This window comes from Cervus elaphus, chromosome 18 (assembly GCF_910594005.1).
Source record: "Cervus elaphus chromosome 18, mCerEla1.1, whole genome shotgun sequence".
In the NCBI taxonomy this organism is placed as follows: Eukaryota; Metazoa; Chordata; class Mammalia; order Artiodactyla; family Cervidae; genus Cervus; species Cervus elaphus.
The window spans coordinates 98,877,868-99,127,241 of NC_057832.1; the positions used below are offsets into that span (position 1 = coordinate 98,877,868).

Consider the following 249,374-nt stretch of genomic DNA (forward strand, 5'->3'; position numbering starts at 1 on the left):
AGAGACACAGAAATACAGAACAGACTTTTGAACTCTGTGGGAGAATGTGAGGGTGGGATGTTTCAAAAGAACAGCATGTATACTATCTATGGTGAAACAGATCACCAGCCCAGGTGGGATGCATGAGACAAGTGCTCGGGCCTGGTGCACTGGGAAGACCCAGAGGAGTCGGGTGAAGAGGGAGGTGGGAGGGGGGATCGGGATGGGGAATAAGTGTAAATCTATGGCTGATTCATATCAATGTATGACAAAACCCACTGAAATGTTGTGAAGTAATTAGCCTCCAACTAATAAAAAAATAAAAAAAAATAAAAAAATAAAAAAAAAAATATTAAAAAGTATAAACATCCTGTGAAAGTGAAAGTGTCAGTCACTCAGTTGTGTTGGATTCCTCAACCCCATGGACCATAGCTCGCCAGGCTCCTTTGTCCATGGAATTCTTCAATCAAGAATATTGAAGTGAGCTGCCATTTCCTTCTCCAGGGGATCTTCCCAACCCAGGGATTGAATCTGCATCTCCTGCACTGCAGGCAGATTCTTTAAGATCTGAGCCACCAGGGAAGCCCTTGAATGTTGGACACATGGAGGCTATTCTGCTCTTTAGTTCAGTTCAGTTCAGTCACTCAGTCATGTCCAACTCTTTGCGACCCCATGGACTGCACCATGCCAGGCTTCCCTGTCCATCACCAACTCCCAGAGCCTATTCAAACTCATGTCCATCGCGTTGGTGATGCCATCCAACAATCTCATCCTCTGTTGTCCCCTTCTTCTCCTGCCTTCAATCTTTCCCAGCATCAGGGTCACTTGCAATGAGTCAGCTCTTTGCATCAGGTGGCCAAAGTATTGGAGTTTCAGCTTCAGCATCAGTCCTTCCAATGAATGTTCAGGACTGATTTCCTTTAGGATGGACTGGTTGGATCTCCTTGCAGTCCAAGGGACTCTCAAGAGTCTTATCCAACACCATAGTTCAAAAGCACTAATTCTTTGGTGCTCAGCTTTCTTTATAGTCCAACTCTCACATTCATACATGACTACTGGAAAAACCATAGCTTTGACTAGACGGACCTTTGTTGACTAGATGGACTTTTGTGTACCATCGAAATTTTCCATAACAAAAAGTTAAACAAACAGATTTCTAAAAAAAAAAAAAGAGAGATTTCTAATTGAATTCTGGTTTATAGGCTTTTCTAGGCACTGCAACTTCTAAGGTTATTTTGTTGAAATAATTTGAAATTATTCTATCATGAAACTGTTCCCATACCTTACCTCATGACCCAATATACCTTGAAATTTTTTCTAATGTCATCTGTTTCTCTAACTCACCCAGTTATTGTCCAGAATGAAAAGCATGAAAGTGTTTTCACAACTAACAGTCCTCTGCATATGTAAGGGATGATTACAATTCATTTTTTCCAAAGATGTATTGTTGTGCTGTTTAGTGGAATAAGTAGGTTAAATTTTTGCCCTCAAAGAATTTATAATCTAAGATTTTACTTGATTTAAAATTACTTTTCTCAACAAAGCAGTGCAGGAAGGGATGAAGGCCATGTGTATAACTGAGGTTGAATTTGGTGCTGGAAAACTCAAGTCTCACTTGATCAAGTGTGGCAATGGGAGTTGAATCAGGGTATTAGATCCCTGGGAGTGGTGAGGGGCAGGGACCCCATAGGGTTTTTTTTTATTTTTTTATTTTTTATTTTTATTTTTTTGGCTGCACTGAGTGGCATCTTAGTTTCCTGACCAGAGATCAACCCTGTGCCCCTGCAATGAAAGTGCAGAGTCTTAACCACTGGACTGCTGGTGGGAGGGGGTGGGGTGGCCCAGGGACCCTGTCTTGTTCATTGCCTTGTTCATTGTCTCATTCATTGCTGTGTCCCCAGCACCCAATACCACTTCAGGCACACAACATAAGGACAAAAATAACAAAACATAACTAACGTCAGTTGAGTCAAACACTGTAGAAAATGCTTTGCCTACATAATTACATTTAATCTGCAAAGCAATCCTATGGTGGCAGGTATTATTCCCATTGAGAAAACTGAGCCTCAGAAAGATTAAGGAGCTTGTCCACAGTCATCCAGTCCCTCAGTCATGAAGCTGAGCTGCAATTCAAGTCCAGTTGTCTTGGAGGCCACTGTTCTTAACCCTGAGACATCCACATGAGAAATCCGCTCCTGTTGTGTATCTTCATGGAGGGACAGTGAGGATAACAGACCGATGGAGCTTGGTGATGCTCACCCCCAAGATGCACCCCCAGTAGCTCTGATGCTACTGTCCTAAGCTACAGGCTGTCATGTCTTTAGTCCCTAAGTGGACTTTTGTATAGAGGAAAGAAAGCACTCCTCCTCGCTGTGATTTTAAAAATGGAAGTCAATTAATACACATTTATATGTCAATTTCACATGAGTTTTACCAATATTGAGTACATACGTATTTTATATTTTAAGTTAATTTGAAAAATTTTTATTACTAATATATTTTCTTATATTACTAATATATTACTATATTAGTATATTACTAATATATTAGTATATTGCTAATATAGTATATTACCAATGTATTACTATATTAGTTATTACTATATTACTAATATATTACTAATATTATATTGCTAATATATCAATATATTACTAATATATTTTTATTACTAATTAGCTCTATATTACTACAGAGCTAAAAATTTTTATTACTGATATAAATGAGCTATTTATATTACTGATATAGTGAGCTATATATATATATAACTATACATATAAGTGAGCTATATATATAGGTTTAACTGATAAACCTTAAAGAAAATCAGAATCTTACCAACTAAAAGTATAGATATACTATCAAACTTCTAGATTTGTAATTTGACTAATTGGGAGTAGGAAGGAGGAAGAGTGGTAAAGGCAAGTAGTTGTCTCCCAAATGCTTCACCTGATGCTAATTTCTAGTGACATTTAATAAACAGTTCTGAATAAATGGTTGTAAAAAGGAGAAAAATAATAATAAACAAAATTAAAAGTGAGCAGATAGGGAAATAGTTCATAAATACAATAAGAGAAGGCTCAATAGATCAAGGAGGGCTCAGTATATCCTTAATATGTCAATAATTTGGAAAACTGGTACCAAAAATATGAAATATTTAATAGAAAAATGACAATACTGAATGAATGGATAGTTGGCTTGGAGCTACTGGAACAATGCCTCTCGTGGAACTTAGCACCTTTAATTTTATGAGAGACTGCTGGGGACCATATAAGGACAAGTGACCCTCAGGAAGGTGAGGAGAGGGAATTGATCAGAAAATGCATAACATTTAGCGGAGGGGCTGAGACCTCTTTCAGACAAGCGAGAGGGCAGGAGAGGAAGTGCTCTGTGGCCTGACAGGGTGATCGGATGTCCCAAGTTGGTGAAGGAAGCCAGAAAAATCAGAAGTATTTGGAAGCAGGAATGTGGCTTTCTACTGGAAAGGGATTGGAGGGTGAGCTTACCCTCTGGGGAGGAAATTCAACTCTAGCAGGTGGACAGCAGTCCTGGGGAGAGTGCTTGAGGGGAGAAGGGCCAGGCTTGTCCTGCTCTGACAGGTCATGGGACACCAGCTTTGGGAGCAATTGAAACTTGGGCTCTGATGATAGCAGTAACATGTCTGGCACATGAAAATGCCTTTTCCTGGTGAGAAACCAGGTGAGGTTATATGACTCTGGGGCTTAGCAGCTACAGGATTGGTTACTGAGCTTGCTTCCAGGCCCCAGATCCTGGAATGACTTTCACTTTATGCCCTTGCCATCAGAGATCGCATAACTGAGAACTCATCCTCAGGAGATAAGGATGATTTTCACAGTACATCGCTTTTGTGGGAAGGGGCTGTTCAGGTGTGCTTACCCCTGGAGCTTGGGGGGACTTCCCTCCTTTCCTGGCTTGGAAGAAGTAAGGGAGCTTCAGGCTGTGTCCACTATTATTAGGTGATCCACTAATCTAGCTAAAGAACCTCAACTTCCAGCAGTGATGAGCCCAGCACACAGTTTCAGGTACACAAAACACCAACAGTCACATGCCCCTTGATTAAGTGACCAGCACAAGGAGGCTGTGAAAGCTACACGCCCAGGCACTCCGGGTACTGGAAGTCACCCCAACAGTAATATCCACAGGCTTGGAGCCCCTGACAGTGCAAAGGTTCCTAATGTGCACACGCTTGCCCTGATGTATACACACCCATTTGGTGTGAACACTCAGATCACCCTGGACTCTACATCCTGCCACACACCAAGCTTATTCTTTTGCGTAGCCCCCATGTTGAGCAAGTCCCAAAGCTGCTTGGTTCCTTTACTGTGAAAGGAAATTGTCCACATCCCTCTCCTCTTCTTTCTCCTTGACTTTTCTGTTTAGCAGAGAGAGAAGAGGCAGGGGACAGCTATGAATTCATTCCAGAAGCCTGGGAAAGGGAGGCTCCAGGACCTCTTGAAAACACATTACATTGTAGAATGTAATCAGCTGGAAGGAACATTACAGAGCTCAGTCCATTTGTTTTATTGGTGAAGACCCTTAAGCTGGAAGAAGAAAGAGATTGCTCTGGCTGAGCGGGGCTGAGCCTGAGTTTGGTGATGTGGGTGGGATGGGCAGAGAGAGTACAGGTTCAGTTTAGCTAAAGGGTTCGGTGAGCTCAGGAGACTTACTGACCTTTAGTGCTTCCACATGATAGGAGATTGATCAACAGATAACTCCTGAGTATCTGGTTTATACAAGGCATAGACAAAGGAGATGATATATCCTCTTTAAGTCTTAAAATAACTCTTTCCCTCAAAGTGGTTACAATCTAACAGCAGAAATAAATGAATAAGTAAAATATCTGTGATGATTTTTAGGAACAGTATACGAAATTCTTTAGACAGAACATGCTTACGCTTATCAACTAAGAAGCATAAACACTGGATGCTATGACATCAGTAAGCAATACTTGAATATGCAAAAAAAAAAAACAACAAAAAAAACAAAGCCAGGTGTGGGGGTCTGGTGAGGTTTCCAGAGACAGAGAGAGAGGAGCTGGGAGCCTGAGATAGTGAGTAGTTTTAGTTACTTTTCAGGATCCGTCAGGCCAGGGGGTCAGTGAGGGGCAGGCTCAGGAGGGACTGGGCCATAACGCTGAGGGGAAGAGAGGGGCGGATTCTGGCTGGACACTGTTTCCCCAGCTTAGCTGGGATAAGAGGCAGCAGGGCAGCTCTCTCCCTCTTCAATAACCGACTTGGAGCAGAGCCGAGGAGTTAGTCGGCTGGCAGCCGAAATGGCTGGGCATCTGTGTCTGGGGGAAAGGTGCCAGCCAGCCAGGAAAGGGGAGAATATGCCCACATGTGTACATATATGTCAATATGGGGCATGTGTGTATAGGTCACCCAGCAGAGGGGGAAGTGGTATTGTAACTATGAAAGAAAACAGCACAGAAACCAGGAGAACCCCACTGCCTCCCAAGCTCTCTGTGCCAACTGCCACCTCCGTGGTAAGACGGCAGGATACCTGGCGCCTCCTGTAGCTCCCGCAGCCACTTGTCAGATGGCAGAAAGCTCACTCCACACCTGGCTTGGTCACAGCTGGCCTGGGCTTCCCTGCTTTCAAGGAGCCCACTCTGCTTACGAGCCAAGAGGACAGGAGGGGAAAAGACTTATCTAGGTCTTCACATTTAATCATTTTAGGATTCTATGAAGGAGGGAGAGAGCTAAGTCAATACTCAGATTTATCCCAGATTCTTAGATGGGCATAATTTGGTAGAGAGCACAGAAAGAGCAAACTTTCTTAAATACATGTTTTGAGTGTTTCCTCTTTGATTCTTATTACCTGCAGAAGAGAGGACTAGGCCATCCACAAGCTTTTATTGAGATGAGGAACCCAGGTTCTTCACCCTAAAATTTTCCTAAACTTTTTCATTAACACTTTTTCAAAACATTCATTGAATTATTATTATTATTACAATATATGATGATACTAGAAAATTGTAAATTGTAGGGGATTATAAAATGAATCCATAATCTATCTTCCACCACAGATCTTCCACAGACTCTCAACATGCCTTCCACACAATGCCCCCATCACATTAAAATGCACCCATAGCCCACATCAACAGTTATCCAGTTGAGATGAAATTGTCTAGCTGAGATAATATTATATTTTGGAGACTTTTGATTAAATGTTTAGTCATCTTAATTTTGCCTTTAAAAATTTTTGAAGCCAATATATTGTGTTTTCCATATCTGATTTTTTTTTTTAAATAGAGCTCTTAGATGTATTGGGAAGATAGCTCCCCGCCACTTGCCTAAACTTATCTGAAGATTTATTTTCAAAGTTATAAACTCAAGAAGGACACTGTTTTCAAGAAGCATAAAGTTTGCTCTTCAATGGCCAGCCTAACAGTAAAACGCTTGCATGCTAAGGTCACTTAAGTTGTGCCCGACTCTTTGTGACCCCATGGACTGTAGCCTGTCAGGTTCTTCTGTCCATGGAAGTCTCCAGGCAAGAAGACTGGAGTGAATAGCCATTCTCTTCTCCAGGGGATCTTCCTAATCCAAAGATCAAACCCTGGTCTCCTGCATTGCAGGCAGATTCTTTACCATCTGAGCCACCAGGGAAGAAGGGAATGGCTATCCACTCCAGTATTCTTGCCTGGAGAATTCTATGGGCAGAGGAGCCTGGTGGGCTATAGTCCATGGGGTGGCAGGGTCGGACACAACTGAGTGACTAACACTTTTAAAATGCTTGCGCCAGAAATAAGTTGTCAATACACTTCTGTACGATGTTATAATCTCCTGGAGATCCACAGAACACTTCCTGAGGAGATGCTTACCCATAACAGACTCCATAGCAAGTTTTAGTGAGTTTCAGGTCACATTAAGGGGATAACATCTTCACAGAAAGAGGTTTAAACTATTCTTCTCTCACAGGCTGAAAGTGTGAGAGCTTCCATTAAAGAGTGTGAGCACATTTCATTCCTTTTCGTTCAGTGTAAGTCCTGTCCAAGGACGCGTACCTCCCAGGCTGCCTTTGTTGTTTCCACAGAGCTGAAACCCAGAGCTGGTCACAGGTCAAGCACAGCCAGCAAACCACCCATCTGAAATACTGTTGAGTTTTTATATAGTCTACAGGTCCCAGGAACTGTGCCTGTTGTGACTAATGGATAAAAGGTTCTGCCTAGTGAAAAATAATGTTACTGTTAGTATTTAAGAGTATATCCTACCAGGACCTCAATATATATAAATTTTTTATAGTCAACTTATATTGCCCATATAGTTTTGTGTATTTTTTTTTTCCTGGCAGTGCAGCATGTCTGACCAGGGATCAAACCCGTGCCTCTTACGGTGGAAACTTGGAGTCTTAACCACTGGACCACCAGGGAGGTCTCTGGCCCATATAGTTTTAAATACTGTTTTTACTCTGTGTGATTCATCCAGCATTTCCCAAGTGGAGACTGGAGACAGAGGACTATTGTGCCTTTAAGACTCTCTCTCTCATACACACACACACACACACACACACACTGTCTAGGCTGTAGCCTCTAAGTGCAGGTTCTGGAACCACAAACATCTGAGGTAGCAAGGCATAGCGATGGTTCATGTCTATCAGACCTGCATTTCACAGAAGGGGAAACTGAGGCCTGGAGAAGTGACTTGCCCCAGATCAGTGGGTAGTTAGTGCCAGAAGCAGACTCAGGGTAAGATCCCAGGCCCAGATAGGGCTGAAGAAGTTCTGCCTTGCCATGGCCTTCCCACCCCCGACAGCTGCCAGGGCTCTTTACCCGATTTCCCCATCCAAACTCACTTGGCTGTTTTCCCCTTATTGTGTCGTTGTCACAATGTTGCACAAGCAATTAATTTATAAATTAATAAAGCTCATAGCCATATCACCCAGAAATGATCGTTGTTAAAATGCTGCTGCACAATAAATACAAATATATAGAACCAATAGTTGAGCAGCTGTTCTTTTAAAAAAAATATGAAACAGCTCAGGCACAAAAATTATTATCCATTCATTCAATAAGGTCATTCATTTGTTGAGCACCTACTATATGCTGGGTGCTGTTCTAGGTTTGGGATAGAGTAATTGACAAAGTAGTCCAAGGTCTTGTCCTCAAGGAGTTACCTTCCAGTGAAGGAAGATAGATGATTCATTTTATAAATATAAATATAAAATAGGTTTGATGGTGTTGATTACTATGAAAAGGAAATGAAGCAGAGTAAGGGAGATGGAAAGGGTGAGGGGGATGTCGTTTTGTGTAGGGAAATTGGGAAGGCCTCCCTGAGAAATGACATTCATTCATTCATCCATCCATACACTCAATGGTTACTCATTATTGAGGAAACAGTAGAAAATGAGACATTTCAGGCTGGGCCACGTCACTGCAGACACCTGCTCTGTTCTATCCAAGGGCTTGAAGACTGAATTATTCAGGAAGAGGAGGTTGAGGAAGAGTCACGTTACTAACATTTTGATAAAGACTTCAAAGGTCTAAAATTAACCAGTATCTACCTTCCTCCCTCAAAAGAAGACATGTTCAATTTTCTCTGCTCACTGTTCCCATCTTAAATCTTTACCATTTTTTTTTAAAGTTCACCTTGTTTTCTTTACTTTGCCAAGGTAATCGTTATTATTAAAAATGGTTTAAAGTAGTCAATTTATTTAGATCTATTCATATGGTTTCTAAATGTTTACTCACTTTTTCTTGCATCTTACTATTTCCTTCTAAGTTCAGTTTTCGTCCTAGGTTCATGCTTCCTTAATAAGGGTCTATAAGGAATTGCCTGGTGATCAAATGGTTAGGACTCCACACTTTCACTGCCAAGGGCTCTGGTGGTGAAGCCAAAATAAATACATAAGTTAAAAAAATTTTTGAAGGCTCTATAATGGTTAGTTCTGGTTTTGTTTGTCATCTGAAGATGAAGATGTCTTTTTTAAATCAAAAAATTTATATTTAAATTATAACTTTAAAAAATATTTAAAAGTTACTTTCTACTTACATTTATTACAAAATATTGGCTGTATTCCCCAAGTTGTACACGACATACTTGAGCTTGTCTTACACCCAATAGTTTGTGATCCCACTTCCCACCCCTTATATTGCTCCCCTCACTGGTAACTACTAGTTTGTTCTCTATATCTGAGTCTATGGAGGTATCTTTGTTCTTCTTTTTAAAGAATAAAATCTACTATCCAGATGTAATTCACATACCCAAATTCACCATTTAAAGTGTGTAATTCCGTGGTTTACAGAGTTGTGCAACAACACCACTGCCTAATTTTAAAACAATTTCATCATCCCCGAAAAGTTGTCACTCCTCTTTCCCATCTCTCTCCAGTCCCCGGCAACCACTAACCTACTTTCTGTCTCTGCGGATTTGTCTACTCTGGACATTGCTTGCAAATGGAATCACACAATATGCGTTCTTTTGTGTCTGACTTCTTCACATAGCATAACATTTTCAAGGTTCATCCATCTTGTAGCCTGTATTAGTGCTTCATTTTACGACTAAATAATATGCCATTGTACCACATTTTGTTTACCTGTTCATCAGCTGATGTACATTTGAGTTGTTCCAATTGTTTACCTACTACAAATAATGCTGCTGTGTACAAGTTTTTGTGTGAACCCATGTCTTCAATTCTGCTGGGTAGTGGAATTAATAGGTCACATGATAGCTTTATGTTTAACTTTTTGGGGAACTCTCAAACTTTTCAACCGCAACTGCACAATTTTACATTCCCAAGAGCAATGTATAAGCATTCCACTTTCTTCACATCCTCATCAACATTTTTAATTTTATTTTCCTTAATACATTTAAATGTGTGTGTGTGTGTGTGTGTTTCATTGAATATTCATTGGAAGGACTGATGTTGAAGCTGAAGCTCCAATACTTTAGCCATCTGATGCAAAGAATTGACTCACTGGAAAAGACCCTGATGCTGGGAAAGATTGAAGGCAGGAAAAGTGGATGACAGAGGATGAGATGGTTGGAAGGCATCACTGACTCGATGGACATGAGTTTGAGCAAGCTCCAGGAGTTGGTGACGAACAGGGAAGCCTGCCAGCTGCACTCAATATGTCAGCAAATTTGGAAAACTCAGTAATGGCTGCAATTTTCAATTCCAATCCCAAAGAATGGCAATGGCAAAGAGTGTTCAAACTACTGTACAATTGCTCTCATTTCACATTCTAGTAAAGTAATGCTCAAAATCCTTCAAGCTAGGCCTTAGCAGTATGTGAACCATGAGCATCCAGATGTACAAGCTGGGTTTAGAAAAGGTAGAAGAACCAGAGATCAAATTGCCAACATTCAGTGGATCATAGAGAAAGCTAGGAAATTCCAGAAAAAAAATCTACTTTTGCTTCATTGACTACACTAGAGCCTTTGACTGTGTGGATCACAACAAACTGGAAAATTCTTTTTTTTTTTTGGAAAATTCTTAAAGATGTTGGAATACCGTCTTACCTGCCTCCTGAGAAGCCTGTATGCAGGTCAAGAAGCAACAGTCAGAACCAGACATGGAACAACTGACTGGTTCCAAATTGGGAAAGGAGTACATCAAGGCTGTATATTGTTATCCTGCTTATTTAACTTCTACGCAGAGTACATCAGTTTGGAAAACTCAGCAGTGGCCACAGGACTGGAAAAGATCAGCTTTCATTCCAATCCCAAAGAAAGGCAATGACAAAGAATGCTCAGACTACCACACAATTGCACTTATCTCACATGCTAGTAAAGTAATGCTCAAAATTCTCCAAGCCAGGCTTTAGCAATACCTGAACCGTGAACTTCCAGATGTTCAAGCTGGTTTTAGAAAAGGCAGAGGAACCAGAAATCAAATTGCCACCATCCACTGGATCATCAAAAAAGCAAACGAGTTCCAGAAAAACATCTATTTCTGCTTTATTGACTATGCCAAAGCCTTTGATTGTGTGGATCACAATAAACTGTGGAAAATTCTGAAAGAGAGGGGAATATCAGACCACCTGACCTGCCTCTTGAGAAACCTGTATGCAGGTCAGGAAGCAACAGTTAGAACTGGACATAGAACAACAGACTGGTTCCAAATAGGAAAAGGAGTACATCAAGGCTGTATATTGTCACCCTGCCTATTTAATTATATGCAGAGTACATCATGAGAAACGCTGGGCTGGAAGAAGCACAAGCTGGAATCAAGATTGCCGGGAGAAATATCAATAACCTCAGATATGCAGATAACACCACCCTTATGGCAGAAAGTGAAGAGGGACTAAAGAGCCTCTTGATGAAAGTGAAAGAGGAGAGTGAAAAAGCTGGCTTAAAGCTCAACATTCAGAAAACTAAGATCATGGCATCTGGTCCCATCACTTCATGGGAAATAGATGGGGAAACAGTGGAAACAGTGTCAGACTTTATTTTTTGGGGGTCCGAAATCACTGCAGATGGTGACTGCAGCCATGAAATTAAAAGACGCTTACTCCTTGGAAGGAAAGTTATGACCAACCTAGATAGCATATTAAAAAGCAGAGACATTACTTTGCCCACAGAGGTCCATCTAGTCAAGGCTATGGTTTTTCCAGTGGTCATGTATGGATGTGAGAGTTGGATGGTGAAGAAAGCTGAGCGCTGAAGAACTGATGCTTTTGAACTGTGGTGTTGAAGAAGACTCTTGAGAGTCCCCTGGACTGCAAGGAGATCCAACCAGTCCATCCTAAAGGAGATCAGTCCTGCGTGTTCATTGGAAGGACTGATGTTGAAGCTGAAACTCCAACACTTTGGCCACCTCATGCGAAGAGTTGACTCATTGGAAAAGACCCTGATGCTTGGAGGGATTGGGGGCAGGAGGAGAAGGGGACAACAGAGGATGAGATGGCTGGATGACATCACCGACTCGATGGACATGGGTTTGGGTAGACTCCAGGAGTTGGTGATGGACAGGGAGGCCTGGTGTCCTGCAATTCATGGGGTCGTAAAGAGTCAGACATGACTGAGTGACTGAACTGAGCTAAACTGAACTGAGTACATCATGTGAAATGCCAGGCTGGATGAATCACAAACTGGAATCAAGATTGCTGGGAAATATTAACATCCTCAGATTGCAGATGAAACCACTATAATGGCTGGAAATGAAGAATAAAAGAGCCTCTTGATGAAGGTGAAAGAAGAGAGTGAAAAAGCTGGCTTAAAACTCAATATTCAAAAAACTAAGATAATGACATCTGGTCCTATCACTTCGTGGCATATAGAAGGAGAAAAAGTGGAAACAGTGACAGATTTTAGTTTCTTGGGCTCCAAAATCACTGCAGATGGTAACTGCAGCCATGAAATTAAAAGACGCTTGCTGGAGAAGGAAATGGCAACCCCCTCCAGTATTCTTGCCTAGAAAATCCCATGGACAGAGGAACCCGGTGGGCTACAGTCCATGGGGTCACAAAGAATCTGACACAACTTAGTGACTGAGCAAGGACACATATAACTGAATCACTCTTCTGTATACCAGAACCTAACACAACATTGTAAAGCAGCTACACTGTAATAAATATAACAAGCAAATTTAAAAAAAATAAATAAAGATGCTTGCTCCTTGGAAGGAAAGCTATGACAAACCTAGAGAGCATAGTAGAAAGCAGAGACATCACTTTGCTGATAAAGGTTGATATAGTCAAATCTATGGTTTTTCTAGTAGTCATGCTTGGATATGAGAGTTGGACCATGAAGAAAACTAAGTGTCAAAGAACTGATGCCTCTGAATTGTAGTACTGGAGAAGACTCTTAATAGTTCCTTGGACTGCAAGATCAAACCAGTCAATCTTAAAAGAAATCAACCCTGAATATTCATTGGAAGGACTGATGCTGAAGCTGAAGCTCTAATACTTTGGCCACCTGATGTGAACAGCCAACTCATTGGAAAAGACCCTGATACTGGGAGATTGAAGGCAGGAGGAGAAGGGGGCAACAGAGGATGAGATGGTTGGACCACACCACTGGCTCAACGGACATGAGTTTGAGCAAGCTCTGGGAGATGGCGAAGGACAGGGAAGCCTGGTGTGCTCCGGTCCATGGGGTCACAAAGAGTTGGACATGATTTAGTTACTGAACAAAAACAACAACAGAAGCTAATTAGATTAATAAATACCACACATTTTGCCCTAATCTATACCAAGTACTTTACACCCATTATTTAATCTTCATAACAACCTTACTCGGTACAAACTATTACTATTTCCATTTCACAAATGAAGAGACTGAAGCAAGCAAAGCCCAAGGAGAATAGCTAGCAAATCGCAGAGCAGTATTCAAATTCAAGTCGGACTGATTTTTAACCACAACCCTACCCATGCCTTGGGTTGCTACTTAAGTCTTATTTACCCAACCAGGTGACAAGAACTTGTCTTTCTCGTTTTAGTAAAAAGAGCTAAGATTTATTAATCATCTACTACATGACACATACTTTATATTAGTTCAAATCCTCATAACTCTGTTTTATATATTATTTCCCTCATGTTACAGATTAGGAGATTAGGGCTCAAAAGGATTAACTAACTTGGCCTGCAGATACAACCGACAAGAATCTTGATATAGATAGGCCCAATACCTACCCAGAGATGAGGAGATGATGTAGAAGAATATTTGTAATTGATAAATGAGAAAGCACAGGACTATACTCACCCAAACTCTGGTTTTCTGCATCTAGCATGATGTTTGCACAGTGGCAGTAAATATGGGAGAGGGAACTGTCAGAGAGCTGCCTATCTCTTCCTTCGAGCTCTATGAGAATAAACTTTTAGACTTGACAATAAGCAGAACCCAAAGGGTTATTGTGGAATTCCTGTGTTGCCTCACTGAACATAGGCAACTGTGACCAAAGTCTCTCACTGGGAATTTTGTGGTAGAGGATACAAATAATTTTAACACATACAGCATGTTTTCCATGTACCAGGCAGCATTCTCAGTGCTTCATGTGATTTAACTCATTTAATTTCCAGGTAAGGACTGTTAACCTCCCATATCACAGCTGAGAAACTGAAGTGTCTAAAGGTTAAAGGATTTGCCCGAGTCCCCTAACTAGCAAGGGTGGGGGACACTCCGTAGCGTGGTTTCAGAGCTGGAAAGAGAGAAAGAGAAGTCGCTCAATCGTGTCCAACTCTTTGCGACCCGATGGACTGTAGCCTATCGGACTCCTCTGTCCACGGGATTTTCCTTGCAAGAATACTGGAGTGGGTTGCTATTTCCTTCTCCAGGGAGTCTTCCCGACCCAGGGATAGAACCCGAGTCTCTGCATTGCAGGCAGACGCTTTACCGTCTGAGCTACCAGGGAACTCAGCTGGTAATAAATCCGCCTGAAATGCAGGAGACTCGGGTTCGATTCCTGGGTCAGGAAGAACTGCTGGAGAAGGGATAGACTACCCACTCCAGTATATTTGGGCTTCCCTTGTGGCTTAGCTGGTAAAGAATCTGCCCCCAATGCGGGAGACTGGGATTCGATTCCTGGGTTGGGAAGATCCCCTGGAGAAAGAAAAGGCTACCCACTCCAGTATTCTGGCCTGGAGAATTCCATGAACTCTATAGTTCATGGGGTCGCAAAAAAGTTGGACATGACCGGAAAAGGTATATATACCAAAACATTTGAGGGCTTCCCTCATAGCTCAGAGCTGGAGCCCCTCCTGAATAACAGTGCAAGAGAACAGTCACTTGAGTCCAGCGAAAATAGAGACGAAACTCTAGTTAATGAAGCACCAAAAACTCCTGCGATCTGAGTAGAAAAGTTAATTTCACAGTGCCTGCCTGCCTGCCAGCACGTCTCCCAACTCCAACGTTCCCCTTTCCCGACGGCCTTTCCCGCCTCTCCTCCTCTGACAGCAGATGGAGCCGGGTTAGTAGGTGAAAGGTCGCAGCCGGGGTTCCGCAACTCCCGGTTGGTCCAGCCTCTTTTCCGCGGAACCGAGGGAGCGCCTGGATTGCCGCTCGTCCAGTCCAGGCAAGCGGAGCCGGCAGTCCTAAAGCTCCGGGGACCTGCTAGAGTCACCAACTCGGAGCTTTGCCCCCCTCCCCTCCCCACGAGGAAGGCAGAGAAACCACCCACGGCCTTCCTTCCACGGCGTGGACATTCCCTCCCCAGGGGCCTCCCCACTCCCAGCGTGTCCCCAGCAATTTATTTCCCGAGATCCGCCATTGGGTGCCCTCACGACACCCAGTGACTTGGCGGGGTGGGGGTGGGGGGACAGGGATGAGGTTTGGGAGCACCTTGGGAGGGTGTTGCTTAATGAGGCTTCTCAGCCCCCAATCTGGGCGTAAGTCTAGACTGTGGGAGCTTCCCTCGTAACTCAGTCGGTAAAGAATCTGCCTGCAATGCAAAAGATCCAGGTTCGATTCCTGGATCGGGAAGATCGCGGGGAGAAGGAAATGGCAACCCACTCCAGTATTCTTGCCTGGAGAATTCCATGGACAGGGGAGCCTGGCAGGCTACAGTCCATGGGGTCGCAAGAGTCGGACACGACTTAGGGACTAAACCACCACCTAGACTGTGACCCCCTAGGACTTTCGTTCATCCTCAGACTCGTTCCGTGGCCACATTGTACACGAGGAATCTGACATCCATTGCCTGTCAAGGGACTCGGTCACATGCACAGACACCAAAGCCAGGTGTGTATTCCACATTTTGGTACTGCGACAAACTCTCATGGAAGGCAGGGTTTATAATGTAAAAAGATGCCATTCCAGAGATACCAATGGCAAAGGAAACTTAAGGACTCGGAATAGGGACCGGGTGGGGGGATGGGGGGCGTTTGGAATCCTGTTACCTCTAAGAAGTGAAACGGTGTCAACTTTTCAGTTTCTGAATGAAGGAAACAGGCAGTAGCGTGGGCGGCGGTGGAGCGAGGGCCTGAGGCCCTCTGACAATCTGTGCTTTGTTGAAATCTGCGGCGAAGAATGCATCCCCAGCCGCCCGCCGGACCTCACCCCACGCAGTGAGCGAGCCCTTGGATTGCACCATTATAGGTGTGTGTTTTCCATCGACGTGGTATGCGGGAATAATGACTTTCTAACTCCATCAAACGCTTCCTGCAGCTAGAAAAGGCACTTGAAGTTAATATACACGCCTGCTGCCATGGCCACCTCAGTGACTCAGAGTCGCAGGCGTGTGTCTCTAGAAACGGCCCTGACCGAAGCTGCAGAGAACTGCCCGGAACCCCAGCCCGCCCTCGCCTCGGGGCGGGGCCGCGGACTGGCGTCAGGGCTCCAGTGCGCGCGCGCGGGCTCCAGGCAGCACCGCGGCTATAAATGGGCGGCGTGGCCCTGGCTCAGAGTTTCGCTGCAAACTGCGCTTTTATCTGCTGAGAGACGTCTGGATTGACATCTCGTGGGCTGACTTTCCTTCCGACTCCCCGCGACCCATTATTACAGCACGCGGGCCGCTCCTGGCCCTTCCTCCTGGAGGTGAGCGGCTTTGTAGGCTTCCCGGCTCCCCGCCCCCAACCCCTGGGCTGCGTGCCCCGCGGGCCTCCTGGCGTTCCCCAGCCCGGGACTGTGCTGTGGGGAGCGTCCCTTCTCGTCCCCACCTGGGGCCCCACTGAGCCACCCCGCCCAGCTTTCTCCAGGGGTGGCCCTAACTAGGATCCGTGTGCCCACCCCATGCCGTGCCATCCGAAGCACACCTAGCATCTCCTTCCTGTTGCTTGTAGGAACTGCCCGTTTTCTTGCCTGTCCCCGCTCCCCCGCTAAACTGGAAGGCGCATGAGGTCCGGCTTCCTGTCTGCAGTGGCTTTAGTGCCATCCAGGGTGCCTAACGCGTTTGGGTGTTAAGGGCGTACTTGTTAAATAAGTGAACTTGATACATTTTACTGTTAGGATTATTTAGACTTTTAAAAAGTTTATGATTAATTCACACCTGACAGATATGTGAAGGAGATTTCCAGGCAGGTTGCTTTTGCTTTCTCAAGGACATGTTCTTATATTCCCACAATCGACCCCCCAAACTTCCCCCCCCAAAAAGAACTGGGTTTTTACATCAGGAAGGTTTGTGATCCCTGGACTGTGGAACAGGGATTCTCTATACCTGAAAGCAGAAGTAAAAGTTTTTTGGGTTTTTTTTTTTTCTGACTTAAAAGATTTACTTGTTTTATTAGATACTTAGACAAAAGCTGATGAACTGGATTTAATACGTGGTCTCTTAATCAGATGTTCTACTGTTGTTGTTTTCATTTATTTTTATTAGTTGGAGGCTAATTACTTTACAATATTGTAAAGTTTTAAGGAATGCTCTTGAATTAGTCCAAGAAGCTGAGTCGTTCCATAGCCAGGTGGGAGCCACGGCGTTTACAGGGTAAATTTACTTGGAGATCCTGCCCTGGCCCCTGCCTCCCTGACTGGCTGGCCGCCTGCTTAGCTCCAGGGTCAAGGTCAGAGACACGCATATCCCAGAAGGCTGGAGATAAACCTCGCCTCTCTCTTCTCAGGATCCGGAGGCCTTTCCGAAGCAGAAGGCAGCTCTGCTGTTCCACAAAGGAGTGGAATCCTTGAAGCTATGAAGCACATGTTGAACCTCTATCTCTTAGGTGGGGTGCTGACCCTGCTCTCCATCTTCATTAGACTGATGGAGTCCCTGGAGGGCTTACTGGAGAGCCCATCTCCTGGGAGCTCCTGGGCCACCAGAGATCAGCTTGCCAACACAGAGCCAAGAGCCTTCCAGACTATCCATCCAGAGGGGTGTGATAAGACCTCCCTCCACCGGTTATAACCTTGGAACAGTCTCCAAAATACCGCCAGCTCTACCAGTTCCTGGGCAGGCAAGCTCCACATCAGTGTTATCAGAGAACTAACTGTTAACTAGGCCCTCGAAGGACCTCATTTGAATACTCCTTGTTCTGGAAAAAGCCTGTTTAATCACAGATCTTAGTGGGTGGCCTGTGGCTGTGGAATGGAGTGATCTCACTCTCCTCCCCAGGCTGCCGTATGCTTGGCTGTCCTGAGCAGCCTGACTTTGTCTTCTCTTAGATGAGGACTTGTGCTGCAACTTCAGCTGTTGGGACATGGTCTTAGTTTCAATCCTACTTTCTAAGCATCTGCCAAGAATTCTTTTGGACTTGGGTGTCTTATGGTCAGTTTACTTGGTATTCAGCTTTTTTCCCATGAGAGCTCCTCTATGTGCAGATGACAGTTAAGAGTTGTGTGGGTTGGCTGTAGAAAGGGGGAAGGTGGAGTCTTCTGTGTCCCGTTCTCATTTTTACATTTTTTAAAGTTCTTCTTCCAACTTAGCGAGTATGTGTGTGTGTATTGGTCTGAAGTGGGCAGGGGAATGACAGGGCCTGCTTGGGACAAGGGCATTTTGGCCACCATGTGGCTTAAATAAGTTTTTCTAATGAAATAAAGTTGAATGTATATTTCCACTCTGTGTCTTGTTGACTCCTGCCCTTGAAATTAGTAATAGGGAAGGGTTTTAATGCGCACATCTGAGGTTTCACATCTTAAAGCATGGGAGCAGAAAAGTATGTAAAACACTTTGTTTAAAACATAAGGTAAATAAACCTTTGAATGTGGAGGCAGGCGCACTTTGGGGCTGCCCTGTATCAACCAGTTATCCCAGCCTAGGCCAAGGCTATTAGAGTTTCCTCTTGACACTATCCATCTCTAAAGAAAAAAAAAAATGATCCTTTCTGACAACCCTTCAGCTTCAGTCCCTGGAGAAGACTTGAGCCCAGTAGGCGTTTTTTTCTCTGTGTTCTTATCTACTCAATTCTGATTGTTCTCCAGGTCAGCTAGTAAATGTCTGTGCCTCACTGATTGTTTCTGGTCTCCCAGACCTAACAGCTTGGACTTTCCAGAAAAATGGAGATTCCGCCCCCCCCCCCCCCCCCCCCCTTGAATTCCCTCCTTCATCCCCACTCAATATTGAACCATATTCATTCCTCTGAGTATGGTAATTAACACACTCATCTTGGTGCACACATCCTTTTGTATATGGTAAGTTTGATTTACTTTTGCTAAAGGGTAAGAATGGTGCATGGTGTCCTCTGCTAAACCAGTTTTACTTTCTGAGTGTTCTTTATTTTATTTTTGGCTGTGCTGGGTCTTTGCAGCTGTGCGGGCTCCTTGAGGAGAGTGGGGGCTGCTCTCTAGTTGAAGTACGTGGACTTCTTATACTGTAGTGGCTTTTCTTTTTGGGGAGCACAGGCTTTAGGGCACATAGGCTTCAGTAGTTGTGGCTCCTGAGCTCTAGATCACAGGCTCAATAGTTCTGTGGGCTTAATTGCTCCTCAGCATGTGGGATCTTCCTGGATCAGATATCAAACCCATGTCTCCAGCATTGGTAGGCGGATTCTTTTTCACTGAGCCACCATGGAAGCCCTCTTCCTGAGTGTTCTTAAATTCAAGTGCCACTACCCCAGACTTCCCTGGTGGCTCAGATGGTAAAGAATCTGAGTTCAATCCCTGGGTTGGGATGATCCCCTGGAGAAGGGAATGGCAACCCACACCAGTATTCTTGCCTAGAGAATAACATGGACAGAGGAGCCTGGCTACAGTCCATGGGGTCACAAAGAGTCAAACACTGAGTGGCTAACACATAGCCCAGAAACCAGTGGTTTGGGCATCACTTTTATTTATTGTGCTGTGATAATTCTTAGTGCTGTTGGCAAGTATTTCCAGCTGCTCACCTTCTAGGCACATGATAAAAGATTGTACTCTTTGGTCTTTTGTGATTGGCTGGGCTTATGTGACTTGTCTTGGTAGCAGAGTACTCTCAGAAATATAGTTGGCTTTTTATCTCTGATTTCAGGCAGTTTCATGCCATAGCTGCCCTTTTCTAGACATTTTTCTTAGATTTGGTGTCTTTTCTCATTTTCATGCCTCTTCAACTATTTTGGGGCATTTTGATCTTTTGGTTGGAGACCTGCACCTGAAGTCTCTTTCCCAAGCAGTTTAGCTTAATGGAAATGGTTTACTGAGTGCCACAAATTAAATAAGGTCTTGGCTCTAAAACAATTCAAACTACTAGGAGGTTTCAACAGAGATGTGATGAGTAGGGTCAACAGCTGTCCCTGTGCCTGGCAGAGAGGTTTCCTTGGTTGCCGGGTTTTCAGTGTTAAGAACTGGGATGGTTCTGGTCAAACCAGGACTGTTGGTTACCGTACCAACAAAGCTGAGTTTGAAGTCTCTTTTGAGTGATTTTTGTCACTCCCGGCATCTCCATTTTATCTCTTAATCTTAGGGATGCCCTGGAGGAGGAAATGGCCACTCACAATACCCAAGGTATTCTTGCCTGGGAAATCCCATGGACAGGAGCCCGGTAGGGCTGCAGCCCACAGTGTTGCAGTCAGACACGACTGAGCAACTGAGCACGCACTTAGGGATGAGAAGCAGTTGCTTCTGTGAACCCTTGTGCCATCCATAGTGTCTCTCGATCTCTTTACCTTCTTGCAAGCTGGCCAGTTCTCTTCTGAACTCATCCTGGGGTGCTTTGTCAGTGGCAGCCAACTGTATCCAATTTCTGCTGTTAAAATGCTATTCTCTTGACTCTCCTAGCTTATTAGGTAGATTATTAAAGTATAACATCTAAGTTACTGCAGGCCACAATTTTACCAAATGCTTTGCTGCTGTATAACATGGATTGCTGACCTTCCAGCCTCCAGTAAGATTTCTTTGCTGCCCTCCACATTAGTTATTCACACATATTAAGTGTTTCTTTTTAAATAATCTGTAACACCCACCTCTAGATTCTGATTTCCTTATCAGTCAGGACAAATTAGATTGTACTGCAGCAACCACCCTGAAAACTTTGCAGCTTAAAACAGAACAATGGCTTAAGGATGTCTTCCCAAGAAGCAGAATTAAGAGCTAATCAAGAACCATTCCCTTTGCTCCAGGTAAGGGACTGTCATCACATCTACACAGTGGAACATCACAGTCACTAGGCTGTTGTGTCTTCCATTTGTCCCCACTCCCCTGACTGCATTTATCCTGTCCCTGTTCCACCAGAGTACATTAGATGTGTGGCACATGGCTTGTTTTAGTTTATCGTTCTCTAGCTCAAGCCATATCTGAAACTGTCAATAGCAATTATTGTGCATCATGCAGATTCTTGAATTTGAACTTGAACTTGATGTTATGACTGAAGGGAATTCTTGGGTTGTTTCCTTTGTGGGGGAACATACAGTGAATGTGTTCTACCTACAGGAGAAATTCTGAGCTGAAGGATTATTGATTAGGAGGGTTATCGGTAGTCATTTGTTCAGTCACTAAGTCATGTCCGATTCTTTGTGACCCCATGGACTGCAACACGCCAGGCTTCCCTGTCCTTCACTAACTCCTGGAGTTTGCTCAGACTTATGTCCGTTGAGTTGACGATGCCATCCAACCATCTCATCCTCTGTTGCACCCTTCTCCTCCTAGCCTCAGTCTTTCCCAGCATCAGGGTCTTTCCAGTGAATTGGCTCTTCAAATCAGGTGGCCAAAGAAGTGGAGCTTCAGCTTCAGCATCAGTCCTTCCAATGAATATTCAGGGTTGATTTCCTTTAGGATTGACTGGCTTGATGTCCTTGCTGTCCCAGGGACTCTCAAGAGTCTTCTCCAGCACCGCAATTTGAAAGCATCAATTTTGGGGCACTAAGCCTTCTTTATAGTCCAGCTCACACATACATACATGACTGCTGGAAAGATCATCATTCAATTCAGTTCAGTTGCTCAGTCGTGTCCTACTCTTTGCGACCTGATGAATCGCAGCATCGACATTCCTCAAATATTTCTGCCCTTGCCTTCCAAGCACATGATAGAATTGCACTTTCTGACATCCTTCCATTGAATGGGGCCATATAATTAGTTCTGGCCAATAACTTGTGAGTAGAAATGATTTGTGTCAATTTTAGGTTGGCGCATTTAAGCACAGGTTCAGAAACCTCCAGAGCCCTCTTTGCTTCTGCCACAGTCTCCAGCAAGGCTCTGGATGGATTTGTTCCATTAGCATAGGTCCTGGAGTACCAGTCATGGAGCAGAGCCTTCAGCTGATCCCCAATGAATATGTAATGTAAACAAGAAAAAAACTTAGTCTTTTTTTTTTTTTTGTATTTTATTTATTTACTTGGCTGTGCCAGGTTGTGGTATGTAGGATCTTTAGTTGTAGCATGTGGACTCTTAGTTGCTGCATGTAGGATCTAGTTACCCCACTAGGGATTGGTCCGAGAGTGCAGAGTCTAAACCACTGGACCAAAAAAAAATAAAAAAATAAACCACTGGACCACCAGGGAAGTGCCCCTTTGTTGTCTTACGCTACTGCGATGTGGACTTTTTGCTAACTTGGCCTATCCTGATAACATTGCTTATAGTACCTAATCAACTAAAATCTCATCACTACCTATCTCAGATAACATATGCAAGATGGAGGGGATGCATGTAAACAATATTTCATGGCTTTTTTATAGAATAATATGTAAAGGACAGTGGCTGCATAAAGTTATTTATGGACAGGAGACAGATGTCAAGGATCTGAGTTTTATTTTATTTTTAATTTCTTTATATTGGTTGTGCCACGTGGCTTGTGGGATCTTAGTTTCCCAACCAGAGATTGAATCCAGGCCCTTGGCAGGGAAAGCTCAGAATCCTAACCACTAGACCACAGGGATGTCCCAGAGGATCTGAATTTTTAAAAAAATGAATAGGCTATCTAGTTAGGAAAGAGTTTCCCAATAGAGCAAAGAGTGTGAGTGAGGATGTGGAGCTGAAACTAAGCACAGCATATTTAGAGAACTGCAACTATTTAAAAATATGTTGTTAGCTTGAAGCTGTGACTCTAGTGCCATCTAGTGGAATGGAATGAAGAGAATGAACTGCTTTAAATGTATGCTTTCTGGGTTTGAAGGGCTGCACTCCTAAAGCTTAGGAGTATCAGAATATTAAGGACTAGAAGATACAATCTAGTTTAGCACTGTCCAATAAAGGTATAATGCAAGCCGTGTATATGATTTAAAATTGTCTAGTGGTCACATGAAAAAAGAAAAAGGAAACCAGAAAAGGTATTTTAAACAAATTTTAGCTAACCTAATACATTAAGAATATTTCAATATGTAATCAACATGAAAAGTTATTAATGAGATGTTTTACATTTTTATTTTTGTTCTAAGCGTGTATTTGTATTGGTGAGTATTTAACACTTACAACACACCTGCATTTGGATTAGCCACATTTCAAGCGCTTAGTAATCACGTGTGGCTGGTGGCCAGTGTATTGGGTGGTGTCTTGTCATTTTACCACAGAGGAAAACACAAGGAAACTAAGTAACTTAGACAGTGTCACTGAATTAATTGGTGGTCTTTTCCAGTATGCGGCTCTTTTGTCTACATCATGGTTTTTTGGGGTTTTTTTCCCCCTTTTTCAAGGACTCTTCAAAATGCAGTAAAGAAAAATAAGTCAATGAGTTTTATCACCCTCGAGGTAATTCTTATGTGGGCACATGTGAGATTTTTTTTCCTAAGCAAACTTATTGTAACAAAATTTAAAATTATAAAATGGCTATAGCTTACAATGCTTATTTTATATGCTGCTTTGCACACAGAGTATTAATGCCAACAAACTTGATTTGCTTTATAGGCAAACTTATACTGACTTGATGACTCAGCATTCATCACTTGAGGGACTTCCCTTGGTGGTCCAGTGGTTAAGAATCTGCCTTCCACTTCAGGGGACCCGGGTTCAATCCCTGGTTAGGGAATGGAGGTCCCAAATGCCACTGGGCAACCAAGCCCATGTGGTTACAACTATTGATTCTGTGCACTTGAGCCTATGTTCTGCAATAAGAGAAGCCCACATGCCCCAACAAAGAGCCCACATGTGGCAATGAAGACCCAGTGCAGCCAAAATAAAAAAATAAGTAAATAAAACATATTAAAATAGTTTTAAAAAATACATCACCACTGAGCATTAACTGTCTTTTTTACTGTTTTCTTTCTTCTCTTGGATTATCTGAAAATTCTTCAGTGTTGTATTTTGCCTCCCCTATTTATTTATTAGCTATACCTCTTTCGTTTAATTTTTTTAATGGCTTCTCTCTTCTAGGGTTTACAATAGACATCTTCAACTTACTACAGTCAACCTTCAAATAGTATTATACCACTCATGTACAATGTCAGAGCCGTGCAACAGTACATTTTTATCTCCACACTCTTATTCAATGTGCCATTCTTGTCATGTATTTTACTTCTGCATGTGTTCTAAATTTGATATTACATATTACATTGTTGTAATTTTTAAAACAACGTAAAGAACTCTTAAAATTATATACTATATTTTAATATGTATATTTTTTAAATTTGCTTATATATTTACAATTTCTAGGCTTCTCTGTTCATGCTGAAGTGGGTAGCTATTTCCTTCTCCAGGGGATCTTCCCAACCCAGGGATTAAACCCGGGTCTCCTGAGTTGGAGGTAGATTCTTCCAACGTCTGAGCCACCAGGGAAGCCCTATAGTATATATTTTATGTATATTTTTAAAGTTTACTTACATATTTACAGTTTCTAGTGTTCTTATTCTTTGTGTAGATGTAGGTTTACAGTTTCTATTACATTTGGAAAGTTTCCCATCCTTATTTCTTCAAATATGTTTTTGTTTTAACCTCAACAAGTAAAGAGTTATGTCTAAGACAGTCCTGACCACGTCCACAGCCCTGATCAGAGCTAGTAATGGTTCTTCCAACATGTAGCATACCTTGGCAAACATAGTTGCTTCTCAGCAAATATTTGTAGGGCCATACATAGAATAATTCTTTAACACTTTTTATTTTAAAATTTATTTAAAAAGGAAATACATGCTCAAGGTAAATAATTCAAGCATATATATATATATATATATATATATAGTATATACTGTGTATATATATACTATATATACAGTATAAGAATATTTATTATACATTATGCATTATATTACATTATAATTATATAATACATTAGATATATTAAATAATATAATATACTATATATAGTATATACTGTATATATAATATACTATATATATTCAAGCATATATATATACTGTGAAAAATAAGTCCCTTTCTTTTCACCACAGTTGCCAGTGCCCTACCCCTCCCTAACACAACCACATTTTTATCCTCCCAGAAGTTTCTGGGCATGTTCAAACATGTTCATATGGGTATATATTCTTTTAAATTCCTTTTACCCAAGTGGTGGTATATCATATATACTGTTCTGCATCTTGTTTTAACTTAATGTCTTGGTAATCATTCCTTATCAATATATATAAAGCTACCTTATTCTTTCATTGGCTGCAAACCATTACCTCATTATAGATTATGGTTAGGGTTAAAGTTAGGGTTTGTATCATAATTTAACTGCTGCCCTGTTGATGGACATTTAAGTTGTCTCCAGTCTTTTTTTATTGCAAACAGTGTTGCAGGGAACATTCTTTCACTTATTTAACACTAGAACTTACTATACAAGTAAGTGAGATACTCTAGCATAAGTGGTCATGCTGATGTTCTAGATGTCATTTAAATTTTTGGTTTATGCTACAAACATTGTAAGAGAAGTTTCCTGTTTGTTTTTTGTTTTTTCTTTTTCCAAGGAAAGGGGAAACAATGTTACAGAGAGCACTGAGATTAGAAAACAAAAGTAATAGTCTTGAAGTGTTTGAATGTTTAAATCCCTGGTCTTACAGACTTTGCATTAATAAAAGAGAAAAATTTTCTCTTCTAATGAGTGAGTCTTAAGAAGAAATAAGCTAATCCTGCTTCTGATGTCACAGCTTTGGGGAAACAATGAGAAGCAGGTTCCCCTCCTGATAGGAGAGGCACCAGAAGATTCAAGCGCAGTCATGGGTGGACTGCAGCAGTGTCTATCTTGAGAGTTTAAAAGATGAAGAGAACTCACCCCTTGGCCTGTTCTTGAATAAGCACCAAGTGAGGGAGCCTGTAGCTGTACCGCCCATATCTGAGAGAGGTAACTAATGCCTCACCCCTTCTCAACTTCATGCAACCTGAAGATGTCTTTAAGTGAAAGTTTCGTGTCCTGGAACCAGGGACAGAATTGCAGTGGGAGAGGAGTGGTCAGTACCCCCACAGTGGTGTGCTGGTAAATGTCTAACCACCAGCTTTCCAAGGGGGCAGCGGGAAGGGGAAATACATATAAGTATACATGTTTCTTTCTTTAAAGAAATCTTACCTTATAACATTTTACTTAATAAAAATTTACTTTAAAGCACACAATTTACAACAATATTTACAATATTCTACTGTAACTTTCAGATGCCAGTTGATTCTCATAGAAAGCGTTCATGGATTTTTGTCAGATTTTTGTGTTCCTAGCCAACCAGTGTAACTGACAAGCCAGTGGAGTTCTGACATGAATGCTGGCTGATTTTTCCACTTAACATTTATGAATAAGGGGAATGTGAAATAACAAAGTTGCCTTTTGGAACTCTGTTAAGGATAATGACCAGCACCTTCTTTGCTAATTTAGATAATACCTTTCAAATACCTTTCAACTGGAAGATCATTTCCTCAGATTTTTCTTTGTGTCCACAATGTAACAGCTATAGACACTCTTTTAGTCGACATCGTTGACATTTTCTTTATCCCTTTAGACAATCACAACAGCAATAAATTAAGGCCAGATTTTAGCATTGGCTGATTTCCATCATGTAAACACCTCCCAGCATGGCTGGTTTCAAGACAGCAACCACTGTGAACTTTCTGTACACCCTGAGAAGAGAGAAGTAATGGTAGCACATTATATATCGTTTCTACCAATAGAAACCAATAACCCCAAGGGAATAAAGAGGCATAAAATAGAGTAAAATGATTAAGAAGTGAGGAGTTTGGGCATCTATTACCTTGCTTTTTATATAACTTATTTAATTATCAGTTTATCTTATTAAATTTTAAATAATGGCTGTGTTTTCCAATATAGTATACTAACGCATATATATGGAATTTAAAAAGACGGTAACAATAACCCTATATGCAGGACAGAAAAAGAGACACAGATGTACAGAACAGACTTTTGGACTCTGGGAGAAGGAGAGGGTGGGATGATCTGAGAGAACAGCATTGAAACATGTATATTATCAAGTGTGAAACAGATCGCCAGCCCAGGTTGGATGCATGAGACAAGTGCTCAGGGCTGGTGCACTGGGAAGACCCAGAGAGATGGGATGGGGAACACATGTAAATCCATGGCTGATTCATGTCAATGTATGGCAAAAACCACTACAATATTGTAAAGTAATTAGCCTCCAACTAATAAAAATAAATGGAAAAAATAAATAAATAATGGCTATGTTTAACTGGCTCATTCAAATTCCTAAAAAGATAACAGTTGGTTTTCATGATCTTTTCTCTGATGCTCCAGCATACACTGTATCATACTTCCTCGCTGACTCACAGCTTCCAAATGAATAAGCCTCTTTGCTTTGTCAGTAACCTGATGTTTAAAAATAATTTTTTTTCATCTCATGAGATGGGGAGGAAAGATTGGGCTGAATTGTGGCCCCCATCCTGACCTCCCCTGGCCTGGTGAAGGCCTGGCATTGGGTGAACAGGTCACACAAACAGAGAAAGTTTTTGTGAGAGGCTTCAGAGAAACTCCCTTGCTGCTCTGGCAGCTCACAATCAGGCCACAACCTTGGGAGAATCGTTTTCCTTGTGTGTGTGTGAGGAGGCTGAGTGAAGAATGGAGGAAGCTCCATTACTGCTGGTTTGTCGTGAGTAGGAAAGGGGAGAGACACACCCTGCTGACTGCCAGTCCTTCCTCGCCTCTTGTCTGCCTTCCTTTCCTGTTGTTACCCATCACATTCCTTGATGTCATTCCTGCCATTGTGAGCCCGCAGCGTCCCCCACCCCCCAGCCTGGGGGACAGCCCTAGATCAGGAGGGGCGGCGCTGTGGAGGTGGGGGCAGAAAAGGTCACAACATCACCTTGGAGTTGGGCTGGGTCTGCGTGGAGCCCCAGAGATGTTCCCCAGCCCATTCTTCCCAAGAACCAATGAGTAAAATTCGGGGCCTCCCACCTGAGGTCAGGGAACCAGGCCCTGGAGTGGAACTTGGGGTGGAAGATGGCCTCCTTTGTCAACTGATTCATTCTCCAGAATTCAACTTGTTCTCTGACTCAGTGGTGTTTGAAAGCATCTTTATCCAGGTACTCTTGTGTGCTCAGGGCCCCCTCCTCACCACCCCCCACCCCGCCGCCCCTGCACCCCAAAGCCTATTCACAAGGTTTGGCCCCCAAATGCCCCAGCCTTTGAAAGCTGTGGGGAGGAGGAAGAAGCAGGGAAGCAGGTAGAGCCAGAGAAAACAGGAGTGCCTAGATCCCAAGTTCACCTCGGTTTGTGCCTACAGCGTCACAGGAGATGCTTTGGGGAAATAGAGTTATACCTGCAGAAGGAGGTAGCAGGACCCATTTTCCAGGGGTGAGTGAGGGGTCCACAGGCACCTTCTGGGGCCACCAGTGCATACCGAATGGTTAAAGGGGGTGAAGGCGGCTGTCAGAATTTCTGCTCTGAGACCCAACCTCCTTCTTTCTAGGTTGTCCTACAAACACCCTTGCATGAGAGCAAGGTCCTGGATAAATTAGCCTTGCCCAGATTCTACTGGTCCCCAGAAGAGTAGTAATATGGACCCACTCAAGTGAGTGAGTGTGGCCTGAGAAGCATGGAGCTGCCAAGAGCACGGGATGGTCATTTCAATCCGTGTAACATTTTACCAAGGTGCCCCCCCACCTCCCTCCAGTGGTCTGGCTGGTGACCCCATTGTGCTCCGTGGCAGGTATAGCATCGCCAGTTTGTTAACAAGCTGTGTGAGGGGCAGGAGATGCAAAGAGAGATGAGATAGCGCCCCTGGCCAAGAGGCTTGTGACTTTGGAGGTTCAAAGGACATAATGTGAAATGGTAATTGTTAAGAAAGCTCTGTGTCAGAGGGTTTGGACCTTCTGAGCCCTGCAGCATGAGCAGAGCAAACCCTCAACATGGGTGGTTGTGGAAGCTTTCCCTGTATTCTGGGAAAGTTTGTGGGAAAGCATCTCTTTGAGGTGTTGCTAAGACTTTGGTAAGCGGAAGAGTTGGCCGGGAAAACCTTTCAGGCAGAGGGAAAGGTTTTCAAGCTCCTGGGTGAAGCCAGGAGGCTGGAATGCACAGGGAGGGTCTACAGTCAGGAATCTATCTGGTGGAGTTGAAAAGTGATGAGGAACCCTGGGAGTGAGGGTGGAAATAATTGGAGGTAGGTGTTGAACTTAATTTGGAGACCGTTTCACAGAGTAGTGAGCCTCTCTCTGATGAGGTGCCCCAGGTCTCAGCGAGCTGGTTCATAGCTCCAGGTCTTCCCCATCCCTGAGCCGCCCCAGGAGACTGACTGTGCCAAGGAGGGGAAAAGCCTGCCCGCTGAAGCTAGCTCGTCAGAGCTAAAAGCTGCCTTGAAATGATCCAGCCCACAGAGTTATGCTGCTCTCTCCTTCCCCCCTCCTCAGCATCACCAGCACTACCGTCACGGCCAAGAAACATCACCCGCAAACATTTACGTATTTCTCTGTGTGTGGCCCTCTGTGTTTTGTAGAACAGACAAATTTCGTTCCACAACATAGGCTTCAAGAAATGTTACTCTTATTTCTTCTCAAAATCAAAATTCACTTTTCTCAGAGTACCCTCTACTAGGCTTGTGGAAACCTACATTTCAGGCATTGCTGGGGCTCTCCCCATTTGCCCAGATCCATCACAGGCTGTGAATGGCCCTGATGGTCTTACAGAGTCTGGAACATTGGGAGAAGGCCCTCTGGTCTTGGGAACATAGGGGTCACCCCTTAGATCCTGATCCCTGTGGTTCCTTGGATGCTACAGTGCTGGTGCTCGTCTGCCTGTCCTGGACAGTGAGGTGTGGCAGTGTCTCAGCTGAGACTGTGCCCAAGTGCCAGGCTGCCTTCTTCCTGTCCTGCCACTGCCCTGAGCACCACAAGAGAACAGGTCCTTATTCCTCTCAGGACCCAGCAGCAAGCCAGACTGTCCATCATCTTGAGGGAAGCTCCCCAAACATCTCTCAAGTTGGGCTGCCTGGGTCTTCCCCATTCAACAGCTTTTTCCTCCTTCTCCTCCCCTTCTGGAACTTTCTTTGCATAATCCCCCTCCCAGATCATTAGAAACCTGGGCTGCCTCCTTCTGCCCAAGGATGGAGGAATAAAATGGCGATCAGTTTTGTCTTACCAGCACATCCTTTTAAAGTTAGTCATGCCAAGCACACGAAGGCAGGTGACCAAGTTCCTGTTGCCAATGACCTAACGTCTCTCTGGGGAGAACCCACAGGAAGGACGGACGGCAGGTCATGGCCCAGCCCGGTGTGCGAGAACACAGGTGCTCCAAGCCTGTTGCCAAGTTCAAGTGCCATTTTCTAGCACCTGTAATCTTCCACCCCTGTCTTCCATTTCTGTCTGACTCCATGTGCCTGGGGCTAACTTCTAGGTCACTAAGCCCGGAAACTGGATGGATGACTGTGAAGGGCCAACCACTGTGATCCTTGGGGTGACCTCGTCCGTACCCTCCTTGCCACTCCCCAACATCCTCCTGATGGCCAACGTCACCTGGCCCCAGGGTCAGTTTTCCACCTGGAACATGCCGGAGAGTGCCCCAGTCATCACCCTCAGCAGGTAAACGAAGATGTGAGGGAGGTGCTGGGAGGGGCTGGGTGAACAACTGAGTTGTTTTGCCACTGGTTTCTAGACAAGAAGAAAGGACAGTGTTCTTTAGCTTATAAACTGTGTAGACTTCCTTCATTCATTTAACAAATATTTATTTAGTGTCTGTATGTACCAAGCACTGTACTTGGTGCTGGGGTAGAGCACCAGCCCCTGTCTCTTCCTAGTTTTTGAGAATCGTGGCTTCCTTTTGCTTACTTTTTGTTTTGTCAATATAGACTTGGAGGTTTTCAAAAAGAAAGGTGAGCGATATGAAAGTCAAATAGGATTATGAGGTATTGAAATTGAAAAAAAAATAGTGGATGTAAAATACCAGACCTCCATCCTTCTCCTTACTCTTTCAGCACAGTTACTCAGGATCTAGGGAGAAGGAGACCTGGAGATGGAGTCAGAAAATCTTAGTTCCAGTTCCTACTTAAGAAGATCTAAACTTGGGCAAATCACTTAGCTTCTCTGAGCCACAGTTTCAAATTCTGTAACAGGGAATTAATACTACATATCTTTCCTTCATCAAGGGGTTGTTGTGAGTGTTAAATGAGATTTTATACATCAACCATCAGCCATTGTTATTGGTTTAACCAAGGCTCTAGAAATCAGAGAAGAATAGGTTTTAGTGATCATTTCCACCCTCAGACCACAAGCTTTCACTCTCCAGCATCCCCCAAGCAGAGGCAGGAGTCTAATGGGGTTAACCCAGCAAGGTTCATTAAAACCACTGGGGCCTCTGTCATGGGAATTTCCTGACTGTGCCCAGGATTCTGCCCCTGAAGTATGTGGAACTGCAAATCTATGACCGACTCCAACGCATCCTAAGGGTTAGGACGGTGACTGAAAAGATCTACTACCTGAGGCTCCACGAAAAACACCCAGAGACCGTGTTTCAGTTCTGGATCCGTTTGGTGAAAATTCTGCAGAGAGGTCTGTCCATCACCACCAAAGATCCAAGAATCCGAATCTCTCACTGCCTGGTGCCCAAGTTGCCAACAGAAACAGTAAGTTTCACCCAGATCCTGCCAAGATCCATAGGGTCAGCTGGGAATTGGAGACATACTGTCTCTGGAAAATGGATGGATGTTAGAGTCTAGCACTGTGTGGGGATCAGCAGCCTTCTTTTTCAAGTCAGTGATGTGCACACACCACACTGAGGTCTACAGACATTAAAAAGTAACTTTGTTTTCCTAATAAGTGATAAAATACTGAACTCACTTAAAATTGTTTTCTGGGTTTTTTTTTTTTTTTTTTTTCAGTGTTATAAAGGAATAATGTTCACTGAAGGAAAATAAAAAAATTACAGAAAAATCACCCCCACTCCTCTCTAGCCCTAAGCAATCATTTGTAACATTTTGGCATATATTCTCCTAGTCTTTCATCTTAATTTTTAATTTATATCTTTGAGGCCATTACATATATAAACATATTTCTCAATGTTGCTTTTTATCCAGTTTAGATTATATCATATATCATAATCATTTCCCATTTCTTTCAAAAGTACACATCATTTTGATAATTTCATGCTATTCAGTTGTATGAATGAGTGAAAATTTACTTCACCATTCCTCTAATATCAGACATTCAGAGTAATTCCTAACTTTTCATTATTGTAACTGATGCTAAAACAAGCATTTATGTATTGTCCACATTTCTAATAGTTTTCCCAGAATAGATTTAGAAGCAGAATTCAAAGGGTGTGACATTTTTAAGGCTCTCAATACATATGGTCAGATTATTTCCGGGAAGTTCATACCAAATTATACTCTCTCTAATAATATGAGTGACTGTGTCACTGTATCCTTATCACAATTGAGAAGCATAAATTTTCCTTGTCTAATATGACAAGTTAAAAAAAAAGTGGCAGCTGTTTGATTTTCAATGAATTTGAACGCCGACTTTTTTTTTTTTTTTTTGCACTATCTTTTGCATTCTTTGACAATTTTTCTGTTGGCAACTTTGCATTTTTCTAAGTTGATTTATAAAACAGAGCTTTTTATATGTCAGGAACTTTAAGCCTTTAATCATGAGTTTTTGCAAATATTTGCTCTAAGGATTTGGTTTTCCCTTTTAGTTTATTTAAGGATTTTTTTTTTCTTCTTTTGACATACAGAAGGCTTTCCCAGTACCTGCTTAGGGTAGAAGCCTAAGAAGGAAAAGTATGATAGATTAGATAGCCTTAAACCTCCAGATTTCAAGATCTAAACACTTGCTTCATCGCATTTAAGTGGTATGCTTTAGGTACTTGGTCATTGACTTTGAAGTCAGCCCTTACAGCTCTGCTGCTCTCGGTCATAAGGATCAGAACTTGTGCTCTAGGCAGAGTAGCCAAAGCACTCCATCAGGGAGAGGAGGAGACCCTGCTAGGGGCCCTGTTTTTGGTCTGATGATTCCAGGGCTTAACGTTTAAGGAACAGTTCCCAGGACTAGGCTGGAAGATACAAGTAAATTTCTTCAAGGTTCTGGCCTAAGAAGGCCAAGAGCTATTGGAGATCAGACCCGTTCATCTGACTGTCAATTTCTCCATCCAGTCTGAAAGCAGCCTGCCATCATCCTCTCAGCCCAGTGAAAGCTCCATGCTGTTGGCCGCCGAGCAGAAGAGTGACTATTTCTTGAACCTCTTAGGAACTTCCCAGAACACAGTACACAGGTGGGTCCTCCATGCAGGCTGCCTTGGCATCCCTTTCCCACAGCCTAGAGTCATGGTGGGGTGGAGGATCAGTGACACCCTCCATCTACCCATCTCAGTTCCTTCTTTTCAATTTAGACTTTTACATGTGATGTTTCCCCTTCATTTTATTATAAGCCTGTTCTTGGAAATAGGATCTGTGGCTGCTTGATCTAAATATTCCCTAGGCAAACCCCAGTGTTTTCATATGGAAGATGTTCAGTAAAAGGAGTGAGGATGAATAGGTTAATTTGAAGAAGGGTGATAAAAGCACACTCATGGAGTTAGATGTTGACAGTCCCAGCTTGCAAGGGTCCCTTGGGTAAGACAATCCTGAGGCCTCTTTGCCTCACTTATCTATTCTGTAAAATAGACAGAATAGACATTAACCCATAGAGGAGACTACTGCTGGCTCCAAAGCTTTACTATCTACTAAGTCACTGTGTGAGATTCTTTCTGTAACAAGTGATAGGAAAACCAACACAAGATCATGCAGTTAATACATTGAACAAGTACAACTTCAAGGGTATCATCAAAATGCAAAAATCTGTTCTTCCTTTTATAATTTTCTCAGTGGGAGAAGTCTTCCTCTTGCTCCTGAGTAAAAGCTGGTCTCTGGGCAGGCCCCTTAAGCATATATGGGCTCCCTCTTAGAATATAAAAGGACTTTTGGTCCCTTTAAACTGCAAAAGCTGTCTCAATTCGGATATTAAAACGTACAGTGCCTGAAAATTATCAAAATTCTGAAGTGGCCACATCACCCCCCTTCAGTCAGCATGGCCTTATATTACTATGGCCCTTCTTTGTGGGGACTGGGTTGTCCCTCCTCTCCTTCAGTTTCCTGATTTGATTTTATTTTTGAAGATTTTTTTAAAATATAATTTTTGTTTATTTATTTTTGATTGTGCTGAGTCTTTGTTGTCACACAATGGCTTTCTCTAGTTGCAGTGAGTGGGGGCTGCTCTCTAGTTGTGGTGCTCAGGCTTCTCATTGTGGTGGCTTCTCTTGTTGCGAAGCATGGCCTCTAGGTGCATGGACTTCAGTAGCTGCAGCTCATGGGCTTAGTTGCTCCATGGCATGTGGAATCTTCCCAGATCAGGAATCAAACCCATATACTTTTATCCACTGTACCACCAGAGAAGTCCCTGTGATTTTTTTTTTTAAATGTGGACTATTTTTAAGGTCTTTATTGAATTTGTTACAATATTGCATTGGTTGTTTATGCTCTGGCTTTTTGGCCATGAGGCATCTTATTTCCCTGACCAGGGGCCAAACCTGCATCCCATACATTAGAAGGTAGAGTCTTAATCACTGGACCACAAGGGAAGCCCCTTGTTTCTTGATTTTGAAACTGACTTTTTCTCTTAGGAGCTTTCTTGGGTTATTTGAAGTCCACTACTTACCACCCCTGTATAGTCATAAGGGATTTGATTTAGGTCATACCTGAATGGTCTAGTGGTTTTCCCTACTTTCTTCAGTTTAAGTCTGAATTTGGCAATAAGGAGTTCATGATCTGAGCCACAGTCAGCTCCTGGTCTTGTTTTTGCTGACTGTATGGAGCTTCTCCATCTTTGACTGCAAAGAATATAATCAATCTGATTTCGGTGTTGACCATCTGGTGATGTCCATGTGTAGTCTTCTCTTGTGTTGTTGGAAGAGGGTGTTTGCTATGACCAGTGCGCTCTCTTGGCAAAACCCTATTAGCCTTTGCCCTGCTTCATTCCGTACTCCAAGGCCAAATTTGCCTGTTACTCCAGGTGTTTCTTTACTTCCTACTTTTGCATTCCAGTCCCCTATAATGAAAAGGACATCTTTTGGGGGTGTTAGTGTGTGGATCACAATAAACTGTGGAAAATTCTTCAAGAGATGGGAATACCAGACCACCTGACCTGCCTCTTGAGAAACCTGTATGCAGGTCAGGAAGCAACAGTTAAACTGGACATGGAACAACAGACTGGTTCCAAATAGGAAAAGGAGTACGTCAAGGCTGTATATTGTCACCCTGCTTATTTAACTTATATGCAGAGTACATCATGAGAAATGCTGGGCTGGAAGAAGCACAAGCTGGAATCAAGATTGCCGGGAGAAATATCAATAACCTCAGATATGCAGATAACACCACCCTTATGGCAGAGAGTGAAGAGGAACTGAAGAGACTTAATGAAAGTGAAAGAGGAGAGTGAAAAAGTAGGCTTAAAGCTTAACATTCAGAAAACTAAGATCATGGCACCTGGTCCCATCATCTCATGGGAAATAGATGGGGAAACAGTGGAAACAGTGTCAGACTTTATTTTTTTGGGCTCCAAAATCACTGCAGATGGTGACTGCAGCCATGAAATTAAAAGACGCTTACTCCTTGGAAGGAAAGTTATGAACCTAGATAGCATATTAAAAAGCAGAGACATTACTTTGCCAACAAAGGTCCGTCTGGTCAAGGCTATGGTTTTTCCAGTGGTCATGTATGGATGTGAGAGTTGGACTGTGAAGAAAACTGAGTGCCAAAAAATTGATGCTTTTGAACTGTGGTGTTGGAGAAGAATCTTGAGAGTCCCTTGGACTGCAAAGAGATCCAACCAGTCCATCCTACAGGAGATCAGCCCTGGGTGTTCACTGGAAGGACTGATGCTGAAGCTGAAACTTCAATACTTTGGCCACCTCATTCGAAGAGTTGACTCGTTAGAAAAGACCCTGATGCTGGGAGGGATTGGGGGCAGGAGGAGAAGGGGATGACAGAGGATGAGATGGCTGGATGGCATCACTGACTCAATGGGCATGAGTTTGAGTAAACTCTGGGAGTTGGTGATGGATAGGGAGGCCTGGTGTGTGCAATTCATGGGGTCGCAAAGAGTCGGATACGACTGAGCGACTGAACTGAACTGACTTACCACCCCTCGGGCTTCCCCAGTGGCTCAGAGGTAAACAATCCACCTGTGATGCAGGAGACAGACACAGGTTCCATCCCTGGGTTGGGAAGATCCCCTGGAGGAGGGCGTGGCAACCCACTCCAGTATTCTTGCCTGGAGAATCCCCATAGACAGAGGAGCCTGGCGGTCTACAGTCCATAGGATCACAAAGAGTCAGACAGGATTGAAGCAACTTAGCACGCACCATGCACTTAACACCCCTCACCCAAGGCAAGCCCACCCCACTGCCCCCCCACCCCCTGGATCTGCAGGCATCCATGCCCACCAGGAACTAGCTGTCAGTGTCCCCTCCCCTTTATGGGAGTCAGGAAGGGTTTACAGTGGCTCCAGGCTGGCTCTCTCAGTTCACATCTGGTCCTCAGGAAATGACCGGCTACTGGAGGGAGGATTGTGCCTCCTGGACACAGATGCACACAGATCCTCATCACTCCATCATCAAAGAAACCCACTCTCCTATTTCTCCCACCCTCCGTGTTCCCTGGGCAGGAGTTGTGCCCCCAACTACTGAGTTTCCCAGACCCTGGTGACCACTGCTCAAGGTCTCTGGGTGGTCCCAGAAAGCCTCTCTCCTTCAGCTGGGGCGGGATGAAGCAGCAGCTCTATACAAAGGACTCACCCACCACACATCCTCTCTCTCGGGGCTTCCGTAGCCAGCCTCTGGGGCGGGGTCCCAATGATGGTCACGTGAGGTCAGTTCTCCCAGGCCATTTGTTGTTGTTCAGTCACTCAGTTGTGTCCCACTCTTTGCGACCCCGTGGACTGCAGCATGCCAGGCCTCCCTGTCCTTTGCCACCTCCCAGGTCATGGTTCACCTTTATATGTACTTGGCAGCCTTTTTTTTTTTTTTTCTGACTTCAAGATAGCTTTCTTGAATTATAATATTAAAATTTCCTCTTAAGGTACGCTCACTATATGTGGGTTGGATCATTTTTGCTATCTAATTGCCTGCCACTTTCTCATTTCTGAAACTCAAGGAGAGGACTTTTGCTCTTCTCTTTCTTGTAAGGCATTAGCTGCTTTGTTCATTTTTGTGTTCCTTCATTCTGGAAGTAATTTTTGTTTCTTTAGAAATGTCTAATTCTTTTCTCAATTTTGTCACCGCATTTATAAATCTTTAAATTCTGACAGACTTGGTTCTTTCATATGCTGTCATTGTCTTAACTGAGCTCATTTTGAAATGCTAGGTTGCAGTTTTCGTTTGTTTTGCAGGCACATCTTTTTAGCGTGCATTCGTTGTCTGTAAGGAGTTAAGATGCTTCATAGCCTCTTTCTTTCTGAGATAATTTTGTATGATCTTGAATTATGATCCTTTTCTGATGCTTGTTTTTATGCAAAATGGTTTTCCTAAACCTTTGGGAGTGAGGGGCTGGTCAAGGTAGCTGTCTGGTTTGGGCTCAGAGTTCCCTCTTGTGTTGTTTTTGTAAAGTGTTTATGGACTTAAGCTTTTTAGGATTCCCAGGCTGTGTTCCTCTCTCTTATCTTTAGCTGATTTTTCTCTTTCCTTTGCTTTTATTGTTCCTATCCTACTCGATTTGGATTCCATTTCCAGAGGCCATGTCCTGCAAGGGAAAGTATTCTGGTGGTTTTGAGAGTTCTTAAGGCACATATTGCACCAGCCTGTTCAGACTGTGCCACAGGCCCCTTGCACTTACTTCCCCAGTTTCCTTCTTCTCAAATTGGCTGGCTGCACTTTCTCCTGAGAAGCTGTGGGCAATGTAGAAGCCCTCCTGTTTACAGGCACATCAGATGCCCTGTTGCTTCTCTCTGCTGTCTCTCACATAGATACTGACTCTCTGGGCCTCGGGGCTATCTGTAGCTGTAATTTTTTATCTGAGCTTTTCTCAAACAGGCCTATATCTGTGGGATTCATGTTGGCCTAAATTGGAGGGGCAGGTTTGACCCCACAGAACCATTGTTAGGTTTGCTTCTGTTGGATGCTTCAGAGAGATTAATGGCTCAGGAGAAAATTTTTACATTAGTTTCTCAGCTTGGAAGTTATTCGACCCTGTATCATGTCAGATCTCAAACCAGTATTGGGACAGTCCCAAGGATAAGGATTTTCAACAGACTTTTGTTTTGACCCAGAATCCAAGTTGGTATAGTTGACCCAGAATCCATGTTGGCTTTGACACTGGATGGGTTTCTTTCTGGTATTCCCCTGCCCCTTTAAATTAATTAATTGATTTTTGACTGCACAGGGTCTTCACTGTTACACATGTGAGCTTTATCCAGTTACAGAGAGCAGGGACTACTCTCTAATTACAGTGCACGGGCTTCTCATTGTGGTGGCTTATTTTTCCACAGAGCATGGGCTTAGTAGCATGTGCAATCTTCCCAGACTAGGGATTGAACCTGTGTCCCCTGCATCAGCAGGTGTATTCTTAACCATTGGATCACCAGGGAAGTCCCTGTTATCCCCTTTTGTCAAGAAGGTAGCTTTGAAAGTCCTGGACTTATGCAAATATCTTGACCAGAGTCAGATTCATGATCTCCGAAGAAGAGAATTTAGCTACGGAACCAGAGCCAGGGCTTCAGGCACTCAGAGTTTCATGTGGCAGAAGTTTTATTACAGTGCAAAGGGGACAGAGAAAGCTTCTGACATAGACATCAGAAGGGGGATGGAGAGTGACCCACTCACTAGTCTTATCAAGGCTTTATATATTTTTTCAGTTGGTTAGTAACCAACAGGGAAGAGCCCTTGGAGAAGGGCATGGCAACCCACTCCAGTTTTCTCTCCTGGAGAATCCCCATGGACAGAGGAACCTGGGGGGCTAAAGTCTATGGGGTCACAGTCAGACATGACTGAGTGACTAACAATTTCACTTTTCACTTTGGGCTTCCCTGGTGGCTCGGATGGTAAAGTGTCTGCCTGCAATGTGGGAAATCCCGGTTCGATCCCTGGGTCAGGAAGATCCCCTGGAGAAGGAAATGGCAACCCACTCCAGTACTCTTGCCTGGAAAATTCCAAGGACCGAGGAGCCTGGCGGGCTACAGTCCATGGGGTTGCAAAGAATCAGACTGAGCGACTTCACTTTCTTTCACTAAGAGTAGAAGGTCTTACTAGACCCACTCCCACAACATACATTTTCAAGATAACAGGATTAGAACTAACAATAGGAAAAGTTTTACCAGACCCACTCCCACAACACAAGATAACAAGATTAGACAGAAGGTTCCTGTTAAGAAGGAGAAACATGTCCTCAAGCAAGATACACTGTTGTTACATAATCATTAGTACAGAGCTTAAGGGAAAACATACCCTTGAGGAAGATGTGTTGTTTTGTGTAATCATTAGCTCTGGGCTTAGAGAAAGTTAGTCTTACAAGAAATAGATTGTTGCCATTACAACTCACAGTTTAAGAAAAAATGTCTTATGTGACTAAGACAAAAAAAAAAAGTTTGTTCCTGTCTCCTCCTTGAGGGCCTCAGACTCCTTATCAACCTATCTAAGAATTAACTCTCTCAAGTTAATGTCCCACCGAGCTGGGTCCCACTACCTGGGCCACATGGCCATAAAAACCCAAGACCTGGACTTCCTCTGATGATCCAGTGGTTAAGAATCCACCTCCAATGCAGGGGACATGAGTTCAATCCCTGGTCCAGGAGGATTCCACATGCCACAGAGCAACCAAATCCACACACACTAGAGCCTGTGCTCTGCAACAAGAGAAGCCACTGCAATGAGAAACCCAGGCCTGCAGCAACAAAGACTCAGCATAGCCAAAATAAACAAATAAATAAACCCAGGGTCTGGGTCACCAATTCAGGCCAGTCCCTCAGGCAGCCCAGCTTTAACTCATACTTCACTGATCTTAAATTTTTGGTCCCAGGGATTTTTACTTTACTTTTCATAAATGTAATGATACATTTAAAATTATGTTAATTATATTTTATCTAGCAGTTCTAGGTGTTTTGTGGCAAAGACATTTTTAGATTATTAGTCCATATTACCTGTCTCTGGCTAAATAACCCTAAAATTATTTTCATTGGGGAAAAAAAACAACTCACCGCACTTCTCTCTGAATACTAAATGTGTGTTATTTTTAACTTTCTTTCTGGTGCCTTTTCACTTCAACCCAGACTCTGGGTCGAAGGTATCCATGCTGGAAAAAAACATAATTAAACAACAGTTTTAAAATTTGATTCTTACCAGTGCTTTCTTTTTCTTCTGTTCCTTTCAATGACCCTGATATTCCTGGGCTACTCCAGAAACACCAGCAGTGCCACTGAAATAGACAATTTCAACTTCATCAACAACACATCCTCGCCAGCGTCATCCCCGGTCATTTCGAATATACCCATGAGAGCCACCTTGAGCCACAGTCTCTGGGAACAAGAGAATGTTGATGAGTACTACATGCAGGCTCCTGTGGCCAGTTCCCTAGGAGAGAACTTTTGGGGACCCTAACACCTAGCCCAAACAGGTTTCATTCAGTGCACTTGTTACAAACTTCTATAGTGCAGTTTTCCTATTGTGGCCCAAATGACCCTGGGAGAAGTAGGATGGTGTTTATAACAAGATGCTTCTGTACGTCCATCAATAAACCTCCGGTTGAGTCCCTAATTGTTGTAGGTTGTGCTATGGAAGGGAGGGCGGGGGGCGGGGCCCTAGGCTGGAGAAGGGCTAATTAGGAGCAATAGCTCACTCCTTGGGGAAACAAGTGGAAAAAAAATGTTCTGTTTGCTCAATTGAAACCCCAGAGCAGCCACACAAAGCCAAAAAAGCCAGTCTCAAGGAAAGGGCCTGTGGAGAAATCCAACATCCTCCTACAAGGGAGAGGTCAGGGGAACAGAGACAGGGCTGTTACAAGCCCGAAGTGAAAGAAATCCTGAGACTGATTGGTGACTGACTGGGAGATATTTCTGTGGTGCCCCACTTACCCCAAGCAAGAATGTTTGTCTTCCTGCCCCCATACCCTATGTTAAGTATAAAGCTATAAATGTTATCAAAAGGTATGTGTGGGGGTCTGGCTCCTTGCTGCTCAAAAGCCAATGAGCAGGCCAGGTTGGTGGAAAGGAAATTTTGCTTTGAAGGAGGGAACAGAACAAGCTCTATCTTGAAAGCAGGACTCCATCTTGGGCCAGACTGTAGACTTTGAGCTATATGTCCAGTATCTATGGAAACGACATACTAACTGAAAAACCAGGCCCCGGGGAGGAAGAGCCAGGGCTCTCCATTGCCTAAAAGAATACCCTAATTATCTGTGTAACCAAATAGAATTATACATTCTACTATGCTTATTGGGGTATGACCACAAGCCTATTGATAATTGTCCGCTGTTAACTACCTAGGCTTAAGGCTTATGAATCATGGGTCAACTTTGATTGTATCTTTCTTTTTCCTTTGTTCAGGGGATTTGGGGGAAATGGGTTTGGACACGTAGGCCTAGAGTATATAAGGTTTTCACAAAAACTGGTTGGGGTACTTGGCTAAGAGGAGACTCTGCCTTGGGCCCGCTGGTGTAATAAACTGCACTCCACTATCTGCATTGTCCTTCTGAGTGAGTTTGTTTCCCAGAATGCGTGGCTACAACAGCTTCATTTCAGAGGCCTGCCACTCTGGGGGAGGGTGGTGGACATCTGTCCAAAGGCAGATTCTCCGCCCCTGACAAGCAGGGGTAAGAGCATTTATAGACAGAGTCTGGGGCAGGGGGCCTACATGCAGAAGCAGCATAGTCATTTCTAACAGATATCTTCAAATTGGTCACTAGTGGTCTGAACAGCATCATCTTGGTTGTTTTAGGTACAGTTAATCTTTAGTTCCAGTTAATCTTTAGTTCCAGGGTGCACTTGTTCCCAATTCTTTGTGGTCAGTTCTCAGAATTGTGGCAGCTCATGTCCTGGGTACAGTCTGGTCATCATGTAGTTAACTTTTCCACCCGGGATGTTAGTCTCTATAAGAGAGCTCACAGGATATGTCTCAGAATATTATCTATAGCCCTTGAGAAAGAACTAAATGTCCTTGACCGTGCTTAATGACTAAAGTATTATTATTTAGTATCCTTAGACTGTCTTCCTTTGTTTCAGCATTTCTCACTTCTCTGATTAAACTTATTCTTTGACTAAAGTTTTCCACAGGCAAAAGGCAGGCAGAGAACATGATGGGGCGGGGGGGGGACGAGGGGCAAGGACCATATGGTCCTGTTCCATTTCATGAAGGCTCATCTTAGCCATGCAGATTTTGGTTGCTAATGAAGACTGGGCTTCTTTCTGGTAAGGAAGCTGGTGATCACTCATCACTGGAAGTCCTAATTGATTTGACTCTTCCAACCCAGCACCTAATGAAAGTCACCTGGAAGACACACCGTGTAGGTCAGGGATGGGGCAGGAGCCTTGGCCAACATCTGGGCAAATGGGGAATATTGACTTGGGAGATGCCACCACAACATTCAGTAAGCGTTTATCAAGCTCCTGCTAGGTGCCAGACACTGCACTAGATGCTGGGTATATTATTGAGAACAAGTCAGAAGGACATGATACTTGACTTAGGGAGCATATGGAAGAGCTACTGAGCCCTGTTTTGGAGACACAAGAAAGCCATTTAGGTGGACACGATGTTTGAATCATCCAGTCTGCAAGTCAAAGCTTGGAAGACCTGCTTCCATATAGTTCACCTTGTGCATAATAGAGGGAGAGAGGCAGAAAGAGCATGACTGCCTTCCCCCTTTCCCCCTGCCTCCATGCATGCTCAGTTATGCCGAGTGATAAATCCCAGCGAGAGGGACTTCCTAGGTAGCCCTAGTGGTAAAGAACCTGCCTGCCAATGCAGGAGACCTGAGACATGGGTTCCATCCCTGGGAGGGGAAGATCCCCTGGAGGAGGGCATGGCAACCCACTGCAGTATTCTTGCCTGGAGAATCCCCAAAGACAGGGGAGCCTGGAGGACTACAGTCCACAGGGTCTCAAAGAGTCGTCATGACTGAAGTGACTTAGCATGGCACAGGACAAATCCAGGCCAGACTAGACCAGAAAAGACATCTGAGCCAAGAGGTTGCCCAGTGTTTGTTGGGTTCTCTCTGCCTCCAATAAAAACAACAAATGTTCCTTTCATGTGTTAACAATCAAATCAGCTGAGCATTGTTGGTGTTGACGAGGGATATCTGGAAGCAGAACTTAGAAGAGACTCATGTGAAGGGTGACCACACTTCCCAATTTATGCCTGTTGTTCTAGTATCATTATAAATGTGAACCCATTCCACTCTCAAAAGCATCCCTATAGGAATGGTGAATCACTCTACTAATAATGTGTGTTCACAAATGTTTAGGAGATCTCCATCCTCACTTCTATTGCCTTGGTTTAAGCCTCCATCAACTCTCACCTAGATTACTGTGATAACTCCAATTGGGCTCCCAGATTCTGTCATCACTGTAGCAATAACAGCTAATTTCATTAGAAACTAACTATAGGCCAAACACTATGCTAAGACTTTACAAAGATCACTTAAACGACCCAACTCATTGGAACAGAGATATTCTAAGGATCACAGTTTGATAGATAATGAACCCGAGTGATACGGGCTCAAGAACTTGTTCAAGGCCATAAAGGGACCAATAACGGAGCCAAGACCTGAACCCAGTCTAACTCTGAAGACCACACTCTTTATTTATTTATTTTTATTTTATTTTTTGGCCATGCCCTGGCTTATACGATCTTAATTCCCCAACCAATGATCAGACTCCCACCCTCTAGCAGTGGAAGCATGGAGTCCTAACCACGGGACTGCCAGGGAATTCCCTGAAGACCATACTCTTGATGACTCTGATTTCTTCCCAATCCATTTCCCTTTCATATGTCTAAAAAGCTGTCTTTCTGAACCACAGATCGGACTATAACTTCACCCTTGATAAAACCAAACTCTTTGATATGAAATGACCAGGCCTATCTCTCCAGCCTCTCCACTGAGCACTGCTCCCCTTGAATCAGCTGCTTCCACCATGCCAGATTTATTGTGGTTTCCATCAGGCACCACATGTTTAGATGCTGCAAGGATATTGCACATCCTTCACTGGATTCAAATATCTTTTCTTGTGTTTTCTACCTGTTGTTTTCACATTGCTCTCAAGATACTTGTCCTCATTGATGGAGTTCCTCGGGGCTACCATTGTGCCCTGTGTGTTCCTGTCTTATAGCATTTCTCACAGTACGGTAGTTGCTTGCATATCTGTTTCCTTGGAGGGACTAGGACCCCTTTAAGAAGGAGATCCATTTTATATAAAAGTCCTTTGATTCCAGAGAAGCTGACTCTAATTTAAACCTAAAGGAACTTATTGGGAGAATATGAATTGGCTCATGGGATTGAAGAGCCAGCTGAAGAGCCAGTCTTGGAATGCGCTGACGCCAGCAGAGCTCTGGGGGTTCAGGTAAGGATATCCAGTTGAACGTCTCATCAAATGCTGCAGCAGGCTGTGTGGTTTCCCCAAAGGCAATTGAGGACTGTTATGAAAGAACAGTTAGGGGAATGGATGTCTACTGATGGATGATAACAAATGCCCACCACAGTCTGACTCTTTGCTCTGAATTTGGACAGGAGCTCCGCCATCAGCCTCAAGCAAGTCTGTATATCCTTACTGAGGAAGCCCAGATTTCGAGCCCTAACTGTCCTATGACCTTGAGCCATTTCTGTAGCTAGCCACATAGGCAATTAAATAGGTGAAGTGACCAGTGCGTGAGTGTGATGACTTGCTCTTGGAGGGGGTGCTGGTTTGGTTACAGCTGCTGTTTGCTGAGCCCTCAGCCCTGGGTTGCTCAGCAGCAGTGCCGTTCACTGTGGACATGGGGCTCACCGGGCCCATGCTGTTCTCCTGTGGGCAACGGGGGCTGGGCAGCTTGTGTTACCATGCTGAGGCTCCTCTGTTGCTGTGCTGTTGGTAACAAACTGTCTTGCTTTCATCCATTGACTCCACATATCTACTTTGGGTGCCTTTGGGATTGTCATAAATCAGTCTGCTTTCTTCCTTAGTCATTTTCTTTGGAGTCATTGCTGTGTTTCTCTCTGCTATCTTCTGTGAGACCTGGGTTCATCTCCAACACTGTCCAAACCCCCACGTTCACTCTGATTTTTTTCACTATTGTCCAACCCAATATCATTTTTTCACTATTGAAAATAATCTTCAGCTAACATAATGCCTGTGTTTGGGGATGGTGAGGATCTTTCTTTTTAGAGAAAACACAAAACTTCCTCAATGACTGTGTCCATTTCCAGATCTGGGTTCACGAGGCAAGGTCCATTCTTCCCCTGGATTGTTGCTATCCTACCTTTATATTCCAAAACTTCCATACCAAGTGGTAAACTGAAATGCCACAGATACATCCTACATATGGTAATGAGAGAAGGAATAACTTAAATAATATATTTCATCACAAAGAAAGAAATATAGGTTGAAATTCTCACTTCTGCACCTTGATGACCAGGCAGTAGCTAGTATTTATTTATTATACAGTGGAAGTGACAAATAGATTCAAGGGATTAGATCTGATAGAGTGCCTGAAGATCTATAGACAGGGGTTCATAACATTGTACAGAGGTGGTGACCAAAACCATCCCAAAGAAAAAGAAATACAAGAAGGCAAAATGGTTGTCTGAGGTGGCCTTACAAATAGCTGAGAAAAGAAGAGAAATGAAACGCAAAGGAGAAAGGGAAAGGTATACCCAACTGAATGCAGAGTTCCAAAGAATATCAAGGAGAGATAAGAAAGCCTTCTTAAGTGAACAATGCAAACAAATAGAGGAAAACAGTGGAATGGGAAAGACTAGAGATCTCTTCAAGAAAATTAGAGATACCAAGAGAACATTTCATGCAAGGATGGGTCCAATAAAGGACAGAAATGGCAAGGACCTACCTAACAGAAGCAGAATAGATTAGAAAGAGGTGGCAAGAATACCCAGAAGGACTGTACAAAAAAGGTCTTAATGACCCAGATGACCATAAGGGTGTGATCACTCACCTAGAGCCAGACATCCTGGAGTATGAAGTCAAGTGGGCCTGAGGAAGCATCACTACAAATAAAGCTAGTGGAGGTGATGGAATTCCAGCTGATCTATTTCACATCCTAAAAGATGATGCTGTTAAAGTGCTACATTCACATGCCAGCAAATTTGGAAAACTCAGCAGTGGCCACAGGACTGGAAAAGGTCAGTTTTCATTCTAATCCCAAAGAAAAGTAATGCCAAAGAATGTTCAAACTATCGCACAATTGTGCTCATTTCACACATGAGCACATTTTTTGAGTAAGGTAATGCTCAAAATCCTTCAAGCTAGGCTTCAACAGTACGTGAACCAAGCAATTCCAGATGTACAAGCTGGGCTTAAAAAAGGCAGAGGAACCAGAGATCAAATTGCAAATATCCATTTGATCATAGAGAAAGCAAGAGGATTCCAGAAAAACATCTATTTCTGCCTCATCAGCTACACTAAAGCCTTTGATTATGTGGATCACAACAAATTGTGGAAAATTTTTAAAGAGATGAGAATACCAGACCACCTTACCTACCTCCTCAGAAACCTGTATGCTGGTCAAGAAGCAACAGTTAGAATCAGACATGTAACTATGGACTGGTTCCAAATTGGGAAAGGAGTTCATCAAGATTGTATATTGTCACCCTGTTTATTTAACTTATACACAGAGTACATCATGAGAAACGCTGGGCTGGATGAAGCACAATCTGGAATCAAGATTGCCGGGAGAAATATCATTAACCTCAGATATGCAGATGACACCACCCTTATGGCAGAAAGCAAAGAAGAACTAAAGAGCCTCTTGATGAAAGTGAAAGAGGAGAGTGAAAAAGCTGTCTTAAAACTCAACATCCCAAAAACTAAGATCATGGCATTGGGTCCCATCACTTCATGGCAAATAGATGGGGAAAAAATGGAAACAGTGGCAGAATTTATTTTCTTGGGCTCCAAAGTCACTGCAGCCATGAAATTAAAAGACACTTGTTCCTTGGGAGAAAAGCTATGACAAACCTAGACAGTGTTTTAAAAAGCAGACACATCTCTTTGCTGACAAAGGTCTGTCTAGTCAAAACTATGGTTTTTCCAGTAGTCATGTACAGATGTGAGAGTTGGACCATAAAGAAGACTGAGTGCTGAAGAACTGATGCTTTCAAGCTGTGGTACAGGAGGACTCTTGAGAGTCCCTTGGACAGCAAGGAGATCAAACCAGTCAATCCTAAAGGAAATGAAAGGACTGTTGCTGAAGCTGAAGCTCTAATACTTTGGCCAGCTGATGCAAATAGCTGACTCGTTGGAAAAGACCCTGCTGCTGAGAAGTATTGAGGGCAGGGGGAGAAGGGGGCGACAGAGAATGAGATGGTTAAATGGCATCACTGACTCAATGGACATGAGTTTGAGCAAACTCTGGGAGATAGTGAAGGATGGGGAAGCCTGGAGTGCTGCAGTCCATGGGGTTGCAAAGAGTTGGACACAACTAAACGACTGGACAACAAGATAGCATTTATTTCTTTACTACACATTCCATTTACCTTTTGCTTTGAAAAGCACCTTAGCTATATGGGGTTCTTCTCTTGGTAGGAAGACCATGAAACTAAACTCTTGAAAAACCTTAAAACTTAATTCTTTAGGTTTAGATTTCCCTGGTGGTCCAGTGGTTAAGGCTCTGCATTTCCACTGCAGGGGGCATGTGTTTGATCTTTGGTTAGGGAAATAAGATCCTGCATGCCCCACAGTGCAGCCAAAATAACAACAACAAAAAAACCAAATCCCTAAGCCCTCACTGGTCTGGCTGTGGAGGGACACGTGCTCTTCTGTAAACTAAGCAGGTGCTGTAAAGAAGCAGCTCAAGGATCTTTTGGGTTCTATGCCTACTCCTCCCTGCCCCCATGTTGTTTTTACACTTTTGCCTTTGATAATGAGTCAGTGCTTCTCAAATGCCTCTAGAACCCCCTTTTATACATAATCACCATGCTCCCCTAATGGCAAGAGGAGCCCAAAATAGCAGCATCAGTCTCAATCAGTAGAGTGATTTTTGTGCCTCTGGGGAATCATTTCCATCCTTAAGTGTTAAAAGCTCCAAACTTTGGAGATGTAACTTATGAAATTTTTTCATACAACCCTTCCTTCGAAGACTTCTGGAGGATGCGCTGCATTAAAATTCCTCAGAAGGAGGAAAACATGGATCCAGGAAAAGGATGGATTTAGTGTAGGATAGAAGTGAAGGAAATCCAGGATGTTGATGGAGGGAGATGCCAGAACGACAGCAGAGCAGTCAATTCTTATTGGAGCAAGAAAGGACTCTGCTATATATATCTCTGTCCTCCATCCATGGGGTTCTTCAGGCAAGAATACAAGAGTGGGGTGCCATTTCCTCCTCCAGGGGATCTTCCCAACCCAGGGATCAAACCTGGGTCTCTTGTGTCTCTTGCATTTGGAAGCAGATTCTTTACCACTAGCACCACCTGGGAAGGGGTACATTAGGAATAGTATATAAAACCAAGTAGGGACGTCCGTGGTGGTCCAGTTTGTAAGACTCTGAGCTATCAATGCAGGGCGCCTGGGGTTCAATCCCTGGTCAGAGAATTAGATCTCACCTGACGCAACTAAAAGTTTGAATGCGGCAACAAAGATCCTGTGAGCCAAATAAAGTCCCAGTGCAGCCAAATAAATAATTATTTTTTTAAACCAAGCAAACAAGACAATGTTACAATTATTAACTTGAAGAGGGAAAAATTGTACCAAAAAGAAATACAATTCAAGTATATGCTTTGTCTGTGATTATTCACAATACTATGACAGTGGATGAGATGGTTGGATGGCATCACCAACTCAATGCACATGAGTTCGAGCAAACTCCAGGAGATAGTGAAGGACAGGGAAGCCTGGCGTGCTGCAGTCCATGGGGTCACAAAGAGTCGGACACAACTTAGTGACTGAACAACAACTAAACAACATGCCATGTAGGATCTTAGTTTCCTGACCAGGGATCAAACCCACACCCCCTGCATTGGAAGCCCAGAGTCAACCACTGAACCACCAGGGAAGTCCTCAGTTTTTATTTTTTAGGTGTCCACAACCAACTCTCTGAAGTTCAGGCATAAAATGAACATTTGACGGGATATCCAGTAGCTGACACATTCTCAAGAAAGATAAGAGAGAAATGGCTTGAAGGCTTACCCAGCCAGGACAAGGAATGATGGCCCACCCATGGCAGGACTGCCCCAACAAAGACTCCATGCCCTACTACAACACAACACTACAGCTCCCCCCAGTGATACTGGGCCAAGAGTCTGCCATCACTGTCTTCTAAAAGCAGACACTTCTACAGCCACCTGGTCCGGAAAGCAAGACTGTGCGGTGCTGGCTTCCTTATGTTCTCACTCCAAAATAAGTGAGTCTGCTTGGCAGAACCCAGGTGACAGGATGTACCTGAGCTGAAACAGAGGCTAGGAAAGTAAGGTCTGGCTTCCTCCCCAGGGAAGTGAAACTCATGATGTGTAAATCCCCAAATAGAAGTATGGCAGCCAGGAGTCTTGAAAAGTGTTGCCAAAGCACCCTTAATTAAGTAAGTACAGACCCAGATCTCAAAAGGTCAAATCATTCTCAGCTCTCAGCTCTCTGATTACCAAACCTGACTATGTTTCCGGTCCTTAAGTGCTTCCCAGAATCCTCTTTTCTCCACTGAAGTCTCCACAGGAGCCCATTTACAGACTTACAAAGAGCCTATTAAACATTCTAATACTTTCTCAAAACCTTGGAGATGGGGACTTCCCTGGTGGTCCAGTGGTTAAAAATCTGCCTTGCAATGCAGGGGACATGGGTTCGATCTCTGATCAAGGAACTAAGATCCCACCTACTGCAGAGCAACTAAGCCCATGCAACACAACTAGAAAGTCTGTGCCTCGCAACGAAAGATACCACGTGATGCAACGAAGACCTGAGGAAGCCAGAGAAATAAATAACATTTGCAAAAACCTTGGAGATGTATAAGTATTCAGGGTCTTCTCAAAGGACAGAGTTGGGCCAGGATAGAGGAGGTACATGATAGATGAGTCAGCATTCTTGTCTCGCAAAGCCTTGAATTCCTTTTTATATATCCTATCAAGGAATTTCTGGCCTCTCATCGTTCTTTAATGCAAACCAGGTTGAATCCAAGCTCATTTAAACCAACACAGCAAACTATTAGAAACATACAGAGCTGGGAGAAATAGCAATCATTACATAATCCCTGGTGCTGCTGCTGCTGCTAAGTTGCCTCAGTTGTGTCCGACTCTGCGCGACCCCATAGACAGCAGCCCACCAGGCTTCTCTGTCCACAGGATTCTCAAGGCAAGAACACTGGAGCGGGTTGCCATTTCCTTCTCCATAATCCCTGGTAAGAGGACCCATGTCAATAAACCAGCCCTAACTAAAATTATGCTGTCCCTCCTTGATGGAGTGCCTTAAATTTATTATGATAGATACGTCCAGACTTTGCACATACAAATCATCAAATTCCTACCATATGTTTTCATACTTTCTTTTCCCTACACTGATTCTTACACTTACCTACCCACATCCACTGGACATTGTGGAACTGGATTCTGCTTACCAGTCTCCTAATTCTGAGGGGAAATTTTAGCATCCTCCTGCAAGAAGGGAAAGCCTTCTTCTCATAAGATCTTCTAAGTCTCTAGAATTAATCCTTAATTTTCACTCTGTTTCATCATGCCTCTCTTTTACATAACAGACTGGACTGAAGCTATGACTTTGGCAGTCTTCAAAATTCAACAACCCAAGGAACCTGGATTCTGAGTCCTTTTTCTTTGAACTTTCTGGTCTCCTTCTTTGAGTTATTCAGTGTCATCAGAAGCACCCATTGTACCCCAGTGTCCAGGAGTTCTTCATACCCTTTGTGTTGTCTGAAGGCAGCAGCCACCTCATTCCAAGGATACCCTCATGTCCAACAAATGGTCCTTGTTATCAACAACTTATAATTAGCTGCAGGCCATTGACAGTTAAGTTCCCAACCTGGAATATTGCTGGAATCTTGCTGAATTCTATTCCGTCTTGTTAGGATAAAATAAACTCCCTGGGGACCTACAACCTGCAATCCACTCTCTAGCACCAATTTCTGTCTCAGAGTTCTTCAGTTGAAAGCAATAGGAATTTCTCTATCTTTAGAAGGAGCTTGGGTTTTGTGTCCCTCGCTTCTTTGGTAGCTCAGCTGGTAAAGAATTCGTCTGCAATGCAGGAGACCCTGGTTCAATTCCTGGGTTGGGAAGATCCCCTAGAGAAGGGATAGGCTATCCACTCCAGTATTCTTGGGCTTCCCTGGAGAATAAAGAATCCATCCACAATGCGGGCAGACCTGGGTTTGATCCCTGGGGTTGGGAACATCCCCTGGAGGAGGACGTGGCAACTTACTCCAGGATTCTTACCTGGAGAATTCCATGGACAGAGGTTCCTGATGGCCTACAGTCCATGGGGTCGCAAAGAGTTGGACACCACTGAGCAATTAGGCATAGCACAGCACAGAATCAGAGACAATTAGAGAAACAGGTTTAGAAAATGCAGACCCCCCCTCTCCCGAAAAAAAGAAAAAAAAATGCAGACTCAGAGCAGCACCAAGGATGCAGGATGTGGATTTACTCCACACTCTGTTGGGAACACTGTTACCAGCTTGAACAAGGCTCCACCGTGTTTTCTGTCCTTATGGTTTTCCATTTAACATTCAAAGTCCCAGGAACCTCTCTTGGGCCTTGTTGCCTGCCTGGGCCAGTTATCTTCCCTTTTCCATCCAAACCCGCTGTCCCTTTTTCACCCTCTTTGTGGCCAGAACCATACGGTTTCTGCCTGTTCTACAAGACCATAGACTGTATCAATGGTCTCATTGCCTCTGGTCTCCAGATGGGTTTGGCCAGTAGGAAGTCCAGGTAGGAGATCAGAGGGGGAGGGGAGAATGGAATCAAGATGATTATTTCCTCTCTTGCAGTAACATGAGGCTGGCTGTGTGTCCCTCAGTAGAAGGAAATTGCTCTTCTTGTGGGAGCCTCTTCCACTCAATTCTCTCTTTCCTAGTTGCAGTAACCATGCCCTCCCCTCACCCCTAGGGCCATTATGAACTTTAGCTAACTGGATGCTCCCTCCTGAATTTTGTATCTTGATCAGGGATGTCCCTCATCCCCCCTCTAAATGAAGGTATGGTAGTGGGGACAGCATCCTGACCAGGCAGTGCTGGCTGCGTGACAGGGCTGGGCATCCATCCAGCTTCTTGTCCTCTTTTGATTCCTGCCAAGAATCCCAAATTCCTCGACTGGTTCCCGTAACTTTCAGCTGTAGTCAAGACCTTCCAATAGTCTTCCAATGAACTCTGTTTGGCTTAGGTGAGCCTGTCACTTCCTGTGCCTCCAATCATGATGTCTAATTGATGTGCTGCTATCCCCAGAAAAGTGGATGCTGTGTAAACACGGCAAACACAGGTGTCTTATTCATCTGTGTTTCCTCCAGTGCCTGCTTCCTACTAGATATCCAGTGAAAAGCTGTTAAGTGAATCCATTTCTGCCATGGCCAGCCCTGGCTACCCCATATTGTTCCTCCCCTGAAATGAGGGAAGAAACTATAGTCTTTGCTGAATGAGCTTAGTGAAACTGACTTCCCAGAGACTATTTCTTAGAGGAAAATAACACAACATAAAGGATTGGTAAAGCTTTTAAGGGCCAATAAGCACATCCTTTAAAAGGGAAAAGGAATAAAACTTTGTTATCCAGAGTCATGTAGAGCCCACCAGGACATGACATTTGCAAAACCTATCCCCCAAACAATGTAAGAATGCCTGTTAAAGTTTCTGAAATGGAATTCAGGGACAAGAGAAAATGTCCTCAAGGAATAATACCAAGAGAGACCCACTTAAAATGTGTGATGGAAATGAGAAGAAAGCTTCACAAATGCCCTGTAAATCTCAAGAAAAATACTCAACAGCAGGTCCATTAAGACTCTAGTGGTGATGATACAGCAGGTGGGAGAAGCAGAGAACCTGGGGACAGAGAATATGTAGAAATGAGCCATTCTGACCTGCATCCTGGGGCCACCAGGGCATCCACTAATGAAATCCCAGAACCACAGATCATTGATTTAGAAAAACAAAACAATACATGTCTCATCTTCAGCAAGAACCCTGTCACTTCAGTTTAGCCAGAATCCTCCTACAGTTCAGTTCAGTTCAGTTCAGTTGCTCAGTTGTGTCTGACTCTTTGCAACCCCATGGACTGCAGCATGCCAGGCCTCCCTGTCCATCACCAACTCCCGGAATTTACCCAAACTCATGTCCATTGAGTCGGTGATGCCATCCAACCATCTCATCCTCTGTCATCCCCTTCTCCTCCTGCCTTCAATCTTTCCCAGCATCAGGGTCTTTTCTAATGAGTCAGTTCTTCACATCAGGTGGCCAAAGTACTGGATCTTCAGCTTCAACATCAGTCCTTCCAATGAATATTCAGCACTGATTCCTCTTAAGATTGACTGGTTGGATCTCCTTGCAGTCCAAGGGACTCTCAAGAGTCTTCTCCAATACCATAGTTCAAAAGCATCAATTCTTTGGCACTCAGCTTTCTTTATAGTCCAACTCTCACATCCATACATGACTACTGAAAAAACCATAACCTTGACTAGACGGACCTTTGTTGACAAAGTAATGTCTCTGCTTTTTAATATGCTTTAAATAGGTTGGTCATAACTTTCCTTCCAAGGAGTAAGCGTCTTTTAATTTCATGGCTGCAGTCACCATCTGGAGTGATTTTGGAGCCCCCAAAAATAAAGTCAGCCACTGAATGTTTCCACTGTTTCCCCGTCTATTTGCCATGAAGTGATGGGACCAGATGCCATGATCTTAGTTTTCTGAATGTTGAACTTTAAGCCAACTTTTTTACTCTCCTCTTTCACTTTCATCAAGAGGCTCTTTAGTTCTTCTTCACTTTCCTCCTTACCCTTGATGTTTCCTCTTAGTAAATTTCCATCCACTGCTCCCCACCCTGTTCCTTGGCTATAAAATGCCACCCATAAGGCTTCCCAGGTGGCTCAGTAGTAAAGAATCTGCCTGCCAATGCAGGAGACACAGGTTCAATCCTTGCGTCAGGAAGATCTCCTGAAGGAGGAAGTGGCAACCCACTCCAGTATTCTTGCCTGGAGAATCCCATGGACAGAGGAGCCTAGCGGGCTACAACTAATGGGGTCACAAAGAGTTGGACACAACTGAGCAACTGAGCACACACATCATGCTGTAGTTAGAGCTGACGCAATTTCTCTCCTCAGTTGCAAAATTCCATTGTGGTGGTCCCTATACCTGTTGTTTTAACCCTCACCCCTCCTGCCCCAAATAGTCTTCCTTATCTTACTTAAAAAAAAAAAAAAAAAAAAAAGCCCACAAGGGATCAATCTTGAGAAATCCAAGACTATGGTTTCAAAAGAGAAAAATAACTACTGAGAATGGTAACACTTCCTAAAACGAACATTTTAAATGAGAATTTAGAATTATTAAGGCTAAGGGCACTTATTGGAGCTATATCTTGAATGGAAACAACCAGAAACGCAACAATCTAGAAATATACCAAGAGGGTTCAGTTCAGGTTTTTGAATCTGTTTCTGACTCCTGTTTTGACTTAGAACAAATCAATTAATTTCCCCATTGGAGAGATACATTTTTCAGGATGCTCCCAAACAAAACACTGTTTTTGAATGTTAATAGTTGCAACAGTAACTGGAAACACACCATGTGTCCTCAACAAACAAGTAATCATAGTTTATTCCAAGTTGGTCTTGTTGTGGTTGTTTAGTTGTGTCCAACTCATTTGCAGTTCCATAGACTGTAGCCCACCAGGCTCCTCTGTCCATGGGATTTCCCAGGCAAGAATACTGGAGTGGGTTGCCATTTCCTTTTCCAGGGGATCTTTCTGACCTAGGGATCAAACCCATGTCTTCTGCATTGGCAGGCGGATTCTTTAGTATTGAGCTATCAGGGAAGCCCTCTTATAGCCCCCTAAACTCTCCAGTCAAGCATGCTGCCTTGCACAACAAAGGAAAGGAATTTCTGTCACATTCCTCCCTCCCATCAAGGGCCACATCTGGATGCAAGAAGAACGTGGCCCCTAGTGGTATGAGATCTTCACATACCCATCCTCAGGATGTTCCGTTTGTAAATGCTTTGGATTTTTCAAAAAATGTCTCCACTTCTACAGTCTAATGTAATTTTCCCAGTTGTGTGAGATGACAGCTGTTATTTTGAACTATACCTTACAGGTGAGAAAAGTGAAGCCCAGAAGAGCTTGGCATGAGCTTTGGGCAGCTCGTGAGTCTCAAACTCCAGAGGGCAGTGGGGTCAATGGCCTCTGGGCCTCTTCTCATGAGTGTCAGTCCCTGTTGCGCCTGTTTCTGTTAGTCATCTTCACTGAGACCTTCAGTTGCAGGCTTAGCTCAGCCTAGTTGCTAAACCAGGGGCCCAACCCGAGCCCAAGCCCTGGATTCTTGCCTAGGTAAGCAGGCTGTCACCAGGTGGCACCACACCGCAGCCGGGACCCCAGGGGATCAGATCTGCATCTCCCGGCCCCTTGGCTGGGTAGCCTAGCCCCAGGCATTTTATTAACTTCAGACTAATGCCCCACCACCCAATTGACTCTTTGGGACCTCACTTGTCTGTCTATAGTGGAGTTCTACTGCTTTTCAGTACCCAGTTCAATACATCTTCAATGGTATTTTTTTTGTTGTTACAGCTGCATTCTAAGTCTCGATTAGATTTCATTATTTTCTGAGTAAAAGTTTCTGGTTAGATTTCACTGTGACTTTTGCAAGTTGTATGTGAGAATTTACATATTGGAATATATATTTTTATTATATTTTTTTCCTTTTATATGACAGGCTAACACATTGATTTTTTTTCTTTTTCTTTTTTTTAAGCTTTTTATTTTGAGTTGGAATATAGCCAATTAACAATGTTGTGATAGTTTCAGGTGAAAAGCAAAGAAACTCAGCCATATATATGTATATCCATTCTCCCCCAAACTCCTCTCCCTTCAGGCTGCCACATAAAATTGCAGCACATCGACTTCTTAAAACTACATATGTATATATTTCTATAAGGATATAATCCCTGAATTTTATTTCAGAACAGCAAGAGAGGTATTATAAAATATTTACCATGAAAAGGGAACTTGAGTCTGACACAGCTGAGGCCATCATATTGGAATATTGACCTTCCAGATATTTTCTGGTTGACTTGATGATACTTGAACAAATAACAACTTTTAGCTTACTTTGCTATCTCCACTTTCTCCTGCTCTCTCCTCACCCTGGGGCTGCTCCCAGAGGCTCCTTTGCTCTGCTGGTCCCACACCTTCTCTTTACCCATCAGAAAGCAAGCTCCTGACAGCGTCCCTTGCTCCCTGGTACAATCCCAGGGGGCCATTACTCCCTCCTAGGCTCCCTCCTACCCCTTCCCAGTCCCCCAGCTCCATCTTGCTGGTTCTGCCCTCACTTCAACACACTTTACATCTCCAGTCTCTTCTGGACTGTCTGTCCAGGTGAGATCCTGGACTATGCTCTCTCTCCTGATGGCCTTTTAAATATTCTTTTCTCTAGCTGGAGATGCACCCTGTTCTCATGGAACAATCTTTGTCAGTTCAGCCTGGAGATCTGAAAAATGGTGAGCCTAGCTGAGCTTTTCTGCCTCTGCAGAGACAGTGCTGTGATCCATAAGGGCTTCTACTCTTGAAGATTTTCCTTATTGCTGTGTCCCCTAAGCTTATTGCTCATCTCTCTGGTTGTCTCTCTCCTGTTGGGGGTGGCAGATAATCTGTGAGAACACACAATTACATTCACTTGCTTTCTTTATTATCAGGCCATACCCAGATTTTATGTTTTCCCTATCCTTTGACTACCATTTAACCTCTTTCCTGGTTAGATTGTCAATAGTTAAAATTTTGCTATTAAAAAATATTATGTATTTACTGTGGGTGTCAGAGGGAGTAATTCTGTGACATGGCTTCTTTGCACAGGTTGCTGATAATCCATCAATATCCTTCATCTTTAAATAATAAGTAATAGAACTTTCCAGTTCTACATGGACTCACATCCACTCAGCTAAGAAAATCTACATTTCTCAGCTTCCCTTGTAGCTGGGTGTGGTCATGTGACTGAATTCCAACCAATGGGATGTGAGCAAAAGTGATTATGTCATTTCCAGGTCTTGCCCTTAAAAGGAATGAGTGTACACTCCCCTTTTCTCTTCCCCTTCTCAATGGCCAGGATGCAAACATGATGGCAGGAGCTGAAGCAGTCACCTTGGAATTCAGAGATGGAAGTCACCTGTTGAGAATGGCAGAGATACTCTACCGGCTGTAGGCTACATCCCTTTGGACTACTATGTAAGAGAGAATCAAAATTCTACTTAGTTTAAGTCACTGTGTTTTGGGGTCTTCTGACTACCTGTTTTATGCTCTAAGCTTCATGTTACTACCATTACCCAGGAGCCTGTCCTTCTTACTTATACTTATTTGTGTTTTCTTAGTTCAAGTTTTATGATTTCTGTCTTCTTTTTAAAAATTTAAACTGTTAGCTAGTAGTTCATCTAATTTTTTTTTTCAAAGAATCAGCTTATGGTTTCCCTTATTCTAGTGTGCTTAGAAGTTTTAAGATTATTTTTGCTACCTTTACACTTGAATTAATTTCTAGCCATTTATGGAATTGTTGAGTCACATCCTTTCTTCCTCAACATTCTTTCTACATTGTTCCATTGTCCTATGCCATCTAAAACTGCTGAAAAGAAGTCCAAGGTCAGTCTCATTTTATTCTTCTTGGTAGACGGTCTGCTGCTTCTGCTGGGATGTTTATAGTAGGAAGCTTTTGTTATCCCTAAGATTTAGGAACTTCACAAGAGCTATTCTGATTTCAATGGTTTCTTTACTCAATTTGGTGGACTATAGGAAATTCTGTTCATTTGCCAAGCTGAGTCTTTTTGTTTCAGAAATGGCTTTTCTTTTATGCTTGTGACTACCTTTTCAATTTCATTTGCTCCCTCTTCATCAGGACTCTAGCTGTATGTTGGATCAATATAAACATCTCACAGTTATCACTTTCTTTCTAATCATTTCATCTCTTTGTACTTCTTTTTTGTGTCTGTGTGATATTCTTACACCTGTTATCCATGGCACTGACTCACTTTTCTGTTACAGCAACTCTACTTCTTGTGGTTTCTAATGTGACTTTCAGATATTTAGTGCGTTTTTCTTCTATTTCTTTCCTTACCTTTCCAAGTCTTCTTTTCATCTAATTTTGGTATCTCTGAAATTTTGTTCCATAGGGTCTCATATTGTATTCAGTTAGAGTGATACTTTTCAAAGAATTTATTCTATTTTCTGATATTTTTCTTCTGATGTGTATTCTTTATATGTATTTTTCTACTGACATTCTTTGGGAGAGGAGAATAGTATCTCACGTAGATCCCATGGTAGCTCTTTACTGAGAAATAGTGACTAAAAAAAAAAATTTTTTTTTAATTAAAAAAAAAAAAAGAAATAGTGACTAGTACTTTAATCCATCTGCCCTTGAGATATAACTTCTATTTCATAGGAAATATGAATATACTTCTCTAGCTTGCTAGAGAAGCAAGCTAACACAAGGGAAAACCGGAGAAATACAGAAGGGGGACATTCTGTAGGACAACTGACTCAATTGCTTCCACCAGTAGGTGTTCTAAAAAAGGGACTGGATGAGATTAAGCTTAATAGGTATTATGGTCCTTGACTGGATACTGATATGGATAAACCAGCTAAGAATAACTGGAAAAAAATTTAAAATGGTCTGGAAATTAAATGAGATGAGATAAAATAACTAAAACACAAAGGTAGAAAGTGTTACCTAAACAAAACAGATGTAAAAATGTTATAAAACCATTTTTACAGTATGATCTCATTTTAGTACACACATAGGTAGCTGTTACAGTGAGTGATATTCTCTGGGTGGTAGGAATATGCTATTTGTTTTTAAGCTTGTCTGTATTTTCTAATATTCTACAAGTACATATACTTTTTATGTAATACAGTTTTTTTTTTAAATAGTGACACATATTTAAAATTGGAGAAGGGAATGGCTACTCACTCCAATATTCTTACCTGGAGAATTCCATGGATAGAGGAGCCTGACAGGCTATAGTCCGTGAGGTCACAAAGAGTCTAACACAACTAAGCAACTAACGCTTTACTTTTATATTTAAAATATTTACCATGAAAATAATAAAGCTTAAGCTTCAAGATCCCTTCTCATGCGCCCTTCCAAGGTCTAGGAGGACATCCCTCTAGCAATTTTGTACTATACTTCTGTGGGATTTTAAAATTTCATTTTTGATTTCTCTAGCATTTTTAAATTGTGATAAAAGACACATAAGGAAAAGTTCACTCTTTTAACCATTTTTAGGTTTACAGTTCAGTGGTAGTACATACATTCACATTGTTGTACAAATATCATCACCACTCATCTCCAAGGCTTGGTCATCTTTCCAAACTCAAACTCTGTACCCATTAAACAATAACTCTTGACTCACCCCTCTCTCCAGTCTTTTTATTTTTAAGAGTCTCCAAAACTGTATAAGCTTTAAACTCCACAAAACCTGGGCCTAGCCTCAACTGACAACCAGATATCCTAGTCATTCTTGAGAAAGCTTTTGAAATGATACCTAACCCTTACAAGGTGACTTTAACCTCAAACCAAAGGACAATCAACATACTCAAGGAAACTCTCACCAAAGTGCTCATCAGTAAATGTGCAAAAGTCAATAATTGTCACAACATCAACAACAGTGTATACACATAAAAATAAAACCAGTGAATGTTACTAGAATATATATTAAACAACTTTTTCCAAAAGTTACTTGTTTGTCATTCTTAAGGTCCAATTTTATTGTAAAGTTAAGCCTATTTTCTCCATTACTTAGAATTATTGGTAAATAGTATCATAACTTCCTGTAAAATTAGTCCAGAGGAGTATATAGGCATTTTATATAGTTCTATCAGCTAGTTTTAAGCCTGACTTAAAATCAAAGAAACCTTTATTTCTTTCATACTTAGAAGAACTTCAAGGTAAGAATCCAGGACTAGTATAATTTTATGATCCTCAAGGAACTGGAGCCCTTTTATCTTGCTATGCTACCATCCTTAGCATGCCAATTCATGGCCCAGTAGGGTTGCTCAAGCTCCAGCCATCAAGTCTATATTCTAGTCTGAAGGGAAAAATAAGGAGTGAAAAAGAGCATGCCCCCTTTCCATGATGATTCCTCACAGAAATTTCATCCAACTCTTGAACTTGCATCATTTTTGCCCTATAGCCTTGCTAGCTGAGAGAGAGGCCAGGAAACACAATCTTTATTCCACAAACCTGTGCCAACTAAAAACCAGACACTCTATTACTAGAGACCCAATGGTCAAATATATCCAAACCATACATCTGCAGCATGGAAGCTTTAGCTGTGAAAAGCATCAGTGTATTAATTATCATCACTTTTTACTGTGTGTTGTTTCCAGGGAAATGGAAACCACAGGATGTGGTCTCTGACTCCATCCTTAGAGAATGTTACCATAGAAGACATTTCCCCAGATGGTAAACAAAGGAAAACAAGGAACGTGAGGGTAGAAGTTGTGCCCACGGGAGAGCTATCTATAGAGCCAGAGCATAATAGAAACAACCAGAGAGGGGGGTGATGGAATCAGCAAAGGAAAGCCTCGTGACCTTTCAGCCTTCTCCCTGACTTGATAATGAAATACAGAAATAAACCTCCCTGCTAGTACTTTGCATATTTTGGTTGTCATATTGCTTTTCTAAATTGATTGCATTTGACCTTGATGGGGGAATTCACCTTGGTGCTTAACAGAGTCTGGAATTTTGTTCAAACTAGAATAGGATTTCTCCCTGAAATAGTGGTAGTGGTCAGTAGGAGTGGTGGTCAGTCTGCTGGGTTCTTTGCCTCTCATCTAGCTGCCCCAAGATCTGGGCTCTTTTTTCCTCTGGCTCAGGGATGAGGCAGACTCACTCTCTGAGAAGAAGCAGGCCGTGCTGATCTAGCAGAGCAGCTCATTGAGATTCTGTTCCTCTCAGCTGGCACCTCCACCCAGCCAGCCTCTGGGTAAGAAACCACTTATTCCTACTGCTCTTCAGTTTGACTTACTTAGGGAAATTAGCCCTGCAGAAGTAGCCAGCCAGTGGTAGCAAAGTATAGAGCAGGCACCTACAGTCCTGCAGCTTCTCCCAGAACCAGCAGAGGCTACTGCAGATAGACCAGGGCACATGGGGCCCACACGGTACAGAGCTCAGGAAAGCTGTTTTAAATCAACCACCACCCTTAAAATTCTTTGGGTAGGTCATATTTGGAGTAAGGGAGGCTTGAAAGGCAGGGAGGGGACTTTCCTCTTAACAGCGGAAGGAGCTTCCTAACAGCCTTCCTTCTCTGCTTTGTGCCTGGGTCAGCAAGTTCTAGGGGAGCTGTGTCCTCAGGCCCCGAGGGGGCTGGGGCCTGTCAGGGCACTCAGCAAGCTGTGAAAGCACTCTGGAGGAAAAGGGAGGCTCCTCTACATTTCCCTTTCCCACAGGCCTGCCCTGGTTTTTCATGATGTCATCCATTCATCATTGTGAGCTGATTGGCGGCCCCAGGCCTTGGCTGGCTGCCCAAGGCCAGGAGGGAAGAAAGAGGACCCAGGACAAACGCGCAGCAGGCCCCTGAGTATGTGCGGAAATGTCATCAGTTCCACATAGAAAGACTTGGAACAAATTGAAGAAGACAGCAAAAGTCACAAGATCCTATCCAACCTTCCCTTCCCTGAATGCCTGGGAAGAATTCAGGGGCCTCTTTCCTGTGGATGGGGAACCAAATCCTGGAGTGGGCCTGGGTGTGGAGGAGGGACTGCTCTGCCAGATGGTTCATTCTCCAGAATTCAACCTGTTTCCTGAATCAGTGGTGTTTGAAAGCAACTTTGTCCAGGTACTCTTGGGCCGCTCCGAATGGCACTCCTTGATTCCTCTAAATCTCTTCCCACAATGTGACGGAGAGTCTGTCCCCGGAACTGGAGTGGAGTGACAACTGAGGCAAAGAGAGGAATCGAAGGCAAGGCTACCCACACCTGACCCTGACGTTGCAGAGCCCCAGATAGGCTTTCTCCTGCAGTCACTCTGGGGAGAGAGGTCAAGGGTTCTCTGCTCTGAATGGAGGGTTTGATCTCTGAATCCCTTAGTTTACTTTAGCCTCCAGCCTGTCAGTTCAAAGCAGATGAACAAAGAGGCAGTCAAATGAGATGCTATTTAGGGGTTTGGAACAGAAATGCTGATGGATAAAAGAATAGAAGTCGGGCACCCAGAGTGATCTAGGCTCAGTCTGGTTACTTTTTTCTCGTCAGAAGATGTCATGGTGCAGGTGACCTGCACACCAGTTTTCTCTGTTGTAAAGGAGGTGGGACTGACCTGGCTGTTCCATGAAACATGGGAAGCAAAGGCCCCAGTACAGAAGCACTTGGTGCATTTTGTTTCCTTGCCTGGGCTCTCCTTAGGCCAGATGGGACCCACAGTAAGCAGCACTTGGGGGTTACAGGGGCCTGACAGTGAAAAAAAAAAGATGCAGGAGATAATAGGGCCCCTCAAGAAACTGCCAAAGGACAGGTTTTTAAAATAAAAGCCAGGAAATAGTCTGGGGAGGATTCATGGAAGTGTGACACATGTCATGGAACTCTTGTGGGCAATTGCTAATATTGGGTTGGTCAAAAAGTTCATTCAGTTTTTCCACATCAGCCTAAAAAACCCAAATGAACTTTTTGGTCAACCCACAATAGGCAAAGTAAATACTGTTACAGTTGTTTAACCAACATAGGTTTAACTGTGGTTCCAAACAAGTGATGACTTTGCCCCCACCAGTGGTGGAGCCAAGTCTGAAGCCATTGGCCATGTCTGAATGAAGCATTTTGGACTGTCACAATTTGGCGGTGGGGTTGGGGTGGTCACTGCTATCCGCATCTATTGGGCAGAGGCCATGGATGCTGCTAAACACCTTACAGCACACAGGTGAGCCCGCTCCCCCCAAACAAAGAATCATCCAGCCCCAAAGGTGAACAGTGCCGAATTTGAGAAGCTCTCATGTGAAACATGCTGCTCCTCCTGCCAAACGCTCAGACTGTGCCTGGGGGACTGCTTTGCAGGTCAGAAAGGGCAGGAACTGGAGAGACATCTACAAAGCCGCCAACACCATGGCCCTGGGGGTGACCTCCTCTGTGCCCTGCCTGCCTCTTCCCAACATCCTCCTCATGGCCAGTGTCAAATGGCATCACGGGCAGAACCAGACATGGAACAAACCATCCACAGCCCCCAAGATCAACCTGAAGAGGTGAGCATCCTGAAGTGGGGCAAAGGGGGAGGCGCGTAACATGGACAGGAAGGAGGGCCAGTCTACATCCCCACTTCCCTTCTTGTTGCATTCACTGCACTGAATTCCTAGGAAGTCTCTCTATTTTGGGGCAAGGGACAAGGAAGCCAAGGGGTCTAGGAGATGAAGCATTGGTTGGGAGATGCAGGTTCTAAACCTTATGCAACTGACTAGACTCAAAACAATTTTTGAGTCCCAAGTTACTTGATGCATTTCAGTATTCCTACTGGCAAAGTGAATTGAATGAAGTCTTACTTGGATCTGTAATATTATGCTTGTCCAGGATGCAATGGCCCTTTTATTTATTTATTTTTTCAGATTTCCAACTTTTTATTTTGTATGGGGGTATAGCTGATTAACAATGTTGTGGTAGTTTCAGGTGAAGAGCAAAGTGACTCAGCCATACATATACTTGTATCCATTCTCCCCCTATATCCTCCTCCCATCGAGGCTGGCACATAACACTGAGTATAGTTCTATGTGCTATACACTTGCTGGTTATCCATTTTGAATACAGCAGTGTGCAATGGCCCTTTTAGATGCTTGAGCCTCTTCAGGTAATTTGCAGGGTATCTCAAGAATCTCTAGATATTCCCAGAAGCCCAAGTTAAACTTTCATTGCTCCATGTTGCTTCAATAATAAACCTCTCCGTTAAGTTCCAAGCAGCCCCTACAGCAAGTGCATCTCAGTTCAGCTGACTAATCCCAGATCCAAAGCAAGCTCCCTGAACTTTAGTTCTTTTGGGAAGAGTAATTGAGGCCTTAAGGTCAATGAATGGGACAAGCTGGACAGTGGGGCCCAGCTCCCGTTGTTCTATCAAGAAGAAAATTAAAAATCCCTATGATCCCAGCTATCTTACTCCCAGGCTGCCCCTCTCAAGCAGGATTCAGGGAACACCAGCATGAAAATCGTGGCAGGATAGGTGGAGGTTAACATGCAGATTCCAGGGCCCCACCCCAGACCTACTGAATCTGAATCTTTGGGGGTATCTTCAGGTGTCTGCATTTTAACCAAGCTCCCCAGGTGAATCTGATCTCCCTAAAGTTTGAGAACCACTGTGCTAATCATTCACTCTCCTGCTGCTGCTGCTGCTGCTGCTAAGTCGCTTCAGTCGTGTCTGACTCTGTGCGACCCCATAGACGGCAGCCCACCAGGCTCCGCCATCCCTGGGATTCTCCAGGCAAGAACACTGGAGTGGGTTGCCATTTCCTTCTCCTATGCATGAAAGTGAAAAGTGAAAGTGAAGTCATTCAGTCATGTCCGACTCTTAGTGACCCCATGGACTGCAGCCTACCAGGCTCCTCTGTCCACGGGATTTTCCAGGCAAGAGTACTGGAGTGGGCTGCCATTGCCTTCTCTGATTCACTCTCCTACCCACCCACAAAGCCTTGGTCCTAAAGGAGACAGTCTTCATTTTAATGAAGACAGGGTTGGACCATGTGTGTTGTCAATGTGGGGTTGTCAATGTGTGTCTTCCCTTGAGCCTTCAGGATTCTCCCATTGAAGTTTGTGGAGCTTCAGGTCTCTGACCGCCTTCAACGTGTTTTGCGGTTGAGGACAGTCACAGAGAAGATATACTATCTAAAACTCCACCCTGACCATCCTGAGACTGTCTTCCACTTCTGGATCCGGCTCATTCAAATTCTGCAGAAGGGCCTGTCCATCACCACCAAAGACCCCAGGATTCTTGTCACTCACTGCCTGGTACCCAAGAGTAGCTGCAGTCCCTCAGGAGACTCACAGGTAAGTGGACACTATGGCCTCCTCCAGCCAAGGCCAGAGCTGAGCTGTAGAGCTTTGGTAAGCTGATATGGGCGCACCCTGGGAAGACGATCCCTGCCTTAGGCCTTTTCTAATCACTTTATTGATTAAAATTCACCCAAGTGTACAGTTCAGCAATTTCAGTAAATGTATAGAGTTCTGCAACCATCACCATAATATCTATCACCCTAAAAAATTCCCTCATGCCCATTTGCAGTCATTGTGTTCCTACTTTCTGCCCTAGGCAACCACTGATCTGTCTTCAAACTCTACTCATATTTCTGAAACATTTCATATACATGGAATCCTATAATATATAGTGTCTGGCTTCTTTCACTTAGCATAAGGTTTTTCAAGTTCATATCATAGCATGAGGCCAACTCTATGTTAGAGTCACAGATTATCATTAATTTCTTCCTTTTATTGCTGAATAGTATTCCACTGCATGGATATACCACATTTTGTCTAGTCACCAGTTGGTGGACATTTGGATCATTTTTGTGCATGCATGCTCAGTCCTGTCCAACTTTTTGAGACTCCATGGACTGCATCCCACCAGGCTCCTCTGTCCATGGAATTTTCCAGGCGAGAATACTGGAGTGGGTTGCTCTTTTCTCCTCTAGGGGATCTTCCTGACCCAGGGATTGAATCTGCATCTCCTGTATCAGCAGGAGGATTCTTTACTGCTGCACCTGGGAAACCTTTGGATTATTTCCAGTTTGGGCCTATTATTAATAATGCTGCTGTGAACATTTGTGTACAAGTTTTTGTATAGATGTATGTTAGGGTTGGAGAAGGCAATGGCACCCCACTCCAGTATTCTTGCCTGGAAAATCCCATGGATGGAGGAGCCTGGTAGGCTACAGTCCATGGGGTCGCTAAGAGTCAGACATGACTGAGTGACTTCGCTTTCACTTTTCACTTTCATGCACTGGAGAAGGAAATGGCAACCCACTCCAGTGTTCTTGCCTGGAGAATCCCAGGGACGGGGGAGCTTGGTGGGCTGCTGTCCATGGGGCTGCACAGAGTCAGACACGACTGAAGTGACTTAGTAGCAGCAGCATGTTAGGGTATGTTTTCATTTGTTGTGGGTGGATTCCAATAATTTGGAATTGCTGAGTCATATGTTAAGTTTATGTTTAAACAGGCAAACCTTTTTCCAAAATGACTGTACCATTTACATTCCCACCAGGAATGTGAGAGGATTTCACTTTCTCCACATCTTCACCAACAATGGTATTATCTTAATTAAAGCCATTCTAGGGGATATGTTGTGTTTTTAATTAGGATTTCCTGTCAAGGAACTTTTCATAGACTTGTTAACCATTTACATATCTTCTTGGTGAAATTTCTATTCAAATCTTTTGCTTATTTTAAAATTTTTTTTTTCTCATTGAGTTGTAAGAGCTCTTTGCATATTCTGGATACAAGTCCTTTATCAGAATATGACTTGTAAATATTCTTTCCCAGTCTGTGAGTTGTCTTTTCATTTTCTTAATGATGTTTTCTAAGGAGCAAAACTGCTTCATTTTGATGAAGAACAGTTTATCAATTTCTTCTTTAATAGATCTGACTTTTGGTGGTGTATCTAAAAATTTTGTTCAACCCAAAGTCACAAAGGTATTATCCTATATTTTCCTCAAGAAGTTGTATAGACTTCATTTAAAAAAAATTTTTTTTTTTTTTTGGCTACATCACGTGGCATGTGGGATCTTAGTTCCCCAGCCAAGGATTGAATCTGAGCCCCTGCCGTTTGAAACATGGAGTCTTAACCACTGGACCACCAGGGAAGTCCCTAGACTTAGCTCTTACATGTAGGTCTTTGATCCCTTTTGAGTTAATATTTTTGTATGATGTGAGGTAAGGGTACATTTTTAAGTAATTTTTTTTTTTGGCATGTGGATGTTATAACTGTTCTAGTACCATTTGTTAAAAGACTATCCTTCCCACATTGAATTGTCTTGGCATTGGACCATAAACATAAGGATTTATTTCTGGCTTCTCAGTTCTGTTCCATTGACCTGTTTGCCTATTCTTGTGCCAATACCACAATGTCTTGATAAATGAAGCTTTATAGTAAATTTTTTGAAACTTCTGAATTTTAATTTTTGAAATTGGGTGCTGTAAACCTTCCAATTTTGCTCTTTTTCAAATTGTTTTGGAATAGCCAATTCCAGATCCTTTGCATTTCCATGTAAATTTTAGTATCAACTTGCCAATTTCTGTAAAACAAACAAACAAACAAACAAACCTGCTGGAATTTTGATAAGGACATGTCGAATTTATACATCAATTTGGGGAAAACTGCCATCTTGACAATATTGAGTCTTTCAGTACATATGCAAAGTCTTTCCATTTATATCAATCTAATTTAATTTCCCTTAACAATGTTTGCAGCTTTCAGTTTATAAGTTCTGCACTTCTTTTGTTCAATATATTCCTAAGTAATTGATTGTTGATATTACTGTGAATGGAACTGTGTTGTCTTAATTTTGTATCACTTATTGAAAGTATATAGAAATACAGTCAATTTTTGTGTATTGTTTATTAGCTGTAGTAGTTTTCATGGATTCCTTAGGATTTTCTACATATATGCATACATTCTTGTTATCTGCAAATAAATATAGCTTAATTTCATTTCTCATTTGGATCCATTTATTTGTTTATTGCTCATTGAATTAGTTAGAACCTTCAGTACAATGTTTAAAAGTAACAAAAGCAGACAACCTTGCCTCATTCCAGGTATTAGGGTGAAAATATCCAGTCTTTCATTAAGTATGATACTAACTCTGGGATTTTTGTAGATGCCCTTTATAAGATAGAGGAAATTCCTTTCTATTCCTTGTTTATTAAGAGTTTTTATCATGAATGGTATTAGATTTTGCCAAATGCTTTTTCTCTGTCTACTAAGATGATCATATTGTTCTTTATTCTATTAATATAGTATACTGTTGTTTAGTTGCTAAGTTGTGTCCAACTCTTTGCAACCCCATGGACTGTAGCCTGCCAGACTCCTTTGTCCACATCCATAGGATTTCCCAGGCAAGAATACTGGAATGGGTTGCCATTTTCTTCTCCAAGGAATCTTCCCCACCCAGGGATGGAACCCAGGTCTTCTGCACTGGCAGGCGGATTCTTTACCACTGAGCCAACAGGGAAGCCCATATATTATATTACTTTAATTGATTTTTAGATGTTAAACCAGCCTTGTGTTCCTGCAATAAATTCTGTTACCTTACGATGTATATGATCCTTTCTATATAGTTTGATTTGGTTTGCTAGCATTTTGTTAAAAGAGTTTTGCACCTACATTCATTAGAGATATTGGTCTGTAGTGTTCTTGTGAGAGGCTGGCTTTGGTATCAGAGTAACACTTGCCTTATTGAGTAATTTAAAAAGTGTTCCCTCCTCCTCTGTTTCTGAGTTTTTGAAGAATTGATGTTACTACTTCTTTAAATATTTGATAGAAATCAGGGAAGCCACCTGGGCCTTTTTGCCTCAGGCCTTAGAGTCTAACTCTGAAGCCTGAAGTGAGCTACAACATAAGCTCCACAATGGCTGAGATTTTTATCTGTTTTTTTCACTGAAATTCCCCAGTGCCTGGCAAATAGTTGATATTCAGTAAATATTAATATTAAATGAACATGAGCAGCATGCACAACTAGGGGCATCCCAGGTGGTGCAGTGGTAAAGAATCTGCCTGCCAATGTGGGAGCTGCAAGAGATATGGGTTTGATCCCTGGGTCAGGAAGATTCCCTGGAGGAGGAAATGGCAACTCGCTCCAGTATTCTTGCCGGGAAAATTCTATGGACGGAGGAGCCTGGTGGGCTACAGTTCATGGGGTCTCAAAGAGTCTAACATGACTGAGCATGTACACACACACACACACACACACACACCCGCACAACTAGAACATCTGAGGGGTATCACAGGCAACAAGCAAAAAAGGCAATTTTACTGTAGCATAAAAAGCATCTCAGCACAGGATATTTCTTAGAGAAATGAATTTTAAAAACATTAAATTTCTACAATAGACATTTAACCCCCTCTATGTAAATATAAAACCAAGTATGGTAAGTTTTATTAAAGTTTATGTTAACAGACTGTTCAATAACATAGTAAGGTATGTTAAGAATAGCTTAGGTACACTAAATTATGTTTAAAGTTTTCAATAACAATATTATTCTTAAAAAAAACCAATATTATTCTTAGGACATCAAAGGAAATTTATAACAACAGAGATCAAAACAAACAGATGCAGCCTCAGAATTGCCTCTCTCAGCTGCTGGCATGGCTGTCTGATGGAACACTTTAGGTTCTAACACTTCAGGGTCTAGACCATGATATTAGGAAAATGCAGAGATGCTAAGACCTTAACAACCTGGCCTTGTTTTTCTTTCCTCCATCTAGTTAGTACAGAAGAAACCCCAAGCTTCCCAGCCCAGCGAGAGCCTCATGCAGCTGATGGCCAAAGGGGAGAGTGAGGCCCTCTGTCAGATCTTTGCGGACTTGCATCAGCACAACCTGTTCAGGTACAGGACTCAAATCCAGCCAGCTTGATGTCCCCAGGTGGTCTGTCCCAGAGACCCAGAAACCAAGTAATCTGGTTAAGGGGCACAAGGAAGTATATGAAATACTGCCCTTCCATATCCAATCCAGTCTGTATTCTTGACTCGGGGAAACCTTTTCCTGGTCTCTTTGCCTGATTGTCCTTCTCCACAAGCACTGTGGGCTTGACTTCAGAGGAGGATATTCATAAAAAATGAAAAGTAACTTCTTCAATATTAAGAATAAATTAGTAACACAGTGGAAAAGTAAAACCTAATTTCTAATCTAGTTCCTAGATTTCCTACTGAGAAATAATCAAGACATTGTTTAAAACATCCTCTATCACTGAGTTCCTTTACCTACATACTTGGCCTCTGCTTGGACTTTATGGAGCTTCTGTGGTCACTTTTTAAGTGTTTTCTGGAAAGCTCCCTCATGTAGGCCTGTCTTCTCCATGTCTGAGGAAATGTCATTGTAGGTACAGATGACTTAGGGTTGACTCTTAGGACTGGCTGGTATTAGAGAGACAAAAGTAGGGAGCACTTAGACATCAGGGTACCATGGGCAGAGAGCGAAGATCAAGTGGGAACCGGGGTCCTAGTGAACTTGACATGTGGTGTCAAAGAAAAGGGAGAACAGAAATAAATTAGTAAATGTCACCAGAAGAGAAAAACACCAGAGAAGGAGATTTTGTCATAACAGGGACCAGCAACTCAGAGACAGAATTTAAAAAAAAAAAAAAGTTTTTCTGTGTGAATGAGTGCCAGTAATAAGCTGAAAATCAGGAGAGCTCAGAGGATGCAAAGTCTCATAGTGGGTAAGTACTCACATAGCTTTGGACCCAAGTCACCGCTCTGACTATGAGCCCTTGGGCACACTGCTTAACTCTTCTGGGCCTCAGTTTTCAGATCTGTAAAGCAGAAATTATGATAATGCCAACCTCATCCAGATAGTGTCAGTATAAAATGAACCATATGCATCAAGTGCTTGGCTGGTCCTCAGCAAATTTAGAGGCAGATAAGTTAACTCTCAATAAATATTAACTTGTATTCTAACTTGGGCTGAAAGTAGAAAAGTGATAACACAAGAAAAAGACTTATTAGTTGCCCACTGTTGAAGAATTTTTTATACTGGGGTTGGCACTCGGTATATCACACAGAGATCTGTAATGAAGAAGTTCCAGGGTGTAAGATATCACATTCTGAACAGGAGAGCTCTGGACTTAATACAGCATTTTTTTTTTTTTTTTGACCAAGCCACTCAGCTTTTGAGCTCTTAGCTCACTGACCAAGGGTGGAACTCCCGACTCCAGGCAGTGGAAGTGCAGAGTTCTAACCATTGAACCATCAGGGAATTCCCAGAACAAGATATTCTGAAGCAATTTTTAGATTGTCTCAAAATGTTAACTCACAGATTTTATTACTCTTAGGACAGCCTCTGTTTATACCTCATTAGCCACACCTATATTTAGTCAAAGCTATGGTTTTTCCAGTAGTCATGTATGGATGTGAGAGTTGGACCAGAAAGAAAGCTAAGCACCAAAGAATTGATATTTTCAAATTGTGGTACTGGAGAAGACTCTTGAGAGTCCTTTGGACTGCAAGATCAAACCAGTCAATTCTAAAGGAAATCAACCCTCAATATTCATTAGAAGAACTGCTGCTGAAGCTGAAGCTCCAATACTTTGGTCACCTGATGTGATGAATCGACTCATTGGAAAAGACCCTGATGCTGGGAAAGATTGAAGGCAGGAGGAGAAGGGGTGGCAGGGGATGAGATGGTTAGATAGCATGACCGACTCAATGAACATGAATCTGAACAAAGTCCAGGAGATAGTGGAAAGCAGAGGAGCCTGGTGTGCTGCAGTCTACGGAGTTGCAAAGAGTGGGACACGACTTAGAGACTGAATAACGATAGCCACATCCGGTTGCAAAGGAGGCTGGGAAATGAAGCCTCCACTCGGCATAGCCATGGGCCCAACACAAAATTAGACGCTCTGCCTCAGCAGAAGGGAAGAAGGGATGCTGGGGGCCTACTGGTAATCTCTGGCACAGAGAGATTTTAACATCTCTGAAAGGTCAGAGAAGTTGAAGACCTGAAGGAAAAACTCACAGAAGTCAGATAAAGGATGGGGAAAGCTGTGCAGGCTAAGGGAACAAATGGGTATAAGACTGAGGCTTCGCCCTGAGTAAGAAGCTTACTGAGTCAGTGTAGAGAAAGGGACGGAATATCAGTGGGGAACTGGGGATGTTGGTAGGAGGACATACGTAGAAGTGGGCAGGGCCCAAGCCAGGCAGGGCCTGGGAAGCCATGCGAATGGATTTAAGCTTTAACTGTAATGGGAACCTTAGCAGCATTTTAAACAGGGAAGTGATGTGATCCCATTTACATTTTTAAAAGGTCAAGCTGGCTGCTGCTGTGACAGAGATTTGAAGAGAGGGAGGCTAGGTGTGGAGGGACCAGCCCGGGAGCCATGGCAACCGAGTCCAGGCTGTCATATGCAAGACGGATCAGAGGGATGCGAGAAACAGGGAACATTTAATTTTTGCTTCCCTATCTCAAACAATTACTTTGTACAGACGTTTAGTTTCTTCTCTTTCATTTCCCAGCATGAAGCCCTGGAGTGATGATTTTTGTCCTCATTTAGGCAGGTTCTGGTCTGGCTGCAGTTTTAGCACATCAACAACAATATGCAACTTACAGCAAATAAAATAAATGGCTGAGATGCCAAACAGATGGAGTCACGCCCACTCCACCTTAGCAAAATCAGCATCAAGGGTTCTGCTCCCCAAACCCCTACCCCATCCTACCTCCCCCTTCTTTAGTTTTCCTTCTGGTGCTTTAATATGGGTCACATCCACCCAATATAGCCACAGCTGTCCTTTTTCATATTTATATCTGCCTCTAAAGCTTTTGTTGCATCAGGAAAAATATAACGAGAAACAAGATTTAAAACAAGAGTCTCATGCTCTATTCTTTTCCTTCTGACCTTCATTTCCTTGATCCTGAAATGACTGGAGTTCCAGGAGCAGCAAAAAGACGGAGAACAAAAAGGACAGCTCAGGTAAGGGAGGGCACAGGGTACCTGCATCTTGGAGAATTTTTCTGCTCTGCAGACATAGGAATAAAATTCCCTCCAGTCCCCCACCCCAACTTCCCTGAGCTGTCAGGATCACCATTATCCTCCTGTACCTTGGTTCTAGTTCTTCTGGCATCTGTGGTCACCATTGTCTATTTGGCACCACATCACCCCAGTTTCTTTCTTTGAAATATTCTTTACATTCTTGAGTTCATTTCCAAGCCCAAAGAACCTACTCTAATCCACTTTATCATCTCTTGCCTGGGCCACTGCAGCAGTCTCCTGTTAGTTCATTCATTCATTCAAAAACACATATTGAGCACTTGGTAAGTGTCAAACACTGTTGAAGGCTTTGGAGTCACAGTGAAGAAAAACACAGTACCCCATTCAGGCATTTATAGTTTTTGGAGTCAAATGGGTAAGTTCCCAAATCACATAACCTCTCCTTCCAGGCAACATTCAAAGCTCAAGACTGGGGTGCTCCTGTCTTGAGGGCACAAAGGCAGAGCTCCCTCACTCCTTCCGGGAAGCTGTCCCGGAAGACCTGGGGTCTGTGCTGAGTCACAGAGGATGAGTACAAGTGGGCTGGCCGAGGCAGATGAGGCAGGGATCCTAGAAAGAGACACAGAGTCTGTGTGAGACAGCATGACACATTCTGGAAACAGCAGCCAGTTCCCTATGTATTCTCAGGTTCCAGTTTACCTCAAATCCACTCATTTTGGCATGGCTGACCCTGCATGAACTTTCCATCTTACCCATCTCACCTGATTACTCTCTCCTCCTTAATAGGGAGCTCTTTGCCTCCTTTTCTCCAGCTCAAATCTTCTGCTTTGGTCAAACCTCCGCTATCCTTCACCATGACTTATTCATCCTTCTCTGCTCCCTTCTTCCTGACGCCATTCTAAATCCTGCCTAATCATACAGATACACTCACAACTGGGGATTCCCCGGTGACTCAGCATTAGGAATCTGCAATGCAGGAGACACGGGTTCAATCCCTGGGTCAGGAAGGTCCCCTAGAGAAAGAAATGGCAACCCACTCCAGTATCCTTGCCTGGAGAATTCCATGGACAGAAGAGCCTGAAGGGCTACAGTCCACGGGGTCGCAAAGAGTCAGACACAACTTAGAGACTAAACAACGACACTCACAACACCTTCCTGTCCAGGCACATCTTGCCTTGCTCATAACCTCTCTTTTATAACATAAGTTCCCTAATTGTTTCATAGGTTTAAGTCTTATTTCTTCAACCAATACTAAACTTTTTTTGTGTGCCTCTGAATTCCTACAGTGGGAAGCACAGGTCTGAGAATGCAATAGGAGCTCAATAAATATTCATGTACCACCTCCCCAAGAAATCATTCCTCCAAATCAGCTCATAAGGCAGCCAGAATATCATGTTATATTTAGAAATTTGGAGGAGTATGTAGATCCTAGAGGAGCTGTGCCAACTTTTATCCAAACCAGGGACTCAAACTCAAACATCTGCAGGTGTTATAAAGGAGTAAAGAGTCCATGTGTCATATATATAAGAAATGGCTAATTTTTCTCCCATCCCTGTTATTCCTAAAACAACAGCTGGGCTGACACAGTTTAGCACTGAAGAGACAGTAGCGAGTGATGGGGACTGTGGCAATGAAAAAGTGAATGTTTCAAAGTTTCATTAATGGTTGCCTTGCTGCAACACAGGCCTGGCATTGCCAGATAATCTGATTTTTCAAGAAAAAACAAAAATCTAAATTTTTGTATCACATACACCCCCACCCCCCACTTCATAAAAATCTAAAGTGTGAAAGTGATAGTTGTTCAGTCGTGTCTGATTCTTTGTGAACCCATGGACTGTAGCCCTCCAGGCTCCTTGGTTCTTGGAATTCTCCAGGCAAGACTACTGCAGTGGGTTCCTACCATTCCCTTTTCCAGGGGATCTTCCCAACCCAGAGACTGAACTCGAGTCTTCCGCATCACAGGCCAATCCTTTACCATCTGAGCCACCAGGGAAGCCCAACAAAGTACCGTATAGGCCAAAACTTGGTGGGCAAACAAAAGGTACCTGCAGACCAAAGTGAGCCTGGAGGCTGCCAGTTCTCAGCCCCTGTTCTCTATGGTAAGCAGAGGTGACTGCTTGCCCACATTTTCCGCAAGTCTAGGACTGCTTTCTCATATTATGTGACTGCTAATAACAGTGGTGAGTCATTAATGTTTTTACACATACATTCAAATACACACACATGTACATACACTCAAAACATATCCCATGAGATTAGTGTTGAAGAAGGCAGAGCTAGAGAATATTTCAAACTTATTTTAGGACTTGAGAAAACAGCTAGAATTTCAGAGTCACAGGACATCTGTGTCATGGGAACTGTTGCTCCCGAGATGTCCCTAGGCTGATTGCAATTAATGATCCTGGGATGTCCTTAGGACCCTGTTCTTTCCTTGCACCTGAAGAAACCCCTCTTTTCTCTTTGGGCCAAGTAGCGTACACTTTCAGTTTGGAAGGATGCTCACACCCCAGCCTCTTAAAACTTTAATGATGAGAGGGAGAGAGAGAGGGAGCTACAGTTGGAAAAGCCAGCGTCCCCAAGTCTACCTGTGTTGCTGAACATGTCACTTCCCCATTTGTGGGTGATGTGATCTATATGGTCCTTCCCAAACTTTAATGTGCAAATGCCCCCCTAGGGATCTTGTTAACATGCAGATTCTGATTCAGAGCATCCAGGCAGACCTGAGACTGCATTTCTCACATGCTCTGGGTGATGCCAAAGCTGCTGGGCTGTGAGCCACTCTTAAGGAGGCTCTGGCTTCAGGCCATCTGGGTTCAAGGGCACTGCCTGTCCAGCTAGCCGAACCTCCTGGGGACATTCACTCGGTTAACCTCTCCAGGCCATGTTGGCTGCCTCGTCTCATGGGTGCTGCCTGTTGACACGATGTAATGGCAAAAACACAGGCTTTGTTGCCTGGCTATCTGGCTTGGGATTCTGGCCTTGCCTCCTCATGGGTAAGTGACTTCACCTTGCTGGGCCCCAAAATCCTCACACATCAAATGGGGACTATGGCAGCACTGACCTCTCGGAGGTTGTTGTGAGGGTTAAAAGAGCATTAATGCATGTAATTGTTTGGAACAGCGCCTGGCCAATAATAAGCACCTTACAAATGTTGGCTGGAACCTGTGAGTGTGCTCTGTGAATTAAAGTACAAACAACCGCATTCCTTTCTGACCTAGGAAAAAAATCCTCTCTGAATGAAGACTCCATCCCTTGCACCCGTGACCTCAGTTGGAGGGATTCGTTCACCTATGGGGAGTGGGAAAGAGAGAACCCCTCTGGACCGCAGTCCCTCTCACTCCTCAGCACTCTGGCAGCCTCCACTCGGCCCCAGCTGGCCCCACTCATAGGTATGGTGACGGCATTCATCCACTGCCTTCCTGGGACAGGCCTGGGTTCAGGTTCTAGGGTCTTGGGAATTATTCCAGGAGGCTGTGGTTTGGGAGTGGGGGACTAGCCACAGCTACCTCAACCCTCTTTGTTCTTGCCCTGTTCTTCTCTACCTCCAACTGGGCTGAGTGAAACCCTGGGTGGCACCTCCAGAGCTACCAGAGGCCCCTGGGCATTCCTGCAAGTGGCTCAAAAGAGACAGATACTGGCAGGACACGGATGTCACTAGAGCTGCCTCCTTCGTGCTGTGCGGGAAGCACGACGGGCTGCCTCTGCAGAGGGAGGAGCTCCTTTTCCTTCTCTGGACTCCACGGGAGTCCCAACCTTCTGCTGTGTAGAGTGGGGAGGAGGAAGTCCATGAGGAGTCAAAGTGAAAGTCGCTCTGTCACCTCTGACTCTTTATGACGCCACTGGGCTCCTCTGTCCATGGGATTCTCCAGGCAAGAATACTGGAGTGGGTAGCTGATCCCTTCTCCAGGGGATCTTCTTGAGCCAGGGATCGAACCCGAGTCTCCTTCATGGCAGGCAGATTCTTTACCATCTGAGGCACCAGGGAAGCCCGGGAGGGATGAGGTGTGGGGATCAAATTTCTCTGAGGCCCAGCCCTTATCTTTCCATGCACCAAGGCTCATCTGTCCATCCATGTATTCATTTAACATTCATTAAGTATTTCCTGTGTGCCTCTGTTTGACCAGAGAGAGATCCTTAAAGAAGGTACAGTGGTTTATGTTTTCTAGAGTAAAATATAATCAATAAGCCACTAACTCTTATAAGTTACCTATTATCAATAGTTGACAATTTAAAAAACTAACAGAAGTATCTAGGTACCTATAGAAGAGCTCATAAGGCAAGCTATATCTTATTCAAAGTTTTTCTCTCCTATACTCACAGGAAATTCTATTTGAGCCACCCTTTCACAGTAGAGAGAATCATACAACCCTTGCCAACACCACTCTGCAGCATTCAGCTTTCTGTGGGATACTGTCCTTATGGAGGGGAGGAGAAAAGCTGCACCTAAGGAAAAACTAGAATCATCTCACGCTGACAGCATAGCCTTTCCCTGGAGAATCGCTTGGGAGCATGGCTCCTAGACAAGAAGCATTATTCCAGCATTATTCTGGTCCGTAACTTTGTATCCTCACCACCACACATCACCACACCTCACCTCCCTTCCAGCACAAGAACATATGCTCGCAGAAGGACCAGGATCGAGAGAGAGAGAGAGAAGGAAGGAAAAAGAACCAGAACCAGAAAAGAAGTGGAAGAGAACAAAACGGGGCTGAAGAGGAAGGTGGAGGGCAGAAATCAGGGAAGAGGGGAGATGCAGAAAAGTGGTAACAGAAGGAAACAGAAAAGAGGACAAGAGAAGCACACGAGAGATGCCTCGCCAAGCTTCTATTTATCTAATTTAAAACGTCAAAATAAGGCCATATACCAAAAGAGACATGTGTTTTCCTCTCTGCTCAGACTCCTCTGGACAAGGATACGGGGACAGAAATGAATTCTAGCCAAAGGCCTCTCCTTAAATGTTCCTTTTTGCCAATTTTTCTCCTTAGTCCTTCTGTTTTGATTCAAGCCTTAGACCTTCTTCCTTAGTGATTTCCCGACTTGGACCTGCTAGCCTGGCCCTGCTGTTCCAAATGGTGGTTTGGGTCTGAGGCTACACAAGTTTCCTGCGGGAGGTTGTAAGACAAGGTGTGTGTGGTAGGGGGAGTTTCTCTTTCTGAGTTTCAGAAATAAGGCTTTCTATTGTCTCAGCCCTACAAACACTGGCTCAATTTCTTTTGCATACCATACCCCCTTGAAATAGAGTATCTTGTTAGTACTTATTAGATATTCAAAGAGAGGAGACACAGGCTCAAGCTACAGGTTAAATCAGAGGTTCCAGGCTCAAAGTATAGGTAAAATCAAGGGTTCACAAATTATAGATGAAGACAGTCACTAAGGTGGGTCTGCTAGAGAGACCATGGACTGGTCTCTATTTAAAATGCACAATATTGCACATTCAATAAAAGCCAGATAATGAGTATTTCAGAAAAGGTACCCAACCTTCCAGTTGGAAAGCTTTTCTGGACATCTTGCCTTAATTTAGGCTATCCTAGGGGAGGGTATTTTTCTTCACTGAAGTGGTTTTCAGACTGAAATGGTTGGAGGGCTAAAAAGTAAGTTCCTCAATCATCATTGCTCTTGCCAAGGATGAGTTATGTCCTAATTCTTGGTGATTTCAGTATCCACATAGATGATCCTTCCCATACCCTAGTCGCTCTCCTTGTCCTTCACCCTCCTCAGCCACTGACCCCAATTTACCCTAGAGTTTGCCATTAATAACTGCACCCCACCCCATCATTTTTATTCTTCAACTATATACCATCTCCTATCTTTCCCTGAGTCTGATAATCCTTCTTATACCATCTCCTATCTTTCCCTGAGTCTGATAATCCTTCGACCCCACCAATCCTGCAATTTCTTGCTCCTTCTGGGTTTTCATTATCCCATCCTGTCCTCACATCTTCATTCCCTCCCCCTCCAGCCTAGATTCCATGATCCATCCTGAATATCATCACTCTTTTGCAAGTACCCTCAGCGCCTTTGTACCTCTCCCACTTTATTAACTGACCAGGTCGAACTCTCCACCAACCGCACCATGACACTAAACTTTTTTTTGGTTGCACTAGGTCTTAGTTGTGGTAGCTGGGATCTTGGATCTTAGTTGAGGCATGCAGGATCTTTCAGCATTCAGACTCTTAGTTGCAGGATCTAGTTCCCTAACAAGCGGTCGAACCGAGGGCCCCTGCATTAGGATCATGGAGTCTTAGCCATTGGACCACTAGGGAGGTCCCCACGCCACTAAACTTGCCTGGAGAAAAACCACATGACATACTATCCAGTTTCACCTCAACATTATCTCAGTTCTCAAGAGGGTCCTTAATATTGCCTGGAGCTCATACTATGTTCCCCTCATCTGCTCTCTCTGCTGAATGGGCTATTCCACATCTTCTCCTTCTTTGGGTGGGAGGCTCCCCCAGTGCCTCCTGATGACCCAGCTTCCTATTTCACTGGGAACATAGTAGCAATTGAAAGAGAACTCCAAGTTCTCATGACCACCCCTACCACTCACCTAGAACCAGACCAGTAGATCTAGATTCTCTCCTTGTTAATATAAAAGAACTGCCTAGCTCTAAGGAAAGTCCAAATCTTCCCCTTTTGTACTGGGTCCCTTCCCACCTCACCTACTCAAGGCCATTGCTCCAGCAACTCTCCCTTCTCCCTTCATCATCAATTTGATTCTCTCTCTTAGAGGCTTCCCATCACTAACAAACACGCTGGCATTTTTCCTTAATATAACTGCTATTTCTTCCATTTAAAAATATGAAAAAAATAAAACAAAACAAAACCTCTCTTGGGCTCTCTGCCCACTCTGTTCCCCTTTAATAAACTCCCTAAAAGGGTTTCCAATGTCTTGCTTCCCATTTTCTCTTGAACACTTCCACTAAACACCAAACCTGATCTTCACATTGCTAATGCCAATGGTCAATGAGTCCTCACCCCTCTGTTAGCATGTAACATATGTGATTTCTCCTGGAAACACTTCCTTCACTTGGCTTCTAGAACATTATTCTCTCCTCTTTCACTGGCTTTTCTTCTCAGTTTCCTTTGCTAATTCATTCTCATCAACACCCCTCTACCACCATCATCACCACCATCTCCAAACACTAGAAATTTCCAGGACTGAGTCTTGGGTCTCTTCTAATCAAACCTCATGGTTCATACCACACATAAACCAGTTACTCCTAAATGTATCTCTCTAGTCCAGAACACTGATCACCAACTGCCTACTCAACAACTCCATTCGAATTTCTAATAGGCATCTCAACATGTCCAAAAAAAAAATCTCTCAATACTGACTTGTTCTTTTCTATCCTTGACTTCTATCCAAGACTTGCTCCCCACAAGATCTTTTCTATCCTTGACTTCTATCCAAGACTTGCTCCCCACAAGGTCTTTTCTATCCTTGTAAATGGAAGCTCCATATTTCTACTTACTCAAACCTTGGAATCATCCTTGACTCCTCTTTCTCTCCATCTCATTTCCAACCCATCAGGAAACACCTTTAAATTGCTTTCAAAATATACACACAATCTGACACTTCTCAGAATTTCTACTGTTACCACCCTGGACCAAGCCATCATCTGTATTGTTGTAAAAGTCACCTAAATGAGTGGCTTGTTTCTAATCTTACCCTTTTCAATTTCATGTGACCCCCTTTTTTTAAAGGTTGGCTTGATTTTTTTTTTTTCTTCTATTGATGGTAACCTACTTTTCCATGACTCAGATGGTAAAGAATCCGCCTGAAATACAAGAGACCCTGGTTCGATCCCTGGATCAGGGAGATCCCCTGGAGAAGGGAATGGCTACCCACTCCAGTATTCTTGCCTGGAGAACTCCATAGAGAGAGTTTTGTCCATTCACTGCTGTACCTCCAGTGCCTAGAACAGTGTCTTGCATACAGGAAATAATACATTTGCAGAGTGAATGTTCAGTAGCACCATATGAGAACAGCTAGGATGTTTGAAGAACATTATCAGCCTTCTGAGGTTGACATTATTCTATTTGCCATAAACAGTCCTTTGGTGCTTCCCCCCAGTTAGATGGACCTTGGGCATGGCTATGGTGATATTTCTTAACGTGTGTCAACCCTCATGTCCTTTTCCTCTTCTACCTGCTTTCTAACTTGAGGGCTCCCCGGAGGCTTAATCTGCTTTTCTCTCCTCAGAAACCTCATGTGTTCTCATGGCTCCACCAGCTGCTGCCTGGCCAATGACCTTAAGCATCTCCTCCAGCCTACTGGTTCATTCTTTTTAGCTGTTCTCCTATTACCTTAGATTCATCGTGTCTTTAATTCAACTCCGTTCCCCTATCATCCATGTACCTAGCTCATTCTCCCAGTTTCCTACAATTAAAACTTTAAATTTTCGAGTGCTCCTTTTTCATTTCTTTCTTCCAAGCAGTCACCAAGTCCAGGAAATTCTTATTCCCACTTTTTAAAATTCTTTTGTATACAAGTGTTCATTTGCATTTCTCTTGCTCTGCCTAGGCCAAACCCTCATTCACAGGGAACCTCAGGGTTAAAGAGTGCCCCATCTCTGGCAGAGTCCCACTACCTTATCCAGCCTCTTCTAGGACACTTCCAAGATGGTGGCATTTCCACTAGGCAGCTGTTCCTTGAGGGCAGGGGCCATGTCCTATTCTTTGTGGGTTTACCAGCACCTAGTACAGTGCCTGACTTCAAGGTGGCATTTTCAAAATAATTTTTAAAGTGGCTCCTGATGCAGCCTATTCCATAGTTAACCTGTATGGAGATGCATCTCCCTGAGAGAACACTTTCAACCTCATTCCACTTGCCACAAAGGCACAAGCTTAGAAACCTTCAGAGGAAGACCCACAATTCCCACTGCCTTCAGCTCAGGCTCCTCAGAACTCAGGCTCTCCCCTCCCCATCCCCTCTTTTAATCTCCCTTCTCCCCAACCTGACCCAAGAATTTACCTCCTACTCTGTCCCCTACATGCCCTTTTCCGGTTATTCCTTTTGCTAAATCGTGCTCAGGAATTTTTTAGTCCAGCCTGAGTCACACCTTCTTCAGAAGCCCTCTCTGGCTGTTACCAAGGGTTATGGCCACGCCTTCCCAAAGCATTGGTGAACCTCTCACCTTGATGTTTAAAGTAAACTAACTTGCTTTGTATTTAACTTTCTCATGAGCACACTACTTGTCTCAACTGGATTTTAAACTATAGAGGCTATATGTGCTAAGAACACAGTAGGTTTATATTCCATTGACATTGCAAAGGTAGTAGCCCTTAGAGAAGTGAAAGTTGCTTAGTCATGTCTGACTTTTTGAGAGACCCATGGACTGTACAGTCCATGGGATTCTCTCGGCCAGAATACTGGAGTGGGTAGCCTATCACTTCTTCAAGGGAACTTCCCAACCCAGGGATCGAACCCAGGTTTCCCGCATTACAGGCAGATTCTTTACCAGCTGAACCACAAGGGAAGCCCAAGAATACTGGAGTGCATAGACTATCACTTCTCCAGGGGATCTTCCCAACCCAGGAATCGAACTGGGCTCTCCAGCATTGCAGGTGGATTCTTTACCAACTGAGCTATCCTTATTTAATTCTAATTTCATGACTTGAAAATGAATAAGTTCATGGTTTCCTGTGTTGTTCTTCAATTGGGGACATCATATGGGTTCCACCCATTCAGTTCACTTAACATTATTAAGCATTTACTTTGATCTGGGCAGTAAGCTGAAAGCTTCAGGTACAAAGATGAATAAAGGCAGATCTCTCTGATGGAGCTTAGTCTGGAGGACAAATAGATAAACAGCGTTTTATAGCAAAATTTGTTCTTCCCCGGTGGCTCTAGTGGTAAAGAACCCACCTGCCAATGCAGGAGGTGTAAGAGAGGAGGGTTCCATCTCTGGGTCAGGAAGATACCCTGGAGGAGGAAATGGCAGCCCACTCCAGTATTCTGGCCTGGGAAATCCCATGGATAGAGGAGCTTGGCAGGCTATAGTCCATGGGGTTGCAAAGAGTCCAACATGACTGAGCATGCATGAACATACATACCAAAGATACAAAGTGTTTTAAGGTAAATAAAGGAGGAATTGCTATGCCTAGCAAGGTCAGGAAAGGCTTCCAGAGCTAACATCAAACTGGGATTTCTGTGAACTGGGGACTTGTATTGTCATTCACAAGGCAGAGGATTTGGAAAACGAGCTCACTGTCGGTTCATGATGAAAGACTGTAGAGATGTGAAGGGCTTCCCTGATGGTTCAGACAGTAAAGGATCTGCCTACAATGCCCTGGGCTCGATCCCAGGGTTGGGAAGATTCCCTGGAGGAGGGCATGGCAACCCAGTCCAGTATCTTGCTTGGAGAATCCCCATGGACAGAGGAGCCTGACAGGCTACAGTCCATGGGGTCGCAAACAGTCGGATGGGACTGAGCGACTAAGCACAGCACAGAGAGATATGAAAGGGCGGGTACTTGGAAACATCTAGATGATGGTAGTCACAGGGTACGTACCCATCTAGGCGGCAGAGCTGAAGGGAAAGAAGTGGGCCTACCCACTTGGCGACTGATTCAATTAATTCGGCCCTGGTTTCTTGTGGGCATGAAGATAACTAGGATAATTTAAGAAGCCCTGCGGAGGCCGAGTCACGCTCTGCGAACCGGTACGTAGCGGCCAGACAGCCGCGCCCACACGCCAACCTGAGCAAGGGGTTACAACCCGCCAACTGCACCCGGCCCAGGACAGGAGTTGGGCGGGAATCCTGTCCACGCAAGCCGGCGCGCTCGCGGAGACGTGGCGCTTTCCAGCCAATCCCTACTAGGCAAGCGTGGGGCCAATGGCCGCCTGGGGAAGCTGCGCGTAGGCGGCGGGCTGGCTGATGATTGGTCTGGAGGCTGCCGTCGTGGAGGACAGCGGCGGGGCGCGGAGCCGCTTCCGGTTGGGCGGGGCTTGCGCGCCAGAGCTAAGCCGGTGGCAGAGCGGCGGCAGCGGGATCCCGAGCTGTGGGTGCGACGGAGGGAGGTAGGTACCACGGTGCACAGTCTCTCCGCCGCCGCCCCTCCCTTTTCACTTTCTTTCTGTCTTCTGGGCCTCGCTCCCGGCGCGGCAGGGCTTCTTTGGCGCGGGGTCCCGGTTTCTGCCCTCTCGGGGTTCTGAGGCCTGAGACTGCTCGTGACTGCCCGGCCTTCGGCGTGCAGCCTGGGTTGGAGGCCGCCGCTCGCCTTCCCGCGCGCTCTAGGAAGGGGCCTAGGGCCCCGAGAGCTCCGGCTTCCCTCGCTGCGTCCTGTGGGGGTAGTGTTTTGTCCCTGGCTTGCCACGTCCTCTGGCCCTGAGCCCCGCCAGTCACCAGCTCCCTCATCCTAAAGGGTCACGCTTGTTTGTCTCCTGAAGGTCGGAGGGCAGTCACATAGCGTTATTGTTAGAGCTCCCTGCCACTTCCCACGCTTGGGCCTGCTTGTGTCCGCCAGCTCCGCCCCAAGGCCACATCCCGAGAGGACATCTGCATCCGCCAAGAAAGTCGTGTTCGCTGACTTGGAGGGTGTAGAAACGAGGGGGGAAGAAAGCATGCAGACCCTATGTGATTTTTCTAAAAAGTTGTATATAATTTTAAAGAAAAGACGGATATCTCTAGCATGTTTGGCTTCATGCCTCGGTCAGCGACGGAAAATAGTTTTAAAAACTCCAGTAAGGAACTGTATTTTTACATGGTTTCGTTGCTTCTAGCCCCAGATCCTAGTTCTGATTTTTAGCATGCTGAGTTCATAAGTCAACTTAATTCCCTACAGCTACCCTTATCGAGTCGAGTGATTTTCAGTTCCGAAAGCTGCTTTTGCTTCAAGGCAAAAAGCTCCCTGGATCCCCTGCTAAAACTTTAGTAGGAGTTTTGATCTGAAGTCCTAAGTGTATAAAGTCCCAGGATAATGTCCTTGAGAATTGAGTTGCAGTCACTTCCTGGCATGAACCATAAAATAAGCATGAGTTGGAAATAAGGTTTCTTGTGATTTGTTTTTGTAGCTTAGAGATAGAGAACCATAGGATTTCTGACACATAGGATTGTGACACTTGACACAAGGCAAATGCACGTTTGACATCATTTGGTAGATTTAGTTAACCAAGGACGAAACGATGGTCATCGTTGAAGAATTTATATATATCTAGTACTATTGCGGCTCCACAGATAACCTGTAAATTGTACTTGTGTGGAGAGAAGATGAGTTTGTTTATCTTAGCCTAAATCTGAGATTTACAGGGATTCAGGGGTATCCAACAGGACTGTTTTGAGAATCACTAGGAGAAATACGAGCTAACAAAGATGAATTGAGTATGCCTGAATGGCTAGTAAACTTATAATCATCACTGTTAATGTAATCACTTGCTTCCATTTATCCAGTGATGTGTCAAAAGATACTCAGAGTATTTTCTGTACATTGCATTGGTACAAGAGATCAGTACATTGATTTTAACATACGTTTTCCTCTGTGTGTGGCACATGCATGGTTGTGCCAGGGTGTTGGAAGCACAGAGGTGTAGCCAGGAATAACCATTGAAGATGTTTGCTAGGCCATAAGGTCCTAGTTCCAGTCTTTCTATGAACTCTTAAATACGGCTGTTGTTGATGTTGTAATTTACGTATTAGAGTTAAGACAGCTGAAATAGCACTTTTTTTGTTGCTGACTGATGACCAGATCCAGTAAGGGGAATTGGGGAATGGGGAGCACTGGTGGCAGGCAGGGGCTATATTGCTGCCAAGTGCAGTCCAACTAGTGCAGTAAAATGTGTTAGTGTACGAACAGCACAAGACACAGTGTTCGAGATTACGATGATGGATGTCTGACTCTTCAGCTGTATCCCACCAGCCTCCTCTGTCCTTGGAATTTTCCAGGGAAGAATTCCAGAGTGGGTTGCCATTTCTTTCTGCAGGAGATCTTCCCGACCCAGGGATCAAACCAGCAACTCCTCCGTCGGCAGGCAGATTCTTCACTACTGAGCCACAGGGAAGTCCATTAGGGATTATAGAAGAGTATTAATTTATATTTAGCTGAGGTCCCTGCCTTCCTAAAGTACATCCATAGAGGAGCTAAGGAGACAACTTAAGATAACCTATGATCATTATTGTGGAGTGGTACAAAGAAGTTCTATAAAGTTCTTTAGAGGCCTATATACAGACCACTTGCAGCTGGAGTGATCATAGTAGATAGGTCTTTTCATCTAGGATTTTAAATTGTTTATTTACATTTGGTGCTAAAGGAAGATTGAGCTAAAATAACTACCAAATTCCCAAGAATTTTGTGTGTGTTACATATGCACAGCAAAATTACAACCAGGAACCAAAACTCTTGCCCTTACATTTTACATAGCTTTCCTTTGGCAGTTAACAATTTATTGAAGTTTCATCAGCCCAAAGGAAACCTTTATTCTCCCAGGGTTTCTCAAATTTATTTCTTAAGGAAATTTTTGTTACTCTGTAGCAAGAAAAATTTTAAGTTTGCACTGCGTTGCTTTGGTTATAGAATTAATGAAACCTAAGTAATAGCCATTTCAAAGCTTTTCTCCTACAGCCAAATTTTGCACTTTTATATGCTTGGCTAGCTTATAAATGTATACCCTCAGTCACACAAATGATTTAATTAGAATGTATTAATGAACAGTTTGTTCCATTGATTGCTAGAGAAATGCTGAATATTAAATAGTTTGTCATTATTATAACTCTCTTCAAATCATGAAAGGTGCTGTTATTAACTTATTATGATCCATTGGTGGTACTGAAGTCTGGAAGTGAAGAATGTCAGGTAGATCCCCAGGTGGCTTTAATTCCTAGACCTTATAACAAGAACTTTAGTATAGTTAAATTGCTATCAGACTCTTGCCCTCAATTCCCAATTGAAGTAGACACTTAAGCATTGAGATTCCTCTTTTGCTGCACTATAGAGGAATGCTTCCCGCTCCGCCCCCCCAATATCCAACTCACAGAACTGGAATTTTACCACCACGCCCATTTCTCCTACTGTTAACACTGAGCAATGAGTCTTTGGTCAACTGGAATAACTGGGTTCACTCATTGTTAATGTTCTTGAGAAGCTGAATTTAATCCAGACCTCTGAATTTCCCTGAAACAACTTATTTTTAACTGTTCTGTGACCAGTGCATTTTTATTAAAAATGATTGGGAGGGAAGGGAGAAATGGCAAGAATTTAAAGCTCTCAGGAAAATTTTTGAATGGGTAAAACTGATTCTTAAGGCTTATCATTGTTACTGAAAGAAATTCAAGTTTATGCTATTACCTTTCTCTCCTTACAAATTTACTGGAACAATTCATGAAAATAACTTTGTAGGAGACCATTATGGCTGACATGGTGCAAAAGTATGGTAATAACTTGGTACCTTTTCTGTTCTAGCCCTTTATTTATGTCTCTAACATGGCACAATGAAATAGAAATATATTACAAGCCACATATGTGGCTTAAATTTACAGGTGAGGGACTTCCCTGGTGGTCCAGTGATTAAGATTCTGCACTTCCACTGCCAGGGGGCATGAGTTCAATCCCCGGTCAGATTCCTGAATATTTAAAACAAGGGCCTTCCCAGGTGGCACAGCAGTAAAGAATCTGCCTGCCAATGCAAGAGACAGGGGTTCCATCCCTGAGTCGGAAAGAGTCCTCTGGAGGACGAAATGGTAACCCACTACAGTATTGCTGCCTGGAAAATCCTGTGGACAGAGGAGCCTGGTGGGCTACAGTCCATAGGGTCACAAAGAGTCAGGCATGACTCAGTGACTCAACAACAACAGTTATTAATAAAGCATGTGAAATTAATTTTAATAGTTTATTTAATCCACTACATACAAAAGTACCATTCTTTTATCATAAAGTGTAACACACCACATCCTTAATTCACACTAACCACATTTTTTAAGTGTTTGGTAGCCACATGTAGCTCTCGTCCTGGACAGTGCAGGTCTAGTTTTCTGGTTTTGTTTTTCTTTTAAGAAAAAATATTAAATGTAGTCAGACATGACTTAGCAACTGAACAGTATCAACAATTAAATGTTACCCTTGGTGAGAGAGGGGCAGAATTTGAGTGAGAGAAACTTGCAAGTTATTTGAAAAATGGAAGTGGGGAGATGTATTTGTCACAACCATTGATTTACCTTTAGATCATGTGCTACAGTCCTTTCTCAAAAGAGAAAAAACAAGAAAAGTCTCAAGCAACCTAACCTACCACCTAAGATAAGTTAGAAGAAAAAACAAAAGTTAAAGTCAGCAAAGAAAGAAAGAAAGAAATAGTCGATCTGTCGTGTCTGACTCTTTGCAACCGCATGGTCTGTCCTTGGGATTCTCCAGGCAAATATACTGAAGTGGATTGCCATTCCCTTCTCCAGGGGATCGTCCCTGACCCAGGGATTGAACTTGTGTCTCCTGCATTGCAAGCAGATGCTTCTTTACCATCTGAGCTACCAGGGAGGATGGGTAAAGTCAACCAAAAGGAAGGATATAATAAAGATCAGAGGAAATAGAGATTTAAAAATAGAAGAAACCAAGAGCCTTTTTTTTTTTCTATTCTTTGAAAGGGTAGACAAAATTGATAAACCTCTGGTCAGGCCCATCTAGATCATGCAGTAAAAAGTCATACAAGCAAGCTATCATGATGGAGAAAGAGAAGGGTCTGTTAGCTTTCTATTACTTGGTTTCAGTTTGGTTGAAAAGAGAAAGAAGCTTCAGAAATAACTGCTGATGTAGTTCTTCAGGAGCCTTGTATAAGTTGTCCTATACTTTTCTCACATCTTTCGACATTATATGTCCTTTGTCTTGGGAGTTACCCTTTGTTTCTATTTGGACATTTTTATATATATGGATTTAAATAAATTTGGTAGTCTTTTTTAGTGTCTGTATTCATAAAACAAGAGTCCTTTTGTTAAAGTTTCTAACCACCAATTGGGGCTTCCCAGGTGGCACTAGTGGTAACAAACCTGCCTGCCAATGCAGGAGATGTAAGAGACACAGGTTCAATCCCTGATTTGGGAAGATCCCCTGGAGGAGGAAATGGCAACCCATTCCACTATTCTTGCCTGGAAAATTCCATGGATAGAGGAGCCTGGCGGGCTATAGTCCATGAGAGTCAAATACTACTGGCAGAGTCAAACTCGAGTAAGCACAAGCACGAACAGCCAGGAGTTGATATACATGGGCACAAAAAGTATATTTTTAAATATCTACTAAAGTACAGATTTTTCATTGCCCATTGCAGAGACATGAAGGTGAAACCATTGCTTTGGTAGGTAGTCCTTGGTGATGTTTTTAGGCACTTTGATCAATAGTAGGTAGAAACCCAGATTGCGGGGAGACAGTAGGTGGTGTGGAAACAGAGACAAGTGTTCCTGGACACCGTGTGAGTGAAGAAACAGTGGGGTCTGAGAAAGACTGATTTTGGATTACGAAGACCTGAGAAGTATTGATTGACAGAATGAAGGAACCTGTTAGGGGGCAGGGTTGAGTTTAATTGTAAAGGGAAAGGATAGAGAGATGGATACATGATAAAACGGAATCACTTGGCTTTTCCTCTGACGTTCTTCTTTTATCACTCTATCAAGATGTTAAGTCTCAATCTTAAATGTAGTTTTTCCTCTAAATCACAGTGAGTCAATCTGTTACATTTCTATATGTTACACAGTATCCCTCCCAGGCCCTGATAATGTTCCCAGGTTTAAGCATTAATTTATATTATAACAATGGGGGTTTGCAAAAGTTGTCAGGGCATTATGCAAGAATTGGTAGGCTATTATTGTGGGGATGTAATTAGTCATTTATAAAATATTCCTAGATGTGAGGTCACCTTGTTAATAGGCATAAGGAAGATACTGTTGCTATGACTGTTGATTTTTACTTGATTCTGTAAGCCTTTAACATTATAGATATCATTTGGATATGTCACAATAATAGCATAAAACTCATTTCTTATCTCTAAAGAATTTTATTTATCTAAAGAATTATTTGTAGTTTGCAGTGAAAGTTTCATTTTGTCCTGAAATAAAGACATACTTACTGTGATGTTTGAGAGAGCCACTAAATCTAATTTTGTCTCTACTGTTCCACTGGTCTGATTGATTAGCTCAATTATTGAAGTAGCTTGGAGTGTTTTTCTCCTTGGGCAGTGGTGTTATTTTACTTGAAAAATAGCGTTTGTGTCTTAAGAATAAATATGTTTTTTCCTTAAGAATAAATATGTCTCCTTTTCCAGTCGGGAGAAATGGCTTGAAAATGTATGCTACCTAATAAAATAATTTTTATCATATTGTTTAAAAAGTACACACAAAAAGGTAACGTACTCATTTAGAAAAAGGAAGATTGCACCACAGAGCACAGTATTAAAGTTCACTTCGTCCCAGCCTCACCACCCCACCCCCAATCTCTTCTTCAGCCTAGGGGGTTGTTGCTATTTATAGATAGATGTTTATCTTTCCACACCATTTTCATGCATATATGTTATATTTTATACAAATATAAGCAACCCGGAGAGGTTAGTTGATTTTTGCTTTTTATATAAATGAAATCTTGACATAGTTTTGCAACATGCTTTTGTTGTTTTCATAAACTTTTCTGGAATGTAACAGTCACTATATCTACTTTGTGGTGTTCGTGGTGGTTTAATATGTATTTACTAATTCTTTGATTTAATTCCTTTTTCATTTTTTAATCATAAAATATCATCATTGATTAAAGCATCTTTGTATATGAATTTGGGTGTTTTGATGGAATAGCATGAAAAAGAACATTGATAAGCTTTCAGAAGCATGTGCATGCACGCACGCTCAGTCACATCCCCTCTGTGTCCACAGGTTCGTTTTCTGTGTCTGCATAAAGGGAGACTGCTTATAAGATGGATGTTCCTTGTAATTCCTTGTTCCTATAATTCCTTGTCAGCCTACAATCAGATGAAGGAAAGTGGTGAAAATTTCTCAGAGTAAAACTAGAAAGTCTTATATTCTAGCATACTTTTTTATGGGTTAAATAATTATATTTAGGATTATGTCAAATTAATAATTTTCCTGGGTCTGAGCTTTTAATTTCCTGTTGAGTTATTGAGCATACTGAGGGAACTCCCTTTGTTTCTCTAAGGTCTGATCACCATGGACCTGCGGCAGTTTCTTACGTGCCTGTCCCTGTGCACAGCCGTTGCCTTGAGCAAGCCCACAGAAAAGAAGGACCGTGTACATCATGAACCTCAGCTCAGCGACAAAGTTCACAATGATGCTCAGAGTTTTGATTATGACCACGACGCCTTCTTGGGTGCTGAAGAAGCAAAAACCTTTGATCAGCTGACGCCAGAAGAGAGCAAGGAAAGACTTGGGTAAGGTGCCAGCTCTCGGGGGCTGGTTAGAATAATGACCTTTCTTTATAAATCAACTCATTCTTTTTTTTCTCTTCTATCTCAGTCACCCAGTAAAGCTGTACTGAACTACATCTGCTGAAAGCTAACCACAGAATTGCTCCCACTAAAATTTAATCTCTTTCCTCATTTCTCCATTGAATAACAGTTCTTACCTCATTCTACAAAACAAAGTCATTAAAGTGCCAGATACTATAGGGCTCAGCTTAAACCACATCATCTTGATCCCAAAGGAACATTACATGGGGATTTTATCAACACTGTTGCTTTTAATTTTTAAAAGCAATCTGTGACCTCTATGTTGTTGACCATGCCAAGTCTTTGAGTGGATAATAAACTGCGAATTAGACCCCTAGACTGACTAATTTTGGTAGTTTATGATTTCCAAGGATGTCCTTCACCCTGTTTGGTTCATTCTCAGGTATTTGCTTAATTAAAAGCAAAACCAAACCAACCTTGGCTTTCAAAAGGTTGTGTTAAGCTGTGATCTTAATGTCAGAGTATGCGTTGCTCTTGGAGTGAACAGCTGGGCCATCGTCAGTTTCTGTGGCTCTCTCCCAAGGTATCTTTTTACCTAAATAGTTGATTTGGTAGAATTCCAGTTGATTATTTCTAACTGAGGGTCTGAGAATGTCTTTTTTAGTTCTTTCAAAGCCTTGCTTTTTAAGGAAATGCAGGTTAATTGGTGAACATTTTCTCCTCAATGAATAGTGACCATCTGTGTAGCTTTCTGAACTAAATTTAACAGAGTTGTCTGAAAAGTTATACCACATAGGAATTTCCAGAAATATTTTTCCCATGGATAGTGCTATGATTAGAAGACATTATAGGGTTTGCTTTGAGTGGTACTTCAAAATAAATTTATTCTTTCAGTGAGTTATCTGCCAACTGAAGGATACAGTATTCTTAAACACTGACAGAGGTAATCAAAAGATTTTGCTGTGTAGAATGAGAAACTTGTCCAAAACGTTGAAAATAGAGAAAACAGGCGTATCAGTTAGTCTTCTGCTAGGTTGTTTTTTGCTTTGAAGGACTGTGCTCACTTTTAATCTCCTAACTGTGCTAACATTCCAAGCTGAAAATAGGGGTGCATGAGGGTGTTCTCAGTCTTCATGTCTTGCCTGTTAATAGCATGCATGTCCAGCCTAGATTTTGGTCTGCACATGTCTCTGCAGAATTACTGTCAAATGATGAAGGGCCTTTAGGTTTGGTGTCAAGCGGTGTTCTGGCCCTGTGCAGGTATTGGAATTCCTCTGCTAACAGCCTTCAGTAGAGAAAAAAATTTTTCTTTTTAGTCCTCAGTAAACATCAAAAGTTCAACACATGCACAGACTCCATATTTGATAAGAATAAGATGGTTAAAATGATGTTTTTCATGGAATGTGTGAATGAACCAAATACTGTTTGCTTCTCCCAGATTTGGAGATAATAACAAATAGCCCGTTAATAAGGTGATACACTGTTGAAAGCAAGAATTCCAAGTGAACTTTTTTTTTTCTTTTAAATTAGCTTACTATGGCATTTTTGAACGTTGTTTGGTATGTGACTCTACACCAGAGGTTGAGTATGACAATTTCCCCTTTCCATCTATCTAGGAGGCCAGTAATTATTAGGAAATAAGATCATTGTTTATACCTCTAGTTGCAAAAATTCACTACTATTTTTAAATCTTTAGTAATAATATCTAAAAAGCTATGGGAAGCACTTAAAAACAATTTTTAACATCCAGGTTTTAGTTTCTTTTCCTTATGAATAATGTTGACAAATAGAACATTTTTTCTTGTATGTATACTCTCAACCTTGCCCCACCCCTAAGCAGTTTAAATATACTTAATTTTCATTTATGTGTTCTTCAAATGTTGATTTATCCATTTTGAGGTGGTGGTCCTTGGTAAAATTTTCATTTATTTTGATACAGAAATGAAGTAGAGTGGTTTTTTGGGTCACAGGCCCAATTCCTTTGGCAGTCTAATGAAAGCTGAAGTGCAAATGTGTGAATATGTATAAGATTTTGCATGCTGAAAATTTCTGGAATATTTTGAACCCTCCTGGAATCCTTTTATTGACCCAGGTTCTTAAAAAGCCAAAGGATTTGGCTTTACGCCTTTTGAAATGGAGAGGCTTATGTCACCTCTTAGAAATGACATAATACTCACTTAAGTGCATAGTGTCTGTCCTAGAGTAAACGCTTATTTAGTGGCATCATGCATTTGTAGGGTTCTCCAGTGTCATAGAAATACCATACCATTAGCTTTATAAATTAACATGGAGTTTTTTAAAGATCAGAGTTTAGAGCTTCATGCCAAAAATAAGCCGTGCCCATTTCCAGTGTACTTTGACAACTGCCTGCAGGCTGAATAACTAGAAAGATAAGGATAGCTTTTTTATATTTAAATGGTTGCGTGGTTATTTTTATTGTTGTTTTTAAAATATGAGACAGACGATATGTGGCCCACAAAGTGAAAAATATTTATCTGACTCTTTCAGAAAAAGTTTGCTAACATCTGAATTGAACCATTTGGGATATTTCTGTTGGTATGAATAGAATAGCATTCAGCCAACTTCATTAGGAAAAGCCCATCTTAAAGAGTCATATGCCTTTTTATCTAAGTGATCCTTCTCTTTAGGCTATTAATAATGGTTTAAAATTTTCTTTTCGGAATAAGTACCTTGCCTTTTTTTTTTCTTAATAGGACAATGGAACGCTTGGTAGCCAATGCCTTTCAGACACAAACTGGATTCTATTATAGATAATGTAGAGGTTTTTGAACAGGTAGAACTTAATCTGTTGGGGCTTCCCTGGTGTTCCTGTGGTTAAGATGTGGGGCATGGGTTCTATTCCTGGTCAGGGAACTCAGACCTTGCATGCTGCACAGCACAGCCCCCCAAAAAGTAAGAAAAGCTGATTTATTAGTATTGTTAAGAGTCTACAGATTCAGGTTGCAAAAAAATTTTTGTCCCATGTACATGTAGATACAGAGGGACATTTGAGGTAACTTCTTACTATTTTAGGGGGCTTCCCTGGTAGCTCAGACCATAGTCTGCCTGCAATGCAGGAGATCCAGGTTTGATCCCTGGGTCGGGAAGATCCCCTGGAGAAGGGAATGACAATCCACTCCAGTATTCTTGCCTGGAGAATCCCATGGACGGAGGAGACTGGCAAGCTACAGTCCATGGGGTTGCAATGAGTCAGACACGACTGAGTGACTAACACTTACTTACTGCTTTACCTTTAAAAAAAATATTTTAGAGTAAAAATTATAAGATTCTCTGAAGGAAAATGCTTGTTAATTACAGGATTTAAGTAATAGACAATCATGGCTAACAATGTATCAATCAATATCAAAGTGAATTTGTGTCACTTATATTCTCTGATTCTAATCACTTTCCAATGTTGTATTCATAAGAAGAACACAGACTGGGAAACGACATTAGCTACCAAATGACAGTCTTTTTCAGTCCTACAAATAATAGAGCATAGGAGAATCCCAAGATTTCAATTCCATTAGAAGTTTTTTTTTGAACAGTAGAAAAATTATTTATTAATTCTTGACCCTTGAATTCTTTCTAAAATATTCCATGTGATGAAATAAGTATGCATAATGGACTTCTACTGTGTCAATTCCATTAGAAGTTTTGATTTAAAGTTCTTGTGGCTTGAGCCTCCCTACAAAGAGCCAAGGGGCATTTACCTGATCTTTTCCTGGCTCTCTTAAAGAATGTAGTCAGTGAATGTTGCTGTTCTTAGGACATTAAATAATTGGTGTGTAAAATTTAAAAAAAAAAAAGTTCTTATGACTTTACATAGGCAGTCTTAGCTTCTGTAAGTAAGCAATTGCATCTTTAAACAGAAGTTTTCAATCATGCACATATTTTGAAATCCTTAAATAAGTCTTTTAAAAATGTCTGTCATTAATATGACAGCACTGGAAGAAGCTTATGAAGAGCAAAGTATATTCATTCTTTAGCTTTGTAGTTTGGTTTATCATCTGCACCCTAACCCTCTCAGCTTATTAACATTCTCATAATCAAGGATGTACATTCTTACCACATTACTTCTTCAGAGCTCTCTGTTTTTGTGGTTATATGTAAAAATCCAATTCAATATAGTGTATAATAACTGCTAGCCTTTTGTTTTTTTAAATATGTATAAGCATGCTTATGTCTCTGTACCTATTTTGGGGTTTAAAAAAAAATCTTGACTTTAGGTTTAAGTGATCCTGGAACTATTTTTGATATCTTTATATTTTTAACAAAAGTGTTTTGGTTGTTTTTTGAAAAAAAAAACAAAAAACAAAAAAAACTGAACTTTTTAAAAAGTCTGGTTACAATTTTTGAATTTTTAGAAAACCAAGTCAGTGGTTGTGATTATTTACCCAGAAATCGAGATTCTCCTAAGAGCAATAAAGAACAAATATAAAAATTTGCATGTTGTTTGATACTAAGAGTGGAGAACGCAGATAGGAGAGGATATTCACTCCAAAATTCTGACCACTGGCTGAAACCTACGTCTAAAGGGATAGTCCGTAGTTTGCTTTTGGTTCCAAGTACACCAGCCATGGACTGTGCTTGTCTTATCTGGATGACTCATTTCAGACCAGCAACAGGCACTCAAGAGAAAAATTTTCAGTTGCCCATCTGGCAGTTTTGTTTTGGAGACAATTTTTATTTCCATCCTTTAGCCCTGGGCAACACCCGTGGCCAGCAGCACACATCTGGCTAAGTCCAGAGCCTTGTGTCCTTTTAACCTCTTGCTGGATTTCTCTGCATTTTCTACAGAAAAATTGTAAGTAAAATAGATGGCGACAAGGACGGGTTTGTCACTGTGGATGAGCTCAAAGACTGGATTAAATTTGCACAAAAGCGCTGGATTTACGAGGACGTAGAGCGGCAGTGGAAGGGGCATGACCTCAATGAGGACGGCCTCGTTTCCTGGGAGGAGTATAAAAATGCCACCTACGGCTACGTTTTAGGTAGGTCCCTACTCTCTGGGGGAAAAAGCCTTGTGGAGCCGGCACCTTGAAACGTAACTGTTTTGTCTTGTAGAATGATTGTAGATAAAATAGACGCGGATAAAGATGGGTTTGTGACGGAGGGGGAGCTGAAATCCTGGATTAAGCACGCCCAGAAGAAATACATATATGACAATGTTGAAAACCAATGGCAGGAGTTTGATTTGAATCAAGACGGCTTAATCTCCTGGGATGAGTACAGAAACGTGACTTATGGCACTTACCTGGGTAAGGGGCAAGGTGTCAGCCTGGTGGAGACCATGGTCTTGAGTCAAAGAAACAAATGGGTCAAGCAGTGAAGGAAAGGAAGAAATTATGCTTATCTTAGTTTGCTGTGCTGATTCTCCTTCACTTTATTTATTTTGAATTTGTATATTATGTATTTTTTAAAATTTGTTTTATTTTGATTTTCTAAGGTCTGACATCTTTTATGTCTTTTAGCATTTCAGATATATTTCCCCATTTTTTTCTTGCTGTCATCCCTCAAAGAGACCATTTTTGGAGTAAATTCTCGTTCAAAAGGCTGCATTGTTCCAACAATGCAAAGCAGGAGGCTTTGAGATGTCTCTTGACATGGTCACATTAAAGTGTTGGACCTGAAATTTAAAGCAAATTAGATTTCTTTGTAACTGGTGAGAATAGGAGGAAAATTACTGTCTTCCCTTGCTAAAGTAAAGATCAAATCTAATGGCTTTCCTTGATGAAATTTAACTATTTCAGTATGTCTGCTTACTGAAGTTTAGAAATGAGTATTTCCCATTTGTTTTCTCTGACACATGAGTTTATTAGCCTGCTTTGCAAATACTTCGAGGCAAATCAATGTGACTTTGATTGCTTTTTGTTGATTTAGTAGCTTGTATGCTTGGGCCACCTGTTAGTAATTTTCTTTTACTTATTCCACTTGCCTGCTGTTAAATGCTAGGTGGCGATCTTACCGAGTTGATGACTTAGGGTGTTTTTGTTAGTGATAGTCCTCTTTTGTACGTGGTCACAGTTTGAGATGAGATAAGAATGTATAAATGTTACTTCTTGCGTTTTTATTCTGGAAATTAAGTAAATTTCTGGGTGGAAGCAGGCGTTCTCCATCACTGACTAACAGGCAATGAATGTATGGTGGTCTGTTCCCCCCACTGGATAACCAGCTGTCCGTGTTAATTACAGGACTGCATGCATTTCTGGTGAACAGATTTTTATTTCTATATGGGGCTTGTTCTCATTCCTGAGACTAGAGTGGCCATCTCTCTCATGCTTGACACTTAGCCAAGAACCAAACATATCCTTCTCCCAATTAAGAACATGTGTATTAAAAAGTCAGTGCAGATAGAGAGATACCCATGCTTCTTGCTCTCTGGCTGAGACCCAGAGCTTCCTGATTTGTTTGGAATTAATTATAAATACAAAGCACTGGGTAGGCTATTGGTGATCTCAACAGAATGATGTGTTAATAAATCTCAGCTCAGACCTAGGCACTCACTGTCCAGAAGGAGTTTTAAACTCTTTTTATGATTATGTGCATACAAATCTGTTGAGAACTTTGTTACCTCACAGGGCCAATGATTCAATGTAATGAGTATTTCTACTCACTGAGACTCTGCATAAGCTGAAGCACTGGCTGGAGAAACAATGTCTTTATAAGGCATCTTTCCCTGGCGGCCTAGGGGTGGACAGTGCTGGGGTAAGGAGGCGCCTTCCAAAAGTGCTGAGGAGTTTTTCTCAGTTGAGTTAAGGTATAAATCAGCTTCTACTTAGGGTCTGCCTTAATGAATATCTGTTTTCCACAAAAGGAACATTAACCCCATCTCTGCCACAAGTAAAATATGAGATGCTAAGATATGCCCTGCCTACACCAAAACCGAAACTAGATCACGAACCTACCCTTCACTGTGTGCAAGCCAGCTGGCCCAGTAAACTGGTGCTTAGGATAGATAGGGCACTCTGAGCAGTGATGATAGGCATGCGAGTTTAGTCATTAAATACAGTTCTGTAGCTTTCTTCTTCATCCTTATATATGTGCATGTGATTCTAGTCACCAAGTTTTACCTAAGGAAAGAAAGGCTCAGCTAAGAATCTACTCTTAATATGTAAGTTGCCTTCTGTTATCTTATTTATGTTACATAGTTTGTATTGATTATTTGTTTAGAAGAAATGACTTAGTATCTGAGTAAGGTAGTATTTTCCTTAAATTCTCTGTCTCTAATCTATTATGGCTTTGAGTATACACACATAGGGTCCCCAAAGCCCCAGTTTAATCAGTAAACTGTATTATTGAATTTTGACCCTCATCAAAGAATGAAGCTTCAAGTTGCTCAACTCTCAAAATAGAGCAGTAGTTTATTGTTGTTGCTTTTTTTTTTTACTGTACTTAAAGTATGGAAAGATTGAACTACAATATCAAAAGTCAATAGTGTAGTGTTAGTAAGGGGCCCTGTGGGTTTGTTTGTTTGTTAATAAAAACTAGTGCTATATCCTTTTTTATTTGATCAATATGTTTTGAGAACAATCATTTCTTACCTTTAATGTGGTGTCTTTTACTTTTCAAAATACCTTCACATGTTATCTTATTTTGGTCCATATAGCAACTCAGATTGAAAAGTTGTTTTGTTTTTTTTTCCCCCTTTTTGCCATTAACTCCTTCACATTTTTGGCAACTTAAAGTTCATTTTTCTAGATTCTTATGAAGTGAAGTGAAAGTCGCTCAGTCGTGTCCGACTCTTTGTGACCCCAAGGACTACACAGTTCATGGAATTCTCCAGACCAGAATACTGGCATGGGTAGCCTTTACCTTCTCTAGGGCATCTTCCCAACCCAGGAATCGATCCCAGGTCTCCCACATTGCAGGCAGATTCTTTACCAGCTGAGCCACAATAACTATTGCTTGTGCAGTTCAACATCTTAACAGATAGGTCCAAATTCAATTTGGTTGTAATCTAATATTTATCTTCTGTAACAGATTTATTGAAGTATAATTGACATACAGTTTATTGCACTGCACATATTTAAAATGCACAGTTGATGAGTTTTGTCATATGTGTATGCATCAGTGAGCCCCTCACTGTAATTAAATACTTCCATCACCCCCAAAAGCTTCCTTGTGTCCCTTTATAGTCCTCACCTTCCTCGTGCCCTGTCCCATGGCATCCGCTGATCCCTCTTCTGTAACTTGATTTGTTTGCATTTTCTAGAATTTTATAAAAATGAAGGAAGTGGGGGTAGTGAACAGAACTTGTATCTCATGGTATGTTTCTGAATTTACCAAAGAAACTAAAATGTGACCTTTCAGAGTGGCGCTGTTCTGGTATTGAATCCAAATGGCCTGTAATGGGATAGAAGGCCTTTGATATCTGGCTTCTTAATGAGAGCCTAAATTTTAATAAATATTTAAATAATGTTTCATAAACAGCAATAGTTAATATATATTAAAAGTCAGCTCTGTGCCAAGCACTGTTTGAGGCACTTAACTTCTATTTATTTGCTTATTTAACCTCGTAACAATCCTGTGAGGCCAACTCTGTTACTGTCTCCATTCTGCAGATGAGTAAATTGAAGCACAGTTAAGTTACTTGTCCAAGGTCACATGACTAAGAAGAGGTAGAGTTAGTATTCAAATCCAGACCATGTGACTTAAGAGCCACCACTGCCCCTTGGATATAACTAGAAAACTGAATCCCTCTACTAGCCTTAATATCAATAACAATGAAGCATTTATGTAACGGATCACATAGTCCAAGAGCCAGGGTTCCACGTTGAATTTACATTCAACTCAGACCTGACTTTGTAGTCTTTGATCACCAAACCTGAATGTCTTTATACTGCTGTAGTTTTCCTGAGTAACCAAGTTAATTCTTCCATGCTAGGTTTATTATTCTTGGAAATTTATTTCCATACATTTTCATGTTTTCTGGAAGTCTTTTAAGATTTGACCTAAATTTTTGTTTCCTAGATGATCCAGACCCTGATGATGGATTTAACTATAAGCAGATGATGGTTAGAGATGAGCGGAGGTTTAAAATGGCAGACAAGGATGGAGACCTCATTGCCACAAAGGAAGAATTCACAGCTTTTCTGCACCCTGAGGAGTATGACTACATGAAGGATATAGTAGTACAGGTGGGTGAGAGCGAGGATTCTCACTGGAAACTTTCTCTTTTTGTTGCTTACACGCTTTGCTATGGTTTAACCATACTTGATTATATATAATAAACACATATATATGTATGTGTTTACTTTAATGAAGCACAGTTACTTGTCCTAAATTATTGCCTGAACTAATTTATCCAGATATCAGATCTAATTATTCTCTTCTGTCTAGGAAACAATGGAAGATATAGATAAGAATGCTGATGGTTTCATTGATCTGGAGGAGTATATTGGTGAGTCTGTTTCTAGTGTTTTTCTTAGAAGAAGCTGGGAAACTTTGAAAGATATGTTCACCAATAAAAACAATCTACCCCATGGGTCAACTCTTAGCACATCATTAACTCAGACCAGCGTGGGGAATGGTGGGTCATGATAAAGTATTGAGTAGCACTGGCCAATCAAAATGTGAATGTGAGCCCCAAATGTAATTTTAACTTTTCTATTAGCCACATCAAAAACAATGAAAAGAAACAGATGAAATTTACTTCAAAAGTGTATTTTATTTAATCTAATATTCCAAAATACTAGTTTCCACATTATCAAGGGTTATTTTTTTTCTTTTTTCACACAAGTCTTCAAAAGTTTATTTGACATTGTAGCACATCTCAGTTTGGACTAGCCGCATTTCCTTTCCTCATAGCCTGATGTGGCCAGCGGCTGCTGTAGTGGACTGCACTAAAATAGTGCATCCCAGAGGCCCTGTGGAATTGACACTGAGGAGTTGTAGGGAACCTAGACTGGTATTAGGAAACTAGGGAACAGAACAGAAGAGACACTTGGGTGAATAAGCAACCAGGAGTTGTTGATTCCTCTTAGTCTTTCCTTTTCACTGTATTCTATTCATATTTTCTGTTGAGGTTTTTTAATTTGTTTCCTTTTGTCCTTTTTTTTTTTTCCGACCATGCCATGCAGTTTGTGGGATCTTAGTTCCCCAACCAGGGATCGAACCCCACCCTTAGCAGTGAAAATGTGGAGTCCTAACCACTGGACTGCCAGGGAATTCCCAGTTGTTTGTTTTAGATGCTGTACCTTCAAGGCAGTTTCTCTCAAATACAGCTTTTTTCTTTTTTTTTTTTGCCTTGCCGCTGTTGGCGTGTGGAATCTTAGTTCCCCAGTCAGGGATTGAACCTATATCCCCAGTATGGAATCTGAACCACTGGACCACCAGGGAAGTCCCTAAAGTTATTTTTATTATCCTCAAAAATAATTTCAAGATTTTCTCATTGCTTTAAAAAAAAAGAGCTGCCTCTTACCAAGTAGTTGACCAAATTGTTTCACAGTTCATGTGATGGGAAGTAGCATAAGACAATGCCCATCATTTTAAGAGATACATTATAAAGTATACTTAGACACTGGTTGTAGACAGTTTGACTGTTACACATTTACAGACACTTTTACATCTCTCAGGTTTTCCTGAGGATTTACAACCACATCTTTCTAAAACTAGTGGTCAGGTTAATTAGCTGCCTTGTAGTGAAGTGGAACACATCCCTGTCTTATGAAAGTTGGTCTTTACCTTTCTTGACGCTAGTCATCTCCCTTTGTTTCTGCATTTTGAAAAATATTTATTTATGGCTGTGTTGAGTCCTCACTGCTGCACGCAGGCCCTCTCTAGTTGCAGTGCACGGGCTTCTCACTGTGGTGACTCTCCTCCCATTGCGGAGCACGGGCTTTAGGCAAGCGGGCTTCAGCAGTTCGGCTCTCAGGCTTAGTTCCCCTGTAGTAGCACATGGGATCTCAGGAGTCAAACCCGTGTCCCCTGCATTGGTAGATGGACTCCTAACTACTGGACCACCTGAAAATCCCAGTTTCTGCCTTTTTTTAAAACAGTTTTCTTTGCTTATATCATTCAAGACCCAATAGCTTGAAATATTCTTTCTGTAAGATAATCGGGAAAATGCCTCACTTCATAAAGTCTCTCCAACCTAAAATACCCGTATAACTTCTGTGAGGTTCCAAACTAATGAGTGAGGAAGAAAGGTCAGATCAGCTTTGCATGGGGCAGGCTTTGAGAGAAGACACACCCATCTTATGTATGGATGTCTGTTCATACAGGTGATATGTACAGCCACGACGGAAACGCTGATGAGCCAGAGTGGGTCAAGACGGAGAGAGAACAGTTTGTTGAGTTTCGAGATAAGAACCGTGATGGGAAGATGGATAAGGAAGAGACCAAAGACTGGATACTCCCCTCAGATTATGACCATGCTGAGGCAGAAGCCAGGCACCTGGTCTATGAATCAGACCAAAACAAGGTAAGTCTGACCAGGCCCAAGCAATCTAGCAGTGGTCCAAGTCTGTCTCTAGGGGATTGCTTAAAAAATTCCTATTAATGTACATAGAGCATGTAAGATTTTAATTAGTCTAAGTCTGCTATGGAGTTAAGTTGGCGACTTAAACTTACAGGGCAGCACTAGCTCTGTGATCTCTCATTTTAGAAATCCCTTTGCCCAATGTTCTTAGCATTGGAGGAATTTAGGCCTCAGCAAGAGCCTCTGGATATAGCCTGTGCCCAGCATGCTTCATCCACTATCTTTGGAACTCCAGGAAATTTTCTTTGCCTTTTTGTTGTTATTTCCTTTGTCCTTTTACCTTTTACAGGCTCACTTTGCCTACTCAAAGCTGATTATTTCCTTCTTAAATTAAGCATGCTTGTTGTAGCTTATAAATCATTTTTTCTCTATTATAATTCAGTTCAGTCACTCAGTTGTATCTGACTTTGCGACCCCGTGGACTGCAGCACGCCAGGCTTCCCTGTCCATCACCAACTCCCAGAGCTTGCTCAAATTCATGTCCATCGAGTCAGTGATGCCATCCAACCATCTCATCCTCTGTCGTCCCCTTCTCCTGCCTTCAGTCTTTCCCAGCATCAGGGTTTTTTCCGATGAGTCCATTCTTCACATCAGGTGGTCAAAGTAATGGAGCTTCAGCATCAGTCCTTGACCAGTTATCTCAGACGGCATTTGGTTCATTGAAAGAGTGTTGTTACTACCGAGCCCTGTCACCTTTTTCAGAGAATGTTGTCCTTAAAGCAGACTGAAAATCAGTCTATGGGGGATTTTAGAATTCTGATGTCCTTTTATTTAGATTAATCTTTGGTTTTTATGTAGTTTCTTATCATTGACCCTTTTTAAGGGTCAATCTGTTTTGAGTTCTTGCTCAGTCTCTTCAGTAGCCAGGTGCTGAGACATGAGGAAAAAAAACTCATATAGTCATCCCTTGGGAATCTGGCCTAGATAATTCTTGAGATCTCAAGATCTGGACCTCCATTAGGGGTTCTGTCTGGAATCTGATTGGTAGCTAGGGCATTTTGGAGTTGAAAACTGTGCTTGATAGTAACAGATTTCATTGTCCCTGTTAGACAGTGACTTGATTCACTTTGAAGTATTTTTCCTGGCTCTTATTAACTATCTCTTACCCGTATCTGGGAGGTGTCCCACATTTTGCTGAAAAGGGAGCATTTTCTTCCCAAGAAATAAACCCATACTGCTGGCATTGACCTGTTCAGCTGTATTATTTTCATCCTTTCAACTTTCTTGATAAGGAAATAGATTAATTGCTCTTTTCTTCCCTGTGTGTATATGTGTGTATTGGGGATGGGCCATGAGTACTGAGTTCAGATTTAATTAGAATTAAATTAGAATTAGAATCTTAAACCTTGCAAGTCTTAGATCCCCTATTATATGATAGCAGTGTTTCTAAATTTGAAATGGGAACTTTATTTTGCCTCAGTTCACTGTTCTTTCTGCTTTCAGGATGGCAAGCTTACCAAGGAGGAGATTGTTGACAAGTATGATTTATTTGTGGGCAGCCAGGCCACAGATTTTGGTGAGGCCTTAGTACGACATGATGAGTTTTGAGCTCCAGACAGAGGAACCCACATTTCTTCAAAAGTAATTTATTTTTACAGCTTCTGGTTTCACATGAAATTGCGCTACTGAGACTGTTATTACAAACTTTTTAAGACATGAAAAGTTGTAACAGAAATGATCCCGTCCCCATTCCTCCTCCTCTCTGAGGGACAGGAGGGAAACCGTGCTTCTGAGGAACAACTCTAATTAGTACACTTGTGTTTGTAGATTTACACTTTGTATTATGTATAACATGTGTGTTTATTTTTGTATTTGTTCTCTGGTTGGGAGTATGATATGAAGGATCAACATCCTTAACTTACACTTGTAGGCAAACATTAGCCCTTCACTCTTTCTCAACCCTTACCATGTAATTTTTTTTTATAATTTTGACTTAAGTTTAAGCCTGAGATCAATAAGAAATGTTCAGGAGAGAGAAAAGGGAAGAAATATTCCCCACAATTTCTATTTAGAGAGATAACACTTAAACTTGCCTATTGAAAAGTATATTTCATAAGTAGTAGGGGCCATATGTTCTATTCAGTTGCTTCATGTCCAGGTCCTAGCGTTAACTGGGCAAAGACAGATCCCTATGCCATAAGAAACCTTGACTCAACTTGACTTCATTCATCCTTTTTTTCCCCCTCCCCCTCCCTGTAGGACTAGCTGTTTGCTAATTTTGTCAAGCACAGCTGTGGTGGGAAAAGTTGGGGCCAGTGTCTTGAATATCAATCAAGTAGTGAGTGTGATCTCTTTACAGAGATATAAATAGAAACAGCTGGAAAACTAAAGAAAAAATCCAAGTGTTCTTAGGGCACATGATTTTTTCTGGGTGTGCATCTGTTGAAGTGCTCAAGCCTGTCTTTATTCAATCAGTAAGTGCCCCATTCAGCTCCTATTTCCCCAGGTGTTCCAAGGAACTAATCTTGCTTTCACTGCAGTCAAAATGTGCTCCTTTCCTATCATGTCATTGAAAGTGCCTTTAATGAGAGAAACGGTCACTGAATGAGGATTCTCTTAAGAAACCCTAAGATAAAGTAGATGATTTGGACCACCTTAAAGCTTAGAACCTCCTGTTGTGGTGGGGATTTTTTTCTTCCCTTTCTCTTTTGGACAGTGGTTCAATAGCAGTATTAGTTAGGGGCTTGGTTGCAGTGTTCTTACCTTGTGGGCTGATTTCTGAAAACCACATGCTGCTGAATTTACCAGGGATCCTCATACCTCAGAATGCTAACCACTTACTCCCAGGCCTGTTTCTGTGTCAGCTGAGGAGGCAGAGCTAAGGCTCAGAGATGAGAGGGCTCTTTGGTTTGAGGACCGTTGCTCACCCTTCCTGCCTTTGACCCATCCCTTCCTATGTCCCCATCTCCCTGCTGCCAAAAAACGTTTATCATGGATCAACATTGCCAGTCCTTATCAAAGAGAGGGACATTGTAGAAAGAGCTTAAAGAAATCACCTCTGTTCCCAACTCACCTATATTTTACATAACAAGAAACTGCCTTTTTTTTTGGTCCCTTTCATACACATGGACCTCTTTTGAGAGGAATTATGTATTCCAAGTTTTTAGCCCTCAGGTTACTAAGACAAATATATATATATATATAACCTTTATTATTTCATATATCTTTCTGGATAATACATTCAGGTGGTGCTGGGTGATTATTATAATCTGAACCTAGATGTATCCTTTGGTCTTCCACAGTCATGTTAAGGCGGGCTACTTGGCCTGGTAAAAAGCCAGATATCATGTAACTCCACCCTGGCCTTTGCATTGAGCTCTTGAGAGTGGATACATTCTTTGAACCCCAGTATAAGGAAATGGAAATTCTCTTCCTTCCAGATTCCCCATTTGTATTGTTAAGAAGACCAGGGATAAATACTAATGCCACCAACCCTGGCTTGGAGAGGGCACAGCACAAATTGTGTGGCAGGAGAGCCTTGCAGGTCACTAGGTACAGAGAACCCAGGCCTTATGTTAAAGTCATGCACCTAGAAAGCAAACCTCCATCTGCTAAGATAGCGACTTCTGGATGCTGGGTGCTCATCAATTATCATTTGTATTCTAATGTCTAATGACCCTCCTGGATTTTTTTCTTTTTTTTTTTTTTTGTTTAAATCAAGCCTGAGGCTGGTGAACAGTAGCTACACACCCACATTGTGTGTTCTGTGAATGCTAGCTGTCTTGAATTTGGATACTGGTTATTATTTTTTATAGAGTGTAAACCAAGTTTTATATTCTATAATGCAAACAGGTACCTATCTGTTTCTAAATAAAACTGTTTACATTCACTGAAGGGTATGTGTGTCCTTTATTTTCTTAAGAAATGGAACTCTTGCTTAGAATTATAGCGTTATAAAATGTCACAGAAAATGGAGCTCTCCTAGAAGGTTTACCCCACCCCAACCCAGAGAAGTTGCTACCTTCTCCCAAAGTGGTTACTCTTTCCTTCCTATTCCTGAAATCTTTTAGCATCGTTACACAGCTGTAACCTTTCTCTGCTTCTCTTAGGCCATATAACTGGAGAGGAGCCCAGCTGCTCATTACATAATTGTCTGATACCAAACACAGCCATTTCTGAATGTACACACATTTATCTTGATTTTTATTTCAAAAAGACTCTTCTTCCAGGGGGTGGGGAGACAGAATATAAGGTAAAACTTTTTTGAACATTTTGTATAGTTTATAAAAAGGATTGAGATGTGCCAATTCATTTTGAGAACATGACGGGAGTTGAACTATTGACTTTAGTAAATACACAGCTTAAGACAGATAAATCGGTTTAGCCAAATAGGAGGTGTGGGGACAGCAGGGAGGAAGCACCTGGAATAATTCATGCTGGTGCAGGCATTTATGGGCATGACTGTTGCTGTCAAAATGATAGCAATTACTGGCAGTGACAGCGTAACAAAGTTCTTGCAAACTCATGTTTAGGACCTACTAAAGGGTTAAAAAAAAATTTTTTTTTAATGTCTCATTTCTAAGGTGTTTTCCTAAGTTCTGATTCAAAATGTATCATCTTTGAACAGATCCCCAGGAGGGAAAAAAATTACTGAAAAGGAAAATAATTGTCTGTACACTGAAAAATTAGCCATACTCCTTTACAATTGCCTTGTACGTAGAAATCTGTTCCCCAAATGCTATAAATTGTGCCACTTGAGATTAGAAACTGATGACTGTGGAAATGGCCCTCGAGGTGATCTGGAGTAGACCCAGCTGGAACAGTTGCTTTGTAGGTAGGAAGGAAATAGTAGGAAAATGGAAAACTGACCCCTCAAGTTGCTATCACTCCCCTTCCCATTTTCTGTGTTGATAGTGGTTTGGTTTTTGACAGAGAAAGTAGAAATGTCCTCACATGTAAAGTCCTCACTGCACACAGGCCAGTATGGCTCATTAGTTGGGGCCAACTTGGCTAGAAGAGACAGTAGACACTTCGGTTTTCTGGGAGCTAGACACTTCAGACTCATCTGTCATGGGTTTTCCACACACCATCTCCATGATACAAGCTCGGAACTAGAGGGAAAGAGCAGAGATAGTCTCCTTGGCAGACGAGTGTAGAGGAGGTAATATCAGGAAGCATGGGAGAAAAAAGATCTTTGTATCCCCATGGCCTCACACAGTGCCTTATACGTGGGATCTCCTTGAGTGGTCTTGATTATGTCTTCTCAATCCTGAGAGCTGGCTATTCCGGGCTAACACTACTAACTCTTCCTGGATCTACAATAAGAATCCCTACATGTCTGGCTAACCCCGAGGCCTCACTGTTGGGAAACCTCACAAAGCACCCTGTCCCAGGAAAGTGAAAGTGAAAGTCACTCAGTTGTGTCTGACCCTTTGCAACCCCATGGACTATACAGGCCATGAAATTCTTTAGGCCAGAATTACTGGAGTGGGTAGCCTTTCCCTTCTCCAGGGGATCTTCCCAACCCAGGGATCAAACCCAGGTCTCCTGCATTGCAGGCGGATTCTTTACCAGCTGAGCCACAAGAAACCCGAGAATACTGGAGTGGGCAGCCAGGAGAGCACTGTCAGAAGTCACCCTGCAGTACCCCTGCCCAACCACCATTACTAGAAAGTGCTCCCAACTAGGAAAGGACTGCCAGTTCTGTTAATATCCAGGAGCTTCCTCATTAGTTTTTAATCCACTTCTGGAACTGAGGAAACAAAATAATTCTCAGAGTTTTGCTCTATAAGACAGGAACCCTCCTTGATTTGTCTGAGTTTGGGTTATTAGCTTCAATTCAGGATTTGGGGTAGGCAAAGCAACTAAACCCACATGCCACAGCTACTGAAGCCCAGGCCTAAAACCCGTGCTCCACAGCAAGAGACGTGCTGTGACCGCAGTGAGAAGCCCCCTGCTCACCACAACTAGAGAAAGCCTGTGGGCAGCAACAAAGACCCAGAACAGCCAAAAACAAATTTTTTAAAAGGAGAACTTTACCTGCTTATTCATGAAGCAGTAGATGATGGGATTGTAGACACAAGCACTCTTGGAGAAGAAGGCAGGGATGGTGACAAGCCGTAAGTCCACCCCATGGTTACGGTTGTTGACTATATACATGGCCAGGGCTGCATAGGGAGTGTAACAGAGACAAAAGGATCCCACCATGACCACCACCATGTGGCTCACCTCCCGCTCAGCCTTCTGGGTCGAAGCTGACTCCTGCTGCTGAGCCGCAACCTGGAAAGAGCACAGAAAACATCACGCCCTCTTCTCCCTGGCCCTGAACCCCCAAATCTCTTGATTTTCAACCAGGGGACCATCTGCTCTAATTGTCTCTCTGCCATCCCACCTTCTGACCTAGTTCCTCTGTTCCCCTTTCCTTGAGGAAGGCAAGATGGAGCCAGCTCTCTCTCCGGTCCATGACAGTGGAAGGAATCACATGCATCTCAAAACATCTGAGCTGGGATGACTCCACGTCACTCTTCATCTCCTCATCTCCCTGTCCCTACTTCCTGCACTGCTTTTTGATACCCCTCACCCTGGCTGTGGACATTTCTGGGTGTTTTGTGTTCTAGAGCACATACCCACTCTTCCCTCTCATCTAGAGCCCTGTGACCCCTTCCTCCCTGACCCTCACAAAAGCCACTCACAGCTCTGAGGGCCCCCAGCAGCTGAGAGTAGGAGAAGCAGATGAGGGAGAGAGGCACAATGTAGCAGAAGATGAAGAGGAACCAGGTATAGTACTCGCTGTAATATTTGGTGCCCACGGTGTACCAGTCGGGACCACAGGAACACTGCAGGCCCTCAGGGAGGAATCTGCAAGGGACCAAGCACTTGTTCACTGTGAGGCTCACAGCAAGAATTGGCAGAGTGGGAGCTGAGATTCCCGGGTTGTGTTCTCTACTTAGAACCCAGAGTTACCTCAGGCAGAGGGTATCTTCTGTCCTCACCAGCCAACCTTTAGCAATTCCAACCACAAAGTAAACCTTAGCACTTGTCTCCCACAGCCCTTTCCCTCCTCTATTCCTCCAGCTCTTTAAAAATTAGAGGTTAACAACCATACCCAACTCTCTTTCCACCCTGACAACCTGAGCTTCTAGCTAAGTCAGCATAACTGCCCTGCACTCTCACCGGCTCCAGCCAAAGAAGGGTGGGATGGAGACACCAACACCGATGATCCAGGTGGCCACGACCACAATCAGGGCATGCTTGGAGCTGAAGCGGAAGTTGCCGAAGGGTTTACAGATGATGATGTAGCGCTCAAAGGCCAAGAAGGCCAGTGACCAGCCTATCACCAGACCTGTGATGAAATGGGAGGATAATAGGGTAAACAGCTCCACTCATCCTGGCAGGCAGAGTGGAATACAGGCGGTGTGGAGAAAGCACAGACAGGAAGGGTTGGACTGGTGAGTGAAGCAGAGTTTGGGCCTCGCTCAGACCTCTGGGTGGCTCTCTACCTCAGCATTCAAAAGAACACCAAACTTCCACCCCCGGGACTCCTCTTTAGGGGTCCACTCTAACCCAACAGCCTGGCCCCTGGCCCCCATCCTGAAGCAGGGTCCTTCCCGTCCCTCCAGCTCCCTTCGCCGGCAGTACCTGCTGCACAGCCCAGGAAGGCCTCCAGGGCACAAACATGGCGGCCGAAGACGAAGTACCCGTAACAACTGTTGATGAAGACGATGAAGACAGAGAAGATGCAGTAGATGAAGCCCCCCAGAGACACGTTGACCAGAATATAGTTGAGCGGCTGCCGCAACTTTCTGTAGCGCAGCGTGGCCACCAGCACCGTGGCATTGAGTGGCGTCCCTGCAAAGAAGACAAAGCCCATGAAGGCTGCCTGGAGGTGGAAGGCCCAGACAGGGGCAAGGTGGTACTGAGGTCCACCCCACGGCCCCACCAAGGAGATGTTCTTGAACAGAAAAAACTCCTCCTCCTCTGACATCTTGCTCATGGGATGTCCCCCACCCCCTCTGATTCCTCTTATAGATCATCATCCCCCACCTCTCCTCCCCTACCCTGCCAAAGACCCTCTCCTTCAAAGCCACTTTGGGGCTCCCTGAAAGATCAGTACTGATCCTAAGCCTCCTAAGGACAAAGTTTGAGATTAGAGACCCCAAACCCCCACCTAAACCTTTTGTGGCTTCAAAGCCGATTGTGTGTTCTTCAGAGGATAAAAGATTGGGCTCACAGAATCCAGACATGCTATGCTGCGGGCTGGAATGAATAAGAGTGGACTCACTAGGGAGATGCTGACCCATATATAATGAAGACCCTTCCACCACTCTTTTTCCCTTTGAGTGGAACTGTTGAAGGCAAGCCTCTTCGTTTGGCTTCAGGCACTACTACATCTCTGTAGGTGTATGCACGCCATCTGCCCCATTGTGGAAGGTGCCCCCTAAGTCTCCCTCTCCAGGGGTCTTGGGCTCAGCCAGCCTAAGGCTGCAGGAAGGGGTAGGGGGTGGAGAGTGTTCTTAAACAGCCTTCATGGAACAGTCCAGGGGCAACTTGACAGTGCCCAGAGGTCTAAGGCATCCCAGGCTGCCAGTGTCTTCACGGCAAGTCTTCCCAGAGATGAAAACTTTCCTGCTCAGAACTCCCCCAGCCAGGTCCGAGTTGGTGTGCTGTGGTTCCTCTCATACCATGTTCACACCTGCCCCTGCCGTTAACTCAGCAGTGCCTAAGCTGCCAGACTTCTTCCTGTCTGCCCATCCCAGACCTGCCCAGCTCTTAGTCTGATTTGCTGAGACGCCCACCCCAGTGACCCCAGCTCCACTCTAAACTCTGCTTGGGGACTTCCCTGGTGGTCTAGTGGTTAAGACTCCGCACTTCCACTGCAAGGGGCATGGGTGTGATCCCTGGTTGGGAAACTAAGATCCTGCGTGCAACATGGAGTGGCCAAAATAAATAAAATACTTTAAGCTCTGCTTGCACTTATACTCAACACTACACTTCAGCCTTTATGAGTGTATCTTCTTCCAAACCTCAGTAGACTATAGATCTATAGATAACAATGACTATAGATATATAGATAAGTTAAAAGTGAAAGGATGGTCCAGTAACGGCAGTCATTTGGATCAGATGAATCCCATCATAGATAAAAGTTATAACCTCTGGACAAAATGTGAAAAAAAAAAACCTATTTGAAAGCACTATAAAGTACCCTCAAAACAGGCAGAAACTAAAGGGGACTCAACCCTTGAGTGAAAGGAACCACCTACCATCTACATTCAAATGGATTTTTCCTAAGGACAATCACCACCTAAAGGGCAAGGACCAGCTAGGACTCCTCAAGCAAAAAGTCCAGCCTATATTGACTTGGAGAGTCACGAGACAGAGCTTGGGACTCCAGAGCAGCCGGAAATTGAAGGTGAGTTTCTGGGAATGAAGGAAGCCATGAAAGGAGAAGCCTTCAAAGCTGCATATAAACTCCCCTCAAATCCTAAGATGACTGCTGAGCTATGCCTGAAGGAATCTCCAAGGAGCCCAGCAAAAGGCAAGAGCTGGAAGTCTGAAAGCTCAGCAGAGATGTAGGCTGCTACCTGCAGGAGAGAAAGAGTTTATGTTTGATTCCTTCCAAGTTAGACAAGTTGAACAAAGACTTCAGCTTCTCTAGTTGAAACTCCCAGAAAACCACACTTTAGGATGAAAATCTGTCCCTTGAATCCTGAACTAGAAATATTAGATGGAGACACGTCAGCCATTTCTGAAAGGCTGACATTTCTAGGCACACAGGGACACGTGTGCATGACACACACACACGCTCCACACAGACGCTCACCCACAGGTAGGATTCCTCGCAGAGGTTCCTGGTGAAAGCCAGCTAACTGTCCAGGAATTGCAAGGCCAGTTGGTTCCCACTAGATTGCCCAAGTTGGCACATTCCATGCCCTGGGTCCTTAAGACCAGGGGCAGAGGCCCCCCTGAAGGGAGTGTTTTAAGTGCCCATCCCTGGACAGGGCAAGTGGCAATGTGTCAGCCTGGGCTGAGTGGACTTAGTCACCTCAGCTGTCAGCAGGGCTCTGCTGAGGTGCCCACCTCTACAATTGGTTCTGACAGGAGCCCGTGAGGGTAGCCCCTGGGCTTGGGCTGTCAGTCCAGCCGTTAAGGGTAAGAGACACCCAGGCCTCTTACTCCCACTCCTCAGGCCAAGTGGCTACATCTTTAGTCTCTCCCACTACTGTCCTGACAACTTCCCAGACAGTGTCTTCCTCTCTATTCCACCCCACATCAGAAGATGGGGCAATGCGCCCCAGCTAAGGGCAACCCAGCCACAGTTAAAAGGAGGCAGATGCCCCTGTGGGGCTCAGGCCAACCGAGCCTTACTCAAGCATAGAGTCTCACTGGCAAGGGATAAAAAATTTCCAGTCATTGAAGCCATGGAGTAGGAGGAGGGAGATTTTAAGGAGAGGACAAGTGGTAAAGGAGAAGGGTAATGATATAAAAACGAGACGTTTTAGGTACGGTGGACCCTCCACTTCTTCAAGGGTCAACCAAAATATTTAAAAATTCCAGAAAATTCCAAAACCCAAAACTTAACATTGCCTTATGCAGGCAACTATTCACATAGCATTTACATTGTATTTATAACTACTTACAAGGTATTATAAGTATTAGGTATTGTTAGTAATCTAGAGATAATTTCAAGTATCCAAAAGAATGTGTGAGATTATATGCAAGCACTATGCTATTATATATAAGGGACTTGAACATCAGAGGATTTGGGTGTCTGCAGGGGGTCCTTACCAATGCCCTTGTATATTTAAAGGGCAACTGTATATTTAATATATAATATTGTGCCATTATCAGATTTAGAGTTACTTTATTAATTTAGGAACATGACAATACACTGAGGCTTCATAGAATATCACGTTAGGTACATTTAGACCAGGGTTTTCTCAGCCTCAGCACTACTGCCACATTGGATCAGATGATCTGGGGGGATCGGTGTTGGGTGGTTGTCTTGTTCAATGGAAGATGTTTAACAGCATCCCTGGCCTCTGGGTGATAAAAGCACCACCGTCACCCCCATGATAAAAACCAGTCATGTCTCCAGACACAAGTGGCCCCCCGAGAGGCAAAATTGCCCCCCTGCTCCTCTCCCCTCCAATTGAGAACCAGTGGTCTCACGTTGAGCTTATAAATGCCCAGAACCAAATGGAAAACAGTCAAGAGAAATTATGTTTTTCTGGTACTTCTAATTATCCAGAAAAAAAGAAAGAAAGAAAGAGGGAGGGGGGATCGGGATGGGGAACACATGTAAATCCATGGCTGATTCATGTCAATGTATGGCAAAAACCACTACAATATTGTAAAGTAATTAGCCTCCAACTAATAAAAATAAATGAAAAAGAAAGAAAGAAAGTCCTAGTGAAAGACGAGAGTTTCCAATTTGTTTCAGGGTTTTTATCCCCCTACTGTCCTTAGTAGTGTATTCATATATACTCCCACCTTTTCCAGAGATAGTTTAAGGAGGGCTTACAGAATTATATAGGATAAATGAGAAATTATTAATCAAATGTGAAAGCAAAAAAAAAAAAAAAAGAGAGAGCGAGAGAAACAACAGAAGCAAGTTCAGGAGTCAGGGGCGAGATTGAAACACAACTACTCTGGGAGCTCGCTACTGATGGACCACACACATTCATGCTTCCCCAGTGGCCCCATTTACAAAATTAAATGTCCGGAAAGCAAACACAAACCAACCATTCTTCAGATTATGAGAGGCAAAGAGGGGGGTTCACAGAGGAGACATCCGTCTAACATAATAAACAAGGTCCTTAACAACATTCCTGAGTAGCACAACTACCAGTTTCACTGGCCTGGGTCTACTGCTGACTAGTACCTTCAGTATGGGCTCCACACAAGGCATGATTCAGAACTGGACATAAACCAGAACCATTCCCCGGGGGGCCAAATACCAGCTCTGCCAGGCTGCTCTGATCCACAGGACATTTCAACTCTCTGGAGGCTTGAATCATCTCCGCTTGGTTTTTTATCATTTAATTCCTGTTTCGAGTGGGTTGTATATGCCCGGGGCTCAAAATTCAAAAAGTACAAAAGAATATACAGTGAACAATACATTTCTTTCCCACCCAGGCTCCCAATTCCCCTCTCCAGAAGCAACCAGTGTTTGCCTTTTGCTGTTTTTTTCCTGCGGAGGGGGTGACAACGAGCTTGAAATGATGTGTTGTGACAATGTTGTCTGTTAAATACTGACCGGTCACTCTCCAGAGAAGTGGTGAGATAAGGGAAAGGTTCACACACGCTCTTTTGAAAATGAGAAATCATCCAAGGTTTACTTGAACAAATGCCACCCTCATATCTGGGAGGAAAGGACAGAAACCACCCCCCATCCCCTACCCCCACCCCAAGGTAGAATCATGACTCTCCCTAGAGAATTTCATTTGCTGGCCTTGAAATGCAGAGACAAATGAGTCACTGAGGGCCTGAACTCCAACGGCCTAGAGCCAGGCCAAGAGTCACTTTGGAAAACAACGCATGGTAGATGCCAACGGATTGCCACCAGGAAAGCAATCCTCTCCCTGACCCCAACGTCTTGGAGGCATTTGGAAGTGTGGGGGTGGGGGAAGGGTGTCTTACGGCTCTTGGCAAAGAAGCTAAAACTGCTAAAACACATTTCATGTTCAGTCGTGTCTGACTGTGTGTGACACCATAGACTGTAGCCTGCCAGGCTCCTCTGTCCATGGGATTTCCCAGGCAAGAATACTAGAGTGGGTTGCCATTCCCTTCTCCAGGGGACCTTCCTGACCCAGGTATTGAACCCAGATCCCCCACATTGTGGGCAGATTCTATACCATCTGAGAGTTACCAGGGAAGCCTCAAGAATACTGGAGTGGGTAGCTATCCAAGAATACTAGAGTGGGTAGCTATTCCCTTCTCCAGGGGATCTTTCCAACCCAGGGATTGAACACAGATCTCCTGCTTTGTAGGCAGATTCTTTACCGTCTGAGCCATCAGGGGTGGCCCAGGGAAGCACCAGGGAAGTGTGGGGTGGGAAGAGAGTGTCCTAGGGCTCTGGGCAAAGAAGGGTTTACTGGTATTGACTAGGCAGGACATTGCTTGAGACCGCCCACACTGAGAAGGATCCGGCCTCAAATTCCATCAACACCCCCAGAGAGACGCCCGGGCTGGGGCCCAACCCCAGTCTCAGCCCTGAAACATTCTCTGCAAAGTCCCCCTGGAGCCCTTACTAGGAGCCACCTCACTCCCTGGCACACCCAGCGACAAAAACAATTAGGGAATGCATACTGAGGTAATGGAATGACGCGTTGAGTAGCTTTTATTTATAAGCCAGTTTGAAGCTGGGGAACAATTACCCAAAAAAGTCCCTTTGGTTTGAGAATAGATGAGCTGTTGCTTTTCTCTCTGGCCATGACTAGTTAGCTGAGTCAGTCGTCTGGTCCAGACACTCCTGGATGGAGATAATAAAACTTGATCCCCTGGGTACAAAGGAATGTTGGCCAATCCGTTCTCTAAAGTGAGAACCATTCTTCCTCCTATCCAAGAGAAGGGGTTGGTTTATTAGGAAGCCTATTTTTGCGTGGAGGGTGGAAAGGGTTTCTTTAGGCTTATGGTTTTTACCTCGATCCAAGTGAGTATCTGTTGTCCCTGGTGGGTTTTTTGTGTACACTCCTGACTTCCTTTCTTCATTTTTGCACTCTTTTATTCCAGTCATTTGCTGAGAGATATCTACAGCAGCAACTGTGCTGTGAGGGTGAAATGAGATTAATCTGATAGAGTGCTTACCGAAGACCAGGCACACAGAAGTGCTTGGGAGTTGTTTGTTTTGTCAGCAGGATTGCCGAGTGCCAGATGCCAGCCTAGATCCAGAGATCAATAAGAAAGATTTTTGTCCCCCCAGAAGCTCCCAGCCTCCTAGGGGGCAGACGCCCCTGGAAGCAAGTGTCCTGGGATGTGATGGGTGTGGTGCCGTGGCAGAGCCTCCTGAGTCTCTGACCAGGGCCCCAGTTTCTAGAGGGGTGACCTCCTCCCTCTCTCTCATTTGGGGAACCCCAACTTGAAGAACCCCACCCTTAGCTGATGGGCCAGCTGTCCCTGCAGCCTCCCTGGACGGGATGAACAGGGCAGGCCTGGGTGAGGGAGGGAGTGTGTATATTTACAGAATGTATTCTCATTTTTGGTTTTCTAGAATGTCTGGGTAGCGTGTGTACTGCGTTTAAAACAGGCTTTGGATTCAGATAAATGTGATCCTTGTAAGCTGAATTTTGCCAGGTTTCATTTTCTTACAGTGGGGTGACAGCTATCTCACAAGGCTGCCATGAAGTTAAGTAAGAGCTGTAAAGCGCAGATCACACCACTCAGCCACCGTAAGCATTAAGTGGCAGCTCTCCTAGTGCGTATTTTTTCCCCTGCCCTCAGATTACATCATCATAACTCCTTTCCTTTTCCAGCACTTAACAGTTTGCAGCGTACTTTCTTTCTTTTTTAAGTCTATTGAATTTGTTACAGTTATTGTTTCTGTTCTACGTTTTGGCTTTTTGGCTACCAGACATGCGGGATCTTAGCTCCCTGACTAGGGATCAAACCCCCACCTTCTGCACTGGAAGGGGGAGTGGTAACCTCTGGACCACCAGGGAAGTCCCTGTAGAGTGCTTTCACCTATGTTTTCTCACCTGATCCTCAAATGACCCTGTGAGACAGCGCAGGTGTTCCTTCCCCAACTGACAGATGAAGAAATTGAGTCATTTAGCAACTATCACCCAATCAAGGGTGATCTAGGACAGGCTTCTCAGTCCCCATCTAGGAGGCTGATGAGTTCGGAGGATATTTTCTGGTGGTCTGATCATGAGATAAGAAAGAAGAATGGTTCGATCCGGGTGCAGGAGATACCCGACTGGCTCCCCTCAGCCCTGGGCTTCTCACAAGGGGAGCTGGGGGAGCCTGGCCCCTTCTCTGCCTTCCCCAGCAGCACCCCATGAACACTTGGCAGCCTGCGGCAGAGCTGGATGGTCACAGGGAAGATGGAACAGTCCCCGCAGTGGGCTGGTGGGGAGTGGAGAGCGCTGAGGGGTGAGGCCTGCTGGAGTGGAGCCGGCCTGGGCTGGGAGCCAGCCTGGACGAAAAGACTCTTCCAGGAACCACAGACTGTGGCTGCTGCTGAGGTGGCAGAGAAGGCACATCTGGCAGAGGATGACCATCAGTGGCTCGTTGGTCTAGGGGTATGATTCTCGCTTAGGGTGCGAGAGGTCCCGGGTTCAAATCCCGGACGAGCCCTGTTTTTCCTGGATTTTCCTTTTTTTCCATTCCCTTTTCCCCACCACACACACAAGTATACACTGCCTGCCTTTTCTAAAGTTAGAAGCAGAGATGATCCAGTGGTGAGTGAATAAAGGACTCAGGACAAGCTGCCAGTCAATTTCCCCACTAGCCATGTCCTGTATATACCTCGTTATTCCCACTGAGGCCAAGCCAAGCAGAAGGAGATTGTCGCAGCTCTAGGTGCTGAACCTGAGAAGGTTATAGGGCCAAAATGTTGCCTTGTGTTAGGCAGAAAGCCTCAGCCTCAGAGAAAGAGCAGGGGGTCAGGACTGAGGAGTAGGTCTGAGTTGGAGGTCAAGAAAAGGCAAACCCGCCACGCAAAATCCAAGCTATGAAGTACACTGGCTTCAAAGTTCAAAAGCTAGGATCAAAGTTGCAATTTGGAATCTCAGCTTTCCTCTTGGTAAAATGGGAACAATAATATTCATTTCTCAAAGTCGGAAGGATTAAATCAGAAACTGTATGTGAAAGCCCTTTGCAAACTATAATGTACCTTACAGACAGGGATTGTTAGGAATGCTACTAAAGGTAAAGAGAATCTAGAAAGGAAATTCTGACAACATGACAGACTAAACTAACGTAGCTCTCCCTTCACCTAGTGTTCCCTAAAACACACACAGAAATATTGCCTAAAACAGAATTTAAAAATTAAAGTATGAACAATTGCAAAATTGACTTTGAAATTTCCAGATATTAGAATTTAAAAAGGAATGCAAGGGACTTCCCTGGCAATCCAGTGGTTAAGATTCTGCTTCTAATTCTGCTTCTAATCCCTGGTCAGAGAACTAAGATCCCATATACGGCACTGTGTGGCCAAAAAGTAGGAGAAAAAAAAAAAAAGGAATACAAAACAAAGAAGGGAGATGGGAAGAAGGAAAAGAGCTATCACAGGAGCCCATGGTTCATTTGACACAGATAACAGATATATTGCTTTCAATTCTAGGCAATGTCCCCTCAGCCCAGCAGAGACAAAGAGCTGGGACTGAACCCTCTGCATTAAAGTTTAGAACATCGAAGATCTACCTTATCCATGGCAGAAAGACTAAAAATGGCACACTCTAGTTGAAGGAAGCAGAGAAAAAAGGGGGAGAAATATAAGTCAACTCCGAGAAACTGAAGTTCAAGCCTGAGAAGATGCTTGTGTTGCCTCTGGGTTTATCTGCATGATGCTGAATCCTGAAGCCAAGAAATTAAATATAAATTAGTTTAGGAAAATCCCTAGGAATACCACAGGACTCCCTGGGAATACCACAAAGGAACACCACAGGAATCCCTAGGAATACCACACAGCCACAGAAAGCAGGAAAGAGCTCTTCAAGCATGTTTCATAACCCAAGGTATATCTCACTAAATAAATGGAAATCTCACTAAAAAGTGACAAGTCACCTACTGAAAGAGAATTCACAATAAAATATTAAAAGCTAGACAAGAAAGCAATCCATCATAAGGAAGAATTGGCAGACACAGCAGACAGGACAATTAACACTCTAAGAACGATGCATAATAGAAAAATATGACAAGCACTGTATAAGTTTTCTTAAAAGTGTTAAAGATGAAAGACAAGAAAATAAACAATAATGAAAATATTGCACTATGAAGGAAAGCCACTCATTGAGGGAAAAGAACAAAACTTTAGGAAATGAAAGATATACCACTGAAGACTCAATGCATTAAACAGTAGACTTGACCCAGCTGGAAAGAGAATCGATGAACTGGAGGAGGAGGCTGATGAAAGTGTTCAAAATAAGGGGGGAAAGGGGAAAGTAATGAGATAGAAAATATGAAAGAATAGTTAAAAGACATGAGGAAAAGAACACTATATATATACATATATATACATACTCAAAGACTTTTGGGCTTCTCTGATAGCTCAGTTGGTAAAGAATCTGCCTGTAATGCAGGAGACCCTGGTTTGATTCTTGGGTCAGGAAGATGCTCTGGAGAAAGGATAGGTTACCCACTCCAGTATTTTGGGGCTTCCCTGGTGGTTCAACTGGTAAAGAATCTGCCTACAACGCAGGAGACCTGGGTTTGATCCCTGAGTTGGCGAGATTCCTTGGAGAAGGGAAAGCCTACCCACTCCAGTATCCTGGCCTGGAGAATTCCACGGACTATACAGTTCATGGGGTCACAAAGAGTAGGTCATGACTGAGCAACTTTCACTTTCACTTTCAAAGACTTTCACTGAAATGCCACCAAAAGATATGCTTCATAAGGAAGAGGACTGGGAAAGGTCAGTTTTCATTCCAATTCCAAAGAAAGGCAATGCCAAAGAATGTTCAAACTACCACACAATTGCACTCATGTTACACACTAGCAAAGTAATGCTCAAATCCTCCAAGCCAGGCTTCAACAGTACCTGAACCGTGAACTTCCAGATGTTCAAGCTGGATTTAGAAAAGGCAGAGGAACCAGAGATCAAATTGCCAACATCTGCTGGATCATCGAAAAAGCAAGAAAGTTCCAGAAAAATGTCTACTTCTGTTTTATTGACTATGCCAAAGCCTTTGACTGTGTGGATCACAACAAACTGTGGAAAACTCTTAAAAAGATGGGAATACCAGACCATCTGACCTGCCTCTTCAGAAATCTGTATGCAGGACAAGAAGCAACAGTTAGAACTGGACATGGACCAACAGACTGGTTCCAAATAGGGAAAGGAGTATGTCAAGGCTGTATATTGTCACCCTGTTTATTTAACTTATATGCAGAGTACATCATGCAAAATACCGGGCTGGATGAAGCACAAGCTGGAATCAAGATTGCCAGGAGAAATATCTATAACCTCAGATATGCAGATGATACCACCCTTATAGTAGAAAGCAAAGAGGAACTAAAGAGCCTCTTGATTAAAGTGAAAGAGGAGAGTGAAAAAGTTGGCTTAAAACTCAACATTCAGAAAACTAAGATCATGGCATCTGGTCCCATCACTTCATGACAAATAGATGGGGAAACAACGGAAACATTGAGAGACTTTATTTTGGGGAGCTCCAAAATCACTGCACAAAATCACAGAGTGCACTGGTAATAGCAAACACCCTCTTCCAACAACACAAGAGAAGACTTTATACATGGACATTACCAGATGGCCAACACCGAAATCAGACTGATTATATTCTTTGCAGCCAAAGATGGAGAAGCTCTATACAGTCAACAAAAACAAGACTGGTAGCTGACTGTGGCTCAGATCATGAACTCTTTACTGCCAAATTCAGACTTAAATTGAAGAAAGTGGAGAAAACCACTAGACCATTCAGGTATGACCTAAATCAAATCCCTTATGATTATACAGTGGAAGTGAGAAGTAGATTTAAGGGACTACATCTGATAGAGTGCCTGATGAAATATGGACAGATGTTCATGACACTGTTCAGGAGACAGGGATCAAGACCATTCCCAAGAAAAAGAAATGCAAAAAAGCAAAATGGCTGTCTGAGGAGGCCTTACAAATAGCTGTGAAAAGAAGAGAAGTGAAAAGCAAAGGAGAAAAGGAAGGATATACCCATTTGAATGCAGAGTTCCAAAGAATAGCAAGAAGAGATAAGAAAGCCTTCCTCAGCAATCAATGCAAAGAAATAGAGGAAAACAATAGAATGGGAAAGACTAGAGATCTCTTCAAGAAAATTAGAGATACCAAGGGAACATTTCATGCAAAGATGGGCTCAATAAAGGACAGAAATGGTATGGACCTAACAGAAGCAGACGATATTAAGAAGAGGTGGCAAGAATACACAGAACTGTACAAAAAATATCTTCATGACCCAGATAATCACGATGGTATGATCAGTCACCTAGAGCCAGACTTCCTGGAATGTGAAGTCAAGTGGGCCTTAGGAAGCATCACTAAGAAAAAAGCTAGACAAGGCTGTATTTTGTCACCCTGCTTATTTAACTTATATACAGAGTACATCATGAGAAATGCTGGGCTGGAAGAGACACAAGCTGCAATCAAGATTGCCGGGAGAAATATCAATAACCTCAGATATGCAGATGACAGCACCTTTATGGCACATCACTTCATGGCAAATAGATGGGGAAACAGTGGAAACAGTGGCTCAATAAAGGACAGAAATGGTATGGAAAAGACTCATTGGAAAAAACCCTGATGCCAGGAAAGATTGAAGGCGGGAGGAGAAGGGGACGACAGAGGATGAGATGGTTGGATGGCATCATCAACGTGATGGACATGAATTTGAGCAAGCTCCGGGAGTTGGTGATGGACAGGGAAGCCTGGTGTGCTGCAGTCCATGGGGTCGCAAAGAGTCAGACATGACTGAGCAACTGAACTAAACTGATAAATGCAATGAACTGGTATATTTTACATATAAAGTTTATATGTATATAAAGTTTCTTGAAAGATAGAGGATGAGGGAAATGTAATATTCCAATAGATAATGATCCATAATTTTCCAAAAAGAAGGAAGACACAGTTCTCAGGTTGAAACTGAGCTTATAAACAGATTGTGGTGAAACTGCAGAATACTGAATAGAAAAATAAAAACCTTAAAAGCAACCAGAAAAAAAGAGCCTGTTCACCTAGAAGGACAATTATATTGGCAGCTGACTTCTTATTCACTGCAAAAGATTATAGGAAAGAACAGAATATCTTCAAAAGGCCAAGAGAAAACTGTCAGCCTAAAAATCCATGGCCACTAAATTGCCATTTGTGTTTTGAAATAAAAGATCTTTTAAGACAAAGACTGAGAATGTTTACCACTCAGAGACTTCTGAAATGCCACCAAAGGATATACTTCATAAGAAGGAAACTGAAATAAGAAGAAAGGCATGAAACACAAGAAAGAATGATGAGCAAAGACATTTATAAATATGTTCGTCAATCTAAACAAGCACTGAAAGCCACTGCTGGTGGGATGTAAATTGGTCCTGCTGCTTTATAGAACAATTTGGCAATACTCTGTAAAGTTTAAGGTGCATGTATCCTATGATCCACAAATTCTACTTCTAGGTATCTACCTTAGAGAAGTGCTTACATATATGCCAAAGAGGCACACACAGCACTGTTTATCACAGAATTGCTTATGATCTGGAATACTGAAAAGTCTTAAATACCCATTGGCAGAAGAATGGATAAATACATTGTGGTATATCCAAACCATGAAACAGTATTCAGCAGTTAAAATTTATGAACTGGCACTATATGAAATAGCATGAATGTTTGCATTTAAATATATTTTTAAAACACACAAACCAGTATTGTCTATTGTTTGTTGTTGTTCAGTCACTAAGTCATGTCTGACTCTTGGTGACCCCCATAAACTACAGCATGCCAGGCTTTCCTGTTCTTCACTATCTCCCAGAGTTTGCTCAAACTCATTTCCACTGAGTCAGTGACGCAATCCAATCATCTCATCCTCTGTCGCCCCCTTCTCCTCTTGCCCTCAATCTTTCCCAGCATCAGGGTCTTTCAAATGAGTTAGTTCTTCACATCAAGTCCCAAAGTATTGGAGCTTCAGCATCAGTCCTTCCAATGAACACCCAGGACTGATCTCCTTTAGAATTGACTGGTTGGATTTCCTTGTTGTCCAAGGGACTCTCAAGAGTCTTCTCCGACACAGTTCAAAAGCAACAATTCTTCGGCGCTCAGCTTTCTTTATAGTCCAACTCTCACACCCATACATGACTACTGGAAAATCCATAGCTTTGACTAGATGGACATTTGTTGGCAAAGTGTCTCTGCTTTTTAATACACTGTCTAGATTTGTCATAGATATTCTTCCAAGGAGCAAGTCTTTTAATTTTGTGGTTGCAATCACCGTCTGCAGTGATTTTGGAGACCAAGAAAATGAAATCTGACACTGTTTCCACATTTTCCCCATCTATTTGCCATGAAGTGATAGGACCAGATGCCACGATCTTTGTTTTTTTGAACGTCGAGTTTTAAGCCAGCTTTTTCACTCTCCTCTTTCACCTTCAGCAAGAAGTTCTTTAGTTCCTCTTCACTTTCTGCCATTAAAGTGATATCCCCTGCATACCTGAGGTTGTTGGTATTTCTCTTGTCAATCTTGATTCCAGCTTGTGATTCATCCAGCCCAGCATTTTACATGATGTACTCTGCATATAAGTTAAATAACCAGAGTGACAACATATTGTCCATTGTTTGTAGATACATATATTTAAGTAAATATATAATAGATGGGCTATCTGAATCAAATGTGTCAAGAAATGAACAGTTGTTAGATTTCAGTGGTGAGTGCATGGATCTTTATTATGTTACTTTCTGTATTGTACTTTATGCATCTTTAAAAGATTCACTTTTATTTTTTTAATGAAAGGATTTAGGTATTTAGAAATAAGGGTAAATGGGGATAAATGGCTGCATCAATCCTCAGAGAGGATGATCTGCTGGGATGGGATTAGGAGGGAGGCTGAGTCCTGGGTCCAGGGATTATGAGGATTAATTCAGATCATCCCCCTAAGCTGATCACCTGGTTGGCATTCCCAGGACTCCAAGCCCTTCAGAGATGCATCTCTGGACACAGTCCACTTCTCCCCATACTTCCTGCCTCCTATCTCCACTCTCACACTCAACCCAGTACTATTCTGCTCACGGATTACCCACATTTGGATCCCTAGAATAGATTGGTTCAAGTGCCCCCTGAATACTCCTCAAATCAAGGGTAAATGATGACCTGCACCCCAGGAGCCAAGAAGAGATTAATCCTAATGCTCAGGATCAGAGCTCCCTGAGGAGACCCTGGACCCTTGGATGTTACAGTTGATAACTGCCTTCCCAGTCCCTCCCTCTATTAGCCAAGAGGTCAGCAGTCAAGGTCTGCTAACTGACCCTGCTGGTCAGTCAGAACCAGAAGGAGCTGGGCTGGTGCAGAACAAAGAGTCACTCTACTTCCAGCATTAGCCTCCGTCATTCCTGGGAACCCTATGCCCTTCATCCTCCTGATGCCAACCCTATGCCCTCTACCTTCCTAATGCCAACCCCTTCCACCATACATGACAAGCACTCTGCTCCCCAAGTTTTGACAAACCTACAGTCTGCAGCAGTCCCTCTGGAAGGGGTCTTGGTGGACTTGCCCAACAGTCTTTCCCCATAGCTGGATCACATTAACCACAAGGTCTGGAGTGGAGCCCTGTCCCCCAGGGAGCACAAGAAACATCTTGATCTGTGCTCACCATCTCTTTGAACACATACTGGGCTGGGAGTATGAGAGGGAGGAAGAAAGGTGAGGAGAGAAGGCAGGGTGTGGAGGGAGGGAAAGAGAGACAGACAGAGGCTGAGAGGCAACATTATTAACAGGCAACACTGAACTCCTGGAGTGTGAGATCATATACTAAATGATAAGCAGAGTATACAGAAGTGAAGTTGGGAGATTTACCTTTACTCATTCATTCTATGTGTAAGAGAATTTGTCAGATGCTAGAGATACACAGAAGACCATGGTAACTTCCCAGTCTTCAAGAAAATGGGCAGACAGAAAATTAAAAACCTGATCTTGACAACCCTGAGTGACTGGCGCTGCCCTAGAGAGAAAGGAAGATAGGGTGGAAAACTGCAGGTGTGTATAATGGGGTGGGAGGGGGCGTCAGGAAGGGCTGCCTAGAGATGACTCCCTGCTGAGTGTTGAAGGATAAGTAGGGGATGTACAGGCGAAGAAAGGTTCTCCCCTGTAGAATACGGAGGGCTCGTGAACCTGGGAGCCTGTGGCTGTGACAAAGACACTATATGCCAAAGACCTTGGTGTGTGTCCCTGGCTTAGGAATCTCCCAGGGCTTTTCTGGATGTCCTGGGACGCCCCAGTGCTCAAGTGTACTCATATTTTCCCTAGCTAAGACCTTCAGAGATGTAAGAACAATTGCTTCTTCAAGACGTTCCTTGAATGAATGAAGAAGTTAAGTGAAATAAGCCCGCAGAAGTTTCACATCTCCCATTTTTAAGAGTGTAAATCAGCAGTGCCCACCCTGAGCAGGCTACGCGTGCAGGATGAGTGGGGGTCATGCTCGAAGCCCACCGGGCTCTTGGGAAGGCAAGCGGTGGAGAAAGGCGGCCTTCGGACACTAAGGACTGTGTAGGGCCACGGAGCCGCCCCTCCGAAGAGGGTTCCTGCTTCTGGCTTGGTAAGGGGCGCACGCACGGACAACAGAGGGATCAGGGCCCCGAGTTCACATATCCGGGCCTCAGTTTCCCCGCTCCTGCCCTCACGCAACTCTGAGGCTGGGGCGAGCGGCCGGGATCCGCGCAGACTGCGGAGCTCGGGGGGCGGGGTGGGGGGCGCCCTACGCTGTAGGGAGCCAGGGGAGTGCGAAAGCATCCGCGTGTTTGCAGGAAACAGGCCGGGAGGATCCGTCCATTCTTTGGGTTTTCCTGCCTCATCACCGAGCGAGACGGGATGCTGGCACACGGAGCCGAGGGTCCCCCCGCGGAGCCGACTCCTGGCTGCTCGCACTCTCCGCGCGGGTCTCCTCCGGTCGCCCGCTCGCTCGGCCTCGGGGCACCCGGGAGCTGCGGCGGCCGACCGGCTTCCGGGCGGCGGCGGGGGCGGTGTCAGGTGGCCCGGCCAGGCCCCGCCCCCTCGGCCGGCCCGCCCTCCCTCCCCTGCGCACCCGGCTCCGGTACCCGGCCTCGCAGCGGCAGCGGCGGCGGCGGCGGCGGCGTCTGCTCCGGGCGGCAGCGGCGGCGGCGAGAGCGGCCATGGAGGCGGGCGCCGGGGCTGGCGCGGGCGCCTCGGGCTGGAGCTGCCCGGGCCCAGGTCAGAGCGCCCCTCCCTCACCTCTCCACTGCCGCTCTTTCCTCTTCTCCATCTCTCCTCCCTCCAGACCCCCACGGCCTCTCCCCCCGCTCCGCTACTCCCCACCTTGACGTCCGAAGTCTTCCTCCTCCCTCCATCCCGCCCCCGACCCGGGCCCGGTCTCCATCTTTCCCGGCTGGGTCTTCCCCACACCGGCCGCATCCTCCTTGACAGTCCCTGCCCTGAGCCCTCTCAGTCTCGACTCTCCAGCCTCATACTGCTTCCAGCCCTAGGAGCTCTATAGATCCTGCACCCACTCGCACCCCTAAAGCTTCTGAGCGCGGGGCGCGGGTGGGGTGGACGAAGTCTAGGGAGAGATGGAGGGGAGGGGAGGGGCTCCGGTCCACACGACCCCCGCCAGCCATCGCCGTCCCCCCTCCCCACCTTCCCTTTAGGCGCACCACCTCACCGTTTCAGCCTGTTTACTGGCTCCCACCCTCTGCCATCCTTGTCCATCTTCCCCCACCCCCCCCGTCCCCTCTGGGCTAAAGAGACACACACCCTTTCTGCCTGTACAAGGGAGAGGAGCCTGGAACAGAGGTTGCAGCGGAGGATGGGCAGGGCAGGGCGGTGTCCCCAGAGGCCCAGCTTGAGGGGCAGCTTGGGGAGAGGAATCGCAGCGCCTGGCAGAGTGAGCCAAGTACTTCCACCGGGATGAAAACCCCCCAGGGCTCCGAAGGGCTAGAAGGTGTGTCCCTTCCCCTCCCTGCCTCACCCCAGCCACCCTGGCACCCCACAATCCCTCCTCTCTCCTTGCTCACAGGACCCACAGTGACCACTTTAGGCTCCTACGAGGTGTCTGAGGGTTGCGAGAGGAAGAAGGGCCAACGCTGGGGGTCGTTGGAACGGCGGGGGATGCAAGCTATGGAGGGTGAGTTTTCCCATACAGCTTTCTCTCCTTCCCCCTCACCCAATTTTCCTTCCTCCCTCTGACCCCCCAGAACTCTGAGCCGGACACACACCTTCCCCCTAGTTCAGCTCAGCAGCCCCTAGCCCTCCTCAGGGCTCAGGCTTTGAGGGAAGTTCAAGGTACATCCTTTTGGGGTTTTAATCACCAGTTAACCAGGTTGTGTGTCCCGAGGGAGCTGCCAGACAGAAAGAGGCCTCTTTGGACAGAGCTTTGAAGCTGACTTTCAGCAGGGGGTTTGTTCTCTCTGCCTCCCGACCCAGATCTCAAGCTGTCTCTTATTTTGAAAAACAGGGAAGTGAACTTGTGAACTATCTTTCTGGTGCCACCACCACTGACTTCAAATGGAAGCCTGGTGGCTTTGGTTCTCTAGGCTACCTTACTGCCTGAAAGAGGGAGCCTGGGAAGGGGGCTGCTGAAAAGGCCAACCTCCCAACACATGTGTGTTCCTACCACACCCATGCGACTTGGCAGTTGCTGCCAACACCAGGAGGATGCTAGAAGGATGCTGGTCCTGTTGCCAGGACTTCCTGTGAAGGGTCCCCAGGTCCCTGTGCACATCCAGTGTGGACAATCTTGCCCCCCTCCCCGACCCCGGGGAGACAGATGATGCAAGGAGTCCCAGATGAATCTTAGGCTGTGGTTACTGGACAAAATCAGGCCAGAGATTCAGAATTTTAAAACAAAACAGTTGCCATCCAGATAAGGTTTTGCTATTTAGAGGAACTGCATTGCAGTAAAGGAGGGGGTGCTTGCCAGCCAGAGACTGGGGACCAGCACACCCCAGTTTCTTAACTCATTAAAATGGCAGGCTTTCTTTTACACACAAGTACAACCTATGACTTCCCCCTAAAAACTGCCTTGTGGTTAGCAGGGGAGGAAGGGAGACCCCTGGACACTCAGCAAGGAAAAGAAAAGTGGACTTGGTAGAAAATTTCAAAAAGGCTATTCGATGGAATATATTTGGAACAGCCCCAGTGTTTGTCCAGTAAAACCTTTAGATCATTTCATTCAATTGTTCTCTTTCTCTGCCTACTGACAGGCAATACTTTCTTATCATGGAAAGGCTAGTTTCTCACAAGCCACCTGGATCATTTGTAAACTTTGTGCAAACCCCCAAACTGTAATTCTTGCCTTGTTTGGCTTAAAGACACACCCAGTGTCTGAATCCTTTCTTGACTACTTGTGCCCAGAGACAAGGATGGAAGAAGCAGGTATCCTTGTGCAAGCCGATCCCTGGCTGTTCAGTCCACCTGAAGGCAGTCCTTGGAGGCCCCAGAGGCAATGTTGGTCCAGAAAGGGCCTGGGAGGGGGATGGATACCTCCAAACTTCACTCTCACACCTCAGGGCTCCTCAGGCATGCAGGTGCTGCCCAGGGGCTCCTTGGGGGACAGCAGGTGGCACTATTATACCATCTCTGCCCTCTAAGGACAGTGAGGCAGAGGGCCCTCTAAGGGCTGTGGAAGAAAGTTGGCTCTTACTCGCTGGCGGGATGTTGGGGGGGTTCTCTCCTAGGGGAAGTGTTACTCCCAGCTCTCTATGAGGAGGAAGAGGAGGAGGAGGAAGAGGAGGAAGAAGAGATGGAAGAAGAGGATGATCCAGGGCAGAAAGGTGGCAACGCGGGCTCCCTGTCAGTCAGCAAGCACCGAGGCCTGAGCCTCACGGAGACGGAGCTGGAGGAGCTGAGGGCTCAGGTGCTGCGGCTGGTGGCAGAACTGGAGGAGACCCGGGAGCTGGCAGGGCAGCATGAGGATGACTCGCTGGAGCTGCAGGGTGAGTGCCTGCCATGGGGTGGGAGGTCTTGGGCCCAAAGGCACTGGGTCCCCAGCCTGACACCAGCTCCCCTGTCCCTGCAGGGCTCCTGGAGGACGAGCGGCTGGCCAGTGCCCAGCAGGCAGAGGTGTTCACTAAGCAGATCCAGCAACTCCAAGGTAAATCCTTGCACTCGGACTGGCGGTCATCCGAGTACTTGTGTCTTGAGGGTTTAGCAGAGGCACAGCAGACCAATGGAGCCGAGCTTGGTACTTTGTCCTCAGTTTCTTCTACTGTTCTTACCTTTTTCTCCTCATCTCTCCATTACCCTCTTAATTTCCTTTTTTTTTTTTTTTCCTGCACCTCTAACTGACTCTTCTGTCCCCCTCCTCCTTCCCTTTTTTTGCCCTCCCATTTCATCCCCTTTCCTTGAGACTAACTCCCTCTTCTCCCCTCAGTCTCTCCCCTTCACACCTGCATCCCCTTTTCTTTGTTCTCCTGGTCAGTGCCAGGGGTAGGTAGTCACAGTTAAATTGCAAACCATATTACTTTTCCCCCCATCCCTCCAAGAGCATCATGGGAAGAATGGTGAGCCAATGAGAAGTGACAGGAGGGGACTCAGTGCATCTTTTAAGGGAAGCAGATGAGAATGCTTCTCTTGCTACCTAGGACCGAGCTAGTGGCCCCCAAAGCCCTTTTTTTTTTCCCCTAACGCCCACGTCTCTGGGAAGCAGCAAAGCAGGCATCCTACAGTCCACTGTGCCACCAAATAAAGAGGCAGGTTTTGTTACATCTGTGGGCCTTGGGAAGGTTTTGGGGAGTTGCCCTAGAAAACAGCAGGGACTCTCCAGGGAGAACTGAGATCAAGCCAAAAGAGAAGTATAAATGGAAAAATAAGGAAGGCTGGCAAGCAGGCCTGGAGAGGAGCAAGCCAAGGTGGGAGAGGAGGAGGGAAAGAGAAGGGAAAGAAGACGCAAGCAAAGGTAGAAAATAAAACAGAAAAAGTAGACAATAAAGGCGCTGAGGTGGGTGGGGAGGTAAAAGTGTAAGTCACTCAGTTGTGTCCAATTCTTTGCAACCCCATGGACTATAGCCCACCAGGTTCCTCTGTTCATGGGATTTTCCAGGCAAGAATTCTGGAGTGGACTGCCATTCGGGGAGGGAGAAAAACTGCAGGAGCCATGTTGCTCTGGGGAAAGAGTGTGAGCATTGTTCTCAGGTCACCTAGATTCTTGAGCTCAGCTCTGGCACATAACAAGCTTTGTGATCTTGAGCAAGTCACTTTTATCTTTATGAGACTCAGTTCCTTAGCTGTAAAATAGGGCTGATTTATATGCTTTATCAACCATTTATTGAGTACCTGCATACTTGGAGGACCAGCTATAGACAACATAGATCAGATCCCTGTTCTGATGAAGAGTACATTCTGATGGGAGAGGCAGAAAACAGACAAATACCATCAGTTCAGGAAGAAAATAAATACTAGGAAAAAATATAACAACATGATATGGACGGGGGTAAGATGGAAGTGTATTTTTGATAGAGTAATTAGAAATGTCTGAGAAGGAGACATTTGAGCTAAGACCTGAATCATGAAGAAGATCTGAGGGATGTGCACACCGGGTTGGTGAACTAGCAACTGCAGAAGCTCAGAGGCAAGAATAAGCTTCATGTACTTGAGGGACAGAATGAAGGCCATCGTGGTTGGAGCAAAGTGCATGTGGAGGATTTTGCTAAGAGAGAGTTCTGGGAAGTGGGAGAGTTCAGATTACAGAGGACCTTATAAGCCAGCTGAGAGGTTTGACTTGTATTCTAAGTATAGTGGAAAACATGGGAGGGTATTAGCCAGGGCTGGAGGGATATGATCCACTTTACATTCTTAAAAGAATACTTTGGCTACTCTGTGGAAATTGAATGACAACAGAAGAGTCAAAAGAGTTGAGTCTGGTCAGCAAATAATTGCAATAGTCCAGCAAAGAAATGGTGGTTGCTTGGATTAGAGCAGTAGAAATGGAGATGATTGAGAATACAATTTGAAATTTAGAGCTCTCAGGACTTGCTGAATTGGATTGGGGGATAAGAGAGGCATGAAAGATGACTTTGCCTTGAGAAACTGAATGGATGGGAACAACTTGACAAGAAACAAATTTTAGGGCTAGGAGAACCCTTTAAGACATGTTTTCTACATGTTGAGTTTGAAATGGCTATTGACATCTAAGTAAATATATTAAAGGAAGCTGTTGGATATATGAATCTAGAACCAGGGGAGAAACCAGGACTGGAGATATACATTTGGGAGTCATTAGCATATAGATGACATTTGAATCCATGGGAGATCACTGTGAAATCACATGGAGAGATACAGGAAAAGGAGAGAAAAGGGTCTGGTCCCAGGGATGCTCTGGAAGTTAAAAGTCTCACAGGCAAGGAGAAATGAACGGAGACTGAAGTAGGAAGAACCACTGAAGCATGTGGTGACCTGGAAGCCAAGAACAAAAAGTGCTTCAAAGAGACAGTGATCAGCGCTGTCAAAAGTTGCTAAGTAAGACGGCCATTGGATTGGGCAAGACGGAGGGCTCTGAGATGTTTCAGTGAAGATAGAAGCCTGACTGTACTCAACTTGAAGAGGAAAGGGGAGGTGAAATGGAGAAGGTGAGTACGCATAATTCCAGTAGTCATGTCTTGGAGAGAAGCAGAGAAACAATGGAAAGGAAGCCAAGGGACAGCTCCTGGTGTTTCGTTTTTGGGGTATGGGTCACACTGGATCATGTTGGTATGATGAAAGAAAGGATCCGCTAGAGCATGAGACCTCACCTAAGTGAAGGGTTGGGGTAGGGGTGGGGCGGCGGGATGGGGAGGAGGGCTGCAGGTCTGGGTGGTGGTGGTTTAGTCGCTAAGTCGTATCCTACCTTTGCGACCCCACGGGCTGTAGCCCTGTAGCCGGGCGCCTCTGTCCATGGGATTCTCCAGGCAAGAATTCTGCAGTGGGTTGCCATTTCCTTCGCCAGGGGATCTTCCTGACTCAGGAATCGAACCCTGGTCTCCTACCTTTCAGGCAGATTCTTTACCCACTGAGCTATGAGGGAAGATATGGGGAAGGCGCCCAGACCCCACCCCGCGGGGGAGGAATCTTTGCGCACGCGCGTTGCCCGTTTCCGCCAAGAGGGGGCGCGCGCGGCCTCAGAGGTAGCTGGTGTTGAGAGGCCGTTCCGGCCGCCACAGCCCCTCGGGGGCTGGGACCCGCGGCGGCGGGAGGCCCCCCCAGAGAGACCGCTTGGTGGGGGGCGGGCCGGTGAGATGGAGGCCATAACCAGTGAGTGAGAACTGATTTTTCTGTGCCCCTCACCCGGCTCCAGGGCCTTCGCCGTCACCCCGATGGTCCCAGTCTCACTGTCAACCGGCGCCGGCTCTTCAGAACCCCGGTCCGGCCTTTCCAACTCCTAGGGAGGCCACCCCAGTGAGGGGCCGCCCAGCCCAGCCTTCCGATAAGGCCCTCCCTGGTGCCCGCAAGCTCCACCCCTCTGCCCCTGTGTGTTTCTAATTAAGAGCTTTTCAAGGTTTAGAGGGACCCTCCGCCATTCTTCAGTGGATCTAAGAATGTCCTTTTTTTTTTTTTTTAAAGACATAGAGGAGAACCTCAGGGATACTTGAACCTGAACATCAGGGGCAGAGTGGGGAAGTGGAGGTTTCCGACAGAAAACCCACCCGGGCCTTTATCCTAATGGCCTGTGACTTGTGTGTCTCCCCCACTAGGCTATATGCTCCAAGAGGCAGACCGTTCAGTAGTAAAAAGAGCAAGGACTATATTTCCTTCAAATAGGAAGGAAGTCAGAGAATCTAAGCAGAGATGTTTGGGCTTGGCACAGAGGTGATCAACTAATACTTGTTTAATAGTCTAAGTAGAGGAGACTGCTAGGATGCTTGTAGAGAAGGGAAGACTGGCAAAAGGTGTGCCTGGAACCGCACCTGTGAGCTTGGCAGTGTAGGGCCGGAGACCTTACCCCCTGCCTCCGGACTCCCCATTGGCTCAGCATTTATGTCTGTAGTATGTCCAAGTTTTTCTTCTCAAACCTCCGTTTTCTGTTCTAGTGGTGCTTTGTTTTTTGTTTTTTTTTTTAATACCCAAACATACAATTCTGCACCCGTGGTCCTCAGTAAAAGTTTGTGAACTAGTTGTATCCCCTGCTTCATTTATGCGTGTATACAGCAAGTATTTATTGAGTGCATTATGCTAGGGTCTCTGGCAGATCCTGGAGCTGTAATGGTGAGCAAAACAGACATGATTCCTGTCTTCATGAAGCTTACAAGTGAAGGGGAGGCCAGCGTTTTAATAACACACACACTGAAAAGTACAAGGGGCTATGAGAGCATTTAATGGACTTCGCTTAATTTTTTGAGAAGGTGGGGGGAGAGGCTAGGGAAAGTTGAAATCTGAAGGGAGTTGGGGGCAAGGGTTAGGGAGAGGGTGCCTTGCAAAGAGTTTGTGGGAAGGTCCTGACCCTCCTAACTCAATCCTAATTTCCTAATCCTGACCCCCAAATTTTGGATTCTGTATTGGTGGCAATATCTTTTACTCTTGCTCCACTTTTAGTTTCTCCTGGGTACCTCTGTTCAGAAACCCTGAGATGCTCCACAGATACTGAGAGCTCTGACATGTTTATTTTGTACATTAAAACCTATTATAAAATATAGGCTTGTTGTGAAAAGTTACAAAGCAGTGATATATATGATGTGGAAAGTAAGTCTCTCTCATATGCTAAATCATTCCTTAGTAGCAACTGTGTTTTATGGTTGAGGACTTATATCTTTCCAGACCTTTTTCTATGTCTTTGTATATTTGTGTTATATATTATACATATAAATATTTTTGCAAAAATGAGATAATACCATGTATTTTACAGCTCAGTTTTCTTTGTAGTTAGTATATTATGGAAACCCTTTCATGTTTTCTCTATAGATCTGCCACTTTCTTTTAAATGGCAGCCAATATTCTATTTCATCTTCTTCAGTTTAAACAACCCCTTATTGATGGGCATCTAGTTTATTTCCCCATGTTTGATTACCTTGCGATGAGCTTACATTTGAATTTCAGCTGTGAGCTCTAAATACACATTCTTTTGGGACCAGTACTTACACAAGCAGTTCATGGAAAATCTGAGGCTCTGTAATTTCTAAGCTCCCAGACTGAATAGATGAGAATAGTCTATAAGTGTTTTTTTAGTAAGAGACTTTTTGGGAAGACTCAGGGCATAAGTGAAATGCTGAAAATTAGGTCTGGTCTTTAACTGTCAGGTGATTTCTTAGAAGTACCTAATACTTTTTGTTTGGGGTAGCCTAATTTTTTTTGTTTGTCTTTTGGGTTGTTTTTTTTTTTTTTTTTGGCCTAATTTGTTTTTGATGCCAAGCCTCAAGATCTGCTTTCCTACTGCACCTTACTACTTAGATTCACTCTGTTCTCTTAGGTATTCCCTTTATTCCATATCAGGTGAAGCTATACTTCTCTGATGGGGTAGAGACCAGGTTGTCAGGAGTTTCCAGATAAGAAATAAGCCTGCCTTTAACTTTGTGCCCCTAGAATATGGTTGGTTATCCTCTTGATCATCTCAATATTATCTTTGGGCTTTGCAGGTGAGCTGCGGTCCCTGCGGGAGGAGATTTCCCTGTTAGAGCGTGAAAAAGAATGTGAACTTAAGGAAATAGAACAGGAGTTGCATTTAGCCCGGGCTGAGATCCAGACTCTGCGGCAAGCAGCGGAGGACTCCGCGACCGAACACGACAGTGACATAGCCTCCCTGCAGGAGGACATCTGCCGGATGCAGAATGAACTCGAGGACATGGACCGAATCCGAGGAGAATATGAGATGGAGATCACCTCCCTCCGTGCAGAAATAGACATGAAGAACTCTGACCCTTCCAATAGTTTCAGTCTCTCAGATTTCTCTGAGATGCAAGGTATGAGAAAGTGAGCCCTTCTCCTGGTCTGTGAGTCAAATCAAGCAGAGGGAGCTAGGATGCAAGAAGGTGGGCTTAGATCATGAATTGGGAGCTTGTAGAGGAAACTTCTAGATGGGATTCAAGACTATAAGAGAGAAAAGCTTGAGGTCATGTAACCGGTCTATGGTGGTATAAAAAATAGTACCATGGAGATGTCCCCTGAGAATTCTTCCTCACAGAGCCATCATATATTTGTTGATTTGCCTGTGCTAAAGCCCTTCCTACTCCCCTAGTGGCTCAGATGGTAAAGAATGTGAGTGGAGGGCATGGCAACCCACTCCAGTATTCTTGCCTGGAGAAGCCCCTTGGACAGAGAAGCCTGGTGGACTGCAGTCCACGGGGTCACAAAGAGTCGGACACGACTGAGCAACTAAGTACAGCATAGCACACAGCCCTCCCCAAGTAGAAGTTTTAGGGGGCAACAAACCAGAGCGCAAGACAGCTGGCGAGGAACAGAGGTTATTTCCAGTAATACATGAGGTACACAAAAGCTCTGAGTCTGCTCAGAGTCTCCCAGCGAGTTGCTAGGCTTCATGACATCAGAGACTTTGCCTTTATTCTGAGGCTAGATTTATGATCTGAGTATAATGGGAGGCCCTGTACTAGGCCAGGTCAAGCAGAGGCAGTCAACAAGGAATCAAAAGAACTGCAAGTTTTCCCAGCTGTAACAGGCCTCTCAGAAGTGCCTTTGGACTGATATACTCTGAGAAGGAGGCTAACACAGTGGGAAGGCTTGGGCTGTTCAGAATCTCAGCTCTGCTAATTAGCAGGATAAACTTAGCCTGGTTATTATCTCACAGTTTCCATAGCTGTGAAAATTGATTAATAAAACTTTATAGTTGGATGGGATTCTGGAACAGGAAATGGACCTTAGGGAAAACGTAGAAAAATCTGAATAAAGTATAGAGTTTAGTTAACAGTAATGTACCAGTGTTCATTCCTTACTCATGACAGATGTACCCATGGAAAGATGTTAACAAGAGGACAAGCTAGGTGAGAATACTCCCAGGGAATTCTGCACTATCTTTGCAACTTTTCTGTAAATCAAAAACTATTCTAACACTAAAAGTTTATTTAAAAAGGGAGAAAGAAAGAAAACCTTATAGGGCTATTTTGGGGATTAAATGAAATGCCTAGTATGCTGAAAGCACTCACACACAACTAACTCCAAGGCTGGAATCATCCGGTCTAATGCTTAGCACATGGTTATTTTTTATTAAAGATTAGTTTCCTTCCTTCTACGGTAATCTGGAGTATGCCAAAGACTTCTGGTTGGACTAAAGAAGGAACACTAGAAGTGAATGTCAGGGTGTTGACTCTTACAGGGGGAAAGATAGGCCTTGGGCTCTAGTTGGAGCAAGTTAGTGTTCTTTAAACATTGGTAGAATTAGTATTCTGAGAGAATTAATTCTTAATCATGAAAAAACAAAGCAGATATGTATGTTTCTATTTTCACATCATGAAAAAGTGTTGGTATCTGGAACTTAGGATCTGTGCTGGGGCATTTTAACCAGATCTCTGCTGATGCTTGCGGATGTATGATTTGTGGCTTCGATTGTGGTGGGCTTTTTTGTCGGCAGATGAAAAAGATCATTAGAAAAAATTCTTGACCACAGGCAGGCCAATGGATTGGGTGTGATGATAAAGGAAGTAAAAGGACAACAAGAAGTGCAAAGATGCCTGAGTTGTCTTGAAAGCTGAGGACTGGCAGTTCACACTGTTAGCTTTTTGTACTAAAAGTGTAAGGACAGTAACCATAAACAGTTGAATGGGAACCTTAAACACAATAAACCAAAATTCCTCACAGTTAATTAATTAAACCCTCAAAAGCTCCTAAAAATCTGAAGACACTGTCTTGGTTGGTTTTGCTTTTTTCCCCTGCCACCTCTGCGCACCCCCTCTCCCCCAGCCGTCTTGGTTGAGGTTTTGAAGATGGACACCCAGGGCCAGTCTTCTGGGAAGTTGAAAAGAAGGGCAGCACACTGAAATAGGACAAAGACCCATTGCAACATGAAACTTTTCAGGCCCGGTCTTCTAAACCTCTGCATGGGGTATCTCATCTGTCTCTAGAAAAAGAAACTCTTCAGCTTTCTGCAGCCAGATTTCTAGGCTGGAAAACTGGGGGCTCGTCATCTGTGCTTCCTCCCTTGGTTCTCACCTCTCCACCTGTCCTCTGCAGAAGAGTTGCAGCAACTGCGGGAACGCTACCACTTCCTGAACGAGGAGTACCGGGCCCTGCAGGAGAGCAACAGCAGCCTCACAGGGCAGCTTGCGGATCTGGAGAGTGAGAGGTACAGCCCACAGGCCCACAGGGTTCTTTAGGACAGGGCTGTTCCCTGAGTAGAACCGGCGAAGGCTGATGTCAGGCTCCCCAGCCTCCCTCCACTGTGGGAGAGCTGGTCCTTCCCATGGTATCTGAGGGGTTCAAATACTGCTGAGAAGCAGGTATGGGAATCCAACCAGATGTCTCAGAACTAGAGCTGGGCGAGTTCTGAAATTTCATTTTCTTCCACTCTAGGCAGTTAGGTCTAACTGACTCTGCTCTGGAGTAGAGGAGAAGCAATTCCTTTGTTGTCCTCCCAGACTTGATCCAGTCTAAGGATGCATTGCCTCCAAACTGGAGCTGGCTTGGCTCCAGTCCCAGCCTGGAGCCTGACTGGACTAGGACCCTTAGGGTCTCCCAGAGCCAGACATGCCTTTGCAGCTTGAGGTGCTGGGGGCCTTTTCTGTCATCTTCTAAGTGTGTTTGAGAGGTCAATCACAAGAGAAGGCTCCTTAACTGCCTTTTGCCTTAAATGAAGGCATTAGGACCAGGCATACTTGGCAGGTGGTGCTGGGCAGAGCTCTCTCCTGAATGTGGCTCTGGGTTTCTGAATTACAGAACACGAAGAGCAACAGAAAGGTGGCTGGAGTCCGAAACGCTACGGACCATGAAGTCAGCAGAGTCTCAGACCTCAGAAGAGGATTTCCTGGAGCCCGATCCTGGAATGCATTTGTTGCGGCAGCAGCTGCTGGGAGCCAAGGAGCAGATGCTTGACATGCAGAGCAAGGTAGGGGAAGGCCAGCCCCTTCACTGCCTCGCTCTTACCTTCTTCTGGCCTGTGGCAGCAGCATCTCCTTAGACACAAGGCCTACAAGGGGGACAGGTGCTATGGCAAGAGATCAGACTCTGCGGTCTCCCTTGCGTGTCTTTCACGGAATATTCCAGTAAAAGGACTGCCGTACTCTGCCCAGGTCCATTCCTGGAGTGCATATGGTCCCTGTAGTAATTCAGGCTTCCTGTTCCATTTCCCACACAGTGTAAGAAATTGACTTGTGAGTTGCAAGAGCTACATCACCATCGCCGGACCAGCGAGGAGGAGCAGAGGCGGCTGCAGAGGGAGCTCAAGTGTGCACAGAATGAGGTGCTTCGGTTTCAGACGTCCCATAGCGTCACCCAGGTAAACATGGATGGGGCTGGGCACCAGGGGAGGGCAGAAGGGCCTGACTGGAGTTGCCGCTTCCAGGGAGGATGAAGGCAGAGGTGGACTGCGCTCTACTGACTCTTGGCCTCCAGCCAGGGGTACAGTCAACTGGAGAACAAGTGGAGAAGTCACACAGCATTGCATTCTAGAATGGTAGTCATGATGGAGCATCTGCTGCAGAGAAGAAACTAAACCCTAATGCCCAAGGGGAGCTCCTCAAGATGTCCACTCAGCAAAAAGAACTACTCTGGTGTGGAGAGGGGTCTGCTGATTTCTGAGAGTAACCACTCTTCCCACATCCTCCCCATCACAGAACGAGGAGCTGAAGACCAGACTCTGTGCCCTGCAGCAGAAGTACGATGCTAGCCAGGATGAGCAGAGTGAGCTCTTGAAGGTGCAGCTACAACTTCAGTCTGAGCTCCGGCAGCTCAAAATCATGAAAAGCACAGTAGAAAGCCAGAGTGAGAAGGTAACAGTGACCCAAGTTGAGGGGCTGCTTAGGTGCCAAGAGGTTTGGGCAGGGTGGGGAGGAGAGTAGAACATTGAAATAGCTCTAGCTGCCACCTGTATGGCACCACAGGTCCAGGACTCCAGCTGCCCTCGAGTCCCCCATTGGACCAGAGGGCAGCCTGTAAGCACAGGGCAGGGACCAGTGGATTCTCAGACTGTCTGTGTCTGAGGGCAACTCCAGCAGAAGAGTGAGTGGGTGGAGGACTGCAGAGGCACTGCCCCAGGCCCCCTCCACCGCAGGAGCTACAGTGCCAGCTACAGAAGCTGCAACTGCAGTGCCAGAGCATCTCATGTGAGAAGGACAAGCTGCTAGACGTGCAGCAGCACCTGCGGGACACTCTGCGCTGCCACGAGGCCGAGGTGCAGCACCTCAGGGGTGTTGTGGCCACCTACCAGGAGAGCAGCGAGAAGGTAAAACAGGCTTCAGGCGAGGGAGAAGGTAGCCCGGCAGACCCTCCCGTCAGAGGCTGGGTCCACAGGAGAGAGGGATGGTAGTTCTGTGGAGGAGCGGTTGGTGAGGAGACTTTATACCTTACTATTAGAACCATAATGATATCCTGTCATTCATGAATAACATATATGTAGGTCCATATATACAACTATGACTGTGCTCAGTGGAAAGGTGACCTCAGAGGGTCACAACATGCTCGGCTTCCTGTGATTTTAAGTCCGAAAGGGCTGTAGAAAGGAGGCCCTTTCCCTTCTCTGCCTCCCCAGAGAGGAAGCCCCCAGTGTCTGTGGAGAGCCTGTTAGGGGTTGGTCCATCTCAGGGAATCCCCCCTAGACCTGGAAAGGACAGGGTAGGACGCCTTAGCCCCTGCCTGAGAGGAGAGAGTGCAGCCATGGGGCTCTGGGGATAATGGCGGGGTCTGCCTCCCCACCCCAGAGTGCAGAGGTCCACGCCCAGCTGCAGGAGACGAAGCGGCTGTACCAGTGCAGCCAGGAAACTCTGGACCGGCAGAAGCACATGTATGACCAGCTGGAGCAGGACTTCCTGCTCTGCCAGCAGGAGCTGCAGCAGCTCAGGAGCACCCAGTCCATCCTAGAGGACAAGGGGAAGTGTGCTAATAAGGTAATTGTAACTAAGACAGGTGAGGTCTCCCGAGCCTTGGAGAGAGGAGGGCGAGGGGCAAGAGATGAAGTCGTGCAGCTGAGAGGCTTGATGGACTTCCTGTCCGGTCACAGCTGAGTGTGGAAAGGCAGGGAACAGAGGCAGAATCCATGCTGTTAACATTAAAGCTTTGACTTAACCTTTCACTTTAAGCCTGAGCTACAGCTTAGTAGAATCAATACATCTGGGTCCAGTCTGAACACCTGAAGATTTTACACATGATTCCATGAGTGTAGACTTTATACTTTTTATTTGACCTGTAGTGATATCCTGTCATTTGTGGAGGAGAACATACATGTAGGCCCATATACACAACTATGACTATTAGAACTAGAAAAAGAAGGTCCAATTTTCTGAGGCAGATTGTAGGTGCTCTTGTCTGAAGGCATGGTTGGTGCCCTGAATGCTGACTGGTTATTAGAAGAACCTAGGCTTTTCCCGGATTTATTCCATGACTTCATAGTCTCAACTCAAATCTTACCCTTTTTAAATTGAGCAGAATACTACTCTTTCCTCACTTTGTTTTAGTGAAAAATCCTGGTGATCAATAAGGCCTTCCTTCCTCACTTTCCCTTTTTTCCATAGTGTGTAAAATGCAAGTCATTATTAGTTAGCCTTATTGAGTACTTTCAGCTCCTGATCACTGATAGGAAATGGAAAAATGTCAAAATATGATGCAAAATACTGCTAGAGTACTCTGTCACTCCTGCCAAAGCAGGCTATGTACCCAGGGGAAGGCCTTCCCAAGACACAGAGCTGCAGATATTTTTTGGGCTGCCCTAGTAGTCCACCTGCCTTTCTACACCCAGGCTCACTTTCCCTCTTCCCGCCACACCAACTCCATTGAGAGGTCCAGGTCCATATCCTGCTCATCACTTTCTCTACCAGGGGAGGGGACCATGGGAAGGGAGAAGGATGTTGGCACACAAAGCCAGTCTTTTCTTTAGTCCTAAAAGGGCATTGAGACTAGTCTGATATTAGAAGATTGGGTTTTTGGAGTCACAGGATACTTTAGTCTTCTCAACCCCAGCTCAGCAATAGTTCATACTTCTCTAAAGATTCTTAAAGCTGATGATGAAAACAAAATTGGGGGGAAATTAGGGTGAAAGTACATCCTTATTGGTAAGGAACATAATCAGTTATAGAAACAACTGGAGAACTAGAATTCCCAGCACAGTGGGAAAATGGTCTTCACCAGAGGAAAGAAGCAGTGGGGAGGTAAAAAGGGAGGGGCATTGCCAACACTCCCTTGAAAACCACCCTCAGAGAGGACTGGTCGGCAAAATTTCCAGCACAGCCAAACCAGTCCTGAGCCGCCTGCTGGGGTTCCCGTTCAGCATCTAGGCCTCTCGGGGGTGCAGTGGGGCGTGGGGTGATTAGTCTACGGTGACCACAGGGCGGGAGACCCTGGTGAATCACAGGACAGAACACAGGCGTGGTCCGCTGACCGCCCTGTGTGCCCTGCCCCGTCCACAGTGTGATGCGCTGCTCTTCAGACTGACAGAATTGCAGGAGAGTTACAAGGCCAGCCAGAAGGAGATGGCGCAGCTGCAGATGGAGCAGTGCGAGCTCCTGGAGGAGCAGAGGAGGATGCAGGAGGAGCAGGGCCAGCTACAAGAAGAGCTGCACAGGCTCACGTTCCCACTCCCCAAGTCTGGTCTCTTCCATAAGGTAATGGCGGCCAGGGCGGCCGTCAGCTGCGAGGCCCTTCCCGGATGTGAGCAACCTGAGGAGAAGTGAAAGGGTGCAAACGGAACTTTGTCTTAACTCCTCACTTTCTCGCCAGTCTCCTTACACAAAACTGCTCAGTATAGCCGATTAGGGCTTTAAATCTTGAAATAAATCCTCAACTCTGGAATCTGTCCAGCATTTTAGATATTTAGTCCATCTGGAGAAAATGTCCTTGAAATCACTTTGTAAACAACAAAAGACATCCACCCACAGGAGGTCTTTACTCCTCCACTAGCAGGTCTGTGTAGAAAGACTCCCCTCCTGTCCCAGGTGGGCTGAGCAAAGCTAACTCTTTTGAGGGAAGGGTCCCCAGCGGGAAGGAGGCAGAGGTCTTTCTGTGTAACCATCACAGTGCCGCCCACTTCCTTCCACTCCGCCTCACAGAGTCAGGAGCTCCTCACAAAGTTACAGGACCTGTGTGAAGTGCAGATGCTCTACCAAGGCATGCAGGAGGAGCAGAAGAAACTGATACAGAACCAAGAGAACATAGTAAAAGAACAGTTAGAACTGCAAGGAGCGCTGCATCGTTTCAAGGAGTCCAGCTTCCGGGAAGTGTTGGAGAATCCCGAGGATCCCAAATGGCCTAAGTCCTCAAAGTGTGGTCACAACAAGGTAACCATAGCAAGAAGCAGGGAGACAGTTCTGGGGGCAGCAGCATGCTAGGGAAAGGGGCTCCATAGCAGGGTCTGAGTTCTGAAGGCCTGTTGGCCAGGAGCAGAGAGGAAGCTAAAGCCCACTCATGGACTCCTTAGTCACAGCTTTAGGTCTGGCCTGAGCTGCTCCGGATGGATGCCCAGCTGAAGCACTGTGATGACGAGGAAGTCTGTGATCTCCTGATACTTTGAACTCAGTCTCTTTAATACCTCATTTTCCAGATGTAGTTGGAAGTAGATCAACCTAGTGTTTGTTTGGGTTCTTTAGGACTGACTCTAAACATGTTGTCTTTTCCTTGTGAGCTGATTGATGATTGAGAAGTTTGCTTTCCAGTGATCCAAATCTGTAACCTTTTGGTGTTCTACATGAGGCATATCTGGGGCCATTTGTTTCCAAGAGAGGAATTCGCAGCATATGGGGTTCTTGGTACTAACCTCACTGTCTTCATTGGATTGAAACTTTGCAGTAGTAACAGCCAGGTCAGAGGCGTTAGACTAGAGAATCCATGTTTTTCAAGCACCAGTGAATGGTCAGGCCTCTGAGGTCATACTGGTGGAATTTTCTAAACAAGTGTGTTCAGGATTGGGAGATGCATTTAGTCTGAGGCCTCAGTGTAGGCAAGGAAGAGCAGGAAGACAGTTTCCATTTAAGTGAGATCGATTTGTCCAGATATTAGCCTAGACAGGCAGATAGATGCAGGGAGCAGCAGAAGTCCAAACCATGCAATTTGGTTGATCGGGTTCCAGGGGCATCCAATTTCAGCCTGGATAACATAGACCAGGAACCAGACCAGGAAATAGAAAATATTTCCTTAACTGATCAGTTCTCATCCTGGGCATCAGCTGCCAAGGAGCCAGGCCCAGAGGGCCCAGGAAGCATGCCCAGAAACCAGATTTGGAATTGAGGCAGGAGGTGCAGGGACTCATAATGAGACCCTGATTGAAAGTCTGCATCTTCCAAGGAAGGAGTTCTTTGTACGCTCATGTTCATGGCCAGGGCTGATTTTAGAATTGAGAGTGGAGGAGGGGACTGAACCCCAGAGGTCAGGATAATGGGTCCACCTGACTAAGAAGAGAGAAGGGAGGCTGAGTGACCTTGAGACCCACTCAGTGCTGCTCCAGGGAGAGAGGATTACCAGAGCATAGAAGCCAGGGGAAATGAGAGCCCAGACATTGCAGAGTGTCTGCCCTAGGAGATTTTCTCCAGTGAGTAAGAAATTGAAACATGCCAGGTACCTGCAGGCTAAGTGGAAGTCCTGGGCTGCGGTGAGCTGGGAGGGCCAGGTGTGCCATTCCCTGACCTGGGATCTCAGACATCCTCACCAGGAGGGGTTCTGCTGGAAGGACCACAGCGTCTGAAGTAACGCTGGTGTCTCCCCACCCACTCCCGCCAGTCCAAGATGATCATCGCCCAGATGCAGGCCCTGCAGGAGCTGTACGAGGCCAGTAAGACTGAGCAGGAGCTGCTGCAGCAGGAGCAGGAGCGGCTTCTGGAGGAGCGGAAGAGGCTGCAGGCCGACCTGCAGCTCTGTCTAGAAGAAATGCAGCTGCTCCAAGACCAGTCCCCTTCAATCAAGATGAGCCTGGACTCCTACAGGAAGAGTTATGCCAGCACGACCACCAGCAACGAGAACTGCCACAAGAGCTGCGACATCAATGACGATGAGGGCTACCAGAAGAGCTACAGCAGCAGCCAGGCCAGCGAAGAGAGCCTCCTCAAGAGCTACCAGAGCAGCACCAGTGCCAGCGAGTCTTATCAGCAGAGTTACCTCAGCAGCAGCAGCAGCATCTCCGACACCTATAAGAGGAGCTACAGCAGCAGCAGCTCCAACACCTGTCACAAGAGTTACGTCAGCAGCAGCATGGACGACGAGCTGGCTGAGCCTGGAGTTGTGGAGGTAAAGGCAGTCAGGTGTCCGGTCAGATAGGGGACGATGGTTCTTGTCTCGCTAGGAGAGGCCATGGGGAAGGGCCCGAGAGGTGAAGTGGGCAGCAGGCTCAGAGCTGAGCTGGGTGACCGTCAGGAAATGAATGAGGTGCTCTCCCCACCTCCTATGGAGATACAGTTCCATCTGGACTGAAGTCTAAGATTCTGGACTTTTCATCAACACAGTCATGTGCTCTTCATGGGAAGAAATTCAGTGTTCTCCCCCTGGGCAGCTTCAGATCCTCTCGGCCAGTGTTTTGTACCCATGAGATAAAAGGGCCCGGCAAAGAGAGCGGGTGGAGGGCAGGGGCTCCTCAGGGTGCCCTCCTCACTCCTCGCCCTCCACAGCACCTTGAGGACGTGGTCGCCAAGGTGCTGATCAAGCTGCAGAGTGTGCAGGCCATGTACCAGCTCAGCCAGGAGGAGCACGAGTTGCTGCAGCAGCGAATGAAGAAGCTGCTGGATGAGCAGAAGGAGCTCAAGGAGGAGCTGGATGCCTGCGAGAAGGAATTCAAGGAGTGCATGGAAGGCCTCGAGAAGCCCATCGCCTCCCCAAGCGACAAGGACAAGACTGAGGTAACCGCTTTCAGCGAGGCAGGGCTGCTCATAGGTGTCTCCAGAGCCCAAGGAGGCTGGAGTCCTTTCAGAGAGGCTGAGGGTGAGACGGGAGCTCACTGCTAGCTCTGTACAGGTGCCATCCTCCTGGTGGAGGGACGGAGCAGGGGCTGAACCCCAGGCAGCAGGGCAGTCTGCTGGGCTTCTGACGGGCATTTCTCAGGCGCCCACTGTGCTGGAATTTACTGATCATCAAGACCCCTTGAAATGATTTTTTTTTTCCCTCTGCCATTTTGTTCTCTCTCTTGTCCTAGAGCACTTATGTAGAGTTGCATTTTTTTTTTCCCTGCCAATTTTCTTTAGTTAGTTTGTGTGTATTCCACCTTGTCTCTTTAACTAGATTGTAAGCCCCTCAAGGACAGGGCCGGGTCTTCTTCTGGATTTCTCATAATACCAAGCAGAGTGCTCTGCATCCCTAGGAATGGGATAGAGGGCATTGACTCTGACTAGGAGTAGTCCACTGTCCAGTGGGGGTCACTGTATGCATGGGAGAAGCTCAGAGAGCAGGAAACACATGGGCCTCAGTTGCTTGGTGTTGGTAACTACCTCAGAGGCCACAGTGTGCTGCCAGAAGCCAGGAAGGACAAAAGTCAGTGAGTAATGAGCAGGGTTGGCAGTTGCCTTTGTTTCCAGGGCGAGGTGCAGGAGCCCAGTCTGGTCTCAGAAGCATATGACACAGTTCCTATGGTAATGATTGACCTGTTAGAGAAATAGCCTGAGCAAAGTAGGAGTTCCTATCAAAAACCACTAGGTAATCAAGCCCCATGGTTCAGTTAGCCCAGCAGTCATTCTCCCGCCAGTTCATAGTAAAAGCATAATTTAAGTCATCCTTTTTTTTTTTTTATCACATTAGATGTAAGTCAGGTGCCTCAAGTTAGGGAGAACCTCTTTGTAAAACTGCTTTTGAGGCTCATTTTCCACGGTTTTCATGTTTTCTGTATTATCTGCCTCCCCACGGGCTTTAGCAGGGAGATTCTAAGGCCGTGACCCCCAAGCAGGGGCCAGACTGATCACGTAGGCCCAGCCGCGGGTAATGGGCTCTCCACTACCAACAGATCAAAGAACTGCAGGCCAAGCTGCGGGAGCTGCAGCTGCAGTACCAGGCCAGCATGGATGAGCAGGGGCGGCTCCTGGCCGTGCAAGAGCAGCTGGAGGGGCAGCTACAGTGCTGCCAGGAAGAGCTCCGCCAGCTCAAAGAGAAGAAGGCCTCTGTTACCAAGGAAACCAGGAGCAAGAACGGCAACAAGAACATGAACAAGAATGCCAATGGGGTGAAAAATAAAAAGGTGGCCAAGCAAAACCTAGAGAGTACTGAGAGCGGCCTTGAGACCACGAAGGTGAGTAATAACCTTAGTAGTCAGACAAGTAGGAAGTTAGCAGAGATCCTGGGAAGAAAATTCATCTTTACCACCGTTGTGACCAGATGAGGTCACTGTGGAGAAGCTTCTACGGTCTCTTAACTCGTCTAGAGTAGATTCATCTTAGTAGTGCTTTGGTCCTCCCTTTTCTTTCGAGGTCAAGGGGAGGGTAGAATACAGACCACTCAGATCTGGAGCTCTAGCCCCCAGGCTGGATGACTGTTTCAGGTAGCCCAGTGCAATTTGCAGAGGGGTGGGAGGTTGTTTTTCTGGGTCACATGCCCAAGAGAAGCACCAAATATATGAAAAGAAAGGAATTTATTCAAAGCCCTGGGTACATATAGGCAGAAGAGGATTGGATAAAATAGGAGCCACCATGCAAGGGTAGGAAACAGCAGTTGAGGTGTAGGATCTTTAGCTCTGGGAACTGTTGGAAATGGCTAATGGACGGATAGGTGTAGTACCAGGTAGGTGTGGTCCCAGGTAGGTGTGTGGTCCCAGGTAGGTGTAGTACAGGCACAGAGAAGTTGGGTGTGGCTACCCTCACCTGGTGCACAGGGGCATCAGTTGGGTCCTGGGACACAGTACTGTGTATGCACTATGACACACCAGGAAGCACGTGTTCCTGAGGTAGTTGAGCATCATCGTGAAGGTGATAGCAGCATCCCCGATCCTGCCCCCCGCCCACAGAGTCTGGAGGTGGTGCTGTACTATAAAGCCAGCCACACATCCTTGGATGGTATAACAAAGGAGAAGAAAGAGGAAACAGAAGAGGAAAAGAAGAAGGAAGCCAAGGAGGAAACAAAGGAGGAGTCCCAGGACGGAATGGTTTCTGAGCCATCAGGTCCTAAAGAGGTTAAGTTCAAAGACAATGAGGAGGAGAAAGACGAAGAGTTCCCCAGCCAGGAGGCTAAGGACGAAGACGACCAGGAGGAGGAGGAGGATGAAGAAGCTTCAGAGGAAAGCAACCCCCTCACACTTTCTGAGAGCAAAAAGGTAACCATAGCTGAAGGCTAGATTGTGTGGGAAATGGGCTCTTGGTTGCAAGTGCCTGGTGTTTGAGGGTGGTCCAGCCCCTGGATGGACTTCGGCAGGAACAGAGGCCAGCAAGCTCTGAGGCACCACACTGGGGTAGTGGGAATGGAGGTGGGGACCACCTTCTCTGGGAACCGCAGTGTGCTGGTTGGAGTCCCACCTCCTTTCATCTATGAGGTAGCCCTTGTTACTTCAGGAGGGTTCTTCACCCTCTCGTAGCACTGCGCTGAGGACACTGATGGGCATTTCTGTCAGCCGGGGCAAGTCATCCAGCCCTGCTTTCCCGGGGTGCACCCCTAGGGCTGACTTCTGTTGCCGTGAGGGGTGTGGAGAGGCTGGTGTGCCTCCTGGGTTCTATATAGTATTACAGGCATGAGGAAGGGTGCGGAACCCATCAGAAGTGCTGGGACATTCCATCTGTACTGCAGGGCCTTTGGCCAATCTCGGGAGGCCAACCAGAGCCCTAACCCTCTAGTTACCAGATCTTGGGAGGTTGGAGAGGAGTGTCCTGGGTAATGTACCAACGGTACAAAAGCATTTCTATATTTTAACAACTGGTACATCTATATAGGAACATACTAGCTGACTCTCTGCCCTGGTTGAAGTTAACTGGGGGCTCTGATTTCTGAAGGGTTTGATTAGTATCTGAAGAAGTCCTCAGTTTATAGTACTGATTCTTTTTGTCCCTTTGAACACAGGGTAAGAAAGTAAGTCTCTTGTGGTGGGATGTCCCAGTCAACTCTTAAGGTTTTCTGGAATTTTCTATCGGTTCAGTCTGTGGCACTGGCTAAGGACCCAGTTACAATTCTCTGTCAATCTTGTGGCAGAGGACCTTGACTTAGGATGTGGGAAGTAGGAGTAAGCTCAGCCCCTCCTGCAAGGTTTCATTTCTTTGAAGTCTTTATGTCCCACCACATGCCTATTCAGAACCTCCTCACAGATCTCCTTGCCTCAAGTGTCATCTTTCTAGACAGCAGCCTGGATTTTTATACTTCAAAATCTAGTACATTTCTTGTGTCTGCTTATGGAGATGTCCCCTTGCCTGTGTGGGTCCTACCTCTTTTACAAGCAGCTCTACTGGCATATGTGTTACTGCCTGCAAATCCAGTTTCTCTCTGGAAGATGGTTGCGGTCACGACTAGCCCTTCTCCATTGTCAGCTTGTTTTAGTGCATTTTGTCTCATAATGACAGCATTAGACTCCTAGGGGATGGTAGGGACCAGAGCCCAGAACACAGACTTGGTGGAAAGCAGCCAGAACACGTGGCTAACAAAGGGCCAGGTGGCCTGGCAGAAGACTGCCCTTCCTAGAGTGACCCAGGCGGAGCAGACATCCTGCACATCTGGAGCGCCCAGCTTTACCCCCTGGAGCTTCACTTCCCCAGAGGTACTGATCCACAAGAAACGTCTCGGTGCAGATAACCCTGGCTTGACAAGATACAAGTGGGATGTGACAAGCCAGAAACCTGGTCCCGAATTGGACCTAAGCTACTGCTTTTAACCCATTCAGTTTTGCGTCTTCTGCAGGTTACCCACGGGAAGAACCAGGCCTGAGTTGTGGAAAAGAAACACCACTGCTCTCGCTGACCTGTTGTTTAACCTTTTGATCTCTTTCTCTCTTCCCTTTGTTTTATCATCTTCATTATCTGTTGGATTCATGTATGTTTGTCTTTTTATACCATCTCTCATCTCCTGGTCTCTCCTCGTGCCTCTTCCTCATTTGACATGTTGCAGTCATCCCCTGCCCCCAATCCCCCCATCTTCTCCTTGCCTCTCGTAGGCCTGGTGGTCATATCGGCTTTGCTCTGGTGCTGGTGGGCCGAGACGTCGTCCTAACACAGGTACTGGTATTGCGTCCTCTCCTTCCTAGGGATAGAGGGGGTTGCAGGTTGCCCTGGCCTCTCCTCTTCACCCTTTCTATCAGCGGCTTGCTGTTTGCTTTTGTCATTTTACAACAGGTGACAGTAACGACTGACTGTTAGTCCTGGCTTCCCGTTGGGCTACCACAAAGCCCATAGCATGGCTTCCTAATGTGTGGGGAGTTGGAATGCTCACCATTGACACAGTTTGAGTTTCTGTCCTCTGGCTTGGAAAAATCTGGCTTGGAAAAATTGCAGCCCTGTGGCTACTTTCAGAGCCCCTTCAACTACTTTCGATGAGAGATGTCTGACTGCAGGGCTTGCCTGGCTGCTCTTTGTCTTTGTTTAGCCCTAGAGCTAAGTTCTCACTATAACTATTAATTACCGCCTCCCCCCTTGGGTGAGAGAGGAGGTCTGGAGAGCTGTGAGCCCCAGGGTCATTTGTATGAGGGCAGTCTAAGTTGTCTGTCAGCCTTGGCATCAAACTCCACCGTATTATATACTTCCTACTGAGATGTTCTCTGGTTTGGGAATTCTGGTCTCCAAAAGAAATCAGAAAAAGAAAGCCACATCTCTTTTGGGGGGTCAGATTCTGTTGTAATTGGCTTCCCAAGCTAGGCTTTCTGAAGAGGATGTGGTACTGGTGAAAAGTTTCCATTCACCAGAGATGCCTTGTTCTCAGGGAACCAAACTGATATATTCTGGGTACCAATCCACGTAATCTGATCTGTTAACAGGACACCAAATTCAGGCAGTAGAATGTAGAACGGCCCAAAGTAGAACCCTTCCAGAACCCGTAAACTATTCTCCCTTGGCCCTTTTTGGCTCCTTTCTCATGCTCCGCCTGCCACTTCCATTGCTCACCCTCTCTTCTAACATCCCTGTAAATGGAGTGCAGTTGACTCAGAGCACATGCAGGTTCAGAGTGACTGCTGGACCATTGTAGCTTTTATCTGTTTCCTTTTCTCTCCTTCCTGTTTTCCTCCTCACCTTTTATTTTCTCTTCAACCTGTCTCCTCCCTTCTGTTAGACAATTCCAGTTACTCCTCTCGGAGGGTCTTTAACTCCTTTGGTGTGAGGACTCTCTCCCTCTACACTCCTGGATTTCTGAGTCCCTCCCTGTGGGATGGGACTCACTCAAAGCACTCAGCCATAACCTTTCACCAACTCACACCCAGCCAGGCCTGGTCCAGGGGAGCCAAAGGAACTCCTGGGTAAGGGTCCTCTGGGAGGAACCTGTTAGCCCAGAGCCTGGCTGACCCTAGTATGCTGCCCCCCATCCAGGAACTGAGGCGTCAGAGTCGAGTAGCAAGTGTGGCAGGGACGTTGGGTGAGTCTGTCTCTTACTTACGGCTTAGTCCCAGTGGGCAAAATGGATAATCTGAACATTAGTCTCTTCAAATGTAAGCAAAAGATGTTAAGTCCTGTGGCTTCCTCATATGAGGAACAGATGAGTTCATGTATATGAAAATATTTTATAAATGATAGAACACCACAAAAATAATAATGAGCACATACTCTTCTTACATAATGCATACTATATGCCAGGCACTATTCTAATCACCTTGTAAGAATCAACTCATTTAATTCTCGGAACAACCCAACAAGGTAGCTATCATCAGTGTATACATGGTAAAACTAAGGCCTAGAGAGGATATGTAATACAGCCAGTAAATTGTGAATGATTTTAAGGTCTTAGTATTAGCATCAGATAAAATTCTAATCTCTTGGACTTCACTGTGGTCTCGTAGTTAAGATTCTGTGCTTCTACTGTAGGTAGGGTGTGGGTTCAGCCCCTGGTTGAGGAACTAAGACCCTACATGCCATGCTGTGTGACCAAAAAAAGAAAAGAAAAAGAATTTTCATCCTGTTTCACTGTATCTCTCCTCATTTTGAGCAGTTTTCCTTGGTTACTTCCAAGTAATTAGGAAGACACCATTCAGCAGCCTCTTAGTGCAGCCTCAGATCTCATTGGCTCTCTTGCTAACTAATACCACATTGCTAATTTATTTCATGTATTGTTTATAAAACCCCTTTTCACATTGCATATGCTGAGCATTCTTTCCCTGTCCTCTGCCTGCAGTTGATTTTTTGGATCCAAGGCAGAATTTTCCATTCAGCTCTGTGAGGTCTAGTCCATTGTCTGCTGTTCTCACCTATAGATTGTTTTTGTTTGTTTTTTTCCTCTTGGCCCTGTGTTTTCAAAATATTCATGTTCACTCCCTCATGCTCAGGGGTGACCAGCCACCATCTTGTCTTCACCTGAGTTACAGGTGAGGGCAAGCCTCTGGAGGCCCTCTGCAGGCTCAGACTCACTGGTCACACACGAGTGCTCATGCTGACAGCAGCCTGCTCTTGAATTCTCATATTCTTTCCAAGGACAGCTTGGAAAATCTTGTCAAACACCTTGATTAAGTCCCCCAAACACGATTTCCTTGATCAGTCAATTCAGTAATGCAGTCTGAAAGGAAAGCCTGACATGACTCACTCCTTAGGGACATCCACACCCACTGTCGCCTCAGCCAGTCTAAAGTCTCAGCTCTGCCTGGTGTAAAAGGCCACGAGTTCCTATCTATGGGTTCAGCTCTTTCCTCCTTTAAGAACATCAGGCTAATATTTTTCTTTTTTTAATTTATTTATTTGCTGCATCGGGTCTTAGTTGTGTCTCAACAGGCTCAGTTGCTCTGCGGCATGTGAGATCTTAGTTCTCCGACCAGGTACTGAACCCATGTCCCCTGCACTGCAGGGCAGATTCTTAACCACTGCACCACCAGGGAAGTCCCAGAATGATATTTTTTGCAGTGCGTGTTAGGTTGTAAGCATCTGAGTAAATGTTTTCCTAGCTCCCTTTTCAGTTATCTTCTCACGTGAATTACTCTGTATTTGCACCTCCAACATGGTTTTGCTTTTCTTTCATTTCGTATGTTCTATTCTTCTCAGAACCTGTTTCTACAAATTTAGGAGATTTTCTTTGATCTTTATACTTGGCTTAAAAATCCTCTTTTTAGAATACAGAGGTATGGCCAAAAGGCCAAAAGATAATATTCAGTAATTACTTTTTAAGTAACCCAAGGAAGGCAAGAAAGGAGAAACAACAGAACAGAAAACAATAGGACAAACAGAAAATAAATATGAAGATGGTACACCTAAAAGGTGTAACAGTAATGCCACAATAAAATAAGGCAGTACTTAGCAGAAAAAAAATCTTTTTAGACCCATTTTTCTCTGAGCAAATGCATCCTTAGCATAGTGAGTTATTCTTTGTCCTTACCTAAAAACGATTCTTCTGTTACTTTATGCCTTATGCCTTTATACTTATGACTCAAAATCCAAATTGTCTTCTAAGTTAAAAAAAAAAAAAGGAATATAAAATAAGAACAATTTCCCAAGTATATGTATTTTCTTGTCCAAGATGTCATGTTCCCTGAATGATGCTTTTCCTTCAGTCCCAAGAATCAGCAGGCTTTGCTGTGGTCTGCAGAGTCTGGAAGCCTCAGCAACTCCAGCACATGCTCAGGAAGCCAGTCACCAAGCCTGGTGACTGGAGGTGTTGTAATGACCCTGGTGTTTGTCTCCCAGGGCCAGTGACCAGCTTCCTTGAATTCATCCTTCAAGGACATCTGTCCTTCACAGTCTGGGCTGCGTAAGAACCTCACGTTGGCCTGTACTTCATGGTGCACTTTCTTCACTTCTCCCCCCCAGTCTTATCATCCTCCCTCTTGACTCTGAGTTCACTTTTCCTCCATCAAGCTAAATGATGCTGCTGCTTCTCCCAAGGACCCAAATTTACCCTCTTTTTTCCTGCCATGGCATCTAATCCTTTGTGGCAACCATTTGGATGCTCTAAAATCTGCTCCTGAGCTTGCCTCCTACACACAGGGGCTGGTTTTCTTTCCACCCCACGGGACGTGAGTGGAGGCAGCCCACTCAGGGGATCCACATAGTGTTGTTCCAGATGCCTAGTGGTGCCGGGGCTAAGCCCTCATTGTCTGCAGCGGTCACCCAGGAGGTAAGAGAGACTGGACCATAATGATGTTGCTGAGGTATCTCTCAGCACCAGTAAGCAGGGCATTCTCTGGCTTAGGGAAGGATTTAGAAGACTGGGCACTCACCATCTGTCTTTGGTCCCCACAGAACATGTTTGGGATGTGGAAGCCTGTGGTGTTCTTGGCTCTTGCAGCTGTGGCTCTGTATGTGTTACCCAACATGCGACCGCAAGAGACAGAGTTCTGCCTCATGGAGTGATGGCAGGCCTGGGCCAGCCGAGGGGGCAGACTACCAGTGGCCACTACCCTCATCTTTGGGCAGGACATACTGTGCCAGCAACCCCACCCCACCCATATGTTCCCCGTGTCCCCATCTCCTTAGCCTCCGCGATTCAGGCTTACAGGGAACTGCTGGCTCCCATCTCCTGCCCTGTCTAAGAACCTGGGTTCCTTGTAATTAAATGTCAACTGAATTACGAGACTTTGTGGCTTTTTACTTGTTTAGCACCTCACAACACAACCAGAACAGAGTGGTTTCCCTCTAACCAGGTACTCACTAAGGGTCTGGCACCTCCCTACAATTTCTAACCCTGCCAATGACCTCAACAATGAGGTTGGCTCCTTGTGTGGCCAGCCAAGTCACAAATGGATTGTTCTGTCCACACTTACCCTAATCTTGAGGGACTCATCTGAGCATAGAGAAATGGAATGATCTGGGTGCTTTGTGTGAGGGGGCCACATGGCCTGCCCTTGGGTCCCGTGAGGAGGATGCCCTGAGAAGATCTGTGTGTGGGCCTTCGTGGCTTAGTTCTTATGACTTCTTGAGCTATTTACCCTCAGAGATGACTTAAAATCACCCAGGCTCCTAGCAGTGAACTGAAGGGAGTCCAGTGGCCTCAGGGTTGGAATTCAGGTTTTCACTGCCACAGCACAGGTTCAGTCCCTGGTTGGGGAACTGAGATCCCACAAGCCATGCAGACAAAAAAAAGAGAAAAACTTTAGCTGAAGAGTTTTTAGTGAACAGACTATGTGCAGAGGGCAGAGGTAGGAGAACCAACAAGAAATGGTGAAGTCCCGGGGCAACAGTGGGCTTCCCAGGTGGCTCAGTGGTAAAGAATCCACTTGCCAATACAGGAGATATAAGAGAAGCAGGTATGATCCCTGGGTTGGAAAGATCCCCTGGAGTAGGAAATGGTCACCCATGCCAGTATTCTTGCCTGGAACATTCCACGGACAGAGGATCCTGGCGGGCTACAGTCCATAGGGCCCTAGAGAGTTGGACACGACTGAACGACCAAGCACCAGGCACCAGCAACAGTGGAAAAGTGCTGCCATCATGGGCTTGAAGGGGGAAGGGGAGGAAGCAAGAGCTGGAGACCTGGCGTGGGCCAGACACACACTGTGGGCCAGACACACACAGTGACCACAGGGGCTGTGGCCTTTGTCAGAGCCATGGTGAGATGGGGAGTGTATGTGCTGCTCCACCCTCTCTTCTCTCCTGCCAGTTCCCAACTAGCGGCTAGAGAGCAGAGGTGCCCAGGTGACAGTCTTTCAAGGTCAGCCTCCTGCAGTTTGGAGCAAGGCAGAGGACTTAGTCGGTCTCAGTGGAAACAAGCAGAATGATGAGAATAATTGATGAGTGTTCCTGTTGGCCTTCGTTCCTGTGGAACCCTCTGTGATGGGTTGTTCTCATCATGGCTGTTTCCACGTGAAAGCCCACAGGGACTTGCCTGCTAGTACAGAGGATAAGAGCCTGCCTGCCAATGCGGGGGACACAGGCCCAACCCCTGGTCCAGGAAGATTCCATGTGCAGGGAAGCAACCAAGCCCAGGCACCACAGCTACTGAGCTTGTGCTTTGGGATCCGCGAGCCTCAACTGCTGCAGCCCCTGCACCTGGAACCCACGCTCTGCAGCAAGAAAAGCCACCACAAGGAGAAGGCCGTGCACCACAATGAAGAGCAGCACCCCTCGCCCCCACTAGAGAAAACCCACCCACGACAACAGAGACCCAGCACAACCATAAATCAATAATAAAGTCCCCACATGTATTCACACACCATACTGGGCAGAATGGTCCCCATAACTGCTGGTTTCCTGGGACTCCTCTCTGCCTCCTTTCTACCTGATACCAAAGGAGTTTGTTTTTCTCTCCAGATATCCAAAGTAGCACGTGACTATCGAGTATATACTGGGGTGGGCACTACTGAGCACTAAATGAATTTATTTCTTCCGCAGTCTTTTCCTTGGGGGAGTAGCAAAGACATTTAGAATTAGGAGATTTTAAAATTGTGTGCAGCCCAGAGGGGTGGCAAGGCTGACTGGGACCCCTAGGAGACCTGGGGCCAGGGCCCAAGTGGTGACCAGCCCCTATATACAGGGTTGCAAGTAGGCAGATTGAAGGCAGTGCCACAGATCCCTTTGGTCTCCCTCTAAGTGACTCCTCTTTGAAGACAGGGATTTAGAGGGGACTGGCCCCTTGCTACTCAAAGTGTGGCCCACGGAGCAGCAGCGAGAGCATTGTTAACTCGTTAGGAAGGTAGAATCTCAGCCCTCAGCTCAAGCCCAGACACAGAATCTACATTTTAAGAAGATCCTCAGTTGATTAGTGTGCAAAATAAAATTTGAGCAGCACTGCCTTCAACTATATCAGATTGCGTATTCTCAGTTGTAACCTAATTGACATTCCTTCACAATCTACCTGCTACCCTGTCCCCTTGCTGTTGAGACTGTGCTTTTTATCCAGTTTAGTCCAGCCACCAGTTGGCTGGAGAACATGTGTGGTAGAAAGGACTGGAAGATTACCCACCAGTGAGTATCATTGCTTTAACTTCGAATTTGAAGCCAAGATGGAGGTTATGGTCTGGGAGGCAGTCAGCCCCTGTTAAGGACTTTTATCTGATCCTTTCCAGGCCCAAACCCAGAGCCTACAATGACAGGGAAGTAGTCCTTTTCTTCAGTCTTTTTGCTTAGAAATATAGAGCTCTTCCCTTTAGGACACTTGTCCCTGTGGGCTCATCTTAGAAGACTGTGCTCTTCGTTGATTTGGGCTCTGTGCTTTCTGGTCTTGCAGGTACACAGTAACCAGAGTAGATTAAATAGGTCTACCTGTTGAATGTGAAACAGTCCCTTGAATTAGCTTTAAATCTACAGGGATGTCACAGGCAGGCACGCACCCAGGCCCAGGTACAGATAGAACCAAGGACTCAAAACACCTCTTGGGCCTCCATCTTCCCCCTCTACTGCCCTCTGCATAACTGCTTCCTATCTCTCTCCCTGCACCATGGTCCCCCTCCGCTTTCCCTTCCCAGGCCTCATGGTAGGCACACCACCTGCCACCTCTGTCCATGACCAGCTGCTAATGGGGGGCAGGGTGGGTGGCTCTAAAGATCGTAAGTAGTACTCTGGCTCTGATTCTGGCAGGTGGGGTGTTAGGATGCAAGGAAGGGAACAGTGGAGCCGAGGAAGATGCTGGCAGCGGATGCCACACAGGGCAGAGGTAGCTGTGAGGAGGGCCCAGCTCACTAGAACCCACATGGTCCCCAGGATACCAGCAGAGGATGCAAACTGTTTTTTCTGATCACCTATTAACTGCCCAGCACCATGCTAATCACTTTACCTGTTATCTACTTTCACATCTTCACCCATTAAAAAAAAAAAATCCCTGTGAGAGTACTATTAATTCCATTTTGCAGACAAGAAAACTGAGGCCCCAAAGAATTACATTTCCTGATCACGGCTATAGAACCAGAGGTAAAGAGGCTGGAATTCAGCCTAGGTATCTTCCCAACCCTACCATACCTGGGCCAGGGCCATGTCGGTATCACAGACTGAACAAAGTGCCTGCTGGGAGCCTGGCCAACCTGGTGCCATCACAGGTGGCTATGGAAACACAGGATCTTCAGACACAGCCTTTCAGACAAGGACTCGCTCACTCAGATGCTTCTCAGCTCAAGTTAAATATGGCCAGCATTGGTGGCAGAGAAGTAGTGCCCCTTGGTAGGAAAGGCAGGGCCAGGTGAAAGGCCAAACCTGGTCTCCAGAGACAGGTCAGTGGGTGGTGAGTCAGGGGGCTATAAACAGTCTGTAGCCACAGCAGCAAAGCCCCCAACTACTCAGCTGATGAAAGCCCCCATAGGCCCCTCCAGGAGCCCCTGCCTGGCTCCGAGAGGAGCATGTCAGTCCTCCTCCGGGAGGGGCCCCCGCTTGGCAGGCCTCAGGACCAGCATTGTGCACGGCCTGTTCCAGCTCTCATGGCCCGGCCCGGGCTCATGGGCTATATTGAGGGCTGAGTCACCAACCTGCGCCTGGGTAGCTGACTGTGACTGGCTGGCTGGGGCCTGAGTCAGGCCCTGATTTATCCTGGAGAGCAACGGGCTCTGGTTTCTGGGGTGGGGGTGGGGAGGGGAGGTGTGAGAAGGGTGCCGGGAACTATCCTTGGCACCGGGCACCCTCTGCTGACCATTCACTCACTCCCCTGGGGCTGCACACAGACTTCTCCTGAAGAGAGGGAACAAGAAGCGGGAGAGGGGAGTCTTTTGTCCACTTGCTGGCTTCCCTCTGAACTCCCACCACCTTAAGAGAGAACCTCAACTTACTGGAGGACCTTGGGGAACGCCCTCAAAACAAGACTGTGAGCCTTTAGGGTTTGTAAAAGGCTGTCAGCTCCAAGCAAAACCGCTCTATCCCTCTCTCTTCTCCCTAGGCGCTCAGGGAGAGGGATCCATCCTTTTCCAGATGTATATATCTCAGTTTCTTCATCATTGAACCCCAAACTGGCACCTAAGTTTGGGTGTCAGAAGTCTGCCTTTTTACACACACACACACACACACACACAGTTCCCTTGTGAGACCCAGCTACATGTCATGTGTCCCCAGGAGCTGGGCATCTCTCCACAGGAGAGCTCAGCCTCTCAAGCAGACAGACAGCACTGATGGCTGATGGCTGGTCTTGGCCATGGGACAAAGGTGGCATGGGGGGAGCGAGAGTTCTGGAGACAGGCAAGGGGGTGCCAACAGGAGAGTGGAATTCCTGAGCACCTCGTCACAGGCAGCCGACAGAACATGAGCCGCGGGGCCCAAGCTATTTATATCTCGCCTGTCACTCTCAGGGCCCCCAGAGCTCCCCCGCTCCGAAGTCACGCACAGCAGGTCCCTTTTCTGTTTCTGGTCCCTTCTCTCCTCCTCCCCCTCCCTAACTGATGAGAAGGGAAAGAAATCATTCATGGAGCCCTTTCACTATTATTGCTGCCCCCCCACCACCACCAAACTCCTGAACTTCTTCCCTCACAATGCCCTCAGAGATGCCCACCATCTCTTCCCTTTTAACTGGGCTTGGTTGGGGAAGAGCAATAAGGTCAAATGATTCACCAGAAACGTGCCCAATTTCAGTCATCACACAATTTGAGTTGGGGCCCAAACTTAAGGGTCCAGAAGGATGGGAAAGTGGAGGAAATTTGGCCTAAAAGGGGTACCAGGAGGTGTGGAATACATGTTATCCTACAGAATCTCAGAATACATAGTCTCTTTATGTAAGTATATTCTACCACTTTTTCACTTCATCCCAGGCCATCTGCTCTGAGTGCCTCAGTTTCCCTGATGTCAGCTGCCCTTGGCTTGCCCTGAGCCCCGTCCTGCCCAGGCTTCCTGGCGGGCTCCCTAGGGCTCTCCATGTCCCCCAGCCCCCATCACACTTCCCCGTGGCTGCTCTGGGCAGGGCTCTCTGTCTCTTGTCTGGTTAACCTGCCCTCTGACTGGAAGGATCTGCCCGGTGGCCCAAATGGGCACACTGCCCAGGGGGCTCCCTGGTAGTACGGGGCAGAGGCTCTGCCTCCTCTCGCGTCACCTTAGTTGAGTCAGACTTGGGGGAAGGGGGCACAGTGTGACTCACTGGGTACACTTTTCTGAGCTCAGCTTCATTCTGAGAGGATGAGGGCAGACGGACTGGTGACAGGGACTGAATCAGGGGTAACCTCCATCTTTCCCCTGGGACCCTGGAGTTGCAGAGGGTTTTTTTTTTTTTTTTTTTATGCTTGCAGAGGAGACTTTTCTACCTGTAAAGTGGAGCACCCCCACCCCAGGCCTTCTCCCTAATCAGCCTGCGCGGAGTTGTCGCTTCCTCTCAGTCTATCTACACACAAGCACACACACTTCCCCTGCCGGTCCGCAGGTGGACAATACCCTGGGCTAGCAGCCAGGTCTCCCCGGCCCTGCCACCAGCCAGTCCAGAAAATTCTGTCAACACCCGATCAGCGTGTTTTGCCCGAACCACTGGCCTCAGTTTCCCTTTGCATCTCTTTAGTCCTGCAAGGTGTGTGTGTGGGGGGGGCGTATATATTTCATCTCTGACTAGCGATGCTTAATTTGGGGGTGTTGGGAGCCGTCATTCCCCCTAACTTTCCAGCTCCACTATTCATCTGTCCAGCCTGGCGGCCTCGGGCCAGAGCCTCCTTCCCCCGGGGTGAGGGCAGCAGACCCGGGACCCCAGTCAGGATGGAGGGCCGCGTGGGGGGGGGGGGGGGGGAGGGGAGGGGAGGGAGGGAGGGAGGGAAGGAGGCGGGGCCGGCGGGCTCGGCGCGGCCCCCACCCGCGGGCCGGGCGGCATTCCTGGGAGGCCGGCGCTCTGACGTGGACCCGGGGGCCGCGGGCTCGGCGGGGGGAACGCGGCCCGGGGGCTTCTTAAACCCCCCGCCTCAGCCCGGCCCGCACTTTCCAGAGCACCGCTCCGCCCCCGGAGGGAGAGAGAGACACACAGACAGAGCACGGCCGAGGAGCCGAGGAGGCCCGCCCGAGTCCCGCCAGCCAGGGGCGCGAGAGAAGTTCAGAGCCGCGGAGCGCACAGCCGCGGGTCCCGTCCCGGACAGCGCCCCCCTAGCCCAAGCCCCGCCGGCCCCCAACCCCCGCCCCAGCCCGCGCCAGCATGATGAACAACAGCGGCTACTCCGAGGCCCCGGGCTTCGGCCTGGGCGACGAGGTGGACGACATGCCGTCCACGGAGAAGGACCTGGCCGAGGACGCGCCGTGGAAGAAGATCCAGCAGAACACGTTCACGCGCTGGTGCAACGAGCACCTCAAGTGCGTGGGCAAGCGCCTCACCGACCTGCAGCGCGACCTCAGCGACGGGCTGCGCCTCATCGCGCTGCTCGAGGTGCTCAGCCAGAAGCGCATGTACCGCAAGTTCCACCCGCGCCCCAACTTCCGCCAGATGAAGCTGGAGAACGTGTCCGTGGCCCTCGAGTTCCTCGAGCGCGAGCACATCAAGCTGGTGTCCATCGGTCAGTGCGGGCGGCGAGGGGGCAGTGCCCCGACGAGGGGCTGGCCCACGGGGACAGGGCGCTCGGGGCTGGGTGGGCGCGAGGGGAGCCGAGGCAGGGCCGAGGGTGGGGTGCCCGGCACCGGGAGAGGATCCTGACCCAGTTCTCCCGGAGCCCACCCACGCCGGCCCCGAGGGGGCCCTGCCTTCACTCCCGGCTCTGGTCTGCCGGCATCCCGAGGGGGCCTCCCGGGGGGGCCATCCAGCCCCGGCCGTTTCTGAGCCCTCCAGCTTCAGGTCCCTTCGCACGCTCTTGGCCAACCTGCTTCTACCCCCTCGTCTCCTTTCTTGCCACCCGCACCCCCAGCCCAGGCTTGAGAAGACGGGGCCAATGCTCATTGCCGATTCCCGGGGGCGCCCCCCACCCCCGCCCCCAGACAAAGCAAATGGTTTCCCAGCCTCCCAGCACGTCCACCGGGGAGGAGAGGCTGAAGGCAGGTCCCCATCGCTGCCCGGTCCCAGGGATCCCAAGAAGAGCGGGAGAGCGGGTGGCCGGGCGGGCACGGGGCCCAGGCCCCCCGCCGGCATGTGCTCGGCAGCTGGGTTCAGGCCCAGGGGCCAGAGCCGGCAGGGCCCGGCCTCGGAAACCTAAAAAGGCTCTGAGCGAGCGCAGGCAGCCTTAACCCCTGCCTGTCCTACGTCGACTTCAGCAGGCCAGGGAGGGGGCTCCCTCCCATCTACTCCCGGCCCCAGCCCACCCCCTAAGCCCCGATTGGCTACAGCTAATGATCTGGGCTGAGGGGAGGGAGGCAAGGCCTGGAAAAGGGAGGAAGTCATTGAGTGTAACCAGATTTGGAAGGTGTGTCAGTGCTGGGTGGGGGTGGGGAGGCACTCCAGGCTGGGGAGCTGGGGGAGCCAAGGATGGGTTCTGAGAGCCTGGGAGTTGGCCGTTCCCTCTCAGCTCTGCAGTCACCCCTTCAGGCTGGGGGTCTGGGCGAGACCCCTACCCCTATGGTGAGCTCTTAAGTGTCCTGCTGTGATTTTCAGGAAAGCGCCCCTTAATGGAGTGCACCCCAGGGCCCCAGAAGGGGACTTTCACAGGGGGCCCAATGCCCACCCCCAGGCTGCCCCAGAGATTTCTTCAGATAATTGAAGGTCTGTCTATCCTCAGCCTCCCTCAGGGCATCTCTGGGCCTCCTGAATTAGTAGCTGAGGTCAGTCTTGGGGCCCTTTGGCCCTGTCCAGTCCCCTCTACGCCTTACCCCCTCCTGCCCAATACTGTCCCCCCCCCCCCCCACCCCACCCTCTCTGGCCTGGAAATAGCCCTGCCTCCGTGACACAGCAGATGTCTCTGAGCTTTCCAGAGGACAAGGCTGAGGACAGGGGGTGGGGGAGGGGGCCACCCTGGTGTGTGTCGTGGGACTAAGGGCTGCCCGAGAGTGTGTGGTTGGGGGGGGGGTGGCAGGGGTCAGCGAGGTGTCAGCCCTGGGCCCTTCCACCCCCCTGGCAGCTGCGATCTGACCGCCTGGACTGACTGTCCCAGGTGGGATCCCGAGGGGAGAGCCTGGGGCCTCACCAAGACTTCATAGGAAATGGCTCGACCTCCTCCTCCCCTCCCCACTGCGGGGGCGCTCGGCCCCTCTGCTGGCCTCATCCTTCCTGAGCGCACACCTCTCCCCTCCCCCCACGGTGGTGCCTCTGGCTCCAGCCCCCTTGGCTCAACTGTGTTTGGAGAGGCCGGCTCAGAATAGAGGGGGAAGGAGGGAAAGCTGGCTTGGGGGCGGGAAGGAACCCTTCTTTCCCGTTCCTGCGGGGAACTGTTCCCCATTTGGGCCAAGTGGCTGACTCCCGAGGCCGATGAGATAAGCTGTCAGCAATTCAGCTGCTGGGCCCGAGGCGGAGGCTGGAGGGGAGGGGGCACAGACAGCAGCGGCTACCCATCCATCGGGAAGGAGGTGTCAGGGGTTCCCCTTTCTGCTTCCTCTGGTTCCCTGGATCCCACTTAGTGGTGGGAAGGGGCTGGGACGGGGGCTTCTCTGGGTACCATCTCAGGACTGAATGTGAGCCTCTAGGCACCCCATATCCCTTTCCAGGAGTGGAGTGGGAGCTGGGCGTTGAGCAGTCCCTCTGAAGGAGGGCAGGGTACACAGCCTGGGTTGAAGGGGCGGTGTGCCCTCCTTACCCGCACACCGCCCCCTCCACCCCTCTGAACAAAGAGGCCTAGAGGCCGCTCTGTCCCGCAGCTGTTCCCCAGTTGCTATTCCTTCTCCTGGAGCCAACCACCGAGGGAGGGGCTGCAGGGGGCAGCAGCTGTCCCAGCCCCTCCCTCACTGGTCCTCTCCTCTCCCCCCACTCCACGCAAGGCCTGGGGTGTCCTCAGGGGCTGGCTCTGGAGCTCCTCCCACCCCTTTGGTGGTATCCCCAGTGGGGTGCGACGAAGGAAGAGGCCTGGCTTGAGCAGAGCTCCCCTCCTCTGCCTGGCCTCCGAGGGGGAGGAGGGTGAGGAAGGTCACTGCTCCCAGAGTGGGACTCCGGACCCACCCCTCTCCTGCCACTTGCTGTCTGGCCCAGGGCCAGTTGCTGGGGAGGAACCTCTCCCTGCAGCAAATACGAATGACCCCCCTCATTCCCCCCACCTCTTCCCAATCCTGGCGATCCTGGCGGCCTCAGGGCCTCCCTCCCTAGGATCTGGCTTCAGTTTGCAAGAAGCACTTCTGGGTGTGTGAGCACCAGCTTTGGAGGCTGTCAGGGTTGTGAGAGGCCGTGAGGCCCTGGTGTCAAGGCTGTGTGAAAATGTCCTGGGCCTGTGTGTGTTTGAGAGAGACTGCACCAAAGCACCGGGAGTCTGGGAGTGAGTGTGTCATGGAATCTGCAAGCTGCCAAACCATTGTGCTGCAGCAGAGCCAGGGGGAAAGGGGGCGGGCCTGGGGAGCTGCTGGGGAAGGAAGGATGAATCAGTGAAAGGGTGGGGGAGCCAAGGGGACCAGAGCCCAATACCAGAGGGACAGAGAGACTGAGATTCCCCTCCAGGGGGCAGGTTGGGGAAATGCTGGGGACAGGGTGTGTGCGGGGGGGCATTCTGGAAAAGATATGTAAGGGGAGACACCTTTGGGATCTTTACTCTCTAAAGGCTATCTCCCAAGATCTAGGGGGGCGGGCAGGAAAAGGTATGTAAGGGGGCACCTCCAACCCCACCCTTTCCCATCTCTCGGGTAACACCAGTAAACAAGGCTGAGTCTTTCACCCCCTCCCAACCTCCTGAAAGCAGTGCTCAGGGAAGCTGGTGGATTTCAGGCCTGCCTTGCCCTTCACAAGTAAGCTGGTTTTCAATAACCTATTCTCTAAGCCACCTCCGGCTCCTGGATCTTTCTCTCTGGCTGTTACGGGGAACTAGGCCTCCCCCCACCACCCCAAATCTTGGAGTTCTGGTCCATAATATTTATCAAGGGAGAGGATGGGTCTAGATCTCAGCTCCTGAGACTTGAGTCCACATGGGTAACACTCCCCCAGCTCTTGTGAAATCTCACTGGTCCCTGCCATTAACAGAACGTGTACTGTCCCCAACCCCTCCTCCTCCCAGAACTTTGTTCCAAAAGCCTTTTATAGTATTCAAAGGAGAATTTGGCTGGAACCAGGTTGGTCCCACTCCTCTCCAACTTCACTTTTTAAAATGTTCATTCAACCAGTATTTATTGAGATTTTACTAAGTTCTAGGCTCTGAATATATGGAGAGAAAAATATAGTATCTAGAGTGAAAGAAGGCAGACAAAAAGGATACATACTCTATGATTCTATTTGTATAAAATCCTGGAAAATGCGAACTAATGTATAGTGACCAAGAGCAGATTGGTTGTTGTCTCGAAGGATAGACTAGAAGGGGCAGGAGTGATGGTTCCCAAAAGAAAGGAAACTTTGAGGAACGGTGGATGTGTTTACTATCTTGATTTGTGGTAATGCATATATCATCAAAGGTAGGGCTTCCATGGTGGCTCAGATGGTAAAGAATCTGCCTGCAGTTCAGGAGAACCAGGTTCAATCCCTGGGTTGGGAAGATACCCTGGAAAAGGGAATGGCAACCCACTTCAGTATTCTTGCCTGGAGAATCCATGGACAAGGAGCCTGGTGGGCTACAGTCCATGGGGTCGCAAAGAGTTGGACAAGGCTGAGCGACTAACGCTTTCACTTTTCACATATTGTCAAAACGTATCCAGTTGTACTTTCTAATATGTACAGTTTGTTGTACATCAAGCAAACAAGAAAGGAAACAAAACAAAACAGTGTCTGCCCCTAGAGATTTACAATCTTGCATAACGGTATAGATGCTTGTAGCCTGATAGGAGGCCCATGCAAGTGCTGTCAAAGGGTTGAAAGCACCTGCCCAAGTGACATATTGGGATGCAGCCTTGTTCTGAGGGGGGTGGGAGATACATCAAGGGCTGGGCCTCATGGGATGCAGAATGTGGTAGGCAGAGAAGTGGTAGGTTCCAGGAGGAGTCGTCCAGAGCCAACACTCAAGCAGCAGCCTCAGAAGCTGGGCCAGGAGAGGGAGGGTGCTGCATCAGAAGTGGGGCTCTCATGAGCCCTGCTTGTCCCCTCCTCCTTGCAGACAGCAAGGCCATCGTGGATGGGAACCTGAAGCTGATCCTGGGGCTCATCTGGACCCTGATCCTGCACTACTCCATCTCCATGCCCATGTGGGAGGACGAGGACGACGAGGATGCCCGCAAGCAGACACCCAAGCAGCGTCTACTCGGCTGGATCCAGAACAAGGTGCCCCAGCTGCCCATCACCAACTTCAACCGCGACTGGCAGGACGGCAAAGCTCTGGGCGCCCTGGTGGACAACTGTGCCCCTGGTGAGTGGACCCGTGGCACACCATGGCTCCCCAAGCCAGGAAGGGGTGCGGGGTGAGCTGGTGATGCCGAGGCTTGTGTTTGTCAGAATGTGTGTCCCAGGGCTGGGGGAATCAGGGCCTCCTGCTGCAGCTGAGAATCACTGCTGGAGTTAGACCCTTCCCGATGAGTTGTCAGATCCTGCAGTGGCAAGGACATCGAGGTCCAGAGAAGGCCAGTGACTTTTCTGAGGCCACACAGCTTATTTGTGGCAGAACTGAATCAGAGGTCGGCCAGGACCTGGAACTCTCTGCTCCATGAAGTTCCTATTTTGCTACATAGGGGTCATTTCTGCTCAGCCAGCAGAAAGAAAACATGGTGGGACTTGTAGAGAGAAGGCCAGGACTTTAGGCCTGGAGAAGGCTGTTTTTTGCAAGCCCCTGGGATAGCTTTGAGAAGGGGTTGAGGCCCAGGATGATGTGGTCTGAGGCTGGTGTGACGCTGCCCCAGCGGCAGGAGACCCAGGCCTGGCCTGGGCAGGTGGGGGCCACTGAGGGCCCGTAAGACTTAGATGTCACAGACGAGAACGGTACCCCACGTACGGCTCCCTTTCTGACCCTCATCTCCTGAGACAATCTGTCGTCTCCCCACCTCTTGGAGCCATGTCCCCCTGGGGGAATCCTCCCTCAGCCTGGGGTCAGCTGGGGAGCAACGAGTGGGAGGCGGGGGCACCAGCCGCCTGGGAAGCATTCCCAGCTGCTGAGCCATTGCCCATGGCTGGCTCAGCTGCCAGCAGTGAGCTCAGCTGTTCTGGCCAGTCATGGATTCCAGCCTTTGAGCTGGTCCCCTCCCCGCCAGGGAGCATCACCCTCCTCCTCCAGCTCTGGCTTGGACCAATCACCCCCTAACCCCTGCACCCCTTCCCAGGAGTGACCTGCGGCTACCTCAGCAGTCCTCCCATCAGAAGGGCTGGGTTCTGGGTGCCCAGAGAGAACTCGGCCTCTCAAACAAGCCCTTCAGTGCCTCCATTTCCCCGAGGCAGAAGTTAGGAAGCAGAGAGAGTCTTATGCTCCGAGCCTGATATGGGAAAAGTACATGGACACCTAGGGCTTCAGGGCAGCTGTGAGGAGACCTCCCAGGGATGGGTCAGAGGCACTCGTGGGACAGGGACTGCCCACCCCTGAGGCAGCTGGGATGAGGCGGGAGGTCCGCGAGGGGTGCGCTCCCCCGGGGTTTGGTGTTCAGGGTTGGTGCTGGGGCCTGGGCAGGCCGGAGGCCGGCTGGCAGGACTGGTGCCAGGCTGCGTCAGCTGGGGCAGAAAGGCCTCATTGTTGGTGCTCGGGAGGGCTGTGGTGCGTCTAAACAGCGATGGGCATCCCAGCTGATGGGCTGTAGGGTCAGCAGGAACCTGGCTGGTCAGGGGCCTGGGGCTGTGTGGGAAGAGAGTGTAAACCCATGGCCTGGGAGGGTGTCGGTGGAGCAGGTGCTCTGTGTCCCGGCTGACCGCTTCCCCCTCGTCATCACTTCCCTCCACCATCTCTCCAGGCCTTTGCCCTGACTGGGAGGCCTGGGACCCCAACCAGCCTGTGGAGAACGCCCGGGAGGCCATGCAGCAGGCGGACGACTGGCTCGGGGTGCCCCAGGTAGGTGGAGAGCAAAGGGACCTGGAGAGGGCCAGCCGTGGGGTTGGGTCTGTGAGGCTCCCTGGGCAAGATGCTGGGGATGGAGGACACTTTCTGACTCCTTCCTCCCTGGCAGGTGATTGCCCCCGAGGAGATCGTGGACCCCAACGTGGATGAACATTCGGTCATGACCTACCTGTCCCAGTTCCCCAAGGCCAAACTCAAACCTGGTGCCCCTGTTCGGTCCAAGCAACTGAACCCCAAGAAGGCCATCGCCTACGGGCCTGGTATGTGTTGAGCCCGGACGGTCTTCTCTGGGCAGCTGGACACAGGCTGGGATGGTTCTCCCTAAACTCTGGCTGTGCCTTCCGCCCTCAGGGATCGAGCCCCAGGGTAACACCGTGCTGCAGCCTGCCCATTTCACTGTGCAGACAGTGGATGCTGGCGTGGGCGAGGTTCTGGTCTACATTGAGGATCCTGAGGGCCACACCGAGGAGGTATGGGGAGGCCACTGGGGATCAGACAGGAGCACAGACCAACAGCGAAATGGGCTGGAGAGGGCTGCTGGGGCCACTTTCCAATGCTGGAGAAGGGGGAGGCCTCACCATGGGGGTTGCAGGAAGCACGGGGTCAGGAGGAGCTCTGACGGCCAATCGTTTCCCTTCCCATAGGCCAAGGTAGTTCCCAACAATGACAAGAACCGCACCTACGCTGTCTCCTACGTGCCCAAGGTTGCCGGCTTGCACAAGGTAAACCCTGTAGACCCTCTCATGTCTTCCCCACTCCATTCACATCCTTCCATCTGGCTGAATGGACCCCTCTCTCAGCTCGCACCCTGCCCCACCCCCTTGCACCGGCCCCACCTGCCTCCCACCGCGCTTGGCTCTGCCCCGCCCCTCAACCCCCCTCCCAGAGCTGCTCTCCTCTAGAAGCTCACCTTTGGCCTTTGACCTCCAGGTGACCGTGCTCTTTGCTGGTCAGAACATCGAACGCAGCCCCTTTGAGGTGAACGTGGGCATGGCCCTGGGAGATGCTAACAAGGTGTCAGCCCGTGGTCCTGGCCTGGAACCCGTGGGCAATGTGGCCAACAAACCCACGTACTTTGACATCTACACTGCAGGTGGGGATGGGCCCTTCCACCATACACCCCATGACTGTTCATGGTGGGGGAACCTGGGGGCCAGGGGCAGGGCCTGGCCAGAGGGCCATGGTCTCAGGGTGAGGGAGCCCTGAGCAGGAGGGACACCCCATGACTGTTTGTCGGGGGCAGGGTCGGGCCGTGCCTGGGGGCTGGGGGCTGGGCCCAGCCAGGAGGCTGTGGTCTCAGGGTGAGGGAACCCGAGCAGGAGGGACTGACAGCCGTTGTCATGACAGGGGCCGGCACTGGGGACGTTGCCGTGGTAATCGTGGACCCGCAGGGCCGGCGGGACACCGTGGAGGTGGCCCTGGAGGACAAGGGCGACAGCACGTTCCGCTGCACATACAGGCCTGTGATGGAGGGACCCCACACGGTTCACGTGGCCTTCGCTGGAGCCCCCATCACCCGCAGTCCTTTCCCCGTCCACGTGGCAGAAGGTAAATGCCCTTCACCCACCCCCACGACCCCCCTCGCCAAAGACCAGGATGCAGAGTGTTGCTACCAAGCCTGAGGACTTATGGGAAATGAAGCACTACAACCAGGGGGGTGAGGGTGGGTGGGGATGGGGTCAGGGGGAGCCTTCTGAAGGCTTAAAGTGGGCAGAAGGAAGAGCCCAGAGGTGGGGCTCCCGAGAGCTCCTCTGTCCAGCCCCTGCCCCCGAGGACGGTCAGGAGGCCACCGTGAAGGGTACCAGACAGGTGCCACGGTGGAAGGGTTGAGGGGCAAGCGAGCGGACCTTGTGGGTGGAAGGGCATGTTTACGGGCGCACCTGCACACCAGGCTCTCAGGCAGTGACTCCCCCACCCGGTTCTCTCTCCGCCACTCAGCGCCCCGGCCGCCACCGCCCACCCCCTCCGTGCCCATCGTCCACCAGGCCAAGAGAGTGGTGCCACGTTAGTACACGCCAGCAGAGGCGGGCCGGGCATGGCCACGGCTGACTGGCCTCACCTGTGCTGTGTGGCATGGCCTGAGCGGGGTGGACTCGCCGCCCCCTTCCGTGGCATTCTGTGACAGGCCCCAGGTTCCACGTCTTTGCCTCTGTTCTGTGGCAGCTCTAGTCTCTCGGGACTTGCCTGGTGATTTCTGTGAGAAGGGTCTGGGTTCCGTGCCGTCGCCTGTTCTGTGGCAGTCCCCGGACGCTGTGCCGTTTGTCTGTGTTCCGGGGCAGGCCTGGGTGGATGATACACCGTCGCCTGTTTGGCACCCCATGGGTTCCGTGCCATTTTATGTGTCCCGTGGCGGGCTGAGATCCCTGTCCTATGGTCTGTGTTCAGCAGCAATGTTGTTGCCACCGGCAGCGTCCCGCAGCAGGCTGACCTTCATGCATTGCCTGTGACCTGTGGCAGGCTTCTCATCACACGACCGTCCCTCGTTCCATGGTGTGGCTGAGTGTTTTGTGGCATGACTCGGTTCCTGAAGCTGCTGTGGTAGCTCCGAGCAGGCTCAGAGGGCTCTAGGTGGATGGCTGTGGGGTGGAGGAAAGGCCCCTCCGGTCTGTCTGAGCTCTGGGCTCCGCCCGGCCTTTGTCCCACCCGACCCTGACTCGGAGGAGCCCCGAGGGAAGGGTTTCTTGTAACCAGCCTGGGGACAGGGGCTGGGGGCGCTGCGGCCACTCCCTGTCCAGCATGGCTCTCAGTTGTGTCGGGGGCGCCAGGGAGCACAGGGGAGGGCTGCATGAGGCCACGGCCTGTGCCTGGGGGAAGGGGACGGGGGTGGGGGCGGTCGGTCAGGAAGACTGCGCACAGTGAGGTAGGGACGAGTGGTAAGGGCTGAGGCTCTGTCTAGGGCCCCTCAGCACCCCCCAACCTCATCTCTCCTCTTCCTCCCAGCCTGTAACCCCAATGCCTGCCGCGCTTCTGGGCGGGGTCTGCAGCCCAAGGGTGTGCGTGTCAAAGAAGTGGCTGACTTCAAGGTGTTCACCAAGGGCGCTGGCAGTGGGGAGCTCAAGGTCACAGTCAAGGGACCTAGTGAGTACCAGGGCCCAGGGCTGTGGTGGGGGGTCGGGGAGCTGGGAGGAAAGGCAACCAGTGCTTCTGACCCCCTGAGGGCAAGGACAGCACCATGCACTCCCCTGGGGGGAAGGGCTCCAAAAAGACACTGACCAGAGACTTTGTGGGACCTCAGGTGAACCGCCCCGCCTGGCTCAGTCTCCCAGGCTGCAAGCTGGAAAGGCTGCATGAGGCTGTTACCCGGTGCCTGTTACCCGGTGCCTGCTCCACGGTGCCTGCTCGCAGCGCTGTCCTCAGCCAGGGAATGTCCCACAGCCCAGTCCCCAGGGTCCTTGAGGGGACTGAGGTGCTGAGACGCACAGATCATTGATCCCTCCACTTCCCACATCTCAGAAGGCACAGAGGAACCAGTGAAGGTGCGGGAGGCCGGGGATGGCGTGTTCGAGTGTGAGTACTACCCCGTGGTGCCTGGGAAGTACGTGGTGACCATCACATGGGGCGGCTACGCCATTCCCCGCAGGTGAGCAGCACGCAGGCCTGAGCCTTCCAGCCTGGGCCCTCACAGGGTGGGCGGAGAGAGGCAGGCTGCCTGGGGCTCCGAGTGAAGGGCAGAGGGGTACCTCTGATGGGGGAACCTTGGGGCGCTGACACCAGCTCCCTCTTTGCCCAGCCCCTTTGAGGTGCAGGTGAGCCCAGAGGCAGGCATGCAGAAGGTCCGGGCCTGGGGTCCCGGTTTGGAAACTGGCCAGGTGGGCAAGTCAGCCGACTTTGTGGTGGAGGCCATTGGCACAGAGGTGGGGACACTGGGTAAGTGGCCGAGGTGGTAGCTGATGGGAATTCTGGGGAGTGGTGTGATGGAAGGACACTGGGGAGTGACGGCGGGGAGGGGCAGGAGGCAGGAATTTGGGCCAGTGTTGAGATGAGAGGCACTGGAATGGGGATGGCTGGAGTGGTGATGCTGGGAGAGTGATGGGGGACCTGCCTGGGTGTCCAAGTCGCTTCTGGTACCCCCTGACCCTCCCCTCCTCTCACCCAGGCTTCTCCATTGAGGGGCCTTCACAGGCCAAGATCGAGTGTGATGACAAGGGAGACGGCTCCTGCGATGTGCGGTACTGGCCCACAGAGCCCGGCGAGTATGCAGTGCACGTGATCTGTGACGACGAGGACATTCGGGACTCGCCCTTCATCGCCCACATCCAGCCAGCTCCACCCGACTGCTTCCCGGACAAGGTGTGTCCCCAGCTCCCGCACCCCGGCCTGCAACAGGGTGAACAGACCCTCCTCCGGTCCCCAACCCAGCCCTCCACTCTTGCCCCTTCACAGGTGAAGGCCTTTGGGCCTGGCCTGGAGCCCACCGGCTGCATCGTGGACAAGCCAGCGGAGTTCACCATCGATGCCCGGGCTGCTGGCAAGGGAGACCTGAAGCTCTACGCCCAGGCAGGGTGTTGCCCCATCTTTCTGCCCCTCGCTGCCATGGGGGGACCCTGGGAGGGTAGGGTAGGTTAGAGAAAAGGGCCTCAAGGCATCACAGGACTGATTCTCATGAATCCATTTGAACTATGGGAAGTCTAAAGTTTTGTGTTTTCTTATTAATGATAATCTTAAAAAACATTTTACCAAACATATATTTTTATGCTAATCATTTGCAATTTAAAGATGGTTGGGTTAAGATACTGGTTTCCAGGTGACTTTCTCAAAATGGTGTCCTTTGACCCCTAGAGGTTAATGAATATGTCCTTTGGTCCAGGAGGATGTTTCTTTCTTGAAAGTTTGTTTATTCAGTTTTAAGAACATTGGTTTAGCTGAGCCTTTTCCCCTAACAACACACTTCGGAGACCTAGGATCAGAGACCAGGCCATACAGATGACCTCAAACCTGGTTCCTCAGCTCTCCAGGGTGTGGCCTGGCCACCAGAACTCGTGGCACTAGGCTCACGTGGTTGGAGGTCTGTGATCTGTTTGCGGGGAGGGGCTTTGATGGTGGGCAAGCAGCCCAGCAGCAGGCGCGGGCGCTCTGAGACAGCCAGGATGCTCTGAGATGGCCGGGGTGCTCTAAGAACCTTGCTTTGGGTGATGCCCACAGGATGCCGACGGATGCCCCATCGACATCAAGGTCATCCCCAATGGCGACGGCACCTTCCGCTGCTCCTACGTGCCCACCAAGCCCATTAAGCACACCATCATCGTCTCCTGGGGAGGCGTCAACGTCCCCAAGAGCCCCTTCCGGGTGTGTCCTCCAAGCCCTGCCCGGTGCCCCCTGCCAGCAACCCCAGAGGGAGGGTGGAGCCCCAAGCGGGGAATGTTGGCTGTCCCTGGGCCCTGTCCCTGCTCCCCACCTCATGGCCCCTGTGAAGGGGGGGGACAGACCTTGAGGGAGGGGGTCCCACGCTGACCGTTGACTCCTCCCCACAGGTAAACGTGGGAGAGGGCAGCCACCCTGAGCGGGTGAAGGTGTATGGCCCCGGCGTGGAGAAGACAGGCCTCAAGGCTAATGAGCCCACCTACTTCACAGTGGACTGCAGCGAAGCGGGGCAAGGTGCATCCAGGAGCAGGGAGTGGGGGGCGGGGCCGGGGGGTGTCCCGGCAGGAGGCGCTGCTGCCCTCCACCTGTTCCCCGGAGTGGGACCGGTCACATGCAGGAGGTTGTGGAGCCCCCTCAACTCATGGCCTCGTGCCTGCCTCCCTTCAGGCGATGTGAGCATTGGCATCAAGTGCGCCCCCGGTGTGGTGGGCCCCGCAGAGGCTGACATCGACTTTGACATCATCAAGAATGACAACGACACCTTCACAGTCAAGTACACACCTCCGGGGGCAGGCCGCTACACCATCATGGTGCTGTTTGCCAACCAGGTACCTGTGCTTGGGTTTTGGTTATCAACCCTAACCTCACCCCCTTACCCCTTCCCAACCAGCAGCTTGAGAGGCTGTCATTTGGGGACAATTCTGCTGCCCCTCACTGAGCACTTCCTGTGTGTGGACAACGTGCCTCAGAGGAAGCAAAAGGGACAAGACTCTTCAGACACTGCCAGTGTCCACCCTGACCAAGCCTTTTCTCCCTCCAGGAGATCCCCGCCAGTCCCTTCCATATCAAGGTGGACCCATCCCATGATGCCAGCAAGGTCAAGGCAGAGGGCCCTGGGCTGAACCGCACAGGTAGCTGTCTGGGCTGGGCTGGGCTGGGCTGGGTCTGGGGCTGGGTGGCTGCCAGTCCCTCACCACCATCTCGGGATGGGCGCTCTAGGTGTGGAAGTTGGGAAGCCCACTCACTTCACGGTGCTGACCAAGGGAGCCGGCAAGGCCAAGCTGGACGTGCACTTTGCCGGAGCCGCCAAGGGAGAAGCCGTGCGAGACTTTGAGATCATCGACAACCATGACTACTCCTACACTGTCAAGTACACGGCTGTGCAGCAGGTGTGTCCACCCCCTGCCCTGGCCCTCCTATCCTGGCTGACTGGGGGCGTGGGGCTCCTTCTTCCAGTCTCACAGGGCCCGTTGGGGGTCTTGGCCCCTTTCCTGCCTCCCCATCCTCTCTTGCCGTGGGTCTCTGAGCCTCTGGTCCACGTCGGCCGAGGACCGATGGCGGGCTGGGTCTCAGCCCCTCAGTTCTGACCTCCTGCTGTATCCGTTAGGGCAACATGGCGGTGACAGTGACCTATGGTGGAGACCCTGTCCCCAAGAGCCCCTTCGTGGTGAACGTGGCACCACCGCTGGACCTCAGCAAAGTCAAGGTTCAAGGCCTCAACAGCAGTAAGTGGGGCGGGAGCTGCCCCTGCAGTGAGGAGGGTTGAGGGGGGCGGTGGGTTGGAATTTCTGCTCACCGCATCCCTCCCTCTCCACACAGAGGTGGCTGTGGGGCAGGAACAGGCATTTTCTGTGAACACACGAGGGGCTGGCGGTCAGGGCCACCTGGACGTGCGGATGACCTCGCCCTCCCGAAGACCCATCCCCTGCAAGCTGGAGCCCGGTGGTGGAGCTGAGACCCAGGCAGTGCGCTACATGCCCCCTGAGGAGGGGCCCTACAAGGTGGACATCACCTATGATGGTCACCCGGTGCCTGGCAGCCCCTTCACCGTGGAGGGCGTCCTGCCCCCTGACCCCTCCAAGGTGAGGAAGTAGGGGCGGGTGGGAGCTGGGGGCTTGTAGGGAAGGTGGGTAGTTCACAGGGGCCAAGGCCAGAGGCCTTATGTCCCGGGGTGAGCACAGCCAAGGGCCCAGAGCCGAGGCAGTGCCCCACCGCAGGACTTGCCTTTGAGACAGCTTAGTTTTTGTTTTTTTATATTTTTATTGAAGTATAGTTGATTTACAATGTTTTACTAATTACTGCTGTAGCAGCGTGATTGTTATACATGCATACAAATACATACATTAAAAAAAAATACTCTTTTCCATTATAGTTTATCACAGGATATTGAATATAGTTCTCTGTGCCATACGGTTGGACCTTGTTGTTTATCCATTCCATATATAAAAACTCATATCAAGACAGCTTAGTCATTAAGAGCCTGGCCTTGGACCTGACCTGGGCTTCAACCCCAGGTCTGTCAGCTGGGACACATTTTTTAATCTCCCTGCATTTCCTCACATAGAATTGTGATGAGGACTCAGCCTATGGGAGCTGCTACAATTGAAAGTGCTTAGCTGATTTGGGAGCCATGAAGGTTGGGCATGGGACCAGTCGAGGTAACCCACACACCTGCTCCTTCTTTTAGGTCTGTGCTTACGGCCCTGGTCTCAAGGGTGGGCTGGTAGGTACGCCAGCGCCCTTCTCCATCGACACCAAGGGAGCGGGCACCGGTGGCCTGGGGCTGACCGTAGAGGGCCCCTGCGAGGCCAAGATCGAGTGCCAGGACAATGGGGATGGCTCCTGTGCCGTCAGCTACCTGCCCACAGAGCCGGGCGAGTACACCATCAACATCCTGTTTGCCGAAGCGCACATCCCCGGCTCGCCCTTCAAGGCTACCATCCGGCCCGTGTTCGACCCGAGCAAGGTGCGGGCCAGCGGACCAGGCCTGGAGCGTGGCAAGGTTGGGGAGGCGGCCACCTTCACTGTGGACTGCTCGGAGGCGGGCGAGGCCGAGCTGACCATCGAGATCCTGTCGGATGCCGGCGTCAAGGCCGAGGTGCTGATCCACAACAACGCGGACGGCACCTACCATATCACCTACAGCCCCGCCTTCCCCGGCACCTACACCATTACCATCAAGTACGGCGGGCACCCCGTACCCAAGTTCCCCACCCGCGTCCACGTGCAGCCCGCGGTCGACACCAGTGGCGTCAAGGTCTCAGGGCCCGGTGTGGAGCCGCACGGTGAGTGAGAGAAACCTGGATCTGGTCACGTCACCAATCCAGGAGAGGGAAGTGGGGCTGAGGGCTTGGGGGGCAGCACTGGCATCTCAGGGGCTCAGATTACCTCTGAGAAAGTGTCAAAGCCAAGGGCAGGGCGTGGAGCTTTGCCTTGGTCTGGGTGGCAAGATTGCTTCTGCCCATGGCCATTTTCCTTGGGAGATCCTCAACTTTCATCAGCTGATCTGAAAATCAAAGAATCTTGCACTCAATGGTACAGAGGGAAGGCTTTGGAGTCGAGGGTGACGAGAGTCAGAGATGGTTCAGCTCAGTTCAGTGACTGAGTTACCATCTGCTGGGGGCCAGACCGTGGGCCAGGCAGGGTGGGGCATGCAGAGGGTTGGAAGAGCCAGCCCCGCGCTCCAGGGGCCCACAGCCGGGTGGGGAGACTCGGGTGAGCAGAATGTCACTATCTGCTGAAGGGAGGGAAGGCAAGGGCTGTGGCAAGCAGGGCCTGGGCTTGGGGAATGGTCCAGGCTGAGGAGTAGCAGGTGGAGAGGAGGAGCCGCCTCGGATCTGGGGAGGGAGGGCAGGGGTGGGCAGCTGTGTGAGGGCTGAGCGCTTGTCTCCTGGGACCTAGGTGTCCTGCGTGAAGTGACCACTGAGTTCACTGTGGACGCGAGATCCCTGACAGCCACGGGTGGGAACCACGTGACGGCTCGCGTGCTCAACCCCTCGGGCGCTAAGACAGACACCTACGTGACCGACAATGGGGACGGCACCTACCGCGTGCAGTACACGGCCTACGAAGAGGGTGAGGGGCTGGGCTGGGCTGGGCCAGGACGGCGGGGATCTGGCCCCAGCGCTTTCAGAGGGGGGCGGGTGGTAGGGGCCGTGCACGCCCTGACCTGCGCCGTGTGGCTGACTTCCAGGAGTGCACTTGGTGGAGGTGCTGTACGATGACGTGGCCGTGCCCAAGAGCCCCTTCCGCGTGGGCGTGACTGAGGGCTGTGACCCCACCCGTGTCCGGGCCTTTGGGCCGGGGCTGGAGGGGGGCTTGGTCAACAAGGCTAACCGCTTCACCGTGGAAACCAGGTACGCCCACCCCTTTCCTAACCTTGGCCCTGATGCTGTGGCCTCCCTGAGCCCAGCCACCTGCCCTCCCCTTTCATCCTCCTGTGTGGACCTCATCCCCACCCATCCCCTGTCAAGGCTGCAAACCTCCCTGCTATCGCCGCTGGTCCCTTCTCAACCGGCCCCGCACCCCCCTTCACCTGCTCCTCCATCCCCACTCACTGGTCCTTGCGGTGCTGATATAGGGGTGTTATTTTGTAGGGGAGCCGGCACCGGGGGCCTAGGCCTAGCCATCGAGGGCCCGTCAGAAGCCAAGATGTCGTGCAAGGACAACAAGGACGGGAGCTGCACCGTGGAGTACATCCCCTTCACCCCCGGAGACTACGACGTCAACATCACCTTCGGGGGCCGGCCCATCCCAGGTGTGCACCAGGAGGGAGCAGGGGGCCTGCTCAGTGGGAGGGAAACTGGAAGGAAGTAGGATGAGGAGGAAAGCCCCAAACCAGCAGCAGGGACAAGGAGCAGGCAGGCACGGGTGCCAAGGTTAGGGCAGGGGCAGGGCGGTGGGTACAGTTCATTCCCAGAGGCCCAGCACTGGTGTCTCGGCCCTTTTGCCTAGAGCACCAGATCTCGTGGGTTCCATCACTCACAGTCCAAGCCAGTGTCGCTGGCTCAGCCAGGACAACCTCTCACACCCTCTCTCTCTGTCTGCAAAGCCAGGAACCCCTGCCCTCCAGCAGGGGTTGAGGGTGGTTGGTGTCTTCAATTATCACATTACCTGGGCTTGCTGAAATGGGACTCTCCCTGCCCCACTTATCTAGTTTCATGCTGGAAAAAATTCATTTTCTTTTACAAATACTTCTTTTAGCAAATTATTAATTTAGGAAGGCCTGTTTTCAGGCGTGTGGCCTAAATAAGTGGATTCACCCAGGCTCAGCCTGTAGCCAAGTTTTTGTTTTGTTTTTAACTTTTACTTTTATTAATTTTTATTGGAGTATAGGTGCTTTCTGCAGCTGATTTTTTTTCTCCTTGTTACATTTACTTAGCAAGTTTCTAAGTGTTTGCACATTTGGTCTGGTCTCCCAGGGGCATCTCAAAAGCAGGGGAGGCCTCATCTTCCTGGGTCCTCTGAGTCGGGGGGACCCTTTGGGGCAGGTGGGCCGGGGCTGACGTCCCTCTTCCTTGCAGGGAGTCCATTCCGGGTGCCAGTGAAGGACGTGGTGGACCCCGGAAAGGTGAAGTGCTCGGGCCCAGGGCTGGGAGCCGGCGTCAGGGCCCGGGTACCCCAGACCTTCACAGTGGACTGCAGCCAAGCTGGCCGGGCGCCCCTGCAGGTGGCCGTGCTGGGCCCCACAGGTACAGAATGTCTGAGGCTGGGTGGAAGGAGACGGAAAGGGTGCCAGGAGGCTTTGCTGACTGTTCCCTTTGCCCAGGTGTGGCCGAGCCTGTGGAGGTGCGTGACAATGGGGATGGCACCCACACAGTCCACTACACCCCAGCCACGGACGGGCCCTACACAGTAGCCGTCAAGTACGCCGACCAGGAGGTGCCACGCAGGTGAGGCCCAGCCTGGGGCTTCTGTGCTCTGCTGGGCTCTGGGGAGCTCCCACGAGGGCCACAGCTACAGGGCCACTCCAGGGCCCTGGAAACACTCCCCTACTTGTCTACGCCTCATCTGTTCTCTGCTGCCCCATCCCACTCTTCCTCGGGGCCCCCTGCCCATCTTCTTCTCCACCCTGGAGGTGGCGCAACCCCAGGAGCTCTCCTCTGGCTGGGCTGTCCCGCCAGTTAGCTACAAAATCAGCACCTTGGGAAAAGGCACCATGTCACTACAAACAGGTGTGACAGGGCAGCCTCCCGCAGCCTCCTCTTTAAACCATCTGCAGCATCTTCCCGGAGAATGGAGAAGAAATGCCCAGGCTTTGTCAGGGGCACACCTATGTGACCCTCCCCTAAGACCCAAGCTGTGACCTGGTCCCTGCTTCCTGCCAGGACTCCTCTCCCCTGCTTGTTAATGTAGGGAGGACTCCAGGCTCAAAATGAGATGGGATTCCTTCTCCCCCTGAATCTCAGCCAACTGTCTATTCTTTCTGCCTCTCAAGTCCCTTCAAGATCAAGGTGCTTCCAGCCCACGATGCCAGCAAGGTGCGGGCCAGCGGCCCTGGCCTCAATGCCTCTGGCATCCCAGCCAGCCTGCCCGTGGAGTTCACCATCGACGCCCGGGATGCTGGGGAGGGCTTGCTCACTGTCCAGATCCTGGTGAGTCCACGTGCTGCCCACCTCTCAGGTCAGGGTCTAGGCACAGGCAGGCCTTGACTGCCGCTTCTCCCCCAGGACCCTGAGGGTAAGCCCAAGAAGGCCAACATCCGAGACAACGGGGATGGCACGTACACCGTGTCCTACCTCCCGGACATGAGTGGCCGGTACACCATCACCATCAAGTATGGCGGCGATGAGATCCCCTACTCGCCCTTCCGCATCCATGCCCTGCCCACTGGGGATGCCAGCAAGTGCCTGGTCACAGGTGGGCACCCACCCCTGCCCGTCCCCTCCCTACACACCCCATCCCTCACCCCTGCTCATCCTTAACACTGCGGCTTACGCTTTTCTCTATTTCCAGTGTCCATTGGAGGCCACGGCCTAGGTGAGTGTCCTTTTTCCTGTGGGCGGAGGTGATGGGGGCAGCTGGGAACTGAGCAGGGGGACTGGGCACAGGTCCCATGGACCCCTGACCAGGCACTCCTGTGTGGCAGGTGCCTGCCTGGGCCCCCGCATCCAGATTGGGGAGGAGACGGTGATCACAGTGGACGCCAAGGCAGCAGGCAAGGGGAAGGTGACATGCACAGTGTCCACCCCTGACGGGGCGGAGCTCGACGTGGACGTGGTCGAGAACCACGACGGTACCTTCGACATCTACTACACGGCGCCCGAGCCTGGCAAGTACGTCATCACCATTCGCTTCGGAGGCGAGCACATCCCCAACAGCCCCTTCCACGTGCTGGTAAGTTCAGCGGCTGCAGCAGAGCTGGGGGTGGCAAGGGAGGGGGGCCAGGCCTTCTCAGTGGGAGCAAGGAACCCCAGAACCCATCCCCACGTCTAATGGATCCTGGGCCCAGAGTGCTCCAGGGTGGAGCCTGTGCTTTCCCGGCAACCTCCCAACCCAGGAGGCACTCACAGCCCTGCCGCTGGCCCCTCTGGGCATCAGTCAGCTCTCTCTGGTAGAACCTGCTGTGTTCCTTCTGACCCTCGGGCCCACTATCCCCGTCCATCTCCTCAGGTGGCCCTGCAGGACAGGGAAGCCCTCGGGAGAGTAAAGCACCCGAGATAGCCATCCTGCCCTAGGGGCGGCCCAGGATATCAGGTCCCTGGGCCATTCTGAGTCAGCTTGTGGTCACCCGAGCTGGCGGGGACTGGCCTGTCACAGCCTGTGCTCTCCCGTGCCTTGCCTCCCAGGCGTGTGAGGCCATGCCCCGCGTGGAGGAGCCCCCCGATGTGCCGCAGCTGCACCGGCCCAGCGCCTACCCCACACACTGGGTACTGCCCCTCCCACCCGGGCCACACTCGCCCCCCGCCTCCTCTTCCTTCATCTCTTCTCTTCTTCAGCGGCCAGGGCCGGGGCATGGTTTGGGGGCCATCTTGGGGAGCAGGCGGGAAGTCAGGCGGGGCAGACGGATCCCGGAGCTGGGCACGGCACCTCTTCTCTTGCAGCTGACGCGCCTCTCCTGCCCTCTGGTTTCACCATTAACCATCTCGCTCTTTCCTCATCTTCTCTGTCTTCAGTCACGGCTCAGGCCGAGCTCCCCAGACCTCTCCCAGCCACGTGACTATTCCCTCTCCCCCACCACAGGCCACAGAGGAGCCGGTGGTGCCTGCGGAACCCATGGAGTCCATGCTGAGACCCTTCAACCTGGTCATCCCCTTCACTGTGCAGAAAGGGGAACTCACAGGTACTGCCCCAGGGCCCCGTGGCAGGAGGGCCCCAAGGGATGCCATGTGTCCAGGCCCAGCTCCTCCTCAAGAGATGAAAGCTGGGGCCCAGAGTGGGGAAGTAAGCTCCCCAGGGTCACACAGTAAGCTGAGCAGAGCTGGGACTTGAGACTCCAGCCTTCTGTCTCCCAGGTCAGGATTCAGCCTGAGGCCCCCTGGCTGTCTCCTGGTACCTGGGGGTGGGGGTGGGGGAGCCTGGGACAGCAGGGGGTGGAGCTGGGAGAAACTGGGGTCCCACATGTACCTGTGTCTGCCTGGCAGGGGAGGTGCGGATGCCCTCTGGGAAGACCGCCCGGCCCAACATTACTGACAACAAGGACGGCACCATCACGGTGAGGTACGCGCCCACCGAGAAGGGCCTGCACCAGATGGGGATCAAGTATGACGGCAACCACATCCCCGGTGAGTCGGGGGCCGGGCTGAGGGGAGCCCACAGTGACTTCCTCCTCATCGACCTTCTTTCACTCATAATTATTGAGCACGTGCTGTGTGCAGACACGTGTGAAGCCCTGGGAAGGCTGGTGTCCTGGTGGGAGACCCCGTCGGCACAGATGCAGGGCCTGGCAGGGAGGCTGTGGGAAGGTGTGGGGGTCCAAGGTGGGCTCAGGCAGCCCCTGTCCTCACTGCTGACCCAGCCCCCTTTCCCCCACCACCCCCAGGGAGCCCCCTGCAGTTCTACGTGGACGCCATCAACAGCCGCCACGTCAGCGCCTATGGACCAGGCCTGAGCCATGGCATGGTCAACAAGCCGGCCACCTTCACCATTGTCACCAAGGATGCCGGGGAAGGTGAGGGGAGCTGCCGGCAGGGGCTGCGGGCGGGCAGCCGGTGCAGGGGTGAGGACCTCTGACCGTAGCCCCGCCTGCCCCCACAGGGGGCCTGTCCCTGGCTGTGGAGGGCCCGTCCAAGGCGGAGATCACCTGCAAGGACAACAAGGATGGCACCTGCACCGTGTCCTACCTCCCCACGGCGCCCGGAGACTACAGCATCATTGTGCGCTTTGATGACAAGCACATCCCAGGGAGCCCCTTCACGGCCAAGATCACAGGTGGGTGTATGCGTGGGCACACATCCCAGCACACAATGGCTGCGCAAGCCCAGCACCTTCAGGTCTCTGGGGTGTTTAGGGTAGGGTGCCCTCGAGGTGGAAGAGGTCATTTTTGGATACATGTAAGGAGTGCGCTGTTCTCTACAGCAAGTGAGAAACACTCAGCCACCCTTTGAAAACACACTCGTAGTCTTTTAAGTCAGGATGTTGATGATGGGTGAGGAAACCAGTAGGCCTGGAGGGGCGACACACAGCAGGTAAGGGTTCTGGGCTGTGTGGTCTAGACTCAGTTTTCTTTTCTGGTTCCACAAAATTACCTGACTCGGAATTTAAATTTATGTAAATTAGGGGTTTAACCCATTCAGGACTGGGGCCCTAATCTTGGGCCCCTAACATGTGCATGGAGACTGCTCTCCCTGTCTCTGTGCGCCTGTTTGGGGGGTGAGGGGGGGGGGAAGGATCTGTTGAGTCCAGGGGGTCTCCTGATCCCCACGAGGGCAGGGCCTGCCCGGAGTCACCCTGCCTGACACACCAACTCTCCCCTAGGTGATGACTCGATGAGGACGTCACAGCTGAACGTGGGCACCTCCACGGATGTGTCCCTGAAGATCACCGAGAGTGACCTGAGCCAGCTGACCGCCAGCATCCGTGCCCCCTCGGGCAACGAGGAGCCCTGCCTGCTGAAGCGTCTGCCCAACCGGCACATCGGTGAGCATGGTGCCATGGGAGGGGCCCCGGGGAGCTGGGAAAGGACCACTGCCAGGCCCCGAGCTCCATTCATGCCTGACCTCCCCCTGCAACAGGCATCTCCTTCACCCCCAAAGAAGTTGGGGAGCACGTGGTGAGCGTGCGCAAGAGCGGCAAGCACGTCACCAACAGCCCCTTCAAGATCCTGGTGGGACCGTCTGAGATCGGGGATGCTAGCAAGGTGCGGGTCTGGGGCAAGGGCCTGTCCGAGGGACACACGTTCCAGGTGGCGGAGTTCATCGTGGACACTCGTAATGCAGGTGCTTCTTGCCCCGGAGACTCCTCACTGCAGCTGGTGCCTCCGGTGGGGACCAGTCCTTTCCTTCCCAGCGCCCCTGGGCCATACCCTCCCCTCCTGAACTTCCTGGCCCAGTCTGCTGAGATTCCCATTCTGGGGCCCATCTGGGAAGAGTAAATGCCCCCCTGACACTTCTCCTGTGTCTAAGAGAAAGTTCAGCCATCCTGAGTTTGTCTCTCCCTCACTCACCAAAATCCAAGAGGCCTGCCTTAGAGAACTTTCCAGACTACCTATCCCTAACCCTCTGGGTCAGTGCCTGGCTCACCCCTCCTTCTGCTGAGCCACCTTTCTTTAGTGGTTACAATGCCCCTTGGGTGTCTGTTCTGGGTGGAGTCTGCGGTTTGGGGAGGGGAGAGCAGATGGCAGTAGGGACTGAAGGAGATGTGTCCCTTGCCTCCCGCTAGGTTATGGTGGCCTGGGGCTGAGTATTGAAGGCCCTAGCAAGGTGGACATCAACTGCGAGGACATGGAGGATGGCACGTGCAAAGTTACCTACTGCCCCACCGAACCCGGCACCTATATCATCAACATCAAGTTCGCCGACAAGCACGTGCCTGGTAAGGCTCTGGGCTGTGGCCAGGATGGGCCAGGAGGCCGGAGACGAGTGGCATGAGGTGGCTGACCTGCTCTTTCTCGCTCCTACAGGAAGCCCCTTCACGGTGAAGGTCACCGGCGAGGGCCGCATGAAGGAAAGCATCACCCGGCGCAGGCAGGCACCGTCCATCGCCACCATCGGCAGCACCTGCGACCTCAACCTCAAGATCCCAGGTGGGCGACGGGAAGAGCCTGGTGGGGCGGGGCTGCGGGGAGGGCCCAGAGCCCGTCCCTGGGGCCTCTGTCCTTCTGGCTTACTTCTCACCTCCCTCCCCTCCGCCGGCTCCACGTATCCCACAGGGAACTGGTTCCAGATGGTGTCCGCCCAGGAGCGCCTGACACGCACCTTCACCCGCAGCAGCCACACCTACACCCGCACAGAGCGCACGGAAATCAGCAAGACGCGGGGCGGGGAGACCAAGCGCGAAGTGCGGGTGGAGGAGTCCACCCAGGTTGGCGGAGACCCCTTCCCCGCCGTCTTCGGGGACTTCCTGGGCCGGGAGCGCCTGGGCTCTTTTGGCAGCATCACCCGGCAGCAGGAGGGTGAGCAGGACTGGGCGGGGGTCTTCACAGGGAGGTGGGCCTTCTGTCCCTCGGGACTGGCCAGGGAGGCTGCTGGTCTGAGCAGAGGAGGGGGTGTTTACTGAGGGAGGGAGGGAAGGGCGAGGGCCTGGAGCAGCCCCAGTGTGGCCCTGACACTCCCCGCCCCCTGCAGGTGAGGCCAGCTCTCAGGACATGACCGCACAGGTGACCAGCCCATCGGGCAAGACGGAAGCCGCTGAGATCGTGGAGGGGGAGGACAGCGCGTACAGCGTCCGCTTCGTGCCCCAGGAGATGGGGCCCCACACGGTCACGGTCAAGTACCGCGGCCAGCATGTGCCAGGCAGCCCCTTTCAGTTCACCGTGGGGCCACTGGGTGAAGGCGGTGCGCACAAGGTGCGAGCTGGAGGCACAGGGCTGGAGCGAGGGGTGGCCGGCGTGCCAGGTAAGCGGGCAGGCGGCCGGGACGGGGTGGGGGCAGGATAGCCAGCAGGGTGGGCGATGGTGCTGAAGACCTGCCCCTGTCCCGTTTCCGTCTCCAGCCGAGTTCAGCATCTGGACTCGAGAAGCAGGTGCCGGGGGCCTATCGATCGCCGTGGAGGGCCCCAGCAAGGCAGAGATCGCATTTGAGGACCGCAAGGATGGCTCGTGTGGGGTCTCCTATGTCGTCCAGGAGCCAGGTGGGCATCTTGCTAGGCCTGCCCGACTTTCCAGACCAGGCTTCTGCTTGCCCCAGCAAGAGATGGGGCTCCCAAACCAACCCCTCACCTGGGCCACTGCAGTTTCTCTGCCCCATTTCCCTCCACCCTACACTCCCAGGAATACGTGTCTCCAGAGCTGAGCCTGACCTCGGAGCTCATCCTGGGCTGAGATCAGGGTGGGGACGTTTCCCCCCCTGTGCTGTCCCCTGTCCTGGAGCTTGCGCTGACTGGTCTTCTCTCCCCAGGTGACTATGAGGTCTCCATCAAGTTCAACGACGAGCACATCCCAGACAGCCCTTTCGTGGTACCCGTGGCCTCCCTCTCAGATGATGCTCGCCGTCTCACTGTCACCAGCCTCCAGGTGTGTGCCCGGGGGTGGGGTGGGGCCCTCCTGCCACCCTGAGAGATGGGCAGGAGTAGAGGATGGCAGGCCCATGTGACCAGGGACTTAGCAGTGACCTTGGAAGGTCCAGACAGATGGCCCCTCTCTCCCAGTGTTTGGACAACAGGGGGCTCTAGCTGTACTAGCTGCCCCTTGGGCTAGTCTTAGCAGCCTCAGGTGCCATTGTATCTCTCCTCCCCCTCCCCCATTCCAGAACTGGGCTCATCTTCAGGACCTGCCCCCACCCCCAGCCTCCCCAGCGGCCCCACCTTCTCCATCAAGTGCCCCCAGGGCAGTCTAGCCCACACGCCTCTTTTCCCATCCCAGCTACTGAGTTCTCGCAGTCCACACAGTGCTGTCCCAGCACTGGTTTCTCTGCTATCAGGCCCGCTTTACGGTATCTGGGTTTTACCGCCCCAACCAGGACAGAGCACATCATCTCTGGTCCCCCACCATGCCCGGCACAGCCAGGAGGCCCCACCTCTTAGCAGGTGGTTGCCAAGGCCAGAGACCTAGCCTCCGCCTCCCATTGCAGCCTTGTTGAGAACCTCCCTGAGCTGGGCCAGGCGGCAGGGGGCAGCTGGGGGTGGGAGGAGGGAGCCTCCAGGCCGGGCAGGAAGGGAGATCGGTGCCAGGCTGCAGACATGAGCCCTCCAGCAGCACCCTCTGTGGTCTCTGCAGGAGACCGGGCTCAAGGTGAACCAGCCGGCGTCCTTTGCGGTGCAGCTGAACGGCGCACGGGGCGTGATTGACGCTAGGGTGCACACGCCCTCAGGTGCCGTGGAGGAGTGCTACGTCTCCGAACTGGACAGTGGTGAGCTGGCCTGTCCCTGCCAGGCTAGGACCTTCTGGAAAGGGGAGGGAAAAGACTAAGGCTCACCCACCAACCTCTGCCCCCACAGACAAGCACACCATCCGTTTCATCCCCCATGAGAACGGCGTCCACTCCATCGACGTCAAGTTCAATGGTGCCCACATCCCTGGCAGTCCCTTCAAGATCCGAGTTGGGGAGCAGAGCCAGGCTGGGGACCCAGGCTTGGTGTCGGCCTATGGTCCTGGGCTCGAGGGAGGCACTACAGGTGAGTGCCTGGGGCTGGGGAGAGAGGTGGGACAGTGTTGATGAGCCACAAGTCCTGGCTGAGGTCTGCTCCGGGGAGCCTGGGCCCATCCCAGCTCTGGGCCCCAAGCCCTTCTTGTCTACATCCTTGCTGCCTCTGGTCCCCAGGTGTGTCATCAGAGTTCATCGTCAACACCCTGAATGCGGGCTCAGGGGCCTTGTCTGTCACTATTGACGGCCCCTCCAAGGTGCAGCTGGACTGTCGGGAGTGTCCTGAGGGTCACGTGGTCACTTACACTCCCATGGCTCCTGGCAACTACCTCATCGCCATCAAGTATGGTGGCCCCCAGCACATCGTGGGCAGCCCCTTCAAGGCTAAAGTCACAGGTGAGTGTCCTGGGTGGGGCGAGGTCCCTCCAGTCCAGCCCATCCTAGGCTGCCTCCAGTGGCCATTCACATCTGGGTCTGAGTTGGCCCCAAACATCAGGGTTTCAGGTTACCAAGAATAAAGTGGGCCTGGCTTTACACAATGTGCCATTCTCTACCTTCTATGTGTGGACTTGTGTACATCATTTTTAAAAAATCAAATCCCTCTCTACTGTCCATCCCTTGACTAATCTTTTCCCTGCAGTGGCTCCCCAAGTTTTCACTTAACTCTGCCCTCCTAGCATCCCCCATTTCTGACTTCCAAGAAGACATAGCTCAGCAGACATTTACCCGATTTTCCTTTTGGAAGCTGTGTGAAGGATTGGTTGGATACTGTTCCTTTTTAAAGCAGGGCTCTACCTACCGTGTGACTTCGGGTCCCAGACAAAGCCCAGAAGGGTGGGGGTGGGGTGGACAGAGCCATGGAGGCCCCAGACCTGGAGATAAGCCTGCCCGAGAGCCCTGTGTGAAATGGGCTGCTGCTCCTAGGATGCTGCTGCTGAGGAAGGGAACGTGGGCTGTCAGGGCTGCCACACGGGGCCTACCGCCTCGGGAAGAGCAGGCCTCTGACCCAGCTCGTGGCAACCCCACCCTGCCCCTCAGGTCCCCGGCTGTCTGGAGGCCACAGCCTTCACGAAACATCCACGGTCCTGGTGGAGACTGTGACCAAGTCGTCCTCAAGCCGGGGTTCCAGCTACAGCTCCATCCCCAAGTTCTCCTCAGATGCCAGCAAGGTGGTGACGCGGGGCCCCGGGCTGTCCCAGGCCTTTGTGGGCCAGAAGAACTCCTTCACCGTGGACTGCAGCAAAGCAGGCAGGCAGCGGGTGGAGCAGGGGAGAGGGGGCCATCTCCCAGGGTGGGCAAGTGTGCGCGAACATGGGGCCAAGGGCCGGGGTGAGCCTGTCCCTCGCTGCCTCTCTCTCCAGGCACCAATATGATGATGGTGGGCGTGCACGGGCCCAAGACCCCCTGTGAGGAGGTGTATGTGAAGCACATGGGGAACCGGGTGTACAACGTCACCTACACCGTCAAGGAGAAAGGGGACTACATCCTCATCGTCAAGTGGGGCGACGAAAGTGTCCCCGGAAGCCCCTTCAAAGTCAATGTGCCCTGAATCCCAGAAGTGCCTCCCCCAGCCTCGGCCCCCACCTCTGGCCAAACACACTCACAGACACACAGACACACAGACACACAGACATAAATGGGCCACACCCAGATGCACGCTCGCAGAAGCAGACACCACAAACACCTGCCCTAGGGTGTGGAGCGGCACTGCCCCCTCCCCGCCAGGCCCTCTGGCTGGAGGGCCTTGTCTGTTTCAGGGCAGTGTCCCTCGCCTCAAATGTGACATGAGGGTGAACTGGGGGTTGGGGGGCCAGGGAAGCCCTGTGTTTTCTGGTGGGGCTGAGGCCAGTGGGGGAGCACGTGTTTGGGTGTGTCTGCATGTGTGAGAGAGGTCACCCTCAAATCGCACTGCCAGCCGGGCCTCCTAGCCACTGAGGACTGCATCCAGCCCCTCTGGTGGCCACAATCCCAGAGTGTTACGACTTGGCAAACGAAGCACAGTCAGAGGAGAAAGTGTACCTAGCGGCAGCTGCACACATGTCCTGGCTCCGGGCGGTTGAGACCCCAGCCAGGCTTCCTGGGGGACGATTTCTCTCTCTTTCTTTTTTAATAATTGCACAGCTCTGCCCCATGGGGGGGCCTTTTTTACACACTGCGAGGCCCAGCTTTCTGGGGGGCTTTTGCACATGTCATGCGGCTCAGCTGGGAGCCGTTTAGGCGGAAAACTCCAAATAAAGTGCGGCCTGTCGCAGGGGCGTGGTTGTTCCTTGTGTGTGTGCTCTCCTTGGCTGGCCAGCTCTGGCTGTTGACCCTGAACCAGGCCTTGGGAGGCAGAGGCTGGCTGCGTGTCCCCTGGAGGACCAAGTCAGGTCCAGGGGAAGGGCCTGGGGCAGAGAGGCACCCCTCTGGGCCATCTATTTGGGGAGGTCTGGAATGTTCACAGAATGCTCCAAAGAAAGGGGGGCATGTCAGGGATGTGGGCTTGGTCCTCAGATTCCTGGAGAGCTGGGGGTGGGAGAGGGAGGTGGACACAGTGTTATAGAAGATTGCCCCGGGGACCACCAGGAGGCCAGTTTCTGTTCAGCCGGATCTCAAGGATGTTCTCAAAATCAGGACCTTAAAAAACAGTCACCCTTGGCTCATGCAGGAATACTCCTCAACCAGCAGGCAGGCAGAACCACAAACGAACCCAGAAACCTGTCACTCCAGCTAGGTCCTGGGTCAAAGCAGGGTCTCCTCTGTCCCTCCAGCCCAACCTTGCTTAGGGCCTCCCTCCTAACTGGTCCCTCCTTCCTGATCCACCAGCAGCTCCCTTCCAGCTCACCACACTGCAGCCAGAGGAGGGTGGTCACATTACAGGAACTGTGTCCCTCTCTGGTCCAAGGCCCTTCTGTGGCTCCCTTCTCTCCAGACTGGTCTACGTGTTCTAACGAGGCCCCCAAAGCCCATAGGTTCAGACACCAGCCTCCCTACCCATTCATTGAAACCTCCTGCCAAGCTGGCAGGCATGCCCTTTCTCACCACACCCTCCACCTCCTACCCTCTTCACAACTTCTAGATTCCCAGACCCACGTGCTGCAGTTTGGGCCTCTGCCCTGGAACATCCTTGCCTCTCCACCCTCCTCACCTTCCTGGCCAACAGGAAGCTTTCCTGAACCCCTCCCTATCCTCCCAGACCTGCCTCCGAGCCCTCGTGCTGCCCTGGGGCACATCTCTGACTGCATTTATTACCACTACCCTCATCTGTAACAGTGAATCTGAGGGTGGGCCTGCCCCACCAGACTGCACTCCCTGGCCTAGGAGGTCCAATACAGACAGGTGTGACCAACGAGTAAATAAGCAACTGAGTAGCCAGTGCAGGGCAAGGCAGCTTCACTCAACTGATCCCCCCCGCTCTAGACTCATTCCAGACATTTGGCATGTAGCAGTGGGTTGACCAAAGAAAACCCAACACACGTGGCCTGGCTCCAAATACGTCCATCCCCCACCTCTTCACTCAAAGGATGTCTGCCTCCTGGCTCCTCTCGTCTTTCTCTTCCTCCTCAAGACCCCTCCAGGGCCTCTCTTTCTGTAAGTCCATCCCTCTCCCTGTGATATTTTTACTCTCCCCTCAGTCCCGAGAGAGTTCCTTGATGACAGAAACTGTATTTTATAAATCTCGTGTCCTCAGCCTCTCCATGGCCACAGTTGATAAAGGTTGGTTGAATGGTGTGTGTGATGAATGGGTGCTCTCACAGCTCCCTCGCCTGTGGCGAGATCCCTTCTCAAGGTCCCAGCCATTCATGGCCATTAAGAGCCAGCTCTGTGCCAGGCACCGAGTCAGGTGCTTCTACACACATGCTTCCTCACTCTCTGCCTCCCCTCCCACCTCGCCCCAAGATGGGAGCGTTTTTCCTGCCAGGTTGCCGGCCTCCTCCTCAACTTCTGCTGCCCTCTACCTGTGAGGTGGTGTGTTTATGAATATCCAGTGCTGCTCACCTCAGGGGTAGCATGGTCCCAGCTGCTGAGCATGTAGAGACTCTGCCTCACTCAATCCTAACAGCTCTGTGAGATGGGCACATAATTACCTAAAGAGATCAAGGTCCTGGGAATTTTGGTGATGAGTCCCAAATCATACCTCTAAGTGGCAGAGCTGAGATTCATACCACTTATGTTCAAATCATGAACCTATCACACATGTAACCACCAGATCAGACCATCCGGACAGTTCAAGTGCTCTCGATCTGCAGATCAAATGCCAGATGCCAGGACACCTGTTTGTTAGAAGGGAGGGAGAGCGAGGGGACCTTTCTCCTTCAACATGTTCATCTCAGAGTTCACTCTCTCAGGAATGTGACTCCCGTCCATCTAGCTGCACAGGCCAGAAACCTGGAAGTCATCTTGTCTACCTCCCCAAACATATCTAATACCAGTTCTGTCCGCTTTGTCTCTAAGTATCTCTTGGCTCCACCAGACTCTCACATTCCCCATTCCCACTCCCTGGGATCTGCCCACCATCATTCTCTTCCCACAATGGTTTCTTCTCCTTCAGTCCTGCCTCCTCACACAGCACAGGTCTCAACCTATCGCTAGTACATAAATTTGGCCATATCATTCTCTTGCTTAAAATCCTTCACTGGCTTCAGAATAACCCTGTCCTCAGGATAACTTCCAAATTCTTTTTCTTTCCTTGAAGGCACTAGGTTCTCTCTAGTCCCTAAGTCTTCACACGTGCTGTTTCTCTCCCCAGCAACACCCTCTTGTCCTCATCTCTACCAGCCTCATCCAGCTAGCGACCTTCTTTGAGCGCCCCCTTTCTCGCATGGGTTAGTTACACTGATGGGCGCTTCCACGTACGTTTCACATTTTAGCAATTGACACACTACTCACTAAAGAGTATCACCATTAACTTATCTATCCTTTTATTAACTGAGCAAATATGCACTAGTTGTTAACTATATGCATACATACACGACAGAGACTCGGACCTTACCCTGCAGAACAGAAACCGTCTCTCCTTAGGCGTCCAGACGTCTAACAGCAGTTGCCTCACCTCCGTCCAACAAAGCAGCGAACTTACCTGCGAGACACGACTGTGCCGCGCGGACTTCTGGGAATCGTAGTCCCCGATTCTGGCCTCCCATTATGGCGCAGGCGTATTCTGAGTCAGGCGCTTCTGCTCTTAATGCGCATGTCCCAGGAGGCGGAGTGGTACAACTGCGCATGTCCAAAGCGTTGGTGGGTTGAGGTGCGGGCCGAAGGCGGTGCGCTGCGAAGGCAGGACTTCGGTGACACCCGGCGGTCGCTGAGGATCTCGGCTTGTCTGTGAGGATGGCGGGGCGGGGGAAGCTAATTGCCGTGATCGGAGACGAGGACACTGTGACTGGCTTCCTGCTGGGCGGCATAGGGGAGCTTAACAAGAACCGCCACCCTAATTTCCTGGTGGTGGAGAAGGATACTACCATCAATGAGATCGAAGACACTTTTCGGTAAGGTAGCCCGCGAGGCCTGGACGGGACCTTCTTCTGCCTGGTGGGAGCGTCGGGAGGGGAGAAGGCTGGGGGCGGGGTTCGGCGTTGGGCTTCCAAACTTTGGCTGAAGTGTCATACCCCGTCCTCGAGGGTGAGGGTCGGGGGTCGGTCCACCGACTGAGAGGAGGCCACTGCGGCCCAAGTTCCCTTTTGGGGCTTGATGGGACCAGGGCTAGATCGGGTCCACAAAGGCCCCTCTCACATGACCGTGTGTCAGGAAAGAAGGGGAACAGCTCATGACCGCCGGGCACCGCCCTTTGGTCCAACCTGGCCCGCCAGAGCTGAGTTTCCAGAGTGCTCAGGCCTAGAGACGGCCACTCTCAGCTCCCAGTTCACCGGTAGAGCAGGACCTGTTCATTGCAAGCGTTCGACTCTCGTGAGTTGACCCCTAAAGGAACCACTCACTCAGTGAACACACCTGGGCAGTAGGCTCGGACTTTCATGTGTTTTCATCTCCCTTAGAAGCTCACGGTCATCATGTAAGGTAGGGGTTATTCCCATTTACAGGTAAAAAAACTAAAGTTCAGAGAGGTTAAAGGCACACACTAAAGTCCTACAATTCGAAAAAAGATGGAGCAAAGATTTGAACCCAGTCTCACCTTTTCTGCCTTTCTTAAGCCAGGGCCACACTCTACTCCTTCAGCTCTTGGTCTGCTTTGGAATTTCCCATTGTCCTGAGCTCAGCGGACAGAATATCAGTCTCACCTTTTCTGCCTTTCTTAAGCCAGGGCCACACTCTACTCCTTCAGCTCTTGGTCTGCTTTGGAATTTCCCATTGTCCTGAGCTCAGCGGACAGAATATCAGGACTATCCTACCTTCTACTGATACCTTGCGCTTCAAATCTTCATTTCCTGTCCCAGGTTAAAAGCAGGAGCTTCAAGCTGTGGGTGCAGCCATGTCCTTTAATCCAGGAGGTGACTTGGTGACTAGAGTTGAGAGTGCCAGCCCTCTGTCCTTTCTCACACCCCTTCTCTGGAGCCCCTATGCCAAGTGCTAGGAACAAACCTCTCCCGCCTGTTTTCCCCTAAACAGCCTAGCCCTGAGCTGCTGGCTAAGACTGGTTCCTATTGCCTGGGATATGATTGGCCCTGACCCAGGAGGCTGATCTCTAAGCAGTCTGGTAAAGTGACTCAAGTTGTCATGAGAGAAGGACAAATTTTACTTCAAGTTTCCAACCAAAAGGGACCTCTGAAATCATCAAATCTAACCTGCCTTAGTGTCTGGTAAAGAGTAGCTACTCTGTAAATAGTTTTTATTTTTTAATAGTAAATAGTTTTTAATGAGTAAATAATAAATGTGTGGGTGATCACAAGAAAGTAAGCGCCCAATGCCAGGTTCCTTCTGTGTGGAAAGTATGATTCCTTCCTTACTGATTTTCCTCTTCCTATGCTGTGTTCCTGGCTCAGGCCAAACTTCCCCTCTGACCCACCCCCTGCCCTCATCAGCATAGACCATGAGTGGTCTGAACAGCGCCTTTCCCCCTTAAAAATTTTTATGGGGACTTCCCTGGCAGTCCAGTGGTTAAGACTCTATGCTTCCATAGCAGGGGGCACGGATTCCATCCCTGGTTGGGATACTAAGATCCCACGTGCCACGTGGTGTGGTCTTGTGTGTGTGTGTGTTTAGAAATTTAACCTGTTTCCTTTTGAAAAGTTAACATGTTCATGTGGTTTACAAATTAATATTTAAAAGATCTACACATTGAGAAGTCACAGTCTCAACCCCTGACCTCTTCTACTTCATTACTTCCTTCCTTCATCATGTATTTTTTTCCTTATCTTTCTGCTTTTTTCTTTATGCAGATACAAAGAGACTGGCACATATAGTCTTGTCCTCTCCCATTCTTACCTGAAGACAGCATAAGGAAGACACCAGCACACACCCTCATCTTCATTAGCAGATCATTTGGGAGTCTTCTAGGCGGTGGGGGTGGGATAGAAGCCATGCCCTTAGCTTTTGAATGAAATTGACTCTAAACAGAGTGGAGAGTTTAGTGTAGCACCCTTTTCTCTTGTCCACTGTGCTCTCTGGATTAAGCCCATTCCATCTGTGGCCCAGTCCACCAACTCAGAGTGGGCCGCCCTGGACTCCCTTCTCATCTCTCCTTCCAGGCAGTTTCTAAATCGGGATGACATCGGCATCATCCTTATCAACCAGTACATCGCAGAGATGGTGCGGCACGCCCTGGACGCCCACCAGCGCTCCATTCCGGCCGTGCTGGAGATCCCGTCCAAGGAGCACCCGTATGATGCTGCCAAGGACTCCATCCTGCGCAGGGCCAGGGGCATGTTTACGGCCGAAGACCTGCGCTAGAGGACTCCCCTCCACATTGCAGCCTCTCCCCAGGCTTGCCATCAGCCCTTCTCTAAGATCTTAGCCTCTGAGTTCCAATTCCCTGCCCCTTCCCATTCCACTGAGAGGCACCAGAGGTGGGGTGCTTCCAAGGTTGCTGGGGCTCTGCCATTAAAATTAAGGCTGGTTGGGGTACAGGAAACCTGAGTGTCTTCTCTCCACTACCTCTTCCCTGTGCTGTTACACAGTGTCATTGTTGATGTTAAATTAAAATAATGTTCTTGCTTCTCTCCAATCTGAGGCTGGGTGCTAGGAAGGACGTGTGTGGAAGGAGGCTCTTGTGGGGGTGATTTGATTGGCAGGGCTCGAAAAGGTTTTGCCAAAGACCCAGGCCTAGAAGAGTTGGACCGAGAAGATTGTGCCAGCCTGGTCTTCTGAATTAAAGGTAACCAGCTCTGGCAGGGAGGAATGGAAGCAGGCTTGTGTCCAGACCCCTGATGCCCCTGCTTGAGTCTGTATTGGCTGGGAGGGGTCGGGACCTCAAGGGATGGAAGCAGGAACCACAGCAAACCTGGAAGCCAGAGATACTCAGCTTGAGTCTGGCAAGAGGTTTGGGGGTCAAGGCTCTTAGCCAGTGGGCCCTGGCCTGAGGCTGCCTCAGCAAGCAAGGCAGGTGATGTATGCTGAGGGCATGGCCCTGTGTGAGGTGAGGCACGGTTGCCGAGTGACTGTCCCTGGGCAGCCACCTGCTGTCAGAGGGACTCTGCTTGCTGTGCTCACCCCTTGGCGGCAGGCACCCCGCTCCTGCTCCTTCCTGTGCCTCCATGTCTCGGCAACTCAACATGGACACGGTGCGGCAGAACTTCTGGAAGGAGGAATACCTGAGGGAGAAGATGTTGCGCTGCGAGTGGCACCACAAGTACGGGTCCCTGGTGAAGGCCAAGCAGAAGGCCAAGGCTGCAGCCCGCCTGCCCCTCAAGCTGCCCACCCTGCCCCCCAAAGCCCCACTCTCACCCCCACCCGCCCCCAAAGCAGTTCCTTCCAGGGCCTCCAGCCCCACCCTGGAGGCTCCTATTCAGTCAGAAATGTACCCAGTCCCGCCTGCCACCCGGGCCCTGCTGTACGAAGGCATCTCCCACGACTTCCAGGGCCGCTACCACTACCTCAGCACCCGAAAACTGGACGTGCCAGAGAAACGCTACCTCTTTCCCATCACCACCAACTTCACATATGGCTGGCAGCTGGGTGAGCCCCAACCTCCCGGAAATTATCCACCTCACAGACACAGAGAACTTGCCACGAGCCAGGCAGCGCTCTTGGCACTAGACACACGAGACACATGGACACTCCTTTTGGGGGCATCCATCCTTGTGGAGAAACATAAGAACAAGAGAGGGCCAAGTTCCAGAGTGAAATGGCGTGATGGGCGAGGAGGCAGGGGGGTGCACGGCTTTAGGATGGATTGTCAGGAAAGGCCTCTCTCAGGACCTAGAGGCCGAGTGAGCTAACTGACAAGGGAGAGGAGTTTGGGTTTTATTCTAAGTTTAAGGGGAAGCCACAGTGAGTTTTAAGCAGGTGAATGATACTGATTTACTTAAAAAAAATCACCCTGACTATTCTGTAGGTAGTGGCCTTTTCAGGAGTAAGAACAAACTCTGACAGATGGTTGAGTTATCCTGGCAAGAAAGACGGTGGCTTGGGCTAGAGTGATTAGCAGTTGAGCTGATATCTATTCCGCATGTGTTTTGGAGGAAGACACAATGGAACTTACTGGTGGTTTGAATGACAGAAGGAGAGAATGCAGTGGCAACACGCAGGTGTTTGACTGAAGCAGCTACAGCAGGGGAGACGGGGGGTAGGGAGAGTGCTGCGGGGTGTGAAGGTCAGCGTTGGCTATGTTGTGCTGGAGGTGTCAGTGATTTGGCCCTCTGGAGCGAGGTCCGAGCTGAAGACACAGTTTTGGGAGTCATCAGAATATAGGTGCTCTTTAAAGCCTTGAGAGTGGGTGGGCTCACCCAGGTTGCTCCAGAGGCTGGATCACGCAGGGAGAAGGTGCAGGAGTGGGGGGGACACAGTGATATGCAGACATGGTATTGGCAAGAAGGCTGTCCATCTAGATTGACTCGTGGTCGTCAACTGGGTGGGAGAGGAGCGAAGGCAATGGTGTGGTTTGAGCTTAAGAGTCAAGGTGTGGAGAGAATATGCCAGGGAGTGTCATGGGTTTGCTGCCTGATGAGGGTTCCTTTGCTGTCTGTGGTCATGAATTTCAAGTGAGACTACTCAGGTGTTTTCTCCAGTTCCTGCACGGAAAAGGTGGATGATTGAGGATAAACACAGTTGAAATTTGGCCTTAACAAAAAATCCCCCCAGGGCCCAAGGGTGATTTGCCCCAGGGCCCTAAAGGGAGAGGAAAGGGAACAATTTCCAAATGAAAGCAGGAGGTAGAAAGAAGCCCTGTCTGCCCCCAGAGAAGTCCAGCTCTGTCTGTCCCTGTAGCAAGCACGGATGGGAGTCCCACCACCCACCTCCGTGGAGGATTCTGAGGCTGGGGGAGGTGTTGGCACACAGCTGACTGGCATTTGGCCATCACTGCTAATCCGGGTGGGCAGCCAGCCAGCTCCCGGTTTCCCTGTAACTCCCGCTTCTCAGAAGCATTTCTTTTTATTTCTGCACACTTACAAAGTGGATACAACACAGGCAGACCCCTAGGGCTATGCAGGCAGAGCTCCTGTGCTCCGTGGGTTCTTTTCCCAGGAACCCACCCCTGGCCTCTGACATCTTTTCCCAGGCCCGCCAGTGAAGCAAGAGCTGGTCTTCTGCAAGATGTGCCGCATTGAATCTTTCTTCCGCAAGAATGGGGCCTTCGCGCTCCTCGATCCCCGGGATTTGGCCCTCTGACCTTGAGCAGGGCAGAGAGCTTAGGGGAGGGAAGAAGAAATAACACACCTCCTGGTGGGGCGAAGCTGCATGTGTGTCTGTGTCTGTGGCTCTCCCAGGCGCGGAGGCTGCGTTCTGGGCCTTTCTGAAACTCCCTCCGACCTGCCGGTTGCCCTCGTCCCTTTCCCTTAAACCCCCGTCTCTTTAATCATCTCCTTGAGGATTCATCAGAGACTTAGAGGGGCCTCGGAAGGATGGGCGAGGCTCGTCAGGTTCCACAGCGCCGGGGGCCCACAGTAGCTGCTGGAAGTTCTGGGTGTTCCTGGGGGAAAGAGTGGCCTTTCATCCCAGATGTCAGGAAAAAGTGACCGCCACCACCCCACAAGACTCCCCTTCCGGCCCCTCACCTGGCCCCGAGGGCTCGCAGCCGCCCGGTCCTTTCCCGATGCGTTTGCTCCAGCTGTTCCCGCAGGGCGCGTCGTCGCCCTGCCGCGTCCTCCTGGGGAGGGACGGAACGCTGAGCGCCCGCGCTGCCTCCCGGCCTCCGGGCTCGAAGCGGCCAGCAGAGGGCAGCAGCCGGGTCGGCCCGCTCCGCAGGTGTTATGGCAAGTGCGGGATACACTCCAGTCAAAGCGATCCAGGTCGCTCCCAGCTCGGCCACCGGCCCCCGCCCCGGCAGGGTCGTTGTGGCCCCACCGCCTTCTCCTGGGGGTCTTGCCTGTGGTGGGAGCTGAGCTGGGCTCGGTGGGGGTTCCAGGGGGTGCACCCGGCAGTGGCGGTTCCTGGCGATGCGGAGGCGCTCCAGGACCTGCAGGAGGCGACTGTCAGCCGCCCAGCGGCCGCCCCTCGGGGCCCCACCCGCCCAGCCCGGCCGCGCACCCGGAGCCGCTGCTGCTCGCGGTCCCGCTGCCGCCGGCGTCTGGCCTCGCGGTTCAGCTCCAGCAGCCGCTGCAGAGCCGACGCCTGCTGCGCGGCGTTCATGCCCGCCGACGCCCGGTCTCTGCTCGGGGGCTCGAGCCACGCGGTCTTCGAGGTTCTGGGGGCCTCCGCAGCACCCCTCAGTCTCCCGAAGGCGCCTGGAAGCCCCGTGGAGCCGCCCAGCTCCTGCTTCGCGGGGCCAGGGCTTCCTCCTGGGCCCTGAAGCGAGGGCGGATCGCGCAGCGGGCCCAGGTGCCCTGGGAGAGCAGCGGGGCGCTCCCGCTGCACGGAGCCCCCAGTGCATGGGGCCTCTAGCATCACCGCTCCTGGGCCTGGGAGCAGTGGCCGGGTCAGGGGCCCAGCGAGCTGAAGGGGAGCCCGCAACGCTTCCCTGAGGGGCCCCTGCGCTCCCAGGGCCGGTGCGCTGTCTCCTGTCAGGCCATGGGTCTTAACCTGCATCAGCTGGGTGGTCCTGCCCCGGGGCCCCGGGCCCGCCCTTCCCCCAGGCTGCCGCATCCGTTCCCCCAGGGACCTGCAGATGTCCCCCGGGGAGCCGCCTTTCTCCCGGGGCCCCTCTCCCCGAGCCGCCTCCCAGGCTGGTGGGATACAGGCTCTGCCCTCCGAAGATTGGAGGATCTTCTCTCCCGAACCCCGAGGGGAGTCTGCACTCGGCTCTGGGAGGGCCTCCTTTCTCCCGCATTTGAGGCGACTCTCGCTCTGACGTTGAGGCGCCCCTTTGTGCTCACCCTGGAGGCCCTCCCATCTTTGACCTTGAGAGACCTCTTCCATCAGAGCCTGAGTGGCCTCCCCACTCGGACCCTGGTTTGTCTGTCTCTTACTCTGACCCTGAGGGTCCCCCTCTCTCTGACTGTGAGGAATCTCAGTCCTTAGCAGTTTCTTCTGTTCTGCTCTCTCCTGGCCCAGCCCCTCCAGGGGATCTTGGGGTTCTGGCAGGCCCGGGGAGGGGAGGCCTGGGCGCCCTGGGGCTCCCTGAGCCAGCTTTTTCTCCTGTAGGCTCCCGGATGATAGTTGATGGGGCCTCTGGGGCGTGGGCTCTGCTTGGCTCCCCTCTTGCCTCTGGGCCAGGTCCTAGGAAGGAAGAACACTTTGTCCCAGGTTTGTGATGGAATCCTCCCTCCAGGGCCACTTCCCCCAAGGGATACCTGGAGCCCCAGGGCCCCGGTCGGCCTTACTTCCATTAGGCCCCGGCCTGACTCCTGCATTTGTAAAGCCCATGTTGTGCTGTGCTGTGCTTAGTCACTCAGTCATGCCTGACTCTGCAGCCTCGTGGATGGTAGCCTGGGAAGCCCCAGACCCATGTATGTAGTTTAAAAGGTGCTTCAGCGATGGCCCCTTCTTCCACCTGGCTGCGGGCTTCTCACCCCAGCAGTCTCCTCCCAGGCAGACCCCACCTCTGCTATCCCCAGTCTGAGAGGGGTCTTGCCCAGGAAACTTCCACCCTTTCACCTTGAACTCTGAGTTTCCTGGTTCTCCAGGGCTACTGCTGGTGGTGAGGTTCAGCTCTTGGAAGCAACCTGAGGGAGAAAGACAGATGTCTGCTCATGTCCCAGCCCCTCACACACACACCCCTGAACTGGAACCAGGAAGCCCAGGGAGTCCCCAGCACGTGAGGGGACTGAATTGAGTGGTGGTGGTAGGGTACCCTGAGGGCTGGTGTTGGAACTTCAAGGCCTTCCCAGCTCACCATTCCACCTTTATTTACACAACCTGCTATGTGTCTGCTTGTCAGGTTGGCCTGCCAACAGCTGACCCCATCTTCCTCATCCTCTCAGCCAAGGACCACCTTGGAGGAACCTGTACACTGTCTTCCTCAAAACTGCCAGAGGCAGCCCAGGAGCAGGAAGGGACTGTCTGCCAGGGTCACCAGTCCCTCTTAAGGACACCCCTACTTTGTTCTTGTGTGCCTGTCCAGCCCCACAATAGGCGCCTGACTTTTCTATTGTTAAGGATAATCCTCTTTAGCTCTTTCTTGGTTTCTGGACAGCAAAATCAAATGAAATTCAAGAAGTGGAATTTTAGGCCAGAGACTAGTCTAAAAACTGCAAGTCTTTATAATTAACAAAAGGAATCTAAAAAAAGAGATGAAATGTCGCTGCTCCTTTGCAGCTGTGGAGGAAGGAGCATCGTTTTGCATTCATAAAACCACTTAAAAGAACCTGATTTCATAAGGTCTTAAATTGAGAACTCTCATAAGAAATGCCATCTTTATGCAACATGGATGTGTGAATATTCATAACAGTAACCAAATGGGAATGTTCTCTGTGAAAACAAATCTGTCTTTGGAAGAGTTTTGAACAAAGACATCTGGTAAGAGTCCCAAGCCTTCAGAAATTATTGCCATGAACTGTGAAAATAACCTCCAACCCCGTCCCTCTGTAATTCTGATCTGTTGTCTTACTGGATCATTTATTTTACTGGTTATAATACCGTACTAGATATCTTCTGCCGATGTAGTCCCAAGAGATAATATACTTGTAAAGTTTCTGTCGATCAGAAAATAATCATTTGTACTTTCCTCCTCTCGCCCGTACACGATGTCACAATTAAAAAGCTTGTGACTTTGCCAGGCTTATTATTTAACCAATCATTTGAGAGCCTGTTTCATTTAAATGAACAGACCCAGGGTTCATAGCATTCATCCTGATGAATTCTAATCACCTGTTTATTGTCACACTCTCTCACTAGGCTGTGATCTCCTCGGAGATGAGGACAAGTGACTGGCCAAGTCACTTTTGTGCCCTGTATCTCCCCAGTGCCTGGCATGAGGGTGGCAGCTTGGAGCTGCCATTCCCTTCCGTCCCTGCTGGAGGACAGGGAGGATAGACAGCCATTCCCAGCACTCTCTCCTCTGAGCCCCAGCTTAGCTTCAGAATCCTCCTGGACACAGTGCCTGAGATGGCTGGCACCAATCAGGTGGAGTTGGCATAGAAAAGAAAACCTGGGGCTTCCCAGGTGGCTCAGTGGTAAAGAATCCGCCTGCCAAGGCAGGAGACGCGGGTTCGATCCCTGATCCAGGAAGATCCCACAGGCGGTGGAGCGACTAAGCCTGTGCTCTAGAGCCTGGGAGCAGCAAGTATGGAGCTCAAGTGCCACAACCACTGAAGCCTGTACTCTGAACCAAGAGAAGCCTCTGCGATGAGAAGCCTGAACCACAGCTAGAGAGTAACCTCTGCTTGCTACAACTAGAGAAAAGCCTGTGCAGCAATGAAGACCCAGCACAGCCAAACATACATACATAAATAAAATTATTTTTTATAAAAGAAAACCTACTTTTTGTCCCTGGTTGCCCCTGGCACCCCCACAAAAAGGTATGAGAGGAAGAATAGGTAAGGATGAACCAAAATCCCGGGACTTGGGGTGATGGCTTCCCGGCTTGTCCCAACCTAAGCTCACAGCATCTATTTCACTGAATTCAACCCAGGGGCTTCTGTTCTCCTGGCTGCCAACCCCTCCTGTCAAAGTACCAGATGTGGGCCCTTCCGCAGGCCAGCCAGGGCTCTCCTGCCTTGGGTCTGCATCCAGGCTGGCTTCCCTCAGATCCAGGGCTGATGGCGGGTCCGCTGCCCGACCCCTGCAGGAATGCAAGGACTGCCTCAGGCATACCTCTTGTTTCTGGTTCTGCTGCCAGGGGGGTTGGGGGGTGTAGGACTCCCCACCCACAGCAGGCTACAGGAGTCTTCCCACCCCATCACCCAAACTCAGTCCATGGCAGCCTCCTCTCACCCACCACTGGATGCTAGGAGCTGGAACTTGAGGTTATCCTTTTCAGGGACTGTGGGGCAACCACGTGGGTTCAACTGAGTAAAAGCCCCAGGAGGAGTTAGGGGCATGAGGAGGGGTCGCTGGGCAGGGCTCTGGAGAGCTACAGGGCAAAGGGTTCCGGGTTTGGTCACTTTGTGTGGCATCATGGAGTGGACGGAATTCCATGGAGACTTACCCCTCCAGGAGCTGATGGTTCTGGCTTAGGGAGTCCTCAGTCTGGGGCGGTGGGCACAGCCTGGAATTCTGGAAGGATTGGGGGGTGCCCCAGCCCACAAGGCATCATCCCCCAGTGTGGTAGGCAGCCTCTAAAACAGCTCCTAGGGATCCATCTTCTGGCTTCTGTGCCCTTGTGTGACCCCTCTCCTTTCCCTCCAAGTCAAGGAGCTTAGAGACGGATCCCTCCTATCCACTCCAGCCTTCAGATGAGACTGCAGCCCTGGCCAAAAATGTTGGCTGGACACTTCCTCAGTAGTCATGACTAACACCCACTCCTGCTACAGCTACTAACCTGCCCAAAGGGCCTCAGGCAGCAGGGTGCTGAGCCAGGACTGGGAGGCACATCTCAGTTCCAGTCACCACAGCACCATCCTTCCCAGGGTGGCAGGCCAGGGGGAGAGCCACCAGCCCTGAAGGGAGGGACTTGGGGCTGGGGCTACTCAGGGTCCCATCTCAGGGGCACCCTGAGCGTCAGCGCCTCTGTCTTCTGGGCCCCATCAGACCTGCTTTCCTCTCTCACTGTAGCCATGGCTAAAGGCATGGTGTTACCATGCAGTTGATTGGACTAGAACAGTTCATTATGGAACAGTAACAGGCCGGAACGGTCCTGTATGTCCAGCAGGGTGCTAAACCCTCTACACAGATGAGTTCACGGGCCTCCCAGCAGCCCTCTGAAAAGAGCTCTTATCTTCCCCGTCCTGTAGCCGAGGAAGGAAACAGGCTTCCAGTCCACAGGAAGCATCAGAACGGAGATATGAACTGAGATCTGTCTCCAAAGCCCACGTTCCTTCCACTTCTAGGCCACTGCGAGTGCCCCACTGTCTCACTGACCCCCCAACTCTCAGCCGAGCCCCAGCTCACCCCACTCGACAGCCGCTCAGAGTTGTCATCTGTCCTGCTCTGGGGCTTTCTGCGCTGGTTCTGTGTGTGCTGGACCTGGGCCCTTAGGCCACAGAACTGGGCCCAGGGTGGCCAGAAGAGGCCCAGGCCCGCCCCAGTCAGCAGCTCCAAATCCCACAGGAGCTGCAGGAAGGTGGGGTGCTGGGATGTGAGGGGGCACTCGCCCCACCCTCTGCCGCACCCCCTGGCCAGCCGGTCCCTACCTGCTCCTGGGCCCGCCGGCTCCGCTCCATCTGCAGCAGCACGTTGGGCAGTTCCAGGACTGACGGGCAGGCTTGGCCCTCTTGCACCTGGGAAGGCAAGGTGGAATCAGACCCCACGGACACCTGCCCACTCAGAGACGGTGCCCTGTGGCCCTCACCTGCTGCAGGGCAGCCCGGAGCTGGTCTAGGCCTGCAGGGCACTGGAAGAGGTGCTGGTACAGGGCCAAGGCCTGCTTGGGGCTACAAGGGAGCCCTAGGCCCCCCAGGGTGGCTGCCTGCTCCATGGCGTTGGGGGCCTGGGAGGGTGTTCCCCACCCCCTACTCCCTGCTACTCCTGGAGAAGAGAAGGACCAGGAACTGGGGACAGGGGCGAGAAGGAGACAAAGGCTCCTGAGCTCATTAACACAGGGCCCTGACATCTGACCCAGGCCTGGACCTCAGCCAAGTCTCCTAGAGACAATGGCCTGACTTGGATCCAGGTTTCTTGGCCACGTGGGTGGCAGTGTGGGGTGAGGACTATGATCTGACAGAGAGAGGTGTGTGCAGGTGCTCGTTTGCAGCCCCGCGTGAGCATCTGCTTTATGTATGCAGTTGACCCTTAAACAACACAGGGATTAGGGGCCCTGACCCTCCCTGCAGTCAAAAATCCACATATAACTTACAATCTGCCCTCTGTATCCAAGGATTCAAGCTATCGGGGAGGGTATAGTACTGTAGTATTTACTACTGAAAAGAATTCTGAGTATAAGTGCGTCTGTGTAGTTCAAAGCCATGTTGTTCAAATGTCAACTATATATACGGAGTCCCGAGAGGCACGAGTAACAGTCATTTACTGGGTAGTTGTCTCTGAGGGGCAGCAAGGGAAAAGGGTTAGCCATGTCATCTTTGATCAGAAGGGTGATCAGCACAGTGAAAGCCCCAGTGGCCATTGGTCCCACGGGCTGTGTTAGTCAACAGGACCATTTACATTTCAGGACAGCTAGGCATGGACCCTGCAAGTGGAGGGCTTGTGCCAGGAGGGGTGGCAGAAGAGACTAAACAGGCTCTTATAAACATGGGTGAAATTCTAAAAGCAGCAGGCTGCGGCTTCACGTATGTGGTAAAAACAACTGTTTTGCTGGCTGACATAAATGACTTCAATACTGTCAATGACATCCACAAACAATATTTCCAGAGTAGTTTTCCTGCTTGAGCTGCTTACCGGGTTGCTGCTTTGCCCAAAGGAGACTGTGTTGAGAGCAAAGCAATAGCTGTGCAAGGACCTCTCGGAATAGCATGATTCTAAGTGGGCCCAGTGTTATTTAGTCTGGAATTTTAATATTTTTAAACTAATGGCTTAATCTTTGTTGGAAAGTGTGAGAGAGTCATTTCCTAGGCAGGTTGATAAGAAGTCTGGGGGTCCCTAAGGAGAGAGAGGTCTGGAATATTCAAGGAGGAAAAAAGGACAAACTTTTTACTTTTTTCCTTTATATTCCTTAAGATTATATAACAATAACGTATCCTGCCTGAGGACAGTCTTTGGATTAAACCCTCTGGCTAATTCTGTTGTCTTAAAACATAAATTATGGGAGTAGGTCTGGTCTTTACAAGGATGTATCCTGCCTGAGGACAGTCTTTGGATTAAACCTTCTGGCCAACTCTGTTATCTTAAAATGTAAATTATGGGAGTAGGTCTGGTGAGGTCTTTACAACCTCCAGACATTCTCTGGATGCATTAGAGAGTATATAACTCCATTGCTAACACTAGCAAAGGGGTACTCTTTCTACCCCCTTCTGATGTCCATGTCAGAAGCTTTCTCTATCTCCTTTATACTTTAATAAAACTGTATTGCACAAAAGCTCTGAGTGATCCAGCCTTGTCTCTGGCCCCAGATTGAATTCTTCTCCTCCGGAGGCCAAGAACCCTGGCGTCTTTGCGTGATTCAGAAACAACCTTTCAAGTGTAAGGTTGAAATATTAGGAAAATACAATACCATGTACTATAAAATAAGGGGAACTGAACATGAATTGAAGATTAATGATGAATCTAGTTACCAATAGTATAAATTACACTTCTATAACACTTGTATTGCTGGATGTGGGAAAACAGACATGCCTTACTTAACTCAGAAAAATAAAAGTAGGAGGGAATAACATGGAGGAAAGATGAGTTACTATTCCTCAGGAAATAAGAATGAGCACATCCAAAAAAAAAAAAAGAATGAGCACATCTAATTCAATTAAACTCTTAATTTAATGATGTGAACTATTTTGTTATGTCAGATCTGTGATTCTGGTTTTACTTGAGTAAAATTAAAGTTTGAATGTGGTAAAGGAGAAGAAACTGGACCAAATTTTACAGAGATAATATTTTTCTAATGGAAGTAAAATAGCACGCAGATTAAAAAAAAAAAAACACCCAAAACTGTATACATGAAGCTTGCAACTGCATTATAGATGTGAAATATAACCAATACTTTGGCCACCTGATGCGAAGACCCAACTCATTGGAAAAGACCCTGATGTTGGGAAAGATTGAAGGCAGGAGAAGGAGACAACAGAGGATGAAACAGTTGGACGGCATCACCAACTCAATGGACATAAGTCTGAGCAAATTCCGGGTCTTGGTGAAGGACAGGGAAGCCTCGTGTGCTGCAGTCCACGGGGTCTCACAGAGTCAGACATGACTTAGTGACTGAACAACATGCCCAAACAGGCAGCAGTTCCCAACAGCTTACTGTCTGCCAGGGCACAAGACGCTGCTGTGGACGTGTGATCCTTCCTTGAAGCAACTCTATGAAGTAACTGGTATCATCTTCATCCCCACTTCACAGATGAGAAGACCAGGCCCCAGAGAGTAAGCTGCCCTAACTAACACAGGGCATTGTCTCCCTTATCTGGAGACACACAGCCCAAGAAACAGGCTCCGGGAAAATGTGGTCCCTAATGCTTGCTCCAAACTGTCCGTGGTCACTCCCCGCAACACAGGAGATAAAGCGGGTGAGGACACGTATGGGATGGTCTGTCATCTTCCCCTGCTGTCAGAAGTATCCTGGCCTGCCTACGTCTTGTAATAGCTCTGTGAAAGGGGCCCCAGTGGAAGCAGGCTGAACAAGCAGGCAGAGGGTCTCAGTTCAGCCCAATGCCCTGCCTTCAACCCTGTTGGAATACTGGGGGCCCCACCAAGAGAACTGAGTCCCCCAACCCCAATTGTTTAGCTAAGGTCCCTAAAATATCAAGATCACATAACTGATAGGTGGCAGAGAGAACTCAGAGTTCTCTTTGAAAAGAGACTTTCCTTGTCAAAAAAGGAGATTTTTCTTTTTTTCGATTTCAGACTCCAAGTTCTTTTCCCTATAAGGATGTCTTTGAAAGTTACCCATGTGTCCCCTGCCCCCATGTCCATCAGGGGTAGGTGTAGCTGCGAACACACACAGAGTGCGTGCATGGGTTTATCTGGGCTTCTGAGGGGTGTGTGTGTGTAGTCCATCATGGGTCTGCATGTCATCACATACATACTGTCTTTCCTCTTCCTCACCCCAGGCGCGGGGTCCCCGTGTCACCAGATCTTAGAGTGGCCCACAGGGTGCCTGAGCACTCAATATCCCCGAAACCACGAGGAAAGGGGATGCAACATGGGGACTGAGCCCCTTCTCCGGGCTCCTCAGCCCCTGCACGATTGCACAAGGATCCACAGAAGCCCCTGCAGAGGGGTCACAGGCTGTGCCTACAACATGTAAGCACAGGGCTGGGATGGCACTCCTGGGTCCTCCTCCTGCCCACAGCAGGGTTTCCCAGGCAGCCCAGGGTGTGGCAGGCAGGGCAGCCCAGGGAGGCAGGCTCAGAGAGTGTGTAAGGTCCGGGTCTGAGTCCCCACAGCTGCCACCACCCCAATTCTGGGACACTGACCTCTGGACCCCACGTTCCAAACAGCCCCCCTCACCACCACCCCAGCACCAGGAAGAAGCAAATATACACACAAGGAAACCTTAGGCTGGACCCTAAGTTTACTGTTTCCAATGCAACACAGCTGGGGTCTTTGTGAGAGCCACGCCCAGCCTCCCAGCACCCAGGCAGGGTGAGACATGCTCGCCAAGGGGAGACTTCATGCCCGGTGAGTCCTGGTCGGTGTCGTCCTGGCTCAGGTTGGCCCCTGGGGCTCCCGGCTGGGGTTGCGCGGAGTGCTGGGCAGCTGGTCCCCAGTGAGCAGGACTGGGGGGCAGGCCTCGGGTGAGATACAGTGGGCCTCGTGCTCCACCAGGCCCGCCGGGCACTGGCAGCCGGGGATGCAGGGTCGCACACAGTGGGCTGCCAGCTCCCCCAGGGGGATGTGCCGGTTGAAGCAGGTGCGGGGACAGGGTGGGCCACACTCATCAAACACGAAGCCGCGGTCCAGGGGGCAGCCCACCACTGCGGACGGAGTGGAACGCAGGGTCACCGTCCAGTCTCCAGGCTCCCCCCCAACCCCGTGACCCTCCCTGAACCTTCCCTGTCCAGACCTGAGCCCTCCGTGTCACCCCCTCCCCCAGCTTGCCCTGGGCACTGCCCCCTCACCACAGAGTGTGGGGCCCCGCCAGGCCGGTGTCACCCCTGCACGGCGACAGTGGCTGGCATAGGCTTCCAGAGCATCGCAGAGGCAGGCGTCAGCAGAGGAACCGGGCCCGCAAGCACAGAGGTCATACACGCAGGCGGCAAAGAAGGGGTCTGGTGGCACCACAGCATGGCAGCGGCTGAACGGGGCAGACTTCAGCACTGCACACCGGGCGTTGGCCTCACGCCTGGCACGGTACCCTGCTGCCCGGCATGGATCCACCTCACGGCCCTTGGAACAGGGCCGACCAGATCCTGGGCCCTCTGGGACCTAGGTGGGGAAGGCGGCCCTGATATGACAGCATCCACTGGCAGCTGACCTCCGTATGCTATGTTCTTCCAAGTGTTTTGCACCAGATGTTTTGTTTTAGCCTCAAAAACTTCCTTACAAGAACAGCAAAGAAAGCATCAGCTACTTTTCCTTAAAAGTAAGTGTCTTGTTAAGTGTCTTGTCCAAGACTTAGAGTCAGTGAGTGATGAAGCAGCTCTTGGGGATTCAGTTGATGAGATCCCTTCCAACAGGTCCACCCCACCCAGCACTGTAACAGGTAAGAAGACTCCAAACCTTACTGAAAGCCCCAAAGCCCAAACCCCCCCACCCCCCGCCGCCCTTTCCTTACCAGAGGGCTGCTCTGACACTCAGGCTCAACTGTGCCTCCCCCAGCCTCTCACTTCTGTGCAACTCACCTGCCAGCTATTCCCAAACGCAGCCTCAGTGGGCCGGAGCAGCTCCTCAGGGTCCTGCAGGTCATCCTGGGCAAAGCCATTGAAGTTGCCACAGAGCCCACACATGTGGCCCCGGTAGGAGCCAGGCACTCTCACCTCCACCTGGGACCGCCCATCCCACAGCACCTGTGCAGAGAGGCGGGGACTGGAGAGCAGGAGAAAGCCAGGGGCCCCAGGAAGCCCAGGGCCCATCCCAGTGGTGTGTCAGCATGCCCCCTGCAGGAGGGGAGGAGAAAGGACAGGTGGGGCGCCTCATGGAAGGGAGGCTTGCTCTGGCCAAGGCCAGGAAGGCACCTCAGGAGGGCACCTTCTCCCGTCATCATCCCTGAGCTAGGCTTCCCCGTGAAATGCAACCCACTTTCAGAGATTCACTCCCTCAAGGGCATTCAGGCCTTACAGAGGACAAACCACAAGTAGAGTCTGGTATCCTAAGTTTTCGTGTGTGCTAAGTCGCTTCAGTCGTGTCTGACTTTGTGCGACCCCCATGGACTATAGTCCACCAGGCTCCTCTGTCCATGGGATTCTCTAGGCAAGAATACTGGAGTGGGTTGCCATGCCCTCCTCCAGGGGATCTTCCCAACCCAGGGATCAAACCTGCATCTTTTATGTTTCCTGCACTGGCAGGCAGGTTCTTTACCACTAGTATCACCTGGGAAGCCCCATCCTAAGTGTGGATAAGCCTTATTTTGTGGACTTACAAATGTGCTTGTGGCTGGAGGCAGGGGAGTGAATTACTCTTTGACATGGGAATTGGAATCTCTGAAACCATCATCTAGGAAAGGATAGTTGACATTGTCTCCCCACCCCACCCTCCTCTGGTTTGACTATGGGAAAGCTGAGGCCCAGAGGACTGGCTTAAGGCAATGGCCTAAGAGCCCCAGCACATCGGTGGCTGGACACCAGGCTCAGAACTCCTTTCATCACACCTGGAGTTCTCTAGCTCTGATTCCTCTTCCCCCTGGAATCCCGCAGAACTCTCTAAGCTCCTTGGCCTCACGGCCTGGCAGGTAGTTGGTATTCCCCCTCCTACAGGACAGGCCTGAGGCGCCCCCGGCCCCACACTGGCCCAGGCCGCACCTGGAGGCCCGGCTGGGAGTGCAGCACCACCGTGTGTCCCCGAAGCTCCACGTAGAACAGCGGTTCCTGCAGGAAGGGCAAGGCCACGGGGCGGCCATCCACCTAGAGGAGAAGGGACGTGGGAGGAGGAGCGAGGTCGGGACCGAGGAGGGGACAGCGCCGACTGACCGGTCCCCGGATCCTTGGCTCTACTGACCGTGACCTCCCCGCCCTGCAGCAGCCGCACGGCCACGTCTCCCAGCAGCACAGCCACCTCCTGGGTCCAGGACACGCCGCTCAGGCCCCGGTCATCGTTGGCCACGTGCACGCTGCGGGTGGGAGGCCCGGGTTTAGGGTTCGGCAGGGCCGGGTGTGGGGGGCGGGCAGGGAGGAAGGCAGAGGGAGCGGCGCACCTGAAGTCCCCGCCACGGCAGTCCTTGGCCAGCACGTAGCTGCAGCTGCCCTGGAAGTGCAGCAGGCGGCCGTCGAAGGTGCGGTAATGAGGGTCTCCGAAGGCCATGCAGGAAGCGGGCCGGGGCAGGCAGCGGGGACAGCAGCTGCCGGGACTCAGGGCGGGGGCCTGGTCCTGGCCTCCGCCCCGCACACGATCAGACACGCCGCGCTCCCGGCCGGGCCCCATGCTGAGCCTCCCCAGAGGACCGAGCATCGCCGGGGAGGTTCCCGGGCTCCCGAGCCCCTGCTGGCGGGGGTCAGGACGCCCCCTCGTGGCCGTGTCAGACACTGCACGACCCGGGCGAGCCCCTCTCCTACTTCCCCGGTGCTCCAGGTGGGCGGTGCCACGCGCCCACCCATCCCACCGCCCCAGGCCCTGGCACTCACGGGCCCACAGGAGAGCGGCGCGCAGCGCTGGCTGTGGCAGCGCACGGTGCCTGCCACGCAGGAGCAGTTGGTGCAGGCGTCCACGTCCCAGCGCTCCCCGGAGGCCACCCGCCGGCCCTGGTGCGCGCACGACGGGGCGGGGGCTGGGGGGACGGGAAGAGGGAGAGTCAGATGCCCGCCCCTCACGTTGGGTCTCGCTCCGCGCCCCGACCCCCAGCCCCATGGCCCTGGCCCGCACCTTGGCACCTCTCACAGCACCGGCCAGCCTCCCGCACCTTCGCCCAGCCGCGCGGGCAGGTGAGCGCCTGGCACTCCTCCAGGCGGCACTCCACGTGGCCCCGCTGAGGACGGACGGCATTGCTCTAGGGACTTCCAGCAGGGTTTGGAGTCCCTGCCTCACACTTCTGCATCAGGGACTGGGCAAGCAACCCCTCTCCCACAAGGGCACCCACTTTATGATCAAGTAGGGGGTGAAATCACCTTCAGCTGCTTGCCCTCACACAGGGGTACCTCTGCCCTCTCACCCACAGGGGCTGCCTTTTTCTAATTACCTCCAAGACCCCATATTCCCTGGTCCAGTGTCCTGAGGCCCTTCCCTTTATCCGTCTGTAAGGTCCTCCACCCCCCACCCTCCCTTCCCCAGCTCACACGGCAGGTGCAGGTGACACAGGCATTGCTGGGGTCCCGCCAGCTCTCTCCATCCGCCACTGTCCGGCCCTCAGCCTCCACCACACATTCTGAGGACAAAGAAATGGGGATGGGGAAGCACTGTCATTCTGGCTGCATGAGCTCACCCTGAAGGCCCAGGGCAGGGCAGTGCCCACCCCATCTAATTAGTACCCTGAGGGTGTTAATTTCTTCAACCAGCAGCACCATGGCCGACTAAATGGCAGACCTTACGCCAGCGCCCAGGATATCCAGAGCATCCCGGAAACTGAAAGAGCCAGAACTTTCCTCTGGTCTGGCTGCCAGCTCAGCAGTGTGATGCACTCTGAGAGTGCTGGCCCTTTCTGACCAGCCCTCGAGAATCCAGGCTCCATTCCCTGCCTCCCTCCACCTCACAGGTCCCTCCACTAATGAACAGCCCTCTATTTCTATAAAAGAACAAAGCCTGCATTCAGAGTGCACACCCCAGGTTGCCCACTTGGCCCATAGAGGCCACGCCTCCTGTCTCCCTCCTGGCTCATGTTCTGAGGATGCAGAACAAAACGGCACGAACCCTGGCACACGGGGCAGCAGCTCCCAGGGGGTATGTAGCGTTCCGGCAGGGGACAGCTGAGCTCAGGACAGGCCCGGTGAATGCAGAGCCAAGTCAGGTCCTATGGAAGGGCATGGGAACAGCACAGGTAGAAACCACAGGGAAGGCACAGGGCCTAGGTGGAATGTGACATTCAGGACAAGTGGGCGAATGTTGTTGGGGCGATTGGGAAGCCTGGAGGTGCTAAACAGAGGAGTCACAGCTACAGAGGAGGAAGAAGAGGGGGCTGGAGGAATCCTCAAGGCAAGACGGCTCACCTGGCACCGGCAGGTGTAGCAGGGGTCTGGTGGGGTCAGCTCAGACCCCAGCAGGTGCTCCGTGCAGTGACTCAGCGCCTCTGTGAAGACAAGAATGCAGTATGGGAGATGCTGGGGGAGCAGGGACGAAAGCCCAGTGGGCTGCCTACCCACTTACTGTGTCCCGGGATTTCTTGAGCCCAGGACATACTTATAGCCCTGACACCTTGACTCCAGGGAAGATAAATCCTTTTTCCTTTTGTTTCAGCCAAGAAAAGTTTGGACTTTTGACAAGGAACTCTGCTAGGATGGGGCCCTGGAAACGGACAAGGTGTGGCTTCCTCAGCCTGAGGTGGCTAAGGACCATGAGGCTGCCTGGCCTGCCCCTCCCACTTCTGTTCATTTTGTCTGGAAGGAAGCACAATGAGCCAGGTACCCCCCAGTTCCAATCCTGGCTCCAGCACTCAGAGCCTGTGCCATTTTTGGCAAATTAATCAATTTCTCTGAACTTCAATTTCTTCATCTGTAAAATTCCTCATCACTGGGTAACTGTGAGAAGTAAATGTAAAACTGTTTATTAAAAGTAACACATACAGTGTGTGGCATATAGTAGGTGCTTAATAAGAATGGAAACAATGATGGACTTTAAATTTTCTTAGTTTCCAAAATCACTGCAGATTGTGACTGCAGTGACGAAATTAAAAGATGCTTGCTCCTTGGAAGAAAAGCTATGACCAACCTAGACATCATATTAAAAAGCAGAGATATTACTTTGCCAACAAAGGTCTATCTAGTCAAAGTTATGTTTTTTCCAGTAGTCATGAATGGATATGAGAGTTGGACCATAAAGAAGGCTGAGCACCTTAAAGGCTGATGCTTTTGAACTGAGGTGTTGGAGAAGCCTCTTGAGAGTCCCTTGGACTGCAAAGAGATCCAACCAGTCCATCCTAAAGGAAATCAGTCCTGAATATTCATTGGAAGGACTGATGCTGAAACTGAACCTCCGATACTTTGGCCACCTGATGCGAAGAGCCAACTCATTAATAAAGACCCTGATGCCGGGAAAGATTGAAGGCAGGAGAAGGGGACGAAAGAGAACGAGATGGTTGGTTGGCATCACTGACTTAATGAGCATGAGTCTGAGCAAGCTCCGGGAAATGGTGAAGGACAGGGAAGCCTGGCGTGCTGCAGTCCACGGGGTCGCAAACAGTCAGACACAACTGAATGACTGAACAACAACAACAGCAGTACGTGGCATACAGTAGGTGCTCAATAAGTATTACTATTTTTCTCTCCCCCTGCAGCACATTCTAGCAGGTGTTGGTAAGGATAGCTCTCCCCACCTCTGTAGCTGGACCCCTCTGGTCCTAAGATCCCTGCCCTCAACAGGCCAGCAGCCCGCACACCTGCAACCCTGTAGCACCACCTGCTGGACAAGAGGCAGCAGGCTTCAGCTCAGCTCAGTTCAGTTCAGTTCAGCCACTCAGTCGTATCCTATTCTTTGCGACCCCATGAACCGCAGCACGCCAGGCCTGCCTGTCCATCACCAAATCCCGGAGTCCACCCAAATCCATGTCCATCGAGTCGGTGATGCCATCCAACCATCTCATCCTCTGTCGTCCCCTGATCCTCCCGCCTTCAATCTTTCCCAGCATCAGGGTCTTTTCCAATGAGTCAGTTCTTCGCATCAGCTGGCCAAAGTATTGGAGCTTCAGCTTCAGCTTCTTCCTTCATTCAGTCCTTCCAATGAATATTCAGGACTGATTTCCTTTAGGATGGACTGGTTGGATCTCTTTGCAGTCCAAGGGACTCTCAAGAGGCTTCTCCAACACCTCAGTTCAAAAGCATCAATTCTTCGGCGCTCAGCTTTCTTTATAGTCCAACTCTCATATGCATACATGACCACTGGAAAAACCATAACTTTGACTAGACGGACCTTTGTTGGCAAAGTAATGTCTCTGCTTTTTAATATGCTGTCTAGGTTGGTCATAGCTTATCTTCCAAGGAGCAAGCTTCTTTTAATTTCATCGCTGCAGTCACCATCTGCAGTGATTTTGGAACCCAAGAAAATAAAGTCTGTCACTGTTTCCATTATTTTCCCATCTATATGCCATGAAGTGATGGGACCAGATGCCATGATCTTAGTTTTTTGAATGTTGAGTTTTAAGCCAACTTTTTCACTCTCCTCTTTCACTTTCATCAAGAGGCTCTTTAGTTCTTCTTCGCTTTCTGCCATGAGGGTGGTGTCACCTGTGTATCTGAGGTTATTGATATTTCTCCCGGCAACAATTAGTTTCCCTGGTTTCCCCTTAGGGCTGTACAGGTCTCACTGGCTAGGGTGTGGGCTTCTAGAACAACCCACTAGACTCAGGAAGGGGCTGGGACTGTGGAGGAGAGCTGGCTGGCCCGTCTGGTGTCACTCTGAGGGGTGGCAGCCCTGCCCTCTTGACCGCCCCCCTAGTCCGGGGACTCACCGGCACAGGTGGGGCAGCACTGCTGGGGCCCAGGGGTCAGGAGCTGGCCGGCGGGGCAGCCCACCAGGCGGGGGCACTGCCGCCGGTGACAGTGCAGGCTGGGTGTCCCCTCAGGCTGCAGCTGAGCGAGAGAGCAGAGGGTGGGATCCGGGCCACGGAAGCCAAGAGCTGCCCCCTTTCCACTGGATTCCAGGCACCTCTGTCTGCCTTGTGCAGGTTAGACTCTGGTCTGCAGAGAGACTCAATCTCTCCCCAGACTTGCCCCTCACCCCCCACCCAATCCTCAGAGATGACCTATGGGGTGCCTGCTCCTGTAGTCAGTTGGGCGTGAGCCTTTGTGTGACCTTTGAGCCTTCTGCAAGCTCAGGGCATCTTCCCTACCCAGTCCCACTGCCTAATCTCCCGATCCATGACATCATTTGCCTGCTCAAAACCCTTCCATTGGCTCATGGTTCTTTCAAATAGACTTTCCCCGATAGGGCCCCCGACCACTTTCCAGGTGCCTCCCCCCAGATTTCTACCCACACCACCCTCCACTCCAGCCAGATGGGCCTGCCCACTGCCTGCCCCACAACCCCAGACTTCCTGGCCCTGTTGGCTCTTCACCCCAAGCCCCTGCCTCTGTCCCTGGCCACAAGGACACACTCTTGTCCCTGACCCCACAGTGCCTGCTTCCCACAGTGTCCAGGCTGCCCCTCCACAGTGCCCTCCCCTACCTCACAGACGCATACTTCGCAGGGGTCTGCACCAGGCTGGAAGCTCTCTCCTGGCTCATACTTCCGACCCTCATGCTCACAGTCTTGTTGGAGGGTGAAGGTTGGGAGGTGGGGGGATGGGAGGGGTACAGGTCGGGTGGGGTAAGAGTAGAACAAAACCAGGGAACTTTCAGACTGGCCGCCATGCCAGGGGTGGGGTTCTCTGCCCCCTGGACTCCCCCAACCTCAGAGACTGGAGTGTGTATAAGAACGGGGGCCACCCAGCCCAGGGCAGTGACAGGGAGATGCTGACTGGCTCTGCCTCCTTGCCACCCCCGGCCTCAGCCCTCCCCAGGCAACAAGGGCATACCGGAGCACCGAGGGCAGCAGTCACTGGGCCCCTGGTGGGGCTGGGCGCAGGAGGTGGAACACTGGACGCGGGCACAGGTGACGACACCCTCATGACACATGCAGGAGGAGCAGGGGCTGTCGGGGGGCTTCCAGCTACTGCCTTCGGGGTGCTCCTCCCCATGGAGCAGGCAGCCTGTGTCCGCGGTGGGAGGGGATGAGCTCTGAGTCTGGGTTCTGCATGTCTGCCCCCGACCGTCTGCCCCACCCTGCATAGTCAGTAGGGCATGTGGGTAACCAGGAGGGGCTTCTTCAGGGCTGGAGTAGGAGTGTGTGCTGGAGGGGAAAGACCCTGGGTCCGGGTCAGAACGCCCAGGTTCTAATCCTGTTCCTGCCTGTTTGCTAGACCCTAAGCCAGGCAGCAGGCGCTATCCGTCCCAGCCCAGCACCAGCAGCAGCACCCGGCCTGCGGCAGGAGGGTAATGCATACATGTGACGCTAGTGGTAAAGAACCCGCTTGCCAGTGCGGAGACACAAGAGACACGGCTTGGATCCCTGGGTCTGGACAATGTCTTGGAGGAGGAAATGGCAACCCACTCCAGTATCTTTGCCTGGAAAATCCCATGGACAGAGGAGCCTCGCAGGCTACAATCCATGGGGTTACAAAGAGTTGGACACGACTGAAGCAACTTAGCAGGCATGCACGGGATGAATGAAAGGTTCCATCACTAACCATGTGCCCAAGGTAACTCCATCTCTCCAAGCCTCAGTTTCCTCACCCATTAAATGGAGATTTCATCTGTCCTGCCTACCTCCCAGGGCAAGGAGATGTTCATGGTTCTTATACCATTTGGGGCAGTGTATGGGGTGAGGGTCTTCTTCATAGGCTAAAAAAAGAACCCCCATTCTAGAACCAGGTGGCCTAGATACAGATCTTGACTCTGCCACCTACTGGCTAAGTGACCACAGGTAAGTTATGTTAACTCTGTACCTCAGTTTTCTCACCTGTAAAATGGGAATAATTAATCATAATACCTACCTGATGAGATGGTGTGTATAAAGTGCCTAGCTCAGGGTGCGGCACATGGTATATACTCAATAAATGTTAACTATCAAAATTACCATTATGAACCACAGTTTTTGACTGTGTGGATCACAACAAACCATGGAAAATTCTTAAAGAGATGGGAATACCAGACCACCTGACCTGCCTCCTGAGAAATCTGTATGCAGGTCAAGAAACAACAGTTAGAACTGGACATGGAACAACAGATTGGTTCCAAATCGGAAAGGAGTACATCAAGGCTGTATATTGTCACCCTGCTTATTTAACTTATATGCAGAGTACATCATGAGAAATGCTGGACTGGATGAAGCACAAGCTGGAATCAAGATTACTAGGAGAAATATCAACAACCTCAGATATGCAGATGACCCCACACTTATGGCAGAAAGTGAAGAAGAACTAAAGAGCCTCTTGATGAAAGTGAAAAAGGAGAGTGAAAAAGTTGGCTTAAAACTCAGCATTCAGAAAACTAAGATCATGGCATCTGGTCCCATCACTTCATGGCAAATAGATGGGGAAACAATGGAAACAGTGACAGCCTGGAAATCAATCCTGAATATTCATTGGAAGGACTGATGCTGAAGCTGAAACTCTAATACTTTGGCCACCTGATTGGAAGAACTGACTTATTGGAAAAGACCCCGATGTTGGGAGAGATTGAAGGCGGGAGGAGAAGGGGACGACAGAGGATGAGATGGTTGGACGGCATGACCGACTCGATGGACATGAGTCTGAGTAAACTCTGGGAGTTGGTGATGGACAGGGAAGCCTGGTGTGTTGCAGCCCCTGGGGTCGCAAAGAGTCGGACATGACTGAGCGACTGAACTGAACTGAACCGAACCAGTATGAATGGTGTGTGGTTAGGAACAGGATAGCTTTGAGGAGATTCCAGTAAGAGTCTAGATGGAGAAATGGGCTGGGCAGGCCAGGGGCAGGAACAGGAAGGAAGAGATGAAGGTGGGCATGGTGAGAGCTCAAGGCTTGAGGTGTGGGAAGGCCAGATGGGTGGACAGGGGGGTGGGAAGGCTGGAGGAGAGCTGAGAGAGGGAGGTGGGGCAGATGGAGGGACACGGGACCCAGCGACGGACACAAGGGGGCAGCTCCCCATCGACCAGGCGTACCTCTGCAGCGAGGACAGCAGCTCCCCTGCTCCGTGACCTGGAGCGGGCAGGACAGGGGCGGGCAGGGCTGCCGCACACAGCTGACCTGGCCGGCCTGCGGGAGAGGCACGCTCAGTGACTTGCTCCCGCCGCCCCCAGCCCCTCGGCCACCTCCCTGCCACACCTCACAGCGACACCGCTCACAGCTGCCTGAGGGCCCCTCAAACTCCTCCTGGCCCGGAGAGGGGCAGCCTGTGGGCTACACGGTCCCTGGGTGAGGCTGCGGGGCCGTCCCAGCTCAGGCCTGGCAGAGAGGGAGGGAGGAGGGGCAGAGAGGAGCACGGGGGCAGGCGTGTGCGCTCACTGTGGCAAGTGGGGCAGAAGCAGCGTCCTGCAGAGGGGCGAGGGCAGAGAGCCGGAGGACACGGCTTCTTCCAGCAGTGCACGGAACCTTCCTGGGGGAGAGAGGCCGCCTGGCCACGTCCTGACTCCTGTGTCATCACACAGGGCTGCACACGGCCCCCCGTGGGGGTACCCGTACTGACCCCCACCCCTGGCCCTGGGAGACCTGAACCCAGTCCTGGCCCCAGTGGATGTCACAGGCAGAGTGTAGCCCGGGAGGAGGAACAACCTTTTTTCTGGCCAGAAAGGAGGATCAAGGGATGAAGGGTTCCCAAGCCCCCAGAGGGCCACCTCACCTGGCAGGTGCAGAGCGAGCAGGTGGGGTCTAGTGGGTCAGGAAGGGTCTCTCCAGGGGCAGCAGTGACCCCATGATAGAGGCATCCTGGCAGAAACGGGAATGCAGTGGAAGGGGCTGCAGTCAGTGGAGCCCTCCACTCACCCACCCACACATGCACACACACACACCGGGCCTGGGGTCCTCTACCAAAGCTTAGCTTACAGTCAGAAAGGGAGAGGTGAGTGGCTGGGAAGAGGAGGGATGGGAGGAAAGGCTTCGGCCAGACCACGGTGGAGAGACTTGTGTGCGTGAAGCAGGGGGGGACTAAGGGTGAGATCACAGACCACAGACCAGGGTGGGAGGAGGATGTGAGGGAGGGGCACCTGAAAATGAAGGTGAGAGGTGGGCTGGGCTCGGGAGGGTGGACGAAGGAAGCCAGGAGGGAAGGAAGGTGCTGGGCGTGTTAGGCGACTCAAGGGCCGTGGGAGTCACTGAACGGCTTTGAACCTCGTGACGTGTTTGAGGAAGGCAGGGAGACAACCGAAGGATGCGAAGATCTGGCCAGACAGACCTTCTGCTTATTTGGTGAGTTCAACAGGCAGTGTGAGGTGCCAGCAGAGACCCAGAGGAGGCCGAGTATGGGGTGAGAAACCAGAGGAGAATCTCGGGTGTGGGCTTGCCATGAGGCCGTCTCAGGGGAGGGTGACAGTGACCAGACCCACTGACAGGGGCAGTGGGAGGGCAGGTCTACCCTGGCAGGTCGGGCAGCAGTGCCCAGCTTGGGTGAGCGGGTGGCTGCAGCCCAGGGGCTCACAGGGCCGGCGGCTGCAGGTCACGAAGCCTCCAAGGCAGGTACACAGGTTGCAGGGCTCGTGGGGATCTGGGAACTCCTGGCTGCTCAGGTAGGACTCCCCCAGATACTCACAGCCTTCAAGAGAGGACAGGGAGGCCAAGGTGGAGGAGCGGAAATCAGATAGGAGACTGGTCATCTAAGCTTGGACCTGGCCTGAGCTCAAGGGCTCAAAGACCTGGAGGCAAAGGGCAGGGCTCAGTGCCGGCAGTAGGGAGCCACAGTGGGATGGATGAACTGGCCAAAGGACAGACTTTCTCCCCTTTGATCTGCAAAGAAGCCCCCTGTCCAGTCTATAGGGAAAATCCACCTAGAATTTAGCCCAGGGCTTTTTTTCTTATAATAATAAATATATTTGACCCACACTAGGGCAATAAATTGGATGACATCACCGACTCGATGGACATGAGTTTGAGAAAGCTCTGGGAGTTGGTGACGGACAGGCAAGTCTGGTGTGCTGCAGTCCATGGGGTCACAAAGAGTTGGATATGACTGAGTGACTGAACGGAGGGCAGTAAAGGGGCTTCCCTCGTGGCCCAGATGGTAAAGAATCTGCCTGCAATGCAGGAGACCTGGGTTTGACCTCTGGGTTGGGAAGATTCCCTGGAGAAGGAAATAGCAACCCACTCCAGTATCCTTGCCTGGAAAATCCCATGGACGGAGGAGCCTGGCAGGCTACAATCCATGGGGTCACAAAGAGTCGGACACGAGTGAAGCGACTTGGCGCGCACGCTGGCAGTCGAGAAGACTTTGACCCAGCCCTCCCAGCCCGCCCCCAGTCCCTGCCCCTCACCGTCACAGGCAGGGCAGCAGTCATCCTGGGCAGGGAAGGGGCACTGTGCAGGTGCACAAGCCCTGGGCTCACAGCTGACGCTGCCCTCCCAGCAGAGGCAGACGTGACAGCCGGCAGTGGGCGAAGGGAAGCGCTCCCCACTGGCGAACTCCTTCCCCTGGTACAGGCAGCCTAGGGGCGCAGGCGAGGGGCTGGGGGCTCGTGGAGTACCAGGCGCCTTACCAGGGCATGCTGCCCTCCCAGCCCTAAAGGCCAAGCCATCCCGGAGACCACCCTCCATCCTGCTGAGTACGAGGAGCATTACCTCCCAGGCCCTGTGGATCAGGTGGGCACTGTTTCCCCACTTTCTTAGTGAGAACCCCGACATGGGAGGGGCGGGCCAGGAGGAAGTGGGGAGAGGAGGTGGCGCCCTCCTGGAGACAAAGAGGGGTGTGGAGGAAGAGGGGCACCAAGAAGGGGGGTGGAGTTAGAAGAAGGGGGGACAGGGTAGGGAGGGGGACAGCCAGGGCATTACCATCACAGGAGCGGCAGCAGGGCCCCTGGCGCGGGTGGGTGCAGGGCGTGGGTGGGCAGGGCAGTCGCTGGCAGGACACCAAGCCGTCCAGGCAGAGGCAGTGGCGGCAGGGGTCGTCGGGCGGGGAGAAGTGCTCCTGGTGGCGGGCGGGGACCAAGCCCCCCGGCCGAGGGCAGCCCGAGGGGGAGGCTGCAGGGGAGAGCCTCCATCAGCGGGGCTGGGGACAGGCTGTGGAGGGGATCCACCCTGGAGAGGTGGCGAGGGGCGCAGCTCCTACCTGGGCACTGTGGGCAGCACTCTCCAGGCAGCAGGACCGGCTCTGGGCAGGACAGGGGCGGGCAGCGGCGCGCCAGGCACTGCACATTGCCTCCCTGCAGATGGACCAGGCCAGGGCAAGTTAGTCATAGGAGGTGGAGGAGACCCCACGCCTTCCCACCCTGACCTTGGCTGACCTCGGCTGACCTCTCCTGGTCTCCCCAAGCCCCGCCCTCCCTCCCTGGACTCCTCCCATCCACACCAGACTCACCAGACAGTGACACAGCCGGCAGGGGTCAGAAGGGTGGGGGAAGTCGGCCCCGTTGGGGTACTCTTTCCCTCCAAAGGCACAACCTGGAGGAGAGGGCAGCTAGAGGCCCAGGAGAGGCCTTTCTCCCTCCAGGGCACGCGGCCTTCCCCAGCCCTAAAGGCCAAGCCGTCACGGAGACCACCCCCCATCCTGCTTGCCTCACCATTGCAGTTGTTCTGGCAACAGACACCAGGCAGCGGGTGGGCACAGGCGGTCCGGGGGCAGACCCGGTGTTGGCAGTGGGCATGGCCTTCCTGGCACTGGCATTCCTGGCACGGGTCTTGGGGGTGTGAGAAGCGCTCACCATTCACAAACACCTGTTTCTCCAGGACGCAGTCTGCACAGTGGGGTGGGGGTGGGCAGGATGGGGGCACAGAGACAGTGCAAGGAGCAGGCCGACAGCCCCTCCCGCCTTGAGTCCAGAGCCACTGTGGAAGTGCCACTTGGAAGCTGTCCGCATGGAGGGAGAGGAGGAGGAGCGGCTGTGTACATACGCAAGGGTATCTCTCTGAGCACACACCTTTGTGTGTATGTGTGTAGTCTCTTTACCTGCAGGCAGATGTGTGTGCCTCTGAGGGTGAAGAGCTGAAGGGCTTGTGCACATGCCTGCCTGTATTTGTGATTCTCACCCTACACACTCTCCATGTGGGCAGGGATCAGGGCACATCACATCCCAGCTCCCAGCCTAAGGTATAGAAAACTTGAACACTTGTCATCTGAATCAGTCTTGTACAGGTAGATACACGGGGGGATCCAGGTGTGTGGGCAGTGGAAGAGGAAGAATAAGATGGGAGAGAAGGGTGGGTATAGTAACACGAAGAGACAAACAGATGTCTACCGTGTCTCCCACCCACACCCTCTGAGTTCCAGAGAGTTCCAAGCTATGTCAGACTGAAAACAATTCAGAAGGCCATTGCTGTTTAAAGTTAGGGTTAGGCCCCAGGGGGGACTTCCCTGATAGCTCAGTTGGTAAAGAATCTGCCTGCAATGCAGGAGACCCTGGTTTGATTTCTGGGTTGGGAAGATCCCCTAGAGAAGGGATAGGTTACCCACTCCAGTATTCTTGGGCTTCCCTTGCGGCTTAGCTGGTAAAGAATCTGTCTGCAGTACTGGAGACCTGGGTTCAATCCTTGGGTTGGGAAGATCTCCTGGAGAAGGGAAAGGCTATCCACTCCAGTATTCTGGCCTGGGGAATTCCATGGACTGTAGAGTCCATGGAGTAGCAAAGAGTTGGACATGACTGAGCGACTTTCACTTTCACTAAGGGCCCCAGGGGCCATGGAGTGTTAGAGTTAAGGGCCTCCCGAGCCACACAGGAGCAGTAAGTACATACCTGGGCACGTGGGGCAGCACTGGCCGGGTCCACTCTGAGGCCTGGCACAGGTTGTGGGAGGGCAGTTGACCAAGGAGCACGTCACGGTCCCATCCTGGGAGCAGGTGAGAGGGCAATGGTGGTGGGTCCCGGGAGGGGCTGAGCCGGGCAGCGGCAAGCCTGGGGAGGTACCTCGCAGCGGCAGGTGCGGCAAGGGTCTGCGTCTGTGAAGTTCTGCCCGTTGGTGTACACTTGGCCGTGGTAAGTGCAGCCCTCACAGCTGGGGCAGCAGGCACCTGGGCAGGGCAGGTGGGTCAGAGTCCTACCCATCAAGGTGAACTGGTCAAGGCACGGGGGAGAAAGCTAGCTCGGGGCAGGGCACTCACCCGGGGGCTGGGTGGGGTGCTGGCAGGGGGCTGGGGAGCAGAGCAAAGTCCCACACACAGGCACCCCAGCTTGACAGGAGCAGGTCGTGCAGGGCTGGCCATCAGGCTCCCACTGGACACCCTCAGCAAACTCCTCTCCATCAAGCACGCAGACTACAGCGGTGTGAGGTGGGGAATGGCTGTCACCATGGCAACCCAGGCACCTCCATCCATCCCTGTCCTTCCCAGACCACCCAGGACCCTTCCCAGGACCCGAGCTTCGCCATCCCCACAGCAGCCTCTGAACCCACTCTGGAAGGGCTGGTGGACTTAGGGATGCGCCCCCCACCTACTGTGAAGGAACACTCCTGGCCACTGCAAGCAGCACCCTTTCATGGTTGTCCGCCCCCATCCCCCAGCACACACACCTGAGCAGAGCCGGGGGCCAGAGTCAGGCAGGGTGCAAGGCGTGCCTGGGCACTCGCGCTCCTCGCAGGAGACCTCGCCAGCCTAGGAGGGAGGCTGGGTGAGAGGCCCTCAGGGGACAAGACAGACCTGGGATGTGAGACAGCAGGACTGCCTACCTGGCAGGCGCAGCGGACACAGCGGCCACTCTCTTGGAGCTGGAAGGTCTCCTGGTTCCGATACTGGTGCCCCTGGTACTCACAGCCTGGACAGGATGACAGAGGGGCAGGGGGACAGGGCTGGGGGCTGATGGGGAAGCCTCACCACACCCGAGGCCTCCACCCCGCATCTGATAAGGACAGTCACACGTGTTCTCCAGGAAGCCCTGCCTGCCAGCCTCCGCCGGCCCCCAGGTGCCCAACATGCCATGAGGCGAGGGGAGAGCTTGTCCCTCACCCGTGGTGACAGAGCTTAGGTTGGTTCACGGGGGCTTCTGTAGGTTCAGTGGAGGCAACCACCCCCACCTCCAGACCCAGAGCCTCTCCTGGGGCAGCGGCTAGCCCTCCCCCTGGTGACTGGAGCCCTCACTCACTGTCACAGACAGGGCAGCACTCCCCCGGGGTCCTGCCTGGGTGTCTGCAGGGCGTGGGTGGGCAGGGCGGAGGCTCACACTGGACACTCCCGTTCTGCCAACAGGGCCTGGTCAGCATGCAAGAGGCAGGCCCAGACGCCAGGCCCTCCCTGCTGGGTAGCCACACTCACGGCACAATGGCAGTGCGAGCAGGGGTCCCCAGAGCCCACGGGCTCCCCACTGCGGTAGTCCCGCCCGTTTAGGAAACAGCCTGTTGGGAAGACGGTGCCTCAGACCCTCCTCAGGGCCGCATGCCAGTCAGTGTCCTGGTCTTCTCAGGAAGCCCATGATCCGCTTTCTGATCCCCCTACCACCTGCTGACTCACCATCACACACAGGGCAGCAGGTGCCCGGGAGGGGCCGGGCAGGGTATGGGCAGAGACTGGCACATTCTCGCTGGCGGCACTGGATGTGGCCCTCCTGTGGGGGCAGAGGAAGGGGCCATCAGAGCGCAGACAGGTAGCAGAAACAGCCTTCGAGTCCCAGCTATCCATTTACCAGATGTTGTTATGAGCAAATTGTGTCCCCCTTCATATTCTTCTGTTGCAGTCCTAACCCCCTCAGAATGTGATGTTATTTGGAAATAGAGTCGTAGCAGATGTAATCACATAAGATGAGGTGAGACTGGAAGGGGGTGGCCCCTGATCCAATGACTGGTGTTCTCTTAAAAAGGGGAAATTTGGACACAGACACACACAGGGAGAACAGCATGTAGAGACGAAGACAGAAGCCACAGGATGCCAAGGATTGCCAGCCGGCCACCAGAGCTGGAGAGGGGCCTGGAACAGTCTCCCTGACAGTTCTCAGTCAGAACCAACCCTGCCAGCACCTCGATCTTGGACTTCTGCCTCCAGAACCATGAGAGGACCAATTTCTGTTGTTAAAGCTATTCTGTTTGTGGCACTTTGTTACCGCAGCCCTAAAAACAAATACGGATGGATAACCTGGTGTGTCACCTAAAGTTATCTGTAACTCCGTTTACTCATCTGGAAAAACAGAGAATGATCCTATCTGCAGGAATAGAGACGCAGACGTAGAGAATGGACCTACAGCACGGGGCGGGGGAGGGGAGGACGGCATGAGCTGGGAGAGTAGCACTGAGATGCAAACACTACCACGTGTAAATAGCTAGCTGGTGGGAAGCTGCTGCAATAGTGCAGGGAGCTCAGCTTGGTGCTCTGTGATGACCTAGAGGTGTGGGGTGGGGCTGAGGGGTGGGAAAGAGGCTCAAGAGGGAGGCGATATGTGTATACGTATAACTGATTCTAGTCTAGTCAAAGCTATGGTTTTTCCAGTGGTCATGTATGGATGTGAGAGTTGGACCATAAAGAAAGTTGAGCCCTGAAGAATCAATGCTTTTGAACTGTGGTGTTGGAAAAGACTCTTGAGAGCCCCTTGGACTGCAAGGAGATCCATCCAGTCCACCCTAAAGGAAATCAGTCCTGAATATTCATTGGAAGGAGTGATGCTGAAGCTGAACCTCCAATACTTTGGCCACCTGATGGGAAGTACTGACTAATTGGAAAAGACCCTGATGCTGGAAAAGATTGAAGGCAGGAGGAGAAGAGGATGACAGAGGATGAGATTTTGGATGGCATGACCGACTTGATGGACATGAGTAAGCTCCGGGAGTTGGTGATGGACAGGAAAGCCTAGTGTGCTGTAGTCCATGGGGTCGCAAAGAGTTGGACACGACTGAGTGACTGAACTGATAGCTGATTCACTTTGTCGTACGACAGAAACCAACACAACGTTGTAAAGCAATTAGCTCCAATGAGGAACTTTTTATTAATAAAATAAAAAATTTTTTTAAAGAGACAATAATAGTCCTGCCTCATATCCTTGAATGGGGATAAGATAGATGTGTGGTGTGGCATCCACCTCTGGAAGCTGACACTTAATAAACTCTTAGCTGCTACGACTCCCCATAGTCTTTCCCAGACAGACCCAGTCCCTGGAGTTCACATCTATACCTGGGCTTGCTACCTGGGCAGCCAGTGACTCTCTCACAGGTGGGGTGGGGATGTGGGGTGTCAGTGTGAACAGAGAGGGGAAGCACACGGTAACAAGGGGTGGGTGCACTCTGGCCTTCACAGTGGAGTCCTTCGTCCTTGGTGAGCTGTCAGGAAGCTCTGTGGCTCTGGCTTCAGCCCTCTGAATCATAGCCCTCCTTGGCGTGCACCCCGCCTGGACATTAGGCCTTCGTGTCCCTGCCTTTCTCCCCCAGGCTTTGCCCTACCTCTTCCCTATGTCTGGTGTCTTAGTCCATTCATGCTACTGTAATAAAAATCCTGTAGTCTGGGTGGCTTATAAACAACAAAAATTTTAGTTCTCACTGTTTGGGAGGCCAGGGAGTTAAAAATAAAGGTGCTAGGAGTTCCAGTGTCTGGTGAGAGGACTTCCTGCTTCAAGCATGAGTGCCTGCTAAGTCGCTTCAGTCATGTACAACTCTTAGAGATGCTACGGACTGTAGCTTTTATCACGCTCCTCTGTCCATGGGCTTCTCCAGGCAAGAATACTGGAGTGGGTTGCCACGCCCTCCTCCAGGGCATATTCCCAGTCCTGCTTCATAGAGGGCTGTCTTCTTGCTTGTGTCCCCCACAAGGTGAAAGGGGCAAGAGAGCTCTCCGGGGTCTTTTTTTTTTTAATTTTTGGCTGCACTTGCTGTGCTCCATGGCGCACACAATCTTAGTTCCCCAACCAGGGATCAAACCTGTGCCCCGTGCAGTGGAAGTGTGGAGTCTCAACCACAGGACCACCAGGGAAATCCCTCTTGGGTCTTTTTTTTTTTTATTAAGGCACTAATCCCATTCATTACTTTGCCAACAAAAGTCCGTCTAGTCAAAGCTATGGTTTTTCCAGTAGTCATGTATGAATGTGAGAGTTGGACCATAAAGAAGGCTGAACGCCAAAGAATTGATGCTTTTGAGCTGTGGTGTTGGAGAAGACTCTTGAGAGTCCCTTGGACTGCAAGGAGATCAAACCAGTCCATCCTAAAGAAAATCAGTCCTGAATATTCATTGGAAGGACTGATGCTGAAGCTGAAGCTCCAGTACTTTGGCCACCTGATGTGAAGAGCCGACTCTTTAGAAAAGACCCTGATGTTGGGAAAGATTGAAGACAGGAGAAGAAGGGGATGACAGAGGACAAAATGGTTGGATGGCGTCATCGACTCGATGGACATGAGTTAGAGCAAGCTCTGGGATATGATGATGGACAGGGAAGCCTGGTGTGCTGCGGTCTATGGGGTCGCAGAGAGTCAGACACGACTGAACAACTGAACAACTACAAAATCCCATTCATGAGGGCTCTACCCTCTAGACCTAATCACCGCCCAAAGGCCCCACCTCCTAATACAATCATTTAGGGGTTAGAATTTCAACATATGAATTTAAGGGGGCACACAGATAGTCAGTCTATAACACCTGGAGTGTCCTCCCATTCCTCCCTGCTCAAATCTTACTCACTGATTCAGATCTAAGTAAATACCACCCCACCCCAAAGTTTTTCTAGATCTGAGCTGCCCAATAGAAATATAACACAAACCACATATGTCATTTAAAATTCCCTGGTAGTCAAAATTCAAAAAGAAAAAGAATCAGATGGAACTAAATGTTAACATTATATTCCTCTCAAACCAATATATCCAAAAAGTTATTTCAACATGTAATTAACGTGAAGTGTTAATAAGACATTTTATGTTCCTTCCTCTCGTAATACATCTTTGAAATCCAGTGCATAGTCTACCCTTAGAGCATGTTTCAAACAGGACGGTCACATTTCAGAGGCTCAGTGTCCACATGGAGTGGCTCCTGCTCAGATAGCAGAGCTCCGGACGTCTCAGGTGACCTGTGTTTCTCCCTCCCTGGAGCTAGTGCCCTCGTCACATCCTGCCTGCCCAGCCTCACTCCTCCTGTAACCTGAAGTGCCTTGGTTTGGGTTCACAAACATGCCGCCCACCTACTGTGCTTGGAACTGGACATACGGGGAGCGACCCCTTCCCCACCCTCAGGCCTCCAGAATTAGGTCTCTTCCATCTCTTTTCCCTCATGGTGCCTTCTGGGGTGTGTTCAGTGGAGTGAAGGGATGAATCTGGGTGACCTGGGGTCGGGGAGTGGTGGGGGCAACACAGGAGCAGCATGGGGACTCACCAGGCACTGGCAGATCCGGCAGGGGTCCCCAGGGGTGGTCCACTCTTGGCCATGCTCCCAGTGAGAACCATCTTCTGTGCAGCCTTGAGCTAGGGGAGACAGGCAGAGAGGAGGCCTGGTGGAAATTTCAGCCAGACCCTCCCTCCTCCACTTGCTCTCTGAGGGTCCTCTTCAGAGCCTAAACCCCACCAGAGCCTGCCTCTGCCTGGACCCCTCGCCCCAGCTCCCCAGCACCCCAGGCAGGGTCAAGCCCAAGCTCCTTAACCTGACTTTCCAGGTCTTCCAGGGCCAGCATGGCCACGCCCACCTGCCTCTGGCCCCTCCCCACCTCTCAGTGTAAGCCACGCCCACCAGCCTGCACCTTCCCAACCAACACACGCCCACCTCACATGGAGGGTCGGTCCCAAACTGCCCTCTCTTCCTGGCATGCCCTCTGCCCTTCACCTAGAGAACTGCTCTTTAGCCCTGAGGTTCAGTTAGGACCCACCACCCCCAGGACGCCCTCCCTTCTGTGCCCAGGTTGGACTAGGTCTCCACTAGGTCTCCTTCCTCTGAGTTTCCGTAGCATCTGTAATCTAATCCCACTTTTGCAATAATCCTGGCTTGTGACTCAGTGTCGCCTTCTAGTGGTCTGCCTCGAGGGTCCACCGGGTGTTTTTGCACAAAGCAGGTAATAGTCAATGTTCATTGAGGTATACAGTATCATTATCCCCCTCTTATAAAAGGGGGACTGAGGCACGGAGTAACTCCCTCGGAGGCACACAAGCACTAGTGTCAAGGGCAGACCTTGGACCAGGTGTGGTCAGGCACGGCTCCCCCGCTGACGGAACCCCCAGGTCAGGGGTCTGCAGAGTGGGCTCTCGGTTGACAAAACGGCCTAACAGCCCCTGACAGGCATGGAGCTCCACCAGGGAAGGGGCAGGGGCTCTCACCTTGGCAGGTCGGGCAGCAGTGCCCAGGCCTCAGGACCGGCTTGGGGCAGGGGATGGGCGGACACTTCATGGGCACGCAGCGAACCAGGCTCCTCTGTAACACACCCACAGCTGTGCTGCCTCTGGCTCTGGCTCCCAGAGAGAGCAGGCTGGGCCACAGGGGCGGGGCTGGAGGGAGGATCTCTCTGACACCAGGCCTCGGGAGGTATGTGAGGGGCTGAAGAGTGGCAGGTGCGGGCCGGGGCAGGCGCGGGCATCCCAGGAGGAGCAGGGCCTAGGCAAAGGTGCGGGGGACTCACCAGGCAGGAGCACTGGAGACAAGGGTTGGAGCTGGACAGGAAATTGGCCCCTTCCTCGTAAAGCTGCCCCTCATACTCACAGCCTGGGGAGGGTTGCCAGAAAGACAGGCCAGTCAGCAGAGAGCAAGCTGGGTGGCCATCACCCAGGGGAAGGCATGACCCCAAGTAGGTACGGAACCCTCTGGGGCTGAGGCTGGGGTGTGGGGCGGGGTGGGCAGGAGAGGGGCAGGTCACCTGGCCGGCAGACAGGGCAGCACTCCCCAGGTGGGGTGTAGCTCTCCAGGCAGTTCAGCTCTGAGCATGAGGGCCCCTGGCACCGCACTGTCCCTGCCTGCAGGACAGACTCTGAGCCCTCCTTCCTTCTCCACTGCCCTAGCCGAGTGGAGTCCTAGACAGCTCCAGGGCTCAGTGCCAGGGTGGCAGCAGCAGCCCTGCCTGGCCCCCAGATCAGGCTTGGCACTGCCAGGCCTGGGGTATGCTGGACAGCAAGGATGTAAGTGGTAGCTGGGGCCAGGCACTGATTCCCTTACCTGGCAGGTGCAGATAACACAGCGCTCCAATTGCCACGTTTCCCCATCCCTGTGGCCTCCAGAGCAGCCTGCAAAACCAGGGCCAGGCCCCCAAGTAAAGGACCCAGAGAATTGGGGCAAAAGACAAGGACACCACATCAAAGGGGCACTGTTCAGGTGAGAATCAGATTTGTATATTTACTACAACATTTCAGCAGATGGCAGTGTAGTGTCTGACTCTAGTATCAGTAGGTCCATGATTTTACACACGGAAGCAGTGAGGGAAGAGTGACTTTTTTTTTTAATTTCACCAAAGACATCATCAGTTCAGTTCGGTTCAGTCGCTCAGTTGTGTCCGACTCTTTGCAACCCCATGGACTGCAGCACACCAGGCCTCCCTGTCCATCACCAACTCCCGGAGTTTACTCAAACTCATGTCCATTGAGTCAGTGATGCCATCCAACCATCTCATCCTCTTGTCGTCCCCTTCTCCTTCTGCCTTCAATCGTTCCCAGCATCAGGGTCTTTTCAAATGAATGAGTCAACTCTCTAAGACATCATATGGGCTGGCAATGGCCCCGAGGCACCATTTAACTTACAAGTTATGTGTGTGTATGTGCGCACGCATGTGTGTGTGTCTGTCTGTGTGTCCCTTTTCACTGAGATCCAGTGACTCCAAGGACATTACTCCTCATCTCATCTTGGCCAAGACTCTCAGGCTACATTGCCAGACCTCAACCAGTGCCTGGGCCCCTGTCCCACCTTTCAAACTACCAGCTACCATTCTTCCTGCGGTATGGTTGTCAGATAAAACATAGGACACCCAGTTAAATGGGGATTTCAGATGAACAACACATAATTTTTTTAGTATAAGTATACCTCAAATATTGCACCAGACATACTTAAAAAAATATGTATTATTTATCTAAAATTCAAATATAACAGGGCATCCTGTTTTTATTTGCTGAACCTGGAAACCTTATCTTCCTATGAGCTAGTAACACTTCCCAGCAGTCACTGCCTCCACTTCTGCCCAGCTCTCTTCGCGTGACTGGCCCACGGCCTTCCTTGTCTCCTAAGCTCAAAGTCCACTGTTCCATGGGATACAACCATGTTCCTTAGAAACAACCCTCCTTCTGCAGCCCACTGTCATCTCTGGTTCCATGCCCACACCACTGGGCATACCGTAACCCCCTACCTGGTCTTCCTGCATCTAGCCCATACCAGATGAATATTCCAAAAATGCCTCTTGGAACATGCCACACGCCAGCTCTGCAGCCTTCAACGGCTCCCATTGTCCACAGAAGAAAGTCCAAACTGCAAGGCTTGTAGCAGCCTGTTCCCACTGGCTTTCCCAGGCTGATTTGCTGTGACACACGTCTCCGCATTCTGGTGCACAGAGGACCCTCTTTCTAAGGAAACCCCACTCTCCCTTGAAGACCCAGCTTGGATGACCCATTGTCCATAGAGCCCTCCCTGCTTTCCTGCCTTCTCCTCTGGCAACCAGCCGCTTACTACCTTTCTCTGCTTCCTCTTAATCTGTTCACTGGCTCTTAAGTCTTGTATTACACTAGCTATATAAATTTATCTTCTCACTAGATTAGAAGCTCCTGGAGGGAAGGGAGAAGATCATGTCGAGCCTTTGGTTCAGTCCCAGGCCAGAGGCAGCATTTGCTGACTTGCACTTTGCTTCCAAACTCCCTAAACTGGAGCAAGTGGGAGGGCACCCTCTGGGCACATGGCGGGGGGCAGGCCAGGCTTGGGGGCCCTGGAACCAGTGTGGAAGGTGGGGCTGGGGCGGACAGGAAGCTAAGCAGGCTCACAGTGTGGGCAGCATGCTCCCGGCTCTGGGCAGGGTCCTCTCGGGCATGGCTTCTGGGTGCAAGTTACAGCACCGTCCTGTGGGGAAGCAGGTGATGGAACTCTGAAAGGTGGTCCTCCAGAACCGAAACCTCCCCCTAAGCTGGGACCCACTGGAGGAGCAAGAGGCTGAGCGGGCTCAGAGTCTGCAGGCTACCTTTGGCCCAAGGGCAGAAAAGGGACGTCCTTCCCCGCCCTGCCCCATCATCTCCTGCCACTCTCAACCCTCGGAAACCAGTGCTTTCAAGAGCCAGCCACATCTCCAGAGTGGGGAGATCCTGGGAAGGGAACCGAGAGCTTCCTCAATGGAGGGGTGAAGAAGGGAAGGCTGGAGGAAGGTGGAGCCAAGTGAGGGAGAAGAGGCAGGTAGATGACAGGGACAGACGCATGAGTGGGGGACACTGAGGGTGCACAGGTGAAGAGCGGGTACAGGAGGACAGGAACCCCTCTATGTGTGTTGTGGGGGTTGAGCTCCAGAAAGCACAATTCCAAATCAACTGAAGGCTGCCAGAAGCAAGGCTTGGGGGGAGGGCAGGTAGACACCCTCTTCTAAACATTCTGCACAACAGCTGCAGCGACAGGCAGGTGAGGTGAGGGGGACAGGGGTGGGGTATCCCGGGGGTCCACGAGAACTCACCAGGCAGCGGCAGGTGGTGCAGGCATCTGGGGTGAAGGTCTCCCCATTGCCATAGGCCTGACCATTGTGGCTGCAGCCTAGGGAGGACATGGTGTTCTCACTCAGGGCCATCTCCAGGCCCCAGGGTGGTGTCCACGGGCAGGCGGATGGCACTCACCGTGGCAGTGGGGCGGGCCGGGCTTGGGAACACAGTTTGCAGCCCCGTCCTGGCAGACACAGGCTGTGCAGGCATCGGGCTCCCAGCGAGCCCCCTCGGGCCAGGCCCGGCCCAAGCCCCAACACTGGGGGGAAGCCGGGTGGCACTCACAGGACTCCAGCTGCGTCACCCTGCCCTGCAGTTCCTTGTTCTGGGGAAGGGGGGGTAGGAGGCACTGGTTCAGCCTCCCCCACTGTCTCCCGCAGGGTATGAAAGCCAGGGCAGGAGGAGAAGGAAGAGCAGAGATGGGCCCACCTCCGGGCAGCATCCCGCTCAGACAGCGCCAGTTCTCATGGCCTGGGGTCTGGATGGGCTCCTGGAGAAGCATGGGCCCCCAGTCCTCTTCTTTAGACAAAAGGGTGCCCAGTCCCCATTACCCAACAGTTAAAGACCTTTATCCATCCAAAATCTTCCCCGACGGTGTCTTATATGAAGTAGGTACTCCGTAATGTTCACCAAATAAGTGAAAGAACATGAAAATCTGGTTGACAAATACCTGGAGGTCCTTCTCTTGTAAGAAAGAACCGATGTTAACTGTTCAGATAAGAGCCTTTCTATGTTTATTTAAAACAAAACTCCATTTCTGGGTCCCACAGGCTCCCCTTCCCTCCTTTCTTCCCACTACACCAGGCCTGCCCTGCCCCTTGCACACCCACCGCCTTCAATGGTACCTGTTCTCTGAGCTCCGTGACCTCAGCCTCCAGCCTTTCCAGCCGCTCCTCCAGGGGGCGCCACCGTTCCTCGGGGGCCCCAGCAGGGGCTGACGAGTGGGTTGGCCCCTCTGACTGGTAGTCCTGGACGTCAGCAAGGCCAAGGGGATCCCTGGAGATGGCCCCACCTGAAGGCACAAGAATCCAGGGAGGGCCTATGGGTGAGGGGCTAGCAAGGCTTCCTGGGTTTGTCTTCCCAATGATATCCGTCCTATACCCCACCCTTGTCCACCTGCCAAACCCACCGTCCTGGGAAGGAGAGATGGTCTGTGAGGGGCTGGAGTGAAAGCATGGGAGGAGGAGGAGGGTGCCCTGGGTGGACAAAAGTGACCCAGACCAGTTTTCCCAAGTAAAGCTATGACAAACCTAGACAGCGTATTAAAAACAAAGGCATCACTTTGCTAAAAAATAGCCTGTATAGCCAAAGTTATGGTTTTTCCAGTAGCTGTGTATGGATGTGAGAGCTGGACAATAAAGAAGGCTGAGCACTGAAAAATCCATGTTTTCGAAATGTGAGGCTGGGAAAACTCTTGAGAGTCCCTTGGACAGCAAGGAGATCAAAACAGTCAATCCTAAAGGAAATCAACCCTGAATATTCACTGGAAAAACTGATGCTGAAGCTGAAGTTCCAATAATTTGGCCACCTGATGAGAAGAGCCGACTCATTGGAAAAGACACTGATGCTGGGAAAGATTGAAAGCAAAAGGAGAAGAGGGTGGCAGAGCATGAGATGGTTGGATGGCATCACCGACTCAATGGACATGAGTTTGAGCAAATTCTGGGAGATAGTGAAGGACAGGGAAGCCTGGTGTACTGCAGTCCATGGGGTATCAAAGAGTCAGACACAACTTACTGACTGAACAACAGTAATAAGAACCTCAGGTAGGTATAAGCCCCAGGGATCCCAGCTCACTGGGAGCCTGGGGGAGGATATAGACCAGGTTTCCCTGTAGCCTGCTCTGACTCTGCAGGGGTCCCCAACGACGGGGGACGTGCCAGGGTCATCAAGCCTCATTCAGACCAGAGTCTTGGCCAGGAGTGGCTTAGGGAACTGACATGTCATGCTGGGAGGGCCCACAAGTCAGAACAGTCAGCAGGAGAGGGAGACAGATCAGTGAAAGATGGGCCTGCTTTCAGGCACCTGGGGTCTGTGAGCAAACCCCACCTCCATCTGCTCGGTTTCACCTTCAGAAAGGACACCACTTCTGGGCACAGTGATGGGCATCTCTTCCCCGTGCTGCCTTGCCACTCTTTTCCAGGCCTGTGGCAGAGCGGCCTGGCGGCCCACACTGGGCAGGATGGGCTCCAGAAAGCAGGATGTAGCTGCATTTCTTGAAGGGTTTGGGGAAGGGCTGGCAGGGCCCCTACTAGCTTTCAAGGCTCCATCGGAATGAAGACAGCCTGTCCTGTGTTCTAGATGACACTGGGTCCTAGGAGAGGCTGGGGAAGGCCACTTTCGCCTCACTTTGATCTCTATTCCGCAATCAGGAAAATAAAGACCATGCGGATGGGGATCGTCTGACTCCAGGCTTGGTTCCCAAACATCATCCCTCCTCTGGGTGAGGTGAGCAGGGCAGCAGAGGGTCTGGAGCAGGAGGGGGGTGAGGAGGAGGAAGGGGAGGAGGGAGAGGGAAGAGTCCTTCCGCAGAGGCATCTCATTAGTGAGGCTGGCCTGGGCGGCTGAAAGGGTTTCTGGTGAACACTAGTCCAGTGAAGCAAGGGCACAATGTCACTCACCCCCCAGCCCCCTGACTGCCTCCACCAAAGTGGGTTGGATATTCTAGTCCAAAACCTAAATTGCCTCCTTTTGTCCAAACCTACTTTGTCCTGAGTTCCTTAGCTTGGTTAAAGCCACCCTTGTGGTATGTGCTAAGTTGCTTTGGTCGTGCCCGACTTTGTGACCCCATGGATTGTGGCCCACCAGGTTCCTCTGTCCATGGGATTCTCCAGGCAAGAACACTGGAGTGGGTTGCCATTTCTTCCTCCAGGAGATCTTCCCGACCCAGGGATTGAACCTGCATCTCTTAGGTCTCCTGCATTGGCAGGCAGGTTCTTTACCATGAGCGCCACCTGGGAAGCTGGATGCCACCCCCACCTACCTAGAAATCTGGGGCTCAGCTGCCCTCTTGGTACCCCTCCCAAACCCCATCAGTCTCTGGTCTCAGCCAGTTATCCCCCCACCCCATCTCCCCAGCTCCACTCCTCTCCCCTCTGTCTCCACTCTGGAGGCTGAAGTCTCCCTGCCTCCAGCTGCTCCTCTCCTCCTGGCACAGTTGCTTTAAATCCCACATCTGAAGGTGCCGAGCAGCAAGTCCAAATGTGACCTTTCCCAAGTGCCGTCATCTTTTCAGCCCACTCTCCTACCCGCCGACACCCACACCTTGGGCAGGGTGTCGTCACTTGGAAGGACTCCCTGTCCTGGTGTGGTACCTAGCTCCCTCCCCAGCCCCATGAAGGGTGGCCAAGTGTGGGGTCCCGGCATCTTATACCCTCCACCCCAGCTCTGCACCCCATGCCCCATGATTTCTCCTTTCAGGCCACTGCCTGCCCCCAGGCCTGCTTAAGCAAACACAATCAGGGGGTCGGGAGAACTTGGGGTCCTCTGGGACTCTCAGGGAAGATCCGGCCAGTCCTTCACTTGGAGAGACCTGCAGAGAAGAGCTCCTAGTTGTTGTGCAAAGCCTGATTGCTCACAATGGAACTGTCCTCAGCTCCCCTCCCTTCCCCACCCCCCCCACCCAACACAATCCTCACACTGACCCCTCTATTCCTGCCGGTCCTTCTGGAGGAAAGCCAGACACAGACACTCAAAGCCAGTTCCCATGGCAGACCTTCTTTTTTTTCCTGTTCTCAAGACAAATAATTAACTTCAGACTCCCAGATTCCAGGGCAGCCTCTCCCCCACCGCTGCCTGCAGGAATTCCTCCCGAGGCCAGAGCAGGAAGCCCCCTCCTGCTCCGGGACCCCAGAAACCCATGCCATAGCCTCGGTCCTGCCGCCACCACTCTGGCTCCTCCACCGACGGGGAGGACTCAGGCTGGCGGGAGAGGCAAACTCACCCCAAGGCAGGGCCCCAGGAGGCAGTCCTCCTCCGGGCCCAGCTGTTCTCTCAGACTGGGCTGAGCCAGAGGTAAGGTCCCACCTGGCTGCCCCCAAACCCTCAGCACCCCAACTTACCTCTGCTGGTCCCCGGGGCCAGTGTCCGGCTCGTGAGCTGCAGAATGAGGGACAGCAGGACGGCCGCGGCCCTGGCCATGCTCGGCCCGCCTTGCTGACTGTGGTCTTGGCTCAGCACGCACTGGGAGGGGGGGTGGGGACACACCAGGCCGCCTCCCACCCAGCCTTTGTTCAGGGAGGGCTTCTGGTGTCTGTCATCCGGGCCTGTGGTGCCTGCCTCCCTGCTGGCACCTCCACCCAGGGCCCCCAGGCCCCATCCTGACCCCAGCCCTGGCTCAGAGGTGCAGGAGAGTGCCTGGGGGGGCCAGAAGCTGGAAGCAAGTGGGGGCGACTTCTCCTGCATAGGGTCCAGGAGCCAGCCCTAAAAAAAAAAAAAAAAAAACGCACAAATTCTTCACTCTCGGCCTCTGGGACCGCTGGTCTCCCTGCCCCTTGGGTCACTCTGCCACCTGGCGTTCCCTTCTTCACCTGTGCATAGGAGAAGCAAATTGAGCTGGGTTCAAATCCCGACTCAGCCAATTCCACGTGCCCCTAGGCCTCTAAATTCGTGCCTCAGTTTCCCTATTTGTAAACTGGTCATAATATCTACTTTATAGACTTGCAGTGAGGACTAAGCGAGACTGTGGAGATAAGGAATGCAGGGTAGGGTAGTGGCTGGCACAGACTAAGTGCTCAGTAAACAAATGAAAACAAGCAGTGATGCTCCAGGTGTCCAAAGTCAAGGACTCTTGGTTTCCTCCTTCTCCTCTCTCCACCTCTGCATTTCTTTCCTGGACTCTATCCGCCACCCTCATCCACCCTGATAGCCCCAGGCTGGGCCCCAAATGCCGAGACTTTCCTTTCCCAGCCCATTTCCAGATCTTGGGCTCAGGCCTGGCCTGGGGAGGGGGGCGTTGTGTGTCCAGGCAGGGGGCTGGGCTAGGCCCTGGGCCCTGCAGGGGGAGGGGGCCAAGGGGAGGAAGTGAGAGACGCTGGTCACGTGGACTGCAAGCCTGGGAAACTCCTCGATGCAGCTGGGAAGCAGGGGAGGTGGGGATGGGCCCCAGCTCACAGGCCCAGGGACATGGAGGGTGGAGCCACGAATCCAGCCACAGCAGTTTTCCCCCTCCCCTGGTCCGCCAGCCACAAAGGTCAGAAAACCAGAGCTCCCCACCGTCGACCCAGGACAGGGCTAAATGTCCCTCTAGCCCACTCGCCAAGCTCCATAAGGGAAAGGTGTGTCTCCTCCCCCACCCAACCCCCCACCCCGAGTGTGGTCCCCTGGAAGGTCCCCAGCAGTTGGCAGCAGGGAGCAGGGAGGGCAGCTATGGGTCAGTAGTGAGACCTGGCCTGGCTAAGCCTGGAGCCAGGCTCCCAGGAGCAGAAGAGCACCAGGGCCAGCTGGCTGGAAGAGGAACAAGGGAGTGGCAACTGTGTTCCCACCAGGGTTAAGCAAAGTGATGTCTTTCAGAAGCAGGGCCCCAGGAGGCTGGGTGGAGGAGAGGTTAAGAGCAGACTCCAGGTCAGTCCAGAGTCTGATGCTCTCTGCTGTGACCTCAGGAAAGTCGTTTAACTTTCAGTGGCTACTTTTTCTTCTCTGTGGCTCTAACGGCACCCACCTCATTGGCGTGTGAGGGTTAGCAAGCTAACGGCTGGAAAGAGGACTCAGCACAGGGCCTGGAACATAGGCATTAGGTCTTATCACTTCTCTTCTGGGATGTCGGTCACCCCATTATTCCCACTTTACAGATGAGGAATCTGAGAAGTCAGGTTAGCTGTGAAGTCAGCTGAGAAGTCAGGTAAGTTACCCTGGGAGTAAACCATGGAGCCTGGATTCAATGCCAGGCCCTTGGGGCCCCAGGGCCCATACTCCATATGGGCCCAAGCACCCACCCCTGGCCACCCCAGCTCCCAGCTGCTTCCTGCTCTGGCCAACCCCCACACCCTTGCCCGCCCACCATGCCCACTCCAGCCCCTCCGTCCTCTGTCAGAGCACCTGAGTATCGCTGGAGAACATTCCAGCCCTTGGGTGACTAGATTCACTTCAAATTCATGTCTACAAACTTCAATGGACATGAAACACTGTCAGAAATTCTATTACAGTTTCCCGGTAAGGGGACTCCCTGGTGGTCCAGCGGTTAGGACTCCATGCTTCCATTACAGGGAGCCTAGGTTCGATCCCTGGTTGGGGAACAAAGATCCAACATGCTGTGCAATGAGGCCAAAAATTAAAAAAAAAAAAAAAAAAAAAAAATCCCTGGTAAATCCAATCTCCTCTTCCCAGAGAGAAGCATTTCATACCCTTGCCTTCCTTCCTAAATGTTTCAGTGGCCCCACCCTTATCTGCTATATGATTTTGGCAAGTTATCAAACCTTTCTCAGCCCCGGGTCCCTCCCCTGTGAAGTAGGGGTAATAATAGTACCTCCCCAGTACTCTTGCCTAGAAAATCCCATGAACGGAGGAGCCTGGTGCAGGCTACTGTCCATGGGGTCACAAAGGGTCGGACATGACTGAGCGACTTCACTTCAGGACTAAGTTTAAAATAAAGTTAATTAAGTTTACCTTTAAAAAAAAAAAAAATAGTACCTCCCTTGTGATTCTTATAAGGGCTGTCTTAGCCTGGGTTCCCTGAAAACAGAGCCTGAGACAAAGGCTTACATGTAGGTTTATTTTGGAATATGATCCCAGGGAGCAGGAATGAGGGGAGGGAAGGATGGAAAGCTGATACAAGACCGCCTTGTGGAGGAGCTGATCACTGTGTTGGGCATCTGTGTGTCCAATCCCACGGGTCCATCTGTATGAAAACAGCTCAGCCGGAAAGGGAAAACACTTTTCCCCTGAGCTAGCCCCGCAGGGCATTCACTGCTCCCAGTTAGGCATGAACAAGTGTTCAAGTGGGCTCCCGAGGTGTCCAGCGCCATGCAACATGGAAGTTCCAAAGCAAGATGGGAGTGATTAACAGCTGGGGTCTGAAGCGAGACGCTGCCAGGATGTGTGTTTGCAGAGCTGCGTGCTTCGCAGAATCGATTAAGGTGCAGGTGAGTTGGAGAAGACTCTTGAAAGTCCCTTGGACTGCAAGGAGATCCAACCAGCCCATCCTAAAGGAAATCAGTCCTGAATATTCATAGGAAGGACTGATACTGAAGCTGAAACTCCAATACTTTGGCCACCTGATGAGAAGAGCTGACTCCTTGGAAAAGACCCTGATGCTAGCAAAGATTGAAGGCAGGAGGAGAAGGGGACGACAGAGGATGAGACGGTTGGATGGCATCACTGACTCAATGGACATGAGTTTGAGTAAACTCCGGGAATTGGCGATGGACAGGGAAGCCTGGCGTGTTGCAGTCCATGGGGTCACAGAGAGTCGGACATGACTGAGTGACTGAATTGAACTGAAAGAATTCGCAGAAGAGGTGTCCAACAAATGAGACAATGCCTGTAGAAGTCTTTCTACAGTATTCGGCACATGTTAAGCACCTAAAGCATATTATTATTTTTATTGACATCATTATCATCTTCTGCTGAATCCCAACCTGAAAAGCTAATATTAGTGTTCTTTGTCTGCCAGAGAAGGTACAGAAACTTCTGGAAAAGTCACTGTATGAAATAAAAACCCAGGAAAGGGTGTTGTTTGGGAGAGGCAGTTAAGTTTCATCCACAACTGATCATAGCCTCTTGGCGCGAGATATTGAGCCAGATACAGGAATACAGGGATGAACAAATCAGGAAGAGCAATGGGCAGAATGCCCTGGACCAGGCCAAGGGATGCGGGACATGGCCCCTGGCAGAGGGAGGGGCATGAACACAGGACCCTAGGTGCACGCAAATGTCAGGCTTGGAATAAAGGGTTCATATTTCTCCGCTCAGCTAGTGGAACCAGATGCTACCATCCTCACCAAAAACCAATGCTTTCTTGTTTTCTTTAGCCAGGAACTTTCTGGCTAGAGAAACAAGGAATAACTCTGGCCCAGGCTTGAGTCCTTACTTGACAGGGTGTCCCCACATCTGGAGGGGCGTTTGGGACTTAGCGGAGCTTGTGGGCACAGTAGCGTGTGTAGCTCACTAAGGCGGCAGAAGGGCTCCAGGTCTAGAGTCAGTGAGTCCTGAGTTCAAATCCTGCTCCACCACTTACTGTCTGTGCTGAGTGATCTCCATTTCTACCTCTTCCCTTCATCCTCCCCCTCCACGCCTTACAGACTGCTTCACTCTGGCTTTCATGCCCTCTGTCTTCCTGCTGGGTCAGCCAAAGAGAGGCACAGGCAGGACCTGAGGGCAGGAGAGGAGAGTGGTTGGGCTATTTCTTCCTGGCCTCCTGCTCACCACACTATTCCTGCCCCTTATCTGCTCAGAGGGTGGCAGGGGATCCCTGCTAACAAGTTCCTGGCCTTCAGCATCCCTGGTGATTCTCATAACCATGTCTAAAGACCTGTCTTAAAGAAGACCTGTCTTAAAGAAGACCTGTCTTTAAGAAGGTCCCTTCTTAAAGTTGTCTTTAGCTAACCCCTTTGGAGGGGAATTCTCTTTTCTCCTGGGCCTTTAGCCTATATGCTAACCTTACCACATATACTCTACCTCCCTAAGCCAAAATCTTTCATCTGTAATGTAATACATGCATACGAGTGTTCAGTTGTGTCTGACTCTTTGCAACCCCATGGACTATAGCCTGCCAGCCTCCGCTGTTCTTGGAATTCTCCAGGCAAGAATACTGGAGTGGTTTGCCATTTTCTACTCCAGGGGATGTTCTGGACCCAGGGATTGAACCCATGTCTCTTGCATATTCTACATTGGCAGGCAGATTCTTACCGCTGAGCCACCTGGAAGCCCCTTCATCTGTAAAAGGAAGTAATAACCACTGCTGTAGGTTGGGAGAGTCCAATGAGGCAATGTACATGTGATGTGTGCCTGACACATGTGTGGCGCCTGGTACACAAAAGAAACCAACATAAGTTACTTTCCGTTCCTCCCCTCCTTCGGATTGTATGACAAGAGCAGCAGGTTGGTTTTCCTCTGGATTTGGTGGCTGGAAGCAAAAGGTTGCTGTAAGGAGTGAGGGAGATAGGGAGAAGCAAAATTGTTAAATTTTGTACTTAATGCCTTTCAAGTCCGGGGCTTCCCTGGTGGCTCAGTGGTAAAGAATCCACCTGCTAATGCAGGAGACTCGGGTTTGATCCCTGGCTCGGAAAGATCCCCTGGAGAAGGGAAATGGCAACCTACTCCAGTGTTCTTGTCTGGGAAATCCCATGGACAGAGGAGCCTGGCAGGCTATAGTCTAGGGAGTCGCAAAAGAGTTGGACACAACTTATTGACTAAAAGACAGCAACCTTTCAAACCACGCCAGTTGTAACAAATGAAGTAAGCCATCACAATGTTATAAAGGCAAAGTGCGCATGACACCTGCTTCAGCCCTTCCTTGCTTATCACTCCCCCCACCCTCCAACGTGACCAATGGTAACAAGGTCCGTTGTTCCACACCCATCCCCTGGCCCACACGACCATGTGCAAGCCTGTGAGCAACGCATGGTATCGTTCGGGTGTGGTGCTAGGGAACGGGCCATGCAGGATCCCATCCCCCCACACCATCTGCCCCTGCAAGTCACCCACTCGCCCCTGAAGCTCCTCTCTTGGTGGTTCCTGTCTCCACCTCCCTATTTACCCAGGACCCTCTCTCCCCACTCACAACATCATGTTCACCCCAGGCGGCGGTTACCCTGACTGACTGAGCGATGTTTATCACAGATCTGATTCTAATTCCACAGCTGTATCCCACAGCTGGCCACCCCTCCGCCTGATTCAGAATAACTAGGCCGCCAGTCCCTTTCAGAAAGGACTTCTTCTGCCCCTTAAAATGCCTGCAGGGGTCCATCTCACTGTGTTTCAGGGACTACGCCAAACTGCAGCATGCCTACTCAAGTACCAATGTCAGTCCACATACTTGACCATCACTGCTCACAGGTTAATAGCAGAGTTGGAACTCAGTGCTTCCTTGTTGGATGGAAACTGCTGGGAGTTTAGGAGTGTGTGTGTTTTTCTGTTACTGTTTTTTGGTAAAGAGAGACCAGCGCAGTCAGACTGCCTATCTGAACCTTGCCACAGAGCCAGCACCTGGAGGTGGGTAGTGCTGGCAGAATATTTCCAGGCGCCACACAGGGACCTCGAAGCCACAAGGTTCTCCAGCCTGGAAGGGAGCTTGCCAATCAGCCTTGGGCTAACTGGGGAAACTGGGACTTCCCCGATCTCTTTTCTGACTTTCTTTTTCACAAAGAATGATCCTTGGGGATATCATTAGGGCTTGAAGAAGCTGAGAGGGTGGGGCAAAGAGGAAAGGAAATGTGTGTGGCTTCCTGCCTGTAATTTCCTCTTCTTCGCACCCATTTCTCTTTTTCCAGTGCCTCATAGTCCTGCTCTCAAGATCCCATAAAACCTCCTCTGGTGGTTCTGGGCAGCACAGCCCAATAGAACTTTCTGTGACGATGGAAATGTTCTATATCTGCCCTGTCCAATACAAGAGCCCCATGAGGCTACTGAGCCCCTAGTAGTAATGTGGCTGGTGCAATTGAGGATCTAAATTTTTAGCTTTACTTAACTCTAACTCATTTTAATACAAATAGCTCTATGTAGCTAGTGGCTACGTAGCACATATTCAGACTGTAAGGCAACCTTGTGCAAATTAGTGAAAAGGAGAGCTTAACAAGACAGCCTACTCCCTTCCATGGGCTGGGAAAGTTTTGTAATGGATCCACAATGGCAGGGATATGAATGAGGCCTCCTCAAGTTGTGCAGCGCATAGCCCCACGTGGCCGCCTCGGCTCCAGGCCCCATCCCCAAATGGCAATATAAAGAAATGTAATTGAATGGTTGCCTCTTGACTTCCTTTGTGGTCAGGAAGGAAGCTGCCCATGCAGACCTTCCCATGAAGGCTGTCCAGAAGAGAGAATCTTGCAGGAGTTTGGGCCGAGACTTGCCAGGGGCCTCTGGACACGGCCCTGACCTCACTCAGCACCATAGCTCCACTCCACAGTTTTGACACAAGCAAGATCTTAGACAGGCTGAGGGAGGGGAAATGGCAGCTGTCCGTTCCAGGTCATATGAAGAGAGGGAGTCAGATGGTGAGGGGGTGGAGGCCAGTGGGTCTAAACCACAGCTGGGGCCATCTTGAGGCCCCAGATGTCTTGGCACCAAGTACTGATCTCAAACTCCTACTCATCTGGGTTTTTTTGGTAACAGCTTTATTGAGATATAATTCACACACCATAAATTCACCTGTTTAAAGTGTACAATTTAAAAAAATTTTTTTAAAATAATAAAGTGTACAATTTGATAGTTTAGTATGTTCACAGAGTTGTGCAGTCATCACTGTGATCAATTTTAGAACATTTATCAATAATAAACCCCACATCCTTTAGCATTTCCCCCACTGTTTCCCACCACCATCCATACCCTAGTCCAAGGCAACCATTCAACTACATTTTTTCTCTATGTATATGCCTATTCTGGACATTTCATATAAGTAGCCCTTTGTCTGGCCTTTCATTTAGCGTAATGTTTTCATAATGTATCCATTTTGTACCATGTATCTGTACTTCATTCCTTTTTATTGCCAAGTAATATTTCATTGTGTGTATGTACCATATTTTATTTATCCACTTATCAGCTGATAGACATTTGGGTTGTTTCTGCTTTTTGGCTGTTATGACTAATGCTACTGTGGATATTTGTGTGCAAGATTTTGTGAGGACAGACACCATAATTTCTCTTGGGGATATTACTGGGCATGGAATTGCTACAGCATATGGTAACTATGACTTTAACTTTTTGAGAAACTGCCAAATTGTTTTCAAAACTTGGCTGCATCATTTCACATTCCCACCAGGGCTGTGATAAGTGATAAAGTGAAAGTCGCTCAGTCATGTCCGACTCTTTGCAATCCATGGAATGTGGCCTGTCAGGCTCATCTGTCTGTGGAATTCTCCAGGCCAGAATACTGGAGTGGGTCGCCTTTCTCTTCTCTAGGGGATCTTCCCATCCCAGGGACTGAACCCAGGTCTCCCGCATTGCAGGCAGATTCTTTACCGTCTGAGCCACCAGGGAAGCCTAGTGATGTATGAGGGTTTTAATTTCCCTACTTCCTTGACAGCACTTATTATCATCTGATTTTTTGGATGATAGCCATCTAGTGAATGTGAAGTGGTATTTCTTTGTGGTTTGATTTGCATTTCTCTAATGACTCATTGTGTTGAACATCTTTACATGAGCTCATTAGTCATTTATGTTTCTTCTCTGGAGAAATGTCTATTCAAGTCTTTTGCTCATTTAAAAAATTGAGTTATTTGTCTTTTTATTATTTTGTTGTAAGAGTTCTTTATATATTCTAGATACAAGTTACTTATCAGGTATATATATAGCCAATATTTTTTTCCCATACTGTGGGTCGTTTCCATTTTTTATGGTTTTTTTTTTTTTGCAGCACAAAAGTTTTTAATTTTGGTAAAGTCCAGTTTATCTGTTTTTTTCTTTTGTGGCTGTACTTTTGGTGTCATATTTAAGGAATCATTGCCTAATCTATGGTTATTGTTGTTCAGTTGCTAACTCATGTCTGACTCTTCGAGACCTCAAAGACTACAGCACACCAGGCTCCTTTGTCCTCTGCTATCCCCCAGAGTTTGCTCAAATTCATGTCTATTGAGTCAGTGATGCTATCTAATCATCTCATCTTCTGCCAGCCCCTTCTTCTTTTGCTTTCAATCTTTCGCAGCAGTCTTTTCCAATGAGTTAGCTCTTCACATCAGGTGGCCAAAGTACTGGAGCTTCAGCTTCAGCATCAGTCCTTCCAATGACTATTCAGAGTTGATTTCCTTTAGGATTGACTGGTTGAATCTCCTTGCAGTCCACGGGACTCTCTTTAGTCTTCTCCAGCACCACAATTCAAAAGTATCAATTCTTCAGCGCTCAGCCTTCCTTATGGTCCAAATCTCACGTCCGTATATGACTACTGGGAAAACCATAGCTTTGACTGTAGGCAAGTGTATGGTTAGAAAAATTTATCCCTGTGCAACCCACTCCAGTATTCTTGCCTGGAGAATCCCATGGATGGAGGAGCCTGGTAGGCTACAGTCCATGGGGTTGCAAAGTGTCAGACACAACTGAGCGACTTCACTTTCACTTTCTTGTAAGAGTTTTATAGTATTAGCTCTTCCATATAGGATTTGATCCATTTTGAATTAGTTTTTGTATATGGAATGAGTAAGGATCTGTTGTTACATACACATATGTTTATAATTGTCACTTTTCTGATGGAATATACTTTTATCATTATAAAATGTCCATCTTTACCTTAAGTTACACTTTTTGTTTTAAAATCTATTTTGTCTGGTGATACTATAGTGCCTCCAGTTTTCTTATGGTTGCTGTTTGTACGATAAAACTTTTCTCCATCCTTTTAATTTAAATCTATTCGTATCTTCAGAGTATGCTTCTTATAGACAGTATTTTGCTGGATCTTGTTTTTAAATCTGGTCTGATGATCTCTGCCTTTTGATTGGACTATTTAATTCATTCACATTACTAATATAGTTGTATTTGCATTTGTGATTTTACTTGTTTTCTAAATATATCATTCCTATTTTTGTTCCTCTGTTCCTCCTAGACTGCCTCCTTTTGCATTAAGTGAATTTTTTTTTTTGCCATGCTGCATGGCAGGTAGGATCTTAGTTCCCCAGGTAGGGACTGAACCCATGGCCCCTGCATTGGAAGCATGGAGTCTTAACCACTGGACTACCAGGCAAGTTACAAGTCAGTATTTCTTGTATATCATTTTAATTATTCCTTTAATGATTTTTTTTTTAAAAAACTTGTTTCTTATTTTCTTAGTGGTTATTCTAGGGCTTACCTGTGGACAGTTTACTGTCTTCCTGTCCCATCCAGGTAAGTTGTCCCTAGGAAAGGTCCTGGGCAGAGCAAGTGGGCAGGAGAGCTGCCTGAAGAAAGGTGGCCTTAGAGATGGGCCACAGGCGGGAGGACTGAGCCAGGGAGACGGCCACAGGGTGGTGGCCCCAGGATACAGGCTGCAGTTGTGATGGAGCATTGTGGGGCTGTATGACCTCAGATTTTGAGTCAGGGCAGACAGCTGCGGCAGAGGTCCACATTCACGGAAATGCGCATTCTAAGATCCAGGCAAGGCTTATTGGTAGCCCTGTAATCAGGCTCCCCGGGTAGCTGCCCCTGAGGCTCCATCCTGCCGCTCAAATACCTCCCAGTGTGGACCCCTGAGCTGGTCCACAGTTCCCCTCGGCCCCCAGGGACCAACAGGCGGCAGGGCTCAGTGGGAATGGTGGCTACCCTGCTTTTCCCCATCAGTTACCAGCCCCGCCTCCCAGGGCACTCAGAGCACGCGCGGGTCCAAGACCAGGCGCTGCTCCCCCCACCACGAGGCCCGCTCTCGAGAGCATGGACGCTGCTCCGCGGGTGAGCACACAGGCGCTACTCAGGGTGACAGGTCCCTCGGTTTCCACCCTGCTGCGCCTCCCCGCCCCGGCAGCACCAACGCCTGACTGAGCCCAATGAACCCAGCCCATGTCCTTGAGAAACCCCCGATGGAGAAGGTGGGGCCTGGGGAGCAGGGTGGGGCCTGCGGAGGGAAGGCAGGCCCAGAGCAGGTTTCCAGGGAGACGGAGGAGGAGCCAGGCCTTTTATCCTGCAGGACCCTCAGGCTCCCCCTGTACCTGATGGCCCACCGCGCTCCATCCTGCCCAGCCCGTGATCTCAGCTTGTCTTGCTCAGGGTCGTCTGTAGGGCCCCAAGTGGATACTTAGGAAGCGGTCCTTCAGTTCAGTTCAGTCGCTCAGTTGTGTCCGACTCTTTGCGACCCCATGAACCACAGCACACCAGGCCTCCCTGGCCATCATCAACTCCTGGAGTCCACCCAAATCCATGTCCATTGAGTTGGTGATGCCATCCAACCATCTCATCCTCTGTCATCCCCTTCTCCTCCTGCCCTCAATCTTTCCCAGCATCGGGGTCTTTTCAAATGAGTCAGCTCTCTGCATCAGGTGGCCAAAGTATTGGAGTTTCAGCTTCAACATCAGTCCCTCCAATGAACACCCAGGAATGATCTCCTTTAGGATGATGCAGTCCAAGGGACTCTCAAGAGACTTCTTCAACACCACAGTTCAAAAGCATCAATTCTTCTGCGCTCAGCTTTCTTTATAGTCCAACTCTCACATCCATACACGACCACTGGAAAAACCATAGCCTTGACTAGATAGACCTTTGTTGACAAAGTAATAGCTCTGCTTTTTAATATGCTGTCTAGGTTGGTCATAACTTTCCTTCCAAGGAGAAAGTGTCTTTTAATTTCATGGCTTCAGTCACCATCTGCAGTGATTTTGGAGCCCCCAAAAATAAAGGCAGCCACTGTTTCCACTGTTTCCCCATCTATTTACCATGAAGTGATGGGACCAGATGCCCTGATCTTAGTTTTCTGAATGTTGAGCTTTAAGCCAACTTTTTCACTCTCCTCTTTCACTTTCATCAAGAGGCTCTTTAGTTCTTCTTCACTTTCTGCCATTAGGGTGGTGTCATCTGCATATCTGAGGTTATTGATATTTCTCCCAGGAATCTTGATTCCAGCTTGTGCTTCCTCTAGCCCAGCATTTCTCATGATGTACTCTGCATATAAGTTAAATAAGCAAGGTGACAATATATAGCCTTGACATACTCCTTTTCCTATTTGGAACCAGTCTGTTGTTCCATGTCCAGTTCTAACTATTGCTTCCTGACCTGCATACAGGTTTCTCAAGAGGCAGGTCAGGTGGTCTGGTATTCCCATCTCCTTCAGAATTTTCCACAGTTTATAAACGCCTGGAAAGGTAGAAATCTTGGGGGAAAGTACCCACCTTGTTCTTATGCCGATAGAAACAGACCCTTTCCCATTCATTCTGTCACTCATTCCTTTTCCCATCTATCATTCATTCATTCAGGAACTCCCACCATGGAATAGCTAGGATGCCTGGCTGGCCCTCGGTAGAAGCCTGAGGTAACCATGGGACCAGGGTATGCCCCCAGTTTCCCCAGGAGAGTCCTCCCTTCCCAAGGGTTTTGGTTTCTCACCTCTTGCCCCCCATCCTCACCACCCTCTGCTTTTCTCTGTCCTACTTCATTCCCCAAAGCTGCTGGGCCTGTGTGACATGGAGTCCCTTGGCCTCTGAATTCTGGGTGGATTTGGCTAAGGGGAGGCATTGGAAAGAAATAGGAGGGTAGGAGGGTGGAACAGATGGAGTACCCCCCGCCAATCGCATATGGCCATGGATCCTGGAGGGCAGCCCCTCCGTGGATGGTGACAGTTTCCTACTGATGCTCACCTTGGGGGCCTGGAAGTTTCACAGTGGCTTTGTCAATCCTGTTTGTGCATGCTAAGTTGCTTCAGTCATGTCTGACTCCGCGACCCCACAGATTGTAACCCACCAGGCTCCTCTATCCATGGGATTCTCCAGGCACGAATACTGGAATGGGTTGCCATGTCCTCCTCCAGGGGAGCCTTCCAACGCAGGGATCAAACCTGTCTCTCTCTGTCTCCTGCATTGGCAGGCATGTTCTGTACTACTAGCGCCACCTGGGAAGCCCAATCTTGTTCACATCTCTGCAAATATTCTAAACTTGCTTCCATTTAATTTCACCTGCATCCTGTCACAATCTTGCCTCATATGCCTCCTATCTGGAGCTGCCCACACTGAGGTGGCCCCTTTTTCTGAGTCCCTGGGGCAGTCGGGGGGCCTGTGAGAAGTCATCAAACCCCAGAGGCAGTACTCAGCTTCCTGAGATGGGGAGGAAGTCAGGAGAGGTGCCGCAGGACAAGCGGGGGAAGGAAGGAAGAGCGGAAGAGCCAGGCAGAGGGAGGAAGAAATGGAGAGGGTCAGGGCAATCACCACCCCAGCGTCTGCGATGAGCCTGTTCTTTTACTTTTCTTTTTAAAATTATTTAGGATTTTTATCTGAGACTTACTGAAAGAGTTCTTTAAGGCTTATTTACCATATATAGGTCTTTTGCTTCCATGAAAGGAAAGATACAAGCTAAATACATTTCTTAAGCTATTCCTATCCCTAAAACTTCTTTTTAAAAAATGTTTATTTTTATTTATTTGGCTGTGCTGGATCTTAGTTGCCACACGCAGGATCTTTTGTTGCAGCATGCAAAGTCTTGTGACATGTGGGAGCTAGTTCTCTGATCAGGGATTAAACCCGAGACCCCTGCACTGGGAGCACGGGGTCTTAGCCACTGGACCCCCAGGGAAATCTCTATTCCTAAAACTTCTTGACATGTAGAATTTGGATTTTCTGAGTGCCCTTTTTATTTATTTTTAATGCCCCACACACAGTGAAAACTTTTTAGTGTACAGTTCTGAGTTTTGGCATATGCAGAGGGTTGTATAACTATCACCACCATCAGATCAGGATAGAGAACCCTTCCCATC

General features: G+C 48.8%; 11 protein-coding genes, 1 non-coding gene and 1 pseudogene across 26 annotated transcripts; 10 read left to right on the forward strand and 3 right to left on the reverse strand.

Annotated features, from left to right (window-relative positions):
- Positions 1–16,209: 16,209 nt before the first annotated feature.
- On the forward strand, positions 16,210–18,507 carry HILPDA (hypoxia inducible lipid droplet associated). Its single transcript, XM_043872963.1, is given in 3 exon segments — positions 16,210–16,406; positions 17,426–17,644; positions 17,647–18,507. Coding segments are annotated over 2 exon segments (186 nt in total). The 5' UTR covers positions 16,210–16,406; positions 17,426–17,493; the 3' UTR covers positions 17,682–18,507.
- A 9,329-nt stretch (positions 18,508–27,836) lies between these two features.
- On the forward strand, positions 27,837–40,784 carry FAM71F2 (family with sequence similarity 71 member F2). Its single transcript, XM_043872967.1, has 5 exons — positions 27,837–28,106; positions 30,412–30,596; positions 31,399–31,636; positions 33,164–33,282; positions 40,434–40,784. The coding sequence occupies exons 1-5, from the start codon at positions 27,954–27,956 to the stop codon at positions 40,630–40,632; spliced, it is 894 nt and encodes a 297-aa protein (XP_043728902.1). The 5' UTR covers positions 27,837–27,953; the 3' UTR covers positions 40,633–40,784.
- Positions 40,785–57,447: 16,663 nt separating this feature from the next.
- Positions 57,448–77,865, forward strand: FAM71F1 (family with sequence similarity 71 member F1). Of its 2 annotated transcripts, none has more exons than XM_043872964.1 (8): positions 57,448–57,574; positions 61,787–62,175; positions 63,380–63,564; positions 65,095–65,347; positions 69,777–69,898; positions 72,935–72,978; positions 76,215–76,385; positions 77,317–77,865. In XM_043872964.1, the coding sequence occupies exons 2-8, from the start codon at positions 61,930–61,932 to the stop codon at positions 77,328–77,330; spliced, it is 1,035 nt and encodes a 344-aa protein (XP_043728899.1). In that variant the 5' UTR covers positions 57,448–57,574; positions 61,787–61,929; the 3' UTR covers positions 77,331–77,865. The 2 variants fall into 2 exon arrangements, with proteins under 2 accessions (XP_043728899.1, XP_043728900.1); XM_043872965.1 differs by having other exon boundaries at positions 72,941–72,978.
- Positions 77,866–83,893: 6,028 nt separating this feature from the next.
- On the forward strand, positions 83,894–106,675 carry CALU (calumenin). Of its 2 annotated transcripts, none has more exons than XM_043872154.1 (7): positions 83,894–84,018; positions 91,110–91,341; positions 96,160–96,353; positions 100,333–100,499; positions 100,702–100,762; positions 102,585–102,784; positions 104,285–106,675. In XM_043872154.1, exons 2-7 carry the CDS (start codon positions 91,121–91,123, stop codon positions 104,387–104,389), a joined length of 948 nt encoding a protein of 315 aa, XP_043728089.1. In that variant the 5' UTR covers positions 83,894–84,018; positions 91,110–91,120; the 3' UTR covers positions 104,390–106,675. The 2 variants fall into 2 exon arrangements, with proteins under 2 accessions (XP_043728089.1, XP_043728088.1); XM_043872153.1 differs by lacking the exon at positions 96,160–96,353 and adding an exon at positions 96,427–96,620.
- Positions 106,551–110,776, reverse strand: OPN1SW (opsin 1, short wave sensitive). Its single transcript, XM_043872152.1, has 6 exons — positions 110,420–110,776; positions 109,955–110,123; positions 109,474–109,639; positions 108,821–109,060; positions 107,750–107,892; positions 106,551–106,562 (listed from the first exon to the last, which is right to left on the reverse strand). The coding sequence occupies exons 1-5, from the start codon at positions 110,772–110,774 to the stop codon at positions 107,773–107,775; spliced, it is 1,050 nt and encodes a 349-aa protein (XP_043728087.1). The 5' UTR covers positions 110,775–110,776; the 3' UTR covers positions 106,551–106,562; positions 107,750–107,772.
- A 7,227-nt stretch (positions 110,777–118,003) lies between these two features.
- On the forward strand, positions 118,004–118,075 carry TRNAP-AGG. The gene has a single exon. It is a non-coding gene; the product is annotated as a tRNA-Pro (tRNA).
- Positions 118,076–126,685: 8,610 nt separating this feature from the next.
- Positions 126,686–154,263, forward strand: CCDC136 (coiled-coil domain containing 136). 3 transcript variants are annotated; one of them, XM_043873168.1, is made up of 19 exons: positions 126,686–126,843; positions 127,646–127,753; positions 129,306–129,563; positions 129,647–129,721; positions 135,171–135,494; positions 137,716–137,827; positions 138,418–138,586; positions 138,836–138,976; positions 139,314–139,469; positions 139,751–139,921; positions 140,397–140,582; positions 142,098–142,292; positions 142,737–142,964; positions 144,400–144,903; positions 145,281–145,508; positions 146,603–146,884; positions 147,596–147,901; positions 149,674–149,780; positions 153,933–154,066. In XM_043873168.1, the coding sequence occupies exons 1-18, from the start codon at positions 126,786–126,788 to the stop codon at positions 149,773–149,775; spliced, it is 3,603 nt and encodes a 1,200-aa protein (XP_043729103.1). In that variant the 5' UTR covers positions 126,686–126,785; the 3' UTR covers positions 149,776–149,780; positions 153,933–154,066. The 3 variants fall into 3 exon arrangements, with proteins under 3 accessions (XP_043729103.1, XP_043729102.1, XP_043729104.1); XM_043873167.1 differs by lacking the exon at positions 149,674–149,780 and having other exon boundaries at positions 153,933–154,263; XM_043873169.1 differs by lacking the exons at positions 139,314–139,469; positions 139,751–139,921; positions 140,397–140,582; ... (4 more) ...; positions 146,603–146,884; positions 147,596–147,901.
- Positions 154,264–160,386: 6,123 nt separating this feature from the next.
- On the forward strand, positions 160,387–188,527 carry FLNC (filamin C). 3 transcript variants are annotated; one of them, XM_043872169.1, is made up of 49 exons: positions 160,387–161,056; positions 165,641–165,889; positions 167,412–167,509; positions 167,625–167,775; positions 167,867–167,985; positions 168,160–168,237; positions 168,446–168,608; positions 168,863–169,063; positions 169,454–169,519; positions 170,456–170,593; positions 170,969–171,095; positions 171,246–171,382; positions 171,612–171,805; positions 171,899–172,012; positions 172,658–172,801; positions 172,987–173,110; positions 173,264–173,424; positions 173,637–173,727; positions 173,816–173,985; positions 174,204–174,321; positions 174,416–174,678; positions 175,284–175,881; positions 176,498–176,671; positions 176,790–176,952; positions 177,193–177,353; positions 178,120–178,287; positions 178,365–178,488; positions 179,034–179,190; positions 179,266–179,455; positions 179,552–179,575; positions 179,685–179,932; positions 180,385–180,465; positions 180,779–180,878; positions 181,180–181,320; positions 181,578–181,706; positions 181,793–181,966; positions 182,513–182,674; positions 182,770–182,973; positions 183,416–183,568; positions 183,657–183,779; positions 183,906–184,148; positions 184,321–184,590; positions 184,688–184,825; positions 185,092–185,207; positions 185,910–186,042; positions 186,131–186,307; positions 186,454–186,672; positions 187,315–187,524; positions 187,638–188,527. In XM_043872169.1, exons 1-49 carry the CDS (start codon positions 160,702–160,704, stop codon positions 187,823–187,825), a joined length of 8,229 nt encoding a protein of 2,742 aa, XP_043728104.1. In that variant the 5' UTR covers positions 160,387–160,701; the 3' UTR covers positions 187,826–188,527. The 3 variants fall into 3 exon arrangements, with proteins under 3 accessions (XP_043728104.1, XP_043728105.1, XP_043728106.1); XM_043872170.1 differs by lacking the exon at positions 169,454–169,519; XM_043872171.1 differs by lacking the exons at positions 169,454–169,519; positions 180,385–180,465.
- A 2,956-nt stretch (positions 188,528–191,483) lies between these two features.
- Positions 191,484–194,374, forward strand: ATP6V1F (ATPase H+ transporting V1 subunit F). Its single transcript, XM_043872817.1, has 2 exons — positions 191,484–191,744; positions 193,899–194,374. The coding sequence occupies exons 1-2, from the start codon at positions 191,587–191,589 to the stop codon at positions 194,098–194,100; spliced, it is 360 nt and encodes a 119-aa protein (XP_043728752.1). The 5' UTR covers positions 191,484–191,586; the 3' UTR covers positions 194,101–194,374.
- A 26-nt stretch (positions 194,375–194,400) lies between these two features.
- Positions 194,401–197,162, forward strand: ATP6V1FNB (ATP6V1F neighbor). 2 transcript variants are annotated; one of them, XM_043872815.1, is made up of 3 exons: positions 194,401–194,524; positions 194,873–195,324; positions 196,868–197,162. In XM_043872815.1, exons 2-3 carry the CDS (start codon positions 194,904–194,906, stop codon positions 196,975–196,977), a joined length of 531 nt encoding a protein of 176 aa, XP_043728750.1. In that variant the 5' UTR covers positions 194,401–194,524; positions 194,873–194,903; the 3' UTR covers positions 196,978–197,162. The 2 variants fall into 2 exon arrangements, with proteins under 2 accessions (XP_043728750.1, XP_043728751.1); XM_043872816.1 differs by having other exon boundaries at positions 194,508–194,998; positions 195,228–195,324.
- A 5-nt stretch (positions 197,163–197,167) lies between these two features.
- LOC122674464 (proto-oncogene FRAT1-like) lies at positions 197,168–198,609 on the reverse strand. The gene is made up of 2 exons (XM_043872814.1): positions 197,836–198,609; positions 197,168–197,764 (listed from the first exon to the last, which is right to left on the reverse strand). Exons 1-2 carry the CDS (start codon positions 198,388–198,390, stop codon positions 197,360–197,362), a joined length of 960 nt encoding a protein of 319 aa, XP_043728749.1. The 5' UTR covers positions 198,391–198,609; the 3' UTR covers positions 197,168–197,359.
- A 5,243-nt stretch (positions 198,610–203,852) lies between these two features.
- On the forward strand, positions 203,853–204,255 carry LOC122673877 (annotated as a pseudogene).
- A 2,689-nt stretch (positions 204,256–206,944) lies between these two features.
- LOC122674463 (kielin cysteine rich BMP regulator) lies at positions 206,945–236,284 on the reverse strand. Of its 8 annotated transcripts, XM_043872813.1 has the most exons (42): positions 235,930–236,284; positions 232,714–232,880; positions 232,004–232,193; positions 231,847–231,923; positions 231,173–231,248; positions 229,371–229,438; positions 229,075–229,171; positions 228,841–228,923; positions 228,542–228,635; positions 227,610–227,698; positions 223,785–223,878; positions 223,590–223,669; positions 223,420–223,513; positions 223,007–223,092; positions 222,851–222,932; positions 222,444–222,596; positions 222,250–222,353; positions 222,079–222,172; positions 220,909–221,082; positions 220,707–220,789; positions 220,458–220,551; positions 220,181–220,369; positions 219,667–219,837; positions 218,775–218,951; positions 218,043–218,128; positions 217,709–217,817; positions 217,529–217,596; positions 217,366–217,459; positions 215,201–215,374; positions 214,852–214,934; positions 214,136–214,256; positions 211,683–211,762; positions 211,387–211,486; positions 210,816–210,904; positions 210,406–210,508; positions 210,168–210,310; positions 209,741–209,913; positions 209,545–209,656; positions 209,349–209,450; positions 208,233–208,397; positions 207,510–207,816; positions 206,945–207,365 (listed from the first exon to the last, which is right to left on the reverse strand). In XM_043872813.1, the coding sequence occupies exons 1-42, from the start codon at positions 236,270–236,272 to the stop codon at positions 207,097–207,099; spliced, it is 5,337 nt and encodes a 1,778-aa protein (XP_043728748.1). In that variant the 5' UTR covers positions 236,273–236,284; the 3' UTR covers positions 206,945–207,096. The 8 variants fall into 8 exon arrangements, with proteins under 8 accessions (XP_043728748.1, XP_043728743.1, XP_043728742.1 ...); XM_043872808.1 differs by lacking the exons at positions 217,529–217,596; positions 217,709–217,817 and having other exon boundaries at positions 222,776–222,932; XM_043872807.1 differs by lacking the exons at positions 217,529–217,596; positions 217,709–217,817 and having other exon boundaries at positions 232,004–232,358.
- Positions 236,285–249,374: the final 13,090 nt, after the last annotated feature.

What these genes read in the sequence shown, in the direction of transcription:
- FAM71F1 (XM_043872964.1), top strand. Translation starts at nt 61,930, where the DNA reads ATGTCATCAGTTCCACATAGAAAGACTTGGAACAAATTGAAGAAGACA. An exon ending in TTGAAAGCAACTTTGTCCAG is followed by an intron (nt 62,176 to 63,379) that starts GTACTCTTGGGC and finishes ACTGCTTTGCAG; the next exon opens with GTCAGAAAGGGCAGGAACTG. An exon ending in GTCCCTCAGGAGACTCACAG is followed by an intron (nt 65,348 to 69,776) that starts GTAAGTGGACAC and finishes TCCTCCATCTAG; the next exon opens with TTAGTACAGAAGAAACCCCA.
- LOC122674464 (XM_043872814.1), bottom strand. Translation starts at nt 198,390, where the DNA reads ATGCGGCAGCCTGGGGGAAGGGCGGGCCCGGGGCCCCGGGGCAGGACC. An exon ending in GCGAGCAGCAGCGGCTCCGG is followed by an intron (nt 197,765 to 197,835) that starts GTGCGCGGCCGG and finishes CGCCTCCTGCAG; the next exon opens with GTCCTGGAGCGCCTCCGCAT.
- CALU (XM_043872154.1), top strand. Translation starts at nt 91,121, where the DNA reads ATGGACCTGCGGCAGTTTCTTACGTGCCTGTCCCTGTGCACAGCCGTT. An exon ending in CACCTACGGCTACGTTTTAG is followed by an intron (nt 96,354 to 100,332) that starts GTAGGTCCCTAC and finishes TTTGTTTCCTAG; the next exon opens with ATGATCCAGACCCTGATGAT. An exon ending in TGATCTGGAGGAGTATATTG is followed by an intron (nt 100,763 to 102,584) that starts GTGAGTCTGTTT and finishes CTGTTCATACAG; the next exon opens with GTGATATGTACAGCCACGAC.
- ATP6V1F (XM_043872817.1), top strand. Translation starts at nt 191,587, where the DNA reads ATGGCGGGGCGGGGGAAGCTAATTGCCGTGATCGGAGACGAGGACACT. An exon ending in GAGATCGAAGACACTTTTCG is followed by an intron (nt 191,745 to 193,898) that starts GTAAGGTAGCCC and finishes CTCTCCTTCCAG; the next exon opens with GCAGTTTCTAAATCGGGATG.
- OPN1SW (XM_043872152.1), bottom strand. Translation starts at nt 110,774, where the DNA reads ATGAGCAAGATGTCAGAGGAGGAGGAGTTTTTTCTGTTCAAGAACATC. An exon ending in CCCTTCTTTGGCTGGAGCCG is followed by an intron (nt 109,640 to 109,954) that starts GTGAGAGTGCAG and finishes GGTCCCTTGCAG; the next exon opens with ATTCCTCCCTGAGGGCCTGC. An exon ending in ACTGCTTCATGAATAAGCAG is followed by an intron (nt 107,893 to 108,820) that starts GTAAAGTTCTCC and finishes CTTTCCCTCTAG; the next exon opens with TTCCGAGCTTGTATCATGGA.
- FAM71F2 (XM_043872967.1), top strand. Translation starts at nt 27,954, where the DNA reads ATGAGTAAAATTCGGGGCCTCCCACCTGAGGTCAGGGAACCAGGCCCT. An exon ending in TTGAAAGCATCTTTATCCAG is followed by an intron (nt 28,107 to 30,411) that starts GTACTCTTGTGT and finishes GCTAACTTCTAG; the next exon opens with GTCACTAAGCCCGGAAACTG. An exon ending in CCAGTCATCACCCTCAGCAG is followed by an intron (nt 30,597 to 31,398) that starts GTAAACGAAGAT and finishes GACTGTGCCCAG; the next exon opens with GATTCTGCCCCTGAAGTATG.
- LOC122674463 (XM_043872806.1), bottom strand. Translation starts at nt 236,272, where the DNA reads ATGCAGGAGAAGTCGCCCCCACTTGCTTCCAGCTTCTGGCCCCCCCAG. An exon ending in GGCCCCGGGGACCAGCAGAG is followed by an intron (nt 232,881 to 235,929) that starts GTAAGTTGGGGT and finishes TTGTGCCTTCAG; the next exon opens with GTGGGGCCATCTCCAGGGAT. An exon ending in TGCAGGGCGGGGAGGTCACG is followed by an intron (nt 209,451 to 209,544) that starts GTCAGTAGAGCC and finishes CTTCTCCTCTAG; the next exon opens with GTGGATGGCCGCCCCGTGGC.
- CCDC136 (XM_043873167.1), top strand. Translation starts at nt 126,786, where the DNA reads ATGGAGGCGGGCGCCGGGGCTGGCGCGGGCGCCTCGGGCTGGAGCTGC. An exon ending in TGACTCGCTGGAGCTGCAGG is followed by an intron (nt 129,564 to 129,646) that starts GTGAGTGCCTGC and finishes CTGTCCCTGCAG; the next exon opens with GGCTCCTGGAGGACGAGCGG. An exon ending in CTGAGCCTGGAGTTGTGGAG is followed by an intron (nt 144,904 to 145,280) that starts GTAAAGGCAGTC and finishes CGCCCTCCACAG; the next exon opens with CACCTTGAGGACGTGGTCGC.
- ATP6V1FNB (XM_043872815.1), top strand. Translation starts at nt 194,904, where the DNA reads ATGTCTCGGCAACTCAACATGGACACGGTGCGGCAGAACTTCTGGAAG. An exon ending in CACATATGGCTGGCAGCTGG is followed by an intron (nt 195,325 to 196,867) that starts GTGAGCCCCAAC and finishes ATCTTTTCCCAG; the next exon opens with GCCCGCCAGTGAAGCAAGAG.
- FLNC (XM_043872169.1), top strand. Translation starts at nt 160,702, where the DNA reads ATGATGAACAACAGCGGCTACTCCGAGGCCCCGGGCTTCGGCCTGGGC. An exon ending in CATTGGAGGCCACGGCCTAG is followed by an intron (nt 179,576 to 179,684) that starts GTGAGTGTCCTT and finishes CCTGTGTGGCAG; the next exon opens with GTGCCTGCCTGGGCCCCCGC. An exon ending in CTTCACGGCCAAGATCACAG is followed by an intron (nt 181,967 to 182,512) that starts GTGGGTGTATGC and finishes ACTCTCCCCTAG; the next exon opens with GTGATGACTCGATGAGGACG.